Source organism: Ambystoma mexicanum, chromosome 7q (genome assembly GCF_040938575.1).
Source record: "Ambystoma mexicanum isolate Mex_15411 chromosome 7q, UKY_AmexF1_1, whole genome shotgun sequence".
Classification (NCBI taxonomy): Eukaryota; Metazoa; Chordata; class Amphibia; order Caudata; family Ambystomatidae; genus Ambystoma; species Ambystoma mexicanum.
Window position 1 is genome coordinate 421,683,339 of NC_090941.1, and position 288,358 is coordinate 421,971,696.

Genomic DNA, 288,358 nt, shown 5'->3' on the forward strand with positions numbered 1-288,358 from the left:
TACTCTACGATGCACAGAATGCCAGCCTTGACTTTGTTTGTATGAAAATTGACTAGAAATATTCCTTGAAGTGTGCGTTTTCGTGACAGTGCTACATAACTCATACCTTCTATAAAAACTGTGCTGTCAATGACAATGGCTTGTTGACATATAGACAATGTCATAACGTGCACTTTCAGTTTTTCCGTGGAGTTTATTGGCATTAAATACATACATTTCACATGTTTGTGTGCTATTTGTTCCATGACATTAACAGCAGATGTGTTATGCCCGTTTAGCTCATGGATGAGTCTAACATTTAAGATAGAGTGTGCATCCTTAGAAATCACACCAATCTGAATGCTTTTCAAAATGTTCGAATAGGTGATGTCTGCAGAGTGACACATGTTTTGCGTTAGTTCTCTGTATTGGAAATGGTGCCAGAGATTTACATTTCCTATGCTGCCAAGTGTGTTATGGCACAGTTTGTGTCCTAAGGTTTTGAACATATGTTCACCTTTCACTGGTGTTAATTGAAGATCTCTGAAAACAATAATGTTTCCCTCCAAAGAGTTCTTCCTAATTCATTTTACGGACCTCTTGCAATCTGAGGTGAATCAAAGCCAACATTAGGTTGGAGATCATGCTCACCTCATCTAGTAGGAGCATTTTAGTTTGTTTCAGAATTCTGCATTGCTCCATAGCAGCTTCTGTTGAAAGTTTGTAGTACTCTAATTTGTTTTGGTGTTCTACTGGAAGGAGCAGCAGACAGTTTAAAGTAACACCACCCATGTTGTAGGCAGCTAAACCTGTGGGAGCTGTTACAAGAGCTGAAAGCTTGTTTGTCAATTTTTGGAGCAACTTGCTAAGGATTTTTATAATGATATGATATAGCATTTATATATTAACATTAAGAATGTTTTGCCTGAAGAAGCTTCATCACTTACATACAAGTCCAGGTTTATAATTTTGACAGCTACAAGTTTTAGTTTTGTGCTGCACACCATGTTCAATGTGTTCACTTACTTCCAGGAAAATGCTATGATCTTCAGTAGAGTAAAGTTATCTTCAGATTCCGCATACTGAGACATGGTGTTTTCCACTTCAGTCATGGCAAATTCTGCTGTGATTACTATGAGTGGATCTCCAAGTGGTTCTTGGCTTCTGGCAAGAGAAGGTTGACTGCCCTTAGGAGTGTCTGCATTTAGTTGTGCTTGCAATTCTTCTTCTTGGTGTTTGTTGTTCAACATGTTTTTGTACTGCTTGAAATTAATATATGTTATACTGCTTTCATTTGTTATGAAAGAATCTTCATAGGAGTCATGGGTGTCCAATAAATATTCTTCTTTTCTCAATGGTTTGGAAGATTAGAGTAGGGACATGTAGTAAAGTTCTCTATGTTGAGGAGTTTTAAATGATAGCTTCATATGATTAATCAGGCTGGGTTTGGTAAGTTTAAGTAAACTGCCTTCACAACCTTTGACTATGTATTTACCTTTATTTTCATCTGGTTTAATATTATTCTTGTCCAAGAAATGCTCGTCTATGTGGTATAGACACATGGGGGCTCATTATGAGTCTGGTGGTAGCCATGCTGGAAATACCGGCAGGTTGCCGCCGGACCGGTAATACCATTCCATCTCTGTGATTGCTGAAATCACTGGGGCATTACAACCCTGGTGACCCGGTAATCCTGGAGGTGGAATTTTGTAAATCCCCATTCCCATGGAGTCCCAGAGGACTCCATGGGGATGGGGACCATGGAAACACTGGTTCCGTCTATGACGGAGCCGGTGTTTCCATGTCTGCCTGCAGGTGGGTGGTGCTTGTTCCGCCAGGTTAGACCTGGCGGGAGTGACTCCTCCCGCCTGCAGGACACAGAATCAGCCGGTCCGGAAACAACAGTGGTGGCGGATTTACCACGGTTTCCAAAGCAATACTCCTGTTTGGGTAATATGTGTCCAATACATTGTTTTTCAAAATGTCCTGGCTGTTTGGGGCATTTTTGGCTATTGTTTCTATGTCTTGGTACGATTTAAGCACTCTTTTTCTGGATGCAGCAGGACCCAGGCTTAGCCAGACTATGTTTTCAGATTTTGCATATACGTTTCGGCCTGTTAAATGGTCTGCAACTTTGTAGCAACCACATTCTCTATGGGAGATCCTTTTTATGCCAAAGCTGTATCATTTTTGTGACAGTGTTTTGTCAGATGGTATGTCATCCCAGAGCTCTTTCTGCTCTGTTTTCTCTGCGTTGGTTAGATAGGCTGTGACATATCATGCAACAGCAGTGGAATTGTCTGCAATATACTGTACATATATGTTGGCATTCCACAAGAGGGCAATGCTTTAATTTTGTAATCATTGATGTACTCGAACGCTTAGTTTCTTTTAATGCAGTATGTATTCTTTGGCAGTTTGCCTTTCACACTGTGTCTAATAGAAGACATGAAGCTGTTTACTTGTCCTTTTGCTGAAAATGGTCTAGGAAAAGCAAAGCGGCATTTGGTTTAGTATTGCCCTTTGTATCTGCATCGACAATACTTGCCACATTTATGTCTTTGAAATCGCAACATGTGTGCATGTATCTCACTATGTGTGTTTTCTGAAGGGATGGCACAAGTTACATATTTGTGAATGAACTGCAAAACAGTGGCATCAGTGTCCTGACCAAATTTAGGAACATTTTTAATCCCCAAAAGCATGTGGATGTGTGGTGCTCCTCTGGATTGATATTCTTTTCTCCAAAAGAAGTGTTGCACTTCTCTGAGGAGAGGAATTGTTTTATTGGAGATGAAGTGCAGCATGGCAATAAAGCTGTAGTGGAAGTACCTTGATACATTTACAGGGCGAAGAGAGCAGATTTCTCCTGGTGTTTTTATGTCTATCTCATTTCTATTTTGGTTTGCTATGCGTAGGAATTTGTGCATGTCTTCCCATTCATACACTACACAACTCAAAGTGACAAACCATGTGGTTGGGACAAGGTTGCGTAGCATACACCATATAACTGTGTGACGACAGAACCTAAGAACCTAAGAACCAGTATTCTTTTGTACCAGTATTCTGCACCTTTTGTAGTAGTTAGGCAGCAGACATGTTTAAAAAATTGGAACCTGTGTTCAATATGTGTGAAAATCTGTAATATAGAGTTGCTAGTTAACTTTCAAACAGGAGGTGGAATATATATTCAATGTTTAGTCAGACTCCGTGGTCTTCAGAATACATTTGTAAAGAGCAGTATTCTGATGCTGTTATTTGTTTGCATCTTTCATCATACCTTCAACCTTTTCCAGCAGGAAAGAGTAGAGCAATGGCTTGTGCTTCTACACGTTTTTCCCATATGCTGTTCAGAGATCTTTTGGCTTGCAGCATTTGATATGTTTCTAGTAAATCATCTATGCTGTCTTTGGAGTGCAGTGGGTGAATTGTATACTGGTCTAAAATATTGGATGCCATGATAGGATCTACAAGTTCCAATTGGCCAGTTGAGGAATACTGAATTATTTTGGTGGTTTCTCTCAGGTTTTCTTCAATGTTTATTTCTTTGTAGTAGGCTGTTGGCTGTTTTTGGTTGAAGGTGTAGTATAGCTTGAAATGTGTGTACTGTTTGCATTGCAATGCTGTCATACAAATTAAACTGTTGCTGTGGTTTTGGAAGTGGAAATACTTTCAAGTTCTTAGTTATAACCTGTGAAGGCATTTGGTTATTATCAAGCTTTGCAGTGCAGTATGTGCAAAGTATTGAGGGTTTAGTAATTTTGTATTTGTTTTCTGTTATAAGGTAGAGAGATAGGTAGAACCATTGGGATTCCTCATTGTCTCCTATTTTGTATTCTACATCTACAGTTGTGGTGTTCTTTGTATAAAAAGTTCTGTAACAACACACACATACTTGGTTTCATACTTCAACAGATGTGATTCTAAATTTTGCTATTTCCTTTTTGAACCTGTGCATTAGAAGGTTGGCATCTGTGAGGTTGTTGCTACTCTTTTCTAAAGTTACTGTATTTTTTAAGTGCTCTTCACTTCCAGAATATTTGCTTTGGATGTGGTCTATTTCTACTAGGAGTTCTTTGGCTGTGCCATATAGGAGAATGTGATTTAAATGCTCCAGTTCTAAAGCAGGACTTTTTGCATAGTAGAGTCTCTGGATGAGATTTCTTATAGAGGAATGGTGTCCATGTCCACCTGGCACCGGCTATGTGGTAAAGTTATTCGAAAGTGGTATCGGTTTGAAAGGGTGGTAATATGGTCATAGGGTTCTGTCTTTGCCTTTGGCAGACTGCCATGGAAAGGGAATAGGGGCTCTGTGTGGAGCCCCGCCTTCCCTTTCCATGGTGGCCATCTTGGAAAAAAAAAATCCTTCTTACAGTAGGACATTTGTGATGTCATCTTTGATGTCCTGGGTATTAGTCTTAGCAGTGCACTGTAGTGGCGCGAGTTATAGTTGCTTAGTTTACCATAACTGGCAAAATTTCTGAGGTTTTTTGGTTTGACTTGTGACCATAATGTCCCTTTATCAAAGTTTTTTCATTGATATTCATCTGCTTTTATTAGTGCAACTTAACCATAACGTTATATTTGTCTATCCCTTGTCTGGATTTGCCATCTTTGTGAGGAAGGTCTACCTATATGTGCACCACCCACCCTCTGCTCTTTGGATGTGCTCTATCAGCATCTACTTTTGGTTTGGTATTGCCTAGGGGTGTGGGGAGACCATCTCTCCTTCCCTATATGGGCACACCCATGTATCTGTCAAATATATAAAAAAACGACTTAATGAATTAACCCCAAGCCAGTCATTGAAATTAAGTCAATGCTTTGTGCCCAAATTCTTTCTTATTTGGTCCAAATCTGACAAGCGGTTTTCACGATGTACCTTTTCAAGTATTGCAATTGTTCTTAATGGAAAAACAAAGGGGAGTAGGCTCAAAACTGTATTTTGATGTGTTCTTAATAGCCTTTTCATTTTTTATTTATTGTTCTCAAAATGTCCAGTTGGTTTAGAAAATGTCATACAAATCCAGCCAAATTTAGAGATGGAGCTACTGCTTTGGCCTACCTCTACCCAGAAATGGTCCTTCCTCATCCACCTAAATTAATGAACTGGTGAACGCCAAAGTTCGAATTATTTTTTGGGTCAATGACACTCTAGTCCATTCTCCTGGAAGAACCCATTATAGCAAGCGATTGGAAAGTTGGAAACACCAGAAGATTATTTTCTTCTCAGCCCGAGGCAAAAGATATTGAAGCAGGGTGAGAATGTTTGCTGGCAGGGCAGACAGCAAGCCACAAATCAAAATACTTTCTTTTTGGTTTGAACCTCTTTTTACATGTAATGTGCACAACCTCGAGCATGAGCATCCACCCAATTTGACATAACTTTCCCTGAACCGGATAAGGAAGAATTTAACAGGAATATTACAACATTGAAGATGAGAACTAAACATATTACGTTTTGTTGATTTATTTGTTCCAAAGTCGATTTTATAAATACCCTGTCCAAACAAATATCATAATAAAAGGATGACAAGCCCAATATATCAACTTTCACTGGTTATTTCAGGTGCAGTATAATAGAAAGATCCCATATCTACTGAAATACAATCCGTTATAAACAGTGTAGTGTGAAGGAGGTTTTGTCAGGGTAGGGGATATCCGTGACGTCTTCAACCAGAGTGAAACATTGGTTTGCATGCACCCCCGGTACATTTCACTGATTCAATGTGAAATCATAGGATATTACAAAAACACATGTCAAAATACATATACACTGCACAAAAGTCCAGTTCATGTATCCCTCTCATGTTATAGTCTTCAGTGCACTATGCATATGTACTGCCGATACAGTACATATAGTTTATATTTTCAGTATTGTGAAAAATTGCCTAAGGACTGGAAGAAAACAACCTTTCACACAGTTCTATACATACACCACCCAACATTTAGAATGCTTAGGAGGGGGATATTACACCTTGAAGCAGAAAGCTTCTTTGCACACTAAACTACAGTAAGGTCTGACTAATGTTGCAGTGCACCAGTTGTAACCCATAGTACAATGAGCATGGTATATTACTCTATTTGTGTCTTTCATATTGTGAATTGAGGACTGTGAGATTGATTGATTGATTGATTGATTGATTGATTGATTTATAGAGCGCTTTACACCAAGGTGCTGTACAGTGGAACAACATAATACAAGATAACAACAACAAATAACAGTAGGAGCAAAATGACATCATGAATCATTCGATAAAACAGTGGAAAGAGCAATTAACTGAAGGAGGGGGGGTGGAGATGGATTGGATGAGGGAAAATGGAAAGGAGAGAGAGGGTGATCAGGAGATGGGAGAGAGAAATCGGATGAAAGGAGAGGGGGGAGAAGTAGAGAGGGCAGAATGGGAGTTTTCAAGGAGGAGAATGGAGGAGGAGGGATTTAAGGGAAGTGCGAAATGAGGTGAGGGTCGTGGTAGAGCAGATTGTGAGAGGGAGCGAGTTCCAGTGTAGAGGTGCAAGAAGTTGGAAGGAGCGGAAAGGGAAGAAAGCGCAGGGGGAAGGAAGTACAGTGAGAAGGAAATGGTCAGTTGACCAAAGGGAACGGGAGGGGGAGTAGAAGAAGAGAAGGGAGGAGAGATAAGGAGGAGCAAGACCATGGAGGGATTTGAAGGCAAGGCAGCGAAAGTGAAATTTTAGCTGTAAGTGAAAAGGTAGCCAGCCAATGTAAGAGAGCGAGGAAGAGATGGAATCACGGGAGGTAAGGAGACAAAGGGTACGAACAGCAGAGTGGTATATAGATTTAAAAGGGGCAAGATGAGTTGCAGGAAGTCCAAAGAGTAGAGAAGAGCAGTAGAAGAGGCGGGAAAAGATGAGAGAGGAAATTAGGAGTTTGGTGGCATGGAATGTGAGGGAGGGACGGATTTTGCGAATATTGTAGAGGTGGTATCAGCAGGTGCGAGAGGTGAGTGAAATGTGTTGCGAGAAGCTGAGAAAGGAATCAAAGAGAATGCCTAAATTATGAGGATAACTCGGAGGATCATCTTTCTCTCACCAGGCACCCAAAACCTGGAATGACCTACCTAAGAATATACAGAATACAACAAACAACCTAGCATTCAGGAAACTTCTCAAATCATGGCTCTTCAAAGCGTAACCACAATGGAGACGCACTAGAATGCCCAGACATTAAAACAATGATGAAAATAACTCCAACCTCGACCACTCTTAAATTGGACAAACACTCAAACCAAAGAACCAACCACTCGACAGAGCATAAGACATCATGGAAAATAGCCAAAAAGGAAGGCTGCAGAGACTGACCACATACATAGACCCACACGAAAGCCCAATTGACTCTCCCACTGGTACGTACCGGACGAACATATAAGGTGAAGAAGGGAGAAACATAATAGGAACAGGAATTTGATCGGAAAGAGACAGGGGAGGTGCAGGTAGAGTAAAAGTGAGAGGACATGAAAGGAACAAGGTTAATCTTACTGATTAGCTGCAAGGCACCAATCCTATGTTTTCTTTAGAAAGCAAACCTACAGTGACAATAGGGAAAGTTAGGTATTCCCTAAGTAAGTTAGTGACCCTGCTCTTAGAGAGAATACCATTGGTATAACACAGGTATTGGACTGTAGGGGTCAACAATTGTTCAAACTAACCAGAAGCCTGGGTTACAGAAGCCGTTAGAATGAAAGAGAGTGGGACAGCGATAAGCCTCACAAAGACTTTAATAAAGACCCTTGAACCATCCTTGATACTTGGAGCGTTTTCTGTGCCATCTGGGACACAATGCAATGCACAATGCAATGCAATTCCAATCTTTGATCTCCTGTCACATCTACGTGCTATAAAAGCTACCAAGAAAATGGCATGTACCTGGGAATAGAGCTCTCCAAGGCCGAAACAAATAGTGAAAAACATTTCACACATTTCAGAATGACAGCCCCATGGAACACAGTTATCACTGCAGCACTGGCCTCACAGACCAACAATTCTAATACTCCAAAGTCTCTGTGCATAATTAGTGCTGTGCAATTGCACACGCACACTAACCCTTCCTGCCACAAACCTCCTACCATCTAAAACAATGTGTTCTCCTACTACTGTTAATGAACCATTAACACACATACCTACTAACTTCCTTCTTTTGCAAATGCAATGAAAAATAGCCTGCTAAAAGCCAGTGACGTTTCTGCTGGAATAGAACCCAGAAGAAACCTACTCTTCACATCCAAAAAAGTAAGTGCTGTACTGTTGTAGTGTTCTGCTTGTTACTCAGACAGTGCTGTGTTTTTCTAATGTAGCCTACACAATGTTAATCCATAGCAGTCACTTCACCCTTACTCATTCCACCTTGTGAGGTCCACTGTTTCTATTGTCATCAGAATACCAGTATGTTACCCCCCACTAGTTTCATAAAAACCTTGCAATGTCCTTACTTCTTCAAGCACATTACACTGTCATGCACACTAAAGAACACCTTTACCACAGGAACACACGCACGTAACAGTACAAACTTCCCAACAAAAAGTAACAACCCTTTGCACAATCACACTCTTCTATGTATACCTACCCTCATATCCAGATACTCATTCACAGTACACGCAAATACATTCCACAACTTCCAAACCCACACTTTCCTTTTTCCTATAACAGACACAAGACAATGCCTTTCAAAAACTAACTCTGTAGAAAACAACTCAGAAATAGAGCAGATAAAACTCAAGCCATGCAAAATGCCCATCCACCTCTAGCAGAATTTGTGGAAAAAATTCAAACAAAACAGCTAATACAGTCACTAAGCACAACGGAACCAGGTACCAGGAAAAAAAGTGTGACTTCTCTTTCAAAATGTACAACTAAAACTAAATGCATTAAGAAGAATGCACCTACCAGTATTTCTAACACTATATCTACCAATGGTAACATAGCCACAAGTAAGAATTCCAAAATATGTATTTTGTAAAAACTTTTCCACCATAGGATAATTCCCCCACACATAAAATCTACTGCAGAAAATGGATCCTAGAAGCTCTCATGGACAGTGCACTGCTCCTCAAAAGGAAATTATTTATATTAGTTTTAAACAGAATGAAACCACTAACAAAATTAATTAGTACACTACAAACAGTACTTCGTAACAGATGCAATACCAGTATAGATACCTTTGGAAAAGTCTGTGCAGGTGAGTGGATTCGCACCACCAGCACTGAGCCATTTTTCAATGAAGAGGCATACAAACAAGAGCAAACAAACCCAATTGCTATACATAGCAGTGGGCGAGGGTATGACAAGGCAGACAATACCATTATGGAAGAAGAAACGCTTATTGCAAGAATTTCCCCAACTAACTTACAATCAACTCTCCATTCCACTGAACAAATACATCCCGTGCACAAATGGCAGTGCACATCAATGTGTAACGTGCACAAACAATCTTTCAAATATTTGCAGCAGTTCGACAATCAGTATGTTGAAGCCAAAGACAAATTAAAATTAAAATATTACAAACTATGGACTCCTGTCCAGTGCGCAAATACACCGGACTTCCAGGTCATTCATTAGCATGCAAGTCTGAACCTGCTTGCAACTGTTAGCAGCACACTAATCACCTGTGCGAAATCTCGTTCACAGACTGTACTATGCAAAAAGTCCTGCTTTAGCACTGGAGTATTTAAATGACATGCTGCTACATGCTCCTACATGGTACATACAGCCAAGGAATTGCTCAAAGAAATAGACCACATCCAAAGCAAAAATGTCAAAAACAAATATTTTGGAACTGAAGAGCACAAAATCCAGTAACTTTAGAAAAGAGAACCCACAACCTTGCAGATGTCAACCTTCTGTTACACACGTACAAAAAGATATAGCAAAGATTAAAAACACATCTGCTGAAGTACCAAACAATGTGTGTGTGTTGCCGCAGAACTTTTTATACAAAGAGTACCAAAACTGTACATATAACGTACAAATTAGAAGACAATGAGCAATCCCAATGGTTCCAATTAGCTTTCTATCTTATAGCAAAAAACAAATACGGAATTACTAACCCCTAAACTCTTTGCACACACTGTACTACAAAACTTGACAATAACCAAATGCCTTCACGGGCTATCACTAATAGCTTGGAAATATTCCACTACCAAAACCACTCCAACAGCTTCATTTGTATGAGAGCATTATAATCCAAACAGTGCATCCATTTCAAGCCAATACGCCTTCAACCACAAACAGCGAAATTGCCTCCCTGTGAATTACCGAATGGCATTCATGGCAAAGTAGTGTATTTGCCATTAGATCTCAAAGAAAATGTAGACACTCTGGGAATGCAACGGCCAATAGATCAATCTTTGATTATCCTAGCGAATGGTGTAGATACAAAATACCAAACAAAATGGCAGCAACTAGTAGACTTAAACAAAGTTAGAGATGCCCTGAAATATCTTAAAGTCAACAATGAATACTACAGAGAAATAAACATTGATGAAAACCTGAGAGAAACCACCAACATAATTCAGTATTCCTCATCAACTGGCCAGTTTGAACTTCTAGATCCTATTACAGCCTCCAATATTTTAGACCAGTATAATATTCATCCACTTCACCCCAAAGACACCATAGATAATGCACTAGAAGCATATTAAATGCAGCAAGCCAAAGGATCTCCAATCAGCATATGGGAAAAAATTGTAGAAGCCTGCGCCTTTCCTCTACTATTCCTACTAGAAACGGTGGAAAATACGATGAAAGATCAACACAAAAACAGCATCAGAATACCGCTCTTTATGCTCTTTACGAATGTATTCTGAAGACCCCAAATTCAGACAAAATGTGGAATACATATTCCACCTCCTCTTTGAAAGTGAACTAGCAACTCTATGTTATGGAGTTGTACACACAGTGAAAACAGGTTCCAATTTTCTAAACATGTCTGCTATGCAGCTACTTCAAAAGGTGCAAGAGAAAGATGAGATTTTACAGACAAGTATTACAAATCTCTTGGCAAACATGTGGGGTACGAAAGAATACTGGTTCTGATGTCACGACGACGTTTGGTGTATGCTATGCACCTTGTCCCACCCACATGGTTTGTCACTTTAAGTTGTGCAGAGTATGAATGGGAAGACTTGTACAATTTCATACACATAGCAAACGAAAACAAAGCAGGGATAGCCATGAAAACACCAGTAGAGCTCTGTTCTCTTCACCCTGTAAATGTGTCAAGGTACATCCATCATCGCTTTATTGCCATACTACACTTCATTTGCAATAAAACAATTCCTCTCCTCCGAGAAGTGGAACTCTTCTTTTGGAGAAAAGAATATCAAGCAAGAGGAGTACCACACATACTCATGCTTTTTGTGGATTAACAATGATCCTAAATTTGGTGAAGACAGTGATGCCACTATTTTGCATTTCATTCATAAATATGTCACTTGCAAAATCCCATCAGAAGGTGCGCATTGTGACTAACATGCAAACATTTTGCATTGTCAAAGACACAAGTGTGTCAAGTATTGTTGGTGTAAATATAAAAAGAAACGGAAAATACTACACCAAATGACACTTTGGTTTCCCTAAACCTTTTTCAGCAAAAGGACCGGTACAAAGCGTCATGTCTTCTGGTAAACTCAGTGTGAAAGGCAAATCGCCTAAGAACACACATACTGTATAAAAATAACCGAAGCATCAAAGTACATTAATGATTATAATGCAATCATTCACCTCCTATGGAATGCAAACATAGATGTGCAGTACATTGCAGACAATAATTCCACTGCAGCATATGTCACAGCCTACTTAAACAAAGCAGAGGAAACAGAGCTGAAAGACCTCTGGATGAAATATAATCTGACAAAACACTCACAAAAATTGTTCAGCTTCGGCATAAAAATGCTGTCCCATAGAAAATGTGACTGCTACAAAGCCGCAGACCATTTAACCAGCACCACGTTTTATGGTAAATCTGAAAACATAGTCTAACTAAGAATTGGTTCTGCTGCATCCAGAAAAAGAGTTCTCAAATTGTACCAAGCCATAGAAACAATAGCCAAATATGATCCCAACAACCAGGACATTTTGAAAAACAACTTATTGGGCACATACTACCAAAACAGGAGTACTGCTTTGGAAACCATGTGCCTATGCCACAGCCCAAAACTTCTCATACAAAAATAATATTAATACAGTTGAGAAAAAAACACATAGTCAAAAGTTGTAAGGGCAGTCTGGTTAAACTTACCAGACGCAGCCTCATTAATCATATGAAGCTATCGCTAAAACTCTTCAACATAGAGAACGGTACTACATGTTCATAATGCAACTTTAAACCATGGAAAACATAAGAAGATTTATTGGACACCCACGCCTCCTATGAAGATGTTTTCAATGCAACTGATAAACACTTTTCACAGTACAAAAACATGTTGGACAATGAACACCAACAAGAAGAAGAACTTCAAGCACAACTAAATGTAGGCAATCCCGAGAGCAGTCAACTTTTTCTTACAGGAAGCCAAGAACCACTTGGACAGCCACTCATAGCAAATGAGGCAGAAATAGCCATGACTGAAGTAGAACACACCATGTGCAATCTGCAGAAAACATTACATTACACTACTGAAATTATAACTAAACAGTGAGCAGCGTAGCATTTTCCTAGAACACCAAAACAAATGAGACTACTAAAAACATTCAATAGAAGCTGCTATGGAGCTAAACAGAGTTTTGAAACAAATGAAAATGCTCCTAATAGATGTGGTGAGCATAGTCTCCTACCTAATGTTGGTTTTGATTCACCTCAGATTGCGAGAGGTCCTTAAAACAGACTACGAAGAACTCTTTAGAAGAAAACACATTATTGTTTTTGGAGATCTTCAATTAACACCAGTAAAAGGTGAAACTATTTTTAAAACCTTCGGACACACACTGTGCCGGAAGACACTTGGCAGCATAGGAAATGTAAATATATGGCAACATTTCCAATGCAGAGAACTAACTGAAAACATGCGTCATTCTGCAGACCTTACCTATGTCATCATTTTGAAAAGCATTCACATTGGTGTTCTTTCTAAAGAATCACAGTCTATCTTAAATAGCAGATGCATCCATGAGCTATACGGGCAAAACACATGTGCTACTAATGTCATGGAACAATTAGCACACAAAAATGTAATCTGTATGTCCTTAATGCCAACCCTAGCAAGCTGTGCAAAATTCAATGAAACAATGTTGAAAAAAGAAATGCAACCACTAGTGCAAATTTACTCCAAAGATAAACTGGACGTACACAGTATGACAATACCTATATGTAAACGAGCCACATCACCACTAAATACCTTAGAGAACTCTATCTTTAACACAGCTGGTTTGGAGAAAATGTTAACATTGTGTTTAAACTGTAGAGTAATGCTAAAAAGTATCCTTGACATGGAACAAGGTTTAGTTAATGAAGCACTTGGTACAGTTCTTGGCTTATAGACATACCCACATGACAACAGCATTCAGTTTCTTAATATTCACTTTGACAACATTTCAGAAGTTAAAAGGAAAGGACGCTCAACAGCCTGATTCCTTCTTTTCAAAGACATGTATGTACGTAGAGAATAGTTTTCTCTGTCTCTAGCATAACAAGTTACTATTCATAAATCGCAAGGTCTAACCCTAGATTAAGCATTGGTTGATACTGGCAGCACAGACTTTAAAGAAAGCATGAGTTATGTAGTACTGTCTTCCCTACGTACACTTGAAGGATTATTTCTAGTCAATTGTGAGGCAAGTAAAATACAACAGACTATGTGCACTCTACACACCCAATCACAAAAAGGCAAACTTTGTAAAATAAAACTAGACCAAATACCTCTTAAACATGATCTCTCAACAGTACCACCAACGAAATATGAAAACAGCTGGTACTCTATCAATTACCACAACCACAGAAGGATGTACTGAAAATGCAAATGCATACCCAACTACACAAATAAATAGAACTGCCTCTTCAAAGAAACCACATGCACTTACTTCAAATGAGACAGACACAGAACTGTCTGGTCCATTCAAACTTTCCAACACAACTGGTGTAAATTGCTGTGCAAATGTAGCAATCAATGTTCTATTCCGATTTCCACCAATTGTTGAAAACCTTTACTTAAACGGCGTGGACTAGGTGTGTTTGCAAATGCTACTCCTTCAAATAAACTAACAAACAATCCTGAGAATACTTACAGTGTCTCGGGAATAAGGCAGGAATGTGACTACTGTGCGGGAATGGTGAGATTCACTATAAACACAGAAGAAGATCCACAAGAATTTCTGATATACTTACTGCAAGTACTGGAAAGAGAAAACATACCTATAAATTAAATCTTCTAGATTTCATACACGTGGAAACATACATGCACTCTCTGCAGCCATGTGGTGCAGGAACAAGTCCCTAACCAGCGTGTTGTGTTTGTAGCTATACCTAACTTTGAATCCATTCATTTCAGCAGCTGGTACAAAATGGAAATCATGGCATATTATGTACTACTTGCAATTTTGACAATTGTTCCACCTTACATATACAATCACATAGCCAAAATGTAATAGTCATGCTTTTACAATACAAAGCAGATGGTACCAAAAACAACTGCAAGCTTACTAGTTTCACACACGAACAAGTATCACTTGGCAAGAAAACCTTGACAACAGTAGGCATAATCTACCACATGGGCGCCACAACCACTGTAGGTCACTATACTGCGTACATTAAAAAGAAATGTGCATGGTTTGAATGCAAGGATACTTCCATTACTCTGAAGCAGAGATTACCAGAAAATCTTACAAATGCCTACTTAATATTCTTGAAACCAAACTTTTCTCACTGAGCTACTGCCCAATACCCACCATCACATATAACGACAACAATAATACTACAGTTTTTTATGTTTTTATTTTATTATTTGTTTTGGTTTATATTACACCTTTACAAAATTTGTTAAAACAATTTCTTTACATCTTTGTAATATGACCATAAAATACACAGAAAATCCATATTTAAAACACATAAAAAGAAAGATCAACAAAATCAAACGAGCTCAGAAAAAAACAAATCACCTAGTTCAAACTATAGGTTAACAGCACTATCAGTGAATGTTACATTCTTCCTTACAAAAACTTAATATAGAGCACATACATTCCTCAAAAAAGTTGCTACACGAATGTTTAAACTACCACCACCATTAGGTAGCATTCTCATCCAGATGAATTCTCTATTGACATTGGTAGTATTTTGTACATATTGAGCAAAGTAAACACACCTATTGGACTTCAATGCCGCACATACCAACAACATATGTTGTAGAGACTCAACCATCCCTTCAATTAAACAAAATCGACACCAACACCACGCTTCAGAGTTACTATTTCTAATGGAGTTAATTTGATTGGTTGGTATGACACTGAACCTAAAATGCATAAAGTAATTTCGGATTCGTTTAGTAGGGTATTTCATCATGTAGTTTTCCATAACAGGATACCATTTAAATGTCGAACAGACTTGATTGTACAAGGTCCATTCCAGGATTTTATTTTTGGTTTTTAGCCAATCAAAACCAAAGAGACTCTCCTTTACTCTACTAGGTTTGTTCAATACGGTAATTACTGACATACCTAAAGTTTTAAGAATGTTTAAAGTCTCCAAGTTAAGGTTCTGGATAAAAGGATTAACGGAGTCCTCACCTGCTCGTAAATACAGTTCCCCTTCCTCCCCAGAATTACACTTCCGCCACAAGCCCATTCTTTTCCATCTTGCATGAGCCAAAAGGGAATTTAAACCAAATTTGTATTTAATCAGATCATATGGTATACATTTTGGTAGAAAAAAAAGAACAGACTTCCAGATATAACTCTCAATAAATGACAGATCACGCTCACAATTATTAGATTAGAGTTCAACACCGTACATTAGTCTGGGGATATTTTTTTAAAGATAGGATTCCCTGAGTGGTACCATCGTGAATTTGACAAATTTAACTTCTAGGGCACACATTGTCATGAATCACGGTGCTCGCCCCTTTTGAACTTTGTGGTCCATGATGCGCAGTGGTGTCTACTCTGCGGTCCTACCAACATGGCTGACGCTTCCGAAGCACGCCGCGCCATTCCTCTCTTACTACATTCAGCTTCCTAGAAAAAGGCCACGCCTATGCGGCGCTGCGCATCTCAACGCTACGGCTTGGTGTAGCTAGACGTGCGTTCCGAAGTTCGCTTCGCTCTCCCAGTTATTCCTTTTTCCTCCTCCCTTCTTGGTATCTAATTCACCCTACCCTTGCCCCAAATTTGTGGACTTTTCCTGGAATTTACCCGTTCCTTCGGGTCCTTCTTCTGCTTCCTGGTTCCTCGCTCGGAAGCGGTAGTCTTCCGTCGGAAGGCTGCAACTTCACGGTGGACTCCGAAGACCGCATCCAGGCTTGTACAAGTCCCAGACAGTAAGGAAGAAAGAACCTACCTCGAAGAGCGTCGCAAGAAAGGAAAGACAGGTGAGAAGGGGTGAAACTTGTGACAGATTGAGACGCCTAAAACCTGAAACAAAGACAGAAATGGAAGCCGCTGTACAGGACCTTATGCGAGGCATGCAAGAATTAACCACTGAAGTTCAGAATCTAAAGGCGGAGAATGCTGCATTAAAGCAGCTGGTGTTGTCCAGGGATTCTGCTGCAAAGGAAAACATTCTGTTTGGCAGAGTAGTTGACAAATTCGATGGATCATCCAAAACTCTACGGGCCTTTCTAGATTCCTGTTTGGTACACTTCATCTTCAAACCATACTATTTTTCCACTCCACGAGTTAAGGTCGGCTTCATGATATCTCATCTCGCGGGCAATGCCTTATCCTGCGCCACCCCTTTAGTCAATGCCGGCGATGCCCTCCTGGATGACTACGATGGGTTTGTAGAAGCTCTTAAGGCCATGTTTGATCGTCCTGAGCTCGTATACAGTGCACAGGAACGACTACTCGAATTCCAACAAGGGAACCAGGACATGCTCACGTATGTCACACGTTTCAAGCAGCTAGTCAAAGAAGCTGATTGGTCCCCAGAAGCTAGCTTTACCCTCTTTCGAAGAGGTTTAAACGAAGAGATAAAGGATGAACTAGCCAGAGTAGCTCGCCCCTGCTCCTTTCAAGCCCTCCTGGATCTCTCCCTACAGATCGACTTCAGGATCCAGGAAAGGAAGGCCGAGAAGAAGAAATCAAGATCGACATCTCCTAAGTCAGTCGCAAACTATCCTGGTCCTAGAGAAGCAACAAACACTCAAACCTCTGAACCTGAGCCAATGAAATTAGGAGCCTTCCGAGGACCTATTTCCCCCCAGGAAAGGATGTGCAGAATCAACACCGGGCTATGTATGTATTGCGCCTCAGACAAACATCTTGTGAAAGAATGTCCTTTAGCGCCACCTCTGTGCTCGGGAAATGCCAGCTCCCGATCCTAGGCGGAGCACAGCTTTGGGAGAAGGACCATTGCTCCTCGTCTGTTCCCACCTTGAGATCTCATGGACAGAATACTCTTGTGGTCCTACAGACTACCCTATCCTTTTCCAAGAATGAATCCTACCCCATCCTGGCTTTAGTGGACTGTGGTGCCATGGGCATCTTCATAGACCATGATTGGGTCATTGAACATCACTTACCCTGGGAATCTTAAGAAATTATTCAACCAGTCGAATCCATTGATGGCAGACCCTTGTCTTCTGGACCCATAACCCATCAAACAAAGGATCTACTGTTATCAATAAATAATCATCAGGAAATCCTCAAATTTGACATTATAAAATCGGCTCATATCCTTTGGTTTTGGGTATGCCGTGGTTACAAAAGCACAATCCCTACATCAGTTGGGCAGCAGGGTCCTTGTTTCTCAGTTCAGAACGTTGTATGTCTCAATGTTTATCCCTTACCACCTTGTCACATCCTTCAGAAGATTTCCAGGGATCTCAGCAATCCTCAGTAACTGTCTCCAACATCATCCAGATTCCCCGAACTTGTCAATCATACTCAGATGTATTTTCAACTGCCATTGTTCAATCACTCCCACCTCACAGACCTGAGGAATGTGCTGTTGATACTGAGCCTTCAGCAGTGATTCCTTTTGGAAGAATGTTCATTTTGTCTGAACCGGAAAAGTGGGCCCTCCAAGAATATTTGGACACTAATCTAACAAATGGAACAATTCGACCATCCAAGTCCCCAGCTGGTGCTTCTCTCTGCTTCGTTCCAAAAAAAAAACTCTAAGGAACTTAGACCCTGCCTGGATTACCGTGGCCTCAACCAGTGCACTCTCAAGGATAGTTACCCACTCCCCCTTATCTCAGATATCTTGGAGGCTGTGAGGGGAGCTGTCATCTTCACTAAGCTTGATCTCAGGGGCGCCTACCATCTCATTCATATAAAGGAAGGCGATGAGTGGAAAACAGCATTCAGAACTCCCTTTGGTCACTTTGAGTACCTGGTAATGCCCTTTGGTCTTGCTAATGCTCACGCCGTGTTTCAGCGTTTCATGGATCGGGTTTTTTCTGATATGTTGTTCCTTTTCGTCATAGTGTACCTAGACAACATATTGATTTACTCCATGGATCCTGGAAAACATCAAGAACATGTGAAGGCAGTTCTACAGCGTTTACGTGAACATAAGCTCCTAGCCAAGCCTGAAAAATGCCTATTCCATGTATCAATTGATCATTACCATGGGTTTGTTCTTAGCTCCAAGGGCATTGGAATGGATACTTCCAAGGTCGATTCCATCCTGTCTTGGCCTGTTCCTACTACTGTGAAACACATCCAATCCTCCTGGGACACTTCTGAAGAAAGACACTCCATTTCAGTGGACCTCAGCTCAGGAGTCGGCGTTTCAACGATTAAAATTGGAATTCACTCGGGCTCCCATCCTAGCCCAACCGGATACAGACCGACCCTTCCTAGTTGAGACTGATGCATCGGATTGCGCCATCGGAGCAGTCTTGAAACAGGAACTTGATGACAAGAAGGAACATCCCATAGCCTACCTATCCTGTACTCTAACTCCCAGTGAAACTCACTATTCCGTCCTAGAAAAGGAGTTGCCAGCCATCCAACAAGCCTTCATTGACTGGTGTCATCTCCTTCTGGGAGCCAAACACCCAGTACAAGTTCATATGGACCATCGGAATTTGCAAATCCTACAGTCCCTGGAGTGCAGAAACAGCCGACAGGCCCGTTAGGCTTTTTTTTTTGCTGAATACCAGTTCCAAATACTTCATCTTCCTGGAACACATAAAGTCATTGCTGACGCACTGTCCAGACGTCCTGACTATGAGCCTCTCAAGGCACGCTCCTTTCCCAAGATGTTTCCGAACACAGTGTTCGTGGCCCAAGCTGACTCTCTGCTGGAAAAGATCCGAGCTGCAATCCCATCCTCTGAGTTCTGGAAGGATTACATTGTAAAGAACCAATGGTCTTTGGACACAAAGGATGGTTACCTCTTCAAAGAGAACAAGCTGGCTGTGACCACGGACAACTTGAGAACCAAGATTATCCATCTTTTTCATGACACTTTCCATTCCGGACATGGAGGCATCACTTCCACCCTTCATCATATTCAGAGACAATTCTGGTGGCCATGGATGAAAGATGATGTAAGAACCTACGTTCAGTCCTGTACAGTCTGTAACCAGAATAAACATGATAACAGAAGACCAGCAGGTCTCTTACACCAACCAGCGATTCCAACACGGCCTTAGGAAATCATCGCCACGTACTTCATCGTAGAGTTACCTCCATCCAGAGGATACACAACCATAATGGTTACAATTGATCTGTTCACTCACACGGCTCATTTTACACCTCTGCTCAAGCTACCATCTTGGTCAGAACTGGCTGGAATCTTCCTGAAACACATATTCAGACTTCATGGACTACCTTCCAAAATCATCTCAGACAGAGGGCCTCAATACATATCCCAATTTTGGAAACACCTATGTCAAATATTGGGAATTCAGCGTGCATTATCATCCAGTTATCACCCGCAAACCAACAAAGCTACGTAACGAGTCAATCAGACTTTAGAGCAGTATCTTTGTTGTTTTTCTACCAAAGTCCAGGATGATTGGTCACTCCTGATTCCTGTGGCCGATATTGCATACAACAACTCGGATCACTCAGCCATCTAGACCAGTCCCTTCTACTGTAGTCAGGGGTTTCATCCTTCAGTGCTACCATCTATACTAACTCATCCAACTCCAGTCCCTTCAGTCAACTCCTGGATCGAAACCTTAATCAATATCCAAAAAGACGCTAAGGAACGATTGGAAAAGGCCAGGAAGGATGTCAAACATTACGCAGACACCAAAAGGAGACCAAGTCCTCCTTATACGGTTGGAGATAAATTCTGGCTGTCCTCAAAGCTTCTTCCATGGCATCTACGGCCAAACAAATTGGCTCCTAATTATTATGGACCCTTTTCTATAAAATAAATCATCAATCCAGTAACCTACCGACTCCAGCTACCAGATTCCTAGAAAAGGTTTCATCCAGTCTTCCACACTTCTTTGTTGAAACTGTTTATACATTCCACCCGAGCTACTCCTAGACCCTTCCAGTACTCGTCAATAAATAACTTGAGTTTGAGGTCTCCAGGATATGTGATTCCAGATACAGACGCGGCCAACTCCAGTATCTGGTTGAATGGAAGGGGTACCCGCCCAGTGAGCGTACCTGGGAACTGGTCTCAAACATGAATGCCCTTCGACCTGCTAAGAAGATATCATCGGATCCATGCAGGCAAACCCGGAGGAGCCGGGCTTAGGAGGAGGCATGCTGTCATGAACCACCGTGCTCGCCCCTTTTGGACTTCGTGGTCCATGATGCACCGCTGTGTCTACTCCGCGGTCCTACCAACATGGCCGACGCTTCCAAAGCGTGCCGCGCCATTCCTCTCTTACTACGTTCAGCTTCCTAGAAAAGGCCATGCCTACGCGGCACTGCACGTCTCAACGCTATTGCTTGGTGTAGCTAGACGTGCGTTCCGAAGTTTGCTTCGCTCTCCCAGTTATTCCTTTTTCCTCCTCCCTTCCTGGTATCCAATTCACCCTACCATTGCCCCAAATTCGTGGATTATTCCTGGAAATTACCCATTCCTTCGGGTCCTTCGTCTGCTTCCTGGTTCCTCGCTCGGAAGCGGTACTCTTCCGTCGGAAGACTGCAACTTCACGCTGGACTCCGAAGACCCGCGTCCAGGCTTGTACAAGTCCCGGACAGTAAGGAAGAAAGAACCTACCTTCAAGAGCGTCACAAGAAAGGAAAGACAGGTGAGAAGGGGTGAAACTTGTGACACACATTTGTTGAATGGCTACATCCGCCTTTAGTTTTAATTGAGTTTTCACAAAGGATCTAGAATTCATACCTAAAATAGAAAAACCCAGGTATTTGAATACCAGCTGTGCTTTGATAATTTTTCTACCACACATCCATGTATATGCATTCTCCTTTTTGTTCGCTCTTCCGAGTCATACTATCACCATTTTTGATGGATTGATTTTGAGTGAAAGCCCACAGATGAATTCTTCAAATGCTTTGAGCAGTCTTTGTAAGCCCACTTTAGTGTTATCCATAAGCAGAAAATCATCCGTATAGGCCAGCCAGGCGAGGTAAACATTTGACAATCTAGGTGCTACTAGCCCTTATTCGTCAGGGCAAAGTCAGCTCCACTGACGTAGAGATTAAGGGGGTAATTCACAGAAATCGGCACACAAGTGGCACACGCGGCTGGTGCACAGTGTGCGCGTGTGGAAGTCTGCGCCAGCCGCGTGCGCCAAAACCCATTTCAGCGCACAGCGTATTTGTGGATTTCAACATCCATAACCAGCCGTGGCACAGAGTGGCGCAGCGACCCTGCAGCAGCGCCAGTTACGCCTCCAACCCCGCCCTGTGCGCCATAAATATCGCACAAATCCAGTACATGGTGCAAAGGCCAGTGGACCAACATACAGCCCCCCCAACCATGGAAACGCATGTAAAACCCCCTGCGCACCCCTCAGACTACACGTACCCCTCTTGCGCTAGCAAAAACGCCTTTGAAAATCCCTGCGCACCCTTCACAATACACGTACCCCTCCTGCGCTAGCGAAAACGCATGTGAAAATCCCAGCGCACCCCTCAGAATACATGTACCCCTCTCGTGCTAGCGAAAATGCATGTGAAAATCCCTGCGCACCCCTCACAATACACATACCCCTTCCGTGCTAGCGAAAACGTGTGATAAAAGTCCCCCCCTGTGGTGTGGGCTGCCTGTGGGTTATGCACTGGGGTGATGGGCTGCCTGTGGGGCATGGGGAGGGTGGATGGGCTGCATGCGTGTATTCTGAGGGGTGCGCAGGGGGTTTTACACATATTTTTGCTATTGCGAGAGGGGTACGTGTATTCCGGGGGTGTGCTTGGCGTTTCACACGCGATTTGGCAGTGTGTGTCCTCCCGGTGTGCCCTCTCCCCCCTCTCCATGCCCTGTAGGCAGCCCACTCCACAGGGGACTACCCTACACCCCTGGCCATGCCCCGCAGGCAGCCCATCCACCCTGGGCATGCCCCGCAGGCAGTCCACATGTCCCCCTCCACCCCCAACCTCCCAGCAGTGACGGGCACCTGCCAGCAGGCCCCGACTCATGTCCCCCTGTACCCCACCCACCCAGCAGTGACGGGCATCTGCCAGGAGACCCTGACTCATGCCCTCCTGCACCCCCACCCACCCAGCAGTGATGAGCACCTGCCAGCAGGCCCCGACTCATGTCCCCCTGCACCCCCACCCACCCAGCAGTGACAGGCACTTGCCAGCAGGCTCCAACTCATGTCCCCCCACCCGACATGTCATCACACTCCAGAACCATGGGCCTTATGGCCCCCCAAATCCCACCCCAGGCCACCCCAGACCAAACACCCCACATTGAATTCCCAAAGTCATGATAGAAAATACATAACCAGCATGCCCATGAATACATGTCTCTCAGACCCACACAATGGTGACACATGACTGTGAAAAACAACATTGTGACATGCACAAAACAAATGATAAAAGACCACACAAGTAAAGTATAGAAAAAAAGTGTATTGAAGAATCAACAAAATTAATAAAACAAAATCACAGAATAATGAAAAGAAATAATCCAAGTCTGGAACTCCAAAATTGATCCAAAAAAATAAATGCTGTAACCAATAAAATCCAAAGTAAAAAGGCTCCTATGGGTCTGTCCATAAAAAAAAAAAAATCAAAGTTCAAAAAAAGCAAAGTATTCCACCATGGGTCCAAGAAAATGAAATCCGCATCGAAAACTATTTACAAAAGAACCCAACAATCCAAAGGAAACCTACAAAAAACCCTATCTAATAAATAACTATATACAAAAAGGTGGGGCATAGTCCATGCGCCCCAAATGAAAGAAAAATAGAAAGGAAACCTAACACTAATGAACTGTGTACAATGGCGGTGGGAAAGTCCTACGGCTCACTTGTTGATTTGCCGGGACAGGGCATCATCAAACTCCTGTTCAACGTCCTGGAGGTGGGCCTCTTCCCTGGCCCCGAGGTCTCGCAGGGATAAAGCCATGTCCACCTCCAACTCCCTGCGAATTTTGAGGCACTCAGCCCGCCTCAACGCCCTGCGCATGGAGTTCTCCACCCTGACCATAGTAACCCATGCCTCTTCCGCCCGCCGCTGCTCCGCATCTAATTGCCGGGCCAACCGCTGCCACACGGAAGACTCTCCCAATCCAGGGTCCTCCTGCCCTCCGGCCGATGCCTGCCCCTGTGATGTAGATGGCCCCGACCCATCATCACTCCACCTTGAGCCTGCTGCTGCCGTGCATGTACCCTGCCTGGCAATGCCTGCATGTCCTCCTCCTGCTGGGGTCCAGTTGTTGTGGTGGCCACCCCTGCTGGACCTCCGACTCCCGACTGTGGCAGGGTTGTGTCCTCCACCAGCCCTGCCGCTGGGTCAGTGGCAGCTCCACAGGGCAGCCATGGCCAGGAAGATGGCACAGAGGACGACTGGCACAAAGGGGGTTCAGTTGAGGAGGGGGTCAGTAGAAGGTCCAGCACACAGAGGAACCCAGCACCGATGATCCCTTCTAGTCGGTCGACGCGGTCAATGAGGCATATGAAATAACGTGCAGTGTCCTCACGAGAAACCTGCAAGTTATCCCGGATGCCAAGTTGACGCGACACAACGCCACCCCAGCCAGGACAGGCTCAACACGGGCCCTGATTGCCACGTCCGCAGGGAGAAGAAGGCCAGTTGTTGTTGACGGAGCCCCTCACTGAAAACGGGTCTGGACGAAGGCATCCCTGCTGGTGCGGGATGATTCAGTCACAGGATCGGGGACAGGATTACATACAGGCACCTCCGCGGCTGCCTGTGCTGCCTCCTGTCCCTGCCCCCGGACTGCACCACCAGCACCAGTGGAATCCCCCCTCCAGACCCTGTGTGTGGCCCCTCCACGACCTCCTCCTCAACCCAACCCCCCACCGACCTGGATGACTCTGTGCCATCTTCCTCCATAGGCCTCTGTGGGGTCTCAGCTGCCCCTTCTGATTGATTGATATTTATTTTCTATCTATTTATTTATTTATTTATTCTGCTGCCAAGGAGTCCACCTCCAACCTCTGCCTCTTGGACCTACCCTCGGCAGCTGCAGCCGTGGACGCGGCACCAGACTCCTCACTCCCTGATGAGATGACAACATAGGAGGGGAGCTGGGCCTTGCGTCTCTGGCTGGTGGTGGGATCCCTGCCGCTGTGCTCCACAGCACCGTCTCCACCCTCTTCATCAGTTGACGCTGCAGACAGGGAGAGACAGAACACAGGCATCAGAGCACTGTACAATGGTGTGATACACACATGACAGTTGCACATGAGTGGCAGTGTCAAACTTCACACATGGCATCACACTCCCCAACACACATCATTTGAACCCACACACATGCGCAAATTCACAGGAATGTTGCAGCAGGCAGCACCATCCATACACATACAACAGCATGAGCATCCGAAGGTTAGCCTGACATCACATGCAACACGGGGAGTGCCAAACACATGCACACACGCCACCAGACATACATGCATCTGTACATTGCCACCACCTGTTTCAGTGAAATCATCGGCATCCATGTCACATCTGCCAATCAGCCTCCTGCATGTCGGTGTCACATGCATCCATGGTGTATCACAGTGGCACACAAGTCAAATACACACACATGTACATTGTGCACATACATGAATGTGGAACCAGCAACCATGTGTCACACCACAACCATGCCACAGTACATACACAGAAATCTAAACATGTGTGCACCCACACATGCATTTGGGCACTATGCATTTGAACACATACACCATTGATGTGCCTCACACATGAATTGGCTCACAAGCAGCAGGCTCATGTCCCTGTACATACACATCCATACATGGGCCTTTCAAGACATATGTCCAACCTGCACACTCCTGGCACACCTCAACATGCACAGCGTCCAATCAGTACGCATGTACACTTACCGCTCGACTTCGGACGGGTCTGCCTCTGAAGGATCTGGAGGTGGAGCGCTGGGTCTATGCGTTCCAGGACCCTTATCTGGATGTTGATTAGGCGGACCAGGCACCCCTCTGCATGCTTTGCTTTCAAGAGGCGCCGGGCCTTGCTGATGGTCCTGGACCTGAAGTCCTCTCAGTGCTTTCGGACGTGTTGCATGTCGTGGGTTGCCACCCTCTCCACGTTGATGGCAGCCACAATATCCTTCCGGATCCTCTTCCGTCTTTCATTGTCGGCGCGTGAACTTCCAAAGAGGGCATCATAATTCACCAGGACTTGCTCCACCAGGATATCAACTTCTGTGGCACTGAAGCTGGTAGCCCTCTGCCTCTCTGGCTGGGGGTTGCCAGTAGTCTCCGATGGTGTTTCCCCTGACATGGCAACCCCCGAGGCAGGTGTGGGTGGGCAACTGGGTCCTGGTGCTGGGTTGTGGAGCGATGGAAATTCAGTCAGGAGTCTTCTGTTCCAGCAGGGGTGGTCACAGCAACTGGACCCCTGCAGATGGCTGACGTGCAGGCACCAAACAGCAGGGCACGTGGCCAGCAGGCAGGCAGGCAGCAGCAGATGGCAGGTGGGAGCGGGCTCAGGGCTCTGGGATGGCAGGAAAATGGCCTTCTGGCCAGGAGCGTGGTCTTCCGTGTATTGTCGCGTGGCCAGCTTGCTACGGAGTGATTTGGCACCTGAAAAAACTGCACGTCAGCGTGTAATTTGAGGAAGGCCCTTAGCGCGTAAGCGTGTCTGTGACGTAACGTGCACAGGCGTTTCCCTCCACACGGGTGCACGTTGATTGTACACGTGCAAAAACTGCACATCCGGGTGTCAATGCGTGTAATTGGAGGAAAGGCCCTTAGCGTGTATGCGCGTATGTGACGTCGAACGTGTGGGCTGGGTTAAAAGGTACGTGTAGGATGACATTTTCTTGTATGTGCTTTTTGATGAGACCGAGAGGGTGATTCTTGTACTTCATGTCGGTTCACACACGATTACTTCACAACGGTTCCATTTCCTACTCCTTGTATACTCAGCATTCTTTTGGCGGGGGTGTTGCCAACGCGCACACACATGTCTTTTTCACATTGTTTTCCCAGACAGATGGTGAGTCGCGCATGTATTTTTCAACTGTGGTTGCCCCGTGTGTCGCGTACCCATTTCAGATGTCATTGTAGCCTGCGTGTACCACGCGTAAGCTTATTTTTGTGTTTCTGGGTGCCACAGCATAGTGCGGGTTCTTTATTCCATGTACATGGGTTGCCAAGGGTCACGTGCACATTACATTTTGTTTTCGGGGTGCCTGAGCGTTGCGTGACCCATCATCTTCCCCCAGGGGCCATAGACAGCCTTGCTATAGCACTAGAGTATGTATTCCATCTAGTACCCTGCCCCTTTCACCCCAATTGCCCAGGACAATTGTTTACTGCACCTCCCATTCGCACAAGAACATCAGTGCCATGATTAGGAGGTGACCAAGTGCTAAGGGAGGCAAAGGTGGCCGACCTCCTAGAGGTGGGCACGGTAGGGGACGTGGCCAGGATGTGCAGGGTGGCCCAAGAGGCCAGTGTGTGGAGGACCAATCAGGGACACCTATGCCCCCCCCGTCGGGTCGGAGAGATGCAGCTGATACCATCCCAGCTCAGGCCTTGTTAACCAGGCCCATATTGTCAACCGAACCGGCACAGGATGACTCCACGTGGATCGGGGGCAGCAATGTCATCTGCTGCCCCAAGTAGCCAGGGTGAGGAGGCTGCAGGGGCAGCTGCAGCTCAATCCACCCCAGCTCCAAGTCACCCAGCCGGGACAGTGTTGGTCCAAGTCCATCACACCGAGGTTGGTCCTGCCAACATCACCCAGCAGCCAATGCCTGCAGTGAGACCTCTGGTCATCGTGCCTTTGGCTACTTCCAGTGCCCAGTCCACCTGTGCTTCAGCCCCTACCAACCACTAAGCCACTCAGGGTCCGCACCACCTCCCAAGAGGAAGACGGGTGCTCTTGCGGTACAGGCTGGGACCCCAGACACGGCTCCCCCCTCCGACACGTCAAGGAAGTGTAGTTTCAATTATGTGGAACTAGACGCACTCGTGGGCTACGTGTTGGCCCATGGCCGCGAAATGCTGGTGACTGTGGGGTGCAAGACTACCACTGCTCAACGTAGGGCCCACTGACAGTGCATCGCGGACCAGATTGGTTCCCTTGGATTTGTGAGGCGCACAGCTGATGATTGGTCAAAGCGGTGGAATGACCTCAAACGCAGAGCAAAGAACAAGCTGGCTTCCAATCATGCCTCTACTCTGGTGAGTGGCAGTGGGTCTCCACCAGAGGAAGAAGTACTCACAGAACATGAGTCTATCGCTGGAGGCTTCATCACAGAGGATCAGATCCAAGGCGTGGGAGACCTACCAGATCTTGAGGCAATGTCCGGTGAGTGGCCATGCATGTGTGTGCAAACCATGTGTATGTTGTTTGGGTGATGTGTTCTGATTGAGTTCCAGGTGAGGCTGTGTAGTCATGACTTCCATGGGTCACCCATGTGGTGCCTCCAAACCATCCCCTGGCCTTGGGTTTGGGTTTTACAGTATCCCCTCTGACTGCATTTGACAATTTGCACCCAATTACTGCACTTGCCCTTCAACTGCCATCATGCCACAACATTGTTCATAGTGTTTTCCTGTTCATTCTACCTGATTGATGAAATCCTTTGCATGTTTACCACACATTTTTGTGCCGTTCTTCCCCAAATGTAACATACTTCAGACATAGATTACACCCCACAATGCCCCACATTTGTTTACTCATTATGGGAATGATTTCATCAATCAGGCTGATTGAGTAATGTGCACCTACACATGGCCTGCACACAATCACTACGGGCCCCTGTTTGAATGTTCAACATGGCAATTGTCTTCAGTCATGTCGAAGTGACCAACCATTGATGTATACATGTGCCTGCCATCACTGCATTAGTGAACACTGGCTTTGTTGCAGCATGTGGCACATGCGTGTTTTGTCACACCATTTTGCATGTTCTATTTCATGATGTCCATCTCACATGGATGGGTGACAGTACTGATTTGCTACCATCCGGGTGTCCTTGTCAAATCTGCCATGGCTATGCTACGTGCCATCTGTGTGCTGGCATGTGTCATGTATGTGGATTGTCCATGCTACCCACATGCTAATGTGTGATGCCGGTGCTATGCAGCATGCAGCACATGTGTTGCTTTCCCATCTTGGAGTCCTCAGTGGCTGCTTTTAGGCTCCCCTTCCACTTCATTGCCAGTGCATGTATGCCATGTGTGACATGTGTCAATTATGTATTCAATGTGTACTTCGTGATGCCTACGTGTGTGGGCGATGCTGCTCATGCCTGTGTTCATTACATTTATTTTATGTTTTTGCAGGTGATGAGGCACTAGATGCTGTTGAGGAGGAGGAGATGGCGCAGAGGCAGGAGTACTCACAGACACAACCAGGCACAAGTGGAGGACGTGGGGTGGTGGTGGGTGAAAATCCATTACTCCTACAGACAATCCTGTCCACAGGTGTCTCTGGGTACACCTCCGCAGACCTCTACAACTCAGGTGCTGAATCTGACTTTGAGACAAATGTCCCGTCGCAGATGAGTGTTTCTGGCAGGGATGCTGTTCTGTCCAACCCACCTGCACTGGGGTAGACACCGCTATGGGCCATTCAGTGTTGGAAAGTCCGCGGTTACGGATGAAGGGTCACACTCTGCTATATTTGTTCCTGTTCCTGGGCCAGCAGATCAAAGGAGCAATGCAGTCCTGCAGCCTCAGGCAGTGCCAGCAAAGCAAGGTGCTCATCACCTTTCCCCAAACAGGTGTGGTGCCCGCCAATGCAGCGGCCGTGCACCACCAGGTAATACTGTGTGGGAGAACTCCATATATACTACTGCAGCACAAAGGGGGCATCATGTAAAATGATGGCTCAGGCCATGGATAGGGCGGAAACTTCCATTCTCCCCCCTGAAAGGCAGGTGGAGCTCCAGCAGCAGGCAACTGAGTCCATTTGCCACTCACACAGGGAGGACGTCTTGGCATCCAACAGGGACTGATGGGCTGGCCTGGAGACTCTGCGCACAGCCATATCTGTAGAGTCACAGGCCCACAGGGATGCCCTGAGGTTAGAACACAGGTCCCTCAGAGATACTCTGGGTGCACTTGAGGTGTCCCAGTGTACAAGGTCAGAACAGCAGCTGGAGCAGCTGACACGCACACTCTCAGCTGAGCTCCAGGCAACCCGTGAGGAGATCCGGACATCACGCGAGGCCTGGCAGGCAGAAATGCATGCTACCCGTGAGGTGCTGCATGGGGATCTCTGTACCATCATCCTGCAGAACCAAACCTTTCAGACCCGCATGCTTGCTGCCATAGAGGAGCACGCCAGGGCTTTGCGTGGTCTGCCTCCCATCTTCTAATATACCACCACAGGGTGATGACAGCGACGGCGATTCTCCCACTGTAGGGTAGCCGTGCAGGCCATGAGCCCATGGAGGTTTTTTTTTCTCAACATACACACATGTGGGAGTTGGGGTGCACCCTGTACGTCCTCCCTCCTGGGTCCCCCCCGCCCGGTCGACACATGGCCATTTTTAATTATTTTTGTATTTATTTATTTATTAATTTATTTTCATTTTTCATTCCGAATTGCAAAATGAAAATAGTATTTACTTCATTTATTATGTAATTTTCATCTTCTTTTTTCTATTTATTATTTTCATTTTATTTTCATTTGTAATTTGTTATTTTAATTTTCATAGATTTTTTTAGTTAAATTGTATTCTGAATTTTCTTTTATTATTTTATTTATTTAGTTTACTTTACATTTACTTTTTCGTTTCCTTTATTTAATTTGCTTTTACTTTTTTGTTCATAACCATTTCCTTTCAGATTGTGAAGTCATGTTACAGTGTGTTAATTTGTGTGGCTCCGTAGGCATCCAATGTGTATTCCAGCTGGGCATATGCCGGCTTGTTATGTCTTTGGGTTAAATACTTGGGTTCCTGAAACACACGCCCCTCCTGCTTCCCCTTTCCATGGGCTTGCAAAGGATGTGCCCAAGTGACAGTAACTTACACAGAGGCATTGGGCTCCCATAACTTGTGTGGGCAGTCTGTAGTCCAAACTGTGTATACATCCCTAGTGGGGATTGGTGTTCATTTCTCCACTGCATGGTGGATTTGTATATGGTTTTACATACAGGACTTTTTGCATATATACATGTTACATGTCTTGACGAGCCCGTCTCCATTGCAGATGCAGTACATGTTGTATGCAGTACACTGCCACATTTGGCTACCAGCAACACACTGCAGTTGGAAGGGGTTGATTTGCTGCCTTTGTCAGGTTGTGACACTTGCACTATGTTCATTTTTTACTGTCATATGTTGCCACTGTTGGATCCTGTACCGATGTTTTGTCTTGCTGATAAGTATTTGTTCATGTGTGCTGTTTTTTTTTCATTAGTGAGAGGAAATTGTCTCTGGCCTGTTTCCATTTGGGATTGTGCAGTTTGTGACACTTGTGTCATGTGTTGTGCATTCATTTGGTTGCTTTCACATTGCATGCCATGCCATGGTGTGTTGGGTAGCTGAGATGGGGTTAGGGAGGGGTTGGGTGACATGCCACTATTTGGATGTGGTATTTTGCAAGGGGGTAGTCCTTCATGCTGCATGAATGTGTGCCTTTTACTGACCCAGCATTGGGTTTGTTTAAGTAGCTAGGGATGCACACAATGTAGCACTTCCAGGTAAACAATCTCAGGGTGTTATGGTTGTGACAGTTGACTGTTCCTTTTGTCATCATCATAAATTGTCAGCTGGTATCTGCCAGGCCTGTGTGCACTCCGCAGGGGTGGGATTTTAGGTGAAGAAATTTGCCACAAGCTGGGTACGAGCTGCCTCACCACATGTCCTTTCACCTCCCATGCGCAGCGGCTGTGCATGTGGTTGGGGATGTGGGGGGTACCATCATGTCCACTAGCATGCCCCGCCATGGTGCAACGTTGTGCAGGACATATGCTGCCACTATGATCTTGCACACTACTTGGGGCTCATATAGCAGCTGCCCCCAGAGCGGTCAAGGGAGCGAAATCGTGACTTGAGCACTCCGAATATGCGCTCCACTATGCCCCGGGTTGCAATATGTGCTGTGTTGTATCTTACCTCGGGTGGTGTGGTGGGGTTCCGTATTGGCGTCTTCATGTAGGTGCTCAGAGGGTAGGCACTGTCCCCTGGGGAGATTATTATGGTTGTCATTAGTTGGGTTTACCCATTTCTCAGTGTCTGACATGCATGCATGTGCAGAGGCATTTATACTCACCAATTAGCCACGTGTCGCCATGCCTCCCAGCTTCCAGGTCCCGGTTTAGGGGTGACATTTGGAATATGAAGCTAACATTTATTTATTTTTATTTATTTATTTTTTTACATTTGTAGAGCGCACTACAGCCCAAAGGCATTGAGGCGCTATTTACATGAAAGTGTACGTAGGCAGGAGTACATTTAGGACATGCGGTTACTTGGTTACATCGTATGTGCTAGGTTAGAGAGTACAGCTGGGCATACAAGATGGTTTTAGTAGAGTACAAAGTGAGAGCAAGGACTGACATTTCATACAAATAGGCTGGTTTTGATGGCTTTGCGGAACGCCAGGTGGGAGTCGATTACCCTAATGTGTGAAGGTAGTGCGTTCCAGTGGGTGGCAGCGATAGCTGGGAAGCTGGAGCCCCTTGCACGCACTCTGCATGTTTTGGGCTTGGTGATCATGTTGGTGTAGGCTAGCCTAGATGGCCTAGTGGAAGTGGGCAAGGCGATGCGCTGGGAAAGGTAGGGGGGTGCCAGATCATGGAGGCATTTATGAGTGATGGAGAAGTTGATTCTCTGTTTAACAGGAAGCCAGTGAACCTGTGTCCTTAGGTCCGATATGTGGTCCTTTTTAGGGAATCCAGTGGCAGCTGGATCCAGTAGTCCAGTCTTGAGCCGATAGTAGCTCTAGCGATGGTAAGGCAGTTCTGTGTGGTTAAGAAGGGTCTTACTGCGTTAAGCAGTTTTGAGTAGTATGCCGATGAGGAAGCAATGGCGTTGACCTGCCTGTTCATGGTGAGATTAGAGTCTAGGTAGACTCCCAGAGTTTTAACTGTATGGGACAAAGCGATGGGTATATTATCAATGGTGAAGGAGCAATAGTTCTTGTCGAGGTTGCCCAGGATGGTTGGTGACCCAATGAGCAGAAGCTCGGTTTTGTCACTTTTTAGGCACAGCCAATTTTCTGCCATCCAGGCTTGGATGGTGCAGTAGATGGAGTTAAGGGTGATCCTATCTGCCTCATAGTCACCTGTGAGAGGGATGAGCACCTGGGTGTCATCAGCGTAGTTGGTGTATGAAATGCCCAGGGTGTCAAGAAGATTGAAGAGGGGCCTAGTAAATAGGGTGTAGAGGGTGGGCGCAATGCAGGAGCCCTGAGGCACCCCACATTTGATGTGACTAGGGGAAGAGCATGCTGAGTCGGAGAAGACATTCATGGCCCTTTCCTGTAGAAACGAGGTGATCCATGCACATGCATTAGGGGAGAAGTTGGCTGCGATGGAGAGGTGATGGCAAAGAGTATTGTGGTCCACGAGGTCAAACACAGCCGATAGGTCAAGGAGCAGAAGGAGCGCCGGTTTGCCGGCGTCTCTGATGTCGTCCATTTGATTTTTTAAGTCAAGGAGGGCCGTTTCAGTGCCGTATCGTGGCCTGAAGCCAGACTGCCGAAGGCCCAGAAGGTGGTGATCCTCGAGGAATTTCTGGACTTGCAGGTAGGCTGCTTTGTCCAGAATTTTGAGCAGGAAGGGGACGGTGGTAATGGGCCTGTAGTTCCCTGGTGCCGCAGGGTCAAGGGAAGGCTTCTTGAGGAGCGGTCATACCCAGGCCTGCTTGAGGTCAAAGGGACATGGCCAGAATGGAAGGAGGCATTGATGAATGCTGTCAGGAAGAGGGCAAGTGTTGCGGCACAGTCTTTAATGAGCTGAGCAGGGCAGGCGTTGCCCTTACAGTTATATAGTTTGATGGTTTTTAGGAGGGAGATGAATTCAGATTCAGTCATGTCCTTGAAGTTGAATACCAGGAAGGATTTGATTTTGGTCTCTTTATTCTGTTTACTATTCTGAGTGGCAATTTGGAGAGTTAGGGCCTTTTGGTGAGCTAGGATTTTTGTTTGTAGGGTATTTAGTTTGTTAAGCATGGCAGATTGGATGTCATGGCACCATTGTTCATACTTTAGGAGGGTGGGTGGCGGGGTGGATGGGGTTTCCAGCTCCCTAAAAATGGCGAAGATTTCCTTGGTGCCAGATTTGGCATTGGCTATCCTGGTGTTAAAGGAGTTAGCTTTGGCATGGACTATGCCTAGTTTATAGTCTTTGGAGATCGTCTTGAAGGCTAGTTTGGTTGTGTCATTGGGGTTGGCTTTCCAAGCTGCGAGGGTGGCTCGTTTTGTTGCACGCATTTGGAGCAGATCCTGGGAGAACCAGGCATTGGTGTGCTTGGTTTTCTTGGCTTTCCTAAGAGTGAGGGGGGCAATAGCGTCACTGCTTGGGTGATTGCTAGCTTGAAGGATCTGGCAAGGGTTTTCGGGTCCTGCGAGAAGGGAGCCTGGAGTGCAGGCATTTAAGGAATGGGGTGATGTTTTCCGCAGTGAGTTGACGGGAGCTTCTGGAGAGAACTGGAGGTAGGGGGATAGTGGGCAGGGGGCGCTCTTTGGAGGTATCGAGGTTGAATTGGATGTAGTGATGGTCGGACCACGGGATGGGTGAGTTCTCAGTAATAAGTACTGCGCAGTTTAGGTGGCTAACCCAATCCAGTGAACATCCTTTAGAGTGCGTAGGATGAGAGATGGCTTGCACGAATCCTAAGGTCGATAAGGCTTTTTCCAAGGTGGCTGTGTGAGCGTTATTGGGATCATTGAGACCAAGATTGAGGTCCCCTGCGAGAAGGACTTTGAATGTATTTTTCAGGTTGCCAGAGAGGAAGTGAATAAGGGATTCATGGAATTCAGTGATAGGCCCTGGGGGGCGATAAACGATGTGGAGGGCCAGAGTCATGTTAGGGGAGAGAATGATTTTAAGTGGGAGGTAGTCACAGTTGTGGCCAAGGTTACCTTCTGTTCTCCTAATAGCAAGGCTTTCTTTGGCAATGAGAGCTACTCCGCCGCCCCTAGTGAGGGGTCTATCTTGCCTGTGGATAGTGTAATCATCTGGGATGGCAAGGGCGAGGGCTGGGCCCGAAGTTTCATTCAGCCAAGTTTCAGTGATAATGAGGAAGTCTGTCTTATTTTTGAGTATGAGGTCATGGATATCCAAGGCATGGGCTGGGATCGATAGGGCATTGACCAGACCACATTTCAGAGAGGTGGTAGGTACAGTTCCATGTACAGGCTTGGGGACTAGGGGAGCCACGGGGGCACCATTAGTGTTGGCATAAGGGTAGAGAAGTCCAAGGGGGCCTCAGACACCGTACTAACAGTATGCGCATCAGGAGCAGCCAGTGTGGCAGCAATGGAGGCATCAGGCACAATAATAACAGTGTGCGTATCAGGCACAGGCAGTGTAGCAGCAATGGGGGCATCAGGCACAATAATAACAGTGTGCCCATCAGGCACAGCAGTGTGGCAGCAATGGGGGCATCAGGCACAATAATAATAGTGTGCGCATCAGGCGCAGGCAGTGTAGCAGCAATGGGGGCATCAGGCACAGTAACAACAGTGTGCACATCAGGCGCAGGCAGTGTAGCAGCAATGGGGGCATCAGGCACAATAATAACAGTGTGCACATCAGGCACAGGCAGTGTAGCAGCAATGGGGGCATCAGGCACAATAATAACAGTGTGCGCATCAGGCGCAGGTGGTGTGACAGCAATGGGGGCATCAGGCACAATAATAACAGTGTGCGCATCAGGCGCAGGCGGTGTGGCAGCAATGGGGGCATCAGGCACAATAATAACAGTGTGCACATCAGGCGCAGGCGGTGTGGCAGCAATGGGGGCATCAGGCACAATAATAACAGTATGCACATCAGGCGCAGGCGGTGTGGCAGCAATGGGGGCATCAGGCACAATAATAACAGTGTGCGCATCAGGCGCAGGCAGTGTGGCAGCAATGGGGACATCAGGCACAATAATAACAGTGTGTGTATCAGGCGCCGGCAGTGTAGCAGCAATGGGGGCATCAGGCACAATAATAACAGTGTGTGTATCAGGCGCAGGCAGTGTGGCAGCAATGGGGGCATCAAGTACAATAATAACAGTGTGTACATCAGGCGCAGGCAGTGTAGCAGCATTGGGGGCATCAAGCACAATAATGACAGTGTGCGCATCAGGCGCAGGCAGTGTAGCAGCAATGGGGGCATCAGGCACAATAATAACAGTGTGCGCATCAGGCGCAGGCAGTGTAGCAGCAATGGGGGCATCAGGCACAATAATAACAGTGTGTGCATCAGGCACAGGCAGTGTGGCAGCAATGGGGGCATCAGGCACAATAATAACAGTGTGCGCATCAGGCACAGGCAGTGTGGCAGCAATGGGGGCATCAGGCACAATAATAACAGTGTGCGCATCAAGCGCAGGCAATGTAACAGGTGCAATAATACCAACTAGCACTTGCTCTGTATGGTAGAGACAAGGGGCGGTGTGTGGACAGCCTGGATTGGGTTGTGGCCATCGGTGGAAAGGGCGTCTGCCAGTTGCATTGCTACTGAGGGGCGTGCTGGTGCTGCCGGAGCCGCAGGTGGCATGGGACAAAGGGCAGGCAGGTGATGCTTGGTGTCCTGGATCAGACCTCCCTTGTAATGTTGGGCAAAGCAAAATGTTCTTCCCCCCAGGCGTTTGTTCCGCGTGTGAAGATGCGGAACGAGGGAGGTGGGAGGGGCCAAGCAGTGCGCAATCTTAGTCGCGAGTTCCTAGCAGCGGGTGGGGGTGGCATCTGGTAGTGTGTGATGGCAATGAGGCTCATAGTTGCAGCCTTACCTTGAGTGATGAGGCCAGCAATGCCGACCAGCGCCGTAGAGCAGCAGAGAGCTGCAAAGAGGAGGGAAGGCCTTTTCCCTTGGCCTTCTCCCAGCAGCTTCGCCTATCGGCCTCCTCCCACTCCATTTAAGGCAGGAGGGGAGGGGCTGGCAGGCTGTGTAGGCCAATGACGAGCCTGGGTTGCAGTGGTGAGATTTGCAGGCATTTTCCAGAGATTCCTGGGCTCCAGTTTGTTGATGTCGGTTGCCTGGGCAACCTGGGCTTCCATTTTATGATTAGGCCCACACACGGACCACATGTGCACGGAAGGTAGCGGCCGTGGACGGGGAGCACATGAAGGCTTCTCCAGGTGATTGAGGGCGTAGATCCTGGTCGGGTACAGTCTCCCTCGCAGCAGAGCTGCAGAGAGGGGGGAAGGCCTTTTCCCTTGGCCTTCTCCCAGCGGCTTCGCCTGTCGGCCTCCTCCCGCTCAATTTATGGCAGGAGGGGAGGGGCTGGCAGGTTGTTTAGGCCAATGATGAGCCTGGGTCGCAGCGGTGAGATTCGCGGGCATTCTCCAGAGATTCCCGGGCTCCGGTTGGTTGATGTTGGTTGCCTAGGCAACCTGGGCTTCCATTTAACGATTAGGCCCACACACGGATCATGTGTGCATGGAAGGTAGCGGCCGCGGACGGGGAGCACATGAAGGCTTCTTCAGGTGATTGAGGGCGTAGATCCTGGTCGGGTACAGTCTCCCTCGCAGAGGAGCTGCAGAGAGGGGGGAAGGCCTTTTCCCTTGGCCTTCTCCTGTCGGCTTCATGGCTGGACCCCGGATAGTTGGCATATACTGAGGTGATGATTCCCTTGGCATCACATACAACCTGCACGTTGATGGAATGCCAGTGCTTGCAGTTTTGATAGATGTGCTCAGTGGCCCTGGGAGGACAGAGAGCCACATGGATGCAATCAATGGCACCAAGCACTTTGGGGAAGTGTGCCACCCCGTAAAGGTCCTGGACGATGACCTGCTTTTCTGCAGGTGTTCTGGGCATGTATATGTGCCTGCGGACTGATGGGTGTGCAGTCATTATCACGCACACCTGGTGTAGGCAGCGTGACTGTGTGGCCTGTGAGACACCCCCAACTATGGCGCTTGTCAGCTGAAATGACCCAGTAGGCAAGAAGTGCAGTACATTGAGCATCTTTTCCAAGGGGCTCAGTGCTTGGGAGCACAGGGTGGGTGATGTGAGGTCATCCTCCGACTCCCTGACCAGTTCGAGGTTTATTAGTGGTGGAAACCTGTACCTCCCATACACCTGGTCATCAGGCATCCCAAAAAGGCCGGTCCTGGGTAAAAAACTGTGGGGCCTGGCTATACTCCTCCTCCTGTGGTGTCCCACGACCACGGCTGCGAGGAACGGTATATTTATCGTAGCGTATGAGCTTTTTTGTTGTTTGCGTGCACTTTTATGCTGCGCGAGGCCGCTTACGAAAACTTCCTGCTGATGTACGTGTTTCCGGAGTAGCGTGTCTTTTTTGGCGCACGGGTTTCCCCTGTTCGATTCCATGAATACGTATGGTTAGCTCGCGTGTGGGCGTTGCGACCATTTACCTCCTGTATTTCCCCCGTAATGCCTACATTTTAATGCGCTGTTCCCCATTCCACGTGTTACGCCCCGTGTTCTGCCCACTTTTCTTGTGTGCGCTACATGTTGTGCACTTTTCCTGTGCGCATTGCGCACAGCGTTTGGTGACGTGTGCACCTGCGTGCGCCACCCATGGATTTGGCGCACATCTCAGGGTTTACAGGCGCAGCGCATTCCATGAATCGATGAACGGCTGCATGCGCCGCTTTAGCACGCACGCTCTGCATTTTCCACGCGTGCGATCCCCTTTTCGGCTCACATTTATTCTATGAATTACCCTGTAAATATTGTCGGTGCCAGAATACAGCCCTGGCGGAGACCATTATGAATTTTGAGTTCTTTCGAAAGAGTGCCTTCAGAATCCAATCTTACCCTCATTCCCATATCAGAGTAAATAGCCATGGAGGGAGGGGGGCATATCAAGATCTCTTAGCACCTCCCACAGAGTTTTCCTATCTACGAGATCGAATGCAGAACTTGAATCCATAGATGCGATAAAGGTCGATATAGCTCCCTTAGTCAGTGATTTGGCCATCAAACAGCTAATAATTAGACCCCCGCAGTCGGGACCCATATTTTTTCAAAAACCTATTTGCTTCAAGTCGAGAATATGTTTCTCTTGGATCCACTTCTGAATATCTTTAAGCACAACGCAGGAGAACAATTTAGATTCCAGATCTGTGATGGCAATGGGCCTATAAATAGAGTGGCATTGACGAGGGCCCTTCTTAAAAACTGGAATGATTATCAACACCCTCCACGACTGAGGAATTACTTTGGTATATTGGATATTGTTAAACAGAAGAAACAACATTTTTGGCCATATGTCCGGGTCTAGCTTGAGGATTTTGTTTGATAAATTATTGGGGCCAGGTGTCCCAGAATTTTTTGATTTATTAATCAGGTCAGCAATGTCCCTCTTTGTATAGTCCATTTGCCACAGAAGTTTACTGTTTGAATTTACAGATATGGTAGTTCCCATGGTGTCATACCCAAGTGCCCCAGCCAGGTAATTTCAATGATTGGGTTAAAGAGTACCTCTTTCTGCAGGTTATCAAGTTCATTAATTAGGTTCCAGAAGTTGGCGGAGTTCAGTCCTCGTAAGGATCTTAACATTGCTTCTCCATCTCACTGAAATCTAATACTTCTATGATAAATAGACCAGTTTTTGTAACTTTGTTTTATTTTCTTTTTCATACTGGCCATACAAGCTGAAGAATAACCTAAATTGTTGATGGTTCTAATCTCTTTCCTTAACAGGCGTTTGTGATCCCAAACTTCCTTGTCGAAGATATGGGTATTTAGGCTCCTAGAAGTTTTCTTGAGACTAAATAACTTCTCCATTTAAGAAAGGGACATCCCTATATAGTCTGTAAACTTTAAGGTGGAGTATTGATCTGCCCGCTGTTAATAGGAGAAGCTCTCATGATCTTTTACCATGGTTGCAATAAAGTTGTCATTTTTTTTCCCAGTCCATTTTACTCTATTACCTACAGCATTCGCTACCAGACCGTGTTTATATCTTGTTTTTACAGATTGTTGAGCAAGAGTATGGATTTCAGTTGTAAGCATACAGTGGTCACTCAAGTTCATATACTCTAGCTTTCCAAGTAGAGAGATTATTTCTTAATAATTCCAGAGCTTGGAGTTTCCCCTTGATTTACTTAAAGGGTCTAAGTTGGAGATTAATAAGTCACCCACTAATGGATCATCAAGACAATCTGCATTCAGGTCCCCGCAATTAAAAGGTAACCCCCTGGGTTCACTACCAACCAAGTTTCAATTAGAGAGCCTAAGTTACACAGTTCCTTCCAAAGTTGGGAGTCCGGTAGTTCTGAAGGATTCCAGTAGATGTTAGCTAACAAAAAAGCGGTGTCCACTGCATTAAACTTCATTATATACCCAGCCACTAAAAAGTGATAGGCAAAGTACCATTCCCCTGTATTTCTCGGCTTAATTTAATTCTTAACCGCAATGATAAGTCCTCCCTTTGGACTGCCCACATTGCCAACTTGTGCACATAAAGAAGAAACAGTGTAACCTTCCCAACATAAATGAACCCTAGAGCATGATTCTTGGATGAAAACATAGTGAAATTCTGAGAGTTCCTTCATAAAATTCACACTGTGCAACAAATTCACAGAACCTCTAGAATTCCAACTTAGTAGTTTTAAAGTTTGAAAGAGGCTAGAGGGGCTTCCCCAGTTGTTTAAGGTAGTCAATAGACTCACGTAATGACAGGGCTAGCCCCTTCAGTCTGGTTTTTCCAGATTGTCATCTGAAGCCTGGTTTACTCTAACAGTAGGGAGAGAAGGAACTTCCTTCTCATAAGAAGTCAATTTCAGGGAACTATGTTTGGTGTTAGGCAGAGTATGTGCAAATTCCCCAAAAAATTTCAAAACCTCTACATTGTAGCTGTTCGGCCTCTTTCAGTAACACATTTCTCACCAGTGTTGAAGGAATCACCAATCGTACATAGTCAAGTCTATACTTATGTATAAAGTCGACTAGCTCAATGTCTGCTGTTGAAATTAGACTTAGATCTGCAATTCGACCCAATAAAGATAAAATGTATGGCCTGTTTAGAGGTATATTACCTGAGTCTTTGAATAAGGTTGTCAGGATGAGCCCAGGCAAATCAGGACATACCGGATCTTTTAAATCCGAGACCCAGTTGACCGATAGTTGTTTCCTTCCCCCAACCTGTGTATTCAAGCTTGAAGCATTGGTTACCTGCTTAAACCTACCAGCATCTGCACAGTACTCCTCATAAGTCAAAACTGGCTTGCTCTCTGGTGGTTGCAAAGCCAAAAGGTGTATGATTTCATGTGGTTGTTTCTCTCTCAAAACCTTTATTATAGATTGGTATATCTCATCATCTTTGGTAGTCTGTGAAATGGCTACATCATTTGACGCACTGAATATGCGTGTATCAAGGTTTGAGGTGTTACTGGAGGTGGCATTAGAGTTAGCTCCAGAGTGTGTGTTGAGATTAGTGGGATTACTGGAGTTGACATTAGAGTCTGTACCAATAAGTGTGTCACTGCTTGTCTTTCCTAATGGGACCTTCCAATCAGCGTTACCTAGACCAGTATTAACCGTAATGCCAACATGTTTCCTCACAAAATCAGAAGTGACCCCAATGTCACCCGTAGAGCTAGACGTTCTTTCTTTCATAACTACCCCGTGACTTAATTGCTTAATTGTGTTATCCATGTGCAAGGATTTATGAGAGTCTTAAGTACTAAGATGTGAGGATTTATTGCTGAAAATTTCAAACATGTCGTCGTTTTGATTTTTATTTATTTTTTCTTAATATCGCAGAGCACAATGTCCCCCTCCGTGTAGACACTCTGTGTTCATTGGTCTTTACACCTATTCAGGTTCGGGAGGGAATCTTTATTTATTAAGGACTCTTTACCTTGAACTTTTTTCAGTTCAGGGACTACTATAACTGCATCATAGTCCTCAATCGGATCACAATCCGTCAAGAATTTTCTTGATGTTTTATTAAGAGCTCCGTTATTGTTGTTATTATTTCTTTACTTCATTTTTGCTAATTCTTTCCCCTGTCTCTTAGATATTTTTGGTACTTGGATTCCAGTTTCATTTTGTTTCTGGATTTCACAAGCAACCTGACTGGGTACTGCTTCAGATACTTTTGTTGATCCTCTAACGGCTAACTCAGTTACTTCTTCCTGCGTCGAAGGAATGACAATGATCTCATTTGGCGATAAAGCTGGAGTTTGTCTCAAGTTCTCACAATTGTCCAAACCCGCCTTTCGAGTTATACTAACCTGGTTGGATAATATATTGCTTAGTGATTCGGTGAGTCTAGATAGTAATAAAGTGATTTCTGCAACAAGACTTGTAATAGCCGCTGTTTGCTTTTGTAGTTCCGCAAGCAACAGCCTATTGAAAAGTCCCATCATTACAGAGAAGTCAGTGGGGATTGGATCCGGCTGACAAGTTGGAGAGTTCCTGTCAAGATTGTCACTGTTGGTAGGAAAGTTATTATTAAAATTCAGCAGGTTATCATAGTTAAAGCCACTGGGGATGCAGTTGTTGCTCGCAGATGGTTGTTCACCAACCAAGTCATTACATGCACCTAAAACCCTCCCTTTACTAAGAGGATCAATAAGTAATTCATCTTCCCCAAACAGCGATTGTGAGGGGTCAATTGGCTCTTCCCTGGGTTTCTCCATCAGGGAACAGTCCTGTGCACACTGCAGGAGTGCCACCTCTTCGTCATTTGACTCTGGAAGAGGCAAAGCTGCAGCGCGCGTGAGACTAGCTCGTCGAGTACTCACAGCCACGAAGAAGTCAGCCCTGCTCACTTTCGGATTAGAGGAAGTTTGTTTTTCCTCATACTGAGATTGTTGCAGAGTCACACCATGCAGGTATAGATACAATTGCAGAAACAAAATCAATCACCTATAACGGGTCCACTCCCGCCCCCACCAGCCAAACATCCCAACAGCCACTTGCAAGCCCACTTCCAATGCGCACGCGTGATGCGTGTCCATCAAGCTTGAAGTAGGAAGTGAAGGGGCGGTATCTGGGAGGTGGGGGCGTCAACTAGGGCAGGGATAATACTGCAGAAAAAGAGAGAACAGAACGCTCAGTAAAGCTGGCAGATAGAGCGTAAGTAAACAGAGCTGTGAGCCGTGGTGAAGCTGCAGCTCATTGTCAGAAGAAAGAAAGTCACTTTAGAGTAAGTGCCAAACCAATTACTTGGTAAAAGTTCATAGAAAGATTACAGAGGAGTCGTGTTGCGGCAACAGGGTACTTCCACACACAGACGGCGAGGCACGGGTCCACAGCAAATGCTCAAAGTTCCAGGCAGCTACAGCCCCCCAGCCACTTGCAAGCCCACTTCCGATGCACACGCGCGATGCACGTGCATCAGGCTTGAAGTAGGAAGTAAAGGGGAGGTAGGCGGGAGGCGTCACCAATGGTGGGATAATATTGGTAAAAGTTTGTAGAAAGATCACAGAGGAGTCGTGTTGCGGCACACGCAGACGGTGAGGCACGGGTCCAGAACAAATGCTCTAAGTTCCAGGGAGCTACAGCCCAACAGCCACTTGCAAGCCCACTTCCGATGCACGCAAACTACAATATTACTTCACAATAATCCACCACCAAAAATGAAAGTTCTTCTGAGGAAACCCTTCAACACTTATTAAGTATAAACAACCAGCATACACCAATTGGTATCTTACTGCACCTGCAGTACTATGATATTACTTCCAGTGGTCACCTGCCAAAATAAACATTCAGCAATCACAGTGCTACAAACATACCCTCAACAACTTTCAAACTACCAACAGTTAGAATATGCCAACAGGTATATAACTGCCCCCACAATCCTGCAATATAACTCTGTAATACCACAGTACATAGAAAACATCCACAGGAAGCGAAAGTAAATGCATAAACGAATACTGCTAAAAAGAGAAAACAAATAAACAGTTAGAATACGCCAACTGGTATCTAAATGCAACCATAGCACCACCAATTCCATTCCTCCTACTGCAACAGTGCCTATAACCAGAATACCACATTGATTTGCACCTTAAACATTACTGTAAGCAGTGCACTTGTTTCAAGCATAGTACTTCTGAAGTACTAATTATGACTGTCCACAAAATACACACACATCTGCAATGCAAAACAATACAACATTACAAACTAACTACTTTAATTTGTTATGTTTTCTTTTCTCACAGAAAATGAAACAACGATTTTGCCTGCATTTCCACATACCACATTAATGAAGTCTGCTATTTCCGCTTCAACAGTATTCTGTAATGCATGCAAAAAGGTGCACAGGGCCTCAACAATACATACAGTGAGTATACAAATATTGTATCATAATCTGCAAATTGCATTCTAAACACATATGTATGCAATCCATATGCCACTGTCAAAAAGTTGGGCTCTGCACCCAAGACTCTACTTACTGCCCGCAACCAATACAGCATAATACAGTTAAGTACCCAAGACATTGCCCAGTGGCCACAACCCAAACACATAAAGCATCCACCTGAGGCCCTGTCCACTTCTGTACACATACTATTCCAGTACGAGCAACCAGTCAGCACACTCTTGACTTCAATAAACCAGCCGCCTCCACTTTTCTACACATATTATTACACTACTTCAACCAGTGGGCACACTCTTGGACTTTTGAGTGCATCACCTCTGACGTGCACACAAGACTCTAGTACTTGGTCACAATCACCACACCATAGTACAGCCATGCACCCAACAAGCTGTACACTAGGAACAACCCACACACATAAGCCAACAACCTGAGTAACTGTCCACTTCTATACACATAGTATTCCAGTACATGCAACCAGTCAGCACACTCTTGAGTCCAATAAACCAGCCACCTAAAGCCCTGTACACTTTTCTAGAAATACTATTATAGTACTTGAACCAGTGGGCAGTCTCTTAGACTCTTGGGTGCATTCACCCAAGACGATGGTAACTGGCCACAATTGCCTCCCACTGCATGACTATCATACACCCAAGAATCTGAAGACAATCCAACAAGCCACCTGCCACACACCCTGTCCACTTTTGTACACATACTATTACACTACTTGCAGCCAGTGGAGAGACTCTTTTGTGCATGGCCTCCTACACGATCCATATGCCACTGTCAAAATGTTCAGTGCATGGCTGTATTATACTGGTTGTGGCTAGGGCCTAGACTCTTGGGTGCATGACATATGGCCTAAGGCCTACGGCCATGCACCCAAGTGTCTAGGCCCTGGCCACAATCAGTGCAGCATAATACAGCCATGCATGCAAACATCTCCCACTTACCACAACCCACACACAAAACACAGCCGCCTGAGGCTCTACCCACCTCAGTTGACATACTATTACAGCACTTCCAGCCAATGGACAGACTCTTGGATGCATTGCCTCTGCACACAAAACTCCACTAACTGCCCGCCACCAATACATCAGAATACAGTAAAGTACCAAAGAATCTGCCCAGTGGACACAGCCCAAACACATAAGGCATCAACTTGAGGCCCTGTCCACTATTGTACACATAGAATTCCTGTATATGCAATCAGTCAGCACACTATTGAGTCCAATAACCCAGCCTGAGACCCTGTCCACCTTTCTACACATATCATTACAGTACTTCAACCAGTGGGCACACTCTTGATTCTTGAGTGCATCGCCTGCAGCCATGCACCCAAAACTATAGTAGCTGGCCACAATCACCACCCACTGCATACAGTATCATACATCAAAGAATCTCAAGCCAATCCAACAAACCACATGACACACCCCTGTCCACTTTTGTACACATACTATTACACTACTTACAGCAATTGGACAGACTCTTCGGTGCATGGTCTCCAGCCATACACCCAAGAGTCTAGTAGCTGGTCACATTCACCACAGCATAATACAGCCATCCACCCAAGAATCTATACAATGCCACAACCCACGCACATAAGCTAACCACCTGATGCCCTATCCACATCTGTACACAAAGTATTCCAGTACGTACAACCAGTCAGCACACTCTTGGATCCAATAAACCAGCCTCCTGCAGCCCTGTACACTTCTCTACACATACTATTACAGTACTTCAACCAGTGGGCAGACTCTTCCCAAGAGTCTAGCTGGTGACCACAAAAGCATAATACAGCATAGACAAACATCCTCATATCATCTACATTCCACTCCTCTACCCTTATGAAGCCTGCCTGAAGTCACCACATAAGCTACTTACCTGAGGACCTACATACGAATTACCGCGGTATACTTGCAACCATTCACATTGCTCTCCCCTACCCTAAACCGCCTGCAGCCCTGTAGACTTCTCCACACATACTATTACAGTACTTGAACCAGTGGGCAGACTCTTGGGTGCATGGCCTGCGTCCATGCACCTAAGAGTCTAGTAGGTGGACACAAACACCACAGCATAATACAGCATATACAAACATCCTCATTTCATTTACATTCCACTCCCCTACCCTAATGAAGCCTACCTGCACTCACCACATAAGCTGCTTCCCTGAGGACCTATCCGCAAACTGCTCCGGTGTCCGCGGATACCGCAAACACAACACAGTCTTCTTCCACCTACATGGCACATGGTGATACAACATGGTGGGGTTTTGTAAAAATATGACGCTCATCATGCTTCTGTCCAGCCAATCAGCGGACACGTCGTATGTCCGCGGACATCACGCTGCCCTCCGAGTCAATCATGGTCTGGTCGATCGGAGCGAAAAAGGAAATGGGTCCTCAGAGCGGAGTCAGATATTACAATTTTTTTGGCACCTACACTTTGAACCTTTTTATTAAAAAACTACTGGATGGATTTTCACCAAATTTACAAAAGCACACTTTCGGGACCAAGCTGCCACTCCTGCCACAAATTTGGTGAAAATCCGTCCAGCGGTATGAACTGTCGCGTGAGCAAAGGTTTTTTTTCATTCAGTCTATGGGAAAAAAAATGTTTGGGACCCCCACTGTAACTTTGCCCGCCCCTTGGAGAAACCTCAACAAACTTGTAAAAGAAATTAAGGGCGGGCCATATACTTCTTTTACACAGTTTGGTGAGAATTCATCCAAGGGAGCGAAGATATAAGCCTCTCCCTCCCAAAAAGTGCTCTTCCTATGAGATGACGGACTTAACCATAACTACACAGCCTATACCGCAGGCCGTGTAATATATATATTCAAGGCTGTAGCCACTGGCTAGGTTTGTATTGAAGACCATGGTTAGTGGCTGTTTATTTTTATAATATACAGTGGGCATGGCTGAGGCCATAGATAGGGGCTGGTTAGAGTTCTGTAATACATAAGGTACACATCCAAAGCCCATCACTTATGGCATGTTAGTATTTTAAAATATAAAGTTGACATAGCCAAAGATGTACAAACTGGTCATGGTCAAAGTACATGGCTAGTGAGGCCCATTTATATTTTAGAATATATAGTGAGCACAGACGAAGATTGTGGCCAACGGCCAGTATTGTGCTAAAGCACATAGCTAGTGGCTGATTAGTGTATATAATATGCAGTGGACACAACTTAAAGCTGTAGCCATTGGTAAATGCCAAAGTCTATAGTTGGTGGCCTGTTAGTGTTTTAAAATATACAGTACATGTTGGCGAAGACTGTCACTAGTGTACATGACTGAAGGCCATGATTAGAACCCATTAATGTGTTAAAATATGTCTGGCCATGCACACTGACTATGGCTGAGGGTCATCCGTAATGCTGGTTACTGTTGTAATGTAATCAGTGTTGTCATCTGTGATGTCATCATTGTGGTCATTTAACCATGCATATTAGTATTTTGAAATACTAACTAACCACTAGCAATTGTGTTTAGTGATGGCCAGTGACCACAGCCGTTGTCACTGCCAATTCCATGGCCTAATTTGTTATTAAGAATATCAAAGTTTTCATGAGCTAACTTATAAGTGATGTTATGTCTAATTCCATTATTGATGTAATCAGATATATACAATGTAATTAGTGTTGTCACGAGTGACGGCATCAGTGATATGATTTATAATGTTATCAGTGTTCTCATACAACCTGTAATTAGTGATGTCATCAGTGATGTGATCTGTGATGTCATCATTGTGGTCATAGGGAGCGCAGCAGGGTGTGCAAAGTTAAGGTGGATTTAGCTAATTTTCAGTGGTTTTGTTGCAACTATGAAGTCCCTGCAACTATATTTGTTTTCCTTGGATTTCAAGGTTTTTGTTATTACACAGATTTTTCTTGCACGTGGCCAGTGGCCATGCCCTACGGCCATGCCCACTGTATATTCAAGATCACTTTCAGACCACTAACCATGGCCTTCGCCATGTCCGGTGCACACAGCCCTGTCCATATTAGAACTCTACCAGACCACTATCCATGGCCTTCTTCCATGTCCGGTGGACATGGCCACTCAATATTTTAAACTCTTGCAACCCATCATTCAAAGATGTTCATCAATCACTAACTCATTTTGGCCTGTTTTGACAGTGGTATTGTTATATATAAAATATTGCAGACTTTCAGAACTGCCATGCGCAGTGAGATTACATTATTTCCTCAGGATCTCTCACTTTGTTTAAACATTTAGCTACAAGCACCTTGTTTTATGGCCATCTCTTGGTGACTGTTCTGCTACACTGCACAACCCCCAACTAATCACATTTAAGCAGCCCTGAAAAAGTAAAAACATGACCAACTGCAAGAATAACATATGTCCCAGTACTTTTGATCCCATAGCGAAAATCAAAACCCGGTACCCATGAATATACTCACAGATAAGGAAAATAGAGGTAGGAACTATGAAGGGAAAAACACTAGAATCCATAAATATAACAAAGGGTACAAAAAAAAATGTCTTTTTGCATTTTATATTTTGACAATTTTCTTGTACTCTTTTTCAAAAATATTCCTGCCGCTTACAATTGGCCGTACGTACTAAAAGAGCCTTGCCCAAAGCTTCTAGGATGCCACCTCTCACCTCGATCAAGCTGTGACAGGTTCTGCACATCCCCACCAAGTTTGAAAGATTGGGTGCGGGCAGCATGGACTGAAGTTGGGTTTTAGTTGGTGTTAAATAACTAGTAATTGTATTGAAACTGGCACAGATGATAAATACTGTTGTGCAGACCTTGCTCAATGCGCTTTCACCTTACGTTTCACATGAGCCTTCCTATACGTTTCCTCCTATTCAGCCCAATGTACGCAGACAAGATGTTGAATTAACGTTGAGGTTCTCAAACTTTGCAACAGCTTGTTTGAAGATCCCCTTTGCAAAAACTTACCAGAGAAATTGAACATGACCTCCCCCTGTTTTAAATGTAGGCCATCAAAGGGATGAACGGACTTTGTATCCTTTTTCAGTTGCGAAATCCTGCTGTGTCTTGCAACCAAATAAAGAAACTATTAGTATCATGGCCTAATGGGCCAGAGTCCTAATAGCAATAAGCCCCGAGCCAGGGGGGCATTACCGCATCAGGGTCTTTGTTGAGGCCCTCACTTTGGTCAGGCCTGTAGCTATGGGCCCCAGGGCATTACCTGACATGGTAATGCCCCTTCTCTCCGGGCTCAGGGCTTATTGTTAAATACAAATTCTCTGCAACACAGATGTGCAATATATCACACACTTAGGGCCTCATTACACGGTAGGCGGTAAACCATGGCGCTATTAGCGCCATGGTTCATGCCGGTAAAATACCGGCACTGCCTTGGTGGAAAGGGGAATTACCACCCTATTCCAAGGTTGGTGGGGCGGTAATTCCCCCTTCCACCATTGCCCTTCCCCATTCCCATTTTTGCCCCATAGGGCATAATGGGAATGGGGAAGGCGCTAATTATGGTACCGCAAATTGCGGTACCGTAATTAGCTCCACTAGTCCCTTTGCGGGTTGGTTTTTAATGCCTGCAAAAAGCAGGCGTTAATTTCCCCAACCCGCAAAGGGACCTCGTAGTAAGGCGGTAAGGATTTACCGGTACTGGTAAAATACTGGTACGGTAAACCCTTACCGCCTACCGTGTAATGAGGCCCTTAGACTGAAAAGACTCTAATTCCCCAAACCCATGTGTCAATTGATTTCTTTACAAGATCTTCTTTTTAATTGAAAAGTAATATGCATGGAAAACAAAAAAGAGTTAAAAATATAGATCTTCCTGAAACTGCAAATAGAAATCTTGAAGAGGGCAAACCACAGTTTATCATAGAGCTAGCTCTAAATAACACAACAAGTGCACTTGCAGAGTTTTCACTGCAAATAAAGCTGTAAATATGCTCTGACACTAACTCTCTGCTTATCCAACAGATCCACAGATGTTTACATCAGCAACAGAGTCAGCATGTGCACAGTTTTTCTTCCGCAATCATAGCCAACATTGTTATTAAGAAATTCAAAGTTTCTATTAGCAAACATATAAATAATATTATGTCTAATGCCATAAGTGTTTCATCTATGTACACATCATCATTTTGTTTTTCTAAAGAAGGTGTGATCAAATTGCCACTTAAAAAAGAAAACTAAGGATGACAATTAATCTGGTATTCGGCTATTACCATTTCCCAATGATTAGTTGCAACACCTCTCTCAGCTACCCATCTGTGACATATGACACTCATAAGTTGGACATTAGGAGCCGGTAAAATTGGAACATGTGGAGTTGACACTGCTGCCTAAGTCGAGGGTTCATTCAGTATTGTTGGCGTCGTACTGGTGGAATCAGTTGCTGGACGTGGTGCCAATTTCCATGCACATAATTCATGACCACATGGATTTCAGTTTTGTGGTGTTTGTGCAATTTACAATATGCGTCGTCCACATCATCCCAATGCACTCTCACCAGATGATTGATCATTACAGATATTCCATGTTTTAGAGTCTTCATTCACAATGTGCACTGAACATCATCTGCCTCCCTTTTAGAGCACTTTTCTTTGACCTTGAAATATCTCCAAATGTCTACAGGGGTTTTTATTACTCCAGCTTTCTTCCTGGTTGGTGATGGATTGGGGACTCAGACGGCATCGTCATCACTACTGCTGCTGTTCTCATGGTTAAAAATGTAAAATAACAAAAATGGCAATTCTAAAAGACAATTCCACAAATAATTAAGCCTTCTCTCTGAATATCTGTAGCATTTCTGATGGCTCTCTGAATGGAGTGTTCCAGTGCTAAGGTGTTTCAAGACCCTGGCTGTTGCTGGCAGCACTCCTAATTGGTGGAGTTTGATTCTGTACAACCACCGCTCACAGCTACAGTGAACAGGTAAGACCACATGTCAGCCAAAAAAGGCTGCAGCCAGTATGGGCAGGCCATCCAGAAGGCGTTAGGTGTTAGTGTGAGACATAGTTCACAGCATCTATCCCTCATGCAGAATTGTTTAAAGTTCTCCCAAGGCATGGACAAGATCAGAAGTACAGGCAACCATGGAAGAGAAAAACAAGAAAGAAAGAAAGCCCAGAGGGCACATGATGGCCACACACTTCCAAGTACACCACAGAAGAAGAAAGTGTCAAAAGAAAAGCACTGACAACGAGGATAAAAGAAAGCACATGGTTTGGTTGAGGAAAACGATAGCTGGTAGGAGCAGTGCAGTGAAGAGGAGGCAGAAGCGCTGTCATCTTCCAGTAAAGATAAAGACAAAAGAAAGGCTGAGTAAAATCAGAAGGGGAATAGAGACAACATTGACCCAGACACTCTCATTCATCCCTGGTCATCAGAATGGGAGCAACAGCAAAAATACCAGCATACCTGATGAGGAGCTTTAGAACACCACTGCGCAAAAAAGCCAGAACCAAATTGAGGAATGAGTGTCCCAGACCACAGCTACCAAAAGGAATTTCTGAAACACCTAAAAAAGTCAAAAGAATGCTCACCTTCATGTGAAAAGATAGTAAACACATCAAGAAATAGTGTCATGCATCTTGGAAATCATACCAAGATAAATGACTGGATGTGTTGGGACCAATTTCAAAGATACGCCACCTGGCTGATAATGTAAATAAGAAAGGGGGAGTTTAGACCCTATGGTTCTGACAAAATGGGCCCCAAAAGCTGCATGCTTACTTCATAATACCAACAGTACATTCACAAATTATTTGGCCAATCATTCATCAAAGAAAACCCTAACAAAATATGATCTTTTTTATTCATTCTTTCTGACTTTGTTGGTCCCCTATTAAAGAAACACCAGTTTGGTGAAAAATTAACTTTTGTTAGTTGTTCTGTTTTGCTTGATTTTTATATAAATCACTAGCTTACAAATCTTCAACTACATATCCTGTTGACATAAACACCAGGCATCTGTCTAAGTTGCATTGGACATTGTTACTTTTTTGGGGAATTTGCAAATCACTTGCTTAACAGGAAACCTGCTCAGCACAGACAGGAAAAAACAATGAAAAAAAGTTATTAAGATGTGCATGGGTATGCTAAATATTTGCTTTAACTCCATGGAAGAATCAGTGTGCCCAGAAAACTGTCACTGACAGCGGGCTGTATTTCTGGGTCAAGTAGCATCAGGGTAAGAAGGACATTAAAAAAGTTAATTGTTTTTCTTAGAGTTAGCTTTTGCAGATGGAAGCTTCTAATAAACCATTCAAAATTTTTGCAACCTATAATTTGATTAAGCACTTCATCCAGTCCCTTACAACAATACAGAGGAACCCTATACAAAGGCTAATTTACATCAAAATGTACAAACCCGACGCAGGTATCTGCTGAAGAAAAGCATGTCTGTGTCACTCTCTTCCACTTCTATTTCTTCCTCTGTTCCAGTCACCTCCACCCAGTCTCCTGCTATCCTACTTATACCCAATCTGCACAACTGCAATGAAACAAAGTTATGAAGATGTGCATGGGTATGATAAATATTCACCTTCACGCTATGGAAGAACCAGTGTACCCAGAAAACTGTCATTGACAGCATTTCTGTAACAAGTAGCAGTAGAGTAACACGAGCATTAAAGAAATTCAGTGTGTTTCCTATTTTAAACTGTTGCAGATGGAAACTTCATCCGATTGCATTACAAAAATGTGGAGAAACACTATAGGACGGCTATTTTCTATCAAAATGTACAAGCCGCTAACCCATAATCTGCACCCAGGTATCTGCTGTAGAAAATCACATCTGCATCACTCTCTTCCACTTCAGTTGCTTCCTCAGTTCCAGCCACCTCCACCCAGCCTCCTCCTATCCTACGTATACCCAATGTGCATGATTTCAAAGTAATGTTAGAAATATGTCAACTGCATCATGCTTTGAAATCACACCATGCGTAGTTACAGAAGACCTATTTTATAACACCAAAGCAGTTGCTGCCACTTCAAATATATATAAAAAAAATCAGTGGCAATTTGTTTTATCCCCTTAGTTTACAAAAATAAAAACTGAACAAACCTCATGAAAAGATTAGGCACAACAAACCAATACTTCAAATATTATTTGTGTACTGACATTGCATTGCTGAACCCACAGTGCGCCTGTATTTGTTGTGGCAATTAGCAGTGTAAAAACCCTTCTATTTCTTTTTTTCATAATAGGAGTTTGCACAGCTAATACCATTTCTATATTCTTTATGAGAGTATATTTAAAAATAAAATCAATCAAACATATTTTTCTTGAAATTAAATACTAGGTTTCACAAAACAACAAACAACACATGAAGACAATATATTTTTCTCTTATAGATAACCACACAGTAACACACTCCAGTAAGCAATATCTTTTTAAAGCACACACATTTCAGATCAGCCCAAAAAGCACTTTAATGAACACCATCAGTGATTATAAAAGCATTGTAAATAAAATCACATTTCTACAGCTCTGTGATCATTATTTTATTTTGAGTGCAGGAAGTATATGTAAAGATTCTATAGCATGCACCTCACTGAAATACCAGTTATTTCCTAATAAACAACTTCCAACAATGTTCTACATATACAGTAGCATCGCTTAATTGTTTACAAATACAGTAAGATACAAAAACAAATCACAAAGCTTCATTATCAACATAATATCAAATAAAACCTTCAACAAAAAAGTGACAAAAATTGATGAATGCAATCATATTTTGTCACAGGTAACAAGAACTGCACCATGAGCAACGTCTGAGTTCTGCAGTCAAAATGAGAAAGTAGACAAAATGGTGGGCATTACTCTTTCCAAACTCAAAAGAAGAAAAAGAGGACTATATTGTAAGAAAACTAATAAGATGGCTGACATATATTCACTGCAACTTAGACAAAGAAGTACACATTTACAACATTAACACCAGCCAATTAGAAACACCGAAACACATACAAAACCTTGCCCAGCATCTCTAGTAGCCATGGAACAACCAAGGAAAAGACTGTGATGAAAAATCATCAATGCACCCACGCACATGCTTGTTGTAGCCGCAGTTATAGAGAAGACTCGCAAGTTCGACTTTTATTACCTGCAGCTAAAACACGTCCACGAACACTCAATGTGCCATGTGCTGGTATCCACGGCTGCCCATTGTACCTCTTTTAATGATGGGTAGCAATGCTGCTCACCGGGTGGGTGCAGGATAGTCACAATTAAACATGCCTGTCTGTTGCTGTGGCACAATCCTCAAAATACCAATCACTCTGTATAGCTGCATTTCTATCACAATAAAGCCATCTCATAGCTGCGGACATCACACGTACACAAACACCTGATGTGCCATTTGCTGTATATAGCCGCGGCTGCACAGGGTGCCACTTTAAACCGTGGATAGCAACACCGCTCACCGGGTGTGTGCTGGGTAGCTGCAGTTTTAGATGTTTTTTTTAAATATCTGAGTATGGAATATGAATGACAAAAAAGAGACAGTGGTGATACAATAGTAGTTAAAATGAGTAATGTAAGATACATGATCACGAAGACAGCACATCAAAACGAATATAGGTTGGCTTTTAATTGAACAACTTCTTTAGTAGCCAGAGCACCACAAGTACTTGAATCCTATCAGCACATGCCCACCATAAAAACATATCGACCCAAACAGAAAATAAATCCAAATAATGCAACTTTCTTTCAACAGATTCTAAAATAAACAGCCACAAAAAAATCAAAAAATACAAAAATGACTAAAGTGAACTTGCAAATACCATCAAATGTACTATTTCACAGAAAAGTCAAAACAACTAAGAGTACTGCATAGATGAAGCCGCATTAAAATTACAACAAATACAATCAAACAAACGTTCAACCACACTAACATGAATACACAAACAAAATGCCATTGATTGACAAATGTAATGTTTTAGGTCCATGTTAGTGAAAGTAAAAAATACATTAAAAAGTACTTGCCACACAATCAGAGCAGATGAAAAAAATTATAATGAACACCATCTGAAAGCAGTGGTTAATTTAAACAGCACACACAGCACAAATGCACCTTCAAATATGTAAATATGTATTAACATTTACTTTCACATCAGCCACACTCTTGCATTGTGCACACTGTGAGTTCTGGAATCAAAAGGATAAAATCGCAGAGAAAGGTGGTTTTTATATACCACAGAAAGAGGATTATATACTAAAACAACTGGTAAAATGGATGACACATTTTCACCACAACCTATCACAGATAGCTACATAAATAACAAACACCAATCACAACCAATCAAACTCACTTAAATCTTTTTATCCATGGCTAGCATCTCTCATATACATGGCTACCACACGACCACAAACCCACAATGTGCCATTTGCCGCTAAATAGCCATAGCTGCACAGGGTGCCACTGCTACCTGTGGATAGCAACGCTGCATGCGAGGTGCATGCTAAATAGTCATGGGTAAACACCCCAGTCATTGCTGTTCCTAGGCGTGATACTCAATACACCATCACCTTCCTTTCCCCTCACTCTATGGCCAGCCTCCCTTGGCACTCCTCCTATCCCCACCTGCAAGGCCAAGAACCTTAGTGTCACCTTTGATTCCACACTCTCCTTCTCCGCCCACATCGCTGATATACCAATAAAGTCAAACTTTCTACTGCACCTCTTCAGAGGTATTCTTCCTTTCCTCTCATTCCCCCAGAACCTCACTGTCTCCCAAGCTCTGGTTAGTTGGACTATTGCAACAGCCTCTTTCTCAATCTACCTGTCTCTACTCCCCACCCCTTACAACTTATCCAGAACAGGACTGCAAGACTTTTCCTTGGCCTCAAGCCCTGGGATCGTATCTCTCCAGCTCTGAAATCTCTCCATTGGCTCCCAGTGGATGGAAGGATTACATTCAAATCCCTCTACATTGTCCATAAGGCTTTCTGGGGCCTGGGTCCAACAAACCTTCAGATATCCCTCTGCAAATACCTCCCATCTCAAGTACTCCGCTCCTCTACCTCTAACTCCCTCATGGTCAGTCGCTTCTCAAATGAGCTGGGGGTAGATCTCTTTCTTCGGCTGGGGCCTCCCTCTGAACAGTCTCCCTGCATCTCTAAAACTTGAAGAGAACCATCTCCGGTTCCGGAAGCACCTCAAAACCTTCCTCTTTGCTTCTGCCTTCTCCTCTCCTCTCCCGTGTTGATTCTACTCTCCCCCGGCACCATGCACACGGCCACCCTCTGTCCTCCGGGCCCAGGTACTTGCTCATCTTGCCACCCTCACGCGCTGCCTCCGGGCCACCCGTTGCACTGGGGTCTGTATCTGTACCCATACAGCCCTCCCCTTTTCTTCCTGCACATTCAGACCTACCCGGCCTGCAGCCATAAACCCAGCACTTGCCACTTGCTGGCTGCACTCCCATTGTTTGTTGCCTTTTTATTTATTATTTTATTATTATTTTTGTTTTTACCTTCTCGCTCCACACTCTCCTTTTGTTCCCCCTTCTATGCACTTCTCCCCCTTCCCCCTCTACCCTGCACTTGCACATTCTCAATGTTACTGGGCCTAGTAAGATGGTTGTTTTTGTTCTCCCCTGTTACCCTTCCCTTACCTTGTCGCGCTCTGAAACACTTGTGTATGAGCACGATAGAAATAAAATATCAATATCAATATCAATCACACCCCTTTATTATAGCCGTGGCTATGAGGTTTCTTTAAAAAAAAAGAAAATCTGAGTATGGAATATAAATGACAATAGAGAGAGTAGGGATACAATGATACTTAAAAGGTGTCAATATAATACATAACTGCTAATGGAGTTATTGAAAGTGGATTATGATAAAGTAATTTCAGCATTCATGAGACAGCACAACCATTTATGGATTTAAAAAAACAACATGCAGTTCTACATACATGATTTCTATAGACATGATGGAGTACACCTAACCGATGAAGGAAATGGCGTGTTCCTTCATAACATCGAAACAGTTCTCCATATGTTGTAAAATACTACATTCAGTGTACCCCAACACAGTCCTTTTAAGGACTACTTAACACATATAAATAGATAAATGCAATAAAATAATACCCCAACATTTATTTTCAGTATAACCGCGGTTAGAGTTAATATACTTTTTTATAGACGCGGTTACCTACCGTGTCACTGACCGGCCAGTGATTTTTCACCCTGACATCACAATACCTAGAAAAATAACTTTTAAAAAGTTATAAAACAGAAACACCCCAAGGTCTATTGCCGCGGGTACAGAACTACTCATACTCGCAGATATCTCTAGTCATATATAGCCTTGAATATAAAAACGGTTTTGTAGTCCCAAATCAAATATTAAGAAACCTCATCACAGCATATTGAATTTCATTATACACATAACAATGTGTCTGCCAGTGCCTGTGCCTACATGTGTTTCAACCTTTGGGGTCTTCCTCAGGGCGCACACAAAAATAGAAGTTTAGTTCATATAATTGTCAATCATACACTAGCATTAACAATCCTGCTTATTGTGCAGCGTTTGCCCAAGTTGATCCTAGGTGTTCCAATTTCCGAGTTTTCCATGGTTCATTCCTTCAGACATTATTTAATGAGGTTTAGTAATACTCGTCTAGACTCCTTGGTTAAGTGAACAAGGTCAGTTGATAAATCATTTTGAATCATCAATGTGCCGCGGCACTCATGGTGCCTGGAGTAACACAACACAATGGGTGTGGACTGATTCTTTGCAGATTGAACACATTCAGAATAACGTAACAATTCCGACAGTTCTCTCTAATGAGGTGCGCAGGACATTGATGATTTTCTACATGCTGTCCGGGAAACTTGGCTACAAATACCTTCATTTATTACTAAATATTAACGTGGATAAAACACAGCTGACTACAATAAGTTCTAGACATGCATAAAATAACAAAAAAGGCTACAGCCCGGCTATATTATGGGACTAACAACCAATTTCAAAATGATTGATATCCTGACCTCGTTCACTTAACCAAGGAGTCTAGATGAGTATTACTAAACCTCATTAAATAATGTGTGAATGAGCCACGGACAGCTCGGAAATTGGAACAAATAGGACCAACTTGGGCAAACGCTGCACAATAAGCAGGATTGTTAATGCTAGTGTATGATTGACAATGATATGAACTAAATTTCTGATTTTGTGTGCGCCCTGAGGAAGACCGCAAAGGTTGAAACACGTGAAGGCACAGGCACTGGCAGGCACATTGTCATGTGTATAGTGAAATTCAATATGCTGTAATGAAGTTTCTTTATTAGCTGTGATGAAGTTGCTTTATATTTGATTAACATTTGGTTATATGAATCTTTACAACACTTTTTTGGTGTACCGGTGCATACTTGTAGGACTACAAAACCGTGTTTGAATTCAATTATCGGGGTTTGGGGTCACCTCACAGTCCTACGCCACTCACAGCTGTCTCATGATCCTTGCCTTTCATTAATACTAACACCATCTCTTAATCTTTGTCTCAGCGCTCCCACAATCTAGTTACCCCAAAGAACATTAATAGTCTTGAATATAGCCTTGAATATCAGAAAATCGGCTAAAAGAAAAATGCTTTCCTGCACCCCAGGCCTTCACCAAGTGCCATCCTCATCTGTGCCAGCTCCTCCTACCCCCAGATTGCCTTCTCACCTCCCCTGCTCTCCCTTTCCCCCCCACAACACACACTGTTTCTTTGACGCAGTTTGCTTTGAGATGTTGGCTACTCGAGACTACAGCCGCAGCTACAGAAAGCTTTGTGTTACAAACTCAGTCGCTATACTGCCTAAATCTCCCAAATTTGACACTGTGTTCTCCAGCAACCTCCCCACCACTAGACTAATGATGTTTGCAAATATTTCATACTGCAAATAGCTTTTTAACTACTTTTAAGTTCCCATTATCCTTGACTATAATCGTGGTTATCTATCGCATCAAGAGAAAAACAAGATGGCGGTACTTTCATTTAAAAAAAAAAAAACAGTTTTGGGTAAATACCAGAGATATAGCTATCTTTTTTTGCAAAGGGGGCACCCCCTTCTCCCTGAAATATTGAAATAACTATTGCATGGAATAATGCCAAACCAAGCATCGATCGCGACTCAATGTTTTGTACCCGAGTTGTTTTGGACCTGACCCAAATCTATCCAGCAGTTTGGGCTGTGCGCTTTGGCAAAAATTGACCTTGTTTGTCTATGGTAAAATGAATGGGAAGTAGGCCACACTTTTTGAAAATAAAAATGTTTTGTCTTGTCTTTTGAATAGATTTTCTAACAAATCCTTATGAAACTTTGCAGTCGGGGGGATGGGGTGGGGGTTGTGAGTCCTTAATCACTTTTTCAAAATTTCAGTCAAATCTGTTACTCGAATCGAAAGTTATTAGCAATATAATTGTGAGGGGTTCCTATGGGTGTCCGACTCAACTTAACTATAGGGTGGCGACTGCCACCCTATAATTGAATTCATGACATGCACGTATACATTTGATGTCATTATATCAGATGAAGTGCAGAGATGCTGAAAGGCTTTATGACACTGACAACAAAAGAGTATAGTTTTGTGATAATGTCCAAATTATAATTGAGGAATAAACAGATTGCTAATAGCAAAAATGATGGGACTGCAGTAGAGGTTTGTGAATTCTTAAGTGAAAGGACATTGTTGGAAATTAGAGATGCAGGGTGGTTTCTGTCGAGCGTACGGTTGGCGCCAACTATTTCAGCTGCATACACAGTGTTGGGGATTGACATGGCAATTAGGAGCATCGAGGAACAGCACCTCCCAGCCTGCCTTGCAGTGCAGCACGCTGCAATGCACATTGCATTAATTAGTTGACCTGGCAATCATGCTATGCCTGCAGAAGCCACACACGATATTGCCACAGCCAGACAATGGGATCCTCACTCGTGTTGTACATTCTGTGCTGGAATACTTGTGTCTTACTGCCTTCGGTTGTGTTTTCCTTGCTCCTTCTTCCTTCACCAAATTCAGTGCCTCTTACTCCTCCTTCCTCCACCATTGTTTCTCTCCCTCTTCCCCTACTATCCTTGCCACTGAGCTGTGTTTACTGGATTCATGCTACCCTTATTGGATTGTATTGGATTGTGGACTTGCCATCTCGCTTTGGATGTTCTTCCATGTTTTTCAATTTTTTGGGATTGTTCTACATTTGTGTGTCCTGATCTTTGGATTGTTGGTCTTCTATTATGTCTCCACTTCCTTAGCTATGCCCATGCAGAACCCAATCCTTTGTCAATTTTGTCGTGCCTCATTTTGTTGTGTGGGCTTTTTGACCTATGGGTTCAGTGCTCAGGGAGGCATCTGGTCATCAATTAGGTCTACTGTCACAGTGTAAGATAACCTAGGTAGGTAGCTTTACCGCTAGCCTTGATTGTTGACTACCCTGCTCTAGTTTTCCCTTCTAAACTATTTGCTGTGTCTCCTTCTACAGCCTGGAGGTCCTCACACTTTGATGATAGGTTTCCTTCTCTTCTTTTCATTTCCCCTTTGGGAACTCTGTTCACTTGGGAGATCTTGGGAGTAGTAGGAAGGTTGAGAGGACAATCTGTGTGGACTTCCCTAGTATGCAACAAGTCTGCCAAGCCTGCCAGTTCTGCCAGTTTCTCATTAATCATCTTGTTTTCAAAACATGTGGTCCTCTAGGAGAAGAGGCCTGCTGTACCATACAGTGTGCTTTAAAGTCTAACCATTGAAATAATGGGACACATGTAATGCATTGCTTGCAACCCAACTATCCGAATGATAGGTCCTGAAGTCTTTGCAATCATAGAATTAAATATTATGCAATGCTCAGTTACGTTCTTATTCAAATTCACAGGTGGGCCATTTACGTACTAGTGATACCAGATTAATTGGTCTCTCTGAGAAGGCTAAACATGCTAATAGTCTGTTCAAGACCGGAGGTGGAGTAAGTTGGCTTTTATGATTAATATTACTTCGGAAGCCATTGTGAGATTGTCATAAATGAGCACCCCCAGATTTCATACTTCCACTGTACCTTGTTATATATCCAATGTCCACATTGTAGCTCCCCTGTGATTAAACATTGATGCAAACAATGCAACTTTGTTTTTGAAGAGATTGAGATCCAGCCTATTCATTCCCCTCAACAAGTGAATGGCCATTAAACATTGACACAGGGTCTTTAATTATGTCTCCTGTTAAATCTGTAAAGGATCTGGGTATTTTCCACTTGTCTGTAGGCTAATCCGTAACTATATTAATTCAAGGGAATTAGCGGTAAAATTGGGATGTTTTAAAATAATCCCTGAGGAACTCTATACACCAACAGCTCACACCAATCAATATGAAGGTAATAATATGGCCGATAGATGTTCTGGTACTCAATTGCCCTGAGACCTAGTAGCACCATATTTCTAAGTTTGAATTGCTTGATTTATCATGTCAAAAGTGATGCATGGATGCAAGAGAAGTATGGAAATGGTATTGCCTTGTCTACTTCACTTCTTATTTAGCCAATAATTGAAATCTCTACTGAAGCTATGCTATTTGCATGTGAATGACTGCTTGGAAAAGAATAATTACATCAATGTTAAAAGATGTCCACCTGAATTATAACAATGAATGGGTTAGACATTGCCTGGATCATTGAGTCAAGGGATTTTATTTTAACAATGTCTATTTTTGTCTAATGCTCACAAGTTTCATTTGGTAAAACCTAATGAATACAACAACTAAAGCTCAGAAACCCCATCCTTTCCACACTCATGTAAGGTGGTATTTGCAGCCTAGACCTCAACGGCATATGTATGACATCTGCAATTGTCCCTTTGATGCTCAAATAATTCATGCAAAGATGGAAAAGTAATTGTAAAAGTAGCCAATGGCACAGGCTGATACTGTGCTCTTTAGGTTTGAATGCAATTGTGTTTTTTTAAGGAGATGTTGCAATCAATGGTAAAATTGAGAGATTTTGTTCTGGGATCTGAATCACAGTGTAAATCCATTGATTTTTTTTTTCTGGACTTGGGAATGATTGGACAAGTTCCTTAGGCGAAGCTATTCAGACATTGTTTGGCTGAGTTTCATTGCTTAACTTCATGGCTTGCATGAGGGATAGGCTGTACTTGAGTTGATGGGTGTTGTGTATGCAATTGATCTTAAGGTTAAGGCTCGAGTCTTTGGACTGTTGATGGTTCTTAACATCAGTGTTGATAAGAAGCTCCCCCAGTGGTTTCGTATAGAGGTTGAAACTACAATTGCAAGGAGTGGGCACCACCTTTTAAAATCTGTTTTCAACAGTATTTTTTTTAAAAAATAGGGTACACACAATGAGCCCCCTTTGCACCTTGGAAACAAAAATATAGTATACTTAAACATGGGAAACGTTCTAGAGTGAAGCTAAGTGGTTAACACCACTAGATTAAGTTACAGAATTGGATAAGTAATTACGTAAAAGGTCAGATCATTTAACTAAATAACAACTCCAATTGAGATGCAATTCTCTATAACCTTCTTTAATTGCATGGAAAGACACAATTTCAAAGCTTTTCAGATATTGAATCCTTTATCAGGAAAAGATAACTGGACAGAAGAATAATATCCTAGTTGGACCAATAAATAACCAAACTGGTTACCAATTAACACATGTTTCAAAATCATAACAGAAGCAGCAAAATCAAGAATACGCCTTTGTAACATACCATTCTTAACTGGCCCACGTATGATGTATCTACAGACAACAAAGAGATAAATCCAAACCAAGGCTCCATAAAAATAATAACTACTATTTAAAGTACTGAAATCTAAATAATCAAGAACATGCAAAAAGAAAAAAGGACAAAAAACAACTTACCTGAACAAAATATTCAACATATTCAAATAGATAGCCCTATTCATATTGGACCAGCAACTATCCCAATCATGTACTAAAAATACATTAATATTATACATTTAAAAAATCCAAATAAACAAACATTGAAGACTGTGTACACAACTTAATTTGTCAGGTTTAAAATAAGTAAAATCAAAAATAAGACTACTCACTAAAAGTGTTGTGTCAAAATATGTATACATTCCTCAGAGTCTTCTCACAAACATTAAGCTACATATTCCTCTAGTTATTGGTCAGGAGAAATATTAAAATGTTGTTAACAAATAATATTTAAAATGGGGTCGATTTGCAGGAAGATGTGTGCGTAATGACATAAAAAATGTGATGATGTTGTCACATCACTGTATGCATGACAGTTTACTCTCATGAATCCATGCACAAGTATGTGTAGAGAGGCTTCTGTGCGCTATGCACTATATAATAAATTAAATAATAATAAGAATTCTAGACACAATCATTTTATAAGAAAAATAGCACACCACAAACAAATAGTGCAAACAGTAACATGAAAAAAAGAAAAAAACATACGAAAATTGCACAAAAACGACAATAGACTTGCTCATATAAAGTATTGTCGACCTTTGATGGTATAAAAAAATAACCTATCCAATTCCACAATAATAAGAAATATAATCCTTACATATACAATTACATCAAAATACAAGAAACCATATTTGCACGATTTTATTATGGTGAAGGTATCTTAAATTACTAGTTTTGTGCACAATGACATGTCTGCATTAAATATACATTGCATGCTAATCATATAGAGAATGCAAGCAGGCACTAACAGGAATATATATATACAGGGTAATTCATAGAATTTTGCACAAAAGTGGCACACGCGGCTGGCGCACAGTGTCCGCGTGCGAATGTCTGCGCCAGCCGCGTGCGCTAAAATCGATATCCGCGCACAGCGTATTCATGGATTTCAGCCTCCAAAACCAGCTGTGGCGCAGAGTGGCGCAGCGACCCTGTAGCTGCGCCAGTTACGCCCCCAAGAACACCCTCGCGCAAGGAAAAGCCATCAAAATTCACAATTCATCGCAAAGGGCTGCCCTAACCCTGGACCAGTATACAGGGCTGCCAAACAGCAAACGGCGAATGGGGAACGTGTATTACTGGGGTGCGTGGGAAGTTCCACACGCGATTTCAGCAGGGTACGTGTATTTCTGGGGTGCGGGGAAGTTCAACACGCGATTACATCAGGGTACGTGTATTACAGGGGTGCGCGGTAAGTTCCACACGCGATTCCAGCAGGGTACGTGTATTACTGGGGTGCGGGGAACTTTTACACGTGAGTTCAGCAGGGCTCGTGTATTACAGGGGTTCGTGGGAAGTTACACACGCGATTTCAGCAGGGTACCTGTATTTCTGGGGTGCGGGGAAGTTCAACATGCGATTACAGCAGGGTACGTGTATTACTGGGGTGCAGGGAATTTTTACACGCAATTACAGTAGGGTACCAGTATTATTGGGGTGCGCGGAAAGTTCCACACGCGATTTCAGCAGGGTACGTGTATTTCTGGGGTGCGGGGAACTTTTACACGTGATTCCAGCAGGGTACCTGTATTACTGGGGTGAGCGGGAAGTTACACATGCGATTTCAGCAGGGTACGTGTATTTCTGGGGTGTGGGTAACTTTTACACGCCATTTCAGCAGGGTAGGTGTCTCACTGGTGTGAGCGGGAAGCCCCCCACGCGATTTCAGCAGTGTACGTGCATTTATGGGGTGCGGGGAAGTTTGACACGCGATTTCAGCAGGGCACGTGTATTACAGGGGTGCGTGGGAAGTCACACACGTGATTACAGCAGGGTACCTGTATTTCTGGGGTGCGGGGAAGTCCAACACGCGATTACAGCAGGGTACGTGTATTACAGGGGTGCGTGGGAAGTCCCACACACGATTCCAGCAGGGTACGTGTATTTCTGGGTTGCGGGGAAGTTTCACACGCGATAGGCCCTGTGCGAGTGGGGTACGTGTATTTTGGGGGTGCAGGGGAGTCCTACACGTGAATTGGCAGTGTGGGTACTCCCAGGTGTTCCGTTTACACCCTCCACGGCCCCTGCAGGCAGACCACACCACAGGGGACTACCCTGCACCCCTGGTCATGTCCCGCAGGCAGCCCATCCACCATGGGCATGCCCCCCCAGCCAAGCCACATGTCACCTTGCACTAGTGATCACCAACGCATTACCCCCTTGCACCCCCATCACACAGCAGTGCAGGGCACCTGCCAGCAGGCCCCCACTCATGTCCCCTTGCACCTATCTAACTATTTACAAGGGCAGCGGGCAAGCCCAACGGCTCACATGTTGATTTTCCGGGCCAGGGCATCATCGAACTCCTGCTCGATGTCCCGGAGGCGGTCCTCTTCCATGGCCCTGAGGGTTCACAGGGACGATGACATCTGGAACTCCAGGTCCCTGCGAATGGCCTCGAGGCACTCGGCCCGCCTCAGGGCCCTACGCATGGAGTTCTCTGCCCTGACCATAGTGAGCCATGCCTCTTCCGCCCGCTGCCACTCCGCATCTATCGCATGGCCCAACCGCTGCCACACGGAAGACACTTCCAGGGTCCTCCTGCCCTCCGGCCGATGCCTGCCCCTCCGATGATGAAGGCCCCGAGACATCATGGCTCCCACCTTGTTGCTGCTGCTGCTGTGCCACTGCCTGTGCCCTGGCTCCTGCTGCCTGCACATCCTCCTCCAGCTGGGGTGCAGTTGTTGAGGTGCCCACCCCTGCTGGACGTCTGACTCCCGACTGTGGCAGGGATGTGTCCTCCACGAGCCTGGCCGCAGGGTCAGAGGCAGCTCCACAGGGCACCCAGGTGACACATGGGTGGGAAGATGGCACGGATGATGACTGGCGCATAGGGGGTTCAGTTGAGGAGGGGGTCGGAACAAGGTCCACAAAACGGAGGAATCTGGCCATGGTGAGCTGTCCCAGTGGCTCAACGCGGTCAACGAGCCATGCGAGAAGACGTGCAGTCTCCTCATGAAAAGTCTGCAGGTCAGCTCGCATGGCACGTTGACGCAACGCCACCCCACCCAGGACAGGCTCAACCTGGTGCCGGATAGCCACATCTGCAGAGAGAGGAAGGCCAGTTGGTGTAAGCCAATCCCCTCCCTGAGAACAGGTCTGGACGTAGGTATCCCTGCTGGTGCAAGATGATGCAGTGACAGGATCGGGGACAGGATTACACACAGGCACATCCGCTGCGGCCTGTGCTGCCTCCTGTCCCTGCCCCTGCACTGCACCACTAGCACCAGTGGAATCCCCACCTCCAGACCCCGTCTCTGTCCCTTGCATGGCCTCCTCCTCCACCAAACCTGGATGACTTTGTGCCATCTTCCTCCGTTGGGCCCTGTGGGGTCTCAGCTGCCCCTTCGGCTGCCGAGGAGTCCAACTCCAACCTCCGCCTCTTGGACCTCCCCTCGGCAGCTGCGACGTGCGACGCGGCACCTGAATCCTCACTCCCCGATGAGATGACAACCTGGGAGGGGAGCCGGGCCTTGCGTCTCCGGCTGGCGGTGCGATCCCTGCCACAGTGCTCCACAGCACCTTCTCCGCCCTCTTCATCAGTTGACGCTGCAGACAGGGAGAGATAGGAGGCAGGCATCAGGGCACTGTACAATGGACTCATACACACATGACAGTTGTACATGAGTGGCATTGTCAAACTTCAGACATGGCATCACAATCCCCAACACACATGTCATTGCAACTCACACACATGAGCTATTCCACAGCCATATTGCAACAGCCAGCACCATCCATACACATATAAACAGCATGAGCAGCCAAAGGTGAGCCAGACATCACATGAAACACAGGGAGTGCACTAGACATGCACACACACCACCACAATTACATGCATGTGTACACCTCCGCCAACTGTCGCAGTGATGGGATGGGCATCCATGTCACATCTGGCAATCAGTCTTCTATATATCAGTCTCACATGCATCCATGTTGCATCACTGTTGCACCCATGTCAAATACACACACATGCACATGTACACGGTGCAGATACATGCAGCTGGAACCAACATCCATGTGTGACACCACAAAGATGCCAACTTACATACACAGTAATCCAAACATGTGTGCTCACACATCTGCATTTGGCCTGCATGCTTACCCACACATACACCATACATGTATCTCACACATGAAAGGACTTGCATGTGTCAGCCTCACAGCCATGTACATACATATCCATACATGGCCCTACAAAACCACATGTACAACCTGCACACTACTGGCACACCACCACACGCACAGCTTCAAATCAGTATGCATGTACACTTACCGCTCGACTCCAGACGGGTCTGCCTCTCAAGGACCTGGACATGGAGCGCTGGGCGGATGCATTCCAGGACCCTCTTCTGATGTTCCGACAGGTGGCCCCGGCGCCCCTTAGCGTCCGCTACCTTCAAGAGGCGCCGGGCCTTGTTGAGGGTCCTGGACCTGAAGTTCTCCCAGCGCTTCTTGACATGTTGGAAGTCGCGGACTGCCACCCCCCCTGCGTTGATGGCAGTCACGATGTCCGTCCAGATCCGAGTACGTCCTTCCTTGTCGGCGGCTGACCTTCGGAAGAGGGCATCATACTGCCCCAGGACTACTCCACCAGGACACCAACTTCGGTGGCAGTGAAGCTGGTGGCCCTCTGCCTCCCTGGCTGGGGGTTGCCAGTGGTGCCAGATGGTGTAGTGCCCGACATGGCAACCCCAGAGGCAGGTGTGGGTGGACAACTGGGTCCTGGGGCTGGGCTGTGGAGCGATGGAATAGCAGTCGGGAGTCTTCTGTTCCAGCAGGGGTGGTCACAGCAACAGCACCCCTGGCTGACGTGCAGCAAATGGCAGGGCACGTGGGAAGCAGGCAATCAGGCAGCAGCAGATGGCAGGTGGGAGCATGCTCGGGGCTCTGGGGGGCAGTAATTCGGCCTTCTGGGCAGGAGCGTGGTCTTCCGTGTGTGAACGCGTGGCCAGCTTGATACAGAGTGATTTGGCACGTGAAAATCTAACACGTCTGCGTGTATTTCGAGGAAAGGCCCTTAGCGCGTAAGCGCATCAGCACGCGTACACGATTTCATTGGGCGAAAGGCCCTCAGCGCGTAATCGCGTCTGTGACGTGCGCGCGCGGGCGTTTCCATGAACACGGGTGCATGTTACACGTCCAAGAACTGCACGTACGAGTGTCAGCTCGTGTAATTGGAGGTTAGGGCCTTAGCGTGTATACGCAGAAGTGACGTTGGATGTGTGGGCTGGTTCAAAAGGCACGTGTAGGACCTCATTTCCTTGTACGTGCTTTTCGTGGAGAGCGAGTGGGTGAATTCTGTACTTCTTGTCGGTTCACACGCTATTTACTTCACAGCGTTTCTAGTTCGTACTCCCTGTTACCTCTGATAGCTTTTTTCTGATTTTCTGTTGGGCCTGTTTCCTCAAACAGCGTTCACTTCTTCTTTTGTCCTGTCTCCTCAGACAGTGTACAATTCTTCTTTTGGCGGGGGTGTTGCCAACGTATTTTTCACACTCATTTTCCAGGCAGATGGTGAGTCGCGCACGTATTTACCAACTCTGCTTGCCCCGTGTGTTGCGTACCCCTTCAGAGGTCATTGTAGGCTGCATGTAACACGTGTACGTTCATTTTTGTGTTTCTGGGTGCCACAGCGTAGTGTGGGTTCATTTTTCCACGCACGTGGTCTACAAGGGGTTGCGTGCACGTTATATTCTGTTTTTGGGGTGCCTGTGCGTTGCGTGACCCGTCATCTTTCCCCAGGGGTCACATACAGCCGTGCTAGAGCACTAGGGTACGAATTCCATCTAGTACCCTAGCCCTTTGACACCCAATTGCCTAGGACAATAGTTTACTGCAACTCCCATACACACAACAACATCAGTGCCATGGTTGGGAGGCGACCAAGCGGTAAGGGTGGCAAAGGTGGCCGAGCCTCAAGAGGTGGCCGTGGTGGGCGCGGTAGGGGACGTGGCCAGGATGTGCAGGGTACCCCTAGCCCCCCATGTGTGGAGGACCAGTCAGGAACAACCATGCCCCCCCCCCATAGTTGAGGGAAACGTGGCTGACACCATCTCTGATCAGCCCTTGTTGGACCGGCCCATTGTGGCACCTGACCTGGCAGAGGGTGATTCCCAGGCTGACTTCCAGGTCGCCAAGTCTAGGCCACGTGTGGCGGTGCAAGTTGGTGTCACCAGGACACGTGGATCAGGGGCAGCCATGTCATCTGCTGCCCCGAGTAGGCAGGGTGGGGAGGCTGCAGGGGCAGCTGCAGCTCCATCCACCCCAGCTCTGAATCTCCCAGCCAGGGCAGTGTTGGTCCCAGTCCATCTTGCTAACGTTCCCCCTGACCATGTAACACTTCAGCCAATGCCTGCCAAGTCCCAAGCTCAGTGTGCATTCCCACACTCCAACTACCCAGTTCACCGGTGCTCCTGCCCCTAGTGGCCAGAGCGGCGTAGGCCACTCAGGATCCCCACCACCTTCCAAAAAACGAGGAAGAGTGCTCGTCCACTACAGGCTGATACCCCAGACACGGCTACGCAGTCCGGCATGCAAAGGAAGCCTAGCTTCAATGATGCCGAGCGTGATGCACTTGTGCAGTATGTGTCCGCACACAACAGCGAAAAGTTGATCACTTCAGGGTGCAAGACCATACCTGCTCAACGTCAGGCACACTGGCAGACTGTCGCGGAATTCATAAGTGCCCTTGGATTAGTGAGGCGCACAGCTGGTGAGTGCTACAAGCGCTGGAATGACCTTAAGCGCAGGGCAAAGAAAAAGCTGGCCTCAAGTCACACCGCTACTCTCCACAAGAGGACATTGAACTCACTGTACATGAGTCTGTTGCTGTGAGCTACGTCACAGAGGAACAGATCCAAGGTGTGGGAGATCTGCCAGATTACCAGGCATTGTCCAGGGAGTGCACATGCATGTGTGTGTGATCCATGTGTATGTTGTGTGTGTGAGGGGTTCTGATTGAGTGCCAGGTGAGGTTGTGTGTGCCTGAGTGGTTTGGGTCACCCATGTGCTTCTAGATTCCCTGGATTTGGGTATTACAGTATCCCTTCTGCCCACAGTAGACTTTTTGTGCAACATCACGCCAGTTGCCCTTGAAGTGGCATCTTGCAACAACATTGTTCCATATTTCTCATTGTTCATTCAGGCTGATTGTTTCGATCCCCCCACTTTCACTACGCATATCTCAGCCCTATTGTCAAACGATATGTGACATGCCATCTGTGTGATGGGAGGGATTCTGTTCTGTCCGACCCACCTGCACCAGGGGTATAGCCCACTATGGGGATGTCAGTGTTGGTAGGTCTGCCTTTGGTGGTTACGGATGCAGGGCCACACTCCGCAACATCTGATCCTGTTCCTGGGCCAGCAGATCAGAGGGGGAATGCAGTCCTGCAGCCTCAGGCAGTGCCGACACAGCAGGGCACAGTTCGCCTTGTCCCAGACAGGTGTGGTGCCCGCCAACGCGGCGGCCATACGCCACCAGGCAATACCGCATGGGAGAAATCCATATACGGTATGGCAAACCAACAGGCAGCAGCATCTGAGATGATGGCTCAAGCTATGGAGAGGGTGGCCATTTCCATTGTCCCCCCAGAGAGGCAGATGGAGCAACTAAAGCAGGCAACAGACTCCATTTGCCAATCACTCAGGGAGGACATGTTGGCATCCAACAGGGACAGACGGGCGGCCCTGGACACTCTGCGGGAAGCCATTTCTTTAGAGTCCCAGGGCCAGAGGGAAGCCCTGAGGGTAGAAGTACATCACCTCAAGCAGACTCTTGTGGAGCTTGAGGCTTCCACTGTCACGAGGACAGAACAGCTGCTGGAGCGTGTCACACGTACTCTCTCAGCAGAGATGCAGGCAACTCGGGAGGAGGTCCGGGCATCACGTCAGGTGGTGCATGGGGATCTCCGCACCATAATCCTCCAGAACGAAACCTTCCACACCCGCATGCTTGCTGCCATGGAGGACCAGACTAGGGCTTTGCGTGGGCTGCCTCCCATAGCACCACCACCTCCTGTGGCGGCAGCAGCACAGAGTGATGAGAGCGATCACAGCGATTCTGAATCTCTCACGATAGCGTAGCCATGCAGGCCATGAGCCCATGGAGGTGTTTTTTTTTCCACAACATCCACACAGGTGGCTTTTGGTGTGCACCTTGTCCTCGGACCTCCTGGGTGGCCTCCTCCACCCCCCCTGGCCACCACATGGCCATTTTTGATTTTTGATTTTTGATTTTTGGATTTTGGTTTTTGATTTTTGATTTTTGATTTTTGAGTTTTTGTTACAGTGTGTTGCCTTGTGTGGCTCCCGTGGGCATCCACTGTATTCCGGCTGGGCACATGCAGGCTTGTCCTGAGTTTGGGTTAGATGCTTGGGTTCGTGAGACACACACCCCTCCTGCTTCCCATTACCATAGGCTTGCAAAGGGTGTGCCTAAGTGACAGTAACTTACACAGTGACGTTGGACTCCCATGACATGTGTGGGCAGTCTGTAGTCAATACTGTGTATACATTCCTAGTGCATATTGTTGTAGTATTGTACACTGCATGGTGTATTGATGTGTGCTTGTGCATCCATGTCTCCCTCCTAATTTGCAGGTTCATTCCACATGTCTTCACAAGGCCGTCTACTTTGGAGATGGAGTTCATGTTGTAAGCAGTGCACTTCCAGATTTGCGTGGCACCAACACTGTACAGTTCGAAGTGGTCGATGTGCTAGCATCACCAGGTTGTAAGTCTATGTATCCTTTAACTTAGTACTGTCATGTGAATGCTATGTTTGGGATGGCTAGCTGCATTGTATTGTGGTAAGTCTTTGGTCATGTGTGTTGTCAGTTCTACATTAATGGGAGCATATTGTGTGTGGCCATTTTTCAATCGGGACACTGTACTTTGTGACACTTGTGTCATGTTTTGGGGATTCCTTTGTTTGCTCTCACATAGCATGACATGCCATGGTGTGTTGGGGGGCGGTGCTGGAGAGGTGTTGGGTGACACGGCACTGTTGTCATGTTGTATCTTGCAAGGGGGTAATGATTTTAGCAGCATAGAAGTGTGTCTTTTGATGACACAGCATTGGTTGTGTTTGTGTAGGTAGGGATGCACACAATGGAACACTACCAGGTGAACAATCTCAGGCTGGTATGGTTGTGACAGTTGACTGTCAGTTGACTCATCATCATTGATAGGCAGCTGGTATATGCCAGGGCTGTGTGCACTCCACAGGGGTGTGATTTTAGGTGAAGTAATTAGCCACCAGCTGCGTATGGGCTGCCTCACCCCGTGCCCTTTCCCCTCCCATGTGCAGCGGGCGTGCATGTGGTTGGGGATCTGGGGGCACATGTCCACCGGCAGGCCCCTGCGTGTTGCAACGTTGTGCAGGACACATGCTGCCACTATGATCCTGCACACTACTGGGGGAGCGTATAACAGCTCCCCGCCAGAATGGTCAAGGGAGCGAAAGCGTGACTTGAGCACTCCGAATGTGCACTCCACTATGCCCAGGGTTGCAAAATGGGCTGTGTTGTATCTTACCTCGGGTGGCGTGGTGAGGTTCCGAATTGACGTCATCATGTGGGTGCTCAGAGGGTAGGCACTGTCTCCTGGGGAGGTGGTGATGGGTATCATTAGTGGGGTTGTGACATTACTCAATATCTGACATGCATGCATGTGCTGTGGCATTTATACTCACCAATCAGCCATGTATCACCATGCCGACCAGCTTCTAGGTCCCGGATTAGGGTTGACATTCTGTAAATGAAACTGTCGTGGGTGGACCCTGGATAGTGGTCATATACTGAGGTGATGATTTCCTTGGCATCACATACTACCTGGACGTTGATGGAATGCCAGTGCTTTCGGTTTCTATAGATGTGCTCAGATGCCCTGGGGGGACGTATAGCCACATGGGTGCAGTCAATGGCACCTAGCACTTTGGGGAAGTGTGCCACCCCGTAAAAATCCTGGACGACAGCCTGCCTTTCTGCAGGTGTTCTGGGCAGGTATATGTGCCTGCGTACTGATGGGCGTGCAGTCATGATGGCCAAGACCTGGTGTAGGCAGCGTGACTGCGTGGCCTGTGACACCCCCCCAATATGGCACTTGTCCGATGAAATGATCCAGTGGCCAAGAAGTGCAGTACATTAAGGACCTTCACCAGTGGGCTGAGTGCTTGGGAGCAGAGGGTGGGTGAAGTGAGGTCATCCTCCCACTCACTGACCAGGTCGAGTATTATGTAAGGTTGAAACCTGTACCTCCCATACACCTGGTCATCAGGCATCCCAAAAAGGCTGGTTCTGGGTGTAAAAATCCTGGCCCTGGCTATCCTCCTCCTCATCCTGCGGTATCCCACGGCCACTGCTGCTAGGAACGGTATATTAATCCTGGCGTCCGAGCTTCTTTGTTGTTTGCGCGCACTTTTATGCTGCGCTGGTCGACGTACGCCTGCTTACGGATTAGCGCGTCTTTTTTTGCGTGTGGGCGTTCTGCGCATTTGCCTCCTGTACTTCCACGCCCACCACAGTGATACACGTACCCCGCTCGCCCAGGCCCAATCGCGTGTGAAACTTCCTGCGAGCCCCGGAAATACACGGACCCCGCTCGGCCAGGCCCAATCGCGTGTAAAACTTCCCGCAAGCCACTGAAGTACACATACCCCGCTCGCCCAGGCCCAATCGCGTGTGAAACTTCCCACGAGCCACTGAAGTACACGTACCCCGCTCGCCCAGGCCCAATCGCATGTGAAACTTCCCACGAGCCCCCGAAATACACACTATTTTTGACACAGCGGGTGTCCGTGTTTGTTGCGTACCCCTTTCCACATCATTTGTCCTAGAGGGCCACATTATGGGACATTCATCGGAGCTGTATATACGGCTTTTTGGTAGTGCACATTTTTTTAATGCGCAGGGACGCTACCGCCTGCATTCATGTGGCGGACATGTGTTGATGTACATAGTTGACTTTTGGTTTGTGTCGTGGGATCGCCATTTCACTGCTGGGGGGTGGTGGTGCATGGGGACATGAGTGTGGGCCTGCTGGCAGGTGCCCCACACTGCTGGGGGGTGGGGGTGCAAGGGGACATGAGTGGGGGCCTGCTGGCAGGTGCCCCGCACTGCTGGGGTGTGGGCGTGCAAGGGGACATGAGTGGGGGCCTGCTGGCAGGTGCCCCACACTGGTGGGGGGTGGGGGTGCAGTGGGACATGAGTGTGGGCCTGCTGGCAGGTGCCCCGCACTGCTGGGGGGAGGGGGTTCAGGGGGACATGAGTGGGACATGAGTGGAGGCCTGCTGGCAGGTGCCCCGCACTGTTGAGGGTGGGGGTGCAGTGGGACATGAGTGGGGGCCTGCTGGCAGGTGCCCCACACTAGTGGGCGGTGGGGGTGCAGGGGGACATGAGTGGGGCATGAGTGGGGTCCTGCTGGCAGGTGCCCCGCACTGCTGGGGGGTGGGGGTGCAAGGGGACATCAGTGGGGGCCTGCTGGCAGGTGCCCCGCACTGCTGGGGGGTGGGGGTGCAAGGAGACATGAGTGGGGGCCTGCTGGCAGGTACCCCGCACTGCTGGGGGGTGGGGGTGCAAGGGGACATGAGTGGGGGCCTGCTGGCAGGTACCCCGCACTGCTGGGGGGTGGGGGTGCAAGGGGACATGAGTGTGGGCCTGCTGGCAGGTGCCCCGCACTGCTGGGGGGAGGGGGTTCAGGGGGACATGAGTGGGACATGAGTGGAGGCCTGCTGGCAGGTGCCCCGCACTGTTGAGGGTGGGGGTGCAGTGGGACATGAGTGGGGGCCTGCTGGCAGGTGCCCCACACTAGTGGGCGGTGGGGGTGCAGGGGGACATGAGTGGGGCATGAGTGGGGTCCTGCTGGCAGGTGCCCCGCACTGCTGGGGGGTGGGGGTGCAAGGGGACATCAGTGGGGGCCTGCTGGCAGGTGCCCCGCACTGCTGGGGGGTGGGGGTGCAAGGAGACATGAGTGGGGGCCTGCTGGCAGGTACCCCGCACTGCTGGGGGGTGGGGGTGCAAGGGGACATGAGTGGGGGCCTGCTGGCAGGTACCCCGCACTGCTGGGGGTTGGGGGTGCAGGGGACATGAGTGGGGGCCTGCTGGCAGGTGCCCCGCACTGTTGGGGGGTGGGGGTGCAGGGGGACATGAGTGGGGGCCTGCTGGCAGGTGGCCCACACTGCTGGAGGGTGGGGGTGCACGGGGACATGAGTGGGGGCCTGCTGGCAGGTGCCCTGCACTGCTGGGAGGTGGGGGTGAAAGGGGACAAGAATGGGGGCCTGCTGGCAGGTGCCCCGCACTGCTGGGGGATGGGGGTGCAAGGGGACATGAGTGGGGGCCTGCTGGCAGGTGTCCCGCACTGCTGGTGGGTGGGGGTGCAAGGGGACATGAGTGGGGGCCTGCTGGCAGGTGCCCCGCACTGGTGGGGGGTAGGGGTGCAGGGGGACATGAGTGGAACATGAGTGGGGGCCTGCTGGCAGGTGCCCCGCACTGCTGGGGGATGGGTGTGCAAAGGGACATGAGTGGGGGCCTGCTGGCAGGTGCCCCGCACTGCTGGGGGGTGGGGGTGCAGGGGGACATGAGTGGGACATGAGTGGGGGTCTGCTGGCAGGTGCCCCGCACTGCTCGGGGGTGGTGGTACAAGGGGACATGAATGGGGGCCTGCTGGCAGGTGCCCCGCACTGCTGGGGGGTGGGGGTGTAGGGTGGGGGTGTAGGGAGGCATGAGTGGGACGTGAGTGGGGGCCTGCTGGCAGGTGCCCCGCACTGGTGGGGGCTGGGAGTGCAGGGGGTCATGCGTTGGTGATCAGTAGTAGACTGGGGGGCATGCCCATGGTGGATGGGCTGCCTGCGGAACATGAAGTGTCCTGTGGTGTGGGCTGCCTGCAGGGGCCGTGGAGGGTGTAGAGAGAACACCTGGGAGGACCCACACTGCCAATTCACGTGTAGGACTGCCCTGCACCCCAGATATACACGTACCCCACTCGCACAGTGCCTGTCGCGTGTGATAATTCCCGCGCACCCCCGAAATACACGTACCCCGCTCGACCAAGGCCAATCGCGTGTGAAACTTCACGTGCACCCCAGATTTACACGTACCCAGCCCAATCGCGTGTGAAACTTCACGCGAACCCCAGGAATACACGCACCCCACTCGCACAGGGCCTATTGCGTTTGAAACTTCCCGCAAACCCCTGGTATACACGTATCCCCCTCCCCCAGGCACGATCGCGTGTGGTACTTCACGCGCACACCTGAAATACACGTACCCCGCTCCCCCATGCCCGATCGCATGTGAAACTTCACGCGCACACACGAAATACACGCACAAGCTAATTTTTCACACAGCGGGTGTCGCTGTTTGTCACGTACCCCTTTGCACGTCATTTGTCCTAGGGGGCCACAGTATGGGACATTCATCAGAGCTGTATATTCGTGCTTTTTGTTAGTGCACATTTTGGCGCACATTTTTTTCCAACGCATGGACGCTACCGCTTGCCTTCGCATCGCGGATGGGTTTGGGTCCGTGCGCGTCTTTGCCCGTGCGCTGGTTTGCCCTATTCAATTCCATGAATACGTGTTGTAGGCGAGCGTGTGGGCGTTCAGCGCACTTGCCTCCTGTACTTCCCCCGTGACGCCCACATTTTCACGAGTTGTTCCCCATTCCGAGTGTTACGCCCCGTGTTACGCCTACTTTTGTTATGTGTGCCGCGCTATGTGCGCTTTCGCTGTGGCCTTAGCGCACGCCGTTAGATGACCTGTGCGCTGACGTGCGCCGCGCACTTTTTCAGTGCACATCCCTGATTTTACTCGCGCACGGACTTCCATGAATGATGTGTGCTGGTTTCCCTGTGATATTCGCACTTGCACTGCGATTTTCGCTCTTTCACTGCGAATCGCACATTTTCGCACGCTTGCGCCTAAATTTTTGGTGCACATTAATTCCATGAATCGGCCTGATAATGTTGTTGTTAACACAGTAACGTAACATCTATATAGTAATAATGTAAGCGTCTTTGAAATTAATACAATTCTTAACCCCAACTCGACCCAATACACAACACCCTTTTGAATTTAAATTAAACTATAAATGCACATTTTTTTTACAGAAAGCAATGAAGGTTACACTCTTTATTCTCTTAGTTATTAGATAGACCAACCAGCCAATCCAAAATGCCTCCCTTAGTCCAAAAACACATTAACTATTAGTATTTTTTGAATCAGTGCACAGCACGTCAAAGATCAGAAGTTTAATTTGCGATACAGGTGTCAGTTAAAAAAATAAATAAATAAATAAAAACATGCACTACCGATGATTCCGAAATACTGTGTTCTAAGATTAAAAACATCTCATTCCTTTGAGGTTTTGCTTTTCTAGATGACTGTCCGACATAATATTTACCAGAAAGCACTGTGTACTGAAAATCATATTTGATGTTTAGCAAGTAGTGAAACTGTGTCAAATATGTTTTTCATCGATACGTGAATGGTACATGATGTTTTCTCTGGCAACATTCCCCCTATGTACACAAAATTGCGTCTGCTTTGTTTTAAAATGTCATGGATGTGAACATTCTTTAAGTTCTTACCTCACTGTATCTAAATACAGGTGGACAGTCAAACAATATGGTCAGTTTACTATCATGTTTTAAAATGCTGACGTATATTTGTGCTGGGAGGTGACTCAAGTCGATGGATGCCATTCAAGCAATTGATCTTAAGGTAAAGAAATGTGATGATTTTTTTTTTGTTTAATAAGTTTATTAGGCATTTATGATGTATAAATACAGAAATGTTATATTCAACAATTAAAATAATAATGGAAAAGAAAAGCAACAAAACAGGGCATTGCAAGACACACACAGGGGGGGACAAACATAAATTGTACAATAAATCAGACAGACTCTGCTGTGGAGGCATTGAGGTATTCCATCAGTGGACTGCATTTTTGATCATACTTAGAAACATCACTTAGAGAAGAGGCACAACCTTTTTCCAGGCTATGAATACAGCATATACAATTCCCCCAAGTAGCATAAAACAAGTGATCAACACATTTCCAAACCAAATAGAAGCCAATGTATACCAATACGTGTAATACATTGGGAGAAGGCATATTTATTTGCCTAATCAGAATAACCATGTTAGCCAACAATTAGGTTGTCGCGATTGAGTTGAGCAGCAAATTGAATTTCTTTTTTTCACAAAGCTGCCTAAGTTCTCTCCCAAAATGAAAATATAAATGTTCATACATGCCATAAAAAATATCCCTCTTCTTCACAGTACCCCACTAACTCCACTGCACTCTTCCTTATCACAATTTTCCACTAAGACCAGCTCACTCGTCCTTGTCACAGTCCCCAACTACCCAACCTCACAACCTCACTTTTCTATGTCACATTGCCAAACTATATAACTTCAGTCTTCCTCGCCACAGTTCCCCACTAACCCCACCTTGCTCTTCCTCTTCACAGCCCTCCACTACTGCTGTTGATTCTTGACATCTGTGTTTACAGGGAGTTTCCGAGTGGTTTAATATATAGTTGAAAAATAATTGAGCCATTTGGAGCCTGCAGTTACTGGGCAGTGTGGTACCTGTCTTGCCCCATCTGGATGAGTTGGTGTTAGGAGTGGGGAAAGAGCACTCCGATATCTGGAGTATTATTCTAACACTTACCAGCAATGCTGGCACCTTAGCACCTGACCCGGTATGCTAGGGACAAAGCCCTAAAGGTGACAGGTCCCGAAGTTGAATCTGCAACAGACATTGGCACGTAAGCATGCCTGGTCCTTGGGACATTAGGTCATTTCCTTGTTTTTTTTAACGTCAACTTGATGTCATGATGTTATCTGGAAGAGGCCAGAGACAAAGGGGGAACGCGACGTAGAACCACATTCTGGCAACGGTCCTACCATTAGGAACCATGCTACATTAGTTTACGATTACTTGGGTATTTAGTGTTTGGGTTAACTTCAGGGACTCTGTTAGTCGTGTTCCACGTTAGGTGAAATATTTTAATTCCTTGTTATTTCTATTTGTGTGTGCCCATCGTAAGAGGGGGCCACTATTCTTCAGGGAGTCTGCAAGAGCAGGTAAGAAGAGTGCCTGCTCATATCTTGCTTGCTTCGGTCTTCTTTCAAATACCTCCATCCTTTCTGACTATCCTTTCCCTCTTCCCTCTACAGCTCCAGTATCCTCTACCTTTGATTGAATCCACAGAGGTGTGTCTAGTAGCACATCTGCATACGGGAAAGTGCTCCACTGCGCTGTCCCTAAGCAGGGAGACTAGGGGACTCTCCTTTAGGTGTGGATCACAATCCTTCCATCACTCCTCAAAGACTTTCACACCTCCTTTGGAAACCATAGCGGCTCTTGACTGTTGGTTTTGGTTTGAGAGGAAGATGTTCCATGGAAGCCCATGCTGGTGATGTGGATGTTGGTTGGGGCTCAATGGTCTATGAGAGGCTGAGTACTAATTGCAGGCTGAGCTCCCTTTTGTCTAGAATGTGTTGGTTTGTGGCAGCCTATGTGATGCAGTGTGGTTTGAATCCTGGTGTGTAGTCCTATTGTACATTGTACTGTACAATCCTTTTAAGCAGCTAGTGGACAACAATCTTCTCAATCACTCTGCAGAGGAAGGTTATATGTGTAATAGGCTGAAAGACAGAAGGATCCCCCAGGTGGAATGTGGGCTTCTTCAGTAGGTGGAGAACATGTCCAATGTTCATTCTGTCTTAGAGGTTGCTTTGCATGAGGTAGATATTGATGAGTTGTGTATATGCTTCTCCTGTGATGACCTTCCCAATGGAGAAGGGCAGGGGGGCATTCTTGCATGTGGTGGGTTTGAGAGCAACACAGGAGTTGGTCAGGTCATCTGTAATAATTGTCCTGAATTTGATACATTTTGATATGTTGCCGGTTGAATGGGTTTAACATTTGTGATGTGATCAGAGCTGGCACATGTGCTGCCTTATCTTGTCTATCCTGTCTGTGAATAGGTTGCTGCAGGTGTTATATTTTATCAGCTCCAGTAATGATCCTTCAATATAATTTTGTCATTAATTAATGCTTGGCATGTGTGACATATTCATGCAACCTATGGCATCCTAAAGCAATCAGCTCAACACTTGAGAAATGTGAGACTCTCAGAAAATACTGCATCCTGAGGTTTCTGTTCTCTGGTCATTCGCTCTTATTGAGCATATTTACCATTAAATTGTCTCTATTAATGAAATATCCTTATATTTAAAATTAACTATCTTTCGGTATGTTACAGACTATCATCCATTCCAGGTAGGTAAAATGAGTACCATCCTGTGAGATAATATTACCATGCACTTATGTTAATGTTAATGTTAATGTTAAAGAACATTTGTACCGCGCACTATCACCACCGGAGTGGTCCCCTGGCGCTCTGACGGCTCTGAAAGAGGAGGGGAGGTTGAGTTAGTGGGAGGAGGCAGGAAAAGTGCAAGAGAGCAGTGATGTGCTGTTGGCGGCCTCAGCTCGGTGGGTCTGTTGGCTGGGCCTGGAGTGTTTGCGGCCAGTAGTCGTCGTGTAATGTTGTGCAAGGCTATGTGTGTTTTTGTTTTGTTGTTGAAATGTAGTGAAGTTTGTGTGGTTTGTTGTGCTGTAGATTTTGGTTGGGTTTGGTTTGGAGTTTGAGAGGTGTATGCAGAAAGGGAAATTGTTAGTAGGGTTGGTTAGTTTGTGTCTCTATCCTGAATTCAGGCACTTGGCTTGCGCAGTCTCCCCTGGTGCGGCTCTGTCCTGATCTGGGTCCGGCTGGCATACAAGGTTCCATACTCCTCTGGCCCCCACCTCTAACATGCTCTCTTATAGCTCCCCTTATCCTCCCTTCATACTCCTGTGGCCAGTGCACCTGCCAATGTCAACCTCTAAGGTAGAGTGGTGATTGCCAATATCTCAACAATTCCAAACCACTGTGGTACCTGGCGGTAACTAAGGGACGGGCAAAAGTGTTGGTGGGATTGTCTGGGGGAGTTGGCTCAGTCTTCATGCGTGCCGCCTGTGTTCCAGTGTATCCGGTGTCACCCGTCCAGGTGCCGTGGGAGCTACCTTCTCGGGTCAGGGATGTCCGTGTCCTTTCTGGATTAGTCATCCTTTTTCCGGTTTAGGTTTCCAGATTTAGTCTCTGGGTTGAAGAGCTAGGTTTTTAGTGATTTCCTGAATTTTAGGTGATCTAATCATTGTATGAACACATCATTGATAGAAATCGTTGTATGAACACAATACAATAAAGTTATCATTGTTCCCCAAACTCCAAAATTCCTTTTTTGTAGCTAGAAATAGAGGAAGAAAAATAGATGTAGGTAGAGATCTAGCGCACCTACATTTGTGAGATGTAACTAATCATTAATGTTCATACAATAATAATGATGTGTGTTCTTATATAGCGCTTCCTAATGGATTTCTCATGCTCCTACGTAGTGAAACAACAGATGCTTTATTTCCCAATTTTACAGCATTAATGTATCCTTCTCAGAAAAATGAAAAGGTCAGTCCCCATGTTGTCAGATGAGCTAAACCATGAGCCACCCATTAAAAATGACTCAATGTCAGTGTTGGTCTTGCATTCTTCTTATTTTTACAATGCATGTCACAATAAAAGTATGCATTGCAATCTACACGTTCCCCCAACTCTCGCTCCCTGAAGCCAATATACAGTATACGTTGCGTTGAATTAACCAGTCGACAGATCGCTGCCCCTAAATTCCATTTTAATTGTAAAAAGAAGAAGTCAAAAATTAAAGCGAGCAACCCAGATCGGTGTTTTAGGGTGAAGTGATGGCTGCTCCAGAAAATAAGAAAACAGATCAATATTTCCTAATTAACGGCACCTCATGACAATTTACGGCGTATTTTCTGCAGCAATATCTGATGAGACGCTTCTGAATCGTGCATATTCTCTGCCTCGCCGCCAGCGGTGGAATGCGGTGTTCTGCTTTCATTTAAGTCAAACATAAATGAAACCCCGGTGATAGAACCGAACCTCCTGGGAAAACAAGTCCCTGACCTTTCAGCACTGCATGAATGTTGCCTGAGGCACGAGGTGCCATCCTTTTGTTGTTTTGTTCTTTCGTTTTTTTTTCCCCTCTGCATTGAATCGGCGGGAATTGCATTGATAAATGTTAACCCACTGCATCCAGGAATAAGGGAACAGGTTTACCACAGTAGCAACTGCAGTGGTAATTAAACACAAATTTGATTCTGGGGGAACCAAAACCAATTCAAGCATCCCATGTGTGGAAATGAAGGAGTGCAGGGCATATAAAGTGCTTGCTTTACTACAATAGTAACTTTGCCATGAACACTGAAACAATCTTCGCCAGTAATCTAAAACACGTATGTACGCCTCTTGCATTTCTTAAAGCTTTCTTGATATTACATTTAAAGGGATGTGCCCATCCCTTCTCCATTTAGTCACTGTGCTAAGACATAGATACTTTAATAACAAAGAGTGAACACAGAAACTAGGCCTGTTTAGTCTGCGTTAAAGTGGTACCTGTGGCTATTTATTGCACTTGTGTTGGTCTCCAGCTCAGTCTTGTCTCCTTCACAATGATTACATTATTGTGATTTGGCCAGTAGTTGATTTGTAAGTGCCAGGGCACAAATATGTTCTACTAGCATGCCTGTGACCCTTCGGCAGGTAATTCCCCACCCCAGCTGCCACCACCCGCAGCTGCTCCCCACAGTGTGGACAGCTTTGAGGTCGGGATACATCTTGGCCCTGCTCATTGGGGTTGATGGATGCACTGACTATCACCACTTCATAATCAAACTGAGTCTCAGACCATCAGTGCAGGGATTCATTATCTGCTGTCATGGACTTTGTCTTGTTGAGATACATTATTTGCTGGATGCCAGGCAATCCCACTTTGTACTAGATGTACGAGTGATAAAAGTACCGACTGCCAGCTGTATGTTGGTGCAGGCTTGAGTGGTAAGCGGGCACATTATTTACAGACGCTTAGGATTGGTGTTTCATTTCATGCTGTTGCAGGTTGGGGCAGGGATTTGAGTTTAAAGGGAACATTTCTTAGAGACAATTTTCAATATGTATAATGTATTGTTTTTTTTTAATCAATTAAAGATTCATGAAACAAAATAACATGAAATACAAAAAATAAGCAGAAACATCAATCACCAACCAAAATAAAAACACTTACCGAAATACCAACAATTAGAAAACTGAAAACACCAACAAAGAGATAGAAGAAAAATGACCAATTGTGTATTAAGTGAAGAAAGAAAAAGAAAAGAAAGAAAGAAAAAAAAAACTCCCCTCTTTTACTGCACTAATAGTCCAGGTTTGCTTATATTTACATGTCATAAGAAAGTATGTAATAATATCAGTAATATTGAAATGACATAATATCACGTATCTGCATCAGCTGGCTTGCTTCTGTAAAAATATAATTCATGACAGGTCCAGGAATGCCCCCCAGATCTTATGAAACTGTGAGACTTTCCTTTGCATTGAGAAAATGACTGGTTCAATATTACATACTTTATACACTTCCTCCAACCAGTTGTGTCAATCCAAACACTTTGTTGCTTTCCAGTCACGTATCAACCCCTTCGCCACCGCAGCTCCTCTCAGGGCCCAGGTGATTTGATCCTCATGTATGCCGGATTCACCCAGAATGAGAGTTTCAAAATCATATTCCAGATCTTCTCTTAACACCTTGCTCATCGCCTCCACGAACCCGTTCCAAAAGTCCTTGAATCTCGAACACCCCCATAGCATGTGTTGTGTGCAAAGGTGCCAGTGTGTGCAAATGAAGAGAAAGCAGGCGTGGGACAGTTGGTGAAAACGTTAAACCCTTAGAATCTCCAGCTTTTCAATGAGGTCCAAATGTACACTTTTTTCCTGAGGTTCAAGATTAGAGATCCTACTGGGTGTGACATGGAGTCTATATAAAGGCAGCACGTATTAATGTGCGGCTGTTAGTTGTTGGCATGTGACGAAGCAGTAGTGGGGCAGGTTTATTGGTGAAAGAAATGGCTGCTAGAATAGTATAGCTTAGAGCAGAATGACTTCTATAATGGTTCCTTGGGCTGCAAGTTGACATACAAACCACTTATTTCCGCACCTATCCACCAGCTCACCATTGCTGAGGCATTTGAGCATGTCTCAAAATATAACAAAAGATTCTTAAAGCTCTGTCTGTTCACTGGCACCATTGGTGTAATGTTGCCAATAAATGTACTCCTTCACTTGTTAGACAGCTACTTTGCCGCAATGATACCCACTGTTATATTCGGAGTCAAACCTACTTCAGGTGGATTTAAATAACATACATTTAGAAACATGTTATTCAAGCAGTGACAATAGCACTAGACCACTTTGAGGGCTGCAAAGGCTCCCTGAAAATGGGTATGGGCAACAGTGCTGTTTTCATAGCTATCAGTGGAGACTAGTTCACTGTCCACCATACATCCCATCAGCAAAACCCAGGATGGCAAGCATTCAATGCCATTCACCAGCAATGCATCTTATGTATAGGAATGTTTGAGAGGAAGACCCACAGGGCAGTTGATTTCTGGTTGAAAGTTAAGGAGTTTGATGAACATTGCTTAGCTCCCTATGGTTTACAAGAAGGCTCTGTGTGCAGCTGACAATAGGTCAACTGTGTTAGCTGCACTTAGCGCACATTCTGTTTTGCCCAAGTTCTCAATCTTGTGGTGACCCTCTGCATAGGCCAGTGCCCACAACCTGATAACATGGGACAAGTGACCCAGTAGACCTATGCCCATTTCAGCTGCCCCTTTGGAACTAGGAATATGCTAAGAAAGCTGCAGTCATACTACTCCCTCTCTTACAACCTGCTGAAAACCACTATGCCCACTTGCAGAAAATCAACTCTCCATATGCTGCTGCCTCTGCAAGAACCCAGTGACCAACTACCGCAAAAGTAAGAGTAGCAGCTGGAGGGTGCCTCCTTAACATCAAAACAGTGGCAAATATGAGATAATGTATGTCTTACACTGCAGCAACTCAGTGGGATGGACTGTATGTCATATCACTCAGTGAGGTGCTGTCACTGGTTTAACTGTTAGATTTAGAACTATCCAACATAGTAAGTTAATAAAAGATGGCAATGCAGAATCCAGGCAACCGGCCATAAATCTGCTCTCAATCCTCTGACAGCATCTAAGCATTTTTGGGAAGAAGGGGAATATATAGTATCTCATTGCATCTTTTCTAATCCACGGTTTAATGTTAAGGTGGCAAATTGTGAACCCAATGGGCTCGATTCATGGAATCAGCTTCAGAAATAGTGCAAGTGCCGTGCGCCGCGAGGGACGTTGCACGAGCCGTGAAGGACCCTGCACAAGACGTGGCAGTGAACAATAATTGCGTGGCACACCTATTCATTGATTTCAAGAGGTATTATTAGCCGTTACGCAAGTAACAACAAGTTGCATGAGAAACGCACCCAACACGCCCCAACGCACACCAAAAACCAAGTTACCGGACTAACACGGCGTAAGCCTCCAAACCATCACTTTCCCAGCATTCAGCATCCCAGAGAAAATGTGCTTCAAAACATTGCAATCCCAGGCAGTACCCCAGCGAAATAGCGCAACAAAATCCTCGCAATCCCAGGCCGTACACCAGCGAAATCATGCAACAAAACCTTGCAATACCAGGGTGCACCCCAGAGAAACCGCATGCCCTCCATCGCAATACCAGGCTGTAACCCAGCTAAATCCTGCAACAAAACCTCTGAATCCCAGGCCACACCCCAAGAAAACTCATGCCCTCCCTTGCAATCCCAGGCCGTACCCAGCGGAAATCGTGTGACAAAACCTTGCAATCCCAGGCTGCACTCCAGAGAAAACACGTGCCCTCCCTCGCAATCCCAGGCCATACCCCAGAGAAATCATGTAACCTTGCAATCCCAGGCTGTGCCCCAGAGAAAACGTGTGCCCTCCCTCACAATCCCAGGCCATACCCCATCAAAATTGCATGCCCTCTCAGAAGTGTAGGCTACATCCCTTTTAAAAAAAAAGTGAGTTCCCTCCTACACCCTCAGCACCCATCCTATCCAGATACCCACTTAAAGCACATGAACCACTGTAGTACACACAGCACCCCCCAGATGGGACACCCCCCACAGGCAGCCTCCTCCAGATGGGACACAACCCCCTAGCCCCCCTCACCTGTGACACCCCCATAGGCAACCATCTCCAGACTGGACACCAACCACAGGCAGCCCCCTACAGACGGGACACACCCCACAGGCATCCTCACCTGTGACACCCCCCCACATGTAGCCCCCTCCAGAAGCAACACCCTTTGCAGGCAGCCCCCTCCAGATGGGACACCCCCCACAGGCTCACCTGTGACACCCCCCACAGGCCCTCCAGAAGGGACAGCCCCACAGGCAGCCCCCTCCAGACAGGACACCACCCACAGGCCCCCTCACCTGTGATACCCCCCGCAGACAGCCCCCCTCCAGATGGGACACCCACACAGGCAGCCCCCTCCAGATGGAACACCCCCCACAGGCACCCTCACCTGTGACACACCCCGCAGATAGCCCCCTCACCTGTGACACCCCCTGCAGGCAGCACCCTCCACACGGGACTCCCCCCACAGGTCCCCACACCTGTGAGACTCCCCACAGGCAGCCCCCTCCAGAAGGGACACCCCCCACAGGCAGTACCCTGACAATGTGACACATCACCACTGCAATGAATTTCTGTTGCTCACCTGAACATCCGTGGTGTGACCACACCATGAATCGCAACATGAACATGTATCCTGCTAATCCAAACAACTGCAATCACTGGAGGTCCACCCATGAGTGGAGCATCTGCTCACACACCCTTCCAGGCCTTAATCATCCCCCAACATACACATGTGAAAAGTGATTGCAAAAACATGTGCATGCTGTACATGCCACTTTGCCATGGATGCAAAGCACAGTGACAGAATGTGTGCCCATGACAGAAGCGAACATAGCAAAAATGGTAGCACGATCCACAGACAATGGCCAGGCATGTCACAGCCTGAGCATAAGTGAACTGGGTGGTGAAATCCCTGTCAGGGAACTATCAGGTGACCAGTCCATGCATGGGTGATGGTAGGGCAGTCAGAGAGACCATGAGTTGTGCAGTCACTCTGGAATATCAAAAATGTGCCACTTCTGCATTTCAGTGGTAGAGGCTGACCAACACCAGAGAGAAGGTATTGTATGATCCCACATGCTACTGAAGGTGTATGCACAACATGAGTTTTACACAGCAATAACATAATCATGTGCTATGACGGTGACCATGGAACACTCCCACAGTGAGCCCACTTCCCTCCACCCCAACCACAGTGATTCCAAACACAGAGTGATGCTGCACAGGTCAATGGAAATCCAATTAGACAGTGCATGCCCATTTGCCTGATTGACATATCACCACATGCCAGGAACATGTGCATCCTGCAATTCGCAACTATTCCAGCAACAACATTACACAAGCATCCACAGAAGCAGACAAATGACCTCCAATGGAGAGATGCAGTGGGTCAAAACAGAACTAGCAAACAGGCCAACACACAAATGAACGGCACGAAGCATGGAATTAAAGAAACACAATGCTATATATTCAATAAATATGTCCAGCAAAAATGTACAAATAAAACATAAAGGTGTCCATGTTAAAATTTGAAAAGAATATTATCCTTATGCATAAATAACTATATACAGTAAAAAAGGGGAAGAATGTCCAAAAAGTCTAGTGAAAATAAAAAATAATTAAAGGAAACCTACAACTAAATAACTAAATACAGTAAAAAAGAGAAATGAATGTCTGAAAAGTCTGGTGAAAATAAAATAAATAAATAAAGGAAACCTACACCTACTTAACTATATACAGTAAAAAAGGGGTAAGAATTAAAACAAGTCTGGTGAAAATAAAAAATAAATAAAGGAAACCTACACCTAAATAACTATATACACAGGCAGCGGGCTAGTCCATCTCATCAAACCCAATCTCGCTCAGTCTATCCAGGGCTTCATCCACTGGCAAGTCCTTTTCCCTCAGGCGGGCACCCACTGCTGCCTGGAGGCCTTGCAGGGCCTCCAGCATATGTGTCTCTATCACCTCTGCTTTCCTGCAAGTGGCCTCCAAGATGGCAGCACGCCTCCTTGCCTGATGCAGCGCAACCTCAGCCCTAGTCATCAAAATCCTTGCCTCCTGAGCCCGCTGCCTCTCTGCTCCTATTTGAACCTCCCCCTTTGCAATGGTTGGCCCTGAGATATGAAACCTCCTCCGTAAAGCCTGCGGCTGCCACAGTGCCCGGTACCTGCTTCGTGTGTACTCCCTCCAGGCTTATGACCATACCCAGGGGTGTACGGCCCGTGCCCTGCTTCTGGGTGCCTGCTGTCCCTCCATTGCCGGTGACCCTGTTGGTGCCTGGGTAGGCATGATGACCACCTCAGCTGATTGACCATTGACTCCCAACTCAGGCAGGTTCCATATCTTAAAATTGCGGCAAAAATGGCTGTGTTTACAAAATATTGTGGCGAAAATGCTGTGGTTTTGCCACCACAATCATGTAAAGGATGCGGGGGACACCCCCGCAAATGCATCCCCCCTCCCCTTAAATGGTATAAAGGGGTACACCTTTACTGGGTCAAACCACCGCATTTTTGCCGTGATTTCTTTTCCCGGCAACATTTTTGCCGCAATTTTATTACCTGATACCCTCAGGCAGGGATGTTGGCTCCACCAGACTGGGCAATGTGGGTGGTACTGGTGTGCTGGGGGCTCTGGTGGTATCTGGGGTGGAAGGTGCCCCAGAGAACAACTGGCACACAGAGGAGCAGGATAAAGAGGGGGTCGCATTAGTAAATAGCCCATGGAGCACCAACTGGACCAAGAATGTTGCAAGCCAGCTGAGGAGATGGCATACCTCATCGTGATAACGTGAAAGCAGTCTACGTGAAGCCTGCCCATCAGCATGTATGACAGCTGTACGTCTCGCCACCCCAGCCTGCAGGGGTATCACATAGTCCTGAATGGCAACAGCAGATGGTAATAGGATGTCGGTCTGTGTGGACACAGCCAACACCAGGGGCTGGGCCTGGGTTGATGCATCCCAGCAGGCGCATACAGCTGCATCCACTAGCCTAGGGACAAGATTTTGCACAGGCACTTCCAGGGTTGCCTGCACAGCCTCATGCCCCAGGAACAGGACTGCAGTAGTCAAGCCCACCTCAACACCCCCAACTGACCCCATGGGCTGTGCTTCATTGGACACCTCCCTCCCCACCGCCAACCTGGATGACTCTGGGGTGTCTTTGGCAATGGATAGCCCTTGCGTGGCATCACCTGCCCCCCTGCTGCTGAAAAGTCCACTCCCACCTTTGCCCTCATGGAATTACCCCCAGCAGCATTGCCCAATGTTACTGTCACCTATGCCTGGTGGAGGCATCCCTGCTGCCATGCTCCACAGCACTGCATCCACCATCATCATCCAATGTAACTGTGGAAAAGGAGACAAAGAACAGAAACATCAGTGTCCTGCGCCGATGTGTGGGTGGCAATACAAACATTCACATGAAGTTGACTAGCCAAGGGAACAACCATCATCCTCCACCCCCACACACATTGACATGCCATGCATATACATGCGTCCCTATCACTCCAGGCATTCACATCAGGCTACGTGCTACCCTCATGACCAATCAACTGCATATGCTACACATACATGCGTCATGTGCACATACACATATCATGCACACACATCAACAGAGTCCACCAGCAGTGTGATGAGCAATCGCTTCAGAGTCCCGTCAACTGTAATCCTGTTACATGCCTACTTTAGACATCGAAATGCATGTTTAGCATCCAGCCATGAGGGATGGCCAGTCACACATTCCCATCATTGCCACATACACATGAACATCATGCATGCACATGACACAGGTGACACTACCTAAACTGTCACACTTGGCACACTGGCACGTCTCAGACACAAGTAACAAACCATGTGCACAGTCTCAAAGGCAACTACAACACACAATAAAACTGATATCTCAATCAAATTACATACTGTCCAATGAACACATGGAGAGCAATGTATGGGACATGCATGCAGACATCCGTCTCAGAGGCATACTTGTTGCAAGCCTAAGGGGCTCACTGACAGCATACAGCAAAGTGCACATGCCCTGTAGAGCATCGTAAGACATGGATACACACCAGTCGACTATAGACGTTGGCACAACTCGCAGACCTGGGTTTGCAGCACCATGTAAAACTTCTCCAGGACCCACATGTTGGAGATAGACAGCCAGCACCTGCCTACACTGTGCACCTCAACAGTGGCATCGGCCTCGAGGAAGCGCAGACCTTGCTGATTGTCCTGGATGTAAGGTCCTCCCAGCACTTATGCATGGTCTTGATGGTCCGGGATGCCAACCCCTCCGCACAGATGGCATCTGTTACCCCGTCCCAGATCCGCTGACGTCCTTCTTTGCTGCGTTAAATCGGTGGGTTGAAGAGGGCAGTGAATCAAGTCAGGTGGTAGTCCGGTGAATCAGCTGAGGTGGTCACAGGGCCAAGGACAGGATCACTGGCAATGGCTGGACATCAGGCACTCAAAAGGTAGCGCAGGTGGGCAGCAGGCACACACACTTAGCAGGCAGCAGCAGCAGATGGCTCTGTAGGAGGCAGCTCAGGGCAGTAGGTAGCAGGTTAAGAGGCTCAGAGGCAGGAGCATTGGTCTTCCATGTCTAATGCATGGGCAGTGTGAAATAGAGTGATGGTTACTTTGCGCATTTGAAATTATCGTGGACACCTGAAATCCGAGGAAAGGCCCTCATCGCGTAACTTATGTGACTCGTGCTGTGCGCAGACATTGAGAACGTCAGATTCAGGGATACATACGTACGCGTAGAAGCCACTCCGGATGTGCGTGCAAAGTGGAGTAGAAGGATAAGTGGAAAACTGCTATTTTTGGGGTGCCACACAATTTGTTCACTTCTGGGACTGTGCAGAATTCTGATTTTGGTGGGGGATTTGCCTCCGTGCATACTTGTACTGTTTTTTTCAGAGGCGAGGTGCGTATGCAATTTTCCAACTCTGGGGGCCCCTCTGTATCGCGTACCTCTATTCTATTCTTACCTTAACTGTAGCATTCCAGGGTTCACATATGCATGGTTTGTGTTGCTGGGTGCCACTGAGTATCGTGTAGCATTTATTATTTCCAGAAACTATCCAGGAGGACTCGGGTACACTATTTCCCTTTTTGTTGGGGTACCTGTGCGTTACGCATCCCACATTCTTGTCACCTGAGGTACATTTGAGCCTTGCCGATCCACAGATGTACGTTTACCATCACGTACACTGCCCTCTCACTCTAATTGTTCAAGAAAATTGCTTGGTGTGCCTTCATTGTTCACTGACACCTGGAACATGAGTGGAAAGGCCCCAAGAGGGAAAGGTGGCAGAGGTAGCCGGGTTCGAGGTCAGAGACATGCAGCAGAAGCTGCTGTCCCAGGCCCAAGTGGCCAAGTACATGCAGTGGAAGCTGCTGTCTTAGGCCCAAGGGTCCAGGGACATGCAGCGGAAGCTACTGCACCAGCACCAAATGGTAAGTGTTGTGTAGCGAAAGCTGCTTTCCCAGCCCCAAAGGGTAATTGACGTGCAGCTAAGGCAGTTGGCCCAGCCTCAGTGGGTTAAACCATGCCCCAGGCCACTAGTGGTGCAGCATGTGGGGCCCTGAGTGGTCCCAGCCACACAGGGTCAACGCCAACACCACATGCCAAGAAGACAAAGCCTGCACAGCAGGAGCAGGCTCAACCCCATGGCACAGCACAGGACACTGCCACATTGAAGAAGAGGAACTTCGATGATGAAGAACTGCAGATCCTCATGGACTACATGACAGAGCACCACCATAACATGTGCCTGCAACCAGGGAACACACATACACCGGCTCAGCATATGGTGTTTTGGGAGCATGTCACGGATGTCATAAACGCCTTAGGGTATGAGAAGTGCACTGCTGCTCACGTCATGAAGTGCTGGATGACCTTACCCATCACATCAAGTCCAAGATGGGTGCCAACCTTGCCTCGGCTATGGCAAATGGAGGAGGTCCTCACCCCGCATGAAGAGGCTATGAACTGATTCATTCTAACAGAACAGGTGCAAGGCATGGGAGGCCTACCAGATTACAAGGGCATCTCTGGTGAGTTACCATGTTTGTGCATTCAGAGTATGTGTAGTGAAAGATAACAAAGAAGTATGATTGTGTTGCGCTTCTGACAACATTTGAATGACTGCCCTGGGTGAAGCATGATGTGGTGTACTAACTCCTGTCCAGTGTACTCAAGAGTGGATACAACTCATGTGTTGTACATCAGTTGCACATGGCTGTGTGACAGTACTCATCCCCACTAGCATGGCCAGACAACATCTGCAACATGATACTACAACGTGACATATTGTCAGTCACTCTGCCCAGCTAGACATGTGCTTGTGTCTGAAGCATGGGTTACACTTCATGCACTGCAGGGTGTGTATTCTATATTCACACATGTACGTAGGTGCTTCCATGCTACATAGACCTTCCAAGGAGACTAGCAACATGCCTCACGGCATGCCATGAGTAAGTGTGCATATTTGGAGGCCTGATCCCTGTTACCCTCCCACACTCACCACACGCTCCCTGGATCCATGCCCCTGTCCCTCTTGTGGGTCACTGTACCTTCTTCCTATCTCAAACTGCATTTAATTACTCTCTCCAGTTCATAGACCTTGGCTAGGTGTTACTCTTACAGTCATACTTCAACTGGTACTTTATCCTTTTTTCAGCACTTAAGGCATATGTGTGTGCAGTCCATGTGCAAGTTCAACACTGGTGTGGCATGTGATGGATGCGTACTTGGGAGTCAATATATGTGTCTACCTGTTGACATGTCATCTAATAGCATGTCACCAGCCACATGACCATGCCCATTTCACAGGTATGCGTCAATACTTTGCAGTGCTGCGTCCCATAATGTGCTTCCTAAGAACCATGTTTGCTGCCAATGTGTCCATTGGTTGCATGGGCCTGTATCTAGTCTGCATATGCCATGATCAGATGACTTCTTGTACATAGTCTGTGTATGCTGCTTCTCTCCTGATGACATGCCCTGCATTTTGTTGCATGACAACAATGTTATATACATGTTTACTGTAGACACCTTTCGTATGACTCCTCATGTCTTTTCTGTCCTTGTGCAGGTGAGGAGGCACCAGATGCAGAGGAGGAGGAAGAGGAGGAAGAGGAGTCTGTGCCGGTCGAACCACTAGTGGAGAAAGTGGCATGGCAGTCCAGGAGAATCTAGTGGTGCTACAGACAATCCTGGGAATGACGGCATACAACACTGACTCTTTGGACTCCAGTAGCTCTCGTCCAGAGCCGGATGTGCAGTCCTCAATGCTGGTGGAGGTAAGTGCACCAAGTGTAGCAACAGTTGGGGCATGTGAGTCTGCAGTGGGTCATGTGCCTTTACAATGCCAGTTAGTGGTATCAGGGCTGTCTGTGGTGGTTATGGATGCAAGGCCACTATCCCACATATTGGTTTCTGGTCCTGGGACAGATGTTCAAGGGAGGGTTGCAGTCCTGCAGCCGGAGACAGCGACATCTGAGCAAGGGCCATGTGTGTGCAGCCTGGCAAGACTGAGTGGGACCAGCAGAGGTTGCGTTCAGCACACTGACAGGGTGCTGCCTTAGAGAGTTTGGCTGAGGGCATGGATAGGGTGGCCATTTCCATGATCAAACCAGCAACAAAGGTGGCACAACAGCTGCAGGAAATGCAGTCCACCTCTAGCCTCTGCCTCTAGCACCACTACCACCTTCTGATACAACCCAGGATGGTGGTGCCAGCAGAGACATACCTCCTTGTCCACCATAGCCATGCAGCCCATGAGCCCATGGATGGATATTTTTTTCATTTCTTATTTCAAAATCCAACCATGTGGAAGTTGGCATGCACTCCCACCCCCCTCCTGAGTGGACCCCCTCTCCTCCAGTCCATGATGGACATTTTTGATTTTTATGTTTTTGATTTTGTTTTATTTTGGGATACTTTTGTTCACACCATGGCCATATTTTGCCATTTTATTTTTGTGTTGTCATGGATGTACAGGTAAGTAAAGGGCATTAGCAGAAACTTGTGTGGTGTTTTCATGGGAGTCTAACACTGTATGTGTTCATGTGGGATGGACTTGTCTTGCGGGCCACCAGCACTTCTTATTGGGTACATGTTTCAAAGCAGGGCTGGTCTTTGCATCAGGCAGGGCAGGCAGCTGCCTGAGGTGCCAGGCTTTGGGGGGGCGCCAGTCTGACTTCAACAACACAATGTCATTTTAATAATTGTAAAAAAGTACATACGGTACACAAAAAACAAAGTGAAACCTTTTAAATCATCAGACTCTCCAATTCCTGCAGTCAGCAGCAGTGCATTCAAAGCCAGGCCCCTCTGGGGTCTTTGCAAGCCCTTGCGGTCGGGCCTTAAAAGCAACATGTGCTGCTTATCAGTTCCCAGGCTGAAACTTGGGTGATCACACGTGCCTCCTCCTCAGCGCATGTCCTGTACAGAGTTGGGGTTGATTGATTGATTGGGATGGTAGATACAGACAGCACTTGCAAAGTTGTGCTTGAGTGGTTCGTATCTTGGTTACATGCAACTCTTCGTGCCAGCGTGGTACACACGTCTGGATGCAAAGAGGTGATGTGCCTGTGTTTGCATTATTGTAGCTCTGCATCTTGCTCTGTGAGGCCAGTGCTGTGCAGGTGGATGTGGGGTAGTGGTGCAACGACCGTGAAGTACGAGCATAACACAGTAATATAAGAGTCGTTCATATGATAGGCTGTATGTATTATTATTGCAATTCAGGAATGCAAAGGCGTTCATTTGTCACTGTAATGGAACACTACAAAGCCCCTTCATTATATGAGTAACCGCTTTTAATGTACATTTTACTCACATACTAAGCAATACAGAAATACCCTACTTTTAAAATGATGGTTGCCACTTTAACACAGACATGAAAAGCTGTTTCTTTGCTGTGCTCTGGGTGTAGCACAAGCACAGCAATTTATATGCATCAAGTATTTAATTTCCAAAATTATAAGTGTAAAATAAAAACCTAATATATCTTATTTTTAATATTAATATTGTTCAACCAATATAAACACTATAGAGTAAAGACCATTCGGAATGTAGTATTACACTGCAATACCACAAAGTAAGGTTGGGGTTGCGGACCACAGAAGCATCAATCTATATATAATAGAAGTCCACCAATTATGTTTCCACCTTGCCATCCATGGTGTCACTGAAACAATGCAACCAACTTGAAAATTGACTGCAGGCTAAATGGGCCATGCAGAGAACTGATACAGCACCCACATATGCTTATATATTTTGCGGGTCATCCCCGCTTCCAAGCACTCTGCAATTTGTCACAAAGGTGCTCCCAGGCTTGGCGTCAACATAATTCTGGTGTTTGCTAAAGGACTGCACAGGGCACACACAGACACAAAGCTGCACACATCATTGTTTTGAAACCGGTCACACCGAGGCGCACAGAGGCACTGGAGAAGCACCAGATCAGACACAAATGAGAGGAAGGGGATAATGGGGGGGGCACAGGCACTGGTTGGACCACACACCCATGTCCCCCTCCCCAACCGTCCAACTCGAGTGAATCAAGCAGAGCCCATGCAAATACCCGATATCAGCTTCAGTGATACAGATCTGACACCTGGAATCTTAAGCAAAACACATCAAACCCCATGGCTTCTCCCCTTGTCTTAGTAAGACATGTCAGACTTCAGCGATCCCCCTCTTCCTTTCATCTTGTATGATAAGGCAAATAGAGCCGTAGACGGACAGAACAGGACACAGACAATAAATGGTGCAGGCGGCTGCACAGTTAACAAATGCCCGGTGATTACTAATGTAAAATGTTTCATTGTTAGCACATGCATTCAAATACATACATTTTTAGGCAAATGAAAGAGGAGGGGTGTTCGTACTTGCATGTCAGGGGAGTGATTCGAAGGGTAGAGGCAGGAGACTGTTGATTCTCACAGCAGTGCTTAAGTGTGTGGTTTCTCTGGTTTCAGATGTGAAGGAGAGAGTTAACTTATTGTAACTATGAAGCCACACTAGAATAGTCTCATTAGAATGTGTAAAGAAGTTAGATGCCCCACATAAGTAAGTTTTCCCCTCCCCCATACTTTCTGAAGTTAGCACCTCTCCCAACATTTTGGGGGGGTGGCAACCATGCTACCTGCCTGGGGTGCAATCGGGTCTAAGACCGGCCCTGTTTCAAAGGGTGTAATTCTGATGATGGGTCTGGGCATTGTGTAGTTAGAATGGGTTGGTGGGTGACTGTTTTCAGATTCTAAATGCTGGATGTTCTAACTGTGTGTGCCTTTCATGGGTGTTTGGTAGTTAATAGCATGACCACATGTTTGTGGCCTGTAATAGGTGTTCCTGGTTTTGATGATCAATGTCTCATGGCACTTTTATCATGTGTAATGAGTGACACTTCACATCCCTTGCAATGTTTGAGGGTTTATGGATCGACCACACATTTGGCCTGTCTTGATTATGGAAGAACCATTACCTTGTGGAGCACCAGTAGCAAGAGACAAACATGTGGGTATGGGATGCTATGATGTGTACCAGCAGATTAGGGTAAATGGTGTTGGTGCTTTCTCATGAATGTAGCATTCATGCAGCACCATGGTGTTTGCAGCTTCTAGTTCAACACAGCTGGGTGCATGGTACTGTTGCGTTCGATTGAATGCAGTATTTGACCATTTGTATGGTGTGACAATATTAGAAAAAAAGAAGGGGTGAGGCGGCCCCCACCTTGGGATTTATTTTGTGCTATTGGAGGGGAGTTGGTCCCTGGCTACCAGCATTGACTACACCTCCCAGAATTCCCTGAGCCCAAAATTGCACTTATCAGCAACACCTGAAGAGACTGTCTCCCTGAAGATTACAAGAGGCATGAAAGCTCTTGGAGGAGAAGAGCAACTGAACTGCAGAAGGTACACAAAGCTGGGAACTAGAGTGTGCTCCTTACCCCCTCTTTTTTCTAAATATTGATTCAGGAGTCCCGGGCTCCAGAGGCGCAGCACCGGGGTGACCCATGCCCCACTTAGGAGACCCATAATGCTGGTTTCCCCCCCCCCTCACCCCACTGTGGGATTTATAATGTGCTATTGTAGGGGTGTTGGATCCTGGCTACCAGCATTGACTACAGCTACCAGAATTCTCTGAGGCCAAAATTGGCACTAATCAGCAACACCTGAACAGACTGCCTCCCTGAAGATTTCAAGAGGCATGAAAGCACTTGGAGGAAAAGACTGCAAAAGGTACAAAAAGCTGGGAACTAGAGTGCGCACCTCGCCGCCTCCTTTTTCTAAGTGCATCCACCATGCTTTTTTTGTTTGCATCCTCTTTCTGCATGCATTTATCATTGGTTGCTGTATCACATTGCTTTATGTTCTCTGCGTATGTCTTCCATAGCAGTTCCCTCGGTGGCCAGCATTCCATTAGGACATCTGCCTCTGTTCATTTATAAGCATGGTCCTGCCTGGAGTGCAAGAGGTGGGTATTTTTGTACTTGCATTCTAGTGGTTGTCATCATGGCTGGAGTTTACAAAATGTGCTGCCAACTTGCCAACCCATCCACGTTATCTTCTGCACCTACTCCTTCACAGTCCTTTTGTAATGCACTTGCATCTCATTTATTTTCTAGAAGCCAGGGCATACTAAACATCCTTGTGACAGGCTCTTCCAACACAAACCTCCTCCCTCTGCCCCTCCACCACTCACCTTCCTCATTCCTCCTTCTATTCCTTTGCTCCTGTCTCACCTGAAGAAGTCACCAGAGTTGTCAACTTCATGAAGGTATCATCCAAACAGGTAGGCCCATTCTCATCCAGAACCATGAAGGGCAACAACTTCTCCTGTTGCTGATCTCTGCCACCACTTCTTTGCTGCTGTTTCATTTCCATCCCCCCTCACTCCCTTGTGCATCCCAACCTTACAATACCATCTGCTGAGCCTTCCTGCTCAGCCAACTACCGTCACATTTCAATCATCACCTTCCTGGGGAAACTGCTTTAGATGCCTGACCTCCCCCAAATGGACACCCATGACGTACTTGTTGGTGGTGTACATGTACACCAGTGTGGATTCCAACCTTCCTGAGCCAGGGCCACTGCTCTCCTGAACACCCATGAATAACTACTAGCATCCCTCAATTCATAATCCCCTGCTGTTCACATCCTCATTGATGTCTCTTCTGCATTTGACACAGTGAAGCATTCCATCAACATTAAAATGTTCCAGGATCGGACCGTGGACTGGCTTTGCTCATTCCTAACAATCCATTCTGACAAAACTATACTCTGCACTTTCTCCTACCCTACTTCCTCCTCCACCGGTGGCATTCCGCATGTCTCCATTCTTTTGCCCTGCATCTTTTTAACATATACATTTCCCTGCTGCAGTGCTTCATTGCTTGATTCTCACACGATTTTCAGTGCTATGACACACAACTTTTCATCAAAGCTCCTAATGACTCACTTGCACCTTGATTGACCTTGATTGACCCTGACTGCCTCTCTGCCATCACAGCCTGGTGCATGGCAAATTATCTCAGCTTGTACGCCATCCAAAGCAGAAGTTCACTATTGGATCACATACAGCCTACTTCTTCCAATCACTGTGTCCCTCCTCCATGGGCTCACCCCATACCCCCACACCCGAAGCCGGACATTTTACAGTCATCTTTGACTTCCACCTTTCCTTCATCCCTCATATTCTGGACATTGTCAAGAAGTCCCACTTTCAGATATTGCTTCTATTAGTAACTGTACCCTTTCTCACCTTACCCCAAAGAATCAATATTACCCACAATCTGGTTCTCTCCAGGCTACACTACTGCAACAGCCACCTTCTTATTGTTACTTGGTCCACCCTGCGACCCCACCAGGCACCCAGATTTGGACAGCAAGATGTATTATTGGCCTCAGGCCCAGGTTCCCCATCTCTCATGCACTACAAAGCCTTCACTGGCTCACAGTCTCAGCACGGATTACATTGCAATCCTTGTGTATCATTTATAGGGCTATCTGTGGGCGGAAACCACTCTATCTTCAAAGCTTCATGATCAAATAGACCTTCAAGACTCCTGCATTCCTCTGGCAACAACTATCTGCGTGTGAAGCAGTTTGCTATAGAAAGGGCTGTTGGTGTACCCATTTACTCTGCATGCTGGCTCCTGTGTAATAGCCTCGCTCTCCCTCTGTGTCTTGAGCAGGACCTACTTAAGTTCCCAATAAGCCTCAGGTCCTTTCTCTTCTCTTCATTCTCCCCCTCTCTTCCATGCTAATCATACAGTAGTGTGCCTGATGTGCAGGGCCCTTATGTGTCCTCGGGGCCCAGACCCCCGCACATGTATCATCAGAGCACCTGTGCAGGTACTGCAGTCGCTCACGCTCAACATCACCATGGGAGGTTGCACTTACGTGTATCTTTTATTTTCTTAGCAATTCAACGCAAACAGTTTGTCAAAACAAATCCAACCGTTTTCCCTTGCCACCCTCCCCTGTACACTTGCAAGTTGTGAACACTCACAATGCATAGTGGGTTTGTCTCCCCTCCCAGCTATTGAAGTTATTTCTTTGTAATATTGATTCTTTTATTTATCTCTGTTAGTAATTGATTGGATAACTTACCCTGTTCCCACCCTGTTTCCCTGTGTGCACTCAGAAACAATTGTGGTAATTGTATGAGTACCTAATAAATGACCAATGATGAGTTTATTAATAATGTGCTGCCATGACTGTTTTTAGTGCACTGTCCCAATGCCATTCAGGTGATGGCATGCCTTCTCATGTCATTGTTAGTGTTCCAGGTGTGTACCAGCTTTTTTGTGTGATCAATTATCTGCATATGTGATGTCTTCACATTTTCATGCAGCATGTTGACTGATGTTTGCATTGTGTATTTGCCATTGTCTAGTGAATGTGGATATGTGACATGCACATTTGCTGCATGTCATTAGGGTGACAGGCAGCATGAAGGATGTTGTTGTTTGTCAGTATGTGTGTTTTGTGTGTTTGATTTGCATTCAGTGTGCAGGCGTTTGTGCATGTGTGCTGGGACACATGTTGATGGTTGTCTTGTGAGTTGGTGTTTGCATTTGTTGTATGTCACTGAGGGGTGCCCAATTGTTTTGGGGCATGTATGTGTTACCTGCACTATGTTTCAGTTTGTTGTTTGTCTGCAGATCCTTCCATCAGGAAATTATGGCTATTTCAGGGGATGATATTTGACTGTCAACTGCATGCCAGAAAGACAGGTAAGATGTTATTTTATATTGATCGCTATGGAATGTTCAGAAACTTGTGGGTCAGTACTGCACTTCTTTTCTACACCCCATAATAGGGATAGTTGTGCGCATCATGCACCATCTGGAACATGTGTGCATATGTTAACAATTGTGGTTGGTGAAGTTTGCGTACATGTAAATGGCTGACACCATGCATGGCTTGCAGCTCAGACATGTTTCTGTATTTATCAATGCTTACACCTTTGACCGGTATGTTACTTACTCAGATCCACCAGTAAAGAAGGGAACGACTACAGTGGGTATGGCACACAGAATAATTCTCTTTTTACGTTACATATAGGATGGTTTTGGTGCAACAGAGGTAATCTATTTGAATCATTGGCATTGTGGTAGCAGGGAACTCCCTTTTAGTTCTAAGGGGTGCACACAATTGAGCACTTCCAAGGGCACATTCTTAGCGTGGTTTTGTGGGCACAGTGGATTGGCCCATTGTTATCATTAAATGGCACCTGTGATGTAGTGGGGTCAAGTGCACTCCACAAGGGAGGGATTTTTAGGTGAAATATGCTTACAAAAGCTGGGTGCATGCAGCCTCTCCACATTTCCTTTGCCCAGCCATACGCAAGCGGCAGACCTGTGGATGGGGTGCCGCCACCATGTCCACCCGGACAGCATGCTGTGTTGACCGATTGTGCAGGACACATGTTGCCACAATGATCCTGCATACTACTGTTGGTGCATATAGCAACACACCACCAGAGTGGGCAAGGGAGTGGAAACGTGACTTGAGCACTCCAAATGTGCACTCCACTATGCCCAGAGTTGCAATATGGGCAGTGTTGCATCTTACCTGGGCAGGTGTGTTGCAGTTGCGTATTGGTGTCTTTATGTATGTGCTCAGGGGGTAGGCACTGTCCCCTGTAGAAGTGAGAATGGTTGTCATTGTCATTTGTTGACAGTGTCTTTTTGTCTGTGTGCAACATGCATGCTTGTGCATGGCAATTCCTACTCACCAATGTGCCATGTGTTGCCATGCTTCCGAGCTTCCAGAGCCCGGTGTAGGGGGGACATCCTGAAGATGTAACTATCATGGGTGCTGCCCGGATAGTTTGCACAGACTGAAGTAATTATGCCCTTGTCATCACACACAACCTGAACATTGATGCAGTGCAAGTATTTCCGCCTTTGGTAGATGTGCTCTGTTGCTTGAGGTGGACGTAGAGCAACATGGGTGCAAACAATGGCACCTAGCACATTTGGGAAGTGCACCACCCTTTAAAATCCTGGACCACTGCTTGCCTTTCAGCAGGTGTTCTGGGCATATAGATATGCCGGCGCACAGAAGGATGTGCTGTTATTATTGCTAACACCTCTTGCAGGCAGTGTGACTGCGTGGCCTGTGAAATGCCACCAACTATGGTGGTGGTGCGCTGGAATGATCCAGTGGCCAAAGAATGCAGTGCAGTGAGCACCTTTTTCAAGGGGCTCAGTGCTTGGGAGCACAGGGTGTGTGATGTGAGGTCATCTTCCCACTTTGTGACCAGGTCTAGAATGATATGGCGGGAACCTATACCTGCCGCAGACCGGGTCGTCAGGCATCCCAAAAAGGCTATCACTTGGGTGGAAGATCCAGGCCCTGGCCATCCTCCTCCTCCACCTCCTCCGGTATCCGAGGATGGTTGCTGCACCAAATGGTGCATCCATCGTGCCTGTATACATGCGTTTGTTGATCATTCATGCTTTTTATGCATTTGTTTGTGTGCACGTTGACGTTTACGCCTGCTGTTGCATGGCGTAGGTGTTTCAGGATTTGTGCGTATTTTATTCGGGAGCTGGTGAGGCCTGTTCAATTCAATGGATATGTTTGTTTTGCGCACGTATGGGAGGTGCGATTGTTTGACTGTGGAACTTCCCTCATATTGCCCACATTTTCATTTGTTCTTCCTCATTCCATGTGTTTCGGCACCTTTTTAGGTACCTGGGCAGGCCAAGCAAGCCCTTAGCTGGAAGTCTTTTGCAAGGCCTTTGTGGTGTCGCAGTGACGTGTTGGACCGGTGTGGATTCCTCCAAAGTCCCAGTTAAGCCCCCCTCATTGTGTTCCATGAATCGACAAACAGGGAATTGCGTGCGATTCCGCGCACAAGTCCCCAATTTTCCATGCAAATAATTCCATGAATCGGGCCCATTGTGTGTGAGTATGACAAAAATGCAGAGGGTTGGGAATAACAAAAGGAACTCTAGCCATGGCTAAGAATGCACTAATGTTTAAAAGCCTGAATTAAAAAAGAATAAGTGTTGCTCAGGAAATGCACACTCATGAATTCATAAAAAAAGAGTTCCTGAAAAATTGGCTTACCCCCGACTGTGAAAGCTAATACTGAAGATGTTCTTCAGTATAGCAATGACTTTAAGTTTGTAATTATGATCATACATAGGCATACACGATGGACTATTCTGTAGATTATTTTGATTGTTTTATTGCTCTACCCATTCGTTAACTAGCACCAAAGACTAGCAAACACGTTTGACTATTGAGTATATATCAATGTGACTGTCTTAAAGTGCAAGCCCTCTGTACGAGCTTCTTCACGGCCAAATGGGATTTTGTGCTGAAGTAATACCGTACTGATGTTTAACATATTTTCAAGCTGAGAGAACAGAGTCTCATATAGTGGGATGGTGTCAAATTGTAATAAACATATACAAATAAAATACCCAAAAAATGGTGTGAGAAAAATGAAGTCAATAATCAACAGACATCAAAATGATAACAGCAATTATTTGAATATATAGGTAAATGTACAGATACAAGGATGTTGATTGGAGTAAGGTGACAGAATACCATTGTTGGTTGATTCAATGAATACATGATGACAGTCAGTCTGAACTCATTCTAAGCATATGTTGAATTTAGAAACGTATCATGTGCACCTACATAATATAATTGCTCTGTGCTATTCCTGCAATGTTAAAGTTACAGAAAATTAAGTTGCTGTTGACAGACTGAAACAGATGGTAGTATTATTAGTTGTGGTTGAATAAGGCCCTTTAACACTCACCATGTTAATTGTAGTAATGTTTACTAATTATTGCTGTAAGATAATCAAGGATGTGTGGTGGATGTATATATGTCAATAATTAGTCTATAAATGACATAAACAAACGATAATATGTTATATTGCTATATTCATAGCAATTGAGCAACTCCTACAATAAGTAAGCTAATTTCCGTTTCCTTTTCAGAAATGTTCATTGACAATCTGTGAATTTACTGCATAGACTAATTAATCTCCTATGTATTCTGATGCATTTGGTCATAGGGTATCATTCTCAAGATTATTGCTGTGAATACACAATGAAATCTCTTTTTGTCATGACAACTGCCTGGAATACATGTTAAAGATGCTGGTGGGTAATCAGGAGCTAGATAAGCTATATGTGTTTTCTTGGTGAGCTTGTAAGTCAGAGTGATGCTTGTGATGCTTTTGTGTGTGAACACCACATTGATTTGGCAATGAAATCATATGTGTTGCGCTCTGAAAATTACTATTCCAGAAAAAATGTGTGCTTCCTTTCCTCATTTCAGGAGCACAATGATAGGACCTTCATCCTTTTCATGAACCCTTCCTACTGGTCAAATACTTATTTAAGGAGAAAACATCTTAAATCCTTTTCCTAGGTCCCACCAAATGTTGCCGGAAAACAATCTAGAGAAAGTTGATCTTAAGGTCCTTGGCAGGTGTTTCTTAGAACCTTATGCAAGAGACAGCCAGGCACAAGACCTGAAGGTCCAGGGAATGGCTCAGGGTATCATGAAGGATATTCTAGTTTCAACAGGGATTCAAAGGGCCATCAGCATTGCTCAAGGACAAAGCGTTTGACTTGGAAACAAGGTAATGGTTTGCAGCTCAGGTTCGATACACAGTCCCACGCTTACAGGCCGGAATCCAACATGGAGTGTGTTATAAATTAGCAATGTAATGTTTCAATTTAATTGAGAAATGTTAAAATGGGATGATATGCTCACTGGGTTCGAGACCAAGGATGGCCCTGGATGCCTTGTTGCGGACGACCTGCAGTATTTTCAGTAAGAACATAAGGGGAATTGGGATAGAGAGCAGGCAAGATCACCTCTTGATCTAGCTGGACAGTGGTTCTATCTAAAGTAACGTCTTTAGATATGATGCCCAGTAACATATTGATTTTGGGCCCCCAATCGCAAACTAGACTACACTCTGACTAGGAATAGTGTTTTTTACAGCACACAACCTACATGAAAGTCCTGCAAGAGTCAAATGAAGGCCTTTCCAGTGCTTACAATGCAAGAAACAAAGTCAAGCATGGTGCCCCCGTTTTTCAAAAGGGATTCCGCTGAATGTTTCACTTCATTAACCTCATGACCATATCTTACAGCATTGCAAGACCACCTGTTATGAACCGCCGCCGCGTTCCCCGTCTCCAAGCATCTCCGATCTGGCAACGCTGGAGATTACCATGGAGACGTGGCTTTTCCACTGCCCGTGTTCGGGGTAGTCACGTGACACAACGTTTACGTGCTATACGCGCACAGTGACGCTTCCTTTCCTCTTCAAATATGAGTGCCAAAGGAGTAAACGCTGCTACTAATTAGCGTTACTACTTCTAATCCTTTGATCCAGAATCTCTTCTTAATCTGAACTCGGAACGTTTTTTGACCATTCTATTGGATTACCCCTTGGATTTGACGTACCATCCTGGCTTGCTGCATCCTTGCAGCAGTATTTTCGGCAGCGGTTCCTCCTGTTGGCCGATACTCGTCGCTGCCTTTGTTCCTTCATGCAAGCCATTCTGCCGGCACCCGCTCCTTGTAGCGGTCTCCTCAACAGCTGTTCCGCCTACCTGCTGAGACCTCACGCTGCCTTCATTTCATAAGGTAAGCCTTCTTGCTGGCCCGCTTCCCTTCACCCGACCACCACTCAGCCTACAACATTCCACATTTTAGCAATCTCTGTTTATGGGGAATGTATGAACACATGAACAGTCCTTCTTGACCAACTCCTTTCATCCTGGAACCATTGTGTGGACATCTACGTTTGGAACTTTTCAATCAACAACTGTGCACTTTCTGAACGCTCTCGTGCAGTGCACCATCCCGGATCTAGTTTGCGACCCTCGTGCCGTTCGGGGTAGTTTTCCTTCACTAACCTTCCTGTTTGTTATTTTCTCCTCCCGTTGGTTAGTACTTTCGCTACCCGAAAAAACACCTATTGGGTAAGCCTTTAGTCATTTGATTTGTTTTCTTGATAATCATTAAACTACCATTCTTATCTGTCTCTACTTATTTTCAGTCTCCTTGTTCCCCGACTACCCATCCTATATTGCCTTAGAGGCCTATCAAACCTTTACCAGGTATTGTCTGTTGGTCTGCTCTTGAATTTACACAGTTGTCTCCAAGTCAGTGACGTAATATTGTGCCTTGTTTCTTACAGCCTGGGTTTGGCGGTGTGGTTCTCCCCGCTCTTTTGGTTAATTGATTCCTCTGACTGTTTGTTATTCAGCAGAGGGGTACATTGCCTTAAGGAGGTCCTCGTGTTGAGGAGGTCTGGTTCTGGATCGTACCTTTGAACACTCCAGCTTAGACTGAAAACTTTCCGGAGCTGCTCCCTCTTCGGTTATCCCAAGGTCGAGCAACGCCCCGACCAGTTCAGCAACTGGTGAGTAACACCACCGGACAAGCCATGAGAATGCCTTCTAATAATAAGCCATTGTACCTGTATAGCAACAACAACTGCATATTTTTGAAAGCCTTCATATAAGAAAATATCAATGTGTTTGGTGACTGGAAATACACAGGATGCAAAACCTAAAAGAACTCCATTGTAGACCTATTAGTCAAGTGTTTTCTGCATTTCTGCACTTCCTTTGGAGCCTCAAAAGAAAAGAAAAACTGCAGTTTTAATACCTGGGCCTCTCAACCACCATGCCAAAAGAGTCTTGTGGCAGAAATACATCCTTTAAAAAGGAAAGAACCTGATAGTTGGGGCCTCCAATGCTACAATGAGAACCTGAATCACTGCAAGTTCCAAAATGATAGTGGACCGTGCCCTTCTGGACAGTTCTTCTTGAATGACCTCTGCCTTTTTTTTGCTTATTTTGGACATCATCTTGTATATCAGGAGAGAAGGAGAGAAATCACCAACTCCTCATGCCTGCAGATCCTAATACATGCAATAATAGAGCTCAAATGATGTACCTCAAGAGTCTTGCACATCTGATGAAATCCCTCCTGCAAGAGATATAGCTCCAAGGATGACAAGAAAACCCTGCGTATCATGTCTTCTGACACATTCAACAACCATTAAAGATCTACAGCCATCAGTGATTAAAAATGCAGTTCTAGCCAGTGAAATATGTATTCTGGCAACACCACCAGAAGTTCCACCCATCTCTCACATTGCAGATGGCATATGATTTGTTAGCAAATTTGCCAGTATGGGCCGATGCTAATATTCCCTTGCAAATTGGGGCAAACACCTTAAGAGCCTGGTGCAACACAACAGGGTGACCCAAATAACACAATGTCAAACATTCAATTCCCAACCATAGTGTATTCGCTGACTGATCTCCCACAGTCACTCAACAATCCAGGTGACTGGCATGCATCCTTCAATATATCCATTTTCAAATGTTTTCAGATAGTCCATCTTTTGTGAACCCATCAGATCTCCTCTGAAATACCTTGCAAAAGTCAGTATTCTGGTCTCCTGGATTCCAATGGTATCTCTTTTGGAACTGAATAAAAAAGTCAGTGGTGCAGTATTTGGATTATAGTTAGATTTCTGACCTCTTGAAGGCATATCAAATATACACTCAGATTTATTGTTAATGCTGGAAACACATGATGCATCTTGGCACACAACTATAGTTGGCCTGTTCATAGATGTACCAAATGGCAAAGGGTATAGCACTGACATGGAGTGATAGTTTATTGAACATACTTGGAAATGTCTTATTGCACTGTGCACTCTGTAGTTTTCGAGACGGTTGACCTTGAGGATTTATGATTGAATGGTATGCCATATGTTACCAAAAGTGACTGAGAATCCAAGCTCATCTTTAGCCTCCTGGGAATTTTCTATGTTCATAGGAGAGCTCATGAGGAATTCTCTACAAGCTTCTATCCACAGTGTAACAGAGAAACTGAGATGTTGAATCAGTCCATGGAGCATTAACTCTGCTGTTTCTCAGGTGAGGGTTGGGAGGCAATTGGGTCGACTATTAATACACAGTGGAGTTTGCTTATAAGAATATGTGGTATTCCATTTTGGACAAATGATCTTTTAACTGCACATATTGATTTGATACAATCCTAAATCCATTTCATTACTGTAACCCAGCATTTGCCCTTTACCAGAACGCCAAATGTAGAAATGGCAGGTCTAGCCCATGCTAAATTGTGCACACCAGACACTGATGAAAGCCAAGACCCAGTGTAAATAGTTTGCCAACCGGAAGAGGTGCAAACACTCAACTATGTCTGAGGTTTATTTGCCCAATTAAGGTTGTCAGTTGTGTCAAACTAGTCATTGCTTGTCTAGTTTTACCCAGGCACAAATAAAACGCCACTCTTGAAGGGAGTGCATGGATCATCAAGTGTCTCATCGTCTTTCTCTGATTAGTGGTTTACTTACACTTTCCAACAAAATTGTAAGGTAAAGAAGGCCAGGCTGTAACATTATGCTCACCCTTTTGACTAACATGTAGAGGCCCAAGTACACAAAACTGTCTGGCATAGTAACATTCTGTTATGAGATAATGGCTAGAAGGTCCTCTTCAGAAGACATCAACATCCATATCTCATCCCTTTAAACTGTACAGGAAGATTAGGATTGATTGGTATTAGTTTTGGATGATTAGCTATATGCAAAGTACATTAGTTGTGAAAGGGGCTCTTTCCTTGAATGAAGATCAGGAAATAACAGGATGTGACTATAGGTGTCTTTTAATTAAAGTAACCTGAAAACCTTTTCAAAGTAAATGAAACAATTGGTGTGACAAGCCCGACAAGTTCTTAAAAGATGACCAAGTGTACTAATTAATTTATAGAAGGAAAACATATCATTAAAATGATGGCCCATCCATGTTTATAAGCAAAAGGTAGTAAACGTGCAAAAACAGATATATTATTATATTTGGAGAAGAAAAGGACAATAATCAACTGAAAAAATCTAGGAAGAAATAGAAGGAAGACAGTGAGCCCTGCTTGATCTATGACTTTATTGCTGGAAAATTCAGTTGATGAAATTACAACTGTGAGGTCAAAGTAATATTGTGAGGAGCCAGAACTTCAAATAGCAGTTGTTATCAGTGAAACAATAATTTCTGAGAGTCACACATTTGAATCGTTTCTATGGTAATAAGTTCACAGTTCAAACCCATGTTGCATGTGCACAAACACTGCATTATGTAACTATATTCTAACATTTGAATTTGTGAAGCAAACATAATCATTTGGAAAACTCACCTTAAGTACATGGTGTTTACAACTAGGTCCTTCCTACTTGTCTTCTAGTTACATGGACGATTCAAACAAAGAGACATTATTGTGGGAGGCAAAGTCAATGAAGAGGATCAGATCCAGACACAACTCTTTTTTAGATTATTGAGAAGATGTGCTGAACCGAGTGCAATATACACCTATTGCATTCCCCAGAGTCTGTGCAGTGGTTTCTGCACTCGGATGATGGCAAATCTCCCTTCCATCTCTCTCTCTTTCTCTCTCTCTCTGCCTTTCTGCACTAGAGACTGACCTGGAGAGCACAACCAAAATGTTCAGAATCTATGCAGAGGATGACAAATGTGACTCTGCCCTGGCAGACATAATGGCAGAGTATTGATCCTGCTGCCTACATAAATAGTTGTGTGATTTTTATTTTTTTGCCTTGGACATTCCCCCCTTTTCACATAGTTGTTTTGGATAGTATAAATATTGTTAATATAGTTTCTCGTTATTCTTCACACAGTTGTTGTCTCTTTGTTCATTGGTGTCATGTGGGCTGCTTTGATTTTGCTATGCATTTGTTATGTGGCTCTCACCTGGGTTGGGGCAAAACAGTGGAGGTGTGGCATTTGCTAATCAATTATGCAGGTTGGGGTGTGCCTCACAATGCATGGACAGCCACCAACACACATCAGCTAACATACAGTGTGTGCTCGCATGTCATGCTGCATATCTGCCACTGTAAAGCTGTTTCATCACATCTGAGTTTGGTTATATGTGGCAGGGCACATCATCCATCTGTTTGGCTCACACACTCTCAGGCTTCCTTTGCAACACCACACAAACATGCCTGATCAAATTATGTTAGTTGCAGGGGCTTTGAATGTTGTGCCTTCCAGCCTCAGTCCCTACATTAGATGTGACTTTGTCCCGTCAGTGATGTTTTGGAGTACTGCCCCCCCTAGCTTATTCACTTATGGCACTATGAGGCAATTGAAATGGCATATGTGAACAATGATTGTCACATTGCATCACATTACTTTACTGTGTGACTTGTACATGGTACTCTCACTGTGTAGCTGTCCTATTGCTGTGCCACTGGTTGTGGTGTACCAGAGAGTCTTGTGATGAGCTACACACATGTATTCTGCATCAGTGCACCCAGTTGGTGGGTATATGGTAGGATATGTTGGCAGTGTTCTTCATGTGGGTGACAGGGCAGTGGAGTTGAGGTGAATTGTTGTTTAATATTGCACTGGTATGGGGTCATGTGGCAGGGCCAGGCTGAGTTAGGATCGGAGGTGAGGAGGCTGGTGGATGGTGTGAGGACTTGAGGGGGCTCCCTGGGGTAGGGTCGGAGGTGGGGGGGCTGACGGGTGGTGTGGGGTCTTCATGGGGTGTTGGTGGAGGTGAAGTGGCCCGGTGGGTGTTGTGAGGACTTGAAGGGGCTGGCTCGAGTAGTGTTGGAGGTGATGTGACCTGGTGGGTGGTGTAAGGACTTGAGGGGACTGTCTGGTGTAGTGTCGGAGATGAGGTGGCCTGGTGGGTGGTGGGAGGACTTGGGGTAGTATTGGAGGTGAGGGGGGGTGGTGTGGGGGCTGTATGGGTTATTGGTGGAGATGGGGTGGCCTGGTGGGTGGTGTGAGGACTTGAGGGGGCTGCCTAGGGTAGAGTTGGAGGTGAGGTGGCCTGGTGGGTGGTATGAGGACTTGAGGGGGCTGCCTGGTGTAGTGTTGGAGGTGAGGTGGCCTGGTGGGGGGTGTGAGGGCAGCCTGGGGTATTGGCAGAGATCATGGGGGTGGTTGGTGGAGTGAGGGCTGCCTAGGGTAGTGTTGGAGGTGAGGTGGCCTGATGGGTGGTGTGAGGACTTAAGGGGGCTGCCTAGTGTAGTGTCAGAGATGAGGTTGCTTGGTGGGTGGTGTGAGGTATTGGGGGGCTGTCTGGGGTAGGGTCGATGGTGAGAGGGCTGGTGGGTAGTGTGGGGGCTGCATGGGGTATTGGTGGAGATGAGGTGGCTGTGTGGGTGGTGTGAGGACTTGAGGGGGCTGCCTGGTGTAGTGTTGGAGGTGGGGGGCTGACGTGTGGTATTGGGTCTTCATGGGGTGTTGGTGGAGGTGAAGTGGCCCGGTGGGTGTTGTGAGGACTTGAAGGGGCTGGCTCAGGTAGTGTTGGAGGTGAGGCGACCTGGTGGGTGGTGTGCGGACTTGAGGGGACTGTCTGGTGTAGTGTCGGAGATGAGGTGGGTGGTGGGAGGACTTGGGGTAGTATCAGAGGTGGGGGGGCGTGGGGGCTGTATGGGTTATTGGTGGAGATGGGGTGGCCTGGTGGGTGGTGTGAGGACTTGAGGGGGCTGCCTAGGGTAGAGATGGAGGTGAGGTGGCCGGGTGGGTGGTATGAGGACTTGAGGGGGCTGCCTGGTGTAGTGTTGGAGGTGAGGTGGCCTGGTGGGGGGTGTGAGGGCAGCCTGGGGTATTGGCAGAGATCATGGTGGTGGTTGGTGGAGTGAGGGCTGCCTAGGGTAGTGTCAGAGATGAGGTGGCCTGGTGGGTGGTGTGAGGTATTGGGGGCTGTCTGGGGTAGGGTCGATGGTGAGAGGGCTGGTGGGTAGTGTGGGGGCTGCATGGGGTATTGGTGGAGATGAGGTGGCTGTGTGGGTGGTGTGAGGACTTGAGGGGGCTTCCTGGTGTAGTGTTGGAGATGAGGTGGCCTGGAGGGTGGTGGGAGGACTTGGGGGCTACCAGGGGTAGTGTCAGAGGTGAGGGGGACTGGTGGGTGGTGTGAGAGCTGACTGGGGTATTGACAGAGGTCAGGGGGCTGGTGGGTGGTTTGAGGGCTTCCTGGGGGTATTGTCAGAGGTAAGGGGGTCTGTTGGGTGGTGTAGGGGCTGCCTGGGGCATTGGCAGAGGTGGGGTGGCCTGATGGGTGGTGTGTGGACTTGAGTGGGCTGCCTGGGGTAGTTTTGGAGGTGAGATGGCCTCATGGTTGGTGGGAGGACTTGAGAGGGCTGCTTGGGGTAGTCTGCGAGATGAGGTGGCATGGTGGGTGGCGTGAGGACCTGAGGGGGCTGCCTGGGGTAGTATCAGAAGTCAAGGGGGCTGTTGGGTGGTGTGAGAACTGCCTGGGGTATTATCAGAAGTCAGGGGGGCTGGTGGGTTGTGTGAGGGCTGGCTGGGGTAGTTTTGGAGGTGAGATGGCCTCATGGTTGGTGGGAGGACTTGAGAGGGCTGCTTGGGGTAGTCTGCGAGATGAGGTGGCATGGTGGGTGGCGTGAGGACCTGAGGGGGCTGCCTGGGGTAGTATCAGAAGTCAAGGGGGCTGTTGGGTGGTGTGAGAACTGCCTGGGGTATTATCAGAAGTCAGGGGGGCTGGTGGGTTGTGTGAGGGCTGGCTGGGGTAGTTTTGGAGGTGAGATGGCCTCATGGTTGGTGGGAGGACTTGAGAGGGCTGCTTGGGGTAGTCTGCGAGATGAGGTGGCATGGTGGGTGGCGTGAGGACCTGAGGGGGCTGCCTGGGGTAGTATCAGAAGTCAAGGGTGCTGTCTGCAAATGAGGGGGCTGATGTGCAGTTGAGGTATGCGCCATCACTTTGTGTGCGGTGGGAGTAGGGGGGGGGCAGTTCACAGCGGGTCAGCCATTACTTAGTTGGGACATCACACAGAGTAACTTGGTTGCAGCCATTACTTACATGTGACCTCATGCAGAGTGGATGGGGTGCAGCTGTTACTTACGTGAGACTTTGCGCACAGTAACTGGGGTGCAGACGTTGTTTACATGGGACATCGTGCAGAGTGGCTGGGGTGCAGCCATTACTTATATGTGATCTTGCGTTGAGTAGCTGGGGTGCAGCCATTACTTACGTAGGACCTCGCAAGGAGTAGCTGGGGTGCAGCTGTTGTTTATGTGGAACATCACGCAGAGTGGCTGGGCTGCAGCCGTTATGTTTGTGGGACCTCACAAGGAGTAGCTGGGGTGGAGCCGTTACTTATGTGGGATCTCGCAGAGTGACTGGGGTGCAGCCATTTCTTACGTGGCACCTCATGCAGATTAGCAGGGGTGCAGACAGTGTTTACATAGGACATCGGGCAGAGTGGCTTGGGTGCAGTCATTACTTATGTGTGACCTCAGGAAGAGTAACTGAGGTGCAGCTGTTACTTGGGACCTTGGACAGAGTACCTGGGTTGCAGCCATTGCTTACATGGAACATCATGTAGAGTGGTTGAGGTGCATCCATTAGTTACGTGGGACAACATGCAGAGTAGCTGCAGTGCAGCCATTACTTACGTGAGACCTTGTGCAGAGTAGCTGGGGTGCTGGTTGTTGTGTCAGAGGTTGACACAGAAGTTTGCGCAAAGGTTGGTCTTCGGCTATGCTTTTAGTTTGCCTGTGGGTGTGTTGTGGCCATTCCTCGCACAGCTCAATTCCCTTTGAATGCCGGCTGGAAATGCATGTTTGTATCCATAAATATGTGGAGCACACAGATTTACATATGCGTGCAGGTTTGTGCAGTGTTGTTCTCGGCATGCTGCAATTTCGGGAGAAATACACACTTTTCCATGAATTGGCCCCAAATGTCTTTGCAACCAACACAAATATTTTTCATGTGTATTACATCATCAATTGATTTAAAAATGTTTCAAATCTCTTCAAATAGATGAAGAAGTAATTCAAGTATCAAGAAGAATTAAACAAGAAGACACACCCAAACTACCCACAAAACTAATCATGGATACATTAGAAGAAATAAAACAACTATTAATTGATGTTAAAAAAAAAACACAATCAATGAAAAAGAACTTTAGCAAGTTAAGACAAATCATAACCAGTAATATTCCAGAAAATTGTGATACGGAAGAAAATATATGATGTCTGCAAAGCAAAATATATAGAAAAGCTACAACCACATTCCACCCAAAAATAAACCTGTTTGTAATAAACGTTGCATATTTATTTAGCTTTTTAAAGTATTTAAACTTAAATGCATTAATGAATAAAAAGTATTGAAAATGTTACAATAACTGTTTACAAAAAGTACAGTCAATATATCTTAGAATAACTGTACAAGATGACTACTGACACATATATGTATATACTTGTTAAAATATATTTTTATAGCCGCAGCTACACAAAGTGCAACGTGCTGGTGGCTGCTTATTATCCATGGTCGTACAGAGCACCACTTATACCAGTGGATAATAACCCAGCACGTGGGGGTGGATGTGGGATAGCCACAAGTAAACATCCACAGTCGTTGCTGTTCCTAAGTGTGTTCCTCAATACACCTATGACACCCCTTTTTGATGTAGCTATGGCTATAGGATTGTTTTTTTTTAATACTGAGTATGGAATATGAATGATGAAAGAAAGAGTAGTGATACAGTGGTAATTAAAAAGTGTTATGCAAGCTACATGGTGATAAAGAGAGCATGCCAATATATACAACCCTCAGGTTACCCCAAAAAAGTCCTTTTAAGTACTGCTTATCACATATAAATACACAAATAGAATTAAATAACATCCAAAAACCTTTTATAAAAATAAATAATCACTCATAGCCTCAGCTAGAGTTAATTTCCCCTTTTCCTAGCCACGGTTACAATATGAAACTTTGGGGGTTAAGTCATATAGATCTGTATACATATATATACCTAAGAGAAACTTTTTGAAAGGTGTCTTTTGGGTACAAACAGTGTACTATTTTGCACATTGAGGCCTATAGCTGCAGGTATGGCCAATACACCCACGGCTATGACCATCCCCATTCATTGCTGCGGTTAACTGCACCACCGATATTCAGCAACCCATTGGGCTATACCGTAGCTGCAGTTATTCATCTATGTTTAAAAATATATATATGACCTTCTATCTGTAAAAAAAGAAAACATAATTAGTTAAAGAACTTCAAGAAACACAATTTAATACACACATTTTTATGACACTCATATCGTTTATGCAGTACATCACATGCACTATATAAAATACAACATTTGAGCATACAACAATGTTGTTCTGTTTGCAGATACTAATGATTGGGTCATTTGGAAATAAACCCAACTTGGATAAAAAAAAAACATACACTAATATAAAAAATATAAAAAATACCACTACAATAAACAAACAAGGATATATAAACTGGGTAAGAATAAAAAAAAAGGACGTTATACTGGGTGGTTACAGGACAGAGGCTGGGGAAGGTTAAGTAAACTTGGAGCAAATTAGAGAAAAGGGTGGGATAAGTAAAGTTAGAGATGGATAGAAAACAAACAAACAGGTAGAAACACTAGTACTTTTTTACAAAATTGTTTTTCATATTTTTTTGCAAAAATGAAATGAAGAAGGTTCAGTACACCTTGTGCAAAAAGACACTAAGGTGTGGGCCTTCAAATGTTTCTAGATGATCTATCCCATACTAGGCTGCAGGCTATTTTGAATTACATGTAGTCTTTCCTCTTCACTAGAGCTGTGAGTGGTGGCTGTGCAGAATACACCTCCACACATTAAAGGTGCTGCCACCAACAGCCATAGTCTTGAAACACCTGCAGCACTGGAGCACTCCATTTGAAGAATCATCAGAAATGCCAAAAAGGTTCACAAAGGAGACTTTTCATGAACCATCTACAGATATGTTGCTCCCATCTCCAGCAGTACACCTATGCTTTGATTATGGGATAGCCTTTCATGGGAGTTAACTGTACAACAACTAGTGCAAGTTCACTTTGATGGTGAGAACAATGCAGATACAAGAACCTAAACAAATAATAAAAATTCTAAAATAAACTTGCAAAACACCATCAATTGTAGTACCTCGCAGAAAACTCAAAACAGCTAAGAGTACTGCATAAATGAAAGTGGATAAAAATTACAACAAATACAATCAAATAAACCTCCACCCTCACTAACATGAATCCAGAAAATTAACACCTGCATATAAATTCCATTGATTGACAAATCTAACATGTTAGTGAAAGTTATAAAAAACTAAAAAAATACTTGCCACACAATAGAGCAGATAATAAAATGGTAATGAACACCCCTTGGTTGCAATGGTTAATATAGCTAACACACACAACAATGCAAATAAAACTTCAAATATTTAAATATTTATTAACACTTACTTTCACATCAGCCACACTCCTGCCATGTGCACAGTGAGAGTTCTGGAATCAAAAGGATACAACTGTAGAAAATAATGCCTTTTATACTTTCCAAAACAAATACCAAAAATAGAGGACTATATACTAACAAAACTACTAAAAATGGATGACACATTTTCACCACAACCTATCACAGACACAGCTACACAAATAGAAAAGTAACAACCAATAACAAACAATGAAACACATCGAAATCTATTCTATTCCCACACAGCATCTTTCATAGTCGCCGCTATTCGATGCAGCTGCAGATTTTGCTTTGTATCCGCGGCTACATGTACATTTTTTTTGCAAGCCCAAAATCAAATTAAGTCAGATTTCAAACTTCAAATGAATTAGGAGAATACCTAAGCAGATAAAATAACGCTGAGAAACAAAAATTCTGTTCTGTATCATCCACATAGCAATCTATTTATTGCACAGAAAATACATGGTACATAGACACAGTTATAAATCTAGCTGTGCCTATGAGTACAACTAACGAAACTGACGAAAAGCGTTGACGCGCCTATGCACATGCTTCTTTATAGACAAGCTTAAAGAAAAGTCATACAGGGCCATTTGCTGTTAGCTGCGGCTATACTAGAAAAAAAAACTATGTATAGAAACGGTATTACCAATCCCCAAACTCCAAACAAGTGTCCCAAACATGCCGATCCTTTCAGTCCCTCCTCTACTCCCCATTCTCCTCCTCCACTCCTCCAGTCTCTCCCAAATCCCCAAAGCCCTCAATGCATCTATGATGCTACTCCACCCAAAATGTCAGATAGCCGTGGCTACATGTCCAAAACTAAACGACATGCCATTTGGCGGACCGTCAAGCACCACTATCAATGCTTTCCAGAAAACTATGTGCCATCTCTCAACCACAAACAAACATGTAGGCCTTGCTCCATATATAGCAACTAATTGAAGTAGGCAGTGGATCCAGTAGCAATTACTGGACTTTATTCAAACCTATGAGGCCACTGCAACTAACAATGCCACTTTAACTTCCGTGCAGGGATATGCCCAGTGTACTTCTCTGCCAGTACATGTGATGTCATCTTTGATGTCCTGTGTGTTAGTCTTAGCAGTGCACAATGGTGGTGCGAGTTATGGTTGCTTAGCTTACCATAACTTACGAATTTCAGGTTTTTTTGGTTTTACTTGGAACCATAAAGTCCCTTTGACACAGTTTTTTTTTACTGAATTTCATAGGTTTTTAGTAGCGCAACTTAACCATAATGTCCCTTTAACAATGTTTTTTTTACTGAATTTCATAGGTTTTTAGTAGCACAACTTAACCATAATATCCCTGACTTTTTTATACATGTAACATAGAACATATTGAACCCCCAGCTAGTGTTTTTGATGTCCGCGGACTGTGCGTATGTCCGCGGACGGATGCAGACAACAGCAACACGACCCAGAAACTCAGGGGGTATCTTAAATTATTATATTGTGCCATGTGAACAGTGCACAAGTTCAAAAACCAGTACACAAACACATTATATGTAGTAATAAATAAGAAATAGAACCTATATATCTAACACATCAACCATCCATTTAAATACCATATGTACTAAATGGAATATACCAAAATAAAAACAAAAACTATAGCCTTCAACCTAATTACCTCACAGAAACTGCACAACTAGGAGCAAAAGCAGATCTACAGACCAGTAAGAACACAATTTACCAGAAGCTAGTAAGTATACTTCATTTTTCTTATATATTTCTAAAATGTCTGTATTACATACAATAAAAGTAAGATTTTTTTTTTTCACAGAAATGTCCAGTACTTTGGAGTGGCTTGAAGAGAATTTCCCACGTGAGGAAATGTCTGAAGATAGTGATACTAATGGTAGACACTTCTCTATATAACCAAATGAATAAGCATTACTTTATGTACACTTAACATATATATATATATATATATATATATATATATATATATATATATATATATATATATATATATATATATATATATATATATATATATATTTTTTTTTTTTTTAACAGACCATACAACACAAACATTGTAAATAGTACACCAAAAGATACATTGGATAAGACTCTCCAGCGCATGGAAGAAAAACGGACATGCTCATGGCAAATTTCAACCATTTGAAGAACTTTGTGGAGGACTACATAAAAGGAAAAATTATATACCATTGTCCAACATGTACCTGTCCCCCCTCTCCATATCCCAGTCATCTATCCCCAAACCCTCTCCATGAAGAAAAACGTTTTGATGAGTCTTCCATCCCTTCATCTCCTCCTATCCATCTTCTTGAAACCCCAAATTCCCCTGTGTTTGTATCAGTTTCTGCTTCCCCTTCTCTTTCATAAATTGTACATCTATATATAATAAAACAAAAATAGTATGTGTCTTAATTCAGTTCTTTTTTGCGTTTTTAAAAAAAAAAGGCAGTTAGGATGTCTGCGGACAGTGCGGGTGTCCGGAATGGCCGCAATTAACCAAACTGGGGGTGTCCTAAGGACACTATACCTGTCCGAACAGTTTGCAGGTAAGTTGAAACTGCTCTAAGAACACACTTGGTGTCCGGGACATCCGTAAAACCCAAAATGGAGGTGTCCTAAGGACACTATACCTGTCTGTACTGTTCACAGGCAAGTTGAAACAGTTTTAAGAACACACTCGGTGTCCAGGATGTCCGTAAAACCCAAAATGGAGGTGTCCCAAGGACACTATACCTGTTTGTACTGTTCGCAGGCAAGTTGAAACTGTTCTAAGAGCACAAACGGTGTCCGGGATGTCAGTAAAACCCAACATGGAGGTGTCCTAAGGACACTAGACCTGTCCATAGTGTTCGTAGGGAAATGAAAACTGTTCTAAGAACACAATCAGTGTACGGGTTGTCCGTATATATGTAAAATGGGTGTGTTCTAAGGACACTATACCTGTCCGTACTGCCTAAAGAACATCTATGCACATGCGCACCACACCCGTAACTTTTCCGAACATCACGCCTGTCCATAACTGTTTGCATCACTTGTGTCGCACTTTTAATTAATTTCAGGACCTGTCCGTAGAACACCCACGCATTTGCGCACAACCGTTCCTGTGCATTTGATGTCCTGCGGACACCAATTCCCTTCGCAGACATGTTCGCGATGCCATCATGTGACCGCACCCACTCTGAGCGTGTGTTCTGAATTGCGGACACTGTCCTGGTCCCCGAACATTTTTAAAGTTCATTTTCAGGCTATCCCTAGTATTTTATAGTAAACATTCACCATAGCACATGTCCCAGAAAATCTCCCTGACTCTTTACATACTTTTTGGAACTTTTTTAGCCTTTTTGAGATGTTCGATCTGTCCGCGGACAAGGTGGGTGTCCGTGAACCACGCACGTGCATCCGCACCCCTATAAAAGGCCACACCCCAGAGCTCATCCTCATTGTGCTTTTGGCTATCTGACAAAGAATTGTCTACTTTGGCTGCTAATTTGCTGCCAATCTTCCAGATTTTTCTGAAACCTGATGGCATCCATGGCTCCTCAACTGCCACCTGGTGCTACATCTGCCTCAGCACCACCCCCAACCCCTCCACCACCACCTCCCCAAGGGCGTGAAGAGGGGAACAGGCGTGAGGATGCAGAGGAGGATGACGAGGATGAGGTAGTGGAAGTCCCTACTACCAGCACTCGCAGTGAGTCTTGGGTATGGCGGTTATTTACCATTCATGGTAACGTACCAAAGGCGCATGTGATCAAAGTCACCTGCAACCAGTGCAAAATGGTGCTGAGTCATGGGAGGCTTGGTTCGTATAGCTTTGGTACGACTACTATGAAGCGACACCTAAGGTCGTTCCACGGTGGGGCTGTTTGCAAGGTTGTACCTTGCGAGGAGCGTAGTAGGTTGAGTTCCTCTACTTCATCCTCCGTTTCCGCTCCTCTCACCACAAAAGACACTCCTGTGGGAGAGCGCATCCCTCCAGCTGCCTCACAGGCCATTGACAATGCTGATGACCCTTACCTTTCGAGGGTCACAGTTTTGTGAATGTACTGTGACGCAGTACTCTGCAGGGGGGAGAGACTTCGAAGTGCTTTCGAGACTACGGTCTCGGAGCACGAGAAGACCTGCCCACTACCTAAGTAAGGCCCACCCTAAATCTTCCTCTCTCCACCCACCCTTTCTTATGCCTGTGGCTGGTGTCCTCCATTTCAAACCTTTCCCCTCCTCTCCTAGTGTGTCGTGTGTAAAAAACCCAAAAAATATTTTAAAAAACTAAAATAAAAAAAGGCTCTTTTCAGAGCTGCCCTTCATAGTCTAAAAATAAAAGTGACTAATAAATGGAGCAGGGCCATGTGCAATATTTTTTAGAAGTGCGCGGACAGTTCGCGAACATCAAAAATCTTGGGGTGCTGCCCTATCAAAATCATTGCACTTTTCCCTGGGAGGAAGTGGTGGCTCTGAAAAGAGCCTTTTGGTGTTTTTTTTATATTTGAAAAACTTGAACTAGTCAACACCTACTGTAAAAAAGATGGCTGTAATTCCACAAAAGGATGCAATGCATTTTGTAAATTTCTCAGAAAAATGTGATTACCAGCATAAGTAAAATGGACTCCATCTCTACGAAAAATGTATGTGCTACGAAACATAATATTTTCATTGTGAAAAGAGGACATGCCAACATCTCTTAGAAAGGCACAAACAGCCTTATTGACACTGCGCCTAGCTTTCTCCATTTGTGGACCAAATGAAGAAGTACGCAGCCACATCTGTCTCTGTGCAGTACAATAAAATATTACTTGGGAATTTGGAAACATGTCCATGACCTTCCCAAGTCCTTCTTTCATCGCAAATTGCAAAGAAATTCCTGACACATGTCCCAAACTGAATTATAATTATGTCTGGATGAATCTCTGTCTCCAAACTAGCACAGAGAGGTAGCAAGTCTAGCCACTTCATTCCATGCACTCCATGCCAGTGCACTTCCACATGAGGGAATCCAAGATCTGCAGCTACTCCACAGTGTTGTGCATGCACCTCCAACTAATGTATCCATGAGTCTCCGAAAATCGACACAATCTGTTTTCTGAAACATACAGCCATAGCTAACTGTTCTTCTCTCAGGAAAAAGACTTTCTGACAAACTCTCTCCTTACACAACACACCCACTAAACTTTATTGACCCATTAATTGCTCTGCTCACTCTCATTTACATGCCTCTCCAACCCAAAATCCCTGTATGTAATACGTGATGTCCACGGACATATTTTAACTTGGACAGCCGTTCTACCATGTCCACTTCAATCCCTGTGCATTCCTTCATTGGCTACAGCTAACCAGTCGCACAACCATCCAACAATCACATCCACGACCTATACATCTAACTCCATCATCAGAGTTCAACACTTCAAATGTACTGTTGATCACTCTGAGTACAAATCTCATATCACGGGAAAGCACTTACTTCAAAAACTACTCTACAAGTCTCCAAGATTTATACTTGCTGCTGCATGCATATCCACATGCCTGAATACAAACTACAGGTATGCATATTTTCTGCACAGTACATGTACAATTCTTATAAATGCATATAAGCAGAGTAACTGCTACTTAAACTGTTTAACCTATAAAATGAACTTACTGTCATTTTTCCCATCTGATATAATCAACTGTCACTTCCACACCTGTCTGCTATCTAATTTTCTTTTACACACACACCTATCTAACAAATTATAATATTAAAGATGGGAGAAATAACAATATAATAGTGGAAAAACGCTCAGTAGTGTATTATAGAATTATACACAGCCAGTAAAAGGTCATGCATCTTCATACACTCACACACATAGACACTATAATTGAAAAGCTCCCAGCTGCAATAACACCAATACCTGTAAATCACATCATTCTGCTTTATTACCCACACCTTCACAAATGCATGCATTCCCTGCTTTTCTATACAGTTTCTGCCATTTTCCTTATAAAAAATGCAAAATAAATATATCATTATTTCTGCTTTCTCCTAACATCCTATAACACAGCTTTAAAAAACCAAGTGAGTTTCATACACTTAATATTCTACTCATTTGCAAAGCATGTTGAACTAACATATTGTAAATGAAATATAAAGGCTGCACATAGTCAAATGAAACTGCATGCATTCACTATGTTCAGATATCAAACAAGAATACTACTACAAAAACATAAAAATGAATCTCTCAATTAACATCCCTGCTATAAACACACAAAATTACTAACTTCTTTCTTTTACAATTGCAGTGAAGACCACTCTCCTGGAAAACAGCAACATCTGAACTACAAACACCAACTACAAAGAAACCTTCTCATTCCACGAAAAAAGAGTAAGTACAATTCTGCCATACTGAAGTGGGAGAATGGAAAAACAAGCTCCCGCCAATCCCCTCTCGCGCTTGGCCTAGAGGATCACGGCCTAGACACCCACCACGAGAGGAGTTTGCCTATCTACCAGACGACCAAATACCCTGGTACAGGAACATACCGATGTGCCCACCCACCTGCCCAGCAGCCCGACCTGCCCATGCCGACACCTGCGGCATAGATCAACTCGACTAAACCAACACGTTGTTAGAGATGCCATGACGACCTAGCCAATGGTCAGCACGCCTGTGCAAAACGTATACACTGGACACTCCCACACCAATCCACACGAAGAACATACTCAGTGCTATGACGTAGGCGACGGACACACCCACGGACGTGCATCTTTATTATTTTCCACATAGGCTCTCAAAATGCAGAAACGCAAGACGCATAATGAACTTATCTAAAAAGGCTTGCTCACGCTTCTTCTAAAACCATGTACCATAATGAAGAATATAACGAAGACACGATACTGGGGATAGAGCTATATGATACCGTAACCTAAAGCGCAGTGCACCAACGGTTCCACCTATGCACTAGGCCCAAGTAGGCCGCAAGCAAAAGCTTCCATGAACATTAAATAAGCAAGAGCTCAGTTGCTGACCCTGCAGAATGAGCTCGGCGAAAGCACACAGCTAAGGGTACAATGTTGGAATCTCGCACGCCGCGAGCCGACGTCAAGGTCGCAACTGCAAACTAAACCAGGCACACAGTGGAAAAAACAATATTAATTGTGCAGAATTCTGTCTCAAACACGGCCCACTTCACGTGACCAAGCCAAACCTGACAGGATGCCAAAGCCAGGGGAAAGAGACGCCTGAATCCCACGTTTCAAGACACAGGCAGATACAAATAAAAGACTCAATGGACATCTGTGACAGTGGGAGTAGTCGGCCTTCCAGCATATGAATAAATCCTCACATTGTCTGCACCTACCCATAGTGAAACATTGTTGCAAATGACAGGTACACCGCGAGCTGGGAACAGCGATGGTCCCAGACTGGGAGGCTCGCGAGCGGACCAATCAGAACATGGGGCTTTTATCACTGACGCCATTAGCATTGACCAATCCCCAGGGGTCTTCATGTAACAATTTTCATGTATCAAACTGAAGGGACAACCCAAGTATATCACCTGACTAACCCTCAACCACTAATACCGTTCTCTATACGTATGCTATACTAACCCTACCACTCGAGTAACCAATCCAGAGTGGAGATAGGTTTTTTGCTAACTTTCTAAGGTGACGCAAGTAGCGCGTCATACTAAGGTAAAAAGGGCCTGCGAGCCCCACGATTGTGTGTGTGTCAGGACGGACGCGTACGATCCTTGACCCATCCCTGCCGTTTTGTCTAATAAACAGCAGAATCACCTTGCTTCTTGCGTGTGTCTCATACTCTATCTCTTTTGGGATATACGGGAGGAGTTGGGGCGTCCCTGCCCGGAGGTCTGCGGACGGCCCGGCCGACCCTGGCAGAATTTCCCCCCGACAATACTTTCTGTGCATAGTCTTTAAATCTCTCCACAATCCTGCTCCCCCTTATCTCTCCTCTCTCCTCTATTTCTACAATCCCTCCCACTCCCTTCACTCTGCTTGCCACTTTCTTCTTACTGTTCCTCCTTCCCCTTATACCACACCCCATTTCCGCTCCTTTCATCTCCTAGCCCCCCTACACTGAAACTCCTCACCTCTCTCACTCCGCTCTATTTCTACGTTTTCCTCATTATACACCTTCCTCAAATCTCTCCTTCGCCATTCCCCAACATGAAACCCATCCCACCTTCTTGACCTCTCCCCCCTTGCCTTATCTTCTTAATCATCTCCCTCCCCTTCCCTCTCCCCATTCTCACCTTTAACCCCATCTGTTTCCCTCCTCCTCCTCTTCCCCACCCTTCTCTCTCACTTCTACTGCACTACTCACATTCTTCCCTTCACTTTAATTGGTCTACTTACTGTTTTCTTGGTCTCATTCTCAATTTTAAATTGTTTCCACTGTTACTGTTATAATTGTACTTGTTATATTTATCATCTTGTTATTAAAATATATTACTCCAACACACTGTGCGGGTGAATCATGTAATTTGTGCACCAAAAAAACAAAGATTTGTGTACCATTCTACCCACAAATCACCATTTATTAAACAGGTATTAGCACGCAGAATGGCACACAAATCCGCGTTTTTCAGAGCACAAATACCATAACTCAGACCCTATAATATTAGTATTACAAAACAAAGAATAATTTTAATTTTACACAATTTAATTTACTATTAGGGCTTATCCTCACCACTAGCTCACTTTTTACTGTCATCTGAACCGCAGTATAGTAACACATAAATAGAAGAGTAGCCTTCCCAACTAATTGTAGCTGCCCACTGCACAATCAAACACCACCAGATACATCTTTACAATCATACTCAAATACTCATGCATACAGCACACACACATTGCACAACAGCCCAACCCATGCTTTCTGTTTTTTCATTTCAACAGACCCCACAGAATGCCTACCAGAAAGCAAGTCCGTAGAAAGCAATGCAGAAATAGAGCAAATGAAAATAAAAATGTCCAAAATAAGCATCGATCTCTATCAGAGTTTGTACAAAAAGTTCAAACAAAACAGCTAATACAGTCATTTAGCAAAACTAAACAATCTTCAAGTACAGAAATGTTGCCTCCTCTATCAAAATGTAAAAGAAAACAGAAAAAGATCAACAGAAATGCAGGTACCCCTACTGTTAAAACTGCTCCTATAAATCTTGATATAGCAGGAAGTAACCATACCAAAAAAAGTATATTAACAAAAATGTTCCGCCACAGAGTCCTTCTGAATCTTATAAAATCAGGAGACCAATCATGCACAGCCCTTGAAACTACCGTAGAAAATTAATCTTAGAAGCTTTGATAGACACTGCAATCCTTGAAACCACTGACAAATCTAAGTACTAAATTACAAAAAAAGCTTCTCAATAAACGGAATGTCAACAAAAATAACTTCTTAAATATCTGTGGAGGTGAATGGAGTCACACCACAAGCACAGAACCATATTTCAATAAAGATGCATACAAACACAATTGCGATCCATAGCAGTGGACAAGGTTATGAAAAACGTAATAATACCATAATGGAACAAGAAATACTGCTTACAAAAATATCCCCAAACAACTCAGAATCAATTCTCCATTTGAATGAAACAGAACGTCCATTATACAAATGGTCATGCACGTCAATGTGAACATTGCCAAAAAATCTTTCAAATCTTTACGCCAGTTCCTCAATCAATATGTGAAAGGCAAAGACAAAATCAAAATAAAACTGATGCAAAATATGGATACTTGTCCAGTGCGCAAATACACAGGACTGCAAGGACATTCATTGGCCTGCATTTCAGGACCTATTTGCAAAAGCAGCTTCCATAATATCAAAATGATATGAATACATCATTCAACTATACGAAATATTGTCTATAAACTGTACTATGCTAAAGGTCCTGCTTTAGCACTAGCCAATTTAAATAACACTCTTCTACATGGTACAGCCAAAGACCTACTTGAAGAAATCAACCATATCCAGAGTAAATATTTTGGAAGTGAAAACCACTTACAAAATGCAATAGCTTTACAACAGACTAGCAACAATTCTGCACATGGCAACCTTCTACTACACACATACAAAAAAGAAATACTAAAATTCAAAAGTACATCCGCTGAAATACCAAACCCTGTGTGTGTGTGTTTTGCTGCAGAATATTTCTATAAAAGTAACACAAAAACTATAGACATAACATACAAAATAGAAGGCAATGAAGATTCCAAATGGTTTGAATTAGCTCTCTACCATATAGCAGAAATAACTGACCCCTTAACAGTTTGCAGTTACTGCACTACAAAACTTGACAACAATCAAACTCCTTTACATGCTATCACAAATAATTTGGAACTATTCCCTCTAGCAAAACCCCTGCAACGACTCAATTTATATGAGAGCATCATAATTCAAACAGTACACCCATTTCAAGCAATAATACGCCTTCAACCAAAAACAGCTAAATTACCTCCCTCTGAATTGGTGAAAGGTATTTGCGTCAAAGTAGTATATTTACCATTAGATGTAAAAGAACATGTCCACACTCTGGGAGTGCAACGGGCAATAGAACAATCTTTAATTGTCTTAGTAAATGGTGTACCTACAAAAGACAAAATAATTTGGCAACAACTGGTAGATTTACATAAAGATAGACAAGCCTTTCAATATCTAAAAGACAATAATGAATACTACAAAGAAATAAATATTGAAGAAAACTTAAGAGAAACAATTGAAATAATACAAGAGTCACCAGAAACTGGTCAATTTGAACTTCTAGCTCTTGCAACAATAATCAATATTTTAGACCATTATACAATTCATCCATTACACTCTAAAGACAACATAGATGATGCACTAGAAAAGTACCAAATGCGACAAACAAAAGGTTCACCAATTAGTATATGGGAAAAAAGTATAGAAGTACATGCTTTTCCTTTACTCTTTCCCACTGGCAAAGGAGGAAGGTACGATGATAGACCCACTCAGATAACAGCATCAGAATACCGCTCATTACGAATGTATTCTGAAGATCCGAGATTTAGACAAAATGTGGAATACATTTTCCACCTACTCTTTGAAAGTGAGCTAGCAACTGTATGTTACGGAGTTGCACATACATTAAAATCAGGAACCCACTTTCAAAATATGTCAGCTACACAATTACTACAAAAGTGCAAGAAAAAGATTAAGTTTTACTATCAAGCATTACAAATCTGTTAGCAAACATGCGTGGTATGAAAGAGTACTCGGTCCGACGTCACAGAGATGTACGTTGCATGATAAGAAACCTTGGCCCACCCGCTTGGTTTGTTACATTAAGTTGTGCAGAATATGCATGGGGAGATCTACATGATTTCCTATGCATATCAAACAAAAACAAAATAAACATAGATATACTAAAACCTGGAGAACTTTGCTCTCTAGATCCTGTTAATGTTTCAAGATATTTCCATCACCGCTTCATTGCTATGCTACACTTTATTTGTAATAAAACTTTTCCTCCCCTCGGAGAAGTGAAACACTTCTTTTGGAAAAAAGAATACCAAGCCATAGGAGCACCACATATCCACATGCTTTTATGGATTAAAGATGATCCTAAATTTGGTCATGACAGTGATGCCACAGTGTTACAGTTTATCGAAAAATATGTCACTTGTGAAATTTCATCAGAAGCAACAAATAGGGATCTTCATGCACAAATTGTACAATTTCAAGACACATATTGTTGTCACAAATACAAAACAAAGGGAAATACTACACCAAATGCTGTTTTTGTTTTCCTAGACCAGTTACAGAAACAGGTCAAGTGAACAACTTCATGTCTTCAGTTAGACATAGTGTTAAAGGTAAATTACCTAAAAATAAATATTACATAAAAAGAAGAGAAGAAGCAAAATGGATCAATGATTACCATGCAATCATTGCCCTATTGGGGAATGCAAACATAGATGTGCAGTACATTGCAGACAATTCCACTGCAGTTGCACGATATGTTACAGTCTACTTAACAAAAGCAGAAAAACAGAGCTTCAAGACCTCTGGAATGACCTGTCATCAGACAAAACACTGTCTCAGAAATTGTACAGTTTAGGCATAAAAGAGCTCTCCCATAGAGAATGTGGCTGCTATAAAGCTGCAGACCGTTTAACCGGTATTGCTTTGTATGGAAAATCTGAAAATATAGTATGGCTAAGTCTGGTGCTGCTAAATCTAGAAAAAGACTTCTCAAATCATACAACGACATAGAAACAATAGCCAAAAATGATCCGAACAGCCAAGACATTTTAAAAGACAATTTAATAGATACATACTACCCAAACAGAAGTACCACTTTGGAAACCATGTGTCTATACCACATAGCCCAAAACTTCACATACAAAAATAATATAAAACCTGATGAAAAAAAAGGTAGATACAGAGTGACAAATTGTGAAGGCAGCTTAGTAAAACTTACCAAACCAAGTTTAATAAATCATATCAAATTCTCATTAAAAACTCCTCAACATAAAGAACCATATTACATGTCCCTGCTACAACTCTTTAAACCATGGAGAAAAGAAGAAGAAATTCTAGATAACTATGACTCCTATGAAGACGCTTTCAAAGCAAATGAAAGCACTATCACCAATGTAAACTTTACACAGTACAAAACAATGTTGCACAATGAACAGCAACACGAAGAAGAACTCCAGGCTCAACTAGATAAGGACACTCCTCACAGTAGTCAATCTTCTGTAACAGGAAGCCAAGAACCACTGGGACAGCCACTAATAGCAAACGAGGCTGAATTAGCTATGACAGAAGTAGAAAACGCCATGTGTCAGTATGAAGATACAGAAGATCTAAGTACACTACAATCAAAAGTAAACAATGAGCAGCAAAGCATTTTTCAAGAAGTAACACAAGAAATTGCACATGGTGTACAACATGAAAATAAAGAATGTACCTGCCAAAATTACAAACCTATACTATTATACATCAGTGGTGAAGCTGGTTCTGGCAAAACATTCTTAATCAAAATCTTCAGCAAGTGCCTTCAACAATTGACAAACAACAAACTGTCAGCTGTTGTTACTGCCCCCACAGGTTTAACTGCCTACAACATAGGGGGTGTAACTTTACATCGATTAATAGACACCAAAACACATTAGAATATTACAAACTTTCTACAGAAGCTGCAATAAACATTAGAATATTACACACTTTCTACAGAAGCTGCAATGGAACTACGCAGAGTGTTAAAACAAATGAAAATGCTACTAATAGATGAAGTGAGCATGGTCTCCAACCTTATGTTGGCTTTGATTCACCTCAGATTACAAGAAGTACTTAAAACAAACTATGAAGAGCTCTTTGGAGGAAAACACATTATTGTTTTCAGAGATCTTCTTCAATTGACACCAGTGAAAGGTGAACCAATATTGAAAACCTTAGGACACAAACTCTGCCGGAAAACTATTGGTAGCATAGGAAATGTCAAACATTGGCAACATTTCCAATACAAAGAATTAACAGAAAATATGTGCCAATCTGCAGACCTCACCTATGCCAACCTTTTTAAAAGTATTAGAAGGACAAGAAGGACAAGCAATATTAAATGTTATGGAACAATTAGCACACAATAATATCAATTGTATGGCCTTAATGCCAATTCTTGCAAGCTGTTCCAAATTCAATGAAACAATGTTGAAAAAAGAAATGCAACCAATAATTGAAATTTCTGCAACAGACAAACTGGACATAAATGGCATGACACTACCCATGTGTGAACAAGCCACAACAAGACTAAATACCTTAGAACATTCTGTCTCCAACACAGCTGATTTGGAAAAAATATTAAAATTATCTTTAAACTGTAGAATAATCCTTAAACGTAACCTTGACATGGAGCAAGGACTAGTTAATGGAGCACTGGGTACAGTTGTTTGCTTTCAAACATACCCACGTGACAATAACATTCAGTTTGTCAATATTCTCTTTGACAAACTTTCAGAAATAAAAAGGATAGGCCGCTCAACAGCTCGATTCCTTCTCTTCAAAGACATGCATGTACGCAGAGAACAATTTTCTCTAACTCTAGCATACGCAGTCACCATTCATAAATCACAAGGTCTTCCCTAGACAAAGCATTGATAGATATTGGTAACGCAGTCTTTAAAGAAGGCATGAGCTACGTAGCACTATCACACTTACGTACACTTGATGGTCTATTTCTAATCAACTTTGATCCAAATAAAGTAAACATTGATATTCCTTTCATTTTAGAATACAATAGACTATGCTCTCTTTACACCCCCGATCTATAAACATATCCTGTTCCACAAAAAAGAAAACATTGTAAAAGAAAAATAATTCAAACAGAGATGCAACAAGATATCACTGCAAATCCTCCAATGAGACAAAAAGAAACAAATACTTCATCAATTACCACAACCAAAGAAGAACCTATTACTCAAAGTAACTCAGGTACTTCTTCAAAGAAGCGACAAACATTGACTTGGACACAGACCTATCTGGTCCATTCAAATTTTCAAATATAACTGGTTTAAGTTGCTACGCAAATGTAGCAATTACTATTCTATTTCAATTACCACCAATTGTTGAGAACATTTACTTACACAGTACAGACCAATTGTGTTTGCAAATGTTAGTACTTCATAGAAACGCAACAAACAATCCAGACAATACGTATATTGTTCATGGAATAAGACAAGAATTAGACTACTTTGCTGGAATGGTGAAATTCACTATGAACTCACAAGCAGATCCACAAGAATTTCGAATGTACTTACTACAAGTACTGGGAAACAAAAACATACCTATAAATCATACATGTGGAAACATACATGCACTCTCTGCAACAATGTGACACAGGACAACAATGTGACACAGGAACAAATCCCTAATGAGTGCTTCATGACTCTAGAACCTGGCCACAACCACCGCAGCATATCACGCCCATGAAAGCTTATAACGTTGGTGCTTATAACTTTGGTCTTGCATAGGCCCTGGCAACAACCACCACATACACCCAAGACTCTAGGCCCTGACCACAACCACCACATGCACCCAAGACTCTAGGCCCTCAGCACAACCACCATATGCACCCAAGACTCTAGGCCCTCACCACAACCACCAAATGCACCCAAGACTCTAGGCCTTGCCACAACCACCCCAGCACACCCATAGATCACACACATGTTTGATTCTATGGGTGTGATCTATGGGTGTGATTTGCTGCGGTGCTTGTGGCCAGGGCCTAGAGTCTTGGGTGCATGGCATCACCTCCATATTTGTTTTTTTTTAACGGACATCCCGGACACCATATGTGTTCTTAGAACAGTTTCAACTTGCCTGAAAACAGTACGGACAGGTATAGTGTCCATAGGACACCTCCATTTTCGTTTAATTACGGACAACCCGGACACCATGTGTGTTCTTAGAACAGTTTCAACTTGCCTGAAAACAGTACGGACAGGTATAGTGTCCATAGAACACCTCCAGTTTCGTTTAATTACGGCCACCCTGGACACCATGTGTGTTCTTAGAACAGTATTTCCTTGCCTGCGAACAGTATGGACAGGTATAGTGCCCTTAGGAAATCCCCATCTGGGTCGATTGCAGACATCAAGGACAGCGCGGCTGTCTGCGGACACAATGAACACAACAGCAGTGCCTACCACTAAATAGATACAATATTTGAACCATCTCTTACCCCCCCACCATCCCCAAACAGCCTTACAGACCAACACACTTGCCAAAATTGTATTTCCCCACCATTTGTCACCGCGCTGTCCGCGGACATCTGCAGATGCAAGATGGCGGGCGTTCCCAAAAATCTGACACACGCCACGCTCTCCACCATCCAATTGGCGAACACACCGCATGTCTGCGGACATGACGCAAGTCCATTAACCAATCAGGACACTGTCCGTGGAGCGAACAGGGAAGTGTGTCCGCGGACTGAACATAGATATCACTTTTTTACCTACTTTTGGTTATTTTTAAAAAAGCTACTGGACGGATTTTCACCACATTTACAAAAGCACGCTTTCAGGACCAAGCCACTGCTCCTGCCGCATGTTTGGTGAAAATCCATCCAGCGGTTTGGGCTGTAGGCATGAGCAAAGTTTTTTCTCCATTCAGTCTATGGAAAAAAAGACATTTTGGGACCCCCCTATAACCTTGCCCCCCCCCCCAGACCAAACCTCACCAAACTTTGCAAAAAAATTCAGAGTGGGCCTTATACTTGTATACGTTTGGTGATGATTCGTCCAGGGACAGCGAAGTTATAAGCCACCCAAAAAGTGATCTTCCTATGGAAACAGCAACTTAACCATAACTACACGGCCACTACTGTGGCCGTGGAATATATATATTCAATACAAATACTTTGTTATAGGGACGTTATGGTTAAGTTGCTCTAATAAAAACCTATGAAATTCAGTAAAAAAAACTTTGTTAAAGGGACGTTATGGTTAAGTTGAGCTACTAAAAACCTATGAATTTCAGTTAAAAAAATTTTGTTAAAGGGGCGTTAGGGTTCCAAGTAAAACCGAAAAACCCTTGAAATTCGCCAGTTATGGTAAGCTAAGCAACCATAACTCGCGCCACCACCGTGCACTGCTAAGACTCACCCGTCGTTATAGTTAAGTTGCTCTAATAAAAACCTATGAAATTCAGTAAAAAAAACTTTGTTAAAGGGACGTTATGGTTAAGTTGAGCTACTAAAAACCTATGAATTTCAGTTAAAAAAATTTTGTTAAAGGGGCATTAGGGTTCCAAGTAAAACCGAAAAACCCTTGAAATTCGCCAGTTATGGTAAGCTAAGCAACCATAACTCGCGCCACCACCGTGCACTGCTAAGACTCACCCTGGACATCAAAGATGACATCACAAATATCATTGATGACATCACTGATAACATCACATGTCTGACTCGCTGTTTTTTCCTTTAGTGATATTTCTTAGACAGTAATAGTTAGGCACAAACAAATCAAAAAGTACTATATTTGTAGACGTATACTTTAAATATGTTCTTACAATAATTCTCTAAGGGTCCACTCACACCACATAAAACATATACATAGGAAAAATACACAATCAGTAAGGTTATCAACACTTTCTTATGCTTTTGCTGTTTTTTGTATTACTGTACTTTCTCTGGATGTGCTCATATCTGTATTTGCATTAGTTTCTTAAGGGTGCAGTCACATCATGTGATATTTGTACATAGGAAAGTAGTAGGTTTGAAGCAGAGCAACCCTTTCTGTGCATACAGATAATCAGTTAGGTTGTGAACACTTTCTGCTTCTACTGCTGCATTATTGCATACTTCACTTTCTCTATATATACTCATATTTGTATGTGTTCTTAAGGCTTTGTGTTTTGTATGTAATAATGAAATTATGTAGTAAGTGGTTTTATTAGCTACTTATTACATGTTGCACAGTACACACAATTCTAATAAAAAAGCATTTATCATTTCACTATTCAACATGGTAAGATCCTGAATATTGCACCACCATCATGTATACTGCACACAATGCTTATATTTATACTTGAGTCGCTTAGTATAGTGTAAATAACTTCATAATGGAATGCTATTTATATCAATGCATGGCCTAATCCACTACATAGCTCAAGACATCTATTCCAATTATCCTTCACACTTTTTCTGTCAACATTATAATAATAATCCCTTGTACAGAGTTTTCATGAAAAGTAAATGCACATGTGATGTTATCATTGATGTCATCAATGACATTTGTGATGTCATCTTTGATGTCCTGGTGTTAGTCTTAGCAGTGCACGGTGGTGGCGCGAGTTATGATTGCTAAGCTTACCATCACTGGCAAATTTCAGGGGTGTTTCAGTTTTACTTGGAACCATAACATACATTTAACAAAGTTTTTTTACTGAATTTCATAGGTTTTTAGTAGCGCAACTTAACCATAATGTCCCTTTAACAAAGGTTTTTTACTAAATTTCATAGGTTTTTATTAGTGCAACTTAACCATAACGTCCCTTTCAATGGATGAAGGCCATTAGCACCCTAGGTTCCCAAAGTGGGAACCCGGGGTGCTAAGAAAAAGATTTTTCTTCCCACACCGGAACGCCTGCGGTGTCCCAGTGTAGGAAGGAAAATCCTTTACCAAGATGGCCACCATGGAAAGGGAAGGCGGGTTCCATACAGGGCCCCTCTTCACTTCACTACACGTGTGCGCGGTCTTCACAGCTACGTGTTTTAACCAACGCGTGTGCGTGGTCTTCGCAGCTACGTGTTTTCGACAACGCATGTGCGCAGTTTTCACTACTATGTGTTTTCCGTTAATGCCTGTGCGCGGTCATCATTTCTGTGTGTTTTTCTTCAACGCGTGTGTGTGTTCGGATGAGGCACGTGTGAGCTCGGATTCATCTGTTTATGAGTTTGAAAAAGATACACTGATACATGCTTCATTCAACGCGTGTGTGTGGTCTTCTCAGCTACGTGTTATCTACAGCACGTGTGCATGATCTTTGCAGCTACGTGTTATCTACAACGCGTGTGTGCGGTCTTCGCAGCTATGTGTTTTCTATAATGCTTATGCGTGGTATTCACAGCTATGTGTTAAATACAGCGCGTATGAGCAGTCTTTGCAGCTATGTGTTTTCTACAGCGCATGTTCGTGTTCGGATGAGGCATGTGTGAGCTCGGATTCATCTCATTTCTACGTGCTTTTCTTCAATGCGTGTGCATGTTTGGATAAGGTGCATGTGAGGTTGGATTCATCTGTTAAGAGCACACGTGTGAGTTTTAAAAAGATACACTGCTACGTGCTTCCTTCAACGCGTGTGCGTGCTTCATTCAATGCGTGTGCGTGGTCTTCAAAGCTATGTGTTATCTACAGCGCATGTGTGTGGTCTTTGCAGCTACGTGTTATCTACATTGCGCGTGTGCAGTCTTTGCAGCTACGTGTTTTCTACAACGCGTGTGTTAGGAAAGATTTCATAATTGTATGTAATTTTCCCTCCATGTGTCAACCCCCAAACTATGTGCTGCTGTTTTACACCCTGATCTAGACTTTGCCAGAGAAACGCAGCTTTCCGCCGCACTCCTCTGGGCTTTCACTCAATTCTTATGGGGAAACTGACATGCCCTTAAAACAGTCAGTACTGGGAGACTTCATTTCCCTTAGTCCTTTCCTCATGTTGCAGCTTTTGTGCAACATGAAATAAGCGTGCACCGTAACCTACATTACCGCAATCTTGGGTGTCTAGTCATTCCAAAGGCCCTAGAAACTCTCGCTGGACTTATTATGAACTGTGCAAGCGTGTCACAGATGGGACTGGTCGCAGCTATCGTTTCTTTTGTGTTTTGAACCCTTTTTTGCCATGTTATCCGTGCTTACCGCATTTGGCACAAGTAGGTGGCCTGGCTCCAAAATGGCCATGCCACGAGATTCTTTGCCTGTCCTCTGACCATCTTGCCCCTTCACCTTCCCCCAGGTCAAGCCGAACCTGAGGCAGTCCTTATTTGTTCATGCACTTTCCCGTGAAACACAACACTTTTGCGGGCTTCTGCATGCCTTGTGTGTGCCTCCAGGATGTGGGCTGGGTTGTCTGTTCCCAATACACATCCTGGGTGCCAGAGAGTCTGGAGTGTCCTGAATGCCTGGGACCACCGTGGTCCGTGATAGGTCCAAGTATGGTGTGAGTGTTTGTGAGCAGATCTCCCATTGGGCCCTCTCCGTTTTGGTGTGAAGGGAACTTTGGATAAGAGGAGGCTGAAAACACCACTACCATGTCGATCTCCTGAGTTCACACCGAACAAGGGATAAGGAGCCGAGTATCCTGCAACAACAAGCTGATTCGAGGAACCGCTGGTGACCCGCTGAAGGTTTGGCCCCCTGAGCCGCTGTCGTCCTGCGAGACCCCTCTGCATCTGATCGTCGTAGAAGGTCTGTGAATGTGCTTCAACCCATTGGAATAGTGGGATCAACTATTCCCGGCACCTTCATAAAACCCTGCAAGTAAGTCTCTTCGGAAGTGTCCCTGTATTTGCTCTGTCACCGCCACCGTTTTGGGGAAGCCCTCGAAACTTGGTTTACTGATTGCTCTGTGTCCACGGCACCCTCACACCGAATTTTGTACACTTGGCATTGCCAGGTCTGAAGTGAGACGAGTGCGCCCGGACCACAATAAATGCGGTTACCGTGTTGCCCTGCTGTGGTAACAACTTGTGCATGTCCGCTGCATTTGGGACACCCTTTACCCTGCATCCTACGCAGAATCTACACGATGTCGAGACATCCTGATCATCGCAGCTGAACCTGCCAGCAAAGTGAACTGAACTGGAGAAGTCTGGGTCAGCCTGCGTCAGGGACCGGTGAGTAGTCCATACCCCAACTGGTGGCCCCTCGCGCAGGAGCCCGTTTCTTTTCTACCGCTGTTACAAAATAGCGACTCTATCTCGCACTCTCACCCTGCCTCTGCCCACAAGTGGAGGCCCTGCTTGAGTAGTGGGGACTTGTTCTGCATCACTTCATTCACCTTCCTGAACTGCCTGATATCCTTGAAGAGGCCCTCTTTTGTCCGTTGGCACCAGCGCGTGCAGGTACTTTTGAGCATAAGGCTCCTCTCTTCGTAGGGCTCGGACTTCCTCCTGGTTAGGTGAATTTCAGATGTCGAACTGGGCCTAATGATTACTTGCACTGCCTGTTTTCCTCCCCATCTCGGTGGTCTACATATTACGTGCTCCTAACTCTTTAGACCCCTCGGTCTTGTATTTATATTGTATTGATTGTGATGTGTTGGTTTACTTTAGTATTATTGTGATTCTTTGCTATGGTTGATGTTACAAAGGCCTTGTAATAAATGGGTCTATATTTTTAATATAACACCTGTCTGGAGTAATTCGTAAGTGTCCTTGCTTCGTGTACTCATTGAGGTCTTTCCGTCACCCTCACCCCTCTTGAGACTTAGTCTTGACCGCTGCCATCGCTACCCTGATTGGTCTGGCTTGTCCAGAGGTTACCCTGTTCCAAGAAACTAGGCTGGCCTTCTGAACCTCTGCCCCTCCAGGTCCGAGTTCAGAAATCCATCTTAACAAATTGGTGTACAGTGGTGGGATACGACTGAAGGTATCCAGTGTTGCGCACGAGCGATGGCATTTCAAGTTATTCCTACCAGGACACGTAGTGAATTATCGTAGTATAACTTTTTAAAGGCCATAGTCTAAAAGTATGGAAACAAGTACCTTGTCAACTTTAAATGCTTCTAAATCCGAAACATTGAAAATGATGTGTTCTGAGAGAGGTGTCTCCTCTTAAGGCAACAAAATGGAAATGATCCAAAGAATCATGGCGTGGCAAGAAGCTCATTTTAGCTCTATAGCTTCAGAGGACAGTGCAGAAGGAGGTGGGGCTGCTCTCTGGTAGAACTGACAGTTCTGCTGCTGCACTTATCCACAGTGACCATGAGGACAGGGAGGATGAAATGTCCAATGTTTCCTCTGCCAGTGCTGATGGGGAAGCCATGCTTGAATTCAAGAAGCAAGAGCTGCTGTTTAGGCAGAAGGAGCTTGAGTTCAAAATGGTCAAACTGCAGGAAGAGCTAGAATTCAATAGGACCATGCTAGAGATCGAACAGGCAGAAAAACAGAAAGACAGGTATCACCAGTTGGAACTGGCCAAGCTTCAAGTTGCCAATGGATCCAAGGTTCCTGGACATGGGTCTGGGGCCTCCTCTCATCCAAGGTTTCCAAAAGATCTGCTCAGTGTGTATGAGGAAAAGAATGACATCATGGACTGGCTGAATACATTTCAGTATGCATGTGAAGTTCAACAAGTTGACAATGCTGATGAAATTGCCTGGTTACTTAGCAGACTGACCCATTCTGGCTGCAGTGCCATTATGGAAATGTCAAAAGCTGAGAGAGCAGATTTTGCAATGTTGAAGCAGACTCTCATTTTAAAGTTTGGAAAGACTCCTGCCCAATACTTAAAAAGATTCAGAGAATATAAGAAAAAAGAAGGTGGTACTTGGGTATCTTATGTAAGTGAATCCTTCAAAAACTTGACTGGCTGGGTCGAAGGTTATAAAGTTTCTACCTTTGAAGGTAGGATAAGTCTTGTCATGCTGGAAAATATTTTTGCATCTTCTTCCCCTGAGCTTAAGCAGCATTTGGCAGATTCGAAGGAGATAGATCCTAAGAAGCCTGCCATTGCAGCAGATGTATGGGTGTCACTTCGAGTGTCCCATAAGGACAAGACTCATTCTGGTAAGCGGGAGGAAGGGAAAAAGTCCAAAGATAAGGAGGGTGTTGAACCTGACAAATCTTCTTCCCAAAAGGGCTACAAAAAGAAAAATAAGGGTAAGACACAATAGAACTCACAGGGTAGTGGAGGTCAGCCTCCAAAACAGAGCTCTGGTTATAATAAGCCTCCCTATGTAAACAGACCCAATGGATCTTGTTTTGCTTGTGGAGCAACTGACCACGTGAAGTGGGATCCCAGATGTAAGGTCAAAAAACCTTGGGGGTCCACTCTGCTAATCTGGCCTTCTCCTCCTACGAGGAAGAAGAGATTACTGGAGCATCCTTTTCCTCTGACTCCTTCCCCAGTGGGATAGAAGCTGATGTAGTTTTAGTTTCCCTGCGTTCCTCGGAGCCTAAAGTCACAGAGCCTTATGCTAGGATTCCAGATAACACCAAACTACTTTAAAGACAGTGTGCTGATCAATGGAGTAGATACTCCAGCTCTTAGGGATAGTGGGTGCAGTCGAACTGTAGTGGCTTCTACCTTGGTAGACTCAGAGGAAGTTGCCAGAGTTACTCTGATGCCCACTAAGTTGGCTGACAGCCCTCCTCTCATGTTTCCAGTAATACCTGTAAATCTTACTATCAATGGTACAGCAGTCAGGATTCCAGTGAGCATTCAGAGGAGTGTCCCAGGAAAGGTCTTGTTGGGCAATGATCTCAGAGCTTTAGGGCTTGTGGGAGATACTGCTGACAGACCCTGCACAAGGTCTCAAACGAGGACAGCATTGGCCAAGTCCAATGCCCTGCCCCAGCCAAAGGGGAAACCCCAGGCTAATGGAGTCAAAAAACCAAAAAGAGGGAAAGAAAATATTTCCCCTAGCTTGCCTATCACTGCAGTGGAGGTAGTTGGTCAATCACCCGGACCTGACAAGGAGGTGATGATGCCTGAAGTATTTGACCCTAATGACCATCCTGAACTAAACGATTTGTTAGTAGAAGGTGGTCCTGACAGGGAAGAATTCAGTAAAGGCCAACGTGAATGTCCATCTCTGGAAGGTCTAAGGAGACAGGCCTGCTCCCAGCTTGAGGGTGAATATCCTGGGAAGCATTAGATTCATTGGGAAGGTGGACTCCTGTATAGTGAGCCCACAGAGTCTACAGAAGGAGACCATAGGAGGTTGGTGGCTCCCCTTGCTGTAAGACCCTTCCTCCTGCAGCTGGCGCATGAAGTGCCCCTTGCTGGTCATCTTGGTATTAAGAGGAGCAAGCAAAGGTTATCCATGCAGTTCTACTGCCCCAAGATGGGGGTGCAAGTAGAAAGTCTCCGCAGGAGTTGTGCCTCCTGCCAGTTATCTGGTAAGAGTGGTTGGACAATCCAAGCTCCACTGGTATGACTCCCAGTTGTGGGAGTACCATTCGAGAGGATAGGGATCGACAATGTTGGTCCCCTTGACCCCCAAACATCCTCAGGCAATAGGTTTATCCTGGTATTGGTCGACCATGCCACCAGATATCCTGAGGCCATCCCATTGAAGACTGTGACTGCCAAGTCAGTCGCAAAAGCTTTACTCATCATCTTTACTAGGGTTGGCTTCCCTAAAGAAATTGTGTCTGACAGAGGCAGCAACTTTATGTTGAAGAATATGCAGGCTATTTTGAAAGAATGTGGGGTCACCTACAAGTTCTCTTCCGCATACCACCCCCAGACCAATGGTTTGGTGGAACGGTTTAACAGAACGTTAAAAAGTATGATTGGGGCTCTGGAAGAACCTCAAAGAAGAAAATGGGATCTTCTTTTACCATGCTTACTGTTTGCCTACAGAGAGGTACCACAGGTGGGTGTTGGCTTCAGGCCCTTCGAACTTCTGTTTGGTCACCCTGTGCGGGCATCCTTAGCCATAGTCAAGGAGGGATGGGAGATGCCCACTCCCCCTATTACTACCAATGTAGTAGACTATGTGCTAGGGCTCAGAAAAAGGATGGTACTCCTGATGGGTCTGGCTAGTGACAAGTTGAAGGCAGGACCAGCCCTGGTGAAACATTGGTATGACAAGAAAGCTTCCCTCATCAACTTCACACCTGGTCAGCAAGTCCTGATCATGAATCCCATAAGGCCGAGAGCTTTACAGGATAAGTGGTCAGGCCCTTACACATTGTTGGAGCCCCTGGGTGAGGTCAACTATTTAGTGGAACTTGGAAGTCCTGGACAGGCTCCAAAAGTGTTCCATGTAAATAGGCTGAAGGCTTTCATTCCAAGAGTTGAAATTGCAGCACTGCTATTGGCTTCAGATGTTGAGGATGAGGAGTCTGAACCTCTCCCTGACCTGTTTCAAAGCAGTTCTTCAGATAGCTCCTATGAGGGTGTCCGAGTGGCCCCTCACCTGACTTCTGATCAGCAGGCTGAGGTGAAAAGTTTGCTTAGGCAATTCCCCCCCTCTGTTTTCACAGTCCCCTGGTTTGACACCTTGGTGCAAACATAACATAGACACATAAGACAGTGTACCTACCAAAAGTAGGGGATACAGGATGTCAGACAAAGTACGGTCTTACATTAAGACGGAGGTCCACAAAATATTAGATCTTGGGGTGATTGAACCCTCTAGTAGTCCTTGGTCCAGCCCTGCGGTTTTGGTTCCAAAAGAAGGTACTTCCGAATTGAGGTTCTGTGTGGATTACAGGGCTCTGAATGCTGTCACCAAGACAGATGCCCACCCCTTGCCTCAAACAGATGAGATGGTGGATACCTTGGGTGCCTCCAAGTACCTCAGCACGTTTGACCTCACTGCAGGCTATTGGCAAATAGCCCTCACAGAACATCCCAAGGAGAAGACCGCGTTCTCAACTCCAGAAGGTCTTTACCAGTTCAGGGTAATGCCTTTTGGGTTGAAGAATGCACCTGCCACTTTCCAGAGGCTTGTGAATCATGTGTTGAATGGGTTGGATGAATTCTGTCTTGCATATCTGGATGATATAGCAGTTTTCAGTGCCACCTGGGAAGACCATGTGAAACACCTTAGGATTGTGTTACAGGCTCTTCAGAAAGCCCACTTGATAATACAGGCCAGTAAATGCCAGATTGGACAAGGCTCAGTGGTTTACCTTGGACATGAAGTAGGTGGAGGGACGATATAGCCTCTACCCAGTAAAGTACAAGCAGTACAAGACTGGCCTACCCCCACTACACAGACCCAAGTGAGAGCCTTCTTAGGACTCACTGGGTATTACAGAAATTTCATGGCAGACTATGGCACCATAGCTGCCCCTCTGACTGCTCTCACCATTCCGAAGAAACCCAAGAAGGTAACTTGGACTGAAGAGTGTGAGAAGGCCTTCAATGGCTTAAAAGACTCCTTGTGCCAGGCCCCTGTCCTCAGGGCCCCTGATTACCAAAGACCTTCTATTGTTTAGTAAGATGCCTCTGACACTGGGATAGGAGCTGTACTATCACAAGTAGATGAGAAGGGTAAGGAACACCCTATTGGTTTAATTAGTTGCCAGCTTAAGGACAGAGAGCTCAGATAGTCCACAGTAGAGAAAGAATGTTTCTCTGTTGTGTGGGCCCTACGGAAGCTGAGGCCCTACCTCTATGGGACCCACTTCACTGTGCAAACTGACCATAAGCCCTTAAAGTGGCTGATGAACATGAAGGGAGAGAATCCAAAGTTGCTTAGGTGGTCCATAAGTCTACAAGGCTTTGAATTCACTATTGAGCATAGGCTAGGTGTCCAACATAGCAATGCTGATGGGTTGTCCAGAATGTTTAACCGACCTGAACAAGAAACTCATCCAGGGGTGGATTAGTTCCCCATGTCCTTAGTCTGGGAGGGGCAAGTGTTATGAAAGATTTCATAATTGTATGTAATTTTCCCTCCATGTGTCAACCCCCAAACGTTTTGCTGCTGTTTTACACCCTGATCTAGACTTTGCCAGAAAAGCGCAGCCTTCCACCACACTCCTATGGGCTTTCGCTCAATTCTTATGGGGAAACTGACATGCCCTTAAGACAGTCAGTACTGGGAGACTTTGTTTCCCTTAGCCCTTTCCTCATGTTGCAGCTTTTGTGCAACATGAAACAAGAGTGCACTGTAACCTACATTACCGCGCTCTTGGGTCTCTAGTCTTTCCAAAGGCCCAAGAAACTCTTGCTGGACTTATTATGAACAGTGCAAGTGTGTCACGGATGGGACTGGTGGCAGCTATCGTTTCTTTTGTGTTTTGAACCCTTTTTTGCCATGTTATCCGCGTTTACCGTGTTTGGCACGAGTAAGTGGCCTGGCTCCAAAATGGCCATGCCACGAGGTTCTTTGTCCTGTCTGCTGACAGTCTTGCCCCTTCACCTTCCCCAAGGTAGAGCCGACCCGGGGCAGTTCTTATTTGGTCATGCACTTTCCCACGAAACACAGCACTTTCACAGGCTTCTGCATGCCTTGTGTGTGCCTCCAGGATATGGGCTGGGTTGTCTGTCCCAATACACATCCTGGGTGCCAGAGAGTCTGGAGTGTCCTGAATGCCTGAGACCACCATGGTCCGTTATAGGTCCACGTATGGTGTGAGTGTTTGTGAGCAGATCTCCCATTAGGCCCTCTCCGTTTTGGCGCTAAGGGAACTTTGGATAAGAGGAAGTTGAAAACACCACTACCATGTCGATCTCCTGAGTTCACACCGAACAAAGGATAAGGAGCCAAGTATCCTGCAACAAGAAGCTGAGTCGAGGAACCGCTGGTGACCCGGTGAAGGTTTGGCACCCTGAGCCGCTGTTGTCCTGCGAGACCCCTCTGCATCTGTTTGTCCTAGAAGATCTGCAAAGGCGCATCGACCCATTGGAATAGTGGGATCAACTATTCCCGGCATCTTCATCAAACCCTGCAAGTAAGCCTCTTCGGAAATGTCCCTGGGCCAACCAGTGGGCTGACCAGTTTACGTAGGATGCTTTGCTATGTCAAGGCCACTGTTTTTGGGGAAGACCTCGAAACTTGGTTTACTGCTTGCTCTGTGTCCACGGCACCCTCACACCGAATTTCGTCAACTTGGCATTCCAAGGTCTGAAGTGAGATGAGTGCGCCCGGACCGGAGTAAACGCAGTTGCCGTGTTGCCCTGCTGTGGTAACAACCTGTGCACGTCCGCTGCATTTGGGACACCCTCTACCCTGCATCCTGCTATGCAGAATCTACACAGTGTCGAGATGTCCTTATCATCGCAGCTGAACCTGCCAGCAACGTGAACTGAACTGGAGAAGTCTGGGCCTGCCTGTGTCGGGGACTGGTGAGTAGTCCATACCCCAACCGGTGGCCCCTCACGCAGGAGCCTGTTTCTTTTCTACCGCTGTTACGAAATAGCGACTCTATCCGGCACTCTCACCCTGCCTCTGCCCACAAGTGGAGGCCCTGCTTGAGTAGTGGGGACTTGTTCTGCATTGCTTCATTCACCTTCCTGAACTGCCTGATATCCTTGAAGAGGCCCCCTTTTGTCCATTGTCACCAACGCGTGCAGGTACTTTTGGGCATAAGACTCCTCTCTTCGTAGGGCTCGGGACTTCCTCCTAGTTCGGTGAATTTTGGATGTTGAACTGGGCATAATGATTACTTGCACTGCCTGTTTTCCTCCCCATCTAGGTGGTCTACATATTACGTGCTCCTAACTCCTTAGACCCCTCGGTCTTGTATATATATTGTATTGATTGTGATTCTTTGCTATGGTCGATAATAAGTGTGTCGATATTTTTAATATAACACCTGTCTGGAGTAATTTGTAAGTGTCCTTGCTTCGTGTGCTCATTGAGGTCTTTCCGTCACCCTCACCCCTCTTGAGACTTAGTCTTGACCGCCGCCATTGCTACCTTGATTGGTCTGGCTTGTCCAGAGGTTACCCTGTTCCAAGAAACTAGGCTGGCCTTCTGAACCTCTGCCCCTCCAGGTCCGAGTTCGGAAATCCATCGTAACAGTGTGTGCATGGTCTTCGCAGCTACGTGTTATCTACAGCGCGTGTGAGCAGTCTTCGCAGCTACGTGTTTTCTACAGCACGTGGGCATGTTCGGATGAGGCACGTGTGAGCTTGGATTCATCTCATTTCTGCATGTTTTTCTTCAACGCGTGTGCATGTTGGGATAAGGCGCGTGTGAGCTCGGATTCATTTGTTAAGAGCACGCGTGCGAGTTTGAAAAAGATACACTGCTACATGCTTCCTTCAATGCATGTACGTGCTTCATTCTTGGCTACGTGTTATCTGCAGCGTGTGTGCGTGGTCTTCACAGCTACGTGTTATCTACATCGTGTGTGCATTCTTTGCAGTTACGTGTTTTCTACAGTGCGTGTGCTCGGTCTTCACTGCTACGTACTTTCCGTTAACTCCTGTGCGCAGTCATCTGCATGTTTTCTTCAACGAGTGTCCGTGTTCGGATGAGGCGCGCATGCGAGTTTGAAAAAGAAATTGTCTGCGCGTTCTGACTGATGCGGAATATGTCAAAAGCAGGTGAAGTAGTTGTGCGCGTGCACTTTACTGTGTGAGCATGCTCTACACTGCTACGTCCTTTCTTCGTGTTTGGATGTTTTTTAGTTAACACATTTTTTTGCTTCTTGCAGCCATATTCCATCCCATCCTCATCACTGCTCACCTCCCCAAACATTATTTGATAAGTTTGATGAGTGCAATGTTGTGTTTTTTTCCATGTTTTACCACAATGTCCACGGACACCAGACGAGAATCGAAGATGGCGGGTGTCTCCAAAAATCTGACGCACTTCACGCTTCACCCCAGCCAATCGGATAGCACGTCACATGTCTGCAGGCATGACACAAGCCGTTTGTTCAATCCGTGTCCTGTCCGCCGAGCAAACAGGAAAGTGTGTCCGCGGAGCGGACATAGATATCACTAATTTTTTTGCCTTATGTTTTGGTCATTTAAAAAAAAACTACTGGACGGATTTACACCAAATTAACAAAAGCACGCTTTTGGGACCAAGCCGCTGCAGTTTGGGCTGTAGGCGTGAGCAAAGTTTTTTCCCATTATGTCTATGGGAAAAACAAATGTTTTCAGACCCCCCCTATAACTTTTCCTCCCCGGACCAAACCTCACCAAACTTTGCAAAAGAAATAAATTCAGAGTGGGCAATATACTTTTTTTGCAAAGTTTGGTGAGGATTCGTCCAGGGGGAGCGAAGTTATAAGCTGCCCAAAAAGTGTTCTCCCTATGGGAAAAGCAACTTAAGCATAACTACACAGCCACTAACGTGGCTGTGTAATATATATATATATGTATATTCAGTGAAAAAAACTTTGTAAAAGGGACGTTATGGTTAAGTTGCGCTACTAAAAACCTATGAAATTCAGTGAAAGAACTTGGTTAAAGGGACGTTATGGTTCCAAGTAAAACCGAAAAACCCCTGAAATTCGCCAGTTATGGTAAGCTAAGCAACCATAACTCGCGCCACCACCGTGCACTGCTAAGACTAACACCCACGACATCAAAGATGACATCATAAAGGTCATCAATGACATCACTGATGACATCACATGTGTATTTACTTTTCATAAAATATGTGTACAAGGGATTCTTATTATAATGTTGAGAAAAAAGTGTCAAGGATCATTGCAATACATATCATACCCTAATTAGTGCATTGAATGATGCATTGTTATAAATAGCATTCTATTATGGGGTTCTATCTAGTATACTAAGCCACTCATGCAGAGACATAGCATTGCGTGCAGCGTACAAGATGAAGGTATAATATTCATAATGTTGATATGTTGAATAATTAAATGAGCGCGGGTATCCGGAATGTCTGTAAAGAAAAAAAAATGGAGGTGTCCTGAAGAACACTATACCTGTCCGTACTGTTCGCTAGCAAGTTGAAACTGTTGTAAGAACACTTGCGGTGTCCTGAAATGTTCGTAAATAAACAAAATGGGGGTGTCCTGAGAACCGTATGGCTGTCCGTTTTGTTTGTAGGCAGGTTGAAACTGTTCTAAGAACACATCATGTGCCCTATAATGTTCGTAAATAATCAACATAGGGGTGTCCTTAGAACACTAAACCTCTCCACAATGTTTGCATGCAAGTTGAAACTATTCTAAGAACACACTTGTGTCCTGAAATGTTCGTAAATAAACAAAATAGGGGTGTCTTGAGAACAGTATGCCTTTCCGTTTTGTTTGTAGGCAGGTTGAAACTGTTCTAAGAACACATCATGTGCCCTATAATGTTCGTAAATAAACGAAATAGGGGTGTCCTTAGAACACTATACCTCTCCGTAATATTTGTATGCAAGTGTTTCTGGCTATTCTACAGAGCACAGCGAATTTTACTGCCACCTGCAGATTTCCATCTTGAACCTGATGGCATCCATGGCTGCACTGCTGCCACCTGGTGCTGCATCTGCCTCAGCACCACCCCCACCCCCTCCACCACCACCACCTCCCCAAGGGCCTGAAGAGGGGAACAGGAGTGAGGATGCATCATACCCTATCATACCCTAATTAGTGCATTGAATGATGCATTGTTATAAATAGCATTCTATTATGGGGTTCTATCTAGTATACTAAGCCACTCATGCAGAGACATAGCATTGCGTGCAGCGTACAAGATGAAGGTATAATATTCATAATGTTGATATGTTGAATAATGAAATGAGCGCGGGTATCCGGAATGTCCGTAAAGAAAAAAAAATGGAGGTGTCCTGAAGAACACTATACCTGTCCGTACTGTTCGCTAGCAAGTTGAAACTGTTGTAAGAACACTTGCGGTGTCCTGAAATGTTCGTAAATAAACAAAATGGGGGTGTCCTGAGAACGGTATGGCTGTCCGTTTTGTTTGTAGGCAGGTTGAAACTGTTCTAAGAACACATCATGTGCCCTATAATGTTCGTAAATAAACAACATAGGGGTGTCCTTAGAACACTAAACCTCTCTGCAATGTTTGCATGCAAGTTGAAACTATTCTAAGAACACACTCTTGTCCTGAAATGTTCGTAAATAAACAAAATAGGGGTGTCTTGAGAACGGTATGCCTGTCCGTTTTGTTTGTAGGCAGGTTGAAACTGTTCTAAGAACACATCATGTGCCCTATAATGTTCGTAAATAAACGAAATAGGGGTGTCCTTAGAACACTATACCTCTCCGTAATATTTGTATGCAAGTGTTTCTGGCTATTCTACAGAGCACAGCGAATTTTACTGCCACCTGCAGATTTCCATCTTGAACCTGATGGCATCCATGGCTGCACTGCTGCCACCTGGTGCTGCATCTGCCTCAGCACCACCCCCACCCCCTCCACCACCACCACCTCCCCAAGGGCCTGAAGAGGGGAACAGGAGTGAGGATGCAGAGGAGGAAGAAGAGGATGACGAGGATGAGGTAGTTGAACTCCCTATTACACGCACTCGGCGTGAGTCTTGGGTGTGGCGGTTATTTACCATTCGTGTGAATGGTCCTAATGCTCGTGCGAACCAAGTCACCTGCAACGAGTGCAAAATAGTACTCAGTCATGGGAGGCTTGGTTTGTACAGTTTTGGGACCACTACCATGAAGCGACACCTAAGGTCATTTCATACTGGGGCCATTCGCAGGGTTGTATCTTGCGAGGAGCGTAGCAGGTAGACTTCCTCTACTTCATCCTCTGTTTCTGATCCTGTCACCACAAGGAACACTCCTGTGGGAGAGCGTATTACTCAAGCTGCCTCACAGACCATACACAATGCTGATGACCCTTACCTTTTGGGGGTCACAGTTGTGTGTATGTACTGTGACGCAGTACTCTGCAGGGGGGAGCGACTTTTGCAGTGCTTTTGAGACTATCATCTCAGAGCACGAGAAGATCTGCTCACTACCCAAATAAAACCCACTCCACATCTTCCTCTCTCAGCACGCCCTTTCTTATCCCCGTGGTTGGTGTCCCCCCTTTACCCTCCTTTCCCCTCCTCTCCTAGTGTGTCTTGTCTAAAAAAACAAAAAAAATATAAAACAACAAAAATAATAAAAAAAATAAGGCTCTTTTCAGAGCCGCCTTTCACAGTCAAAAAATAGAAGTGAAAATAAATGAAGCAGGGCCCTTTGTATTTTTTAAATGTCTGCGGACAGTCCACGGACATCTAAAATGTTGGGGTGTTACCCTGTCATAACCATTGAAATTTTCTCTGGGAGGAAGTGGTGGCTCTGAAAAGTGCCTTTTGGTAGTGTTTGTGTTTGAAAAATTATAAATACTCAACGCCTACTACAAAATGGATGCTGTAATTCAAAAAAAGGTCGCAATGCATTTTGTATATTTCTGAGAAAAATCTGATTGCCAGCATAAGTTAGATGGACTCCATCTCTGCGAAAAATGTATGTACTACGAAACATAATATTTTCATTGTGAAAAGAGGACATGCCAAAATCTCTCAGAAAGGCACAAACAGCATTATTGACATTGCGCCTTGCTTTCTCCATTTGTGGACTAAATGAAGAAGAACAAAGCCACATTTGTCTCTGGCAATCTGTGAAAGAATTACTTGAGAATTTGGAAACATGTCCATGACCTTCCCAAGTCCTTCTTTCATTGCAAATTGCAAAGAAATTCCAGACACATGTCCTAAACTGTTCCCTCCACAATGAATTATAATTATATCTGGATGTTGCTCTGTCTCCAAAGTAGCACAGAGAGGTAGCAAGTCCAACCACTTCATTCAACGTACTCCATGCCAGTGTACTTCCACATGTGGAAATCCAAGATCTACAGCTACTCCACAGCTTTCTGCATGCACCTTCAACCAATGTATCCACGAATCTCCCAAAATCCAAACAATCTGTTTCCTGAAACACACAGCCATAGCTATCTGTTCTTCTCTCAGCAAAAAGAGTATCTGAGAAACTCTCTACTGGCACAACACACCCACCAATCCCTTTCTATGCTCATTCTAATTTGCATGGCTTCCCAACCCAAAAATCCCCGGATGTAACACGCGATGTCAGCGAACTACCGCCATGTCCCCGGACATAACGTAACATGGACACCCCTTCTACCATTTCCACTTCACTCTCTATGCCATTCCCTCATTGGAGTAGCTAAGAAGTCACATGACCATCTACTAATCACATAGAAGACCTCTACATCTAACTGCATCATCATAGATCAGCACTGCAAATGTACTGTGAATCTCTCTTGAGAACAAGTGTCATTTAATTGGAAAGCACCTTCTACAAGAAATACTGTACAAGTCTCGAAGATTTCTACTTGCAGCTCCATGCATATCCATATGCATGAACATAAACCACAGGTATGCATATTTTTTGTAAAGTACATGTACAATTCTTCTAGTTTCATATAAACAGATTAACTGACTTTTACCTTGTATAATCTGTAAAATTAACTTACTGTCTTTTTTCCATCTCCTAAAATCAACTGTCACTTACAAACCTTTATACTATTTAATTTCTTTTTACACACACATATTCAAATCATGTTGAAGTAACATTTTTTAAATAAAATATATAGACTGCATATAGTCAAACAAAATTGCATGCACACACTATGTTCAAATCTCAAGCAACAATACTTGTACAGTAATATAAACATGTATTTATTTATGTATTTACTTATTTACTTACTTATATTTATATAGCGCAAGCACCCCATGGCATTGAGGCATTATTACTTGCAAGAGCTTAGTTACAGGAACAGTGGTATTCACTGGTACATTATGAATTTCACAAGGCATAGTAAAGATATTTTGTTTGCTACAGTTAATCATTGCAATACAGTTTATTCATTAAGAACAACTGGTGTGATGTATCTTATGTGAATAAGATAGTTTTAATAGTTTTGAGGAAGGCGCTGAGGATGTCAAATAAAAAAATCAATGTCTAAATTAAAAACAGTGCTATATACATACAAAATTACTAATTTGTTTCTTTTACAATTTCAGTGAAGACCATTCTCCTGAAAAGAAGCAGCCGAATTTGAAGTACAAAGAACAACTAAGAAGAAACCTGCTCATTTTATAAAAAAAGTAAGTTGGATACCAGCATAATATTTGTATTATTACTCAAACACACTGTAAGGTTAATTCATGCTATTTCTGTGCCTAAAAATAGAGATTGTGCACCATTCTGTACAAAAATCCCCATTTCTTAAACAGCGATTTACAGCCAGAATGGCCCACAAATTCCTATTTTTTGACACACAAATTACCCAACTCAGCCGCTAGAATTTTGATGTTATAGAACAAACAACTGTTTTAATTGTATAGCATTAGATTTACTATTTGTACTTCTCCACACCACTAGCTTACTTTTTTCTGTCATATGAACCCCAGTTTACCACATTAATTCAAGAATACCCATCCCTACTAGTTGTAGTTGCCCAATGCACAATCACACACCATTACATACATCTTTATCATCTTACTCAAACACTCATGCACACAGCACACATACATTGCAGAACACCCCAACCCATACCTTCTTTATTTTTTTCAACAGACCCTAAAGAATGCCTACCAAAAATCAAGTCCGTAGAAAGCAAGGCAGAAGCAGAACAAATGAAAATAGAAGTGTCCAACATAAGCATCCATCTCTAGCAGAATTTATAAGAAAAGTTGAAACAAAACAGCTAATACAGTCAAGTGCAAAAACTTTGCCTCCTCTATCAAAATGTAAAACAAACCAGAAAACAATTAACAAAAAATCAGCTATCACTACAGATAAAACTGCTTCTATAAATCTTGATATAGTGCAAAGTAAGCATAGCAAGAAAAGTATTTTAGCCAACATGTTCCGTCACAGAGTCCTTCAAAATCTTATAAAAATAGGAGGAAACCAGGTTTAACCCTTAAAACCTATCGTAGGAAATTAATCTTAGAAGCATTGATAGACAGTGCAATTCTTCTCAAAAGAAAGTTATTTATTTTATTGTTAAACAAAATGAAACCACTAACAAAACTAATGACTAAATTACAAAAAAGACTTCTCAATAAACAAAATGTCAACAGAAATAACTTTTTAAATATCTGCGGAGATGAATGGAGTCACACTACAAGCACAGAACCATACTTTAATGAAGAAGCATGCAAACAAAAGCAAACAAATACAATTGCCATACATAGCAGTGGTCAAGGTTATGAAAAAGTTAATAATACCATAATGGAACAAGAAGTACTGCTTACAGAAATATGCCCTGAAAACTTAGAATTACCTCTCCATTCAACTGAATCAGAATGTCTAGTGTACAAATGGCCATGCACATCAATGTGTACCATTCCCAAAAAATGTTTCAAGTCTTTATGCCAATTCCTCAATCAATATGTGAAAGGCAGAGGCAAAGACAATATCAAAATTAAACTACTGCAAAAAATATGGATACCTGTCCAGTGCGCAAGTACACAGGACTACAAGGACATTCATTGGCCTGCATTACAGGACCTATTTGCAAAACCACCTTCCATGATAGCAAAAGGATATCAACACATCATTCAACTATAAGAAATTTAGTCTATAAACTGTACTATGCTAAACGTCCTGCTTTAGCACTAGCCAATTTAAATAACATTCTTCTACATGGTACAGCAAAAGACCTACTTGAAGAAATCGACTATATCCAGAAAAAATATTTTGGAAGTGAAAGCCACTTACAAAATGAAATAGCTTTTAACCAAATCAGCAACAATTCTACGCATGGCAAACTTTTACTACACATACAAAAAAAGAAATACTAAAATGTAAAAGTACATCAGCTGAAGTACCAAATTATGTGTGTATATGTTGCCGCAGAACTTTTTATAAAAGTAACACAAAAACTGTAGACCTATCATACAAAATAGAAGACAATGAAGATTCTAAATGGTTTGAATTAGCTCTCTACCTTAAAGCAGAAAACAAATATGAAATTACTGACCCCTTAATACTTTGCAGTTACTGCACTACAAAACTTGACAACAACCAAACTCCTTCACGTGCTATCACAAATAATGTGGAACTATATCCACTACCAAAACCCCTACAACAACTTAATTTATATGAGAGCATCATAATTCAAACAGTACACCCATTTCAAGCAATAATACACCTTCAACCAAAAACTGCAAAATTACCTCCCTCTGAATTAGTGAAAGGTATTTGTGGAAAAGTTGTGTATTTACCATTAGATCTAAAAGAAAATGTGCACACTCTAGGAGTGCAACGTCCAATGCAGCAATCTTTAATTACCTTAGTAAATGGAGTACCTACAAAAGACAAAAGAATATGGCAACAGCTGGTAGAGTAACATAAAGTTAGAGAAGCCTTGCAATATCTTAAAGAAAATAATGAATACTACAAAGAAATTAATATTGAAGAAAACTTGAAGGATACAACTGAAATAATTCAAGAGACACAAGAAGCTGGTCAATTTGAGCCCCTAGATCCTGCTACAATATCAAATACTTTAGAGCATTACACAATTCATCCATTGCACTCTAATGACACCATAGAAGATCCACTAGAAACATACCAAATGCTTCAAACAAAAGGATCACCAATCAGCATATGGGAAAAAAGTATAGAAGCACATGCTTTTCCTCTACTCTTTCCTATTGGCAAAGGAGGAAGGTACGATGATAGACCTATTCAAATATCAGCATCAGAATACCGCTCATTAAGGATGTATTCTGAAGATCCCAGATTTCGACAAAATGTGGAATACATATTCCACCTACTCTTTGAAAGTGAACTAGCAACTTTATGTTACGGAGTTGCACACACATTAAAATCAGAATCCCAATGTGTCAGCTACACAATTATTACAAAAAGTGCAACAAAAAGATGAGGTTTTACAATGAAATATTACAAATCTATTAGCAAATATGCGTGCTACTAAAGAGTACTGGTTTCAACGTCATGGAGATGTACGTTGTATGATCAGAAACCTTGGCCGACCCACTTGGTTTGTTACATTGAGTTGTGCAGAATAGGCATGGGAAGATTTACATGATTTCCTACGCATATCAAACAAAAACAAAACAAACATAGATATACTAACACGTGGAGAACTTTGTTCTCTGGATCCTGTTAATGTTTCAAGATATTTTCTCCATCGCTTCATTGCTATGCTACACTTTATTTGTAATAAAACTGTTCCTCCCCTTGGAGAAGTGCAACACTTCTTTTGGAGAAAAGAATACCAAGCCAGAGGAGCACCACATATCCACATGCTTTTATGGATTAAAGATGCTCCTAAATTTGGTCAAGACAGTGATGCCACTGTTTTACAGTTTAGTGAAAGATATGTCACTTATGAAATTCAATCAGAAGCCACAAATAGTGATCTTCATGCACAAATTTTACAATTTCAAAGACACAAATGTGGCAAATATTGTCGCCGCAAATACAAAAACAAAGGGAAATACTACACCAAATGCCGTTTTGGTTTCCCTAGACCGGTTACAAATACAGGTCAAGTGAACAACCTCATGTCTTCAGTTAGACATAGTGTTAAAGGTAAGTCACCTAAAAATACATATTACATAAAAAGAACAGAAGAAGAAAAATATATCAATGATTACAATGCAATCATTGCCCACTTATGGAATTCGAGCATAGATGTGCAGTATATTGCAGACAATTCCACTGCAGTTGCACAATATGTCACAGCATACTTAACCAAAGCAGAAAAAACAGAGCTCCAAGACCTCTGGAATGACCTGTCATCAGCTAAAACAGTGTCTCAGAAATTATACAGCTTGGGCATGAAAATGCTCTCCCATAGAGAATGTGGATCCTATGAAGCAGCAGATCGTTCAACTGGTACTGCATTGTATGGTAAATCTGAAAATATAGTATGGCTAAGTCTTGGTCCTACTAAATCTAGAAAAAGAGTTCTAAAATCATACAAAGATATAGAAACAATAGCCAAACATGATCCCAACAGCCAAGACATTTTAAAAAAACAATTTATTGGACACATATTACCCAAACAGAAGTAATACTTTGGAAACCATGTGTCTATACCACATAGCCCAAAACTTCACATAGAAAAATAATATTAAACCTGATGAAAAAAAAGGTAAATACAGAGTGACAAACTGTGAAGGCAGCTTAGTAAAACTCACCAAACCAAATTTAATTAATCATATCAAATTGTCATTAAAGACTCCTCAACATAAAGAAGTATATTACATGTCCCTGCTACAACTCTTTAAACCATGGAGAAAAGAAGAAGAACTATTAGATAACTATGACTCATATGAAGACGCTCTCAAAGCAAATGAAAGCACTGTAACTAATGTAAACTTTACACAGTACAAAACAATGTTGCACAATGAACAGCAACACGAAGAAGAACTGCAGGTCCAACTAGATAAGGGCACTCCTGACAGTAGTCAACCTTCTGTAACAGGAAGCCAAGAACCACTGGGAGAACCACTAATAACAAATGAAGCAGAATTAGCTATGACAAAAGTAAAAAACACCATGTGTCAGTATGAAGATAAAGAAGACTTAACTATACTTCAATCAAAACTAAACAATGAGCAATGTAGCATTTTTCAAGAAGTAACAAAAGAAATTGCACATGGTGTACAACATGAAAACAAAGAATGCACCTGCCAAAATTACAAACCTATACTACTGTATGTCAGTGGTGAAGCTGGTACTGGCAAAACATTCCTAATCAAAATCATCAGTAAGTTCCTTAAACAATTGGCAAACAACTGACAAACAACAAACTGTCAGCTGTTGTCACTGCCCCCACAGGTTTAGCTGCCTACAACATAGACGGTGTCACTCTACACCGATTACTACTCCTGCCAGAAGAACACCAAAACAAATTAGACTATTACAAACTTTCTACAGAAGCTGCAATGGAACTACGCAGAGTATTAAAACAAATGAAAATGCTACTAATAGATGAAGTGAGCATGGTGTCCAACCTAATGTTGGCTTTGATTCACCTCAGATTACAAGAAGTACTCAAAACAAACTACGAAGAGCTCTTTGCAGGAAAACACATTATTGTTTTTGGAGATCTTCTTCAATTGAGACCAGTAAAAGGTGAGCCTATTTTTAAAACATTGGGACACAAACTCTGCCGTAAAACTGTTGGCAGCATTGGAAATGTCAACCTTTGGTAACATTTTTAATATAGAGAATTAACAGAAAACATGCAGCAATCTGCAGATCTCACTTATGCCAACATCTTAAAAAGTATTAGAGTTGGTATACTATCTAAAGAAGCACAAGCAATATTGAAAACCCGGCACATTCATGCACTTTATGGCGATAATGCATGTGCTACAGATGTTATGAAACAATTAGCCCATACAAATGTCAATTGTATGGCCTTAATGCCAATTCTTGCAAGCTGTTTCAAATTAAATGAAATAATGTTAAATAAAGAAATGCAACCAATAATGGAAATTAGCGCCACAGACAAGTTAGATTTATATGGTATAACACTACCCATGTGTGAGCAAGCCACAACAAGACTAAATAGTTTAGAAGATTCAATCTCGAACACAGCTGGGTTGGAAAAGATATTAAAATTATCCTTAAATTGCAAAGTAATGCTTAAACGTAACCTTGACGAGGACCAAGGACTAGTTAATGGAGCACTGGGTACAGTTGTTGGCTTTCAAACATACCCATGTGACAACAAAATTCAGTTTGTCAATATTCTCTTTGAAAAACTTTCAGAAGTAAAAAGGATAGGACGCTCAACAGCTCGATTCCTTCTCTTCAAAGACATGTATGTACACAGAGAACAATTTTCTCTAACTCTTGCATACGCAGTCACCATTCATAAATCACAAGGTCTTACCCTAGACAAAGCAATGATAAACATTGGTAACACAGTCTTTAAAGAAGGCATGAGCTACATAGCACTTTCACGCTTACATACACTTGACGGTCTATTTCTAATCAACTTTGATGCAAGTAAAGTAAATGCTGATATTCCTTGCATTTTAGAATACAATAGACTTCGCTCACTATACACCCCCCATCTAAACACATATTCTGTTCCACAAAAAGTAAAACGTTGTAAAAGAAAACTAAATCAAACAGAAATGCAACAGGATGTCACTGCAATTCCTCCAAAGAGAGTAAAAGAAACTAAAACTTCATCAAGTACCACAAGCATAAAAGAACCAATTAGGGAAAGTAAACCAGGTACTTTGTCAAAGAAGGAAGACAAACTAAAAAAAAAAAAAACAATCAGATACAGAACTACCTGGTCCATTTAAACTCTCAAATATAGTTGGAGTAAGTTGCTATGCAAATGTAGCAATGAATATTCTACCAATTGTTGACAAAATTTACTTACACGGTACAGACCAAATGTTAGTACTTCATAGAAACGCAACAAACAATCCTGACAACACGTATAGTGTTTATGGAATAAGACAACAATTGGACTACTGTGCTGGAATGGTTAAATTCACTATAAACTCACAGGAAGATCCACAAGAATTTCTAATGTACTTACTACAAGTACTGGAAAATAAAAACATACCTATAAATGAAATCTTACAGATTTCATACATGTGGAGACATACATGCAACTCTGCAACAATGTGACACAAGAACAAATCCCCAATGATCGCTTTGTATATATATAAATACCTAATTGTGAATCCATTCCATTTCAGCAACTTGCACAAAATGCAAACCATGGTAGATTATGTACTACCTGCAATTCGGATAATTGTGCCACTTTATTAATACAAACACATAGTAAATACGTAATACTAATGCTTCTACGTTACAATGCAGATGGTACCAAAAACAACTGCAAGCTGACTGGATTCACACATGGTCAAGTATCACTTGGTAAGAAAACCTTCAAAACAATAGGTATAATCTACCACGCAGGAGCCACAACCAATTCAGGTCACTACACTGCATATATAAAAAAGAAATGTGGATGGTTTGAATGTAATGATAGTACCATTACTCTAAAGCAGAGATTACCAGCAAATCTTTCAAACGCTTATTTAATGTTCTTAAAACCAAAATTTATTAACCAAACTGTACTTAAACCTTAACTAAACTTGTAGTAAACAAATATAAACTGTTAGAATATTCCAATTCCAAAAGGTATCTAACTGCCCAAAGATTCTACAAGTAATCAGATAAATGAATACCACTAAATTAGAGAAAACAATAGATAGAATACACCGACTGGTATCTAACTAACCCTAAATTTTACAATATCCAAACAGATAAATCAATACCACAAAAATACATAAAAGAATAGACAGTTAGAATACGCCAACTGGTATCTAACTGTTATAAGATTTTACAATATCCAAACAAATATTTCAGGACGCTGCAAGTGTTCTTTGAACACTTTCAACTTGCCAGCGAACAATACGGACAGCGTTCTCAGGACACCCCCATATTTTGTTTATTTACGAACATTTCAGGACACAGCGAGTGTTCTTAGAACACTTTCAACTTGCCAGCGAACAATACAGACAGTGTCCTCAGGACACCCCCATTTTGTTTATTTACAAACATTTCCTGACACCACAAGTGTTCTTAGAACACTTTCAAGTTGCCAGCGAACAATACGGACAGTGTCCTCAGGACACCCCCATTTTGTTTATTTACAAACATTTCAGAACACCATGAGTGTTCTTAGAACACTTTCAACTTGCCAGCTAACAATACGGAGAGCGTCCTCAGGACACCCTCATTTTGTATATTTACGAACATTTCATGACACCGCGAGTGTTCTTAGAACACTTTCTATTTGCCAGCGAACAATATGGACAGCGTCCTCAGGACACCACCATTTTGTTTATTTATGAACATTTCAGGACACCTCGACTGCTCTTAGAACGCTTTCAAGTTGCCAGCGAACAATACGGACAGCGGCCTCAGGACACCCCCATTTTATTTATTTACGAACATTTCAGGACACCGTGTTCTCAGGACACCCCCATTTTATTTATTTAACAACATTTCAGAACACCGCGAGTGTTCTTAGAACAATTTCAACTTACCAGCGAACAATACGGACAGCGTCCTCAGGACACCCCCAACTTCTTTACTTAAGGACATTTCAGGTCAACACGATTGTTCTTAGAACAGTTTCACCTTGCTTGCGAACAACACGGACACATATTGCGTCCTCAGAACACCCCCATTTAATTTATTTAGAACATTTCAGAACAGCTTTGTTGTCCGCAGACAAATCAAACACAACAAGAGGGTCTACCCCATAAAAAAATAAAATATTTAACCCATCTGATACTCTTCCACCCTCCCCAAACACTCTTACACACCAACACACTCTACTAAATACAATTTTTCAACCAAGTTTCACTGCGCTGTCCGCGGACGTCCGCGAATCCAAGATGGCGGGCGCTACCGAAAATCTGATGCGCTTCATGCTCTACGCTGTCCAATCAGCGAACAGGTCAGATATCCGCGGACATGACGTAAGCCGATTGGCCAATCATGACACTGTCCGCAGAGCGAACAGGGAAGTGTGTCCGCGACCGAACACAGATATCACACATTTTTTTTTACCTACTTTTTGGTCATTTTAAAAAAACCACTGGACGGATTTTCACCAAATTTGCAAAAACACGCTTTCGGGACCAAGCCACTACTCCTGGTCCAAATTTGGTGAAAATCTGTCCAGCGGTTTGGGCTGTAGGCGCGAGCCAAGTGTTTTCCCCATTCAGTTCATGGGAAAAAAAAAGTTTTGGGACCCCCCTTATAACTTTGCCCTCCCTGGACGAATCCTCACCAAACTTTGCAAAAATATTCAGAGTGGGCTATATACATTTTTTGCAAGGTTTGGTGATGATTCGTCTAGTGAGAGCAAAGTTATAAGCCGCCCAAAAAGTGCTCTTCCTATGGAAACAGCAACTTAACCATAACTACATGGCTACTACCATGGCCATGTAATATATGTATAACTTTGTTAACGGGACGTCATGGTTCCAAGTAAAAGCGAAAAAACCCTTGAAATTTGCCAGTTATGGTAAGCTAAGCAACCATAACTCTTACCTGTCCTCCCAAAAAAAAGCCATCCATAAACAAAAGAAATGTTCCTTTAAGAACCACCTTTCACAGTTAAGAAATATAATTAAAAAAAAATCGCATAGATGCCATTTCTCAGTAAAGTACATAGATGCAATAAGATTTTCCAACATTTTCTATTTGCAGTTTGTGTTATTCTAATGGGAATATTGTAACGTTCATCCTCCGTTCCAGGAACTGGAACATTGAATAAGGGCCAGCAGGCCAAGTTATCAAGTTATCAGCCCAATCGAAGCGCTAGTGCATAACGAGTTCTCTGGATCACTGCCCCCCTTCAACTCCTGAAATGGGGGTTGAATGCCATTAACAATCTATATTTCTAAAGCAGTAACCCGTGCTACTAAAAAATAGGATTTTTTGTCCTAAACCGGGACGCCTCTGGTGTGACGGTTTAGGAAGCAAAATCCTTTTCCAAGATGGCCACCATAGAAAGGGAAGGTGGGTGTTCCATACAGGGCCCCTCTTTGCTTTCCATGGCAGCCTGCAAAAAGCAAAAAGGAAACCCTGTTAACATATTACCACAAGCACTTTTTTCTTCCCTTTGAAATGTATCCTAATGCCGAACAACTTTACCACAAAGCCAGTCCCAGGTGGACATTTAATCCTATCTTTTCTCCCTTCTGGTCATGCCCAGTAGCCACATTGTGCGGATCATGACCTTATACCATAACCACGACATTCTGCCCACTCCCCATGGCTACAGCCTACCCCTCAGTCAGTAAAGGTATACCGCTATTTTTACACTTGTCAAATACAAAAACACTCCCACATCTCCAACACCATGCTGCGGTCATTGCCATTCAGCCTTACGCAAATTTACTGTAAATCCACCCATGTTTTTTTTTTCCAAAACTATCAAAAGAATACACAAATAATTTGTCATATTAGGTGTGCACAAATTTCCTACAAACTTTGTAAAATCATTCGCAATCACTAGTCTTGTCCATTGCTGCATGTGCCTAACATAAATTGCCCTGATGTCACTAAATCATATGGGCCGCCCCTGACCGTCACTTAACCAAACCTAATAATATTCTACACCTTTTTTGGATGACGTTCCTCTCCAGCGTTGCCAAATGCGCCCATAAGCACCTACGTGCCATGACGCAGAACCTGAAAATGAACACACAGCGACTTACAACATAGCACGTCACATTTTGAAATAATAAACTGTTTTTTAAAAGAAAACATTAGCACTTTACAATTTGTAAAGTACTTTTATTTCACAATAAACTGTCCGAGACCATCGGACTATTCCTATGTTGAATCAAATTGTAACTTTGTTTCTTCAGTCGTCATCGAAAATGTTAATCGTGGGACACACGTTGTTCTTTTCCCATACAGAAAGTATTCCTTTTCGATAAAGCAACCGCTTCGGTTGCACAGTGAATTCCAGGACGTTGGCATAAACTTGGGCCTAGACCACCATAAAAGATGTTATGTTACTCCTAATTGCCACTGCAGCGTATGGGCCCTGCGCGATCGTCCCACAAAACAGTCACGGTTAGGCAGCCGGTCATGAGTACGTACATCTGGCGTGCGAAAAATCCATCACTTGGCATCTGGAATCCATGGCAACCGCAGTAAGGCAGGATGTAGCTATTTGGAGAACATAACAGAAAATACATATCAATACCCAACCTTTAGCAAAAATTTTTAAAAAAGACAAAAAGAACGTGGAAACTGATACACAAATCGATGTGGTCATAAATGACATTTTAAAGAAATATTAGCATTGAACATGGGTGAATCTAGTGATAGCATACAAAAGCCGAGAATCTGCACTCTCCATAACAAAAAAAAAATGACAACTACACAGTAAGATAATACTTCAGTTACATTGCCAAAATTAATGTTCAGGTAATACAAAATTCAATCTCGTTCCGGTGTACCGTCGTCAAAAGCAAACTTACATGATATTGACCGTCACCATTGTCTTTGTGAAACTCAGACAGCAATGTGCTTGCACCAAAGAATTTTCATGAACTGATATTATGTGTTCCGTACAAACAATTTGAATGCATAACCTTATCAAATGGTCTTTTTTGCAAACTTTCACTCCCTGCATTCTTACTGAATTTTCCCTTTCGCTCAAGGTCAAAAAACAATTGACCCTTATGGGTTCAGTCGGATGCGTGGACCTACTGAGCTCACAACCAAAAAAGCAAAGCAAGTGACCTTCACTCAGAATCCAAATACATTCTGACTTTGCAACTACATGTCTCAATGCATTAATGAGAAACGGTACTCCCATACACTTGCAGACCCGCTGTTTCCATCAAACACTGCAGGTGGCTGCCTCAGATTTCAAACTCTAGGACGCCAGTCTGACTGCAATATTATTTTAAATACATTGAAACACAGACACAGTAATTCTTCGCCTGTACTTTACGGACATTATATTGAGCAGCAACTTCCAATTTACTGTATGACTTTGGTGACAAAAAAACACCACTTTTTGACTTCCTGCTGCCACATCCCATCCCAGCCTCATTAACGCTCACCTTCCGAGACAGTATTTCATAAGTTTAGCAAGTGCAATGTTGTGTTGTTTTATATGTTTTAGCGGCGATGGCCGCGTACACCAAAACACGAATGAAAGATGGCGGGCGCATCAAAACAATTTGACGCACTTCACGCTCTTCAACATCCAATCAGTGAACGCGTCCCATGTCTGTGGACATGACGCTACGGATTAGCCAATCGGTATCTTGTCCGCGGAGTGAACAGGGAAGTGTGACTGCAGAACGGACATAAATATCACTAATTTCTTGAGACATATTTTTGGGTCGTTTTAAAGAAAACTACTGGATGGATGCTCACCAAATTTACAAAAGCACGCTTTCGGGACCAAGCTCCTGCTGCAAATTTGGTGAAAATCCTTCTAGTGGTTTGGGCTGTAGGCGTGTGCAAACTTTTCCCCCAATTCAGTATATGGGGAAAAAAGACGTTTTGGGGCCCCTCTATAACTTTCCCCCCCCCAGACCAAACCTCACCAATCTTTGCAAAAACAATTCAGAGTGGGCCATATACTTATTTTGCAAAGTTTGGTGTGGATTCGTCCAGGGGGAGCGGAGTTATAAGCCACCCAAAAAGTGCTCTTCCTATGGAAACAGCAATTTAACCATAACTACACAGCCACTACTGTGGCTGTGTAACATATATATTTGCTCTGTGAAAAATCAGGAGTAAAATTTACTGACACAGAAAGTATTTTACTCAAGTGCTTTACAGCGTTCGGATTAAATTTAGATCAATCTTTAAAATAGTTACAGTTTTTTTTTTAAGTCTTCAACATCCAAGACTAAGATAACCCAGCTGAATATTGGCTGAAGCACTGACAATGCTATCATTATCTGAGATAAATACATCAGTAAGCCCAGCTGAGACTTTAAGATAGAGGAATTCTGCTTATTGTTTGTGAAAGTCTTGTAAACCTGTCAGGCCCTTTTTAAAAATACCAAACTATTAGAGATGTACAAGTACTAGCTTCAGGCAAAGCTCAGTGAGACACTCCATTTGTGTCTTTAAAAACTTCATACGGTATGAGCTTACTCTCCAGTTTCCTTGAGCTGGTAGATTTTGTGTAGAGATATGCTTTGGCTTATAGAGGCTTTTATAAGGGATACTAACTTGAATCAGAAAAATAATTATTTTAAATCTTCAGCATACAAAACGAATACATGGCATTATAAGGAATCTGGCAAAAAGGCTGCAGCAGCGGGATATTCCAGTCTGCACATTTGCAGCAGTGTAAATGCATATGATTTCATAATAACTATGAAAGTGGTCTGCCATTTTGAGCATGTCAGCAGCCCCATATTGTTCATGTGTGTCTGCTGACTTTCTGCTATTAATCACAGTGACTTAGAGTATTGTAACGTGTTGATCATACTTACGGCGAATATTATCTCTAGTTAGGCAAACTCACAAACGCCTCATTAAATGTTTGGCGGTGAGGTAAAAAATTGCAGTAATATGGCAGTAAATCTGTTACTGCTACATCAACGCACCACCGTAATATAGGTTTGGGGTGATGGAGAGGATATTCATCCAGCAAAAATATGGAGGATTATCCGCCACCTTACTGCGAAAAGCTGGCAACATCATCTGAATTATCGCCAGTGGTAATTCTTCAAAAATCCCCATGGAATCTTATGGAATCCAAATAATGGGGATTTAAACCGCATATCACCACTTGTAATCTGACGGTAAATCCAATGAACCAAGAGGTGGTAACCGTAATTCTGTTTGTTGGTATTCCCAGCTATTTACCACCAGAATACTGCCCAACATATAATAAGGCAAATGGGTGTTATATCTAGGTAAGCTTTGTGATAGTTACTGGCTAAAGAAGGCTCTGCAATTTGTTAAAAATGTCAGAGAATTTTGTTAGATATTTCAAAGGAAGCAAAGCGTCACTGGAGGTCTAATTACAGGCTGCTTCATTGTTTCATGTGGAAACAGAACATTTCTTTATGCTGCAACATATGTACTCACTGCAGAGATATGTTGCACTAATCTTTCATTGGTGCACTCTAAAGTTTTAACTATGCAAAGATGTTTTAAGTAATTGATGATTGATATGTGAAAAGTTCAGTTTTGTTCTGAACTCAAGGATACTACATAAGGCAACCCAGACTTATAAATGAGTAAACTACTATCGCATGCATGCTTGAAATGTGATTTACTGTGAATGCATGTTGGTCGCATGCTCTCCACATTTCAAATTTACCATTGCCAGTGGCACTCTTGTATGCAGTGCCAGTCGAATGAAAACTTCCATCATACACAATTGACATATTTCATACTCTTTTAAAGCCCTATCACAATTGCAGGGTTTCATGTATTCCATGAAATATCTATAATGCTACGCAAACGTCCGACTCTCCCTCACGTGTGATGTTCTCTTCCCGAGACCAATAGACATGTAAATCTGCCACGAAATATCACACTTGCCCACTTCTAGACTTATTTTATTAATGTCAGAAACATGAAAGTCTGGAATTGTCCTATGGTGATTTGAACCTCTAAGATGCATGTTCCGCATAGTTGGTTGCAGCTGGTCTCCACCATAATGAGATGTACTACTGCACAATTTAATCCTTTGGATATCTAGACAGCATTTACTGGTGCAGGCCACTCTATTTCCAAATGACATTGTTGAATCGAGCTACACTCCAAACCACCCTTTCATACAAAGCTTCTCCCTGCAGCCCATACTCCTTTCGAAGTTATCTTTTCAGTGTTGTCTACAACAATATTCTGCCCAAAATCCAAAATAAACCCCAAACTTCAAAGTACATCTGAGGAGATCCATTACTCAGGAAGGGAATATGGACACATTCAAGCTGTATGAAAAGTTGGCATTCAGTGAGCACAAAAGTGATGGGTGGAAGGTTTTGAATTAATCTGTACCACTGGCTTTGCTCTGCTCTATCCAGTGATACAGTAGCCTGGCAAAAGGTTGCCTTGGGGCGATATTCACCGAATTTGCAATCCCAAGAAATTCAAACACTTTCCCCAAATATTCTAGGACAGCACTATGCAATCTTTATATATAAAGATGAATGTATGTATGTGTGTGTGTATTTATGTCCGGCTATACAAATCCACACCATTGAACCCACATCTAGCACATTTTGCATGGATTCCTCTCTCGTCTGGGGCAAGATCGTAGTCTATGTTTGGATGCAAAAATCTTCTTTGCAAAAAAAAAAATGTTGGATGTGTGTGTATGTTTGTCCGGCTATCCAAACCCACATTGTTGAACCCACTGCTACCAAATTTTGTCAAGGATTCCTCTTTTGTCTGGTGCAAGATCGTAGTATGTGTTTGGATGCAACAATCTTGTTTGCAAAAAAAAAAGTTGGATGTGTGTGTATGATTGTCTGGCTATACAAATCCACACCGTTGAAACCACTGCTGGCATATTTTGCATGGATTCCTCATTTGTCTGGGGCAAGATTGTAGTCTATGTTTGGATGCAAAACATTCACTCCGCAGACACCCTCATTTACTGTGCTCACCATGATTCACTACAGAAGGAACTACAAGGAGGCAACATTTGGAAAAGTGTCTGAAACAAAATGTTCGATGTGATGGTTATTTCTTTGAAATGTATTCCTACTGTATACAGTTCGAACATGTTTATTACAGCATTTTTAAAGGTAATTAAAACAACAACAAAAAATATTTTATTTTATCACGCCACTCCAAAAATGGAAAATGGGAAGGTTACAGTTTACTTATGTTCATTCACGAGAAGATGCACAATCAATCAATCTTTCTTGGACATTTTCTAAAATGTGCTGAATCCATTAAGTGACTGAAACTTGCCGCACAAAAAATAAACATCACTTGGACAGCAGCATGACTTGCCGACCAGAGGACAAGAGCAACTTTTTCCAGAGCAAATAAGATGCCAGAGCAAACTGAAGCAAGACTTGCTGACATGAGGACAAGAGCAACATCCTCCATGGTACATGAGACACCACAGCAAACTGAAGCACAACTTGCCGACAGGAGGACAAGAGCAACATCCTCCAGGGCACAAGACACCACTCCATCAGGACACGGGCAACGTCGGGGACCCCAGCTAGCAGTAAATAATGCCCGTCCTGGAATATGTGAGGGAAGGCTTTCAGAGGTGCAGGAAAAAAAGTTGCCTACCTGGTCACTTTTTCTCCCAGGCAACTTTATCACATGGAACCAACAAGTTTGCAGCGATTCCCAAACTGACCACAATCAAACTTGGTGAGTAGCAAAATCCAGGAACACACCTTTTATGTTCATGGAGCCCTATAGTAGGTCATGCATTCTCTTATCAAAAGACATGTTCTAAAATGTCTTTGAACGTTTTTTGATTGGAGAGCAATTCATATTTCACAATTGAATAGGCACATCAAGAGCTTTGCAAACAAATTTACACATTTGCAAAATCATGAGCCATTTACATCCAAATAATCAATTCATATAATATCAAAATTCAGGTACATATTCTTTAACACCAAGTGCAAATAACGTTTTCATACATCAAAAGGTATTATCAAAAGCTAAGCTACTAAACATGCCAAAGTTACCAAGTTTTTTAAAAGTGATTTTTAAGATACAATTTCAATGTTAGGCCAAAAATGAAAACATGGCAAGAATAAATTCACTTGCCACATGCAGGGAATCTTTGATAAAGTGTGCCTCAGGAAATTACACCCAGCTTCAACAGAAAGAAACATATGGATGTTCCCTTACTTGTAGATGTTAGGACCCAAGGGCTAAATCCAGCAGTGTTGGCTTGACACGTCGTGATGCAATTGAGTCTTTCTGACAATATACCCCTCAAGAGTACAAAAGGACAGATTGAGGCGAGTATTGGCCGAAAATATTGGTACACGCTGTTACCCAGACAGCTGCTGCAAGAGAAATTTATCAAGTATTAACACATGACTCAAGACAACGAAATATCTAAGCAAGGTGATGAGCAGATACTCACAAGCAAGAAAGGTAGACTGGGACTGACAAGTTCCAAGCTAAATTGCTGAGTATCCTGAAACAAGAGAGGTGACTATTACCAAGGGCGCCAGCGTCTCCAAGGCAACACATAGCATTCTCTGAAGTTACCGCAAACAATGATGAACCAGGGTTCCAAGGTGAACGGGAACTGTTACATTTACTGGGAATTCGGGAATGTTTCTTCCTGTGTGGGACCGATCTATGATCAGACAAAGAGGAATCCAATGGAACCCTGACAGTAGATCATCCACAATATCTTGATGAGTGGAAATGGCTGTCCGATATAAATTCACTGTACAGTAGGAATATTCATTTGACAGATAGCTAGAAAATAAACCAAAGATGTTAAAGAAGCCTGTGAGGGATCTCATCTGGTTTCTCAGAATAACCAGGCCAGACATTCTGACTATGATTTTCCTGTGGTAGCCTAGCTAGCCCTGAGATTATTCATGCATAATAACCAGTGTACAATATGATATGATATGGCATTTATAACGCAGCTATACACAATTGTTTCAAGGCGTGACCTACAATAGCAGAGTATGTTATTCTCTCTGTGGGCCAGGTAGTAGATTGGAGAGGGACTTCATGATATTCAACCACATTGTGGACTCTCTCAGGGTCACTGTGTACCATGATTGAGGCAGCCATATGGTAGTTAAGAGTAGCCAATGTTTTTCTGAAATTGTGTCTGTAACAATACTCATGAAATAATGGAAAGGGGGGGCATATTTATGTCGTGATTCCAGTTCTGGAAAATATGTTTTAGAGGTCATGGTCATCAAATATGGTATCCAATTGGAGAATTTTAGATCTTGGGAATTGGGAAGAGACACAAACAGATCTATCTAAAAAGGACCGCACTGTTTCTGCACTTCCAGAAAGATCTTCCTGTGAAGACACCAATCTGCTCGATCAATCCAGTGATGGAAACACCAATCTGCGACTTTAATGTATATAGCTGGAAGAAGTCTTGCTTGGCACATGATCTGCCTGGGAACACAGAAGTACCAACAGTTTTTTTTGCATAATCCTCTAGTTTCATGGATACCCTCTAACCTCTCTATATATCTGACAAGTGAGAGATTGTCCATTCACAACATGATTGTTCACTGCACCCTGTCCTTTGTGAGACACTGAACTGCAAATGACCTTGCAAGAATGTCCATAAAGTTGATATGTACTGAAGACCCCTGTTGTGACAAATTCTTTCCAAAGGGTTTCCCTCCTCAATGAGACCCTTTCTTGACTAAACTGGAATAAGATTCTAAGTTTAGAAATTAGTGTGAATCGAAAACTGTTTCATCCTATTTTATGCATTCATGTGTTTTAACACCCAGGTCAGTTTGTCTCTTACTTTAGAAGAATGCAGTGCCCAATCTGAATCAATCTGACTGAAGACTACTAATCTCTGGTAGGCCTTGTAACATAGGAACCTGTGAAATATTAGTGACATGGATGCTGAGATTACTCCTCTATTTCATGGTAGACATCTGGTGGTAACTCTGTATGCTGCTTGTACCATGTTAGTTCTTTTTTGATTGTATGCATCCTGGTTTGTGGAATGTGTAATGCAGCTTTTTCATAATGTATTATAAACCCCAGGAATCAAGCATTCTGATCCTGACATATTGCAGACTTCTCTCAACTCATAGGGAAACCTAAACATGAGAGGATAGCAATAGCTAAGTCATTTGTAATTGACAGGGAATTGCATCCCTGGACATGATCAGACTATCATCCAAATAGATCGAGAATCTGGTTCCTTTTGTGCTCATATATCCCACAGTAGATGTCAATCATTTTGTAAAATGCCATGGAGTTGAAGATACCCTAAACAGTAAGGCGCAACACCCAGATATATACTGTTCCCATTGAAAGCAGAGAAACCACCTATGCTCTTTTGCTGTAGCTAAAGTGAGGGATGTGTTATTGAGAACCAGTAGGATATATCAACTGGTAGGCCTCAGTGCTACTCATAATTACACAATCTTCTCCATCTTGAAATATCTGTAAACTACGAAGTGATTGATAATGTTCAAATTGAGTAAGGGGTAAATATGCTTGGTCCGGATTCTGAAAAATATTTCTGGTGCATGTATGCAAGTGGGCTGGAAAGTGCACCTTTGTGCAGCTGCTCAGCCCCTCTTGAAATGCTCAGTTGACGTTAGCATAAAGTGATGTGAGCATTTCTGAAAGGAAACAAAATTAAACAAGTACATTTCCTGTGCTGCTTTCGTTTGTGCTTCTTTTTGAGAATCTGGCTCACTTGGGCCTCTTGGTTCCCACGGCCGGAAGGGGGTGACACTCATTTCTGTGGATTTAAAAGAACGTCCCATTTGTGAATTCGGGGCAGGGGGTGCACTTTTAAATGCACAGAAATGCCCCCGGATATGCACAAATGTGCAAAGGGTTGAAAATGGAAGACTCATTCAGATGCCCTTTGAGAGTATGCATACTTTTTTTTTTGGCACGAGTGCTGCTCATCACTCGTGCCCAAAAAAAGTTTGAGAATCTGGCTAATTTTCTTTAATGTTTACCAGGAAAATATTGCTGAAAAGATTCGTCTCTGGGACTTACCCAAGTTTATTTCATTCTTCTACAATAATAAAATCTTCTGTAACATACACTAGATGTGTGTACGCCTGCGATCACTGGAAAGGACAAAGGGAACAACTTTGCACTGAATTTCTCACAAATGGTTTATGGTGTCCTTGTACTCTGTATATAACCCAGTGGTTTTAGGAAATATTTAGTCACTGCATTAGAATATAATGTGTTCGCCATCTAACATGTTCAAAATGTTAAGATTGAAACATACTTTAATCCATAGTTGGAGACTGCACCAATCTCCTAAAACCACTTCCTCTTTTCTTTTGACCCTCTGGGAAAAACAAGTGGACCTTGCCCAGGTGGATACAAAACTGTTCTAGTTCCCCTGAGCAGGAAGGTCTGTGTTTCTCATTCTCCAGGATAATTGAAAATGGCTGACTGAATGGCCCCTGGTACGGCCGGTCCTGTAGCAAAAATGTACCTGAAAGACACATCTTAAAGAGGTTTAATATGTACCTAGTCACATGACGGTAAATCCAACTTGCCAATATCCTTAGAAAGAGCCATCCCAAACAAAGCCTATTTCTAATTATCCTGTTTAATGAGCTTCTGATAGTCCTATCAGCCTGTAGTTGATCTTCATAGGTTACCATTTTTTGCACTCCAGTAGGATAGGCACATTTGGGTCTCCAAAGTAAAGGGTGGTGTGTGTAATCCGCTTAGTACTCCTGGAACTGGAGGCTTTTATGTAAACCTGGACTCTTTGGCCATATTCAAGATATTCATAATTGGACTTTTGAGATTTGAATATTAATCCAATTATTCCTTCCTTTTATAATATTGTTCACAGACAGAGAAAAGAAAATGGAGATTTTGGGATCACCAATGGAGCAGTGCCTTTCTCACCACTCATCGCTAAATTTGGTCCCTCAGCTCCCACTATCTTCCTTACATTTTTAACCCTCTTTTTCCTTAGATAATGTGGTATCACTCTGCCTATTTTTGGTAGCACAAACTACTCGGGATAATTCAGATGGGTTAGCAATAAGGGAATACATATATGTTCGGCCATGTTATCATTAACCTTGAATTGCTAGTTGTACAATCTTTTGAATAAACATGCAAGTCTACTGGGATTTTATCACGGATTTTCAACAGGGTTTGATCGATCGTCTGTGGGACACACCAAAGTAAGTACTCATCACCACTCCCCCAGCCAACGAGTCCAGCTAGCTTCAGTAGATATGGTTCATCTTCCTCTGTAAGGGGCTGTCATACACATGGGGTAGCTGCACTGTTGCTCAACAGATATTCATCACATTCGCTTGTCTGCAAATGACACATGTGTTATGCTGGTTTTAACGTAGCTGGAGGAACACCCCATCAGGAGAACGTATATATTGTGGCTTGACGTTTAGTCAAAGGTTTAATAATATGTTATTTATATAGTGCTTATGCCTAGGCACTTTTCATAGAAGATATATACATACAATATCACCCAACTCTACTCATTTATCGACTTCGGAAGAATAAAATGCTGAGTTGGCCTTGCTGGGATTTGAACCTGCGACCTGCAGATCACACACAGATCACTCAACCTGTTGAGCTATCTTACCCGCTTTTAACTGTAGACACAGTTTTGTGTGGGCTGTATACACAAATCTGCCAACATTACCTGGTAATTCAGCAAAAGTGATTTTCATAGTGTGTACTAATGTGTCTACACCCATAAATGGGCATTCACTCCTCACTGTGCCTGCAATATATGCAGCAGGATTCTTGCTCTAAGATTCTATCCTCATCCAATTAAATGGGCTGCAAACAGTCTTGAACACGTTTTCTTTCTACCATCATGATGTGGAAACAGTGTTAGGCATTCTTAAAAGTGTGAAACAATGTTTCATCAAGCTGAAATATAGCTCCTCTGAAGCACTGCACTCCTACAGAGTTTGATAGTAAGACCTGAGGCTCTTGCAAGGTCCCTTCCTCTAAAGGAATGCATAACGCAGGTAGACTAAAAGTTAGTATCCTCCTGATCTAGGACAGTGCACAAGTGCGAGCTTCAACAAACTCTCACAAAGCCTCAATATAGAACCATACCGTCTTTCCTCATCTTAGTAGAGTTGTTTAGAATTGCGTTAGCCTTATCAAAACAGGAGCCCATGGAAACACCCCAACCCACGCAATAGTGATCACCTCTATTATTTAAGGATTGATTTTTATAACATGTAACTATTCAACATAATCACCAATAATGATTAACATTTGCCTACCAATAAAACTATTTTAACCTTAAAATAAAAACCTTGTGTCTCCGAATTTTGTAATTACTTAACCTAGGATGCTTGCAGGAGGATCACGAAATCAACTCTTCTGCTGGCAAGAAAAAAACAAATTTCTTATATCCGGTTTAATGCCAATTCCATCTTTTAAGTGCGGGACCAATTTTCAAACCTGCACTGTCTCTTGCTCTAAAGGCGAGCATATTGCTCTTGAGCTGTCCTCCAAGAAATACGAGAGATTGACCCTACCACTGGAGGACACTAAATGGAGGGGGGTTCAAAAAACGGATTGTGGCAGTGGCAGGTTTGCTTTTTTTACATGTTTTATTTATTTATTTATCACAGCCACATGGAAATATATTCATTTTTGGCACAAATACACTTACAGAATGGACCATTAATAACAGAGCTGAGGGCAGGGTGCTTTACAACGGGGTGAGAGAATGTGACTTGAAGACCGAACGTTCCAGGGGAAAGTGGAAACATAAACCAGGGACAAGGACCAGACAGAATGACAGGAATGGGATGGCAGAGAACATGCTGAATTAAGATGGAGGAGTGACAGAAAAGTGCTGTAGAGTTGACTGTGAAGGGTAGGGAGAAAGGAAAACAGGTTGATGCAGTTGCGTAGAGTGTTAGGAAAGAAGTTGAAGTTCTTCAGAAAGAAGGAGATCTTTGATAGTATATACTCTTGCTGCTTTTAAAAAATAAAGACAAGTGTATCTAAATGTATAATAGGAGTCTCAGTATCATGCTGTGGAATGCTTTGTTAGTGGGCAGATTGTAATTGCTGTTATTTGTGTTAATTGACAATTGGATAGCATGGCAACCATCCAACCGTGTCCATGATAGTGACACACAACTCACAGTGCATTTCCATAAGCAACTGCACACTTTACAATTAAAGGCATTCCAATTCACTGAGAGCAAAGACTTCTGCCACAGGCATCCCTGAGGTCCTCCTTATGGGCACCACGTGAGGTAACAATAACACACTATGCTTCTTTCTATTTGGAAATCCACAATATTCCTTGCGAGGTCTTGTGAGATGCCCTGCACTCATCTTTGGAAGTATGCAGCGGATTCAATATCCTTTCCAATAAGCGAGACAGGCACACACTATATCACATCCACGGTGATGGGTACAATTGTTATGATGTTATGTTTGTGATCTGCGCTCAGAAACCGAACTCATTTACGGATACAGATACGGACTCAGATTACAGAATAAGTACAGATACAATTACCATTTGTTTTAAAAACTTCTGAGAAAAAAAATTGTTCAATTGAATTTAGGCGAACTCGGGTCTGTCAGACGATATCCTATGCCCGCTGCTTCTGTTTGATCAGAATTATACTTTTGCTTGACAGACTCGCTGTCTCCATCACCCGTATTTGCGTTGTTTGCCATGCTCTAAAATCAGCAGGGATCTGCAGAAAAATGAAATCATTTTACTGTTTGCCATCTCCCATGGTACAGTTTATAACTGCGGGCAGTTTTATATCGAATAGGAGCTGCAAATATAATAAATAAAGTATGAGTTGATGCGCATTTTAACATTAACCACTGCTCAGTCAGTCCTGTGCAGCAAATACGGCCCAGATGTCATACATTTCAACAAGACCCTATAAAATCGCTCCCTCCTCCCCGCCCCCCGTGGACAACAGTCTTGACAATGTGCATGTGGAACATTTCCTTCATGTGTACAGAGGTGCTTATGCGCTCGTGTGCAGGGAGACCATGCCTCCAAAGCATTCCGCCTGGAGGATATCTTTGAGACAATTTCTGGACCAGAACATTTGTTTCACTGCAGCTGGGTTCCCACTTCCAAAGACCCATTACAAGACACCCCTCAAAAGTCTTAATTTACTCTGACATATACTCAAACAGCCAAAACATCTCTGCTATGCAAAGCTATATAGCTTATACCAAAATGTGAATTGGTTTGTTACACAAACAACCATCAAACGAGTCATTATATCCAACGTCATGAAATGTTAAATAATGAGTTCAGCCCGGGAGAGACTTGTATAGGTTTCATCCACTCACACTCGAATTATGGAGAAGCATCAAGGGCATTAAACAAGGGTAAGGGAATACCTCTGCATACAGCCCTCCCTACAGGGCTGTAATGTCCGTAAAATAAGTAGAAGAAAAAAAAAAACAGTTTAAAGGCACCGTAGACATTTTGAAAATGTGTTCAAATCCTGGTAGTGGACACCATAAGATGGAATGTTGGCTAAGGGGGAACCTGAACCCTGAGGCACTACTTTGGGAGAGAAACAGCAAGCATTGCAACCGTGGTTAAGGCCCGCTAAATACCCACTTAAAATGGCCAACAACCATCTTATGATGTATCATGAAGCTTAACGATTAAAAAATAGTATACACATCATTGTTTAAATATATAATATGTGCACGGATGGCAAACATGTTGATATGATATGATATTTTATTTATATCACGCTTGCACACAAGTGTTCCAGAGCGCGACCAAGCAAAGGGAGGGGAACAAAACACAATCTTACTAGGCCCAGTGACATTAAGACGTGCAAGTGCATAGAAAAGGGAAAAGGGGGAAAGTGCATGGAAGGGGGAGAAGTCTAAAGTGCGGAAAAGAGGAGAGAACAGAATACATAATAAGTGAAATAAATAAATCAATACATACAGGCACTGAAAAGGAGGTAGTGCAGCTAGCAAGTGGCAAGTGCATGATTAGTTAGATAGGGTATATCTGATAAGTGCAGAAGAAAAGTGGGGGACTGTATGGGTACAGATACAGATCCCAGTGCAGGGGGTGGCCCAGAGGTAGTGCAGGAGGGAGGCAGGGTGAATAGGTACCTGGGTTGAAGGACAGAGGGTGGCCAGGTGCACAATGCCAAGAGAGAAAACAGATTTGCAGGGGAGAAGAGGGGCAGAACTAGAGATAGTTCTCCTCAAGTTTCAAGGTGGCCGAGAGGCTGTTCCAAAGGGAGGAAGACACAGATCTGCCCCCAGCTAATTTCTTTGAAATAAAGACAGACCCAAAGGGAGTGAGAAGTAGAGGAGCGAAGGGCTCGAGGGGGGAGGTTTTTACGGAGGGATAGTAAAAGGTATTTTGGACTTAGGCCCAGTAAGCCTTGTGTACAATGCAAAGGGTTTTAAATTGAATCCTTGCATCCACAGGGAGCCAATGAAGGAATTTCAGAGCTGGAGAGATATGATCCCAGGGCTTAAATCCATGGACAAGTCTTGCAGTTCTGTTCTGGGTTAGTTGTAAAGGGCGGAGAGTGGAGCCAGGTAGATTTAGAAAGAGGCTGTGACAGTAGTCCAACTAGAGAGAACCAGAGCTTGAGAGACAGTGAACTCCTGAGGGAAGGAGAGGAAAGGTAGAGTACCTCTAAGGAGGTGTAGTAAGAAGTTTGACTTTTTAGAGATGTCAGAGATGTGTGCGGAGAAGGAAAGTGTGGAGTCAAAGATGACACAGAGATTCTTAGCCTCGCAGGTAGGGGTAAGAGGAGGTACAAGGGGGTCGGCCAGAGAGTGAGGGAAAGGATGGTGAAGGTGTACCAATGAGGAGGATCTCAGTCTTGTTGGAATTTAGACAAAGATCGTTGGCAGAGCACCAATTTTGAATATCGATTAGGCAATCAGAGATGAGGGAAGGAGCAGAGATGTCTGAGGGAAGCTTGAAAATGAATTGGATGTCATCAGCATAGCACTGGAAGTTTGAGCAGAAAATGGAAATGCAGTAGGCGAGATTTGCCAGGTATTGGTTGAAAAGCCAGGGTGAGAGGTTAGACCCCTGGGGAACACCATAGGTAGAGAGGGAGATAGAGGTAAGGAAGGACCCAAGTTGTACCTGGGAGGGTCGATCAGAAAGGAAAGCGGTCAGCCAGGCCAGAGGCTGATCAATGATACTCAGGTTGTCACAGAGATGATTGAGCAGGATGATATGGTTGACTGTGTCGAAAGCAGAGGAGAGATCAAGTAGGATGAGGACGGAGGGAATGTTAGAGTCAAGGTTGGAGAGCAGGCCTTCATGGATGTTCAGGAGAGCAGTTTCCATGCGTCTGGCAGCTCTGAAAACAGATTGGTGGTCATGGAGAGAGCCAACAGAGTTGAAATGAAGGTTAAGCTGAGAGATGGCCAGCTTTTCCAGGAGCTTACCCAAAAAGGGAGAGATGGAAATTGGGCGATAGTTAGCCAGACAAGATGGATCAGCTGTGGGTTTCTTGAGGAGAGGAAGCCCAAGGGAGTGCTTCAGACGGTAGGGGAAAGATCCAGAGGCAAAGGAACTGTTACAGAAATTGTCAAGGGCTGGAGAAAAGGGTATCAATGTGGTCCTTAATGGTTTTAGCGGAACAGGGGTGGACCTGTTTTGATGAGGCTTTCATAGATCGGACTTGTCTAGCGACCTCCTCAGGGGAGAAAGGGGGAAAGGAGGAAAAATAGGGAGGGGGGGTGGCTGAGGGAGGGTCAGCAAGCCAGGAGGAGAGGGAGGGGGGGCAGAGGAAAGGTGGACAAGATGTCCTGGGTTTTGGAATTAAAGTGAGAGGCAAGGGCATTGCAAAGAGCCTGGGAGGCGAGAGGAGGGGTGGAGACTGCATCAGGGTTGGCCAGCTCCTTGCAGATTTTAAAGAGTTTGGCCGAGTTGTTGGATGCCCCAGAGATGCAGGCTTGAATATGGCCTCTCTTCTTGGAGTGGACAGCGAGACGGTATTGCCTTTGGAGCAGGCGGCATGCCAGTTTGTCAGAGGATGAACAGGAAGCCCTCCATTTCCTCTCACCTGCCCTACACTTACGTTTAAGTGTAGCTAGGTCAGAGTCATACCAGGTGTTACATGTTTGCTTTGGACTTCAAACACATCCTCATTACAGGGGTAAGAACATCAAGAGTAGTAGAAATAGAGGAGTAGAGCAGGGACAGGGCTGTGTCAGGGTGTTAGTCAGCCAGAGGTGGAGGAGGGGGGGAGAAGGTGGCAGTGAAAGCCTTGACTGACACACACTTCAAAGGCCGGATGTCCGAGAAGGTGGGTGGCAATCTTATGGTAGGCCTGGCTTGGGGAGATGAGATGGAAAGATGAGAGGAGAGGAGGCAATGATCACTGCATGAGAGAGGAGTGGTGATGGGAGTAGAGAGGCGGAGGCCAGAGGAGATCAAGACATCAAGTGTGTGACCGGCAGAGTCAGGCTGTAGGGGAGGATAGAGACTGAGAGTGAATCGCAGAGGTCGTGAAAGAGCACAGATGAGGAACAGGAGAATCCAGATGGATGTTGAGGTCACCAATGAGGAGGAGTTGAGGCCAGGAGGGAAGAGGAGAGGTCTGCCCACTCAGAGAGAAAAGAGGTAATTTGACCAGGGGGCTGGTAGAGAGTAGCAACAGTGAGAGAGTGGCTAGGAGAGAAAGAGAGAGCCTGCAGACAAGGCATTCAAAGGAAGAGTAAGTCTGAGTGGGGATAATAGCAGAAGGAATCCACTCAAGGAAGATCAGGGCTACACCCTCTGCAGGCTGGTTGGATCTGGGGGCGGAGAGGATATTGTAGCCATCAGTGAGGAGAGTGTCAAAACTTGTGACAGAGCTGGCCGTGAACCAAGTCTCTGTAAGACCGAGGACATCAAGGTCAAGTTCTTTGAGGAGGTGGCAGATATCAGAGGAGTGTTTGACAGCCAAGCGAAAGTTGAGAGTGGCAAGATGAAGAAGGTTACCAGCCTTAAAAACCTTCCGGGGAGCGTTACTAATCAGAGGTATGCCCTGCGGAGGTGTGGAGGGAGCTTGAGATGGGGCAGAGGCGGAAGGAAAGGAGGGCAAAGTAGCCAAGGGAGGAGAGTAGGGGACAGCTGGAAATGAGAAGACATTGATGAGGCGAGGGAACCGTCTATCAAAGAGGAGGAGATTAGCCTGAGGGCCTTGCACCATGACAGTGCCATTTAGATAGACAATGCTGACTCTGGAGGAGTCAAAGAAATCCATGAGGACTTCCCAGCAGGTGCCACCATTAATGGAAGAGGAGGAGACAGGACCGAGAACATAGATCATATGAGGGGTCCATAGATCAGGTGAAGGTACAAAAAAGAGAATGTCAGTGAGGGTTTGTCTGGCAGATGGGCTGGAATAGGTATCAGCTATGGGGAGACCTGGGTTGGAAGCCAATATATCCTTTTTGAATTTCTTCTACCAGACTTAGTGAGAAGGGAAGGATAGTTAAAGAGAAGCAGTTAGAGAAGGTAGGAGAAACAGATAATACCATGAGTAAGTAAAACGAGGAGGCAGCAGGAGAAATATGCAAGAAAAGCAGTAAAAAACAGTAACTGGGCTAGCAGGTTACAATTGAGGGGCAAAGTAATGTGAAAAGCACACCCAAATTTTCAGAAACAACTCAAATTTCAATGACAAAACACACCCAAATTTCAATTACAAAACATACCCACATTTCACTTTCAAAAACAACCCACATTTCAATTACAAAACACACCCAAATTTCAATTGCAAAACATACCCAAATTTGACTTTCAAAAACAACCCAAATTTCAATGCTAAGGCAAAACAGGTGAAATTAATGAGGTATGAGTTAGAGGCGGGTGCTGAGACAAGGGCATTTGAGAGCATACAGGGAGACCAGAGTTGAAGCAAGCAGAGGGAAGAGTGAAGGTCAATGAAGGGGAAACGAAAGGGTAGCAGAAGGAGGAAAACTATTTCATGGGAAGGGAAGTACAAGAGTCTTGGTAGTCCAGAATCATGGCTGAGTGAACTGGAAGCACCAGGGAGGGTCATGTTGCAGTGGTAGCTTCATGTAGCATCCTTGCAGCAGACAGGGAGCATACAGAGGCTTCAGAAATGGGCTTTAGCTGAGGGGCCGGCTAAAGCTTGCCAGCCCCTAGCTGCAGAGATTAAAGACCCAGCTAGCCAATGGGGACAGCAGGAGACACGAAAAGAGGGCACTACAAGTGGCCTCTCAACAGCAAATAAAGCGGTCCGCCATATTGGAAATGGCTCGTGGATGGGTGAAAATGTAGCTGTAAAAAGCCTCAAAAGCTGCTGATCAATGCAGTGAGGCTTGTTGGCAAGCAATAATTAATTTGCTGCTTTTGCAAAGATTAGGTGAAAATTACAGTGAAGAAAAAGGCACAATTGCATTCAGAACGATTTTTCATTTTTTTTTATTTTTCAAGACACACTTGCGCAGACAGCAGAAATAAAACAGGTGCAACCAGCACAGTCCCAAAAGTACCTCAAATGTCTGTCAGGACGAGGGGCACGATCCCATGGTGAAGCTGCTGGGAGAGAAGGAGCGCTAGACCTTGTGCTCCGATGTTGCAAGACACGGTCCTTTCTGAGCTTTCTGATATTTTTGATATCTTTGTATGATCATTAAAAAAAGTGAATGTACTGTTGTATTTATATGTATCTGTTGAGGTAACACATACCTAATTAAAAGTGTGATGGAAACAGTAAAAATGGCAACATTTCCAAAAACTCTCAATTTTAACCTTTGGCCGGATTATGGGTTTCATGACCCATTTATCACAAGAAAGCCTTTCCTGTCATGTTGGTATACCCTTCATTAAAGTGGCAGAAAGGTCTTGGAAGAATTATTGCATGCTATAATTCTGCCTATCCCCAATCAAGTCTTCTGGGAGTGCATAATATGCAATGCTAATATTCAATTTTGCAGAATTACCACATATGCTGTCAGCGCTGATTGTAATTATGTTCAATGCTACTTATAGGCAGGGATGTCATTTCACCAACATGCCAGGGGTAGCGGAAGTGACATCACAAGGCCCTTAACCTCTGATGACATCACAGGAAGTGATGCCATTTGACCCCACCCCCAAGTGATATCACAGGAAGTGATGGAACACAACCTTTCAGCCCTTGAAAAAACTGGAAGTTGCATCACATAGCATTGTTCCTAAGTACACTACGAAAAATATGGTTATGACATCACTATAATGTGATATACATTTCATACAAGAATGGATCACCATATGTATCATTAAAATCAGTGTGTATAGTCCCATATTAACAAATTACTTTGAATGCAAGCAGATGTCCATGGCCAAATGATAATGATGTCTTATAATATAACACTTTTGCTTAAGCGCTTTATATATAGAACAAATATATATATACAATATCACCCAACCTGTGTTGGTACTCATTTAATAACTTTAGAAGAATTAAAGGCTGAGTTGAGGTGTTTAAGAACAGGCAAATAAACGACTTTAGAATCCGATGCTGTTGCGCTTTCACTTGCTCTTCTTATTGCATTGAGTATCCCAAAATGATTACAGTATGCAATGTTATTCTTTGTACCTTTGTAATTGTTCTTTCACAATTATTTCACAATTATAAATAACGTATAACCATTGAGTTCTCTTCATTCAATTTGTATAATTTCTGTACCTGTAGTTGCTGTACTTATTTTTATTGAGTTGGCTTCATTCTTTATTTTGCTTCTACTTTCTTCTTGTTTGTGCATTTGGTCAAAAAGTTTTTGTTGGATATTTACTCCTGATATATATAAATTCTGCTTGTTTGCTCCCCAACACGTGTTTCCCAGTCTTTCCTTCTGATGGTTCATCAAGAGGCGCACATTAGGATTAACAATATTTTATAGTCGTGCCCTAGAGACTGAGACAAAAAAGGTGGAAATGTCTTACTTGCTTATTGTATGATAAATAGAATTCTATTCATATAGATATTAGTGCATTTTTTTTCTCTCCTGGCAATTTAAGTGTTCAGATAAATTCCTGAGAGTTTAGAATTCTGTTGTTACTAATGAAGTTGTTTCCTTTTTCCTAAGATTAAAAGTGAGAAAATAGAAAATGGCCATCAGTGCACATGAGAAAATGGCCATCAGTGCACTTTATATGCAAGTCTTTTCGATTATCTACCCTAACTAATCATGAATCTATGAATCTATGAATAGCCATGTAAAAATAAATGTAGTATTATTACCTTGGAATAGCATTTTATTCCCTTTCTTTAATTTCTGCTCCTTGCAGTATGATTGCTGTTGATTTCTGACAGCGGCCGCATTATATGGTACGCAATGACATCATCGCGCACACTTACGCAATGATGTCATATGTCGTATGAGCAAATCCGCTTTTTTTGTTTGGGATGACTTTGTTTTAAACTCTTTCAAATTGTGACTGATTAAATTGATATAATAACTCATTGCAGTGTCTTTAAGCTTATATGAACTTATGCAATAAAACCTGGTTTGTCTTAGTTTCCTTGCATCAAGGTGTTTGTACTGCTATACTAATAGTATATATACTCGATTTATTTATGAGGGGCTGAATTGACTGGTTATCGAAAGAAATGAACATTTGCATGCAGTTTTAAATGCAACATTTTTCTTAATTTTGTGGATAAAACACAGTACAGATCTAAAAATGGAGAAACATACATTTGCATACAATTTAGATACTACATCTGTTTGGATGATAATTCGGAACACAATGAACTAAATCATCAATAATGCCCTGGATAATTTGTTACTGAAAGAAAATGGTGCAACTCCTGGTATGTGTTTAGACTGGAGTGACTAGTCTCCATAGTACAAATCCAATATGCTTCTCGTTTTCTGAGAATTTTTTCTAGATTTCCACCTCTTAGTGGTGATGAAAATGTTCCGATACCGAAAAATTTCAATTGTGCTAAATGTTCCTTGCAATGTCTTTCTTGAAACTGAGATGCCAGGGGTGATCTTAGGTTTTGATTTATTATGTCTCTGATGTGTTCTCCTATCCGTGACTTTAATGTCCTCATAGTGCTTCCAATATAGAGTTGATTGCAAGCACATCTGATACCATAGATAACGTACTTGCTGTTACAATCGATTAATTTTCTTATTGGTACTTCAGTTCCATTTGGCTTTTGGATGCTTTTTTTTAGCATTTTCTGAGTAATGACACACTGGACAGTGTCCACATGTATAATTGCCTTTTGTGGGCGATTGAAGCCACATTGATGATGAACCTAGTTGGTGTTGTTGCACTGAATGAAAATGGGATGGGATTTAGCATGTCTTTTAAATGTTTTGTTTTGCGTAAAGTGACACTTGGTTGATCGTCCAAGATGTGTTGACGATCCGTATCCACTTTAAGTATGTTCCAATTTTTCTTCATTTTATTATGTGGTTATTTGCACTATATGTCGTTATGAATCGTACAAGACGCACATGGAATATAAAGTAAGTTAAGCAGTTCTGAGAACACTGTATGAAACGCGCCACTGAATGCGTCTTTCGGGGGCACATATTGACTGCCTTCATTATGTTGTCCGAGTTATATGGGACACACTATTATCATGCTGGGGAAGGATGCCTTAATCAGTGAGTAATCTAGCATGTGCCCCTGTTTCTCAAGACGGCCTCTTTGTGTTCCCACTCACGGGCTGACGCTTGACTTGCCTGTTTCACTAAAAGTATTGCTTAAAGTTTCATTGGAAGGTTAAGTGACGGATTAAGTGAAGGGACGTCAATAACCCTCAGATGCATTTTTGCATAGCAGGACAAATGACAGGGCTTTGCTGTGAGTCTCTATTTCTAGATTTCATTTAAGCGATGAGACTCTTCACGCTTGAGTGCCATAGAACAGAAAACCACACCACCGGTGAACACAATAACAACCACCACATGCGTAAGAGCTTTTCAATATTCCCAACTTTTAAAGTGACATTTATGTAGATGCTAAGCGCCACTTACCTCTCATTGGAAGATACACACGTTTCCAAGGACGTCATTTAGGGGTCGCCAGAGGTCGCAACTGCAACCTTTGAGGTCTCCCTTGCGACCTCTGTGGTCTCTCTTGCGACCTCTAAAAAAACGAAAAACATGTTTTTTTTGTTCTTATTTTTTGCAAGCTCCCGGGCTATGGCCAGCACCATGTGGCTCTTTACTTCTGGAGTGGCTGGCTTTCTTGTTCAGGCCCCTTCAAAAATATAAGAACATGAGTTCTAACACTTCAGCACTGACCCTTAATAAGAAAGAATAGGAATACCAAATAATGTGTATTCCTGGAATTCTATACAATAATTGCTAGACTCATTAAAGGTTTATTTCAGGCAGACTTCAGGGGGTGAGTCACTGATTTAGTCTGTTCTTAAAGGCCTCAACTCAGCCTTTCATCCTTCTGAGGTCGATAAATGAGTACCAACACAGGTTGGGTGATATTGAGTGTATATTTTTGCTATATAAAACACGTAAGCGTAAGTGCTATATATTAACACATCATTATCATATGGTCATGGACGTCTGCTTGCATTCACAGTAATTTTTTAATATGGGCCCATACACACTGATCTTAACGATACATATGGCAATCCATTCTTGTAAAATGTACATCATATTATAGTGATATCGTAACCATATTTTTCGTAGTGTACAATGCTCTGTGATGCCACTTCCTGTTTTGTCAACGGGTGAAAGGTCGTGTTGCATTGCTTCCCGCCATATCACTTTGAGATGGGGTCAAATGACATCACTTCCTGTGATGTCATCAGGGGGTCAAGGGTCGTGTGATGTCACTTCTGCTACCCCTGGCATTTTGGTGAAATGACGTCCCTGCATGTTTCCTGATCCAATCCTGAAGGCCGTTCTCCAACTGTTTCTTTTCCATCAAATATACTGAAGCAAAACCATTTGTAGCTATGGCATCATTTCCATGGAGCAGAACCGTGTATTGTTTTAAAAGTATGCTAAATGATTTGAGGATAACCCAGGTGGCTCTTGGCAGTCAATGCATTGCTACACAATGTGCATTTGTTTGACAAAAGGACAAGTGGTTGTGTGTATCCTAATCTTACATGATAATATTCCAACTATACACCATATACATAGTCCAAAAAAAGAATATTAGTTATGCTTCCTTCCCTCTGTGAATCCAAACTAGCATATGCTATTTGAAGGCATTTCACCATAGAGCAGAGGGACAGTTTTAAATCCATTTAGAAGGACATAGGGACTAGGAATCATTTTGTTACTCTGCAATAGGTCGAAATAAATTGAGATGGAAGCAGAGAAGCAATGTATTGGCGTGGTGTGTGAAGTGATTTTAGATGAGACATCGTAAAATGTGTGAAGCAGCTTAAGATAGTAACTCTGTGGAAGAGGGATGATAAACTGGACACTTATGTACGTGTTCTCTATTGTGCACCGAGGGAATTAAAGTCAGCCTCAAAGGAAATGTTAACAGCATCAAAGAGCTCTATTGATCAGGGGAACACAAGTCAAGTTTATTTATTTAAGGGATTCAGACATTTAGGCTAATGATGCACACATCCCTTTTGCTCTCAACCTGTAATGGGAACACTTATGCGTTCTTCCCTTCCTGACAAATTGGTTTTGCAAAGTTCATAAGCCTTAATCCAAAGTAAAATCAAACCTGGGCCATGTCTAATGAACATCATATTTTTTGTAATGTAAAAATAAAATAAATAAAGCATGATACATCCCCAACAGCATATTTACAAAAAGACACACTTAAAACATTTATCATAGCACCAAATCCAAAATATAATTTAGAACAATGTTCAAACAAGCAATGCTCAAAAGGAGTATGTGATTGGAGAACAGGCGTTGGAATAGGGTAATATGAAAGAGCTCACTTTACAGATCCATGGAAAGGCAAGCACCTCAGGTGAAAGGCAACAGAAAGGTCAATGAGATGTAAGTCACTGCCATTATGCAGCATACCGGCAAGTCCAGGAATTCTTAGAATCAATGGACATCCTAGGCACCTGACAATCGGCTTCCGTCCAGGTCACGACACCGAGATGCCCTACTGGACCTTAAAAACCAAATTGACGATATCAGAGACTCTGGCAAACCTGCCCTTATCCTCCTATTAGATCTATCGGCAGCATTTGACCTTGTGGATCACAATCTACTATATCAACATCTCTCTTCCTCAGCCTTCTTCTCTCCGAATGTAATCACCTGGACCGCATCCTTCCTTGAAGGAAGAGTCATGCGTGTCTTCTCAGACCTAGCAGCTGCAAACCCAGACACCATCCTCTTCAGAGTACCAAAGGCTCCTGCCTATTGCCCACTTTGAACAACATTTTTACTATCTCCCTGTTCAATTTACTTGACTCGCTCGGCATCATGTACACTAATTATCACATTGCCAGTCTCCCAGTAAGTCAAAACTCTCTGAGTATACTTAGACACTAACCTTACTATGTCCAAACAAATAAGCGCAATAGCCTCATCTGCAGCCTACTATTACAAACTCCTCAATGCCACCAGACCATTCTTATCCACCACCAACTGTCTATCATGTGCGAGCCATCATAGGTTCGAGGCTAGACTACTGTAATGTACTCTTGTAAAAAAACTTGGACAAATTACAAACCATTCAGAATAACAACCTCCACGCAGCACTGGGCATCTCCAAAAGGGAACATATCTCTGCAGCAAGACAACAAGCAGACTGTCTGCCTGTCCGACAGTGCATCCTGTTAAAGACACCTGCCATCATGCATAGATGCATCCACCACACTGCACCTCCCTACCTTTCCCAGAGTCCTCCTGCCTCCGGCTGCAAGACCCATTAGAACCCCATATTCCAACCTTCTGCCGGTCACAAGAATTAAACGTCCAAGAGGCGGTGGCACAAGCTTCCCAGTCATTGCCTCTAGATACTGGAACTCACTGCTGCATTCCCTCCGACATGAACCTTCTCATCTCGCCTTCTGCAAGGCCGCCAAAACCAGACTGTTTGTCCAAAGTGATTCTGTATGACCGCAGCCCAAATGTAACCCTGCTGCCTCCCATTCGGGCTTGAACATTCTCACCAATCCCGCACAATGTTTTCAGAGAACCACACAAGCTTATCTAACCAATGTAGAGCGATTTTAATCAACCCAATCACCTAAATATTGTTGATAATACATGTATGCAGGCTAATGCAACTGATAGCCCACCTTTGAACTGCAACTAAGGCGTATTCCTGTAACAGTGCCTTGATGCCCCTGGGCTGTGTGAGCGCTTTATAAATGCAAATAAATAAATAAAGACGGTTAAATACATTCAAAGCTTGCAGCTGACAAGGCCCCAATGGAAAAACTGGAAGGATGGAATCTTTGAATTTCCAAGTGATCTCTCGACTCCATATAAGAGGAACCACCTGAGATCCCATGGGTTTTTGTCAATATTGATAGTTCCCACAGGACCAGTGACTTGAAGGTAATTCAGAAAATGTTAGAGTGAATGGTGAAGTGCAAAACAAGCCAATGTAGTTGGGTAAGAAGAGGAGTGATATGCTTCAATTTATAGGAGCTGCTGGTGAGTCAAGCTGCAGAGTGAAGGGAAGATTTTAAAGGCGCATGTCCTGCAGTATAAAAATGAAATTCAGACCTTATTCAAACGATGAAGGTCGAGGTATCAGAATTTAGCAACAGAATAAACATGAGGATGAATATTGAGAGAGAAATTTGATTATCAGAAGAAATGAATGTGGGTAAAATACAAACAGTAGAATAGGAAGAGAGCTAGTGCCCAGTAGGGTACTGTGATATTAAAGAAGAAATAAAGGATAAACTCAGTTTCAGATTACATTTTTATTTGTATATTAGATATTTGTATGGCGCCTATGCAAATGTGTTTCCAGGTGCCACATGACAAAAAGTGGGGGTGGGGGGCATAGGGAAAAAAGAATCAACAGTAACAGTCGTACTAGGCCTTGGGACATTCTTACCATGCAAGTGCAGGGACAAAAACAGCAAGGGAGGGAGTAGGGGTTGGGCTGGGGAGGCGACATGGGTAGAGGGGAGGGGGGAAGTGCAGGAGTGGGGTTCGGAGGGGGCTGAGCAAGTGCTGAGGGGAGCCACAAAAGGCACGTGAAAGAGAAGTGGCAAAGGGAGAAGTGCAAAGGAGGGATGGCCGAGGCTCAGGCTAGTCTTGGAGGGGTACCCAAGGACAAATGCAGGTAGAGATGCTGCGGGGAACTGGTCAAGGTGGCCCTGGCCCCTGTAAGACTCATAAGGGGCACAGGCAGCAGTTGTAGAATCATAAGAAGCGTGAGAGGGTGTAGGAAGAAGGCAGAAACAATGAAAGTCATCAGAAGTTTCCAGAACTTAAGGCGATCTGGCTTAAGTCTGATGGGTGCAGGGAGGCCATTCCAGAGGGAGGCTCCTGCTGAAGAAAGGGATCTACCTCCCACTCTCTACTTGGAGAAGATTCTTACCTGCAGAGTGTTAGAGCTAGAGGACCAAAGAACTCTAGCAGGGAGGTATTTAGGCAGAGAAAGCTGGATGTAGAGAGGTCTTACTGGCATTAAGGTAGAGGTCGTTAGCAGAGCATCATGCCCAAATAGAAGTCAGGAATGAGTGAGGAAGCAGAGGTGGTTAAGGATGGAAGGTTAAAGGAAAGCTGAGTGCCATCAGCATAACACTGGAAGTGAGGAGAACAGGTGGAGATCAGGTGGGACAGGGGACAGGGGAGTAATGTAGATGTTGAAGAGCTATGGTGATAGGATAGAGCCCTGAGGGATGACACAGGGAGAGAGTGAGTTGGAGGAAAGAAAAGGGCCCAATTATACTTGGGAGGGTCAGTTCGAAAGGCAGGAAGTTACCCACACCAGTACCCGGTCAGTGATGTCTAGGGTATCACAGAGATGATTAACTGGGATGGCATGAATGACTGTGTCAAAGGCAGAAGAAAGATCAAGAAGGATCAGAAAAGAGTGAGAGTTAGAGTCCAGGTTGGAGAGTAGGTCTTCACAGGTGTTAAGGAGCATTTTCCATGCCTCTGGATGCTCTGAAGCCAGACTGGTGGTCGGTGAGACATCCAGATGATTCTATGTGGTGGGTCAGTTGGGGGATGACCAACTTATTCATGAGTTTGCCCAAGAAAGGCGTGATAGAAATAGGATGATAGTTGGCCGGACATGAAGGGTCTGAAGATGGCTTTTCTTAGAAGTGGGTGCACAAGAGAGTGATTGAAGGGTTGTGGGAAAGAACCAGTGGCAAGGGAGTGGTTCCAGAGATCAACCAAGGAAGGGGCAAAACAGGAGGTTTTGTCCTTGATGGTTCTGGATGAGCAAGGGAGCATCTGCTTGGAGGAGACTTTCATAGAGCAGACTACTCTAGAGACTTCCTCTGGTGTAATGGGAGAGAAGGAGGGGAGAATGGGAGGGATGGATAGGGAGGCCCAGGGAGGCATGAGAACATGAGAAGAGGGGGGCACCTGGGGAGGGGACTAGATAACAGTGAGGACAAGATGTCTATAATTTAGGTGAACAAGTGGGAGGAAAGTGCATGGCAGTGGGCTTTGGAGGGGAGGCGGAGACTGCAGTAGTTCCTTGCATATTTTGAATAGATCAATCATGTTATTTGTTACCCCAGAGATGTAGGCTTGGACATGAGCCCTCTTCTTGGAGTGGACGACAAGATGATATTTCCTATGGAGTAGGCAGCAGGCCAGTTTGTCAGAGGATGTACTTGAGGCCTGTTACTTTGCCTCAGCAGCTTTACACTTGTGTTTCAAGCCTGCCAATTCAAAGTCATAGCAAGAGTTGCAATTAGAGGCAGGCTTCATGCGGATCCTCATGGCAGGGGCAAGTATGTCGAGAATATTAGAGATGGAGAGATTGAAGTTAGCCAGTGCAGAGTCAGTAGGAGAGTCAGAGGTAGGGGGGCAGGAGGGGTGAAGGTGGTGTTGAATGCAGCGACTGACACATGTTTCATCAGTTGATTGACAGAGAAGGAGGCTGGCAGTGCGAGTAGATGCATCATTGGGGCCCAGTGAGCGCAAGATGGGTGGAGAGGAGAGAGTGGTCAGACCAGGAGAGAGGAATAGTTAGAGGCTTGAAGAGAGGGATATCTGAGAAGATGAGAGCATCCAAGGTAAGTCCGGCAGAGCGGGATGGACCAGTGGGAAGAATTGTGAGGGAAAGAGACTCACAGAGGTCCCAAAAGAATACAGTGGCCAAATCAGGAGAATCAAGGCGGATGTTAAAATCCCCAAGGAAGAGAAGTTTGGCGGAGGAGGCCAGGAACGAGGAGGCGAGGTCCGCCCATTCTGAGTTGAAGAGCTAGGTAGGTCCAGGGGGCCTGTAAATAGCTGTGAGGGAGAAAGTAATAGAGACATATAGCCTGCAGACAGGGCATTCAAATGAAGAGTAGGATTGAGTGAGTAGAAATGATCACAGCCACTCCGCCCCCAGACTGGGTGGGCCTGGGATTGGATAGGATCTTGCAGACATCAGGAAAAAAGGTGTCCAAAGCAGTGACAGAGCTGGCCTTGAACCACATCTCAGTGAGAGCAAGAATGTCAAGGTCTTGAAGGAGGTGACCGATGTTTGAGGAGTGGTTGACAGCAGAGCACAAATTGAAGGTAGCTAAATGAAGCTGGTTGCCCCTTTTAAATGTTTTCCAAGGGGGTATACAGGGGTGTGTTACCACCACTGGATGGGGGAAGGAGGACAGAGGGTCAGGAGGAGTGGGGAAGTTGAAAAGAGATGGTAAATGCTGTTCAGGGAGTAGGAGGTTAGGCTGAGAGCCCTGGCCCATGATAGTGCCATTATGAAAGACATTTAAGATGCACTTGGATGATGAGAAGTGAGCCAAGAGGACTTCCCATCTGGTACCACCACTAATGGGTGTGGAAGAGAAAGGGGAGAGAACAGAGACCATATAAGGAGTCCATAGGTCAGGAGAAGGAATGGCAAAGAGAATGTCAGTGACAGTCTGCCTGGAGGAAGAATTGGTGTAGGAGTCTTGTATGGGCAGAGCTATGTTGGAGACTAGGAGAGCCTTCTTACATGTCTTGCTACCAGACTTTGAGAGAGAGGGAGGATAGGTGATGGAGAAGCAGTTAGAATTACTTAGAGAGATGGAGAGGACCATAGGGACAAGAGGGGGGTCAAGAGTGATTAGAGGAGGGAGAGGGACAAAACTGTGCAGTGCAAAATAGAACTCACCAAGTAGCCTAGCAACCAAACAGAGCAGAAAAGCCAGCACTGGTAACACGATCATAGAGGGGGCTGGAGAGTTCGAAGTACACAAATTTAGTTTCAGACATACACGTGGACTGTCAGAGCTCAGAATTTAGCACAGACAAATGCCCACATTTAGAAAATCGTTGAGAACAGGAAAATGCCAAGAATTCCTTCTAGCACAACACTAAAATGCAGCAGAAAAACAAATGAGTGAGCGGGTTTAAAGGCACAGCTAGATTCAATGTTCTAGTAAAGCACTAAAAATGCAGCAAACAACAAATCAATGCACAGGATTTAGACACAGCAAGAATCAGGTTGCAGAAACAATACAGGACCTTTGTGTCACCAATGTTTTTTCTTTTAAAAAGAGGAATGATATAGCCAAATAGATGTGAGATGTACGAAACTCTGGAAACACACACTTATTAAAGAAAACATTATTCAATGTAAGTCAATATACAGAAGCAAAACCAGACACATTAATTAGAGAGTAGGATACTATGTATAAAAAGGTCAAAATTACCACAACACCATAAGGCAACAAAGGCAGGCTAAGGAGGTGCAGATCAAAAAACAAAAAAAAAGGCCTAATTCACAAAGTTTTTTTCCAATGGGGTTTTGCCATTATAAAACGCTTCTGTGACTTAGGCCTAACAAGTGAATAAACAGTGAAGACTTTAGGCAGAAGTATCTGATGCCCTATGAGATGTAATCTGTTCTATCTTACGGTATGATCGGTGCATTTTGGGGCGGCAAGTTATGGTTTCGTACCTTTTCATATTTGGTGAATTTCTATGTTTGTTTGATTTTGTACTGCATCTATCATGTCCTTTCAAGTAAAGATGTATTTACTGATGGCCCTTTTTTATTAAAGCATAAACCTTACCATAATGTCACCTTACCTAAATATTTTTCACTCAATTCAGACAGATTTTGTATAGCTTAAAAGGTGTATCCTTATGTTACTACACTAAAATGCTACTTATTAAAAGACTCCCATTTTGCAAATGAAGTTAGCCTTGTGTTGGGTTACACTACGATTACAAAAATTGTTCAGTTGCCACAAGCCAATAGACCGTGAGATTCAGCACTCTGATAAAGCCTTAACTAGTGCTGCAAAATAGGGATGACAATTATAAATATATAATTAAAGTGATTCTAATGACTGACACACAGAAACAAAACATGCATCTTGCAGTAGTGTCCAAGGTCTGTATGGTTTTCCTAAATTCGCAGCACCACATGGGCATATTTCTTCATTAGGCACTCAACGTAGACCTTTCTTACAGGGCAGCATTATATGGTACCATGATACTCCAGTGCTAAATCTACAGTATGTAATTTAGTCAATGATCTAACAATGTACTGTACTGGCCATAAACACCAGTCAACGATGCTGCGTCAGGTGCCAAGAATGCCATTACTTCTAACACAATCCAAACCTCACACAAAAGTGGCATCCTCCTAGTAAATACATAGTTGTAGGTGGCACCTAACCACGGGAACGTCAGAATTGATAAATACAATAGCACTTAACAAATACATTAAAATAATTTAAGGAACAGAGCAGCAATTGCAGTGAGAAGCAAGTGTAATTGTATAGAACAACCCAGGGTTCACGTTCAATGAGCCATAACATTACAAAATGTGAAAATCTTTGCTTAAGGCTTTTACGCATTTTTCTTACGTCACCGTTCATTTTCATTCATTTGTATGGCAGAGAGTAAGGACTGGACACAACTTGCATTTCCACCATCTCCTTTCCTTTCCACTATGCAATAGCCCCAGCATGTGCGCCGGCATATATTTCTATGCCGGTACAAACGTTAGGGAGCTCATTGGAGCCTATCGGACTTATGTGCAATCATAAAGCCAGCTGACTCCTGATGGATCCATCGCACATGCTGTCTGCCATGCGAGCAAGGTAGGCAGTGTTTAACTGTAAAATGCTGTGGGTCACGCGCCCATGGTAGGCATTGTTTACTAATTTCCATAGCGGAGTACAAATGTGCTGGCCAAAATGTGGCACACATATGTGAATGCCACCTTTCGCCTTGCAGATTTGCACTACACCGTGCAAATGATGTAAAATTTGGTGCCAGGGACTTGGCTAAGCTTGAGCGCAAAGTACCAGGTACCCGCCATCAAATTATGTTTTTGAGCAGCATGAGTTCCATGGAGTCTGCAGTATGAAGAAATGAAAAAGCGTAGTTGTTATGCTATAGCACTTTTTCTTGATGTCTTAATTGCAAAGGGTTCACCCGCATCCTTGGCATGGGGATATCCAGTTACTGAACAATCTACATGGCACTGTAAATCCAACATCAAAAGATTTCATTAAAATCATACTGTTTTTCTATCTCAGTATTTGTTCCATATTGTATTGTCTTGCACCACTGGGCACTATGGGAACTGAATCAAGACAGCTCAACCGATTATTACATCACCTGCCTAGACAGTGTCTCAACCTTCATATAACATGTCTGAAATTTGACAGGGTTATTTTACAGTCAACTGGTGCCCACAGTCTAAATTGCACAAGCAGATACAAATGATCAGATAAAACTACCACAGTGTCATTCAGGATCAAATATGTTGTATTAATAACACCCTAATTAAATTGTATCTCTCGGTTCATGTGTTTTATGTTCTGCTTAAATAACACCAACGCATATTCCTGCAGTTTTTTCTTGGGTAACACTAATGAGCTTATGAGAGACTTTATCCACTCTAAGAAGAACACTAACAGGTTCAGAGGGCACGTGTAGACTTCTCATTAAGCTTTTATGGGAGTTGTTCACTTGGGAAGAATCTATTGGAATGATCCAGGCACACAATGTTATGGGTGAAAAGAATATGTTTATTTATGCAACATGTAAGAGCCTCACAGCCAACAGCCACACTCCCCTCAGAATGCTCCAAAGTAATATGGAACATGGGTGTGAGTCACGTTCCAAATCTCTAGCGTCCCATGTAATCGCTGTGTGCCCAGCCTCTCTGGTCCCCTGGTCTCGCTGTATACTGATAGGCACACTGTTCCCGTGATGTCACTCTATACCTCTTGCCGCTTAATACCTGCTGCCTGCCACTACCCCAGCCCCCTCGATATCGCTCTTTACCGAGCCCCTCCGGACCCATGTACCACTCTCATGCATGCACTCCTGTCCGTGCCTTAGCACATGCACGCTCTGGGCTCTCCAGACCTAGTGCTGTAGCTGGTCTTCGCATTCATGCTGCTCTTGGCCTACGGGAGTGTCTTTGCAGTCTCCCTCATTCCCCCTTGTCACCTAGCACTTTCGAAGCGCACTGTGCTCAAGCGCTTTGTGGATGAACTATCATATCATATCACTATGCTTACTCTCTACATCATTACACAATTAGAGTACAGCTTTACCCCACAATCAATTCGGCCTAGCTGCTCACATAGAAACACTACCCCATGAACACCTCACCACTCTAATAAAATGCAGCTATATCCCATGACAAACCAGCTTAGCTGCACACATAAGCATTTTACAGGCCTAACGCAGCCAGAACCCAGTCACGGTGTACACCATCCAGACTGCACATATTTAACTGATATCATCACCACCTCACCTAACGCTAGGATGCAGCTACCATCAGGCAATTACATCAGCTGCACACATAACTGGAGCACCCAGGAACCCTACGACACTGACTCTCTCTACTGACCCGGACTGCGGACCCCAAGGGCGTTCAACCAACCAGTGCTTTGAGGTCATACCAATGATATATAGAGCGCTATATAAATGCGAAATAACATAACAACATTTGCTCTTTACACATATGATTGACCTTGCAAACAAAACAGGTAGCACAGGTAGCATACTCATTAGGTAAATGCAACTAACATATTAAATTTAAACAAAACATGTAAACAAAACATATTAAATAGTTATTGAAATGCACTTGGCTTCATCTGCCCTGTATAACCATACTCTACTTAACAGCTTTTCACACTCCAACAGCCAAAATATGCAGTAACAACTTTTATCCCTCAACTACATGTACGTGTAATAAAATGTTCCTGCTACAACCTAAGTCATTTTGTAGTCTTTTCACCTTCCGGGAAGCACTCTGGTCCTCTTGTCACGTCACCTTCCACCATATCAATGTTCTTGATCCACATTCTCTATCGGACCCATCACATCCATACCAACATTTTCCCATAACTCCATTGGCACCCCCACTGGCTTTAGTTGTACATGCTCAACCCTCTTGGTTTTGTCACTGTCCCCAAACACATGACAATCTGTCAATGCCTCCTCCAGCATACTATCCATTCGCGGCCACCAGTACTTCTGTCTTAGTCTCCATTGAGTTAGATTGCTTCTCAAATGCAACACGTGTGCATTCAAAATGATACTTCCCCCTCAATTTTAAAGGAGGAAAAACGTGTCTCCTTACTTGCCAATCCCAAAACGCATGGTGTGAGCTCATCCTTGATCATACTGTACACCATGTCATATTTGTACTTCTCAGGCCAACCCTTCTGCATGTGTTCTATAACATGTTTGAGTTCTTCATCTTCCCCTATCGCCCTCTTCCACTAATCCTCTGGTACCCCCAGCTCCACTACCTCCACTCTGACACCTTCCGAAGGCAGTAACCATGGCAAACAGTCCAACATCAAATTGTCCTTTCCTTTCACATGTTCAACACTGAGATTGAATTCCTGGATATATGCCAACCACCTTGCAATGCGTGGAGTATCCAAACCCAATCCCAGACTAGAAAATAACTGCATCAATGGTTTATGATCACTGTTTACCACAAATGGAGCACCCCATAGATATGACCTGAAGTACCTTTCTGCCCAACAACACGCCTATGCCTTCACAATTTTGCATTTTGTTTAGCGCTTTCAATGCAAATGCAGTGGGCACATCCTCTCTTCCGTGGTGTTGGCTAAGAACAGCACCACAACCTCTTAAACTTGCATCTATGATCGAAATCTATGCAAAGTGGATGCTCTCCTTATTGATTCCGTTCTACCTTTGAATGCTTCTTCCCTCCGGTCTAATCACTCAAACTCCTTCCCCCTTTTGCAGCACCTCCCTCAAATCCACCGTCTTCTCTAAAATCCCATGAGTCCAAAAAACAATTTCAGTTGCTCTTTGTTTTCTGGCCTACAGACCTCCCATATCACTTTAATTAGCTCCTGTTTAGGCTTTGAACCATCTTCAGTCACCACGTGTCCTAGATATGTGACCTCCTTCAGTCTGAACCTGCACTTCTCTGTTATTATTGTCAGCCCTGCCTCCTGCAATATACTCAAAGCTTGTACCAAACCTGTCATGTTCCTCCTCTTCCCGGGCACACACCAATATGTCATCTTGAAAACAATGTATGTCCTTGATCCCCTTGAACATATGCTGCATAATCCTCCGGAACACTGCACTAGTAGGTGGCAGGCCAAACGGCATGCGCCTATATTGAGACACACACATCAGCATTATAAATTGCGGGAAATGCCTCACCTGTGGATTTCGATCAACCTGATGTTAGGCAGACGATAGATCTATCATCAAAAAACACTACTTTACCCATAGTTCCCACCATGTTAGTAATGTGTGGAAGGGGATGCCAATCCACCCATATTGATTTGTTCAACTTCTACACATATCTTGCCATCCGACATTGGGTTTACACAATAGGTGACAACCACTCACTTGCCTCAGTCAGCTCAATCATACTGTCCTCGCACAAACTCTTCAACTCTTGCTCCAATTCACCCCTCATTCTCAAAGGTACCTACCTCACCTTTTGCACCACCTAGTTGGTTCCATATTTGAGCTTGATTCTATGACTAAAGCCATTCAGCATGCCAATCTCATCTCTAAAAAAATCACAAATGCTTTCAGCCTATTTGCTTACTGTAGTCTCACTTTGTGACCACAAAATGTACTGTTTCTCCTGCCTAAGTTTGAGTCCCACATTTAGAAGCTTTTGATGCCTCCAACCCAATAAACTTTCCCCATCTTAGTGACAAATACTTTCAGCCATACACTATGGTCTCCCAGCATGTGCATAGGTACCCTGACAATAGGCAGAAGGCTCAATGTCATTTGTGTTCAAATCCTGCACCTTTCTTTGCAATACTGATTCATACACATCTTGGAATACCAAAGTGTATGGTTATCCTGAGTCAACCAACATCTACACACCATTCCCATCTACTTTGACACATGTCAACAGTGGCCTGCAAGGTCCATCTTGACCCTCTTCTTCTTCTTCCCGTTCCATTGGGTTAACTGCCTGAATGTGCATGACTTTTGTTGAAAAGTCTCTTCCCTCCTCCGAGTTCATCATTTTCTCAATTGGCTTTGCAAATCCAGTGTCCCTCCGTCACTCTACTCGCACATGTTTTAGCAAAGTGTCCCCTATTGTTACACTCGCAGCACACCTCCTTGATCGCTGGGCACTCTGGATCCAATGCAATGTGTCCTAACACCACACAGAGGAAAGAAGCACCCCCTTGAAATCCCCCACCTTCCCATTCACTTCCAAGTGCATGCAGGGTTTCATTCTTCTTTTGCATCATCACCACTATTATCCGCTCCTCCTCTACTTGTTATATCGTCTTGACTTCTCAGCCTTTCTCCTTCGTTGCTTTCTTCATTTTCCATATACTGAGCACAATTCTTGGTCAATTCTATAGTTTGTGCAATCTCCAAAGCATCCACCAATGGTTGATTTTTGGCTTGCCACAGCTTTTCCTGTACATCTGAAAAATGGCACTACACTAACAGCATCCTCAAGTCCGCTATAGATACATTTACACTCTCTATTGGCATCTGCTTCTGATAAAATATTGTGTATCTTTCTAGTACTATGTTTGTGCAGTGCCCCTATTGTTTCTCCATTTTCCCTATAGCTTGATTGTATATATCGTCACTCGCCGGTCTATCACCTGTGTCCTCTTCTGAAGGAAGTGGATCTGGCATATATTATATGATCCTCATAGCATCCTTGCCCATGCAATTCATCAATGTTGCGTGCTTCCGCTCATTCAAGAATGTGTCTACTCCTTTGGCCAACAAACAACATCTAAACAAATCCTTCCACTCCTCTCAATCTGTTTAGGGCCCCCCAGATGTCTGCAGAAATGTCACCACAGGAGTTATTCCCAGACTCCTCATTACACTCACAAGGCTTGCAGCCCACCCTCCTCCAATTAGCTATCTACATTGGCCTGCCTGCATCCCTAACTGTCAATTGGTTGCCCCCTTCCACGTGAGTCATTATTTTGGAACAGGCTGCATATTACTCCTTAACTTGTTTGTCAATCGTTCTTACATCTACCTGGCAATTGATGCAGAACTGGTTGCGTGTTACTGAATGCTCATCGCACATACGCAGCATTCACCTACTAACTTCCACCAGAATTGGCTGACGTCCCTGCGCACACATGCAGCAATCACCTGCTCCTTTCACCAAAACTGGCTGGTGTCCCCAATAGATGCTTCTCGCGTATGATAGAGGCCTGTCGCCTAGCAATGCCTTGCCTGGCCTTTTAACTGCCTTTCCCTAGCACTGCTTCTGCTAGATATGTCCCAGAGCAGGTCACCTGGCAACGCCTTGCTCAGCCACTGTTGTACGATGGTTAACTGCCATGCCATGCCCTGACCTCTGACAGGCAGGATGTCGCCACATCACCATGGCCACCGGTGACGATGGTGCCTCAGAGCCTACTCTGGCCACTCCAGAACTTCACCCTGGCACCTCCTGCAGCTCAGCCCTGAAGCCCCTCACTGCCCACAACTGTCGGGGCTCCTCCACCATATGTTCCCACTCATCACCAATTGTATTGATCCAGGCACACAACGTGGGCTGTGAAAAGAGGATTTTTTTTATGCTACAGGTTAGAGCCTGCAACGGCCTGCTGGCCACTTCACAGCCAACCACCACTCAACATCCATGCCTTAATTAGTCTGCAAAAGATGAGATGGCCATCAATGAAATCCTGTTCCAGAGATATTTGCTGCCTTTTCCCAGAAAACCATGCCTACTATTCTAATTAGTTGTAAGCGGTCTAAAGATGTAAATGATCCGATGGTAGTGTAAAGATAGTACCTATGTATTACCATTTTAGATACAACCCTGCTATAATGCAGTCATTCTGCATGACCAAGCACACATCTCCTTGGCCATTCGGATTACCATGGTGTACATTCTGTAGGAAGAAGTAGCTAGTTGCTTCCTCTTTGCTGATCTTACTGTTTTATTATGGACCTTCAGTTATACACCAGTAGACTAAGTACAGCAATATTATAACATCAATGTATTCACTTCCAAAGGCAAATAAAGACTGCTCCAAACTTTTGCAATGATGCTCTTTATATAAGCAATCTCATTGAATCAGTCAATTTTGTTACATAACTTGTGCATGGACTCCAACACAAATTTCTATCCCTCTCTTGCTTATCTATTACCATTATATTTAAATGTGTTGCGATAAATAGAAAATGTTCCACTCAGATTTAGATCTAGCATATTCATTAACCTTTTGGTACTATAAAGGTTAATACATTTCTCCTTTGTGTAAAAACGGACACCATGCCAATTATTCTGCAGGAGGTAGATTATTTATTAATTTATTTTTATGTTCACCATCAGAATGCTTTTCTTGCCTCCATGTAGCTTTGGAAGGCCCGTCCCACGTGTTATGGTGTGGGGTGAGGCATGGGCAATGCACGTGGCACAGTAATAAAAGGCCCAAGACAGAGCAATGCTTTATGTGCCCTCATTCTTCAATAAAACAACAAAACTGCCCTTAGTCCCCGCCTCCCACCGCCTGTCACTTCCCTTTCTCTTTATGTGTTTCCCCTCCCTGAACACCTGTCCCCTGTGAACACTCTACCATCAACATGACATCTCCCCCCTTTTTAAACAATAACGTATCTCTCACAACAGGTGAGCATGTGATGAGGTTTCTAACCCATTTCCTCAATGTTCCGGGGCTTGTTCCGAGCCCTTTGAGGGCGGGCACTGGTAGACCCTTGAGGGCTTCCACTAACCTCCAACTCAGGTGCACCTTCCATGTCCGAGTCCTCTGTTTCTCCATGGTCCCCAAGATATGGATCATCAGGCTCATAGTCAAGAGGAGTGACCACTCGACCACTCTGGCGAAGGGACAACTGAGAAGGAATCCCCTTGAAGTGTGAGGAGTTTCAGGTGACGGACCCTTCCACACCCTGGGCCATGATCATGGATCCCTTCCTTTGCATGACTATCAACGGCTCGTCCTGAAAGACTGAAGTGTGTTTGTGAGTCTGAGGTTGTTTCATGGTGACAATGTCACCGACTGCAATCTGAGGTTCTCTCGCCCCTCCCTGTTGATCTGCATACTCCTTCATGCGCACCTTGGCGGTGCCATCTTGTTCCCTCTGGTCCCTGTCCCGGTCCTCGGGTGGTCCCCCTGGAGTGGCCTGCTGGATAAGGGTTTGAACGTTTCTCCCAAACATGACCTCAGCAGGGAGGAGTGCTCCAGTAGTCCCTCATCAGCTGATTTAGGACTTGCCCGGTAAGCTGGGCGATTTGGAGTTCCCTCTTGAGAATAGCCATAAATCTTTCTATCATGCCATTCGCCTGTGGCCAGAGGGGTGTTATCTTCCGGTGGTGGAAACCGAGATAGTTTGCAAATTGTGCGAATTGGTGCCCCGTGAATGGGGGCCCCTTGTCCGTCTGGAGCTCTCTTGGGATGCCACAAACAGAGAATATATGGTCAAGTGCCGGCACCACATGATGAGCGGCTGTGGAGGAAAAGATTTGCATTTCCGGGTAGCGGGAGTACTCATCCATCTCCACCAGCACATATTTCCCTCCTTCTACAGGCCCAAAGAAGACGGCGGTGACAGACACCCATATTCCTTGTGGAAGCTTGGACATGCTCTACGGTTCCGGATGCCGTTTAAGTGTGATGAGGCTGCACGTGGGACAAGACTTTAAGGCTTCCTCTCCTAGGGAGCCCATACCTGGAAATGAAACCTTTTGACGTAGCATGTGTTTGGTTAACACCATTCCTTGGTGGCTCTCATGGGCGATCTCAATGATTTTGGCCCGTAGGGAGGGTGGGATTACCAGCTTGCAGTCCTTTAGAAGGAGGTGGTCATCATACAGGGCTAGTTCGTCCTTGACCTGGATCAGCCGATCCACTTCAGCTTGCACTTGCTCTTCAGCGGCGCGCCCTCACTCTTTGGCTATCCTCCACATGCCATATTCTAGGCCTTCACACATGATTTGACACGCTGGATCATTTTCCGTCTCTTGGGCTATGGTCCCGATATCAATCCCTTCTGGAGTTGTCTGGTGTATTAGGTACCAGAAGTACCTGTCTGCCACAGAAGGTTCGGGCATGCACCCCTCCTGCGGCCTTCTGGACAGGAGGTCTGCTGGATTCTCTCCTTTCCCTGGCCGGTGCACAATTTTGAATGCATAGTCTTGCAGCCACAACCTCCAGTGGGCTTTCGTCAGGGGCATTTTTGCTTGAAGGTTCCCATACAGAAACAGCACCTCTTGATGATCCGTGATGAAATGGAATGGCTTGCCGTACAGAAACAAGTGAAAATGTTCACAGGCCCAAACCACGGCAAGCCCTTCTTTCTCTAAATGTGAATAAGCCTGTTCGTTGGCAGAGAGGCTCCTGCTGGCATATGCAACGACATGCGTTCTTGCGGGATCCCTCTGGTCCACCTGAGCTAGGATGGCCCCCAGACCTACAGGACTGGTGTCTACCGTCAGTTCCGTTAGGCGATTTGGGTCGTAATTCGACCTGTTCTCTGCTCTGGCGACCCTTTCACGGATGATCTCAAAAGACATTTGGCACTCCTTGTCCAGCAGAACGGGCCATCTTGTCTTGTGAGGAGTCTTAGTGGTTCGCTTACTGTTGCAAAGTCCTTGATATACCGGGTGCAGTAGCTAGCAAGACCCAGAAAAGACCTCAACTCGGAGACGTTAGACGGTGGTGCGGTGTCATTTAGGGCAGCAACCTTGTCCAGATCTGCGGTCATGCCGCCTTCAGAAAATATGTGACCAAAGAACTTCAGTGTGCTCTAATGGAACTCACATTTTTCATTGTTGAGCATGAGATTGGCCGCTTCTAATGCTTTGCACATTTTCATGAAAGCCTCATCATGCTTCTTGACGTCCGGACTGAAGACCAAAATGTCATCGCTATAGTTGAGGCAGTTCGGGACGTGTTTGATGACATTGTGCACCTCGGCCTGAAAGATTTCGGTGGCGGAGGACACACCGAAACTCAGCCTTTTATAGCGAAAGAGGCCCAGATGCGTGTCGAAGGTGGTGATGTTCCGGCTCTCTGGGCTCAACACCAGTTGGTTGTATCCTTTCTGCAGGTCTAACTTAGAGAACACCTTGGCCCTGTTCAGAAGATGAATCATGTCCGAGATGCGTGGGGCTAGGTGTCTTTCTCTCCGTATGGCTTGGTTGGGGCGTCTCATGTCGACGCACAATCGAATGGCTTCTGACCTCTTTTTTGGTACTGGCACTATAGGGGACATCCAGTTGGTGGGGCTGGTGGCTGGCTCGATGATGTCTTGCTCGAGTAGCTTGTTTACTTCATCCTCCACCTTCTTTTGGATGTTGACTGGGATCCCCCAATAGTGTTGTGCTACGGGGTGTATGGAGTTGTCAATGTGCAGCTTTATGGGTCGATTATTTAGCTTCCTGATGAATATTCGTGGGTAGAGGTTATGGATCATGTCAACTGGGTTGATCTATTCGTGGACCATAATGTTATACAGGATGTGAATGAGTCCCATGTCTACTGTTGCTTTGAAACTCAGAACAAACCCGCTGTCTGTTTTGGTTGCTAGGACATGCATGGGTATTCTTTTTTCATACCCTTTGTATCTGAAGGACCCTTCGAACTGTCCTAGCCACTTGAGGGGTGTCTTGGCCCCGTAGGCATAGATGTCCACTGTCGCAGGGCACAGTTTTGGCAGTGTGGGCAGGTCCTTCAAGATGGTTTCACTGATGACATTGACTGTGGCCCCAGTGTCGATGAGGAACTGTGTGCCGTCGCGGTTGGGTTCCCCAGCGCATATACATAGGCTTTTCTCCTTTGATCCCTCCCTGATGAGCTGGGATCAGAGTCAGACGGTGACTGTTTAACCAGGTAGCGCATGTGACGTCTTGATCTGCGCTCGGGCCTCGCACTCATCACATATCTCTTTCTGTCTATCCTGTCCCTTCTTTGCCTATCCTCCCCCGAATCTCTTTCCTTTGAGTCCAGGGTTACCTGGTTGTTTGACCTTTGGGGAGCCATGCTGGGGTGGTTCCCAGAGGAGGAAATGGCTTTTGGTCTGGGTCAGGACGGTGCCTCCCTGGTTCTCTCCCTCCCTTTGTCACGGAATTGCCTGCACACGGACTTGAAGTGGCACTCTTCACCACAAGAGGCGGAGCGCTGGCCGATGGCTGGGCAGGTCCCTTCATGGGGGTATTCAAACCCGCATTTGTAGCAAAAGAGTTGCTCTGATCTTCTCTCCTGCTGCAACCTGTGGATGTTCTCCCCTGGTGTTGGGTTATGGAAGCTCTCTACCTGTGAGTCTATGGCCCTTTCAGCCCTGGCTCGGGTGAGGATTTCGTCCAGAGTGCATTGTTTCTGAATCAGTTTCCTGCATAATGTCTGCGACTCACACCCAGTGATTATTTGAGACCATAGTGCCTCCGTTTTAGAGTAATTTGCAAAGTTGCAGTGTTTCATTTTGGTGCGCAGCCACATGACATAGGCGTCCATGGTCTCACCCTTGATTTGCTTGGTACTGTGGAAGAGATGCCTCTCGTAATACAAATTGGTGTGGGGGGTGAAGTAGGCGTCTAGCGCGTCTTTTAGATCTTGAAGGGAGTGAATGGAGTCAGGAGGCAACTTGTCGATAATGTCCCGCGTCACAGAGCCCACCGCCAACTTCAACAGGCATTTCTGATGGGCGTCCTCTATGGGCCCTGTGGCCCCATATATAATTCAAAGTACCTGACCCACTTGGTCCACCTGGGACCCATGTTGCTCGTATCTAAGACATCAAAAGCCCCTGGCATGTGTGCCGCTAGTGTGTCCGGGAGCCTGTATGGCGTCTGATCCACCACTTGGGGGCCTTGCCTCTGAGCTTGTTCCTGTGCACCTTGGTCATTGTCCTGGTCTGACATTGTCCTGAATGGCCCTGGCCAGTCTAGATTCTGCAATGGGCCCGTTGCAGGACCCCTCCGGTGTCCCTTTGCTCTTGATGGCTGCCTCCTTAGGCACGAGCACTATAAGCGTAGGACCGGGTCTCAGTGGACTGTCCCTCTGCCATCCGGGGACCTGGATGGCCGCCTCCCGTGGGCACAAGCACCATCCGTATAGTTAGCAGAGTTCCTGACCCCTCCTACTTCAGGATGCACATGGTGGTGTGCTTTCACTGTGTTGACAGAGTGCAGGGGGGGCGGATTGCCTCCTTCCTTGCTGCCTTTCCAATCATTGCAGCTCAGGAGGCCAGCAGTGTGTTCCCGCTGCAGCCCTGCTCCTCCTTCACTCCACGTGGAGGCTTCAACGTTCCGTTTGGTGCTCCGCGCCTTGCACAAGCGGCTTTCCCGCTCCGACGTTCCTTCCGGGTGCAGCGCACCCCTTCAGCGGTCCGGAGCACTCTCCTCCACATGGACTGCTTGATTCCTCTGGGTGTTCCAACGCCACACGCAAGTGGCATCTCCGCTCCGTTAGAACCTTCCACCTTGGGAGGCTACCCGCCTTGTCGTCAGTGTAATGGCATGGGGTGAGGCACGGGCAATGCGCATGGCGCAGTAATAAAAGGCCCAAGACCGAGCAATGCTTCATGGGTTCTCTTTATTCAATACAACAACGAAAGTGCCCTTAGTCCCCGCTTCCACCGGCCCGTCACTTCCCTTTCTCTTTACATGTTTCCCCTCCCTGAACACCTGCCTCCTATGAACACTGGACCGTCAACATGACACCACTTGAGGCTTTTTCTCCACCCACAGCGAGCAGGCTCCTTTAAGGACACTCGGTAGGCATCAGATCATCCTCAAATCCTCCTCAGCGACGGTCATCAACAAGCTCCAGCCTCCTCCTCCTTACTGCTTTGTCCTCTATTTCAACTCTCTTCATTCTTCTGTGACCCTCTATAGATTTTCTTTAAATGTCCCCAGCTTCCCATGTGACGTCATCTCTCATCATATGACGTGTCAACTCGTGTACATTTCCAGTTCCTACCTCGACCCATAGCAACCTTTAAACTTTAAACAAGATTCCACTTGGAACAATGTCATGCTGCTCATGGAATACTGTTACACTTACATTCCTTTGATTCCCTTCTGTTCTAACTGCACAAACAATGATTGGTCAATCTCACTTCTGCTACATCTTCGGCACACTGTGAATCTTTTTCTTCATTAAGTATTTTACATGGGTTTTTCAAAACCCTGCAGTATTTATGCACCTGCATGTGTGCTACAACTTGCATGACATAAGCAAATCTAACCTTACTCTACTCGTACCTACTGCACAGACTCTTTGGGGCTCATTACAAGTTTCCCAGTATCCCTCTGGTAATTCCAGATACCGAAAAGAATGGCCCCTAGCTTGTCTGCAACCTTATATCGTGGTATTATGGGTGGCAGAGACGTCAGTAAATTCCCATTCCTACTAGACTCCATGGATTCGGATTGCTGGAATTACCAGCGGTGGTAGTACCAGTGCTGGCGATTGCAGCATTTATTTGCCAGAAGGGGCCAGATCTACCGGCAGGTCCAGTCTGCCGGTAGATCTTTGCCCCCACCGGCAAACTGGTGTTTCCCCGGTGTGGATAAAATGCTAGTGCTGGAATTACTAGCATTTTTTCTGGACCAGAGAATTCCTAATGAGAGCCATATTATCTCATAAATGATCTAACATTCCCCCTTTTCTGTAGCGGATGCTGATAAAAACATGGGGACTCTGCAGACTGATAACTTCAATAGCGCGAAATCATGCTTCATATTCACAAGTATTTTCTGTTTTTATGTGGTTGTCTGTCTAGCTGCATTGCCATGTGTCTTTACTATGCATGTCACTAATCATGTTATAATAATAAATATATACACTCCTACAATGGTCAATCCTTTTTCTGTCCACTGTGAATCCTTCCATGCATCTATATTTTCATTTGCCAAACTCAGGTCACTCACTGTGATATTATCATTTGTATATTCAACTTAATTGCATGTGCTTCCTTCTGTTTCAGTAGATACCCTAGATTTTGATCCACAGAAAATGTGTTTCTTTTAAATAACTCTATTGTTTCTACTCTTCTTTCCCATAAAAAACCATCTACATAGAACACTGTTAGTCCTCCAAACTTTATCAACGTGTCCTTAGGTACTGTTACAAAAAGAATACTGCGTTGCAATGGCCTTACTACAAATGATCCATGACTCAGATGTGTGATTGTATAATTATCTACACATGTACTGACTGTTAGGCAGAATCACCTGCAGTACACTTGGGGACCACTACAGGCAATTAGGACTACAAGTGTAAGCACAATTTCACCTTAGGTACAAGCCTGTACTACACAGTAAATTGGTAGCAATGGCTCTGCAGCCAGACTTATCTCAAGCGTTTTAAAATTGAGCAGTAGTACAGTTTGCACAAAGGGGATTGCACCTTTTTACTGACAATAAAGGTCCACAAGGACCAAAAGTTCTAAAAATGCTACCACCAAAGGTTTGAACACCAAAAGTTTGAACCTTTGGTGGTAGCATTGCAGGTAAGTTAAAATAAAAAAGACTGCGGGGGCTGCGGGGTTGTCCCCTGCAACACCCCGCTCACTATACTTCACAGTATAGTGAGCGGGGGTAGCGGGGGAAACCCCTGCAGACCCCGTAGTATGTACGTGTGTTCGCATGAGAAAGGTGTGAACTTTTGGTAGTTTGCATCTTTCTCATGCAAACGTTCCGACCGCAGCAAAATCAGCCACGGTCGGATCACGTAGATCCACACAAAGGACCAACTCATACAGTGATTCAAACAAACACTTACTCAAGGTTTCTTGGTAAAAGAATATACATTTATTTACTCAGTCAGAAAACATTACTCTAGCATAAGTAGCTCAATATCACACACTAATAAACCACAAAAATCCAACTGGTAAGTAAATGAACAAGTTTAGCTCCAAAATGAAGAGGGAGCAAAATGGCACTTCAGATACTTAATAAAGGAGGCAAAAGACAAGGTTATACGAATATACAGTCCAAATACATTCATAGGTAGGGCAAAGGGTTTCAGTTAAATACAACCAGCAATTATTCTCAATAGGCCTGGGCCAAAATCAATGGTTCAGAGTCTTTTGTATAGGATAGCACAGTTCTGGTATATAACGGTTAAGTCTTTGCCACGGATTTTGAAAGGATTTGGCAAGGCAAAAGGTTTGACAAATGTTTAGGGAAAGACAAGCCTTCGTAGTTAGGGAAAGTTTCACACACTTTCTCGATGGCCGAAAAGATTTACGGACCGCATTTGCACAGTACCTTGTCAATGAAGAAAGCTGTAGCTGAGGCAGTTGTTCCTGGCAGTTCGAACAGATCTCGCTGTTCTTGAGCTTCAGTCATGGGGACAAGAAGGAGGACGTCGGGAGGTTCCTGCACTGGCCAGGGACGAGGACAAAAGTTGTAGCAAGACATTGGTTTGAGGTGTGAGTGTCATAAAGTCCACCAGCTGGTTTCCTTCCCTCTGGCTATCGGTTTTCAACAGCACTCTGATTAAAATTCGACCAGATGGAGACCGAGTCCAGGTGGCTTGCGAGTTGGTTGTTCCCACCAAATTCAAGGGAAGAAGTTAACCTTGAAGGGCTTCTCTGTCATCGGAGTTTCAGGCAATTCGGACCTGGAGCAGGGCTTCACCGGTCGTCCAGGAGTTGCAGCAGTCCTCTTCGTTCCTCTCCTCTTCGTTTCTTTCATTCCAGTTGTGGACTTTGCTTTCCAAGTCCCAGAGACCTACTTTTAAACAGTTTTTCCTCATTCATTCCAGCCTGGCTGTCACTCACACAGCAGGGTGGCTGTCCTTGCTGGAAAGCCTGCTGGCCAATCATACCAGAGTGCATTCAGGTCTCCTAGGAGACTAAGCACAGGGAGTTTCGGGCACCTCCCTCACATCCTGCCCACCCAGACACTCAGGTGCCAGAGGAGGGCTTCAGCACTGAAGCCCACCAAAGGCCAAAGAACAAAGGGACCAAACCTGGTTTGGCGCACAGAGACAAACACAAGAAGGACCTTTCCTAAAAGAAATGGTGAAAAAAGATGACCGGAGTCTGTTTTTACAGATAGGTCTTGGCGCCATATTGGTGGTGACACCCTGACCTGTATTCAATGGTAAAATCAAACCCTTGCAGACTGATTGACCATCTCATTAGTTTTGGGTTTTCCCCTTTCATTTGCATCAACCATCTCAAGGGTTGGTGGTCAGTTTGAATCACAAAAGTAGATCCATACAAGTATGGTCTAAACTTCTTCAATGACCACACAATAGCAAAGCATTCACGCTCAATGGTTGGCCCTTTTCCTCTTTCTTCTTATAAATTGCAGTCAGTAAGTCCTGTGGACTGGGAGTTATAGTTTCCTCTATAATCACCTCTGGAGAGCCCCTAAAGGTACTCTCTCTGGCCTTCCTAGTGTGCTCCTGTTTCCTTTTGCTGGGAGGCCTGGGGGTGCTTGATACAACTACAAGAGTTCTTAAGTCATTCCCCAACAGGACTCTCCCAGGTACTTCCCTCTGCACCCTTACAGGTATCTTGACAGTCATATCATTACACTGGATGAGAGCTGGTAACTGTGGGAGCATTTGGACAGGGCCTCCAGCAAGCTTAGTTAGGAATTTGGGTGCCTTAGCAACATCCATATATGCTCCTTAATCACACATGCAACTGGCGCCCCCAGACTGTTAATTCCCAAAGAGGTTCCACCTCAAATTGCCCAATGCCTAGTAGTACACCTGGCTCTATGCAGAGTGCAAGGGTCATTTCAGACACATAAAGTTGAAGCTGTCATGATAGGACCAGAGCCTGATGACAGTGAATTTTCAGGAAAAAAGAACGAGAAAAAATGGTGATGTACTTTGAGATCCCAACTGCAAATGTTAGGGGCAGTGTTGTTCAATTACAAATGGGAACAGAACCAAATGAGTTGCAGTGCAGGGGGAATTATGGGGCTTTACAAGACAGGAGTGGCACAAATTAGTGAGTCATGCTATGATATAATGGCACTGTATGTAAAGAGGTTAACTTGGCTGAAGCAATGTGAGTAACCTGCCAAAATACAGATGCTCACACAATTCTCCTTGTGTTCCATGGGAACCAGAGTGTCTGTGGGCACTAATGGACATTGGATTGACTCTTTGCAAACTGAAGATATCAAGGGGGCACTTCTGCCCTCATGGACCTTTACTGGCAGTGCAGGAGTTTTGTTTATCTTCAGCAGCCATCATCATGGAAGACACAATGCTCTTGGACCACATTACATGCTGTAGTATCGGTAGTGCCTGAAGCCAATCTCACTATAGCACGTGTGCCCCGACCTGTACCCAATGCAACCCGTTGACAGTCACGTCGATCAGTCAGACTCAGACTCTTATAACATTGAACTGTTGCTGAAAGACTTTGAAAAATCACAGACAAGTATAGGGCTTTTAGTAAGCCTGAAAATGTTCTTCTCTTCCTTTCATGCCCCGGGATACAAACTGCAGCCAATGCCAAATTACTCCAGACAACTTTGTTGGAATTAATAAAAGTGGCCAATCAAATGGAACATGGCCTAAATGCAATCAAAGCTGTGAACTCTTTATTTGCCATGTGAATGTTACTGTTGATTTTTTTGGTACCTGCCCTACAACAGAGATGGCCTGGATGCTGGTGGAGTGGTACTGAGCTATAGGGATTTGAAGCTAGTAAGGCAGGTATCGGAGTGGTGATTGCCTCTTATGTAATGCAGACTGTCCTAAAGAGAATCCTGGATTGAATGGGAAGTCAGTGCAGCAAGAGAAATGTGGCTGAATTTCTTGCCTCCCATCCTGAGTCCTTCAGTGGAGCACCGACCATCCCTAAGTGGGTCAGTGAGGAGACTGCTTGCCCCTTTTTGTGTGGGAGATTGTCAGGGGCTAAACTGTTGTTCTACACTGCTTGGCTGGAAAGAAGGGTTCCATTTTGTGGCCCTGAGTTATCTTGGGTTATTTTTGGGATATGTTTTAAGTAGAGAGTGCTGTCCATAGCAAAACTGTGTGATTTGGCTGTTGAGGCCAGGTGAGGTCGGAAGCCATCATGGTGCATGCTGTTTATTCACTTTTGAATGTTATCCTGCTTAGGTGGGAGAAGAAGTTGGATTAATGCTGTTTTTGTGAGATTCATCTTCATGTATCTTCTGTCACCAAGACGTAGATGGAGGAAACTCAATTCCTGGGGTGTGAGATTCTCTGGGTGCTGCTGAATTTTAGGTACAATTGGGTGTTATTGAAATGAGAGTGTAATTGAATACTGATTGGCCTGCTAATGCCTTTTCCAGTATCATATGATCTCTTGTCCTTAATATAATCAACATGTACACATTATGTTACTTTGAGGTCATGGACAGAAAATTGTGATAAGGTTACAGCTGAATTGTGGCAGCCCCATATTTGTGTACTATTGGGGCATTGGTGTTTGACAATTAACTTAAGTTTGTTTCGGCTTTGATCCATCTATTTGTTTTTTAGTTCCTGCTCCATCACCAGCTAACCAGTTATGCTAGTAAACATTCTCAGTTTCCCTACAAAAAGAAGAACAATAGCTAATGGCCCCTTCCTTCCTTTACTTCTCACTAAGCAGCAGGCATTGTTTATATCTTGATTTTAGCTCTTATTGACAGAATAACAGGACATGCATCTCATGACATTTGGACAATTCTGTACTGGCCAGGCTCAGTGGAGCTGATGACATGGACATCAATGCTGCCTGCCAGGAGGAACTAGATGGTCACTGAGGAGGACATTCTGGTGCTTGCTATGGTAAAAGTGATTTTGCATATGTTTTATTAGTGATAGAAGTACTGGCTAGGCATGCACACATCTCTTAAAATGGACCTAAGGTAGTGGACAAATCCTTTGGAGAAAATGCATCCCTACTGCCTGACAGGAGTGGTTATTAGGTGTTGATGAACACGTGGTGTGCTTCTGTGTCCCACACATTGATCGAATCTGGAGCAGTGGATCTCATAATGAATAACAGGTTTTTGTGTCATTGCCATCTAGACAATCAGGGCCTTCTCAGGTGTTTTCTTTTGTATGAGTTTTTGCAGCCAATCAGAGGCCACACATCTCCAAAACAAGGGTTCTCTCCTAAGTGAAGCCCAACTCAATAACTGTTCCATTGTGTTTTTTTTTTTACATGTGAGTGAAGGTGTTACACAGGGCAGACTTACACTTTTTCTGTTCATTATTTGTCTTTCAGGTAGTATCATGCTGTTTATAGTGTATTAGAGGACATGTTTCTTTTCCACTCTGTATCAGTTGTTTTTCAGTGTATGTGTCTTTTGTTAGTTTCTGTTTATAAAAAAGATACACATTTAAACTTTTCCTTTTATACCTTTTCCCTTCTGTGGCCTTGGAACATTTAAAAAGCACAACAAATGTTTCTCACGCCAATTTCTTTCCCCCAAACAAAAAACGAAACCAGTACACAACAACCAAATAAAGAGGAAAGTTTAGATTTTTAATGTATTGTATTGTAGTAGTCGTAGTTGCAGATAGTAGTTGTAGTTGGAGATAGTAGTCGTAGGTTGTACTTGTAGCTTTTAGTTTTAGGACTAAGTCTGTTCTGTTGTTTCCCTTGTTTATCCAGTTGCTTGCCCACTTGGAGTTGTGCTGGTTTTTAGGTGCTCATGTTCAGACACAGGCACAGTTTTCAGCATTTATGGCAGTCAAGCCATATCTGTGATACTGGGAGGGTAAGGAAAGGAAGGGTGGATGGGGAGCTGCATTTCTCCCCACAGAAGGAGGATGATTCCTCCAAGATTGATGAGAACAGGGAGAACATCATGATCTTTCTAGCGGCCAGTTCAAGGTCCTGGGTCACAGAGCACCACAAATCCTCTGAGTAGGATGGGGAGGTAGAGGCATTGGGAGTACCCTCAAGAGTTGCACAGTCATTTGAGGAGATTCTAGCAGAGAGAAGTACAGAGGCAGGGGGAGGACCTTATGGTGCACCCCCAATGAGGCACCAGAGGAGTAGACAGTCATGTCCATCATGAGGGAGGAGGGGTGACTGCAGCCACCCACCATATGGGCCCTGACCTGAAAGTCATCCCCTTCACCCTGAACAGCAATCTTACCCTGCTTGGTGAGTGGCATAGAGAAGGAAATTATTTCTTCCAAAGCAGAGTGAGGTTGCTGCTCTGGATGAACAGGGGACTGTCGGGGTAGGACTCAGATAAGAGGTGCATCCTGCTATGGTCCTACGGAGGAGGAAGTGGTACAGGAAAAGGTGGTAAAGGTGGGGCTGCATCCTTTCATGTCCAATGGGAAAAAGACAGAAGGGAACAGTGGCTTCAGTCTGTCCCTCCCCCTACACAGTCCACCTGGTCCTGGCTCTGGGATTAGTTTGGCCTGCCACCACGGAAGGCTATCAGAGGAGAAGAGCCTACAGATTACTATATGATGTATTGCTGTGGAAAGCAGGTCAAGTTGGCCACAAGGCAAGCTGCAAGGGATTTGACTGCTGGGGTCAACAATGATGATAAGGAACCATGTGCACTGGAGGCACAGATGTTTGTACAAGGCATACATCAGATGGTATGGATCATGCATCCACCACCAATACGTCCAACAACTGTGGTGAGGAGGGCAAGGGTGCTGCATGATAGCCAGATCAGGCATGCCATGGCCAAACCCTGCACTGGTTCAGACTGCCATATCAGCATTAGTGTCCTGAGCACTGGCAACTGTGGGCAGCAGAATGACCCTTTTGTTGATGCTTCAACCAAAAGAGGTGGCAGGCTCTGGGATCTATATTACAAATCTCAAAGAATACCAAGGGGCTTAAGGATTCATTTGAAACCAACTTGATGCAGGGAAAACAGTGATTGTGTTGCGAAGTGGGAACACATTCTAAACAAATGCTCATTAGATTTGATCCTTCTGACAACAGAAGAACTTGCATCATCACTTACAAAACTAGACTCTGAAATCACAGAACTGAAGGAACATCTAGTGACATTGACACCAGCAGAAGAACATCAGAAGATCTTAGAACACACAAATCAAAAATTGGACTCCTACAAACGAGACACTGAACAGAGAAAAATTAGGAAATTTTGTCGGGACACGTTAGACTATTCTACAGATATTGTCTATTTGTGGTAAGAATTTTACCAACAGATAAAAACAAAGACAACCAGGAAAGAAACCATATACGCCAAACGTTCCAAGAAGGAACAGCAAAAGCACGGACCCTTCAAGTGACGTGCCAAGTGACAATAGAGAGATTCCGTCAGCAATACCATTAGTACCAGGGATCATCACACCCAAGGGTATACCAGAAACTAGACCAGACAATAGACAAGAACCCTCTACAGATTCTTCTTTTTTAGATGACAGAAGGTCCAAAGAGGGAGTAAGAAATCTATGAAGCAAGAAAAAAACTCCAACTTGATTATCAACATTTCTAGCAAAATTCTTTCGAAACAACTAGATTTATTGGGACTAGGGTTATCCTTCATTCCAACCAATAACTCCAACTTGTTCAACGAAGAAGTTAATTTAGCCAAACTCATCAGAAACATTTAATTTAAAGTATTTTTCGATTCAATACCACCAATGCAAGAGAGATCAACGACATTTGACTCTTTAGAAATGAAACCAAAAAGCAACTTTTATCCGAATGTAAAAAACTCAGCACTTGATATGTTTGAAACCAAAATGAGAAAAGATCTAAAATCAATCAAATATTCAGACATAAGGACACACAACCTACACAAACACCAACATAGACTACTGAAATAATAAGCTCATGATAGATCTATAGAAATCAAATGCACATACAAGGGAGGTGTAATTATAATTATGGATGCCACAATGTACAAAACAGGTTGCCTAACCCTACTACGAGATAAGAAAACCTACATAACTCTGGACCATGATCCTACAAGGAAATACAATAAATGACTGAAGATGTTATCACCAAAGCACAGACAGAAGGATGGATCACAGAAAAAACTAGTGAGTACCCGATTAATAAATATCCCATTACACCTGTTTTCTATGGATTGCCGAAAGTGCACAAGAATTTACAGAACCCTCCATTCAGACCAATAGTGGCAGCCACTGACAGCATCTTTGCTCTGCTGTCCAAATACCTGGACAGACTACTCCAACCAATTGTGCAATCCACAACAACGTATCTATGGGATACAACTCACTTTTTAAACACACTTGGAACCGATTGAAAAAATGGAAGATCACTGGATATTGTTCACCTTGGGCATACAGTCAATATACACTTCCATACCACATGAGGAAGGACCTCAGGCCCTGGAATGGATACTTCTACAACAGGAATACTTCAATCCGAATAAGGTATTTGTGATAGAACTTGCCAAAATGATTTTGTATAACAAAAATGATTTGATGGACAATATTATCTCCAGATCTCAGGCACTTTGATGGGCTGTGCAATGGCCCCGGCTTACGCCAATATTTTTATGTTCTATTTTGAGACCCGCCACATACTCGAAAATTCAACATGGTCAATCAAATTGGCCATGTGGAAAAGATACATTGATGACATCTTCGGCATTTGGAATGGACTGGCCAGAGAACTAACAACCTTTGTAGAGTATTTAAATGGATGTAAATTGAGAATCAAATTTACTTTTTAATTTTTTTTTTAATTAAAATGTCATTGGTTTATAAAAATTAAACCTTACATTTATAAATCATCTAGGGAATACAAATTAAAAAAAGGAAAGGAAGAGGAAGACCCCAAACAGGTCAATAACATTTACATTAATCAAACAAAAAAGTCACTTTGAATTAAATTTGGCAGATTATGTTAGGCCAAAAACGTATCACAGCTGTAATCATTTGTCTGTTATTTCCAGATAATATGAAAGACCAACGTTCGTCTGGGTCCAGCATTCTTGAGGAATTTAAATATAGTTGTGCGATTACAATCCGTTGTGTTGTAAGTGCAGAACATTCCATGAGAAGATGGTATATTGTTTCAATGGAGTCCTTTTCTTTGCAAAATAGACACAACTGATTGTGAGGCACGGATCGATTCGAATTCCATTATTTTCTTGTGTGGGTAAAATATTGAGTCTTAGCCGAAGGAATAAATCCCTGATTAGACAGCCTGGAAACATTTTGAGATACGGGGGTAATACCTTTATGGCTCTGATATCACTTGACCAGTTCAGCGTGAGTTTGTACTGGTTTTTGATGACTTGAGTTCTAAGCCAATCAAGTCTTGCTACTTGCAATTTGGCTTTTTGTGGCCTATAAAGCAGAGTGTCCATCGAAATCTCATTGTCCCTCCTTTGTGCTTGGACAAAGTCTTTCCATTTATTCAACGCTACCGCATTAATGTTTGTTGGATTTGCACGGACTATGTCCCATGCAGGGATACTGTCAGTATTCAAAGGTTTTCTGAGCAGGTCAAGTTGCTTCCACTTTATTACTGAGATCAATGATTAAAGACCCAATTCAAATCGAATAAGAGCGGCAGGGACCGCATTAGGTAGAGAGAGAACTTTTGACCAAAAAATGCATTCAGGTTTGTTCCATATATCATCAGAGAGGTTGATCATGGTCTCTGCCCCATATGTAAGGATGTGAACCACTTTCTGCTTGTAAAAAAGGAGAATGGGATTTATTGAAAACTTTCCCAATTTTTTGTGGATGATTGACCCTTGACATGCTAGTGTTCTTGCTTTGGTTATTAGATGACTCACCCATTGTTCTTCAGTTTTAGACTGGTTGATCCACATTCCTAAGTACTTGAAAGTTTTGACTTGGATGATTTTTTTCTCTGTTCAATTGGAAAGAGGCTCGTTTGGATACATAACTTGTTTCAGTTGTAAGAGCCATCACTTTAGTTTTTTTTATGTTAATATCTAATTCATTGGTAATCATGTAGCTAGCAATGTTGTTCAGAGCAAGTTGTAATCCTCTAGGAGTCTTTGAGAATAACACAATGTCATTTGCGTATAGCATTGTTGAAATCACTGTCGAATTCAATTTCGGAGGATTTGTTAGGGAAGAAGCTACTGAAACTTCAAGGTCTGAGGTGAAGAGGTTATAAAGTGCGTCTGCTAGCGAGCAGCCTTGTTTTATTAACCCATGCCATGTTTTAATGGACTGGGATACAAGGCCGGCTTTAGATAGTCTGATCTGAATTTCAGTATTTGAGTACAAAAGTTTAATTGGTTGTGTTAGCTCTAAATGATTCATGTTTTATCAAATTCAGAATGAACAGATTAGTCGTCGTGCTAAGATATTTTGTAAATCCGGTCTGTCTTATCGCATGCCTTTGTTCTCCTGCTTGCCCATTTATTGAGCTGCTGTAAGAGTAAATTTGCAAACATTTTTCCCAGGGGATCCAAAAGGGCAATAGGTCGGTAGTTTGTAGGCTCATCAGACGGTCCTTGTTTGTATATAGGTATCAATACAGCTCTTTGCCAGGAGCAAGGTATGCTTTTTGTTGTATTTATTAGGACCAGAATTTGTGAGAATAGTGAGGCCCATGTCTCTGGATCTTCTTTTATGATACAGTTGGTCAGGCCATCTGGCCCTGGCGCTCTTGATACATTTAGCTTGTTAATTGCTTCAATGATATCAACATAGGTCCAATCAAGTTACCATGTGGAGTCGCAGGAAGATGGGTCTTCTCCATTTCCATTGGGGCGTTGTTTATAAAGCGACTGAAAGTGTAATTTCCAATTCTCTTCAGAAACTTCAGAGATGAGGATGGCCCCTTGCTGCTTTGAATGGTTTAAGAGTTTCCATAAGTCTCGGGTGTTACCGGTCCTAATGCTCTCAACATGGATTCTGCATCGTGTTGTTCCATGATCATCTTGTTGTTTTTGGTCCAATTTTTAAATTTCTGTTTGACTTTTTTAATTTTAAGCTTCTGAGTTATGTAGGGCCCTTTTTAAGTTGTTTTATCAGTTTCTTTAGTTCTTTCTGCTTCGCAGCTATTATGGGGTAATAAGCGTGCTTACGCTTGAGAGCCGGCATCGATTTCTTGTTGGTGGTTTTGTGTTGTGAAGTATGTAATACCCATTCATAGTTCAATTTCTTTGTGTCTTCCATTTGAGTAGAGTGGAAGATAATCGGGAGTTGTTTAGTTTGCATTGTTGTTAATTTTAGTCGAGTAATGGCATTGTTTATTTCCAACTCTGGAAGATCTAGATAGATTGAACTGGGTCTTGTTGTCAGCCATGTTCTTACTAGGATATAATGATCGCTGTCTTCAACATAGATGTTTTCAGCACATTGTACGGCCGAGTGTATCGAACCTGATCGATATATGTAGTCGATGATCCCACGGCTCTGATCTCGCGACCATGTAATGGCTGGAAGATTGGATTCATGATCAATCGCATCGAGGCGTATCATGTTTCGAAGAAACATCTCTTTAGACCATCTTCATGCACGATATTCTAGGTTGTACACATCGAGTTCTAAACCTGAGTTGGAAAAGAGATGGATATTCAGGTCCCCACAAATTATAAATTTAATATCCGGGTAGTTGAGCGATGCTTCATCCATTGCAGTAAGAAAGTTTTCTATGAAGAGTTCATCTGCAATACTTTTGGGATTCCAGTATGTATTAAGCACACCTAAGTATTGGATATTATTGGGTAAATGATCACTGGAAGCAATCATTTTCGAGTCAGAGTCATGGAGAAGAATTGTTATCTGTGTCCAAGGGTTAATAATTTCATGTTTAACTTCTTTTAACTGTGAATCCATCCTAATTAAGGTCAGTAGTCCTGAAGACGGGCGTCCTTTTTGATTGGAGATTGCTGGATTGATGTATATGTTGAATCCGTCACACACCAGTTTATTAAGAAGCCATGTCTCCTGGAGACATATCACATCTGCTGTTCTAAATTCTACTCTATTTTGACCAAAAAGATGACAAAGGCCTCTCGTATTCCATGAACAAACGGTTAGCAAGGTTAGAGCATCTCGACTTGGTTGCTAACGCTGGTGGTCATAGGTTGAATCTAAATAACCAGAGAAGTCATCCATTACTCTCCTAATCGGATGGCAGTCTATGTCCTGGTCTTGTCTCAGTTCTCCGGTTACAGGGTAATCGGTAGCGTTCCTCTGGTTGTATGTAGTATTCGAGGAAAAGGTACTGCTTGATGTCGTGATTTGTGAGTACATGGATAATTGTCTAGTAATATTATGGTATGTATATATTTGTGTTGCGAATCTTGGTTGAATTCAATGGTTCTCAGATGGAATCCCAGAACTTGAAAAGCCTCAATTTGGTTTGTGATCATTCGCAAGATCTTATTACTGCAACAGTGTATCCATATTATGTCTAATTTGTCTGGGTGGATGAATTCAACTAAGTCGATATCTTTTGTAGTTATTACAGATAAAGCAGGTATGGCATGTAGGAGCCGAAGCAAATTTGTTCGATTAAGAATCAATTTTTCTTTGTCTCCGTGAATTCTTTCCAACTTCAATGTATTTCGAGTAGAAGACTTTCTTTGGTTTAAGATGTGTGGTAATTTCAGAGAGGCCAGGTCTCGTTGCACTAACATAACGTCATTTAATGAAGTCTCTGATATTATGGAGCAATTTAGGTTTATTCTATCGTTTTGCTGTTCCAGAAGCCCCGCATCTTCAATAGAAATCCCCATAGAGGATGCTGACAACTGGGTTTCAGAACGTGTTTGTTCATAACAATCTAGTGTTAGTTGAGACAATTCATTCAGTTGGTTATCCGTGTGCACACTTGTATTGTCTTCATGGTTTGTATATGTTGAAATGTTTATCAAGAGATCCAAGGTAGCTGCATCTGTTTCGTCTTCTTGTGTGTTCAATTTGTTACCTAAATTGACTTTGGGTTGATCGTTCTTTGTCGCATGTTTGGTGGGTGGTGTAATCTGCTGGGCTACAGGGAGTGTTAGGTTTCAAAGAAAAGCTCTCGAGCCCCTTTGCTGTTTTTGATTGGGTAACTTAGGTGGTAGTCGATTAGGGTCAAAGATACTAAACATGTCTTTAGAGACTGAGGATGATTGTTTGTTGACCATAGGTTTGTGAGAAACCATAGATGTTGGCATCTTTTCATTTGGTGCAAGATTTCATTTAACAGGATCTTCATGCAGCGGGGTATTGACCGTAGTAAGATCAATAAGTAAGACTTTGTCGTCTCCGGTTGGGATTCCAACTAGGGGGTTCGAGTTGTCAAGTTTGCTTGTTGAATGGGGTATAGAGTTTGTCGAACGGAGGGAACTAGTAGTCTGGGGATCAGTATTAGGCTGGAGTTGGTGATGACAATGAGATCCCGTAGCTTTGGACATATTAACTCGCATAAGGTCAATCAGGGCGTCATTAAGATGTGTTTTTTTCCGCCCTGTCCTTGCGAGCTATGTCCGCTAGGCGTTGTTGCCACATTGAGCTTGCTTCGGCTTCAGCTTGGAGTCTAGTTTCAAGATTAAGCATCAAGGTTTCATGTATTTTTTGTTTAGAGAAGATAGAAGCAAGAATTGGTACCTGGCCTTTGGCTACTTTGGCTTGGGCTTCTTGAAGCTTCATATAGGGAATTAATGCTTGCGTGCAAACTGCGATGAGCATATTCTGCAGGTCTACCATTGTCGTAGCGACGGATTCCTGCGAGTTCGTTCCCACTAAATTGTCAGCTTGCTTTCTGTGTTGTATAGTAGATTGTTTAGGTGGAAGTATTCGACCAGTATCAAGGCCATCAGCGAGTGGCGTACTTGTTGTTGGGTATCCTTGGTGTTTAGTTGGGTTATAGAGCTGAGCATCATGTTAAAGTAGGTTCTATATGGTTTCTTAAAGCTTTATTTTTGGTCTCTTGCAGTTCCATTAAGGCTTCTATCTCAGTTAGATCTAATGAAAGTCTCTGCAAACGTTGGTTTGAGCCGAGTTGTGAAAGTTCATTGTGGACTTCTGAATTGGAACGTTGTTCGTGCAGAGATTTCCATTTTAATTTCGCTGCTTTCGCTCGATCTTTTTGTGCTGTGCCTTGTTCTGCCACATCTAATGCCAAATGTATAGATGGGGAATGAGCTACCGTGCTCAGAGAAACACCATTAAGTCTTCCCTAGCGGGTCTCATCTGACACAGACGTGCAGATCACAGTTGGTGGTGGCACTGTTAAGAGGTTAACTTTCTTATTTTGATGATTGGTTGTGTCAGCTAAGTTCTGTATTTGAGTCTGATGCCTAGTTTGTGGACCCATAGACTGGGTGTGTTGCAACATTTCTATTGTCGTGGCGCAATGACTAGTGAAAGAGGCACGCTCTTGATGTTGCCAATTGACTGTGAAAACACAATAGTATTATTAAGGAGGGTGGACAGAGCCGAGTGGATAAAAGGAGTTCCCGCAGTCTCCACTCAGATTACTTTCTATATTTCAGAAGGGAATTGGTTGGAAGCTTTCTTTATATGGCTTAGGCGTCCAACACTGAACAATGGCGTGGGTCAAAGGACTAGCCCGTTGCCCCACGCGATTGTCTGTATTTACGTCCAAGCGCAAGTTTGAAAAAGTCCTGTAAATATGGAAACACAATAGTATTCCTGAAGCGGTAGGGTAGAGCCTCGTGGATCAAAGGAGCGCAGGTTTGAACAAGTCCAGGAGAAATATACTGCTTAGCTTGGACAATATAAATAGACACTACAGCAGTATTGACAACGCTGTTTTCATGTGATTGGAAAGGCAGATTTCTGCGTAAAAACCCAGGAGAATGTGTTACAGTATTCAGGCGGTTTATTGGTGCACCTCCCACAAAGTCATCTGAGCCGTTTTCGTGCAATTAGAGTCAAAGTGTAATGTTAGATGAAGTCACGAAACATACGCAGCACAGATCAAGTATTGTAATTGTGCCCAGCGTTGCTTACGCCGTTTTCATGCAATATTAAAAAGAGTAAATGCGAGCAGCCTGTGGCGCGGTAATACGGTGTAGGGCAAGGTTAAAGTTCCAGGGAACAAATAGTTATAGCAGAAGGGTTCCGACGGCAAAACAACGTTTACAAGTAATGGCTTACCAGAGTCCCACCATCATGCTCGCTCATTCTGGGTTCGTGCACAGAAGACAATGCCAGGGCGCAAAACTGGAAACAACGCCACAGGTGTGCAAACAAACACCGCCGAACACCGGCAAACACCACTTGCCCTTCACTTTCGTTACGCTTTCGGTGGGGGAAGCGTAGATGAAGGTTCTTCCTGGAATTGTAGACCCGCCTCCAGGCATTTAAATAGACAGTATGCATAAACAGTAAGAAAGGGGGTCCGGCACTGGCAAACACCACTTGCCCTCCACTTTTGGAATTGGGACACCAGATATACGCTTTCTCAATGTGAAAGTTATACCAAAGGCACAACAACTATCACCACTATCTTTCTAAAATCCACGATGTAACTAACAGTCTTTACTATACTAGTCATCATCCTCAACATTTGAAAAACAATCTCCCATTGAGCCAACTTTTAAGGATTAGACGTATAGTCTCTGAAGATGAAGCCTATGAAAAGGCAGAAAAGGAACAACTGGACTGATTTAAAGAAAGAGGATTTCCAGATCCAATCTTGAAAGAAGCAGGGCAAAAATGCAGAACAAGAAAGAGAACAGACCTTCTAAAACCTAAAAAGAAAGATAAGAAAGATGACCACCCTCTGATATATTTATCAGAATTCTCCCAGCAGAGTCCGCAAATCAAAAGAATTCTCACAAAAAATGGAAAATAACAAAACTGGATCCACAGCTTAGTACATTATTCCCCAAAATGCCCTTAATGGCCTATACACTGGAAGGAAGCTAAAAAATTCCATGCTGAAAGTGGAACGAACTACAAAGAATACTCAACTCTTCTTATCTAAACCCAAAAAAGGCACATTTACATGTCTTAATTGTTGCCATTGTAACAATGTACGAAAGGGCCCCAACATTAGACATCCATACGCAGGACAGAAGATTAAATTGTGTGACTATGCCACAAGTGAAAACAAATTACTAATATATGCGTTCATCTCTCCATGTGGACAGTATTGCGTGAGTCAAACAACCAGAAAAGTGAAAGACAGAATGGCGGAACATAAATCCATCATTCGTACAAAAAACACCAAATCACTGGTAGCAAGACATTTTTATAAAAAACAGCACTCAATTTCACAACTAAAATTTGTGGTGCTAGAAAAAGTGTCCAAACCACCAACGGGTGGGAACATTCAACAGATATTGTTTCGTAGGGAAATGTTTTGGATTTACAAGCTGGAAGCCTTAGAACCACGCGGGATGAAGAAAGAATGTTCACTGAATATTTTCCTATGACCAGCATTGATTGTATTGACTAGCTTGAACAACAATGATATAATGTTATAATGTTAAACAATGTATGGGTGGGTCTGTTTGTTACCATCCATAACCTATGTGAAAATATAATTGAAAGAATTTGCAGAGTGTACTACACTGTAATATGGATTGAAGGGCGAAACTAGTGTGAATCAATGGAAACATTCTCACCACATGTCGCATTATGGGCAAAATATACAGCACACCAGGTAACTCGTTTTGTGCCTCTGTGGGCTTGTCCCATTACGTAAAACACATGAAAGAAAAAAGATTCTGAATTGCAATCTACACAGAAGATTGTCAGTGTTAGATTTAAGAAAAAATATACACTGTAAAGAGGGAAGGAGAGTAGATTCCAAAAGGATAAACACAAACTACAACTCCCAGCTATTCTACGTAACCACCTTGCATCACATGTGCTTACTTAGACGTAGATAACGTCGCTTAGCAAAGGCCTGCTTTCAAAGCAGGACCAGAGACGAGTGAATTGGGAAGAGAATGCCGCGCTGAACACGTAAGTAATTTGGGAATCGAAAACTAATATGTTCTGATCTAGCGAAGAATCATAAAGATAGGAAATTACATATACATCATTCTCTTTAAATACAGCACATCAGACACGGACACACAGCTCGAATTAGATACCATCGCGCTGGTCACATGAAGAACCTTTAAAGATAAACACAATTGCAATAGTAAGTTATATGTGTTTTCAATTGAAAATAAACAAGAAAGAGGTGCACCATAGCACCTTCTAATTACACCGTATCATTTATACAGGGGGACATCCATACCAGATTCTGCCAATTACCATTAGTGGGAAACCACGCTGACTCAGTATTTGAGTAACCCAAATGCACAATAACATTTCACTTTATGATGAGAAAAACTATAGAAACACTGATTACACTTTACTTTGACATCTTGTAGAATCACACATGGATGAGCTGATCATGGATACAGCCCAGTAACTTTCTAGAGACCATCGGGAGAAGGGGAGAATCAGTAAGAATTCAGCCTAACTATACCAAAGGTAAAATGGTACTCTAATAGAACATGCACATCATATTGAGCTACAAATCAGAAAATCTAAAACTCTGTAAATTATATTTTAGGCCCGAGCTGATTCAACCAACACAAGATCCCTGAATTTGAGAACAAGTTACCACTACCTCAGACTGGTGCTAAACTGGATACAGAGAATACAAAAACTGTTAACACCCTGTGTGAAAGAGGTTTCAATTGAAGATGATGTTTACAAAGACTGAATATAGTTTATCTAGTCGAAATACGGTGAAACAATCACATTTTGCTCCTTAAGAAGAGACTTATGTCTCGAAATGCGTAGAGCCTGTCGAATTAAGTTAACTTTCATTTTGTTTTGCATATCTTATTATATGTTGAATGTAAGAATTGGAAACAATGAGTTATGCAGGATTATACATTTAAATTGAAAGATGATTTTCAAAAACATGAGTTTGAATGCTTAATTTTTTCTATTTTCTCAAACAATACATGAATAAATGATGCTTAGTATAGGCGACCTATGAAGAGTTACAAAGTACTTGTAAGAATGTTGCAAAACTAAGAGATCACTGAACTAAGGTGGTCTCACTTACACTTGACTGAGAGGAATTTCTCAGCAACTAGAGGTGTGCAGGGGACGTGAGTACCCATTAGAGAATGAGTATTTCATTTTCCACAGGCTCTGAGATCTACACATCCAATGTATGCACAAACACCCCATGCCACTTGATCTTCTTTTGGGATTATGCTGCAGTGTCAACTCGATGCCAAGGATTATAATTGAATCGGTTTATTTACAACTGCAAAATGATGGGGATTAGGTTCACTGAGGCGATGGGATGAGTCTCACAGCACCAAAGTATGAATTGTCAATACATTCTCAGAGCTGTGGTTCTCAATCCTGCCCTCTCTCCCTGCAGATGCTGCTCCCTAATGGGAAAATTCACTCACATGCTTTGTGGTTTTTGGTTCCTATGCAATTCTTTCTTGGCTTTCTGGAAAATCTTCCTTGTGCTTTGTCAAAATTGTTAGGATGCATGAAAGTCCTTTTATTTGTATTTGTATTTTATTATGTTTATGTAGCGCTTTACAGCAAAGCGCTTTACATTATGAAACTTCTGGCACCACCACACTTGTTGCCCAGCTAAATCTGTACATGGGTCGGGCATTAAACTCTTAATGCTGTTCAGGATTGAACCCCAGTGTCAGGCTTCCATGGCTTTTACAGAACCCGCACTTCCACAACTCTAAGGGCCTCATTGAGATTGTGGTAATATTTCATTAGCAAATATGGCCAAACGCAAATATTTTTACCATATGGTCTAAGCATTCAGTAATGAGCAGGGTCTGTATTATTCAGTCATGCCAAGCCTTCAGACAGTCCCAATTCTGGAGTCCCAAACTATTTTTCAGTAATTTTGATTTGTGTGCAGTGGTTTTGTGTGGAGGAAACTTCCTCCACATTAAACCAAGATGCTTTTGCTGAGTATTTTGAAGCTCTGAACTTGGCAATAATCCTGTCGCTGCAATTTTTTCCAGTACTACCAAACTCTAAATGAGGCAGAAAATGTTTTCCCAAGTGGTTGATTTTTGAACAGCTAACTTCCTTCTGCCTTGGGCTCCTTCTCCACCTGGTTACCTCTCTCTTTCTCCATGCAGGTTTAGGCCTCCTCCTCTTCTTTCTGCGTTTCTCTCCACTCTCCTCCTATTTCCATTTCCTCCTCATAGTACCATCCACTCTGGTATTCTCCATCTCCCATTTTCTCAACTTCTCTTACTTGTACCCCTCTGATTTTAGCTGTCCCTGTTCTACTCCATTTCCTCTTCCGCCTCCTTCATCTCCACTCTTGTTTGGACCTCTGGTGTCACATCCCCCTCCTTTGTTTTCACCTTCCCTGCTCTGCATCCTCTGTCATGAATCCCTCCACTGCTTGTCGCATGGCACTACTGACCTTACACTCTCGCCTGGATCCCACCAATGATTTTTCTTCCCTGGGTGGCTGTGGGACACGGTGTACAGCGTGTAAACAGAGACTTTGACTGGGAGCAGGGCTTCTGAACTGTCTCAAGTATACCTGTTGTCAATATGATAGTGTCCCACCCTGTGGCTCTGAAAGCTGAGTTTACTTTAGCTCTTCCCACCATTTGTCTTTAAGATTTTGGACTGGATTGCTCGTTGGCGCGTGCTAGCAACACCTTCTCTTCTGTTGGGTAGTTTGGCAACAGCATAGGTTTATGGGACTCATGAGGTCAAGTGAGGGTTAAGGTTTGCTAGCCACAATTGTGTTCATGATTGACTGCTGCAGCGACGCATGTCCCAGTTAACCAGTTCTCTTCATAAGCACGATGTGCTCAGTGCATGTGGTTGCAGTTAGCCTGACCTTCGGTACTACAAGTACTGGAAAACAAAAACATACTTATAAATGAAATCTTCCAGATTTCATACATGTGGAAACATACATGCACTCTCTGCAACAATGTTGCACAGGAACAAATCGCTAATGAACACTTCATGTATGTATCCATACCTAACTGTGAATCTGTTCCATTTCAGCAACTTGTACAAAATGCAAACCATGGCAGATTATGTACTACTTGCAATTCAGATAATCGCTCCACCTTAAAAATACAAACTCATAGTAAATACGTAATACTAATGCTTTTATGTTACAATGCAGATGGTACCAAAAAGAACTGCAAGCTCACTGGATTCACACATGGTCAAATATCACTTGGTAAGAAAACCTTCACAACAATAGGTATAATCTACCACGCAGGAGCCACAACCAATGCAGGTCACTACACTGCATATATAAAAAGAAATGTGGATGGTTCGAATGTAATGATAGTACCATTACTCTAAAGCAGATATTACCAGCAAATCTTATAAACGCTTATTTAATCTTCTTAAAACCAACATTTTATAACTAATATGTACATAAAAATTTAAAAAACTTCAATTAGAAAACTATAAACAGTTAGAATACGCTAACAGGTATCTAACTGCCCCAAGATTCTGCAACAACCAAACAAATAAATCAATACAACAAACTTATAAGAAGAAATAAACTGTTAGAATATGCCAACATGTATCTAACTGCCAGAAGATTCTGAAACAACCCAACAGATAGATCAGCAACTTGAGAATATAAATAAAAATTGACACTGCAGCATAATCCCAAAAGAAGATCAAGTGGCATGGGGTGTTTGTGCATACATGCTGCGGTGGTTGTGGCCATGGCCTAGAGTCATGGGTGCATGGCCTACAGCCTTCGGCCATGCACCCAAGACTCTAGGCCCTGGCCGCAACCACCGCAGCATATCACACCCATAGATCAAACTCATAGAATCAAACATTTTTAACTATGATCACACCCATAAAATCAAACATTTTTAACTAGGCCTCATGGCATTTTTTTTATGTCCGCAGACACGTTGGGTGTTCTTAGAACAGTTTCTACTTGCCTGCGAACAATACGGACAGGTATAGTGTCCTTAGGACACCCCCATTTTCGTTTAATTGCGGACATCCCGAACACTGTGTGTATTCTTAGAACAGTTCAACTTGCCTGCAAACAGTACGGACAGGTATAGTGTCCTCGGGACATCCCCATATGGGTCGATTGCAGACTTCAAGGACAGCGCGACTGTCCTTGGACACAACCAACACAACAGCAGTGCCTACCACCTAAATAGATACAATATTTGAACCATCTCTTACCCCCCCACCATCCCCAAACAGTCTTACAGACCAACACACTTGCCAAAATTGTATTTCCCCACCATTTGTCACCGCGCTGTACGCGGACGTCTGTGGATACAAGATGGCAGGCGTTTCCAAAAATCTGACGCACGCCACGCTCATGGCGTGGACATGACCCAAGTCGATTGGCCAATCAGGACACTGTCCGCAGAGTGTACAGGCAAGTGTGTCCGCGGACCAAACATAGATATCACTAATTTTTTTAACCTACTTTTTGGTCATTTTTTTAAAAACTACTGGACGGATTTTCACCAAATTTACAAAAGCACGCTTTCGGTACCAAGCCGCTGCTCCTGCCGCAAATTTAGTGAAAATTCATCCAGCGGTTTGGGCTGTAGGCGTGAGCAAAATGTTTCCCCCATTCAATCTATGGGAAAAAAAGACATTTTGGGACCCCTCCTATAACTTTGTCCCCCCGGACTAAACGTCACCAAACTTTGCAAAAAAATTCAGAGTACGCCATATACTTTTATTCCAAGATTGGTGAGGATTCGTCCAGGGGGAGCAAAGTTATAGGCCGCCCAAAAAGTGCTCTTCCTATGGAAACAGCAACTTAACCATAATTGTTATTCATGTTTTGAACATTTTGATATTTTTGAAAGTTACTAACGGTTCAAGTGTAAAATTACTACTGGGCAAAACAGATTTCCTTTTATAAGCCTGTTCAATGGAAAGCTTGAGGTCCGTGGACCAGCATTGATGCTCAGGAGAAATGTTGCAGTGCACACCGATGACAATACGTTTCGTATGAGTTGTGATGAAAAGAAAAGCAATCGGTCCTATTTTATGAACAGGCATTGCCAATAAAGAAACACAAAATATAGAAATCAATCCCTTGATGCTTGCGGTTTTTAGGTTTGCAATTTTAAAGTGTACCTAGCTTGGAAAACTGTAAGGGGCTTTACCGGTTGTAGGTCAACTGGTCGAATTTAAATGGTCGACAGGACAAATGGTCGACACCAAAAGGTCGACAGGTGAAAAGATCAAATTTGTGGCCCGCCAAACCCCTTTTTTTTGCTAAAAAACCCCTTTTTCTCTAAACGAAAACCTAAAAAAATATATATAACTCAAAAAAAATTCTATTATTTGTCCTGTCAACCAAATTGTGTCGACCATTTGTCTGTCGACCATATTTCTGTCGACCATTTGACTAGACACCGGCTTTACCCACATTCACCAAATGTTGGGGCACTCATTCCCTTCTCAACCCATCCGGCTCAACAACACACAGAGGTTAGTGAACATTACAACTTCACAAATTCCTCACTTTTAAATAAATAACAGCTGAATCAGTGTCCTTTCTACTGGGTCAGAATGAAGGCAATGTTATAACCTCACTGGTTTAGCCCCACTTTTCATGATCTCTTACAAAAAAATAATCTGCTATGTTAGATCCGGTTTGATCAACCATTTCTGCTACAGAACAGATGATGGGGGATTGGCACTGCTCCAGCATGGCAAGAAAGTGAAGGGCAACAGTGCATTGTGGGATGTTTTTACCCATGCATCCGAGCCCTACCTCAAAAACTGTACAGTACTGACATGGAAAACATCATGATGGCCAGAGCTTCCCAGAAAATGCACAGGGAAATGCATGAAGAATAGGCTGCCACCATTTTTGCCGATGTTATGGGCACAGAAGGACACTGCCTAAAACCACCATTGGACTACCCACACCGTAGTCTGAAACCATTGGGAATGGCAATGCTGATTGCCAAAAGCAACCTAGAATTGTGGGGAATTCATTTTCTTAAATCCCAAAAATGGGTGCATTACCAGTACTCACCACTATCAGAAAGCCGGCGTTTTAAAACCACCAGACTTTGTGTAAAACTGAATAGATGAACCCAAAGCAGGCCAAAGAAAGACTTACTGAGAGGTGGATACAATGTAAAGTTATATTCTGAAGTGACATGAAGGTTTATAACAAGACTGGCTGAGCTGTGGATTTCAGCAGTTAAGTAAATTTGGACTGAAAGACACTAAAAATCTAAATGTTTAAAAGAAATGAGTGACCTACTTTTGAGTGTCACATAGGTTGCAATTGTTTAAATGTCATAGTTTTAAACTTAGAATCAGCATTCTAGCTGCATATGTAAACATTGTCTTGACTTAAACTGGGTAACAAAAAGTGACATTAGCTGGGGCCTGGCTTAAGGAACTGAATTCTGCCCACCAGCTACCCGCGACAGGAGTTGAGACTTGCACAACAGCTGTGTTCCCAGGCCTAGCTGCCCTTTTGCTGCTCCCACCAAAAGGGATATGACACTTCTCTGATTGAATTACCTGGGCTCTGCAGGAAATTGAACAAAGCCCTGTCCTGACTCAGGCAAATGTTTTATTATGGGGGCTGTAAAAATGGCTTCCTCTGGAACAAAGGGCCTTCCAGGGCCCAGGCAGATGGTTTATTGCAGGGGTAATAAAAATGGCTTCCTCTTGGCAGAAACTGGGAGGGGGAGAAACTGGAGACAGAGGCTGAGCTTGAAGAAAGTGGAAAGACTGGTTTCTGTACCATGTGACCTGAAAAGACACACCCCTGTAGCCAGAATATGGTTTTAGAAAAAGATGAATAACTCATAGTACGGACTTGTGAAAATTATTTAGATGATACCATAATTCTTGTGATTTTTCTGCCCACATTTTAAGAGGTTTTTAGAACCGGTGGCATGATCTGGGGGCAAGCTAGCAGTTAAGAGGGTATTACTTAAAATGTATGCATGTTAAAAATCTGACACTTCATCAATTAATGTCCATACTCCTTACGCACATGTGTGTAAATTTGGGGTAATGTCCGATATTGCGAAACCAGTTAAAAAGTGCAAATGTCGCCATTTCTGAATGCAAGCTCCCAGGAAGAGCAGATTTGGACAGGGTATACCTCCTGTGATATGTGATGGGTGCATGTAATTTTAAACAAATGTGTACCTGTGCAAATATGTCTTTTGGGTCAAAATATAGATTGTGTGTAATTTGACAGGGGTGGGTTCTCTGTACCATAAACAGACCTCATCATGATGACACTTCATTTCATTCCCCCAATCAAGGGAAGAGGATGAAGTGGCCAATGACAAATGGAGAGGGGTAGAGCCTAGTGATGCTGCACACACACCCATTTTCAAAACACATAAAAGCAGACAGTCAGGACAGATGGGGACCTTCAAATCCATTTGCTGCGGGACGCTCTGCCGGGAAAATCCATACTTTACCTCCATCAACCTTCAGAGAGCCAACATAGAGACTTCAAATCTATCAATATCCAGAACCAGAGGCAGAGCAGAGCTGACGCAGACCGCTGTTAGCAGAACCAGAGAGCTGACCCAGATCACTGTGAAGTGCCGAGACAAGACCAGAGTCCAGTCTAAAACCTGACCAGATCCGTGGCGAGGCCCATTCTATTTCTAAATACATTGTGAGTACCTAGCAGAACTGCGCAGAACCAATCTCTTAGTTAAAATAATATAATTCAATCTATTTTAATCTAACCAGAACTGTCTCCTAGAAGTTGTACATTGTCATTTTGCAAAACTGTCACTTGTCACTTTGAATTTTAACATTCCAAATCTGAAAAACGACCTTTATTTAATTGCTCATATCTCCGTGACCGTTTGTCCAAGAGACTTGCAGTAACTTTCATCTGGAAGCTGAGATCCTAGGCTGTCCTCGGACCCCAAAATGATAGTGCTATTCCTTGTAGTTCCTCTGTAATCGCGAAAAACGCACGCGTAAATTTTACCGCGATTTGCAAATTTCTCCACGTGTGAAAACAGAAGTTTTCTTGCTTTCCTTGCTAGGAATTCGTTTGCCTCTTGGGATCCATCCCTGAATTATTGCTAGAGTGAGCCTGGACTAATATTAACTTGACACCACTCACCCTGAACCTCTGGAGGGAATTTAAAGCATTTTAGCATATTTTTCACTTCATTGCCAGCACATATAAAAGCATTTTGGGCCTGTGTTTCCAACTTCTGTAGTCTAAGCTTGCTGGGGTGAACTGAATTACATTTGATTGTATTTCTGAGAACTGTGTGCTTCCCTTCCATTTCCTTGCATTGCATAAAGGGGGGAGGGGATTGCCAGAGAAAAGTGATTACATTGTTTTGTTGAAATCATATTGAGTATTTTCTGTATTGCATTTTTCATTCAACATTACATCCATCTGAACTTATATAAAGTATTCTCTACCACCTTATTCTTCTGTTCCTATTCACAAGTGTGCTAGTGCCAGACTATCCATTATTGATTACTGATCAGATTAAGTGTGATATCCAATTATTAATTTATTATCAAGTGTGATATATATCTATATTGTTTAAATTCTCAAATAAACCTTTTAAATTGAAAAACAGAACTACTTCTTGGCTCAGTGGGGTCAGGGGGATTCCTAGAGAGGGGTGTTATATAGGGGTAGTCATCCAGAACACATGAACTGGACATAAAGATATATCAATAAGGGTTTCCATTCAGTATCCCAGACTAGGCATTTACTTAGCTGTAGTGTTGAATTGAATCCTCTTACAAATTGGGGGCTCGTGCCGGACGTTTGGATTAGATCTATCACTTGTGCAGATTAATACAGTGTACCAGCTGACCAGATACACATATCCGGTCGGATCACCACGCTGTGTTACGCTGTAAAGCACTCCTCAAAGGAACGCTCTAAGGAAAAGGTCTGTTTGCAAAAATAAAATACAAACGTCTGTAAGTCAGGAAGGAACTCAAATTCCAGAATGACGACCTTGGTAGATATGAAAATAGCCAGAGAGGACTTCTTACACAAGTTATTTGTGAGAGGTGAGTGGACTCACCAGGACCGCATGGTCTGGTTGCAGGCCATCACGCAACAGGTTCACGGAAACAGGGTCAGATATATGGAGAGATCAGGGTCCCTTACATGTGGCCCTGAGTGAACTATACATGGCTCCTAAAGCTAAGGATGAACAAGACAAGATGGTTAGGATAGCGGCGTACCTGTACCTATATATGGGAGACATGCAGGATAAATGTACTGAAAGCCAAGATCTGGCGAATAAGCGACAGATGGCGTTAGAGAAGGTCCAATCTGACCTGGTCTCTTCTGAGCAGAGGCTGCAGGGGAGCCAGGAGTCAGAAAATGAGAGTAGACAGCACATCATTAAAATAAAGAAGGATATGGACATCCTGCAACAGGAAAAGGCTGACCAGGATACCAGATTTCTGGCCTTGCAGAGGGGGTACCAAGAAGGTTTGGACTCCCTACTGCAGAGCCAGAAAAAGCTGGAGCAACAGTTAGACTTCAATAGGGTATGTGCTGAGCAGGTAGTCACCCTGCAAAGCCACCTAGATAGGGAGAAGGCAGAGAGCAATAAACTGATTCTGAAAGACCTGGATACCCATGCAGAGTTTGATCAGGAGCGCCAGAAATCTGGTGCCTTCCAAAGGCAAAGGGATGACCTGACGGTACAGATGCAGACTCTTAGTCAGGAAAGGGACACCTTAGGCCAGGAAGTCTGCCACTTAAAAAGGAAAATGGAAGAAAATCACCTGGCCCTCCAAGGACTGGGTGATCTCCAAAAAGAACACCAGAACTTGTTAGAGCACACCAGGAGGGTGGAGGATGCTCTAGCAAGAAAGGAGCAGGCCAATAGGGAGACAGCTCAGGAGGTAACCCTTCTGCAGCAAAGACTGGCCCAGTGCTCCAGGACCAATCAGGAGGCACAGAGAAAGAATGAGGCTCTCTGCCAGCACAATGATAGACTCCAACAACAGGTAGCGATGCAGGAGAGACTGATAGAGTCTAGTAAGGCCTTAACTGAGGAACTGAAGGCGCAGGCTCTTGCATTGCAACAGGGAGCAGGGGCGGATAGAGATGAGGTTCGCTGGGAAAGTGAAACTCCTGAGCATAACACCAGGAGCCCTAGTACCAGAGGCCTTTATCTCTCTCAGTCCCTGGACTCTGCCACCCCCATGTCCCCTGGTGCACATGAGCACAGGGCCACAGGGATGGCAGATTACTATCCAGCCAGAAGCATGGGGCTCATAGGCCAGTACCACCCAGGAATGGAGGGGCGGTCATCCGGGTATGGGCACCCAAGCACAGTGCAATTTGATGGGGAACCCCAGGAGAGTAGGCCCATTAAGGGCATCCTGAAAACCTCTGCCCAGTTAGGTCAGTGGGGGGGGGTACCCATCAAATCCTGGCAGCAAGGAGGGATCTGAAGACTCCTCTGAGCGGTACAGGACACAGGAGACCAGGTCCCCACATTCTGCCAGCCATTCCCACGCTCGCAGAATCCGGGAAAACCTGGAAGAACAGACGGGAACCTCTGGGAGCAGTGCCTCTGAGTCAGAAGATGAATGGACCAGGGTTACCCGGACCAAAAGGGCCAATAAGACAAAAAGGGCCTTGCTTAAGGACCCCTTAAAGCAGATTAAGGCAATCAGGAGCGTCATCACGCAGTATCATAAGAATGCCAAGTATTCTGTTTGGGAGCACTTAGAGTTGTTTGAGCAAATGATGGAGACTTTCCATTTGAAGGACAGCCAAAGCTGTATTCAATATGTAAAGTGGACCTTCTCCCCGGAATACTCCAGTTTCTTTGCGGGGCTGGAGGACCAAAATCACTTAAGATGGTCCGCCTATAAGGCGGCCATCTTGAAACATTTTTCTACTCATAGAAATCCTCAACAGGCTCGCAAGGCAGCCTACAATTTACAATGTGGGGAGGATCAGGCCCCACAAGAATTTGTGCAGGAGTTAAAGCGTGCTTTTGCACAGACCACAAGAAGGGTGCGCACGGATAGCAGAGAATTTATTAATAGGTTTTTCCATGCCTTGCCCAAATACATAATGACCCAGCTCGTGAGGGATTTTCACGAGAAAAGATCTTTAGACTGGGTCATTGAACAGGCGACCCGGATCTATGAGGTGCAGAAGCCAATAGAAAATAAAAATAATGCGCAAAAAACCCCCAAAGCCAACAACACCCCTGCTGCTGCCAAGGTGGCAGAGGTAAAGGTCACCCCCGTTTTAGAGTTGGAGATGGGGGGGCCTAAAAACCTACCTGCACCTAATAATGCTAGGCCCAGAAGGTCCTCGGGCCAGTCACAGACAGGGAGCCAGGGAGGCAGCCCCACAAATGGGGTCCCTCGCTCTCCTGATTATGTAAATCCCCGTTACAAGGGAAATCGACCCATCCTGGGTTATGTGTGGACTCCTCCAGCCCAAGGGGGGGGATCCAGCCAAGCACCTAACCCAGGGAACTTCCCTCCTAACTTCCCACAGGAGGGCAGAAATTCTCCAAATCCTGGGCAGAACTTTTTCCCCAGGTATCCACCCAACTTTCCACCTCAAAATCCTCCACCCTTCTTTCCCCAATTCCCTGAGTCCAGACAACCGAATCCGGGAGAGGGGAGGCCAAGGGTGGAGGGGTATCCAAATCTTCCCAACCAGGGGTACTACCAAAGAAGGGATAGCTACCCTTCCCGGGATCAGCCCAGGGGAGAAAACAGGGCCCCGTATCAGCCTGAACGGGTTTCCCAGTTAGGGCGCCAGGTTCAAAACATGGCGCGGGATCTGGGTCACATACTGAGGGCTCAGCAGAACCCTCAGATCGGCATGCCGGCTCAGAACGCACCCAACTCTGGACCTGGTGCTCCAGAACAATGACGGGGGCAGCACCCCGATAACTCACCGGTTCCCAGGGAGGAGGCACAAGGGGAAGGGGGTGTAAAGCCTTGGAGGAAGCTTCCTTCCTCACTTGTAAACAGCCCCTGGAAACCCAGGAACCGGAAACAAAATCTCTTGCCCCTGAAAGTCTGCCTCCTAAGGAGCAGAGGGGGGGTAGGAGAAACAAAAGACCCAAACAGACTCAGTTTGAGGAGGAGGTACAGATCTTCCAATTTGAGGGAGAGGGATCCTCAGTAGATCCTGGGAAAAGGATCTTCTCCTTCAGAGATGGGGGAACTCCTCCCAAGGAAAAATGGGTCCCAAAAGATTCCAATATAGACTGGGGAGATGTGGAGACTGAGCTACCGCCACCCACTATCTTACCCCAGAACCAACAATACCAAAATCCCCTGGTTCAAACCCATCCTGATGACTGCCTCCAAAAAGGGGGGGGGCGGCCCAGAACCGGAGCCAGGGGAACCCACAATGGCTCTGATCTCCAGTTGCCAACTTTTTCTTTCAGATTCCCAAGGCTCTCCACAGAATTCTGCCCAAATCTCTTCGCTAGCGATGTCCAAAACCAGAAAGTTAGCCCACCAGTTGTCCAAAAATGTGCATTATCTGTGCCCCCTTGAGGAGAAGGAGGGAAGATACTATGCCCCGGTACAAGTACAGGGGCAGGGTACAATTTTGGCACTGGTGGACACTGGATCTCAAGCTACCCTTCTGTCCAGAAGGGCCTTTGACGAACTGAATGCAGGAAGGGGAGAGAATTATCAAATTCCTCTCACCTATCTTCCTGGACAACTCCAGAACTTTGACGGGAAGGAAATTCCCGTCGAGGGGACGGCAGATTTGGACATTAAAATTGGGCGACACAAGGTGAAACACCTGGTCATAGTAGTGACTCCAGAGGGCACCCCTTGTTTACTAGGGAATGACCTCCTGAGAAGATTGTCACCCCTAATAGATTGCGTGAACAAGGTCCTCTGGACCCAGACTAGCCGACCCATAAAATTAAAACAGAGTGTCAACCATGTTATTTTAAACGGCACCTGCCACATGGTTGAACAAAAATCTGACCAAGTAGAATTTCACTTCCAGAATAGCCAAATTCCAGACGTGACAGTAATAGCAGTAGGACAACAGACTGGTGATGGAGGGTCCTCTCTATTTCTGAAAATCAACCTTCCTTCCAGTCTAAAGTGGTACTCCACGCTGGAAGGAAACACTCTGAGATTCTATACTAATCCACAATCAGAAACTCCCCCTCCTATAGTCCAGAAAGATGTGAAATCAGCTCAGAGCCTGGCTGATATTCAGCAAATTGGAGAGCAGTTGTTCATCCCTGTCCAATTAAATGATGGGAAGGAATCTGTTCTCGCTCGAGTGTGTGTGAACAACGGTAAGAGCTTCATTAGCGAAGCCATGTTTCGCCAACTCCCAAAAGATCCAGCCATTCCCACCTTCAAACTGATAGACAAATGGGAAATGGACCTGGAAGCACCCAATTCCAAACATCTCCTGCTAAGCAGGTGTATGCTCAAAATCTCCATTGGCAACAAGAGCATAGTCCATAATTGTTGGGTCGGGCGAGACGTCACTGCCGCCTTTTACTTAGGCAGTGACATTCTCAATCGCTTTGCCATTAGTTTGGACCTAATAAACTTCAAAGCTTGGTCCCGATTAGCGGATAATCCCATGGGCTTTGATGATCCAGAAAAAGCATTTAGGTCAGCTCAATTGCTACCTTATGCAGTTGAAATTCAGATTAAAGAGGAAGTCACCATCCCAGAAAGGACCCGACAATTCTCCCTGGAAGTGAAAGCTAAAAGAGGACAACATTTGAAAAACCCTGATGCTTACATACATCTAAATGCTTCTCTCCAACTGCAAGGGTTAGGGGTAAACCCAACTCCATTAGTCAACATAGAACATGACACCATTCCAATAGAGGTGGATAACAGCGACTTAAAGAGTATTACTCTAGCCGCAGGCACCATTATTGGAATGGCGGTTGATGACCGACATTTTTCCATAGATTTAGGTAATGAACTGTTAGGGCCAATCCCCAAGGACTGCTTTGACAGTGACAGTGATGACAATACAACACCAGACAGGATTTTTACCCGGCATGGGGGGAACTTCCTGGTGTACACTTCTTGCCCTTATGGTAAGGAAGATGTGACTTGTGACTTCAGGAAGGATGAGGTGATTTTCCAGGTCCATGAGGGCTGCCTTTCCCACCTGAAGCCTCCAGTCCAAATCAGCACTCTGACCAGGGACTTCTCCACCCAGATGGAGGAGGCCGCTGAGATAGCCAAACCAGAAGTCTTTCCAGGCTTCAGGCAGATGGTGGAAGAGAGAGTCAACCTAGCTGATGCCTGTGTGACTCTGGAACAAAAGCAAAAGTTGAAACAAGTTTTCTTGGATTGCCAAGATCTCTTTGCGGTAGACTCATATGACTGTGGCCGCACCGACATCCACACAACAACAATCCCCACGGACCCTGGCATGACTCCAGTGTTTGTGAAGCAATATCGTTTGCCTCTCGCATCCATGGAGTCCCTTACTGAAATAATTAAGAACCTTGAGTCCAGGGGAATAATCCGTCCAGTCCACAGCACCTTCAATAATCCAGTGCTGGGAATATTGAAGCCAAACGGCCAGTGGAGACTCTGCGCTGACCTTCGGGAGCTCAACAAGGGCCCAGATCCAGGGATCACAGGTATTCACGGCAATAGACCTGACCAATGGATAATGGACCGTGCCGGTCAGCAGGGAGGACCAATACAAACTGGCTTTTACCTTTGGGGGCCAGCAGTACACATGGACCCGGACTCCCTTTGGATACCTTAACTCCGGTAATGAGTTCAACATTTTCCTACATAAGGCCATGCCTGACCTGGGTGCGAGGGGTAACCTGGCTTATGTAGATGATGTCGTCATCAAAAGTTCATCTGTGGAGGAACACATAGCGGAGATCCATTATGTTCTGACCCAGTTGAGGGCCGCCGGAGCAAAACTTTCCTTTCAGAAAGCACAGTGGTGTCGAACCCGTGTTAATTTCTTGGGGCATGAGATTACTCCTCAGGGCCTCTGTCCCCAGGAAAAGAAAGTGGAAGCCCTCCAAAAATTGAAAGACCCCACAACTCTGCGGGAACTGAGGAGCCTCCTTGGACTGACTAATTGCAGCAGAAAGTTCATTGAGGGCTACGCAGAGATCACCAGACCCCTGATTCATCTCCTGAAGGGGGGGGTCAAGTGGGAATGGGGTCCAGGACAAGCCGAGGCAGTAAAACAACTCAAAAGAAGCCTCTCACAAGCGCCTTGCCTAGCTTACCCTGTCAGAAACAAGGAGTTCTTCCTGGAGACGGGGTTCTCTAATACGTGCTTGACGGCAGTATTATACCAAAAGCATGACAAGGTCAATAAAGTAATCTCCTATGCGAGCAAAACTTTATCCTCTGTGGAGGAAAAATTCAGCGATTGTGAGAAGGCACTCCTGGCAACGGTGTGGGCATTGAAGAATTACCGCCCGTTTATCCAGGGGGAACACATCATAGTGGAGACTCCACACCAGCCTCTGCAATATCTCCAAAGTGACAGAATCCGAGCCGGGAATGTGAGTAATTCCCGAATTACTTCCTGGATTCTGTCAATGCAAGGCTTTCCTATGGAGGTCAGATATGGCCAAAACAAGAAGAGTCCCCTCGCGCAAGGTCTGGCTGACTTGCATGATTGTGCCAGAGAAAACTGTCTCGAGGACGAAAGTCTAAAAATAAAGGACAACATGGAGGCATACCTTAATTCCCCCCACAAAGTCTTTGAAGAGGACAAGTGTGAGGGAATGCCCACTGTGTATGTGGATGGATGCTCTTACCATGTTGACAACGACGGGGAGAAAGAACTGGTGGCCGGCGTAGGGAATGCATGGGTGAATGAGTCCCCAGAACCCTCCGCTGGATACAAAATTGGTCCTCGAAGTAGTCAGGTGGCAGAATTGATGGCTGTGCATCAGGCCATCCTCACTGCTGTCCAGCATCAACTCCACGAACAGGTCATAATCACAGATTCAGATTATGTACGGAACGGGTTCGTGGAGCACCTGGTTAATTGGAAAACCAGAGGCATGTTATGTGCTAACAACAAACCCTTGTAACATGGGAAGTTGATCCAAAACATTGATGATCTGGTCACCTCGAATGAGATGACCATCTATTGGAAAAAGATTAAGGGTCATTCCAAAGTAGAGGGACCAAACAAAACTGGAAATGACTTAGCTGATCAGCTGGCCAAAACCGGGGCCATCCAAGGGGATCTAATTGAGATTGAGTCCCTGTTGGGGGAAATCCAGGTCACTGCTATCACTAGGTCCCAGACAAATGCTCACAACAACCTTTCAATTGCACAATGGAGTAAGGAGACCCCTGATGCTGATTTGATTACCGCTCAGAAGGGGGATCCAATAATTGGTAAATTTTACCAGCACCTTGAGGACCCTGAGAACTTTCCCCTGACGGATACCGATTACACTGGGAAAGAGGACCTAAGAGTGTTGATGAAATGTCCAAAAATGTTCCGGATCCAAGACGGTTTGCTGGTAAGGAAATCCAAAGCTGGCCACGATCAGTGGGTGGTTCCTACCTCATTCCGAAGCCTGATGTTAAGTCACGCCCATGATGCGGCCACCGCCGGTCATAGGGGGTTTCACACAACATTGGAAATCTTAAGAGAGGTTGCATACTGGCCACAAATGGGGCAGGACCTCGACCAATACTTGAAGGGGTGTCTTGTGTGTGCACAATTTCAGCCATCATCCCTCACGCACCGTGCGCCTTTCCAAAAGAGGGGGATGACACTGCCATGGTCAGATTTACAAATCAACTTTGTAGGCCCCGTGATTCGCTCTGCTAGGGGGAATAAGTACATGTTGACTGTGACAAGCTTGTTTGCCAAGTGGGTGGAATGTCTCCCAGCCCCAAATTGCAAGGCAGAAACTGCAGCTGCCTTGATGATTAACCACATATTTTCTCGTTTCGGTCTACCTCAAAGAATTGAGTCAGACAGGGGTAGCCACTTCACCAGTGAAGTAATGACAAAGATGTGGGAGATACTGGGGGTCAAAAGGAAGTTGCATATTGCTTACCGGCCAGCTTCTTCTGGGGCAGTAGAGAGATATAACCGAACCATTGTGAGCATATTAAAGAAGTTTGTGGCAGATTCTGGGCCAAGTTGGGATATCCGATTACCTCTGGTCCTAATGGCCATCAGATCTACCCCTTCATCTGCAACCAATGTCACCATTCGAGTTGATGACTGGACGCAAGATGGTGCTTCCTCAGCATTTGCTCTACAGGACCCAAGAGCAGACACTGATAAATGCCTCCACAACTCATGAGTATGTGGAGAATTTAAGGAAACACCTTCAACATGCTTTTGCTTATGCTCAGCGGAATCTAGAAAGATCAGCTGATAGCATGAAGACCCACTATGACCTGAAGACTTCCAGGAAGGAATATCAGGTGGGGGACCGGGTCTATCTATACAATTTCCAAAGGAACCAGGCCAAACAGCGAAAAATTTTTCATACATGGAAGGGACCCTTTGAGATTATAGACAAAATCTCCCCTGTGGCCTACAAGATCCGCATCCCCAAAGGCGGTTCGGCAGAGGGGGAAGACAAGTGGGTCCACATTAACCAGTTGAAGTGTTGCCATCCCAGGCACACTCTGCAACAACTGGAGGAATCCTCTGGAATCCTAGAGGGTACTGTCTCAGATTAATTCAGTTCTAACTTAAAAGATCCTACATATCGCCTATCAAATTTTGAGTTTCTCAATGTGGGTGTTTTTGTTTTTGAATGCAAAAAGAAATGTGCATGTTCATATGTTTTGACTATAAACTTATATGCCACCCCACTATATCAATGGTGGGGGAGAAATGTTTATGAGTAGGTATTGCCGCTCTTCCTTTGTCGTCCTAGGAGAAAGAAAACCTGGAGACGGGCCAAGGAGGACGATCCGGAGACCGGGAGCAGAGACGCGAGGGGCCCAGGGTACCCCCCAATATTCCCATCAGGACCGGCGAGGAGAACCGATCGATTAGTACCGGATGGAGGAAAAGATGCTGAACTGTGCCATCTATTGGAAGAAGATGAGGAAACATCCCAGATCTTGCGAGTTCCATCAGTGAAACCGAATGGCCATTGCAAGAGGGGGGCTTGTGGGATGTTTTTACCCATGCATCCGAGCCCTACCTCAAAAACTGTACAGTACTGACATGGAAAACATCATGATGGCCAGAGCTTCCCAGAAAATGCACAGGGAAATGCATGAAGAATAGGCTGCCACCATGTTTGCCGATGTTATGGGCACAGAAGGACACTGCCTAAAACCACCATTGGACTACCCACACCGTAGTCTGAAACCATTGGGAATGGCAATGCTGATTGCCAAAAGCAACCTAGAATTGTGGGGAATTCATTTTCTTCAATCCCAAAAATGGGTGCATTACCAGTACTCACCACTATCAGAAAGCCGGCGTTTTAAAACCACCAGACTTTGTGTAAAACTGAATAGATGAACCCAAAGCAGGCCAAAGAAAGACTTACTGAGAGGTGGATACAATGTAAAGTTATATTCTAAAGTGACTTGAAGGTTTATAACAAGACTGGCTGAGCTGTGGATTTCAGCAGTTAAGTAAATTTGGACTGAAAGACACTAAAAATCTAAATGTTTAAAAGAAATGAGTGACCTACTTTTGAGTGTCACACAGGTTGCAATTGTTTAAATGTCATAGTTTTAAACTTAGAATCAGCATTCTAGCTGCATATGTAAACATTGTCTTGACTTAAACTGGGTAACATAAAGTGACATTAGCTGGGGCCTGGCTTAAGGAACTGAATACTGCCCACCAGCTACCCGCGACAGGAGTTGAGACTTGCACAACAGCTGTGTTCCCAGGCCTAGCTGCCCTTTTGCTGCTCCCACCAAAAGGGATATGACACTTCTCTGATTGAATTACCTGGGCTCTGCAGGAAATTGAACAAAGCCCTGTCCTGACTCAGGCAAATGTTTTATTATGGGGGCTGTAAAAATGACTTCCTCTGGAACAAAGGGCCTTCCAGGGCCCAGGCAGATGGTTTATTGCAGGGGTAATAAAAATGGCTTCCTCTTGGCAGAAACTGGGAGGGGGAGAAACTGGAGACAGAGGCTGAGCTTGAAGAAAGTGGAAAGACTGGTTTCTGTACCATGTGACCTGAAAAGACACACCCCTGTAGCCAGAATATGGTTTTAGAAAAAGATGAATAACTCATAGTACGGACTTGTGAACATTATTTAAATGATACCATAATTCTTGTGATTTTTCTGCCCACATTTTAAGAGGTTTTTAGAACCGGTGGCATGATCTGGGGGCAAGCTAGCAGTTAAGAGGGTATTACTTAAAATGTATGCATGTTAAAAATCTGACACTTCATCAATTAATGTCCATACTCCTTGCACACATGTGTGCAAATTTGGGGTAATGTCCGATATTGCGAAACCAGTTAAAAAGTGCAAATGTCGCCATTTCTGAATGCAAGCTCCCAGGAAGAGCAGATTTGGACAGGGTATACCTCCTGTGATATGTGATGGGTGCATGTAATTTTAAACAAATGTGTACCTGTGCAAATATGTCTTTTGGTTCAAAATATAGATTGTGTGTAATTTGACAGGGATGGGTTCTCTGTACCATAAACAGACCTCATCATGATGACACTTCATTTCATTCCCCCAATCAAGGGGAAGAGGATGAAGTGGCCAATGACAAATGGAGAGGGGTAGAGCCTAGTGATGCTGCACACACACCCATTTTCAAAACACATAAAAGCAGTCAGGACAGATAGGGACCTTCAAATCCATTTGCTGCGGGACGCTCTGCCGGGAAAATCCATACTTTACCTCCATCAACCTTCAGAGAGCCAACATACAGACTTCAAATCTATCAATATCCAGAACCAGAGGCAGAGCCGAGCTGACCCAGACCGCTGTTAGCAGAACCAGAGAGCTGCCCCGGTTCACTGTGAAGTGCCGAGACAAGACCAGAGTCCAGTCTAAAACCTGACCAGATTCGTGGCGAGGCCCATTCTATTTCTAAATATTTTGTGAGTACCTAGCAGAACTGCGCAGAACCAATCTCTTAGTTAAAATAATATAATTCAATCTATTTTAATCTAACCAGAACTGTCTCCTACAAGTTGTACATTGTCATTTTGCAAAACTGTCACTTGTCACTTTGAATTTTAACATTCCAAATCTGAAAAACTACCTTTATTTAATTGCTCATATCTCCGTGACCGTTTGTCCTAGAGACTTGCAGTAACTTTCATCTGGAAGCTGAGATCCTATGCTGTCCTAAGACCCCAAAACTATAGTGCTAGTCCTTGTAGTTCCTCTGTAATCGCGAAAAACGCACACGCAAATTTTACCGCGATTTGCAAATTTCTCCACGTGTGAAAACAGAAGTTTTCTTGCTTTCCTTGCTAGGAGTTCGTTTGCCTCTTGGGAGCCATCCCTGAATTATTGCTAGAGTGAGCCTGGACTAATATTAACTTGACACCACTCACCCTGAACGTCTAGAGGGAATTAAAAGCATTTTAGCATATTTTTCACTTCATTGCCAGCACATGTAAAAGCATTTTGGGCCTGTGTTTCCAACTTCTGTAGTCTAAGCTTGCTGGGGTGAACTGAATTACATTTGATTGCATTTCTGAGAACTGTGTGCTTTACTTCCATTTCCTTGCATTGCATAAAGGGGGGAGGGGATTGCCAGAGAAAAGTGATTACATTGTTTTGTTGAAATCATATTGAGTATTTTCTGTATTGCATTTTTCATTCAACATTACATCCATCTGAACTTATATAAAGTATTCTCTACCACCTTATTCTTCTGTTCCTATTCACAAGTGTGCTAGTGCCAGACTATCCATTATTGATTACTGATCAGATTAAGTGTGATATCCAATTATTAATTTATTATCAAGTGTGATATATATCTATATTGTTTAAATTCTCAAATAAACCTTTTAAATTGTAAAACAGAACTACTTCTTGGCTCAGTGGGGTCAGGGGGATTCCTAGAGAGGGGTGCTATATAGGGGTAGTCATCCAGAACGCATGAACTGGACATAAAGATATATCAATAAGGGTTTCCATTCAGTATCCCAGACTAGTCATTGACTTAGCTGTAGTGTTGAATTGAATCCTCTTACAGCATCCTGTGGTAGACAGGATAGGTGAGGACTAGGGAGGACGAGACAGGCCAAGGCAGTATGAACAGCACTGAGCAGAAGGTCATCGAGATCAGGAGTAACAACACTGACTGCAGTGGTGGCAAAGTTGTGCGAGGTCAGGGGAGCAAGGAGGGTTTGGGAGAGGTTGGGGTGTGTGGAGGAAGGAAGGTCTGAGGGATGGTCAAAGAGAAAAGAGGTGCAGGAGGGAAGTAGCCATACGAGAAAATATGAGTCGGTGAAGAGGGCAGTGGAGAGAGAGAGTTGGCTGGTGGGATTGGACTTGTTTGGATAGGCAGGGACAACCTCAGAAAGCAGGGATTTGGTTGGAAATCATACCTTCTGCCAGGTCCTATGTCTGAATATGTACTCCACGTATCAGTAATTGGAATAAAGAATGCAGGAACTACGACCAACGCCACTTTGTGGGTCTGAGACACCACCTGACTCTGATACAAAAGTAAATAACAGGATTTTGTATTCCTTCAAGAAAGAGTGAATGCACTTGTTTTTCTCTGGAGAGAATCAGAAGGTAGAAATTGGAAGTCACCCCACAAACAGATTGGTGGAGAAAAAAAAAGATGTTGTATTTGGTATTGATTAGTTCTGCAAAGGCTATGAGCTCTTGACAGCACACTCTTTTGTCCGATACCTCAAATAAATGGACACAACAGGCCTGATTCAGAGACACATTGTATAATGGCGCAATCACATTGAAAAACGTTCTGTGAATCAGGCTCAAACAATTTACAAGCAGAGTGTGAGTTTTTGTGTGGGCAATATATGTTTGGAAAATGTCATTCCTTCAGCAAATCAGCCACATCGTTCCGTGCTGTCTGGTGAGTGGGAGAATGATCTCAAATGAATGAAGTTGTGAGACTGATTCGAACAGAGAAAATTTTTAAAAAAAACACCCTATGCCATTAAATGAAAACTATTCGGTGTAAAGTTCTATTTGTGCATCTTAAAGTAGACGTGTTAACAAGCCAGATACATCACAGCCAAGTCCAATTATTAAAGCGAGGTCATCAGGTACCAACATGCGTCACAGGGTTTATGTTCATTCACTTCGACGTTCCTCATTACAGTTGAAATACAAAATGGAAGGCCTCCCAATTATACATTGCTTACCTTTCACAGAGCCATCGGGACACTTTGTAACACAATGGGTATTCTCTACTGATGTATAGGTCTGTTGCCCCCCTTACTTGTATGCAGTGGAGCCTGCCATAAAGTGCAGCTTGGAAACTACTTGTGTGTCTGTACCTACTCAACAGCATTCACATAATTTACACTCTCCGAAGTATATGGATCTACTTGTGCAACTCTGGCTCTTTCTGTCACACGTACCAATTAGGATGCTTCCATCCATTAAGGGATCTATTTTTTTTTTGTGGACTCTTAACGCAACTGCATCGACGAGGAAGATTCATGTGACAGATGTGCAGTATAACACCAGTTCAAGGTTAGTAATAGCCACAGTCATCGTTTTTTACCTCGCCTTTTTGCAATTTTAGATTGGTGTCTTAAAATCTTGAAATTATTTTTTTCAGTTTGATGGAGCTTTAGTGGAACGACAAGGTCAACATTATTTAGTCACGTTTAGAAACTGCCTGACTTTTGAGTTTTAAAAAAACATGTCCTTGTACTTTTCACTCTGCCTTCACTTGACAACAGATGTGTGCCATTCTTGCAAAGGAAAACTTGAGTAAAAGCACGGTTCAGCGGTGCCTTCTCACGTCCAGACTGTATAACCGCCATCACAAGGTGATGTGACTAATACGAATTGAGGGTGAACTGCTCAGGCTGTGAATTAGCTTCACTTTGCAAGATGTTTCCCAAAAATTGGATTTAACTATGTAAAATACGGCAAATGGTGAACACTGCACGATTCAAAGGTTCGAACAAAGCAGAAGTGACATTGAAACCAAGAACGGCAGAACGGAAAAGACAGACGATATCTTTGGAGATAAGATGGGGGAGATGTGATTAACACTGATGAAGCTCGGGTAGTGCCAAGTATATGTCAGCTCGGAGCCAGATATAATGGGAGGTGAAAATGGAACTTTCAAGGCTGAGCTTAACATTTTGCTCATAAGATTTCTTCTGCTTTTTTTTTTATCGAGGCCGTGGAGCAAAAGGAGGGCGGACAATCGAAAATAACGTGGCTCTGATAAACCTGTCATAATAAAAGAGCGTCGTCGAACTGAGTTCAAGTACAATGACATCCATCCGCTGAAGTGATAATTGGGTTACCAGTTAGGTCTTATTTCAAAGGACTGTTTCATATGCCAGCGTCTATGGCATGCAGTAATACTTTCCTTGTTTCCAGTTTGCACCTTATTTGTTTTGAACCATTTACATCTCGCAAGACGGAGCAGAGACATCTGAATCTGGGTTTAGAATGGAACTAATAGAAAAGAAATACTTCACAAGCTAATATGGAGGGAGTTCCAGAGACGGCAGGGCCCAGAATAGCAACCCTTCAGTAGCCCCAAGAAACATAAAATGATGTAGAAACATTAACAACTAATTTTGTGTGGACCAAAGAATGTGTGTTGGACGATAGAGGTGAAATCCATCTGCCTACAAGATACCCCGGTGCAAGACCATGCAAACTTTAAAAATAACACACAAGATTTTTAATATTATCCTCTGCTTACCTGGTAGTCAGTGAAGGGACCTTCTGAAATCAGAAATTGTGGAACATTTTGGTAGATTTGTAAACAAGTCTTACAGCCACATTTTGCGCAGTCTTCAAGCGATCCAAAATTCTGCTGTTTCTCAAATGATATATCACCATATCATAGTCAAGAGCCAAGACATTTCTCAAGGTACTGGTATGCGGATAACCCATTGAAGTGACGCCATGAAGGCTACATAACAACTGAGATCATGGAGTATAACAAACCAATATGGGAGGAGGCTGAGAACAGTGTTGGATACCTGAAATGTTAGTCACTTGTAGGTGTGCCCTGGAGTTTAAGGCAATGCTTGTACCGCAAGCTCCTCTAAAATGACACGTGCTGAAGGAATGCTGAAACAGCACTTTAGAGGCTCTCGGGTGCACTGGGTGACGGACACTCGAGCCTCCATATTGTATTATGCCGTCTCGAAACTGCCAAATAAAATAGTCTCGTATTCTCAACCGGAATTAAGATAGATGCTGTGATACCCAAAATAGAATGCTTTACTTGAATGTAGGTACAATGAATACAAGTGAAGGTAAATAATTCATTCTGAATAATGAAACTATATAAGTTGGAATAATCCTCAGGTCAATGTAGGTTAGTATGGGTTAGCCAAACACAAAGATAAATGCTCGAAGGTTGTGAATGAATTATGAACTCTGGCATTGCTCTGGGCAACCCTCAAAACCTCTTTTTTAGCGTGCCATGTCATTATATCTTCGTTCCAAACCAAAAAGGGCAGCCCAGCTACAAACAACCCAAAACAGTTTGAGGCTCATTGGCCATCGTCTGTGAGTTTTAGCTTGTGTCCCTAGGCCTGGCAAGCTGAGGACTCACGTCTGGGCATACCAGTCCAGCAATAAAGCAAAAAAAGCATAGAAAATCACAGATCTCATATTAAAAGCTGAATAGATGTTCAATTAAATGCTCAACTTGCTCTAACTTTGCTGTTGCCCAATAGCCACTTTCATGTTTGCAGTTTAAGGAAAGTAAATTAAAAAGGGGGTCCTGGGAGTCCCTCTGCCAGACATTAGTCCTGGTTAGGAGAGACCTACCCAGAGTCTTTAGCTCACTATCTTTCACAGAGAAGAAATATCCCAGACATATCCCCCGAATTTGTAATTGCCTCCCTCGGCATTTCTCCTGCGCCCCCATCTCTCCTTGCCTTTCGCAAAAAGTTGAAAAACGTTTATTTCACTGAATTAGTCTTGTGATTATGGATATTCATTCAACGGCTTTGTGCTTTTAGTTTGTGCTCTATCCCTTGCTCTGATATGCATTCTATTGTATTCCCTATGGTACGGTTGGCTATTGTACAGCACTCTGCATGCTTATAAAGATGGTTCACGCTACGTCATACATGATATACATATATATTTGTTTTATTGTTACATGGCTAAAATAAAGTTTGACAAACTACAAACAAATACAAAATACAAAAGCAATCAATTAAAAAAGAAACGGAATGATGAGATAGAATAAATACAACACATATATCAGTGTTCCATATTAAGCCATTATTATATGTTATATAAAATAATAAAGAAACACATACTGTTACAGGACTCATCCCGATGTTCATTGAGACACAAGATATGGGTGGGGTACAGGCAGGTGGGTTACATTCGAGATATGGAAGACAGACACAGAATTTGCTGGTAAGCACCAAATTCATGTGCATTTTCCTGGACTTTAATTTGGATGTGGATTATGCCAACTAATGCCGACCGCATTATTGTATCCAGCCAAATGTAGGCTTTGTTTTGCAGCTCTTGCTTCACTCAGGAAGGCAGATGTCAAAACCATATTTGTTATGATAAGTTATGAGGATATATACTGCACACTGCTGACATTAGCAAGACCTCAAGGAATTCTGGCAGCTCTGAAAGGGAGTGTATCGGGTTTGAATAGTCAGGTTGAGAGGGAAAGTCCAGGATAGCAGTGCACCTATGTTGATGCTTGCAAACCGGAAGTATTTGTATTTGTATTTATTGGGCTTACATAGCGCTTTAGACCAAAGCGCTGCACATATAACAACAACAGGATACAATTAATGTAATAGTAACAGTAACAATATAAGCATTACTAACATGAATCAGTCAACAAAACAGTATGTAGAGCAATTAGATGGAGTGAAGGGGAGAGAAGTGGAGTAGATCTATGTGAAGTGCACTGAGTTCTGTATGCTTCTGAGTGTGTAGGGGTTTTGAGTTAAAAGCATCTATACATTTGTGTCCAGAAAGGAGACCTTAGTGCTTAGTTGCAATGGCCGGGTGCTATGCTTTTAAGAGGAATGTTTAGAAGTAGAGTACTGTTGTTTGCATGCTGATCAGAAGGATATGAAGAAGCCATGTGTGATTGCACAGTTGGTTTCTGTGTGGTTTCTTTGCTAGTATTCTTGTGGGTCAAAAGACGCCAGTCCGGGCTGCAAGAAGAATATGGCGTTGTTCTTGGGTGAGTCCTCAGTGTGAGGTATTGCAAAGTTTAGTTGGTACCACTCCGGGATGCTGTTAGGTCTGGAAAAGATCCGGGGCTACACTAATGTTGGTATTGTCGGGACTCGGGGCTAGCTAGCCTTTTGGTTGTAGACCCTCAGATTCTATGGTGGGCTACAACCAAAAGACCTGTGGCTATAGCACCCTAACAAAGCCCCCCCCACCCCATCGCCCATAGCAACTTCTCTGGTACCACTCATGCTGTGACTAAAGTCCAGCATTCATAGGACAGCCAAAAGTTGAGGATGGGGAACTGGTATTTCATTCCATGGAGTGGGTAGGTTGGTTGAAGCCGCTACAACCTTCTCTTAGACATTTGTCAAGGGTCAGGTAGGTAACTCTCTTGTTCTTGGTCTGGGTTGTTGGCTGCCATACAGTGTAGTGGGAATCCTGTTGGGTAGTTTCTTAGCTGTTTTGGCACTTAAGAGGTCTGTGGGTGATGGAGAGTGATTTGAATTGGATTATTTCTATAACTGCTTGTTAGTGAAAAGTTCTTAGTGCTGGTCCCTCAGGTGCTGCATTGAGGAAATCTTGATTGCATGTGTTGCCCTACTTGTTGTTTAGGTTCTGTTCACTAATGTGCTCTTTTGTCTGAGGCAGATGCTGAGTGGGTTTTTGGTCTCATTGTATCTGGTAATTAAGAAGGTGATTTCATTGTCATCCACATAGTTGCAGACCATAAATCCATATTTCTTTTAATGAGCCTCATACACAGGGACATGTAGATGTTTAAATGGAGGGGGATAGGCTAGATTTTTGCAGGACTCCACACAGTTTGTCTGATGGTTGGACCTGACGGGGAAAACAAGGCGATGCATGTTCTTTTTGTGAACAAAATATTTCATCCATTCCAGTGTTGTGGCATATTGTCCAATTTATTTTAGTTTCCTCATTAACGGTCCATGGTTCATGGTGTTGAAAGCCAGTGATATATCTAACAGTATTTTGGTGCTCTGCAGGGGTACAGTGATGTGAAGTGCTGAACCTGCCAACCCAGCACCATACTATTATTCACTCCTCCCAATCATCATTTTTTGGTGACATGTGCTGAGGGCAGGCTTAACCTTCAGTAGACGGTATTGTGAGATGATTACAGTAGCAGCCCAAACAGCAAAAGAGTACAGACAGGAAATAAAAAGGCAAACAACAAACTAAAATCATTAGCAAAAATCCACCCCTGGAAAGAGGACACAGAAATGAAGTCTGGTACAGTTTGGAACTCTAGATGAATGGGCAGGGGTTTTCAGGCAAGACATTGCAGAAATATCACTGTGAAAAGGATATGTTCTTGAAGAAAAAGATGAACAAGGGTGTTTGCATGTACTATGGTCCCAGACATTGAACCAGTGGGACAGGGCCTCTCATCAGTACCTTATTCTTGACTTCAGAGGATCAACAGCATGGAGCCAAGATTCTTGGTGCTTTTCTGGGGGTCAAACCTTGTTTGAGATGATGTGAGTCACAATGATTTGGTGTTAAGTCACAATCAAGTTGGAACTCTGCAAGTTGGCATTTGAGAAGATGTGGTTCGATGGGTCCAACAGATATGAGTCAGTGGTCGAGTCATGTTGAGATGATGGTTTCTACTGGGTTAGGTTGCCATGTGATGCAATGGCTTCTAGTGGTTTTAGTCAGCGGTTGAGTCAAGTTGAGATGAGGACTTGTTGGATTGAAGCAGTGCTTGAAGATACAGTGAGTGTGGTGTCGATACTGAAGTGAACCTACAGTAGAGCCGAGGCTGAGAGGAGTACTACTGGTGCAAGACTTCATTGAACTGGTTCAAAGATGCAGTCCACACCGCAGCGCCTGTCATGGCATTTCAATGTACACTGGAATCCTGTCTTGCAGATTTGAGCCACCTTCGGACTTGCAGGTTGCTCTGAGTACCAATCCACAGGATCTGGAACAAGGTGAGTCGTTCATGCTCTGCACTACTCACCCAGGGAGTTTAGCTGGCACCTAAATGAGTTACTTTATCACCATTTAGATGCATGCTACCAGTGCATCTGGCAGAGGGGTAAGGTCCTGGTCAAACAAAGTTCACCCCCAAAGATCCCTGGGGATGGTTAAGGGACAGAGGTCTCCTCTGCCCTACATGCCCTCTCTCTTCACTGGTATGTCAGAGGACCTTTGGATGGACACCAAAGTGTATACATTTCCTGATGTCCAAAGTTGAATCCTCTCTTAATAATGGCAAAACATCACAGGGAGTGGCGTCAAGCAAGCCCAATCCCTATTGCTGTAACAGGTGGCCTTGCCTTCTTACATCATACCCATTGGCCTTGCTCCACAGGAAATTAAGGGGACAGGAAGGAGGGGTGCCTTCACAGAAAATGAAGAAATTGGAACCCCTTCTAAGCTTCATCTTCCCTCTTTGGCTGATCTACATCCCCCTTCCCAAGCCTGCTGTTCTGAAAGACCCTTTGTTGTGCAACTCCATGATGTGAGGTTTGCCTTTGTTCTGTGAGTGCCCATTTTAAGCAGAGCTCACCGAAGATCTCTTGGTGAGAGCTCTTGTCCTCTGAGGGGCATTGTTACTCTTCCTCCAGGTGAATTTACGTCAGACAGAATCCTTGCCATTGTCTCACTTGGAGCAGAGCAGACAGCCAGACTACCCATGCCTACACATCATCTTGACATCACTGATCTGGGCTCAGAGTGTTGAAACCTGCATTGTATTGAATTAGGGTGGCTTTAATGCATGTGTGCTTTTATCAGTCACCATAGTTTAACCGGGTATGGCTTATTCTTAGAGATTACCCTGACACCGGGCTGATTAGGAAAACATTATTAAATCTTAGTTCAGAGATGCAGAAGTTAAAATACTACCTGTATCTTCAGAGACTTGTTATCCTACAGGCTATCAGTTATGCACATGCACATGTGAACTCTGAACATGCCCTGAGGCACTGGAGAGCAGGGGCTGGAGGTTGGTGCAACAACGGTACATGTATGCACTATTCTTTTGGCATCTGACCTTTTATGAAAGGGGGCTGGATTAGAACCTCCCGTTCGGAAACAGAAGTTCCTACATCATTTTATTTATTAAACAAATTTGAAAAGACAGGGCTTGCCAAATGTATACTGTCGTAATGACGGCTGAGGTTGTGTTAGTTCCTGCATTAATTTTTAACTTGTCACATATACATATGATTGCTGATTCTATTTCTCTCATTAGACTGAATCCTGTGAGTGCATGATTTCAAATATTTGTTATCTCTACGTGTACCATTAATGGCTGTGCAGGTAGTTTTCTAGGCTTTTGGATGTGTGACATTTGTTTCAGACAGGTCAGTAGTTAATGTGCTAATTGAGTGTTTGAATGTATGGCATCTTGAAATATACTGGTACAATTCCAGTTTTCGGTGAATAGTTCACTAGTTTATAAGAGTAGAGTACGGGCTAGCTTTGGTGAGGGTTTCGTTTTAGGTATCTGGGTACCACCTGTCTGCTGGGGTGCCTGCTTTGATGCTTTCTTTCACTAGTTTTGTTATTAAACACTTTTGTGATAGGGTCAAATAAATTGAGTGTTCAGGTTGAGATTAATTATTTTTGGGGAAGAATGTATCACACTCATCAGCCTGTTCTGTGTCTTAGACTTTCTGGATGCATTATACTTTATTTTATCTTGTAAGTAGCTGGTGATGTCATTGCACAGCCTCTGGGAGGACTTGGGTGCTTTGGATGCATGATGTGGAGTTTCTAATTTTGTAGATGAATTTGAGCAATACCATTTCCAGATGACTTCTTGTTCAGATGAGTTATGTGTAGGTACATTGTTTGGGCTATAAAACTGCCAATTGGTGCTGAATGTGACTTTAAAACCTGTCTTGTATAGTAACTCATTCTAGATTACAGGCATTTTTCTTCGGGGTTTTTAGGTGAGGGTTTAACAGCTCACCTGCTGTGTTTTTCTGAACAGTGATACATTTCAGTGGTGTAAGGATGTCCAGTGTTTCTGAGATCCAATTCTGGAGCATTTCTAAATTATATTTTGGAATTGAGGGTCTGCTTTTCTTGGGTTGGGTATACTCCATTAATGTTCTGAACTCTTCATGTTTGAGGGTGTCCTGGTTCTTCTGATGATGGTCGCTTATCCTTTGTGAGTTGAGATCCTGCATGATGGTGCTTTGATAATGAAAGGTACTGTGAGGTTGTGCCAGCCACAGAATGTGAATACAAGGGGCTGTAGTCGCCAGTCCTTTTTCAGAGAAAATAGTTTTTAGTTTTTGCTCAACAGACTTTGTAGCTTCATTGACTATTTGTTTGAACTTTACATTCTCTATGTAGGAAAACATGATTTGGTAGGGGTTTTATTTTCTTCCTTAAAGCCAATATGAAATTCGCTAGAATTATTAGGTGCTGATGTTCCACCTCAAGGCTTGCTACTGTATCTGTGAAGGACATATTATACGAGTGTGGTCTGCATATGAGCAGAAAGGGGTTGGTTTGATGAAACAGTGTGAGATGAATGAGCAGCACTTCACAGTCCAGGATGTCCTCGAGTGATGTTGTTGACATTCTGAGGTGTTCCACATGAACCATCACTAAACCAATTCCTCTTTCACCTACTTGTTTGACTTGTAGGAGTGTAACAGTGATCAGGATCCTTTGTAGACATCTGAAGAGCATGTATAGAACTTCAGTGTTTCCTTCGCTTTGGATCTTGTATATGTCCGTTTAGTTATATGAAAGACAAGGCATTGATCACAGTGCATGTATATTGTTCTTTGTCTTTGGGTCCTTTTATGGTCTAAATTGCATCCCTCTGTTTAACCCATTTTCCATGATTTTCTTATCTTCTGTGTTTGTGGGATCCATATAGGCATGGGTTGTGGGTAGCTGCTTATTCATAGGTTTCCTGGAAAAATGTTTAAGTAGGCTATGCATTGGGTAGCTGTTGTCATTCATTTCTCAGTCTTTTGGCAAAGTGTGCAAATCCTTGCGATGTAGGGTTTGCTTTGTTTGAAGCTTTCATCGTCCATAGTCTTAAAGATAAGATGGCTTTAATAGAACAATAAGATTAAAGATACTTCATTATATATATGTGTATCCCGTGTCCTTTGGCTAATGTGATGAATCTCGGTAGTTCATCCCTTCTCCCCAAGGGGGAGCCCCCCCTTGTGAGGGTAGGGAGCTGAGCCGTCTCCGCAACACCCTACCTAGGGATCAAGGCAAGTGGGACCTCACCGGGAGAGACTCCCTCTTTGTGGACAAGGACTCCCCTTCCTATGAGTAACTCCCTAAAATACACCCCAATACCTTTTTGAATATACCTCATTAAGACTGGTATGAGTTATTACTGCCAAGAAGAACCTCTAAATGCTTCTTTAAATGAACATGTCCATTTAACTGAGATGAAGAAGAGCATGTAGAGGGAAGGCGAGAAACACCCTGACACAGAGAGAGAGAGAGAGAGAGAGAGAGAGAAAGAGAGAGAGAGAAAGAGAGAGAGAGAGAGAGAGAGAGAGAGAGAGAGAGAGAGAGACATGTGCTGGGGAAATCTCACAGCTACGTCACACGTGAGCTGGGAGGAAATTGAAAGAGAGACAAAACCTATGAGATATAAATGGGTAGGGAGACCGATATGGAAGTGAAGCTTGACAAGCAGCATCCAGTAATCAGAGAGGAATGAGAAACAGAGTTAGACACCTAGTGTCTTGACATCGGGCGGATGAAGGAATGAAAGTTGGACATGCATCATCCTAAAGCTGTGTGAGGGAGAGAGGGAAGGAAAGTGGTGCATGACCACAACAAGCTTGTGGTGGACCGAGGGTCTTCTAAACAACACTGACACCACTTCACAAAGGAAACGTGGAACCAAATGTTATTGAAGATACTTCATGACCCTCCTGGACAATGACAAGAGAGAACCGACCCTGAGCGAATAAAAGCCCTCATGTTATCCCTACGACCTGGGACGGGGACGAAAAATAATTTCAGTACCAATAATACTCAGCCCAGTCAATGCAAGATTCTGTAACAGTAGAGAGTTGAGGAGTGAATGAGAATCATTGTTGGGACCAATAATACTCCTCCCAGTGAAGTTCAAGAGACTGTAATATTAAAGTCCAGAGGAGGGAACGAGAATCATTGTGGGATCAATCAAACTCAAGCCCAGTGAAGTCCAAGAATGTGTAATATTACCACCCAGAGGAGTAATGGGACCAACCATGCTTGTCCCAGTATAGACAAGGAGATCAGAATATTGAAACTTAAAGAAGCAACAGAGAATTACTATTGGAATACTCTGTCATATCATTCAAAGTGAACAAAGAACCTGACTCTGTAGAGAGAACAAGAAGAATGAAATAAAATAACTAAGAACACATATCAAAGAGAGAAGAAGCAAAAACATATTAAATTATAATTGTTCTGAAACAAGTTGTGTGTACTGATCAAAAAAGTAACCAGAGAATAAAGCTTGTGGAAAGCAAATGCCCCAGGAGAAGGGAGACAGTCTCCTGCACTTAGTTGTTATCCTAGTGGTAGGGCCAGTTGAGGTTATTCTGGACAGTGGGCACATACTTTTAAGACATTCACTGAGGACTGATGAGCACCTTAGCTAGTTTTGTTATCTAGGGACTCCTGATAGTATAAGGAGAGCTAGGTATTTTACCCCTTTGGATAATAAAGAAGATACTGATATGTCTTATCAGAGTTCACAAAGTCCACATCCTTCTTCTGATTCACCACTTAACATTGACAAAATGTGGGCCTTTGCTGTAGAGAGGGACACAGCCTGACTGACGTTCACCACCCCAAAAAAGACTATCCTAATTTGTGTTGTCTTACCTCCTAGGATCTTCATTATCCTGCTATAGTGGCTGTGTTCTGCTGTCAGGCTGCTAAGCTTAGTGATGCTGTCATCCATTGCTGCTTGGGCGGATGCTATCTTCCACCTTGTTTCATTTTGTATTCTGATGTGTTTGTGGCAAACCACTTTCATGCTAACAGCTCTGGTAAGTCTTGTCCTGGCCTGTGTCCTCATATTGCATCAGTGGGAGCCACTACCACGAGTAGTCCTTTCTGTTCTTACTGAGGTTATTTAGCCATTGGTGTGAAATTGCAATGTTGTGGGCTCTGCTGTATTCTTGGATGTATATATTTTGGCCATGGTAAAAATTTTCTCGGCCAAACTGACCATGCTCAATTCTGCCGCAAAGCCAATTTCTGTATGGCCAAAACGGCCCTAATTTAAACAAAAAAAACACCCACCACCACACAGCCCCCATCCCCTACTTACCTTTTGCCGTCCATGCATGTTTTTACCCTGCGGCGTCAGATCCGTCACTCCTATGTGGTTCGGATTTGACGCTACAGGGACCGCTTTTCTTTTTCTTTTTTTTTGTCCCCCGGCTCCAGACCTCCAGAAGCAGGAGACATCCCCGCTACCCTCAAAGGCAACCACTACCAAACATGCTGAGTGGGGGACATCCTTCAACCCCTGCTCCCCATGTTTGGTAGTGATTTGCCAAATTGGTTGTTTCAAAATGACAACATGGTACTGGTCGAATTCGGACAGTTGTACCATACGGTAAATTTGAAATGACCAATTTGGGTAATACTGTATTCTTGGAGTCACTCATTCTGCCAGTATGTAGAGACGATTGTTGACATGCTCCATCCATCACCTATCTACCCATCCACCCTGGGACTGCGAGCAGGCTGGTGGCAGTGTAACAGTTGATGAAGACCATGGAAAACACATGTACTCTGCCGACTTATCCACTAAGGTCCCACCTGATGATGTGGGCGAATACCCTAACCACCCAGTGCACTTGAAGCATGATGTGCAACAGTCAAAAGAGTCCCCCTTGTGGAAAACATTAGAGCAGTACTGTGGGCATCCTGAACCACAGAGTGGCTGATGACTGCTCATAAATGTATCACATGTACAGGCTGGGCCTGCAAATATAATTATTCATTGCAGCCTGGCAGTGGGTACCTACTTTCCTTCTTGTTTTATTTCTATTAGCCACTAGCCCAGTGCGCAGCAGGCCACATTTCCGGCTTCTCATAAAATTAAAAAAAAACTATTCATAGACCATTATAAGAATACAGATCAGTATCAGCCCCTGACAACAATCCTCATGCCTTAGGCTGTTGGCTTCCTGGTGCTTTCCAGCCTCATGTGTATTTAAATTGAGCCAGTGATGATTCACGTACTTTTGAGCCAACTTGTACTTATTGATTAACGTCTGACTGTGTCATAAACTGTGCACACCCTGGAATTGTGTTGAGGTTTACTGATGAGGTCTGCCTGCATTGGAACTGTCAGCCATGTATCGTCCTTCTGTTATTATTACGTTTACTCTAATTAACAAAAGGCAATCATTACGAGGTTGGAGGTAAGGGATTACCGGCACCGGTAAGGGTGCCGATGCCGGTAATCCCTTACCTCCGTATTCCGAGTTCCCTTTGTGGGTCCTTCCTTACCTCCTGCTTTTAGCAGGAGTTAAGTACGGGACCCGTAAAGGTACCTCGGAGGTAATTACGGTACCGTAATTTACGGTGCCGTAATTACCTCCTTCCCCATTCCCATTGAGCCCTATGGGGCAGAAATGGGAATGGGGAAGGGCAAAAGGTGAATGGGGAATTACCGTTCCCTCCAACCCTGGAATGGACCGGTAATTACTCCATTCACCATGACGAATTTGGGACGGTTTCGGAGGCAACCATGGAGCTAATTACTCCATGGTTAGCTCCAAACCCGGAATGAGGCCCAATGTACTGCTCTATTCTTCTTCTGTTTTCCCTAGTCAATGGGGTTTTGCAGGATGCAGGGTTCATGTTGCTAGGACCTTGTAGACAATAGTGCCTTCAGTTATCGATATTCTGTCTAAGATTATTTTACCACTTTGTGAGTGCTATATATATTATGCAGGACCTGGCATTAAGTTACTGGACTTTCTGCTTAGTTATTTTATTTCCTAGCAAGTTATCGTACCCAGGACGGGATGGGCGCTGTGCTACTATTCCAATGGCAGTAGGTGCTATACAAATATCATCTAACACAAATGTATGTGCTACTTTTCACTGTATTTTGGCCAGCTGTTATGTTTCAGTTGCCTTCCTTTACCGGTTCAGCACGTGACCAGGATGCTACATGGGCTCTACTTTATCAGGCTATGGTGGTGTATGGGTTACAGGTGCTCGATACCAGTGTTGCTTTTTTCGGGCGTGTGAGGCTGTACATGGTCTGTGCTGCGTATTTTGTGTGCCCCCACTGTTGCTAAGTCAGGTTGGTGCTGAGTCTGGGTTTAGTGTTTTTCTGTTCTAACTTAGTGTGTGCTGTGTATGTGTTTTCTTGTGTGTGTATGTATGCTCATTCTGCATTTCAGGTTGAGTTGCTTGGCAGTGGGAGGGGAATTTGCCTGGTGTGGATTCTCTTTTGGTTGGTTTTACAGTGTTTAATGGCCATGTGGTCTAGTTGGACTTGTACCCGTTGTTCCCTGTTTATAAGGATAGTCTGATGAGGTAGTCTCAGGTGTTTATGGTAGTCTGTGTGCACTGTGATCCCTGAAGATGGTGGAGTTGTGGTTCCTCCCTGATCCTGTTGTGAGCAGTGTGTTTGTACTGCACACTTGTGGTGGTTAATCGATGATGGTAAATCTCATGGTTATGGGCCTACATTGTGTTTTGTGTGGTGATGGTTGTTGAGTGGGATTTCTTCCTTTCCCTGCACATTCTACTCCTCTCCTTTGTGGGTCACTTTTATATATGTTCTTTGAGGTTCAGGTTGCTTTCAGGTTCTATGAGGGTACTATGATTTACTTTCTATCACTGCTATCTTTGCTGATTATTCTGTTGGGTGCTTGCTTGAGGGTATGATCGTGTGACTAATCCAGAGTGGTATGCTGTGAATACTGTGAGAGTGCACTGTATGAGGGTTCTGGGAGTGACAATGGGACAGAGACTGACTGGATTAGAAGATGTCATTATGTGTCGTCGGCATATTTATAATGTCCTGCTAATGGCTTGTCTGCTCCCCGATTATACTGTACAAACAAAAAGACTGTTTTTTTTCTCTATGTATCTCTACTGACCTTCTGAGTCCTTGGATAACTAACTAACTAACTAACTAACACCTTGTAAATGTTATTTATTTATTTATTGTGTGCGAGAGTAGAAAAAACAAACTTTTCACACATTATAAAGAGAAGAAAAAATAATCTTAATACAAAATGAGCTTCCACACACCAATAATAATCTATAAAATCATCTCAAATACAATTAATCCAACAAAACAACAATTTAAAATTCATCACGATTATACACAAAAAATACTTTTCCATAAACTAAAAAATGTGAAAATTCCTATCAATATTCCATAAAACACTCAGTAAAATATTACATTCAGAAAACAATATTATACAAAATGACATGCTTAACATACAAACTCTAGAATGTAATATCTCAAAATGTTCCATTTTAAATCCATTCTTCATTAAAGGTCCACCCCAATTATCAACTCTAATAACCTAATTGCAGCTATAAATAAAACAGGGTTTGGGTCACAAAACAGAACATGCCAAAGTCTCACCTCACCAGATAACTCTAGAGAAAGGTCACATTTACCATGTTCCCCAATCGTTCTAAAAGAGGGGTATAGCATTACTAAATTGTACAATGTTTCCGTTATCATCTTACAGAAACAGCAAGTTCATTCAGTTCTTGAGAATTTCTCTCTTTCGCCCAAACGTTTTAGTGTAAGAAACAAATTCAGTTTATTTGCAACCAGACTCGCCTACACCTTTTCGATGGGTATTTTTGCGAGATAGTTTGTAGAGAGTTGCAGGAATTTATATTGTAGATAAAATTATTATAAATTCTGTAGTTCAGCAACCTAGTTCTATTATCTATCGTGTCAATTTCGTATAGGTGTTATTTTCATCTCATCTGGTCAACAAAGTTTCAGCCGATATCTCTAGTTGAGCCAAAATCTTATCACATTTGTTTATCCATACTAGAGAGATGTTTGCAATTCCCAAGAAGCATCACTGTTTGTACTTTTGTCAACAGTGTACCAACAGGAGGATCTAAAAAACCTTTATAGAGCAGCGGATATCTCCAGTCAGTTGTCGCTTGCAGCAATATAAGACCCAGCACCTGTCTTATTACAGCCAAAGGGAACCCCCTTGGGTAGTGAAAGGACCTTGCGCCATAGACCACCCTCAAACTGACCACAGCACCCATCCTCCTCCAGTACCTCAGCTCAGTGGATTACCTTGGGAGTCATTTTTTGATGATACAATTGTAGTACCAAGGACAAAGAGAAATGTCCAAATGTTCTATCCAATTGTCTAAGTTGGACCACGGAAGATAAAATTGCAGTCCTGCTCAACGTGAGTTTCTTATAGAGCTTAGGGTTTGTACAAATCATTGTGGTAAGGTACGTAAAAAATTGCACATGTTCAAGTTTATTACTATGAATAGCCAATTGAAATGTGATTTTTTCCTTGAAACCTTTAAAATCTATATTTTTGTTTTACCCATGTTGAGCTCAAGACCCAGGTTCCCAAAATAATCCTTCACTGCAACCAACGCCTTTTCTAACTACAATGTTGTATAATCAAATAACACCAGATCATCGGCATTATGGCTGTGTAGTTATGGTTAAATTGCTCATCCCATAGGAAGAGCACTTTTTGGGTGGCTTATAACTTCGCTCCCCCGGGACGAATCCTCACCAAACGTTGTAAAAAAGTATATGGCCCACTCTGAATTCTTTTGCAAATTTTAGTGAGGTTTGGTCCAGGGCGGGCAAAGTTATAGGGGGGTCCCAAAACTTATTTTTTTCCCATAGACATAATGGGAAAAAACTTTGGGCCCTCCGACAGCTCAAACTGCTCGATGGATTTCCACCAAAATTGCGGCAGGAGCGGCGGCTTAGTCCCGAAAGCGTGCTTTTGTTAATTTGGTGTAAATTCGTTCAGTAGTTTTTTTTTATAAATGGCCAAATTGTAAGGCAAAACAATTAGTGATATCTGTTCGATCCGTGGACAGGACACTGATTGGCTAATCAGCTTGCGTCATGTCCACAGGCATGCAACATGTTCTCTGATTGGCTAGGGTGAGGCGTGTAGTGCGTCACATTGTTTCGATGCGCCCGCCATCTTGGATCCCCGAAAACGCGGCGGCGAACAGAGGCAAAATGCAATTTTGGGGAGTGTGTTGGTGTGCATAAGTGGTTGCGAAGTAAGAGATGGGTGAAATACTGTATTTGTTTAGGTGGCAGGTGCCCCTGATGTGTTCGCGTTGTCCGTGGTCATCCCCTATAAGCAGCCCACATTCCACTGTCAAAATGTTTGGTATTATAGGTGTGTTGTGCTGTGATGGTTGTGGCCAGGGCATAGAGTTTTGTGTGCATGGCCGAAGGCTCTACGCCCCGGACAAAACCACCACAGCATAAGACACCCATAGAATCAAACACCTATCAAATATCCAGAACGCACAAGTTTGTGTACTGTTCCATTTGTAGAGTTTGGATGTGAAGTTTTGGGTAGGCTATGCAGTTAAGATTGTACAGTTTGAAATAGGACTGCGTTATAAGATACCTTTAGAAGTAAATATTTTGGATTATGGTGTATGACTGTTTACATTTTCTTTGAGATCTAATGGTAAACAAACTACTTTGCCACAAATGCCTTTTACTAATTTAGAGGGAGGTAATTTTGCTATTTTTGTTGAAGGGTACTAAAAACCTATGAAATTCAGTGAAAAAAATGTTGTGAAATGGACGTTATGGTTTGAAGTAAAACCGAAAAATCCCAGAAATTTGCAAGTTATGTTAAGCTAAGCAGCCATAACTTGTGCTACCACCGTGCACTGCTAAGACTAACACCCAGGACATCAAAGATGACATCACAAATATCATTGATGACATCACTGATTACATCACATGTGCATTTACTTTTCATAAAAGGGGTTGTGAATGTAATGTTGGCAAAACAGTATCAGGGATTATCGGGAAATGTGTAATAAACTACATACTTCATTACGCAATGTAGTGTTCTAAAGAACATTCCAAATTGTGTTCTTTCTAGTACAGGAACCTACTCATACAGAAATGTAGGTACAGGCTACAGCATACACCACAGAGGTGCTATATTTGTAATTTTTCAAAGTTATATAATAAAACGGTGAATGCTTCTGTATCATACTTTTCCGTACTGTGAAACATGTACTAAGTAGCTAATAATGCATCACTTACTACATATTTCTATTAATACACACAAAACATAAATAGACTACAATGCATACAAATATGGGGCTTATATATGGAGATTAACGTAAGCAAGCACGATGCAGTATCATTAGCAACTGTTTATAATCTACATGATTGTATTCACACAACAAAATGATTGCTGTGTTTCAAGCCTGCTTCTTCCTATATATATGTACATCATAAGATGCGATTAAATTCTAAGCAAAGTAGTGTAAGAACATGTAAGAATAGCAATATCTATAAATGTAATACCTTGTGAAAGGTAAGTTTCTGACTGTCAGTAAATAAAACCACCTGGCCTAGATATGGCAGTGAACAAAAAAGAATGGGCTAGACATGTGATGTCATCAGTGATGTCATCAATGATATTTGTGATGTTATCTTTGATGTCCTGGGTGTTAGTCTTAGCAGTGCACGGGGTGGCGAGAGTTATCGTTGGTTTGCTTACCATAACTTGCAGATTTCTGGGGGTTTTCAGTTTTACTTCCAACCATTACGTCCCTTTAACAACATTTTTTTCACTAAATGTAACAGATACAAAATTTGGACATTTCCCAACTTTGTGGGGTTTGTATTGCCTGGTTTAAGCCAACTCCCCAAATCTGCTATGCATGCATTAAAAATGAAGGGTTCCAACAAACATCCTTGGCACTGGCCGCTTTCACTATTTATCCAAGCTGCACTGCTTCCTCTCCCATCAAGCCTTACTTTTAGTCTTGTTTCAACAGGAACGCTTTTAGCATGTCAATCAGGGACAAAGGACAACTCTCTGTTCCTAATTTTGACCACAGGACCAATCGTTCTACAGTATCAAAAGCCTTTGGTATATTTCAAAAAGCAACATACATCTGTTATTATGCCAATTGTGCTGGAGTTGTCAAGGGAGATATAATTAGACAATTTAAAGACACACTCACCCCTTTCCTGAAACCTGATTGATACTTATCTTGACAAAGAGGTACTGGAGTCCTCAATATCAAATATTTCCGAATCAGAGTGGAAAACTTTGATATGACCCATCCAGGAGGGAGATTGGCCGTTAGTTAGTAGGATACAACCCATCATCTGTTTTATAAATAAGTATCACCAATGCATTTCTCCAGTAATTGGGCACTTTCCTCATGTTTATCATACTCTCGAACAACTTTAAAATAATCTTTGCCCATAGCTCTGGATCTGATTTCAAAGTGGCATTAGATAGACCATCTTTTCGCGGAGCATTAGAGCTTTTACACTACTTAATTGGCCTCTGAATGTTCTCTATTTCAAAGTTGAGGAAGTTCCAAGGTAATTGACTCATCCTCTGCTCATTTCTCTGGGCCGCTGTTATATTAGATTTGCTAGAGTTGTTTTCCCAAAGACTGCCAGAAATTCGATTGGGCTGTAGGGAGCGTTGTCTCACATCTGATTTAATTAATGAGCAGAAATATGCACCATTGCTCTTTTTTAGTGCACATAGCATATGCTCTGCATCTCTATGATATTTCAGGTTCCACGTGGATTTAATCCAATTTGTACAGTTCTGCCTTAACTTTCTTAAAATGGCAAAGCCCAAGACCCCCATTTTCCTAGCTACCCTCATCTGCTTCCTGTAAAGTTTTTTTCTATTACAAGTCTCCTTCTCAAAAGTGTGTATATGCAAATGGGATTTAAGTTGATTAAGGGACAAAGCCTGCCGGTGTTAAACCCCCCATATTTGCCTCAATCAAGCATTCAGCCATTAAAGTGCTACATTGGAGTTCCAATTGTGTTCTCCAAATGACCATATGGTCTCTCTCCCTTATTTCAATGTTTATATTAGAGATTACTGGTTCATTTTCCATCTCTATTTTCAAGGAGAGTATTAAATATCTGTGGTCACTTACCCCAAAATCAAAGACCACCAAGTTGTTGCTACATAGGTATAATTCTAAGATGCAAAAATATAGTATAGGTTAGACTCCGATGATTTGCCAACCCTTGTATATTTGGGTGGCATATCTCCTTTAATATTTCCATTTAGGAGCTTCATATCCCACCTTGTAAAAGTTAACACATGGATCTATCCAGTATCAGCTAGGCTTTTCAAGTCAATAGATTATAACCTGAAAGAACACGCACAATGACAAATCATATACAAAATTGTTGCTAGCAGTGGATGAGCAGAGAGGGTTTAGCACAGGACCTATAATTATAATAGCTGCTAATATAGCTGTTATTTACTGTCTTGGTCTCAGGATTGTCCCTGGCCCAGTTTGTACTGTTAAATGTATACATTCCACATGGTCGCAGTTTTAAAATTTATATTATATAATGTTGCGTTTGTACAACTGCTAGTATGTTTTTTTTTCTTTTGTCAGAATCGTATCTTGCTTCGTGTTTTATCATGTTCCATGTTGATGTTAGTCTTTTATAGAAATTGTTTACTAATTGGTGTACTAAAGATAATGGCTAAAAGATTAAAAGGCAGGGATTAGTTATATTTTAGAAAGGTTGTTTTGTGAAGTGTCTGCCTTGGGAACATTGTTTGACAGTTTTCTTTCCCCGGTTCGAACTGGGTTCTTCCTTGAGGGTAGGGGAACGTACTGATATTTGCATATGGATGCATTATGGGGCTTTAAAATCGTTCAGCCGTTTATTGGTATGTTATGCTTAAAAATAAAAAAAAAGTGGTGTTGGTTCCAAAGCAAAGCTGAAACTTGGCACTATGGTCCATGGAAGATTTCCCTCCACCTTTCACGAGAGGGCACACGCTCTCTTAGAACCCCTCTGCTGATGTACTGTACTTGTCAATGGACAAAGGATAGCAGCAAAATAAAATAAAATAAAACAAATATTTTAGAAAAGGGCAAATCATAAGTCCTTCGAGGAGGTGAAATTCAAATTGAAACACCATGGCTGCTCCCCTGTTGGAGCAAGTGTCCAACCCACTTTACAACCATTGAAATAACTATGAGGCGTGGAAACCTTTAAAACAGCCACGCACTTAATCTTTCATCACCACATACTCAACGTAGCCACAACGATGCACATGAGCAGCATGGATTCTATCTAGTGCCACACCATGGAGAAAGTGAGGACATGCTATTAGTTTCTCTTTAGATCTAATGGTTACAGGGAAAGAAGAAATAAATTCACCAGGGATCCCTAACCAAGCATGAGGGACCCGTTTCAGGACAAAGGGTGCACCACTTGTTGGATGATACTAAACATGTTCATGTACTCTAGCAAAGAATTCACTGGGTGCAGATGATCCTTGAAGCTTGTAACCTTATTTTGCCCACTGGGTGAAGAGGATTGTTAGTCTTCTATTCGAACATGTGGTGCCCGGAGGCACTGGTAATATCACCTTAAGACGGATTTTGGAATAATGAAGTGAGGCATATATTTCACACTAGTCTCTTCAGTTCAGGATCTCCCTGTCCCGCAGCACAACGTCTGCTTTTCTATGAAGTATGGCTGCAGACTACCTGGTGGTAGTTGTAATTCAGAGGTGTAGAGAACATTCCGGCCCCAATCCTTTCAAAAATGCCTGGGCCACTCAGTCAATGGGATCACCACATTCTCTGCATTTTATCAGGCTTTCACTCAGATGTGAATTTATGCAAGGGATCGAGACACTGTGCATGTATGTGTAAAACAGAAAAAAGTCCAAATGGGGATTATTTGAACACCTATTTGTATAACATCATTATCAACATGCTATCAATGAATGTATTTCTTGGAGGAAAAGGGAAAAGCTCAGAATTCGGACTGCATATTAGAAGTCCTTCAATTGTTTAGTACAGTTGTATAAAATGATAGGCCAATATGACGCACATGTACTGCAATGTAAGTTGGGGTATGCTATTCTTAGACAGAAGTAAGATAAACACACACACCGAATCATGGAAACAAAATGCAATACTGACAAATATACATATTATATTTAAATAATGTACAGCCATAAAGAGTAACAGTCAATTCTATTAACTAAGGAACATCTAGATTTCAACCTGTACTTGAATAGTTTACCACATGTTAATTGTCTTATTTTGAAGAAATGTTTATTTCAAATGTACCGTTCATGCATGCAGCCAGATAAGGACCTTCTTCATGAACAGATAAAACCCAAAATGACTATAAATTGCCAAGTTTATGGTTTATGATTATTCCCCATTCTATATTCTCACGGGACTTCATTGGCAAAAGGAGGATACACCACCTGTGACTATTCTACTGGTGACAATTCCTCAAATTTTCAGAAGGAAATATCTCCAGTCTTTTTTGGAAGTCTTAAACTGATGAAGTGGGAAACATGGTGGTCATTCGTTAACTGCTATTTTTGAAAATGTATGGCATACTGGTGATGATGCTCATTGTCTTGGATTTGCTACCCTCTCTCCTATTAGACAACCAGGACCATATACATGCAATATCCATGGGGGGGGTTATTACGAGGTAGGAGGTAACCATGCCGCTTTTAGCGGCTTGGCTACCCCTTTACCGGGTACCATGTCCGGGTTCCTTGAATGAGGAATTACCGGGCCATTCCGACCTTGGAGGGCCTGGTAATTCCTCATTCAAGGAACCCAGACCCTTTACATCCCCATTCCCATTCAAGCCCCCATAGGGCTCAATGGGAATGGGGAGCATGCTAACAACGGGCCAGTTAATAAGGGGCCCATTGTTAGCATGCTGGGCTGCTCACGGGACCCGCTAAGGCCGCTTGGTAAAACCGGGCGTCCTTAGCGGGTCCCGCGAGCAGAACTCGTAATGAGGCGGTAAGGGGTTGACGGCTCTGGCACCTTTACCGGCGCCGCTAACCCCTTACTGCCAGGGTTGGAATGACCCCCCATATCTCATTCACTTGTGTATGCCAAATATATGGCTCCTCCAATGTTCACCTGATTTTGCACAGAGGTATCAGTATTAGACAACAGGATGTTTCCCTCTAAATATAAGCACACACACTGTAGAATGTCACCACCTAGCAAATACCACACAAGTAAATGTGCAAGTTTCTCCTCAAAGTGGAACACTGACCCTCAGAGACAGAACACTTTATAGTCAGCTTATGAGAAGACATAGGGCCCCATTACGAGGGTGGAGGTAGCCATGGCGCTATTAGCGGCATGGCTGCCTCCAAACTCGTTCCGACTCCGCCTTGGTGAATGGAGCAATTACCGGTCCATTCCAAGGTTGGCGGGACCGGTAATTCCCCATTCACCAGGGCCATTCCCCATTCCCATTTGATCCCCCATAGGGCTCAATGGGAATGGGGAAGGCGCTAATAACGGTACCTCAAATTACGGTACCGTTATTAGCTCTAGGGTCCCATCCTTAACGCCTGAAAAAAACAGGCGTTAAAAAAGGACTCGCAAAGGGAACTCGTAGTAGGGCGGTAAGGGATTACCGGCAGTGGTGCCCTTACCGGTGCCGGTAAACCCTTACCGCCTACCTCGTAATGAGGCCCATATTCTGACTAATCAGTTAAACAGTTGGTAAATCAGTCAGGGAAAACAGATAGGTAAAGTAATCTCTCGCTTGAGGCACGATTTAAGACTTTTGTCTTCACATTTGTTTTCATTTGAAAAGTGCTATGCTTTGAGCTGCATTTGACATTTAACAATCATTTAAGTAAGAGAGGATTCTGTTAGATTATTATGAGTTTCAGAACTCGAAATTAATGGAAGAAGGTGAATGGCCATTGTGATTGTATGAGCCATGTTAAACTATACAGAAAAAGACACGAGCAAAGGATGGCAATTGACCAAAATACCAGAAGACACAGAACAGACATCAAATACCTGATGACAAATCCCAATTCACAGAATAAAATAACAAATATTACTAGAGCGGACAAAAGGCTATTTTAGATTTTACATATATATATGCATTCACTGAAAAAACTTAGCTAAAGGGACGTTATGAATAAGTTGCACTAATAAACACCTATGAAATTCACTGAAACAATTTTGTTAAAGGGACGTTATGGTTAATTTGCACTAATAAAACCTATGAAATTCACTGAAAAAACTTTGTTAAAGGGACGTTATGGTCCTCAGAAATGTGTCAGTTATCGGAAACTAAGCATCCATAACTCGCGCCACCACCATGCACTGCTAAGACTAACACCCAGGACATCAAAGATGACATCACAAATGTCATTGATGACATCACTGAAAACATACCATATCTGGGCAACTTGTTGTGTTCAGTGACATATCTAGGCCAAATGGTTTTGTTTATTGAAAGCCTGAATATTAAAATTCAAAAGGTTTTTTATATAGCTAAACGTTAACCTGGTCGTATGTTCTTAAAGTACTTTCCTTAGGGTTTGGTCTCAGCTCATGGTGCACATACATGGGGCAATAAGCAGGCCTCACACAAACATTTCATTTTCTAAACATCAAGATGAACTTTAAAGTTATTAACATTTTCTAGTGATGCTGATTGTTTCTTCCTTTCTTTAGTTTCCCTGTATGTGCCTCTGATTTGTATGCATTGTGGGTCTTCATGTGTATTGTTTGTACTAGCACAAGTATATACTAAGCCTTGAATTGTTAGCTATTTATTGCCTGTTTAATGTTACTCAAAACTCTGATAAGGTAGCATTCATTATTTTACTATCCAAAATTACAAGATGAAAAATATTATACTTCTATGGTGCATGTGTTACGCTCACCTGATATCCCCTGGGGCCTCTGGAAGGCTCTGAGATTTGGAACCATGCGTAGTTGCCGAGTGCTGAATAATGAATCTGCAATTACATAAGGGAGGATTTGTGATAACTGTCTCTAATGGGTGAATCTCCCACCACCCTCTGACCAATTCCCTTCCCACTGGGTCCTTTTCTCACCTTAGTTATTTGTAGGGTGAGCTATCCGTCCTGCGTTTCTTGTGCAGGGGTGCTTGACGTTTGTTGGTGAGCTGCCCGAGTTGCTTCACTGGTGCAGTACGCCTTCCTTAGGCCCAGGCCTGCTGTGACCCCGAATCTGCTGGTAGGCAGGTAGGTTTGTTAATTGTAAGTCTTTGTTCTGATTATGGTGGGGATTCGTTAATGTCTTTATCTCCTTCTTTTCAGGTGTGAAGGTCTTGATGCTGGCGCGCCGGATGGAGAGGCACCTTTCTAGGTAAGATAAAGCGTGAAGAACAGCGCCTTTATTGTCTTTTAAAGCTAACCTGTGTTTTCTTCTTCTTCTCCTCACAGGCCGCTGTGGTGTTGCGAATGGATTAGAGCGCGAGGAAAAACAGGCCCCCGGAATCCGTTATGGTAAGTACAGCACTGTGCGGTTGTTAAATATTGAAAGCAAACATGAATATGTCTCTTTACCTTTGCAGATGTTGCTGATGTGCTCCGGATGGAAGCGTGGCATAGCGCGATGGAATTCAGGTAAGACTGATTGAAATCGATGTTTTGGAAGCGCACGTTCTAATATTGTTTTTCCCTTTCTCATTATTGCAGGTCGCAATGTTTGAACAGCAGCTGTGGTAGCGGTTCGCCGGAAGTCCTTAAGCTAGTACTCACAGATGAGTGATATTTCTTCTTCTCTCGGTTTCCACAGATTTCAGCCCAGTTAAAATGCTGAGTGCTGGATGGTGTTTTCTCAGGTAAGACAGAATAATCTTGTTCTTGTTCTTGCAGGATTACAGTAAGATGCTGAAGACCAGGGGCTGGACATGGTGAGCATCGCGCTGCTGTTTGCAGAATAACACGAAGCATGTTCTGCAGTCAGGGTGTGGTTTATATAGCCCAGGTAAAGTAGTACCAGGGAAAGCAGTTCCAGGCCTGCCACACCCAAAACAGTAGACCGCATGGCTTGGTTCTTAGAACTAGAATGTGTGGGTGCTTCCATGTTGGATTTAAGGACCCATGTACATAAATGGGACCTAGTTTGAACAGCCCTTCCTTCCTACATATGAGCCTGGTGCCAAAGGCGCCAGAACTGGCTCCAGGAGCCCTTTTGCAGTGGTTTTAAGGCCCTCAGGGTTCTGGTGGCAGCCAGCTTGTGGCACAACTTGTGCCCCCTCACAGTGGTCATGACAGCACTCCCCCCCCCCTCCCCAAGGCCCCTCTCATGGTATCCTTCCTGTCCGGTACGGGTTTGGTGGGGTTATCCAGGTGAAACCTCTTATTCAGACGTGGTGCATGAATATGTTCACTTGGTTCCCAAATTCTGTCTTGAGGCCCGTACCCTTTCCAGTCCACTAAATAGTATAGCTTAGATGTGGTACATTTCGAATCCAGGATGTTTTTAACTTCAAATTCAGGCTCTCCATCAACTAGCACAGGTTTTGGTAGTGTTAAGACTCGGGTTCCTGGTTGTACAGGTTTTACAAGTGACACATGGAAAACCGGATGAATTTGCATGCTTGGTGTAAGGCTAACTCGACGGCCACCGGATTGATCACTGTTTCGATGGTATAGGGTCCTAGATAACTTGGGCGAAAGGTCCGGGTACCTTTTATGGGCACATGTTTTGGTGTCAACCAAACTTCGTCTCCAACTTGGTAATCGGGTGATTTCTTTCGATGCCGGTATGAGATTTTTTTTGTCTGTCTTTGGCTTGCAGTAAATGTTCATTTGCCCTTTTGAAGGCTTGGGTTATGTTTGTGTTTAGAGTCTTTACTGCTGGCATTTCCAAGGTTGTGGGGAGTCTAGTTCAGAGGTACGTGGATGTCTTCCGTATATTGTGTAAAATGGGCTTTGTTCCGTGCTGGTGTGTATGGATTTATTGCATGCGTATTCCACTATCCATAACAAGTCTTTCCAATTCTCTTCCACTATATGCAGCATGCAACATAAACACTGTTCTAATGTCTGGTTTGTTCTTTCTGTTTGTCATCCGTTTGGGGGTGATGGCTAGTGGATAATCGAACATCGATTTGTGCCATGGTACAACATTTCCTCCAAAAGTTGGACTGAGGGGAAACCATGCAGTTTTATAATTTGTTCAAGAAATGCTTTTGCCAGACTGGTAGCGTTAGGAGGTCCTTTAAATGGAATGAAATATGCCATTTTAGAGAACAGGTCTACAACCACCAGAATCGTATTAAAAACTTGACAGGGAGGTAAGTCCATAATAAAATCAAGAGAAAGAGTATGCCAGGGAGCCGGTGGAATATCCAGTGGTTGTAGGAGGCCAGCTAGTTTCTGTTTTTGTGATTTATTATGTGCACATATCCCACAGGAGAGAACAAATCGAGCAATGTCCTTACACCAGGTTGGCCACCAATAATTCCGTTTAACCTTGGCTAGAGTCTTAGCAATTCCGGGATGGCCTTCGATCAGGGAATCGTGATAACCAGACATGACCAATTCTTGCAGATCTTTATTTGGTAAATATAGTCGTTCCCTGAAGTAGGGTAATCCATCCAGAACTGTGTGATGTTCATTTTGGGAATACGATTTCTGCAAGATCTCGGGGTTCATTAAGGTTCAAATCTTATCTTGAAGTTCACTCAGAGTCAATGTGGTGGTGAGTACCAGTAGTTTATCACTTGGGATGATGGCAACAGGGTCCAGGGTACTGTTAGTTTCTTTTCAACACCCATATGAGACAAGGCATCGGCCTTCCCATTCCAAACTCCCGGTCGGTATGTTATTACGTAATCATATTTTGCGAAGAATAGAGCCCACCGCAACTGTCGTCGATTGGGCTTTTGCTGACTTTAGGTATTGACGAGCCGATTTATGGAATTAATGTGCGCCGAAAATTCCCACTCAGAGGTGCCAAAACGTGCGATTCGCAGTAAAAGTGCGAAAATCGCAGTGCAACTGCGAAAATCGCAGGGAAACCAGCGCACATTGATTCATAGAAGTCCGTGCGCGAGAAAAATATTGGATGTGCACTGAAAAAGTGCGCGGCGCACGCCGGCGCACAGGTCATCCAACGGCGTGCGCCACGGCCGCTGCGAAATCGCACATAGCGCGGCGCACATTACAAAAGTAGGCGGAACATGGGGCGTAACACTCGGAATGGGGAACAACGCGTGAAAATATGGGCGTCACGGGGGTAGTACAGGCGGCAAGTGCGCGGAACGCCCACACGCTCGCCTACAACTCGTATTCATGGAATCGAATAGGGCAAACCAGCGCACGGTCAAAGACGCGCACAGGGCCAAACAAGTACGCCACAAGAAAGCAGGCGGTAGCGTCCCTGCACCTGAAATAAATGTGCGCCAAAATTTGCACTATCAAAAAGCACCCATATACAGCTACGATGAATGATCCATACAGTGGCCCTCTAGGACAAATGAGGTGCAAAGGTGTACCGACAAACACGGTCACCCGCTGTGTGAAAAATAGCGTGTGCGTGTATTACGGGGTTTGCGCGATGTTCCACACGCGTTTGGCCTGGGTACTTGTATTCCGGGGGTGCGCGGGAAGTTTCACACGCAAATTTGCAGGGTACGTGTATTTCGGTGTGCGCGTGAAGTTCCACACGCAATTTCAGCAGGGTACGTGTACTCCGGGTGCACGGCAAATTCCATACGCGAATCCAGCAGCCTACGTGTATTTCGGGGGTGCCGGGGAGTCCCACACGTGAATTGGCCGTGTTGGTCCTCCCAGCTGTTCCCTCTACACCGTCCACGGCCCCTGCAGGTGGCCCAAACCACAGGGGACTACCCTGCACCCCTGCACATGCCCCCCAGCCAACCCACATGTCACCTTGCACTACTGCCCACCAACGCATGTCTCCCAGCACCCCCACCCCCCAGCATCCAGGGGCACCCACCACCAGGCCCCCACTCATGACCCCCTGCACCCCCACACCCCTGCATCCAGGGGCACCCTCCACCAGGCCCCCACTCCTGTCCCCCTGCACCCCCATCCCCCAGCACTGTGGGGTACCCTCCACCAGGCCCCCACTCATGTCTCAAAAGCACCTCCACCCCCCTGCATCCAGGGGCACCCTCCACCAGGCCCCCACTCCTGTCTCCCTGCACCCCCACCCCCCTGCATCCAGGGGCACCCTCCACCAGGCCCCCACTCCTGTCCCCCTGTACCCCCACCCCCCTGCATCCAGGGGCACCCTCCACCAGGCCCCCACTCCTGTCTCCCTGCACCCCCACCGCCCTGCATCCAGGGGCACCCTCCACCAGGCCCCCACTCCTGTCCCCCTGCACCCCCACCCCTCTACATCCAGGGGCACCCTCCACCAGGCCCCCACTCCTGTCCCCCTGCACCCCCACCCCTCTGCATTCAGGGGCACCCTCCACCAGGCCCCCACTCCTGTCTCCCTGCACCCCCACCCCACTGCATACAGGGGCACCCTCCACCAGGCCCCCACTCCTGTCTCCCAGCACCCCCACCCCCCAGCCGTGCGATTTGCCTGGGTACGTGTATTCCAGGGGTGCACGGGTAGTCTCACACGCGATTCCATCAGGGTACGTGTATTATGGATCCGCGTGAACTTCCACACGTGATACCAGCAGGGTACGTGTATTATGAGGTTAGCGGGAAGTTCCACACGCGATTGCCCTGGGTACGTGTATTTCGGGGTGCGCGGGAAGTTTCACACACAAATTTGCAGGGTACGTGTATTTCGGTGTCCGCGTGAAGTTCCACATGCGACTGGGCCTGTGAGAGTGGGGTACGTGTATTCCAGGGGTGGGCGGGAATATTTACTCCCGACTGGGCCTGGGAGAGCGTGTTACGTGAATTCCTGGGGTGGGCGGGAAGATTTACACGGTCGCCTACAACGCGCCAAAAAATAAAAGGTCCAATCCTGAAACACGTTCGCCAGCATGAAGCAGGCGCACGTCCCGCGCAGCATAAAAGAGTGCGCAAACAACAAACAAGCTCAGACGCCAGGATGAATATACCGTTCCTAGCAGCAGTGGCCGTGGGATACCGCAGGAGGAGGAGAAGGATAGTCAGGGCCAGAATCTTCACACCCAGAACAAGCCTATTTGGTATGCCTGATGACCAGATGTATGGGAGGTACAGGTTTCCACCACACATAATACTCGACCTGGTCGTTGAGTGGGAGGATGACCTCACATCACCCACCCTATGCTCCCAAGCACTCAGCCCCCTGGAGAAGGTCCTCAATGTACTGCACTTCTTGGCTACCGGATCATTTCAGCGGACAAGTGCCATAGTGGGGGGGGGTGTAACAGGCCACGCAGTCACGGTGCCTACACCAGGTGTTGGCCATCATCACTGCACACCCATCAGTCCGCAGGCACATATACCTGCCCAGAACACCTGCAGAAAGGCAGGCTGTCAGCCAGGAATTCTACAGGGTGGCACAATTCCCCAAAGTGCTAGGTGCCATTGATTGCACCCATGTGGCTCTGCGTCCCCCAGGGCATCTGAGCACATCTATAGAAACCGCAAGCACTGGCATTCCATCAACGTCCAGGTAGTATGTGATGCCAAGGGAATCATCACCTCAGTATATGCCAACTATCCAGGGTCCACCCACGACAGCTTCATTTACAGGATGTCAACCCTAAACCTAGACATGGAAGCTGGGCGGCATGGTGATGCATGGCTGCTTGGTGAGTAGAAATGCCACAGCACATGCATGCATGACAGATACAGAGTAATGCCAATACCCCACTAATGATCCCCATCACCACCTCCCCAGGGGACAGTGCCTACCCTCTGAGCACACACATGATGACGCCAATTCGGAACCCCATCACGCCTCCCGAGGTAAGATACAACACAGCCCATAATCAACACGGGGCATAGTGGAGCGCACATTCGGAGTGCTAAAGTCACGCTTTCGCTCCCTTGACCGTTCTGGTGGGCAGCTGTTATACGCTCCCCCAGTAGTGTGCAGGATCATAGTGGCAGCATGTGTCCTGCACAATGTTGCAACACACCGGGGCCTGGCTGTGGACATGGTGGTGCCCCCACATCCCCAACCACATGCACGCCTGCTGCGCATGGGAGGGGAAAGGACACGGGGTGAGCCCGTACGCAGCTGGTGGCTAATTACTTCACATAGAAAGCACACCCCTGTGGAGTGCAGACAGCCCTGGCACATACCATCTGACAATCAATGATGACTCAATCTGACAATTCTGATGAATTAAGGGACAGTCAACTGTCAGAACCATAGCAGCCTGAGATTGTTCATCTGGAAGTGTCACAATGTGTGCATCCCTACCTACACAAACACCACCAATGCAGTGTCATCAAAAGACACACTTCCATGCAGCAAAAATGAATACCCACTTGCAAAATACAACATGAGAACAGTGCCATGTCACCCAACCCCTCCCCGGCACTGCCACACAACACACCATGGCATGCCATGCAATGTGAGAGCAAACAAATTAATCCCCACAACATGACCCAAGTGTCACCAACTACAGTGTCCCTAATGGAAACTGGCCATACATGAAATGCTCACAGTAATGCAGGACCAACAACACACATTACCAAATACTGACCAATAATACCAATCACCTACACAACCTCCAACCTACCATAAACATGACAGTACAGACTTAAAAAATTGGTAGCCTCACTACCTGATAATGCCAGCACTTCGAACACTTCCAACTATACAGTGTTAGCGCCACGCAAGAGTGTAGGTGCACTGCTTACAACATGGACTCCAGTTCCAAAGTAGACCGCCTTGTGAAGACATGAGAAATGGACCTGCAAATTAAGAGGATGAGATGGATGCAGAGGCACATATCAATACACCATGCAGTGTACAATACAACAACAATATGCACTAGGAATGTATACACAGTATTGACTACAGACTGCCCACACATCAAATGGGAGTACAACGTCACTGTGTAAGTCAATGTCACTTGGGCACACCCTTTGCAAGCCCATGGAAACGGGAAGCAGGAGGGGTGTGTATCACACAAACCCAAGCATCTGGCCCAAATTCAGGACAAGCCTGCATGTGCCCAGCCACAATACAGCGTATGCCCACGGGAGCCACACGAGGCAACACACTGTCCAAAAAATCAAGAATCAAAAATCAAAAATGGCCATGAATGGGCCCGGGGGGGGTGGGGGAGGCCACCCAGGAGGTCCGAGGACAGGGTGCACACCAAACCCCACCTGTGTGGATCTTGCAAAAAAAAAAAAACACCTCCATGGGCTCATGGCCTGCACGGCTACCCTATTGTGGGAGAATCGCTGCTGTCGCTCTCCTCACCCTCTGCAGCTGCATCAGGAGGTGGCGGCACTATGGGAGGCAGCCCACGCAAAGCCCTAGTCTGGTCCTCCATGGCAGCAAGCACGCGGGTGTGGAAGGTCTGGTTCTGGAGGATAATTGTGCGGAGGTCCCCATGCAACAACTCACAGGATGCCCGGACCTCCTCCCTAGTTGCCTGCATCTCAGCTGAGAGCGTACGTGTGAGCCGCTCCAGCTGCTGTTCTGTCCTCGTGTTAGCTGAAGCCTCAAGCTCAACCAGAGTTGCCCTGAGCTGATGGAGTTCCACCCTCAGGGCTTCCCTCTGGCCCTGGGACTCAATAGAAATGGCTTCCCGCAGAGTCTCCAGTGCCACCCGCCTGTCCCTGTTGGACACCAACATGTCCTCCCTGTGTGACTGGCTAATGGAGTCTGTTGCCTGCTGTAGTTGTTCAATTAGCCTTTCTTGGGGGACAATGGAAGTGGCCACCCTATCCATGGCCAGAGCCATCATCTCAGTTGATGCTGCCTGTTGGTTTGCCATACAGTATATGGATTGCTCCCATGCGGTATTGCCAGGTGGCGTACGGCCACTGCGTCGGCGGGCACCACACCTGTCTGGGGCAAGGCGAACTGCGCCTTGCTGTGCCGGCACTGCCTGAGGCTGCAGGACTGCATTCCCCCTCTGATCTGCTGGCCCAGGAACAGGATCAGATGTAGCGGAGTGTGACCCTGCATCCGTAACCACCAAAGGCGGACCTACCAACACTGACATCCCCATTGAGGGTTCTACCCATGGTGCAGGTGGGTTGGACAGTACAGATTCCCTCCCAGAAACACTTACCTGCGACGGCACATAGGTCTCATCATCCGAATCGACACCTGAATAGAGCTCGGGGGAGGTGCACCCAGAGACACCCCTTGAGATGACGGCCTGCAGCAAGGGTGGGTTCTCACCCACCACCACACCACGTCCCTCACTGGTGCCCTGTCGGGCCTGAGACCCCTCCTGGGTCAGCACCATCTCCACAACCCCAGCAGTATCAAGTGCGTCATCCCCTGCAAAGACATGAAAGAAAAGAAATGGGAACAGGCATTAGCACCATGGAACACAATTAGGGCTGAGAAGCAACAGAAACAGTACTTCATTGACACATGTACCACATGACTATAACCCTCCCATGCATGCACTGTTACTGCGTATGAAGGGGAGGCAAATGACACACATTGATGACACCAAGATGGAAGACCAACAAATTTGCTGCATGCTGCCTAGCAGTGCCATTACACATTGGCCTGCGATTGGCATGTCCAATACACATACATGACACATGCCATCACACAGATGGCATGTACCCTAGCCATGTCACACATGTGACAATAGGACTGAGAAATGCCTAGTGAAAGTGGTGGAATGCAGACAATCAGCCTGAATGAACACAGAATAACATGCAACTATGTTGTGGCAAGATGACACTTCAAGGGCAACTGGCGTGAGGTTGGGCTGAATGTCTACTGTTGCCAGAAGGGATACTGCAACACCCAAATCCTGGTGCGCAGAATGTATTGGATGAAGCACATGGGTGACCCAAACCACTCAGGCACACACCCCCTCACCTGGCACTCAATCAGAAGCACTCACACACACACCATGCACATGGATGACACACACATGCATGTGCACTCACCGGACAATGCCTCGTAATCTGGCAGGTCTCCCACGCCTTTGATCTGTTCCTCCGTGACATAGGTCCCAGCAACATACTCATGTGGAGTGAGTTCTATGTCCTCTGCCGGAGAGCCACCTCCAGTCACTAGAGTTGCGGCATGACTTGAGGCCAGCTTTTTCTTTGCCCTGCGCTTAAGGTCATTCCAGCGCTTGTAGCAATCATTAGCTGTGTGCCTCACGAATCCAAGGGCACTTATGAGTTCTGCAATGGTCTGCCAGTGTGCCTGACGTTGTGCAGGTGTGGTCTTGCATCCTGCAGTAATCACCATTTCGCTGTCATGTGCAGACACATACTCCACAAGTGCATCAAGTTCGGTCTGATTGAAGCTGGGCTTCCTTGGTGGGCCAGACTGTGTAGCCGTGTCTGGGGCATCAGCCTGTACTGGACGAGCACTCTTCCTCTTCCGCTTGGAAGGTGGTGGTGATAATGAGTGTCCTACACCGCTCTGGACACTAGGGGCAGGAGCCCCGGTGGACTGTGGACTAGGAGTGTGGGAATGAACACTCACCATGGGACTTAGTGCAGGCATTAGCTGAAGTGTGATGTAGTCAGGGGGAATGTCAGCAGGATGGACTAGGACCGACACTGTCCTGGTTGGAGACTCAGAGCTGGGGTGGATGGAGCCGCAGCTGCCCCTGCAGCCTCCCCACCCTGCCTACTTGGGGCAGCAGATGACATAGCTGCCCCTGATCCACGTGGGCTGGTGACACCAACGTGCACCGCCACACGTGGCCTAGACCTGCTGACCTGGAAGTCAGCCATGGAGTCACCCTCTGCCAGGTCTGGTGCCACAATGGGCTGGTCCAACAAGGGCTGAGCAGGGATGGTGTCAGCCACATTACCCTCAACCAGGGGGGGGCATGGGTGTCCCTGACTGGTCACCCACACATGGGGGGTTAGGGGCACCCTGCAAGTCCTGGCCACGTCCCCTACCGTATCCACCACGGCCACCTCTTGTGGCTCGCCCACCTTTGCCACCCTTACCGCGTGCTCGCCTCCCAACCATGGCACTGATGTTGTTGTGCATATGGAAGTTGCAGTAAACTATTGGCCTGGGCAATTGGGGGTCAAAGGGGTAGGGTACTAGTTGGAATTCGTACCCTAGTGCTCTAGCAAAGCTGTATGTGACCCCTGGGGGAAAATGACAGGTCACGCAACGCACAGGCACCCCGAAAAAGGGAGATAATGTGCACGCAACCCCTCCTAGACCACGTGCGTGGAAAAAAAACCTGCACTACGCTGTGGCACCCAGAAACACAAAAATGAGCGTATGCGTGTCACACGCAGCCTAGACTGACCTCTGAAGGGGTAGGCAACACACGGGGCAAGCACAGATGTCAAATACGTGCGCGACTCACCGTCTGCCAGGAAAAATCGCGTGAAAAATACGCGCGTGTGCGCGTTGGCAACACCCCCGCCAAAAAAATAATTGTACGCTGTCTGAGGAGACAGGACAACAGGAGAAGTGAACGCTGTTTGAGGAAACAGGCCCAGGAAAAAGACAAGAAGACAAAAAGCTGTCAGAGGTAACAGGGAGTACGAACTTGGAACGCTGTGAAGTAAATTGCGTGTGAACCGACAAGAAGTAGAGATTTCACCCACTCGCTCTCCACGAAAAGCACGTACAAGGAAATGGCGTTCTACACGAACCTTTTAAACATGCCCACACGTCCAGCGTCATTTCCGCGTGTACGCGCTAAGGCCCCATCCTCCAATTACACGAGCTGACACTCTGACGTGCAGTCATTGGACGTGTAACATGCACCCGTGTACAGGGAAACGCCCGCACGTCACAGACGCGCATACGCGCTGGTGGCCTTTGGGCCAATGAATTCGCGTACGTGTGCTGACGCGCTTACGCGCTAAGGCCCTTTCCTCGAATTACTCGCAGACCTGCTGGATTTTCACGTGCCAAATCACTCCGTATCAAGCTGGCCACGTGTAAGCACATGGAAGACCATGCTCCTGCCCAGAAGGCCGAATTACTGCCCCCCAGAGCCCTGAGCACACTCCCACCTGCCATCTGCTGCTGCCTGATTGCCTGCTGCCCACGTGCCCTGCCATTTGCTGCCTGCACATCAGCCAGGGGTGCTGTTGCTGTGACCACCCCTGCTGGAACCGAAGACTCCTGACTGGGATTCCATCGCTCCACAGCCCAGCCCCAGGACCCAGTTGTCCACCCACTCCTGCCTCTGGGGTTGTCATGTCGGGCACTGCAACATCTGGCACCACTGACAACCCCCGGCCAGAGAGGCAGAGGGGCACCAGCTTCACTGTCACCGAAGTTGGTGTCCTGGTGGAGAAAGTCCTGGGGCAGTATGATGCCCTCTTCGGAAGTTCCCGCGCCGACAAGGAAGGACGGACTCGGATCTGGACAGACATCGTGACTGCCATCAACGCGGAGGGGGTGGCAGTCCGACTATTCCATCATGTCAAGAAGCGCTGGGAGGACTTCAGGTCCAGGACCCTCAACAAGGCCCGGTGCCTCTTGAAGGCAGCGGATGATAAGGGGCACCAAGGCCACTTGTCGGACGATCAGATGAGAGTCCTGGAACGCATATCCCCAGCGCTCCACGTCCAGGTCCTTGAAAGGCAGACCCGTCTGGAGTCGAGCGGTAAGTGTACATGTATCATGATTGTAAGCTGTGCGTGTGGTGATGTGCCAGTAGTGTGCAGATTGCACATGTGCTTTTATGGGGCCAAGTATGAGTGGGGGTGTACAGGGCTGTGAGGCTAACACATGCGAGGGCTCTCATGTGTGAGACATGGATGGTGCTTGTGTGTGTAGGCTTGCATGCCAAATGCAGTTGTGTGGGCACACATGTTTGGATGAATGTGTATGTAAGTAGGCATGTTCGTGCTGTCACACATGGATGTTGTTTTCAGCTGCATATATCAGCACTGTGTACATGTGCATGTGTGTGTATTTGACAAGGGTGCAACAGTGATGCAACATGGATGCATGTGACAGCGGGATGTGGAAGCCTGATTGGCAGATGTGACATGGATGCCAATCTGAACACTGCGACAGTTGGCAGAGGTGTACACATGCATGCAAGTGTGGTGGTGTGTGTGCATGTGTAGTGCACTCCCTGTGTTGCATGTGATGTCTGGCTCACCTTTGCCTGCTCATGCTGTTGTATGTGTATGGATGGCGCTGGCTGTTGCAATATGGCTGTGGTATGGCTCATGTGTGCAAGTTGAAATGACATGTGTGTTGGCGATTGTGATGCCATCTCTGAGGTTTGCAAATGCCACTCATGTACAACTGTCATGTGTGTATGTGTCCATTGTACAGTGTCCTGATGCCTGTGTTTTATTTCTCCCTGTCTGCAGCGTCAACTGATGAAGAGGGCGGAGAAGGTGCTGTGGAGCACATCGGCGGGGATCGCACTGCCAGCCGGAGATTCAAGGCCCGGCTCCCCTCCCAGGTTGTGATCTCGTCGGGGAGTGAGGAGTCCGGTGCCGCGTCCCAGGCCACAGCTGCCGGGGGGAGTTCCAAGAGGCGTAGGTCGGAGTTGGACTCCTCGGCAGCAGAAGAGCTGGGACCCCACAGGGCCCAACGGGGGAACATGGCACAGAGTCATCCAGGTTGGTGGGCGGTTTGGTGGAGGAGGAGGCCGTGCAAGCAACAGAGACGGGGTCTGGAGGTGGGGATTCCATTGGTGCTAGTGGTGCAGTACAGGACCAGGGACAGGAGGCAGCACAGGCCGCTGTGGAGGTGCCTGTGTGCAATCCTGTCCCTGATCCTGTCACTGCATCATCTTGCACCAGCAGGGATGCCTACGTCCAGACCCGTTTTCAGGCAGGGGATGAGCTCACAACAACTGGCCTTCCTCTGCCTGTGGACGTGGCTATCTGGGTCCAAGTTGAGCCTGTCCTGACTGGTGTGGCGTTGCGTCAACAGGCCATGCGAGGTGACCTGCAGTCTTTTCATGAGGAGACTGCACGTCATCTCGAATGGCTCGTTGACCGCGTCGGCCTACTGGGACAGGTCACCCAGGCCGGATTCCTCCATTTGATGGGGCTTGCTCCGACCCCCTCCTCAACTGAACCCCCTATGCGCCAGTCGTCCTCTGTGCCATCTTCCCACCCATTAGTCACCTGGGTGCCCTGTGGAGCTGCCTCTGACGGTGCGGCCAGGCTGGTGGAGGAGGCATCCCTGCCACAGTCGGGAGTCGGACGTCCAGCAGGGTTGGCCACATCAACGACTGCACCCCAGCCGGTGGAGGATGTGCAGGCAGCAGGAGCCAGGGCACGGGCACAGGCACAGCAGCAGCAGCAACGAGGTGGGAGCCTTGATGGCTCGGGGCCTTCGACATCGGAGGGGCAGGCATCGGCCGGAGGGCAGGAGGACCCAGGATGGGAAGTGTCTTCCGTGTGGCAGCAGTTGGGCCACGCCATAGATGCGGAGCGGCAGCGGGTGGAAGAGGCACGGCTCACGATGGTCAGGGAGGAAAACTCCATGCGGAGAGCCCTGAGGCGGGCCGAGTGCCTCGAGGCAATCCGCAGGGAGTTGAAGGTGAACATGTCGATGGCCCTGCGGACCCTCAGGCCATGGAGGAGGACCGCCTCCAGGACATTGAGCAGGAGTTCGATGATGCCCTGGCGCGGAACATCCCGAAGTGAGCCGTCGGACTGGCCCGCTGCCCTTGTAAATAGTTCTGTAGTTAGTGTTATGTTTCCTTTGGTTTTTTTGGGACCTTTTGGACAATGGGCCACATTTTTGTATATAGTTTTTTTATTAGGTAGTGTTATTAGATAGGTTTCATTTCTTCTGTTGGGATCATGGACCCTGGATTGTTTATCTGTATATAGTTGACTGTTGGATTTTCTATTTTTTTTTTTGTATTATTTACCCATGGAGCAATAGTTTTCGATTTTAATTTTCCATTGGATTTACTTTTGTGAACTGTGACTTTGGACACCTTTCCTTTGGATTATGATTTGTGGTTTTACATTATTTTACATGCTGCTTTCTTTTTTTAATTTCCATTTTCGTTTGTTTATTTTTGATTCAATTTATGTTGCTTTTAATACATATTTTTTTCTTCAAACTTCAATGTGTAGTATCATCTCATTGGTTTCATGCATATCATGATATGGGTTTTGACATTCACTGACACCCATTGTGTGTATGTGAGGGACATGTGTTCATTTTACAAACTTGCCATTGGGGTTGTATCATGTAATTGCCATTTCTAAGTGGGTGGATTCAATACTTGGGTGGGTGTTTGGCATTTGGAGGCTGCCCATAAGGCCCAGGGATCTAGATTGTGATGACGTGTTGGCTGGGGGACATATGTGGGGGCCTGCTGGCAGGTGCCCCTGACTGGTGGGAGGTGGGGGTGCTGGGAGACATGTGTTGGACATGAGTGGGGGCCTGGTGGAGGGTGCCCCTGACTAGTGGGGGGTGGGGGTGCTGGGAGACATGAGTGGGGGCCTGGTGGAGGGTGGCCCACAGTGCTGGGGGGTGGGGGTGCTGGGAGACATGAGTGGGGGTCTGGTGGAGGGTGCCCCTGACTGGTGGGGTGTGGGGGTGCTGGGAGACATGAGTCGGACATGAGTGGGGGCCTGGTGGAGGGTGCCCCTGACTGGTGGGGGGTGGGGGTGCAGAGGGACATGAGTGGTGGCCTGGTGGAGGGTGGCCCACAGTGCTGGGGGGTGGGGGTGCTGGGAGACATGAGTTGGACATGAGTGGGGGCCTGGTGGAGGGTGGCCCACAGTGCTGGGGGGTGGGGGTGCTGGGAGACATGAGTTGGACATGATTGGGGGCCTGGTGGAGGGTGCCCCACAGTGCTGGGGGGTGGGGGTGCTGGGAGACATGGTTTGGACATGAGTGGGGGCCTGGTGGAGGGTGGCACACAGTGCCGGGGGGTGGGGGTGCAGGGGGACATGAGTGGGGGCCTGGTGGAGGGTGCCCCACAGTGCTGGGGGGTGGGGGTGCAGGGGGACATGAGTGAGGGCCTGGTGGAGGGTGCCCCACAGTGCCGGGGGGTGGGGGTGCTCGGAGACATGAGTTGGACATGAGTGGGGGCCTGGTGGAGGGTGGCACACAGTGCCGGGGGGTGGGGGTGCAGGGGGACACGAGTGGGGGCCTGGTGGAGGGTGCCCCACAGTGCTGGGGGTGGGGGTGCAGGGGGACATGAGTGGGGCCTGGTGGAGGGTCCCCCACAGTGCTAGGGGGTGGGGGTGCTGGGAGACATGAGTTGGACATGAGTGGGGGCCTGGTGGAGGGTGGCACACAGTGCCGGGCGGTGGGGGTGCAGGGGGATATGAGTGGGGGCCTGGTGGAGGGTGCCCCACAGTGCTGGGGGGTGGGGGCGCAGGGGGACATGAGTGGGGGCCTGGTGGAGGGTGGCCCACAATGCTGGGGGGTGGGGGTGCAGGGGGACATGCGTTGGTGGGCAGTAGTGCAAGGTGACATGTGGGTTGGCTGGGGGGCATGGCCATGGTGGATGGGCTGCCTGTGGGACATGTGCCGGGTAGTACCCTGTGGTGTGGTCCGCCTGCAGGGGCGATGGAGGGTGTCGAGTGAACAGCTGGGAGGACCCACACGGCCGATTCACGTGTAGGACTGCCCGGTACCCCCGGAATACACGTAGGCTGCTGGATTCGCATGTCTGTCATTCGCAAACATCTGACGTCACCGCAAACTTTTCGGACAGGATCACGTGACCACAAACACGTGCATGCGGCATGATGATGTGTTTGTGAACGCGTCCGTACTTCGCGATCGGGTCAATGCTACGTGGAAAGTCGGAACTGCTCTTTCTACTGATCTAGGAACTTTGAAGCTTATCATGTTCCCCTTGCACAGTTCCTATACCTAATCTTACTCATTATCTATTAACAATCTAGTACAGAGTACATACTTGGGAGAATATTAATAAAACCGCTATTTGTCTTAAAGATGGCATCAGCTATTGACACCCCTCCTTCCCAAGAGCCACCACCACCACCAGCTGGAGGATCAACACAACAAAAAACGTGCAGTAATTCCAAAGACAATGAAGAGGACCAAGGAGATGAGGTAGAGGAAGTGCCTACCTCTAGCACCAAGAGAGAATCATGGGTGTGGCAGTTCTTTACCGCTGTTGGGAATGTAAGAAAGGCTAAAACTGGCAAAGTGAAATGCACTGAGTGCAACATTGTACTCAGTCGCGGACTACCAGAACAGTACTCCTACGGGACCAACTCCATGCACCACCACACCCAATCCAACCACTGCAATGCTTTCAGAAAGGCTGGTCTTTTCTTAGCAAGTAGTAGGCTGTCTTCCTCCATCTCATCTTCCGCAACCATTACAATAACCGCTCAGCCTACTTCTGTTTTACACAAAATCCCACCAGCTGCCTTGCAAGCAATAAAAGAGGCTGTCGATCTATATATTTTGAAGACAACAGTCCACTGTATATACTGCAACACACTACTCTGCAGGGGGGAGACATTTTGAAGTGCTTTTGAAGCTGTAATCAAGAAGCATGAGAAACACTGCCCCCTAACTTAGATGTAACACACGTGCAACATCTTCCTCTGTCCACCTTCCCCTCTATATTAGTGCTTGGTGCCTCTTCCTTCATTTCCCTCCACACCTTACATTCTACCTCTACCTCTCCTGCAAAATAAATAATCAAAAACAACAAAAAAAGGTTTCTTTAGGAACCACCTTTCACAGTAAAAAATAAAACTAAAAACATCTTATAGACTCCATCTACTTTACATTTCTCGGTAAAGTACATAGACTCAATAAGATTTTGCAAAATGTTGTGTTATGCTAATGGGAATAATGTGGCATTCATCCCCTGTTCCAGGTACTGGAACAGGGGATAATGGTCCATCAGCCCACGTTATCAGCCCAAGCGAAGCAAGGGCAGATTACGAGGGCTGCAGACTGTTATCCCCCGTTCCAACCCTTGCAATGGGGGATGATGGCAAATAGCACCCTGGTTGCCAAAGTAGTTCCAGGCCTGCCACACCCAAAACACTAGACTGCATGGCTTAGTTCTTAGAACTAGACTGTGTGGGTGCTTCCACATTGGATTTAAAGGCCCATGTACATAAATGGGACCTAGTTTGAACAGCCCTTCCTTCCTACATATGAGCCTGGTGCCAAAGGCGCCAGGACTGGCTCCAGGGGCCCTTTTGCAGTGATTTTAAGGCCCTCAGGGTTCTGGTGGGAGCCTGCTTGTGGCACAACCCTTGACCCCTCACAGTGTTCATGACAATGCTTCACCCATTGCCTATGTTTATGTATGATTAGGTTCCTGTATTTGCAACAACACTCCAATATAATGTTTTGTCTAGATGAGTACATTCTTTAATTGATTAAGTTGTTCATGATAGGTCTACCGATCACCCCTGACATCTTGTCACCAACATTATAAACACAACCCCTATTAGGGACTTGTCATCAAAATTAATGTCATATTTGATGTCATTAGTGATGTCATCAATTCCATTTGTGATGTCATCTTTGATGTGTGCACGGTGGTGGCGCGAGTTATGGGTTTTTGGTTTACCATAACTGGAGCATTTCCGAGGTTTTTCGGTTTTACTTGCAACCATAATGTCCTTTTAATGAAGTTTTTTCATTGAATTCAATAGGTTTTTATTAGAGCAACTTAACCATAATGTCCCTTTAACCAAGTTTTTTCAATTAATTTCATAGGTTTTATATTAGTGCAACTTAACTATAATGTCCCTTTAACAATCTTTTTTCAGTGAATTTCTTGGTTTTTTACCATATGCCGTCATTTCATACAACTTACTAATATCATACTTACCCCCAATGTAGCAACATTACTGTACAATTTACAAAGTTTCACCTTAAAACTCTGCCATTTCCCACCTTTTAGCATCATTTTGCACTGTTTTTGTGTCTGTCAACATTCGCATACATCTGACGTCATCGCAAACTTTTCGGACAGGATCACGTGACCACAAACACGTGCATGCGGCATGATGATGTGTTTGTGAATGCGTCCGTACTTTGCGATCGGGTCAATGCTACGTGGACAGTCGGAACTGCTCTTTCTACTGATCTAGGAACTTTGAAGCTTAAAATGTTCCCCTTGCACAGTTCCTATACCTAAACTTACTCATTATCCATTAACAATCTAGTACAGAGCACATACTTGGGAGAATATTAATAAAACTGCTATTTGTCTTAAAAATGGCATCAGCTATTGCCACCCCTCCTCCCCAAAAACCTGGGGTTCTAAAAAATGTATTTGTTTTCTTCCTAAACCAGGACGCGGGTGGCGTCCTGCAGTAGGAAAGAAAATCCTTTTCCAATATGGCCACCATTGAAAGGGAAGGTGGGGCTTTGTACAGAGTCCTTCTTCCCATTCCATGGTGGTCTGCAAGATGTGAAGCGAGAACACTATGACCAGATAACCACAAGTATATTTTTGGTCCCTTTCAAACATATACCAATTTTGAAAAACCTAACCACGTAGCCGGTCCCAGGTGGACAAGGCCACTTTACCCCCATTGGTCATCGCTCGTGGTCATGGCCAGTAGCCAGATTGTCCAGGTCATGACCTTATGCCATGACCCGAACATTCTGGCCACTGCCTATGACCACAGGCTATACTTCAGTCACCAAAGGTATATCACTATTTTTTGTGCCAACATTATGACACGTGTCAAAAAATAAAACACTGACACATTTTTACATTGGAAGAAATAGAACAAGAAATGAAAGAGTTCAAAGAAAAAACACCTTAGAACGTATACAACGACGGAAGAAAGATCTATCCAGATATAGCCATGAAAAAGCTTACCTTATACCCAAGAAGGATATAAAAATCCATCAGTCCAACAAAATGGGTATAGTAATCAAAATAGAAGAGTATGTTTTTGAGCTACCTCGTACAGCACGAGTACTGATAGTAGCGACCCAGACGATCTAGGACAAGGAGGATCCACTGCAACCCCAATAGAGGGAGAGGTAACCCGAACAACAGATAGCTAAGAGGGAATTGCAACATGTCATCCAAGGCTTTATTAAACAAAGGCCTCAACAGAGGGAAATGGAACAGAGACCAGAAATTAACCAGGAGCGGGAATCGCTTCTAGTGAATCTCTCTAACCACAATCTAACTACAATTGGCCAGCAAGATTTTAATAAAGGTCTACGTTTTGTGATTTCTAAAAAACACAACTCAATTTCAGACAGACTTTTATAAGTTCATGTGTAAAATACACATAATAATTTCTTTGCTGAAAAAACAGATGAAATAAGTGATCAACAAATAATCAACCATACTGGCATCCATACACCCTCTAACTTCTACCCACCCTCCTATACCTTTTCACCCAAATCATTGATATCCGAGAAAAGAGTTTTTGCAGAAGTGGAAAAACTGGAAAAAGCTAACCCCCCTTACTTTCAAAACTTGACCAAAGCCAAAAAGGAAGCCCTAAAGGCCTTAGATAATAATGAAAACATTACCATAAAAAGAGCCGATAAAAGGGGTTTATTTAAGTATTGTCATAAACACCTTAACATCACCATTTAGCACAGAAAGCTCCCACAAGACCTACTAACAAACTACTGGCAATGACAGAACTAAAAGTTACCAAGGCAAGAGACAGAGGCTGGATTAGTGAGCAAGAATGTGAGTTTTTGATCAATTCAAATTCAACCACCCCTGTTTTTTACTGTTTAACCAAAATCCACAAAACTTTGATAAACCCCCCGGACAACTCATAGTAGCAGGAATCAACTCCATACTTGAGTCCTTTTCCAAATTTTCAGATAATTGTCTAAAGAACCATGTACTTTCCCTGAAATCTTACCTAAAAGACACGAAGGATGTGATTAAAAAATGTGAACATTCTGACTATAACCCAGATACTAATTACCTTATAGGTTTAAATATCATATCACTATATACGAACATCCCGCAACCAGAGATTATCAATACAGTCGAAGAAATTCTGACTAGAACCAACAGTGACCCGGTTCCCACCTTGTTCATAATGTGTTGCATTGAAGTTGCACGAAAAACTATTTTGAATTTCAACAGATAGAAGGTACCACCATGGCCCCAGTCTTGCTAACCTACATGTAAAAATGTTCGAAAAGCTATATATATACGCAACCCACCCGTTTAAAGAGCATCTGCAGGCATGGGCTAGATATATTGACAATATCATCATAATTTGGACAGGGACCCATGAAAAAGACAAAGAATGTTTTTTTCTTGGCTTAATCAATTGAACCAACATCTCAAATTTACAATGACCATTGCAAAACTTTCTATTGATTTCCTAGACTTAACGATTTATCATGAACAAGGTG